Here is a 286,566-nt window from a genome sequence, read left to right as displayed (position 1 = left end):
GCTATGGCTATGATATGCACCGTCAGAGTTTTGTTAACAGCTACAAGGATAACAGAGCCATTCTTAATTCCACTGACTATTTTATTTACTGCAGGATCATTTGGAATGGATGTTAAAGGATTTGGCTAGCAATTTTCTCAATTGTACTCATTGTCTTCAAATGTCAACATGTTTTTAATAGTTTTTGGACAACAGCATAGTTATATTGCGGGAATAGGATATATCAGACTTTGGATACACACAATACTTGGTGGGCGATCTGGGGCCTGTTGCACAAAGCAGGTTTAACAAACTCTGAACCTATAGCCCTGAACTCTAAATTGACTAATTCTGAGATGGGAAATGCTGGGAAGTGCTGATCAGAGTCAGTTCAATCAACTCTGACTATGTTCCCTCTGAGGTCAGCTTGTGCATCCTGAATAAAACCATGATTTACCATGGCAACAGGTTAATAAAGCCAGTGGTGATAGAGGTATTAATGCATGTATATTCTGACAGTTTTATTAAGTGTTGTGAATTAATTCATAATTTACATGACATAGATTTCCTTAATGGATGATAAAGTGGTGGCTACGCTAGGATAAGTTAACAGGGCAGCAACAGGCTAAGTTAAGTCAAGAAAGTACATTGCATAGCAACCGCCAGTCAGGAGGGCCTATTTCTTTGTAAGAACAATGCTTTATGAATGATTTGTGTTAATAGAACTGGTTTAAATTGGACTTACCATACTTGGTAAGCTTTGTTTGAAACCAATAGCTCACTTCAGGCCGTGGTATGTTGATTATATTATGTATGTATTATTATGTATGATTATATCTCAGGTAAGGGGCGTTGTTGAGACTGACGCAAAGCCATGGAATATTGCTTAGAGCTTTTCTTAATCGCTTTGGCACAATCGACATGACTATTTACATGAACATTAGGTCAGTTGTTCACATGACTATAGTCATTTATAATTCATTTGGCACAAAATGAACTGAGTAAGCCTTGCAGATCAAAATAGTTTGCTTTCATTTGCTATTGATACATATTACTCTCAAATGCAATTATTCACATGTTCATTGTGTAAATCCCTACATGCTAAATAGAGCAACCAACAATAACAATAACCTGTCACACATATATTAGATACATAATGGTTGTGGTATTGTTGAAAAAGTTTAGCTGACAGGTAAAACTCATCACCAATCAGTTCTCAAACAGATTTATACTGCAAGGGTAAAACTGAATTTTACAGCTATGGAATATGGAGCATGCAGGAGACAGACAGGGGCAAGAGTCTGCCCATGCAAGAGGAAGGGGCAATTGGAGCGCGGGATGGTATGGTGAGGGGGAGAGGAAGAGGGAGAGGGGGGCACAGAGGAAAAAGAAGAGCCAGAGAAAGGCAAAGGCACAGAGAAATATCAAATGAGATATGGGCAACAATTATAGACCATGTAATCAACCGTGACCTAAGTATGACAGAGGCTGGTCGGTGAGTGCAGCCTAATCTGGGCCGGTCCACGGTGTCGTCAATAGTCCAGACATTCAGGAGAGAAAACAGGTACTGTATGTAACCAAATATTGTACTGCAATAGTCCTTCACACTGGTATTCCAGTAAACTTAACCAATGCAGTTTCAGAATGTATGTAGAATACATTGACTTTATTGTGCTCTATTTTCTGTCTATGATTGAGCGTCTGCCCCATGGTGGTGGCAGGAGATCAGTTTTCACTGCTCAACAAGAGGTTGAAATTTGTAATATGGTCTAAGCAAACAATGCCATTAGACTAAAAGATATCCAAAGTGCAGTCATACAAGGTGACAGCATTTTTCAAAATGCCTCTCCACAATTGATAGAGTGCTGAAGAGAAATCACATTGCAATGAAGCAACTCCACAAGGTACCTTTTTAAAGGAATGGTGAGAGTGAATGAGCTGAGGTACCAGTATGTACAGGTAAGAATGCATCATGGTACACTACACAGTGCTGTAATCTCTGCTGTATATGCAGAATATGTTACAGAATGTGGGATGTGTGTAACTGTATGACTGTACAGTATTTTCTAACTTTCTAAATAGCTTTTTCTATCGTTTATACAGAGTGATGGAGCTGAAGACTGCTGAATCCCCACACATTTTTGCATATGTTGATGAGACAGGATTCAACTTGACCAAAGTCAGGAGACGTGGCCGTAATAATATTGGTCACCGAGCCACTGTTGATATGCCAGGCCAACGGTGGAGTGAACATTACAATGTGTGCTGCCATATGTGAGAATGGTGTACTCAGCCACATTCCCATCATTGGGCCTTACAACACACAACGTCTCCTCGATTTCCTGGAAAATCTTTCCAAGGATTTTATTTCTGAGAATGAGATGGGGTGGGCAAGAAATTACTTCCCAACATATATTATAGTTTTGGACAACGCAAGTTCCCATCATTCAAATGCAGTAATAGAATGTTTTGTTGCCAAACTACATTGTTTTGATGGAGTTTCTCCCACCATACCCATTCCTAAATCCCATTGAGGAGTTCTTTTTTGCTTGGAGATGGAAGGTATACGATCTCCGTCCTGGATCAATGGATGCTGGTTGTGAGTATATCACAACAGATTGTTGTAGGGGGTGGCTGCGTCATGCCAAAAGATTTTTCCCTTGTTGCATTGCAAGGGAGGGTATCAGGTGTGATGTGAATGAAAATGTTGTGGCCAGACAGAGAGGAGAAAGTGGATGACCCATGAGATGGATACATTTGCAGCATATTTTCCTTTTTCTTGCACATATTGTACAGTAGTTTGTAAGTATTTGCAGTTGGCTGGTGTGTACATACAAGGAGAAATAAATGTTTTGTTGAAAGTATATTGTGCGCCATGGCTGACATCAACACTATTCACCTGCCTAAATATACAATGTTAGAAATTGGACATTATTACATAGTGGGTAACTATCACACTTTCAGAGTAAACTGTCATTTGACAAGAGATTATTGCATTTTGACTGTCTTGGTCTCAGCAATGATAAAGGAACCTTTTGTTTTGATAATGATTTATTCATTGATGGATTTATTCACATTTGAAACATGAGTTAATTCTTTTGATTGAGTAATCACCTTTTGCAGGTCACATTGAGTGGTGTGCTGAATGTAACTCGTGGTGTGAGGATTGTACTTAGAGTTTTGATGATTCTAAGTTTGTTTCAGTAAATGTGCCAAATGGATTGAGAAAACCTGTAATATATCGATCAAAGACATGGAAACATGACATGTTTGGTGATTTGCAATCGAAAAGGAGGTAACGTTAAAATACAGTCGATTTTAATTGTTATACATCTATTCGGTTCAGTCATGATTTCTCACAAACAAAAGCTTGGACCAAAACGCAGAGCGCTCATGCACAGAAGAAGGATCGATTGAGGTTAGTAAAGGAATTTATTTCACAGTCAGAAGGAGTTTGGAGCTCCAGGCTGTGTGGCGGTGATCGGGGACTGGTAGGCGAACTCAAGAGGTGAACCGAAGGAACGACTCGGGGGACCTGATCCAGATAGCTTGAATGGTAGAATGGAGGTGGTGAGCAGGACGAGGCAAGACAGCGTTGGACCTGGAGCACACAGCAATCAAGGTAAGTAATCAAGGTAAGCAATCAGAAACACTGAGACTTGATGAAAGCTCATGGCATAAGACCTGGTGCAGTACCACTGTTGACACTGTTGTACAATCTGGCGACGAGTGGGCGACTGAGCCGGTCTTAAATACTGCAGACTGGAGGCGAGACGATGGCAGGATTGATTGAATCCAGGAGTGTGTAGAGACCATGGCCACGCCTTACGCATATGCTGTCAGTTCTTGTCAGGGTTGGTAGATCTGGATCATCACCAACACCCGAGTGTGAACTTTCAGGGGTGCATATCTCTGTGTCGCTCTTAGAAACGAGGCTTGCTTCCTATGGGGGGAAAAATCAATAGAGACAGAAAAATCTCTCTCTCTCTGTCTCACACACACAAACTTCCCAGATGAATATATACTTTGAAGTACAACACGCTTCTCCCACTTGTTCATCTTTGCTTCTAAACAGATCTCTCTGCTGCTCCCCCAACAACTCTCAAGGTTTTTCTTCACGAATGCCTTTTCTCTGGCAACAGTCAGTCCATGTACGCATCTCTGCATCCCATTTCTCCGGGTCACCATTTTCCACAACATTTCTCCTTGCTCTGCTTCTCATTTTTAATCCCTTCAAATTTTGGCCTAATTTCCTCTCTTCCCCATGCTCTCCCTACATGTCTATTCCCACTTCTGTCTTTGTTCCTCTCTCTAGTCCACGCATTCACCATATCTAATCCTCATTTTCTTTTGAGGCATTCCTTTGTGGTTTCATCCCGTCTTTGCATAAATTGATCTGTCTTTTACAAGACTGATTTCCTCAAGCTTTGTCTTAACATGACAGCAGGTTGGCAACTTTAAGACATCTCGTTTGTTAGAGAGCTATCCAAAACTATCTATGCCAGTGTGACAAGTTTTTGACACATCAGAAGTGAAATCTCTTGTTACCATTCATTAGCAATGTTGGAACAAGTCAATGGGGGCCAAAACCAATTCTCATCAAAAAAACAAATTGGCTTGCCAGTAATTTCATCATGCGGTTTCCACTTTCAGACATCCAGGAGCAGGTTTAACCTTGCCACACCAAACACCACAATCTGGTTTGCATACAGATTGGATTGCCAGGGATTGCTGGGTTTCTTTGCAGCAAACCACTTGCATTTAAAGTGGTACTTCAATCACAATTAATGTATTGGTCACTGTCCTCCTGTAAAAGAAATCATCCCATTGGGATGGCAGCTACATGGGACATAGAGAATAGGAGACCAGGTGTAAAAGAGTAATATCTTTACTCACTGTCCAAAGGTTTATACCGAAAAGAATCAGTCCAGAGAAGGCAATCAAAAACAGGCAAGGAGCAGGCAAAAATCCCAAAACCAGGCAGTGAAGCAGAAATAGACTGAGCACATGAGGGTCTACTGATGTGAAACAAGGTCACAGGTATGTAGTCAAATGGGCATGATCCAGGAACTGTAGAAACAGGAAGTCTTGAAATGAAACAGGAAGTGAAACTCAACTGTGTGTTTGTTAACATAATTGTGTGCTATCATTATTATCATTATTATTATACAAACAACCTATATAGTCGTGTATGTTGGAGTTGAAGTTGTCTTTTTCACAAGAAGAAAGATGAAATAACACCATCTTCTTCCTAAAGTTAAATTTCTCAAGCAAAACCATGCTTGATGTAATACATTGAGAAGTTTATATTTGGATTTAGTGATTTTGTATGACGGGATCTTAGGAAACTTCAGTGGATGTTAATGAGGAGGCGTCACGTTGAACAGAAGCTTTACAGCCACCATTTAATAACTCTTGGTGGCAATTATTTGAAGAGTTATATACAGAGTGGTTGAAATAATTACTGTGAAAGAGAGAGACTTTATTGCAAGGCAAGAACATCATAGATGTGTAAAGGAAAAGTCAAGGTTTTAATCAGAATTTTTTAATGCTGATATTTTGTTCTGTGAAATGTCATTTTCTGTTTTATTCTTACCTGAATTCAATGTATTTCCTTCAAGAACACTGAAGTTTGTTTAAATGCCTCTTACTTAATGTTTTGAGAAAGTTTGTGAAAATGATTCCCACGTGATTGTGTAAATGTATTATGTAAACTGGTGTGTTTGTCTGAGTAGGAACCCAGGAACCAGGACTACACTCACTGCTGAAGAGTCCTCGAGAAAGACACTGAATCGTTATTAGCTCTAGGCTGTGGTTTAACACAGATCCTACTGTATTCCTCACCAAGATTTGCTACGTAATGTCTCCCTGGTGCAGCATATTGTTGGTGGCTGAGCAATGTAGCCGAGGCACAGACAGGTCAATAAAAACAAACAACACACACAAGGGAAGTGGGGAAGAAAGAACAGTTTAAGGAAAGTAAAATGGGAACAAAGTCCTGATCCTTACATGATCCTTTCAATGACTGGGAGTGAGCCATAACTCACCAGGAAATAAAAACTGCACGTATGGAATCCCAAGTCAAATCCGATTAAAAAACTGCTTCAAAAGTTTGGTTAACAAAACAAGGGGCAAAATATTTGTTCCTCGACAGGTAATGCACAAGCTTTCATGACAGTGACCCACTTTACACACTGTCAGTGAACATGTCACTGACAGTAAAAAAAGTCTTGCATTTACCTGCAAGTGATTTTACATCCACAGTAAACACTGAGTTTATATCTGCTGAAATAGTTGTAACTGTCTGTGTGGTTGGAGGTGGCACACCGGACTTCAATTGTCACTCCCCAGGTTAAAAAGCCTGTGTAGAAGCTTCCAATGGGAAGAGAGACACAGTATGTTCTATGTTTTGAGTTGTGTTCTTAAAGGTCCCATAATGTTAAAATTTAGATTTCCTGGCTTTTCCCATTATAAATAAGGTCTAGGGGCATTTTTATAGTGTCAAAATGGTCAATAAACAGACAAATACACACAGCCTGCATTCAGAAGCTGCTTTTTTTAACGAGGCATCAGGACCTCCATAGGAATGTAGCGTCTCAGCTACACAGTCACTGGCTTCAGCCGTTCCCCGCACGGCCCACCCGGTCATTCCGTTGCTGGGCTATCAACAAAATGTCGAGGATACGCTGGCTTCCTAAGGATATTAATACAAGAGACCAGAACTAACGCAGAATTATTTAACCTTTGCAAAATTCATCGGGAACCAGTGTGGGCCACGGCCTGGAGCTGCTGCTGGGGCAGAGACGCCGCCTGCACTGGACGGTGAGGGAGCGGACCGCTGCTGTGACAGCGGCTGCGTCTCTGCCCCAGCGGCAGCTCCACGTCACGTCAGCTTTGTCCAGCATCCAGTCCCTCAGCAGATCGCTCTGGCGACTTCCGTCTCGGCCTACCATCGGTTACCGATGAATTTTGCGTAGTCGGGGAAGCAGGGAGATAGTTTCTGCAGGGCGAAAGCTGCCTTGCTCCGGGACAAACCCCCTTACCGTTCCCCCAACAGCACGGTGAACAGACACACAGATACTTCTATTCAGTATTGGCTTCGCCCTCTAAGAGCTGTGGCTATTGGGTTTATCCCTTGGGCATGCCCAGTAGTAAAGACTGTCTTTTACGCCCCGTGCCGTGCATCGGGCCCTAATCAGGTCCACTCCCACATTATAAAACACCTGAATGACCTGAAATCTGCTCCCTCTTTTTCTTCAGCAAGCAAAGTGTGACGATACAAAAAAGTAGAAAAATGTCGAGCAAACACATGCAGGTGTGATTCTCACTCCTCGAGCCTCGTACCCGTACTGTGTGCCTGCCCTTGGCCGAGAATCCAGGGAGAATTAAAGCTCTGGTGGCACGTTGGTGGTTCGTTCCCCACACCCTGGTAGGAGAAGGGAGGGAGTGTGACTTTCCTGCCGTCCCCCCCACTGGACGGCCATTGTTCTGCCGAAGGTAGACGCCTGCCCACTACACCGTCGCCTTGTGAACAGGTCACCACTTCCCTCACTGACCGTGCCCACCATTGCGCCGCTCAGGCGGCAGCAGCGGTGAACACTGTCTCGTTGTTGGCTTCATCACTGTCGTCCATCGCAGTTCAGCCAGGGGATAAACCCAATAGCGACAGCTCTTAGAGGGCTACGCCTAAGAGTTACAATATGTAACCAACGTTCTAAGTGTTTGAGAAGGTGGTTGGCCTGGCCCTGCGCCCTCCCTCAGAAAACAATTGGCCAATCAGAAGAAAGGCTAATGTATATTAATTAGACAGGCCAAAATCTACCTGTATCTTTGCAGAGCTCCTGAGAAAAGAGCTATAAACCATATTGGGATGTTTTTTGGTACTTAAAACACAAATATATATTTTGTGTATATCAAAACTTCCAGTTAAGCACAGGAAAGGGTCATAATATGGGACCTTTAATAAAGAGTTACCGGTGAGTGGCTGTTGTTCTGATGTGTTTGGTGACCAGGGATGGCAAGGGTGTTTGCCACATCGGCGCCCAACGTGGGGCCGAACACCACCAGACATGGAAGGCAGCGGCAGCAGCTGTCCGTGACCATGTTGGCTCAATTGGCGAGGGGGTTCGCGGCGATGCAGCTGGAGCAGGCGAACATCCTCGCCACCCCGGGTCACCCAACACACACCGGGACAACAGCCGCTCACCGGTAACTTTTTGCTTAAAACACAACTCAAAACATACTTCAACTGAAATGCAGTGTGACACTGCATTTCAGTTTCTGTCTCACTGCTCGTCTTTGTCTCTTTGTCTCTCTTCCCCTTGGGGGCTTCTTCACCGGCTTTTTTAACCAGGGGAGCCACGTCCACCCTCACACTGTCATGAAGCTCAACTTTGCATGCAAAGTGACTGTGCTATTGACGATCAAAAACAAGTCAGTGGCGCGGTATGTCACTATTACTTTAAGGCTGTATTATGAAGATGATAAATGTGCACAGTGCTTGTGCACTAAGCTTGTTTCATCCTAAGATGGTCTGCTCCTGTTCAAGGTGAAACCTTTTCTCTCTTACTACCGGCCAGTAGGCACTAATAGCGACCCACCAAGGTGGGGAATGGGAAGTGGCCCAAAACACACTCATGATTAATTAAGAGACCCTAGTGAACCATGTGCTTAGCGCAGCAAACCTTTTCATCTGCTGTTAAATTAGCAGAAGTGGATTTGGAGATGCACCAAACACATCTGTGCCATGTACTTCAGACCATGTGCTTAGATCACTAACAAAGAGCCTCAGATCTGGTCCAGATAATGTTCACATGAACCTCTGCCACTCTACTACTGCATCTCCCTGTTGTCATTAATAAACCAGTTAGCTTAACACATATTTCCCTTCCCCTCTGTGACTCGGCAATAGTAGCTTATGTTTAATGCAGCGGAAAGAGATTAATAGGAACACAGCTTGGCACTATATAGAGCATTACACTGGCCTGTTTGATATGGAGGAAAGCTAGCCATTCTTAACAGGTTTCTCATAGTTTAAGCTAAATTGTTTTGACCGCGTAATTAGATGTATATATTTAACCTCAAACCGCATTAGTTGTGTAATAAGGCTGTGAACAGAAGTGTACGCAGCATAATCACAGATCCAGATGTACTAACAGAGAGGAAAGGAAATAGGATATAAAGAGAGAGAGAAAAGAATTTTTAAAATAACGTCAAGGAAATGCTGTATATTGGAGGAACTGGAGATCTTGTTCTGTGACTAATTCTCTCCTGATCTCTCATTCTCCCCCTCATTTAGAAAAGACCCGTTCGCTCCCCCACTCTCTGACACACACCCACACCACTACCACAGCTTACACTCTCTCTCAGACATGTACTGTATGGACACACACACACTGCATACACCCACTCTCACAATTCCTCTTTCTGTTTCGCACATGTACTCAGACACACACACACACACACACACACACACACACACACATGCATACACACAAGCAAAAAAGGCGGAATAGCCCGGAGTGTTTGCAGCCCACACTGTTTCCTATGTGAGGATAAACCTACACACACACACACCGTGATCTGAAACAGAGAAAAAATTATATTTTGTCTTTTGATCCAAAGCCGTTTGATTTTCTACGCCTCGCTCGCACAGCCACTTAGCAGCTGTGCGCTTGTGTAACCAGTCGGTGCCATTTTGTACCTACAGCTTTGGATTTCTTTTGCCTGCTTCATGTTCTCACAAGCTTTTTTACTGTTGCATACATATTTTTTATATTGTGGATCCCAGATACTTCCTACATAAGGCCACAGGCCCTTACATGGGGAGATTCTGTCCTGCTGATCCATTAAACAAAGGTTCCAGTAAAGGTATATTCAGCGATTGTAATCCAATACACTATTTTTTCAAATCTGCTCATATCTACTCCAGGTCAGGTCTGTTCAATGTGTGAGCTGAAAAAGAATCTGGCTTTCCAATACACAGCCCTGGCTCTGTAGATTAGAAACAAAGAGAGCCTCTCTGCCCAAAAGACAACACTATTCCTGGCAACAACCAACAGCAACAGGTGGCACAATGCTGGAGCATTGGAGTGGGGAAGGGAGAAAGGGGTTAGTGGGAGCGAGAGAACGTATATATATGGAAAATGCTATGTGCTTAAGCACCAGAGACTACAGCTAATTTTGATGCATTGTCAAGAAGGAGAGATGGCCAAACAGTCAAAGTGGAGAAGATCTGAAGAAATTAAGATGAGGATGACGTTCTTGCATAACTAAAGGGCGAAGCGCCGCATGAAAATTGGTGAGGCGTTTCACCAGGGGGTAGAAAAGGGATGAATAGGTTGCTCTGTTTCTGCTCAGAAACTCAACAAATATGACATCAGTGGTTCACCTCGGCAATGCAGGAATGTTTGGGGTGGAGCTTCTGAAAGAGCATTAAGGGAAATGGTACATTTGCTTAGCTCATGAGCTCAAACAGCGACAATCTTTCTCCAGCATCGCTGACCCTTCCATTAATTAACTGTTTACACTGTGCAGTACACAGAGTAATAACACTGGTGAGAGCGAAGTCTGTGATTACTTAAGTTGGCTCTGGGCCATGATCTGGTTGAGGTCTTATTTGTCTAATAAGCCCCTTTAAAGGAATATTTCCTCCATGAATATGTAATGCAGAAGGAGTATGTTGAGATTGATTTGTGCAGTTTTCTTACCACCTAGAAAAATGACTTGAGATTTAAATAAACAAATATGAAAAAAGTACAAAAATAACAGAGCCATTCTAATTTAAAGGTACAGTATGTATGATTTTCTTCCGCCACTTGGAGCAAGTGGTGGTCATGACTAAAAGTCAAAGGTAGTTTCTCTCATTTAAGTTGTTCTAATATTCTGATATTTTGACTTTGACTACAGTGGATCCATATATACAGTAATAAAGTTGTACATGCTTTCTTAACTTGCAGTGTATTGAAAATCGGCTGCAGCTTCCTGGCAACTTAAACAAGTCTTACAATTAACGTTAAAAAGGTGAAAAATGGTGAAATCACCTTTCTGTATTGATGCACAGAAAGGTGACATCAGCATTTTTCACTGAGGCCCAACCCACTTCAAAGTACGAAAAAGAGCACAGATGACAACACAATTGCAGAAATCATTTGGTAAGGTGTGTCCTGCCTCCCAGTTGTGAATAGCAATGAGTGAATCTTTTCTAGGAAGTTTGCCACCATGTAGAAAACCCAATGCTCCTCATAAGTCTGGTTTAGAAATCAGGTTTTCAGCATCATCACAATTTAAGAATTCTGATTAGATACAACATTTACCTTTATCAACACTAAATCTCTTGAATAATCTTTGGGGGATGATAGGTCCTAGGTCTTAAAAAACACTGCTCTTCACACTGAACACCAAAAATGGAAAGAGGCTTAGGGATATGCTTTGACAGTGAAAGTGTATGCAGTCTGAGTAGTACAGTCCATTCACAGTGAGACGGGTGCAGGGGTGAGAACATAGGTGTGGAGAGAAAACCCATATTCCTCTGACTGCTAATGTATAGGGCCCAGAATTTGGTGGCCATCAAGATGTTGCGGCTTCACTTTTGGGAGCCGTCATGTCATCGGCATTTCTACAGACGGCACACAGTACCGGCTACCACAACAAAAAACAGTGCAGCTGGGATCACAACACACTCAGAGGTATAACTCTGCTATATCTTTATAGAGAAAATAGTTGTTGATTGCTATATTAATGCTTCAAATCTTACAGTATAACATGTAATGCAAGTCATGACTGAGAACACTTTGGGCTGAACTGTATTTTAGAACCTAAAATTGTGTTGAGATTGAGACACTTGAATGAAATTTTAATTGAAACATCAGAAAGAGTTTGCAGTGATAAATTATGTTTTGACTCTCATTTTCACAGTTCAGTTTCATAGTTTCGGCCTTCAGACGACCACTGGTTTTTATAATGATCTCAATGTGATGACTCGGAGAAAAATGAACTGATAAAATGTTTAGCATTTGAAGAATACTTTTTAATAAAAAGAAAATGCAAGATCCAGTTCAGAATGTGCAAAGTCCTCTTCATCCGATGCTTTAAAAGCTACATTACAATCTCTATATGGGAAACAAAGAAAGCTGCAATGTTTTGCCATTTGTGCTTGTGCACAAGGAAAGGAGGAGGGGAAGGGGACGTGCATTTTCACAGATTGAACAAAGAATTGCTGTACAATTTGTATTTGTAATAAATAATCCAACAAATAATGCGTAAAGAAGGTTAGAGTTATTTTGACTGTGAGGTATGAACTGTGGGTTAACAGAGAATATTTGTGATACATTTCAAGAAATCAAACCATCTTTAAATTTTAAGGTTTTCATTGGCAATTTGATAATTTAATGTGCTTTCAGTGGTATTGTGGAGCATTAGCATGGTTTGAGGACTGGGCCGGTTTCAGATGCATTATCATAAAACACTCAAGACAAATAATTGGCGGAAACCAAAAGGCGTTCAAATTATACTCTGTTCCCAAATATTAATAAAAAATAAATGTTAGTGGATTACTGCAATAACTGCTCCTTTTCCTTTTTAACCCTCACCAAGAAGCTTATCAATCTCTCTTTTTTTCATTCTTTCTTAACCTTCTCTTCTAAATGAAGCCGTTCATGTTACCAATTTTGCATAACAAGATCAAACATGCTGTGTGTGTGTGTGTGTGTGTGTGTGTGTGTGTGTGTGTGTGTGTGTGTCTGTGTGTGTCTAAGAGAAGAAGTCAGGAGTGGTCAAGGCATCTTTCCCTGAACAAAAAGCAGGTTTCCAGTGATGGGAAACACAGCAGGTGGTCATCAGTAAACAACATTTGGACAGAGAGCACTGACAGCTGATCTGGTTATGAGGAGCAGTTGAATGGACGTGTGACTGGGTCAGGTGAGGAGCTGAGGCAGGAAACTCAATGGTGACAGCTGGCAGGCAGGTGCGGAATGGCAGGAGAGTTTAGTGTGAATGTCACAATTAGGTAAAATGAATGAAAGAATGAATGAGTTAGCGTTATGACAAGAAATGGAGGAGAGGGCACAGCACCTGCTGGCAAGGAAGACTGTGTGGGTAAGATTCATGTCTGAAAGCACTTTCCCTCCAGTATCCCTTCTCTATCCCGTGTTTCTGCACGGCACCAGCTGTCTAGGTTTGTGTGTGAATGCTTCGTTACATATTTATGTGCCGATCCTGAGGCATGATTTTACTCAGGAGTACTAATTGATAAATGGACTTTACTCAGTACAAACAGTGCTGCGAGCAACCGATTTCTACAACCTGAACGTTCAGCTGAAATATCTCAAAATGGAGGTAAGAAAAAGTAAGCGAAGGCCTCTGTGGCCCAATATTAACGCAAAGCTAATGGAATCCCTTGAATGTATTTCATTCCTTTTTTTCAGTGAATTTTTTTTTACTGCATATCACTTTCATTGATTTTTCAAATATGCACAAGGTCAGGAGTGTGTTGCACCTGCTGCTCATAAATCCAGGGGTACGGTCGAATTGTCAAATTGGCTTCAGAAGTTTCCTAACTCTTGAGATGACCCGGAGGTATTTGATCAGCAGCCAGGATTAGAGCTGTTCGGATTCTCTAAATGCATAGGAAAGGAGCTTCAATGCTTCCTTTCCTATCTACTTTAGCATAGAGTACACGGGATGTGAGAGTAAGGATATATAGACGCCCCACAATTCATTGCGGCAGCGATATTTGACGTGACGCGCCATGCACGAGCGTAAAAGATTCAATCCGAAGTAGAAGAAGAAGTAGAAGATTATGAATATGACCCAGAAGTGACGCATGTAAACATGTAAGTAAACGTAGTATGAATCACTTACATCGACATCACATGGTGGTAAAACACACTGAAACATTCTGATGGAGCCACTGCGTTCTTTGTAGTTCGTCGTCGGAAATTTGTAGTTTCACCACGGCAGACGCACGTGAACAACATCCGCCGTCGCCTGATGATGTAGTTTAGTGAAAGTCGAGTCGGATTCTCTGATCAGCGCTGTTGGCTTTTCCTTAGACCTATCAGTCCTCTTTTACTCCTTTCCTTGACCTCAGCACGTTTTCCACTGAGGTCAAGGAATAGTAGATAGGAAGGACATTTGGACCGCACCCCATCTCTGATACTTTGAGCCGTCACGGTTTTACGGAAGTAGGACCCAAATGCAGAGAGCAATGAAAACAAGGAGATTTAATGAGGGAAACAAAAGACAGTAACAGACGAACTGACAAAGACAAAGGCAGGCAGGGCTAATGAACACAGGGGAAACACACCAGCAACAGGTGCAGACAGTCCCAGGGGCAGGAGACCCCGGCAAAGTAAAGTGGACACAAACAAGACCTGGCAAAAGGAAGTGAAGCAACACAGGGGAAGGGACTCCTGAAAACAAGTAACTCAAAAACTCAAGGCGGAAACAAACACAGGGGGGATAACAAAAGGTAGCTTAACTAAGGCAGAGACCCACTAGGAAGGCAACAATGAACAATACAATCATGAATCCAAAGTAACAAAAGAGTCCACAACCAAAAGGCTTCAGAGTTCACAAGGACAAAAACTCTGCCTTAACCAGCTCAGGCTTTTTGTCAAACGTGAATCACTCTCTTGAACACATTTGTAGCGCGGCCCTTTGGAGAGCACCGGACAACAAACAGGAAGTCACCGGAGCATTCCATGCTTGCACGACCCTCCAAAAATGGCAGGTTTGGATGTGTAAATGTGGGTATGACTTTGTTTTACTTGCGTCTGCATACGCGGCGTCACTCTTAACAAATATCGACCCAGTGCTGATTCCCTGGCACCGAGTGAACAGAGATATTTCTGATCTGGGGTTTTTCTCTACAATCTCAAAACAACTGTTGGGGAGTGGGAAATCAGGAATAACACTGTGTTGTTTGACATTGGCATAGGTTAGTTATTTAGAAATATAAACCTATACGTTAGATATATTGCCTTAAATAGTATGGACGTTTTTTTCCAAACCTCTAACAAGGAGGTTATGTTTTCATTCCTGCCCGTCTGTTTTTTTTGTTTTTTGTCAGCTATATTACACAGAATCTACAGAACAGATTTCCACAAAACTTGGAATGATGGGAAATGGACCAAGAAGGAACCGGACAATACAGGAATTTCTTCTCACTTTCTTTAACGTTGCGAGACTTTTGTCATCTTTAACCAAATTACTTGGGAATGCATGGATCTTTATTAAACTGGCTAGTTTAGGGGACTGATATCTACGAGTGTGTGCAATTTGAAGTGGATCCAAATATAAATTATGGATCTAGCAAATGTCACTAATGGGCCACGGCAGGTACGGTATGTGCTCTACAGGGTGCCATTCTAGTTACCAAGAGTTTCTGTGTCTGAAAATGTCCGTCTAGCATAAATATATGAATAAAAAGTAATAATAAACAAAACTTAAAAATAGAAGTTGAACATAGAAAGGATACATGCATTTGTGTATTTCTTGCCAGCACAATTCTGAACCATTGGAAGGTGCAGGTGTGAAGTCAGTGCAGAACCGCTGCTGGAAAGGGAGATTACCTGGAGTTCACCGACATTCAGGTGCACGCGTCTGCAGCTTCCAGTCCCCGTTGCCCACATCCCTCCGCCCACCATCTCACTGAACTTTGGCATTTTTATGTTTCTCTCCTTTCATTTCCTTTGGAAATTACAGCATCAAGGAGAAAGGAAAATTAGATTCATTTTTTCTTTGGTTTCGTTTTGGTTTTTTTTTTTGTTTCCTGTTCTGGCAGCGTCACGTGTCAGAAATAATCTTTCAGGCACTCGTGTGTGAGAGTAAGCACATGCGTGTGGGTGTGAGAAAGAGACACTAGGCTTATATGAGAGACAGAGAGGGGGGGGGGAGGTAGAAATGTGTATGAACCTATTTGGTCCTCTGAAAAGGGATTCTTCCTCCCTCTACGTCCCCTCTAGGAAAGAAGGAGTAATGATCAATATGCTGCCTTAGCCTTCTCCTTCCATCTCTCCCTTTCTCTCGCCGTCTCTCACGTTATCCACTCCTTAGTTTATCATTTCTCCTGGTCGATCTCTCTCTCTCTTCTACCTGCCTCCGTCTTTCCTCTTCTCTCTATCCCCTCCATCACCCTCTCTTCCCAGAGTCCCTCTGCCAACTCCCTCTCTCCCCAAATCTCCATCCATCCATCCCTCCCTCCCTCCATCCCTCTCTCTTTATCCCTCTCAAAGGGAAATATCATAGAGAATTTGGCAGACACTCCAAAGATACAGTGTGGGCTGAGAGAGAGATAGAAAGAGAGAGAGAGAGGAAGAGAGGTAAAAAAAAAAAAAGGGGGAGGAACAAAAACACTTTCACGTCTAATTTTTCGGATAGCTGTTTGTGTTTGCTTGGAATAATTTATAGTTCCTTATCTCTTCGTCATGTTCAGTAGCTGATAGACATGTTTATGTAATGGTGGCGTCCATCAAATATGTAATAAAACAACACACTGGTTGCTTAAAAACGACCATGACACGATGTAGATGACAAAAATTAGCCTGAAGCTATATAGACTTTATGTTTGCTTATATAAAAGGGACAGGAACTTCCTGTAGTCCAGTGTTTGAACGACAATCAGTAATTGCTGTATGGTGCCATCTGCTGAAACTATACTGCTTTTTTTTTTGTTTTTTTACCAACAGTGGAGATCTGTTTTTCGCAGGGCTGCAGTGGCAAAATACAATGTGGGTAAATTCTCCCTTCGCCCATCTGCTCTATTGCAAGCACCTCAAGGGCTGTGATGGAAAGAAATATGGATCAGTCTTTGAATCAAAAGAACAATACCAATTTAAAAAGTCTGTATGGTTTTTGTATAAATGCACTTTTAAAACTTAGGAGATTAATTAATTGCTGTTTTTATTATGAAGTAGTACTGGTACTTAACATTTTGACCTGACGATGGCACTAAAGGGGACACATCAATGTGCGTACCAAATTCCATGGCAATTCATCCCGTAGCTGTTGAGATATTAATGCGTTCCATTATACCTCAGATGAACACTGACCCTGGCAGTTGGGGTGGGGATTTTTTCCCGACCTCACGAGTCGCAGTGGAACCGGAACGCAGCACAACACGCCTTAGCAAACATGGTGACTTACATGGAGGTCGGGTCGCCTGATGTTACTATATTTAACTCATTCAAAGTTGACGACAAAACATTGGTTCTTTGTTGCAGGTGATTATACATATGTGAACAATTATGGACAATATATAAAATTTCTGTGAATACATTCTCCAAAATATTAAACACTGTACCTTTAAGTTTATACCAAAGTGGTGATGGAGTGATTGACTGACGAGAGGTAATTTAACAACAAAACATGAATATGAGTCATTACGATCTTCTGGTAAAGACGGCCTGTGGGCTTGTTTTTTGGCAGGACAGTCTCAGTTGTTATGTTATGAATGTATTCACATCTCTCTGCTTCAGTGTCTGCCACCACTGCCTATTCATCTTTTCCTTTAATCTTGAAATCAGTCACACTTTCTTCACTTTGTTCATGTTTTTCTGTGCCCACTGTGGCACTGTGGTGAATGCACTGTAAGAGTTAAAAAACAAGGGGTGAGCTTTTTGGTCTTTTATGTAAAAAATATTTTTTAAGGCAGCACATTTTAAGATATTCTCACGTCCCCTCTGAAGTCCCTTCGTCGCCCTTCATGAAAGCTGCTCACACCTCCATGGTGGCAGTACAGAAGATGCTATTCCAGAGTTTTGCATGGTGCATGCATTTATCTTCCTGGTTATCATGAGACCAAAGTTCCAGTTAATGCCAATTGAATCAGCTCCTATGAGATGCAGCTGAAAGCTCCAAAGATCTGGCACAATGACCTTGAATGATTGTCACACAATATGGAAATGTTTGAAACTCTAACAATGCATTTTGAGCAGTAAATTTTAACATAGCTTCAAAAATCCTTTCCTCCTGTTTATCACTTCAAATGTTGGTTTCTTTGACACAACACACATATGGCATTCAGGAAAACTTACTGGTGTGTGCGTGTATGTGTAAATTAAGGTAAAGCATTGGCATTGTTTGGGATAAAATTGATCGCTTCATGCAGAAGCATTCCAATTGTTTAGAAGCTGTGATATGTTTAATGCATTTTTAATGTCCACCAAGGTGACAGATTCAAATGGTTTCCCAACATAAACATGTCAAAACCATAATGAAAATATATATTTATATGTATGTTAAAGGTGACATATTTTGCTCATGTTCAGGTTCATACTTTTGATTTGGGTTACGGCTAGAAAAAGTTGACATGCTCTAATGTTCAGAAAAGGCACCAGTATTCTCATACTGCCCGTTCCTGCAAATCCTCCTTTTCACCCATTGAAACGCCTGGATTTATTTTAGCCCCGCCTCCTGATTAACCCCAGTCTGTTCTGGTTGGCCAGCTGGCCCAGTCTGTTTTGATTGGTCAACCGATTTAAAAACGCGTAGGAAATGTCACACCCCTTCACCAGAAGAGTGGAGATTCTCAGATTGCAGGCGGGGTTACCTCAAAAGAGTCCAACTGTGACATCAGAGTGGGGGAGAAATCTGAACCAGTGGTTCAGAGGCAGGCTGTAGGGTTTAACCAGCTCAAAAATAAAACACAAGGTGATCCTTTTTCACAGTTTGTGGGCTGGCAGGCTCCAGAGAAACACACATTTATGTGAAGAATCCCTGAACAAGTGATTTTTTTGCATAATATGTCACCTTTAATGCTGATTAGTACTAAATCTTGAAAGCTGAACTCGCATTAAGGGTTAGTAGTTAAAAGAAGTAGTTTTCAGCCAATGTGATCGTAATATAAAATACAAATTGTTCTCCATACGAGTCAGCAAACTGTGCATTGCCTGCATTAGAATCACACATACTGTAAGTCATCACAAGCTGTTCTCAGATCAACACATCAGGATACTTGAGTGAAGAAATGTCTTCATTTCAGTGCACTGAACACATGAACTCACCGGTTAGCTTTGTCGCCGTGTTTTTGCTACGAAGTGGCCCTGCTGCAGTAACAGGATGGGACTGTGATATTGTATGCAGTGTGTCATTTCCCATTTACAGACATAACAGGATAAAGCCAACACATCAAACAGCGTGTCACTGGCTCCAGTCATATTCAGAATACTAATCAACATTCAGGGTCAACTCCCTCCGTGTGCGTCAGTGGATTTCCACCATGGTTTCGGGACCACAGCAGGGGGTCATACACTGAATCAAAGGCTAGATCCACACAATTATGTTTTCAGGCTTGGAGCCTAATTTTTTTTTTTGGGGGGGGGATAGCTGTTTTTAGTGTGCCATAAAAGATGGGCCTATTCTGCATTTTAAGGCTACAGAATAAAAATGGACATTATTACAGACTGTGGCTACTTTGAACTACATGACAAAGTATAGATATAAAGATAGTTCTACATACCTCAAACATCACAAAGACTTGTTATTTTGAAAAGCCCAATTGTTCCCCTCCTTCTTAAAGCCTATTACCATCCCTCACGTACCTGGAGGTTTCTCACTATCCCCTCCAATTTCTGTCTGTTTAACAATCTGTTATATCGTGGTCATAAATTCTAGTGGGGCAGACACTGGCTCCGGGCACTCAATCGCTAGCCACGCCCACTGTTCATATTGTTATTTTAATAATTAAGTATATTGCACATACTTATTAATAGACAGTTAACATACCAGCCAGCAGCAAACATAATGCAGCAGTAGTCAACACAATTTAAAGATTAAAGACCATAACCAGTGTTTGTGACAAAAAAAACACCAACTATAAACACGGCAGTCAGTGAATTTTTTTTTCTTTCTATATGCGTTGGACAATAAGTTTCTTTTAATTGAATTGAACAACAGAAAATAAAATAAATATGACATTTTTCGGGGGGCTGAAACATATCAAGTGTACAAGCATACACAGAAGTAAATAAAATAGGCCTTCTACTGCCGGTCATGTCACAGTCTCATCCTGTGACCTCACCTGGAACTTGGCACGCTGATCTTTCGGATGCGCAAATGTTTCTATCACAGCTTTATTGAAATCAGGAATGTCCTGTGTCAGTCGCTTTTTGCATTTAATCTGTCCTGTGACATGGTGTTTTCATTGTATTACTACAGTAGTAGACACAGCAGACGCTGTGCTGCTGCTGGTCGCTATTTCTGCAGGAAGTGCGCGCCGCGGACTAGACTGACTGCCGTTCCTATCTTTGAAAACTACGCCATATGATAAATCTGCGAGCGACAGCGGGGCAATGCGGTCTCCTGCACCAATATTGAGCCACACACTAAATTGAGACTGGGTCACTGAAATGACTATCTAAACTTTCAAAATTACAGTATACTTACAGTATAGTGATATATTCAATGTATTATGTATAAATGTGGGGAAAATAGTTCATAAGGAGGGATTATGTTTTGGGGTGGAGGATTCTTTTCTTTTTTACAGTATGTGTTGATCCAAGAAAACTCAGCCATGATCTGACCGAGTGTGAGGAACCGCTAGCAAACTGTGAAGTGGACACAAGGGGATACCAGATGACTCTGAGCGTGTGTCTCTACTCAGTGGGTGAAGAGGCAGTGAGCCGAGGTTAGACTCGTCACGGAGAGCACGGACAAAGATACCCTTCGGCACAAATTAGCAATGCTAATGTTAGCAGCCGTGGCAACTGCAGGAGTTTCGGGACCAGCTCTGAATGGACAAGTCAGGTTCGGGTCCCAGTTTAGCATTTCTTGGTTCTTCATGAGTCTACCTACCCTCGCATGAAAACATCACGGTCTATTAGTCCTTTTCATTGCTCAAGTCCAAGTCAGGAGTGTTCAATTCCAAGTTGAGGCTCGAGTGTTTTTGCTTTGTCATTGTGGGATATTGAGTGAATGGTTGAGGGGAAAAGGCAGCAATGTCAAAAAAAGGAGGAAAAAGTGATGCGTCTGAATTTTCTCTTTGACCTTGTCCGGCACCATCATGAAAGCTATCATGTCCATTGCTGCTGCGCCACAGGAAAGTGTAGCTCTTGGCTCTCACTTCGAAACAAGCTGAGCTAAGGTATCCTATTACCATTTACTGTAACCCATCGTGGTTGATAATGAAGTTGTCAGTATATAATGCCCGCAGAATCCTATTTCGAAAAACAATAATGTAGTATTTACCCAACTTCATGGCCATCCACCCAATAGTTTTTCCGAGGCATTTCAGTAAAAATCACAAATGTTAACCTGATGTTGGCACTTGAAAGGATGTCAGGCAAAAAACAAAATGGGATTCATGCTCCAGGGGACTATGAACTGTAATGACAAACCATCCAATAGTTGTAGAGATGCTAAATTCTGGGGACAAAGTGGTGGACCAACCGGCTGACTGTCAGAGTGACACTGTCCATGAGGTCATGCTGCGTGGCCCAAAACAAAGGGCAGTCAAAATTGGTGCAGGAAAGGTGGATCCTATCCTGACTTTTCGTCCCTCGAATGGGTCAAGTCATTGGCAAAGAGTTGATTTTCTGAGACTTGCCACCGAGGATATTATACAACTGTTTTCAGCGGTTGAGCATTAGTCTTCATGACGAATACACCAATATTGATGTGCAAAATCAGTGAACCCCATTTAAATCTGGTGTCCAATTACCAAAAACGAATCACCTGCATACCGGCTCTATTTCACAGCATTTATGACTCACGCATTGCTCTTGTCAAAATTATGCAAATGTATGCAAATACGATGCATAGCAATCACAGAAATATAAAGCGTTCACAATTTCTTCAATATGAAAATGTAATTACTGAGTAAAATTGCCTCTATGTAAATACATGCTGCAGCTATACGACTGGAGTTTCACGGAGCTCACTGTTCTGTATATCTTCATACGCGGCCATCGTTAATCATCATCAGTCGTGTAGTTCTATTGTTTTCTCTAATGCTTTGAGAAAGCACAAAGACTCTGCTTTTTTGTTACTGTCATTGTACTTGTTGATAATGTGATTGTGGTTGTTATTGTGTTGTTCTTTTTTATCCCTGGTCCTTGTTGTTTCATAGGCTGTTTGATCCCTGCACTGAAGGAGGCAGCTCACAGAGAAAATGAGACACATCCATCACGCACAAACACACACACACACACACACACACACACACACACACACAATGTGCACATTCCGCGCACATGAACCAGCACCACACGTCTCACAAGTATGCGGGCAACATAGATCAAAACACGATGAGGAAGTCTGTACATTCGGACAATGGAACTGTTGAACAATGTCATTAACAGCCCTTCGGTTTCTTCATATTGGCACTCGAGAGATTTCCTGCTGTGTTATATTGTACATGTCAATCAGCCGTTGTGTAGGTGTGTGAGTGAGTAAGCATGTGTCTGTGTTCTTGGCAGAAAGTACTGAGTGATGCAAACGCCTCTGTGCGTGTGTGTGTACAGTGCTTGGCGCGGCACGTTGAGCACCGTAAGCCCATTTCCCAGAGCCGGATTTGATACACAAGCGCTGTCCAAACACTTCCTGGAGCCCGTCCAATGAAATGGACCGGGAGCGGAGTGCAGTCCCCAATTGGCTGTAAAGCAGGAAGAGCTGGTTTATCGGGTGAGATTGACTCATGACAGCTTTATTGTCCAGAGCATCCCATGTTGGCTGGATTATAGGGAGCAGGAGAGGGGAGAAGAGAGAGAATCGGAGACAAACAGAGAAGGAAGACAGAGAGGATAAAGGAGATCGACAAAGGAAGAAAAAGAGGTGGGAGCAAGTTACATGCATGGAAGACATGAAGAAGAAAGCTTTCATTTGCAAATCTGGAGTTAAGTATTGTGGTTTTTTTTGTAAAGTCGTATTTCCGTAAAATGAGCAATTTACAAGTCCTCTTCTGGATTTAATGATCTTTGACCCACAGCTGTGAAACTGCCACATCTACTTGAAATCCTCAGTGTTGCAGCATCCAGTCAGTTATTTGTCCTTTGTCCATATATTAAGTAATCAATGTTCAGAATAATTTTTCTTCTCACATAATCCTGTTTGGCTGCTTTATTCCCTCCCTGTCCGTTTGTGTATCAGCAGGATTACGCAAAAAAACTTCTGAACAGATTTCCACAAAACTTGTTGGAAGGATGGGACAAATAGGATGAGAAAAAAACATAAAATGTTGGCGCACATCCGAACACCGCGGCGGAAACAGGATTTTATTTTATCATTTTTCTTTGTCATAGTGAGTTTTGGACATTTTCACCAATTTTACATGGAATATTGATGAAAATAATCTGGCATTTTCATTGGACTGATATCTATGTGTGTGTGTGCAGCTTGATTGAATTTAAGTGGACTGTTTAGCCTTGGCTGTCATTCTAGTTTACTTACTTGTTCAAAAACACTAAAAACATGTACTCGAGTACTCAGTACTCGAGAAAAGGCTTTTAGAAAGACAATTGGCAAGAGCGTAATATCGGTCAATGAACAATCGAATGCAGATTAAGAGTAGATTACTCCGCAGTAAACAAAAGCTTTAGAGAGATAGATGGAATTTCTGGACAGAAGCTGGTATTACTCACCAGTGTTGATATTGATGCATGTTGTAGAGCTGTGTGTGTGTGTGTGTGTGTGTGTGTGCGTGTGTGTGCGTGTGTATAAAACCAGGAGAGCAGTTTTATGGCAAACTTGTGGAGGTGAACAGGGGCAGGATTGTTGGAGGTGTGGGACAAGAGACTGCAGCTGGAATGGAAGAGCAGCAATGCAAACTGTCACAACAGATGAGCACAGTGCGGGACGAGGCAGATGACTGGAGATAGCAGAACGGTGAACCTGAGACATGAAGTAAAAGTGGAGCGCACACACAAAGAGTAGACATTTGGACATTCATTTTGAAACATGAGAGTAGACTGCAGAATCTTGCAAATAAGGTGGAGCTTGGGTTCATACACTGCAGCAGCTTGTTCAGGTGAGGTAAAGAGACGCAAGTGTGTTGGTGGGACCAGGAACCAGGGAGCAATGGCCAGCAGGGCACACACGCACACACTCACTCACTCACACACACACACAGAGAGAGAGACAGGGACAACTCATGAACTACGGACAATGTTCAATCCTCTGCATTGTTCTTTTCAGCTGTTGGGGGGCAAAGTTAGACATGATGTCAATTGTCTGTGACATAGCAGATGAAGCACATAGGGTCAACATTGCAATATCCTGAAATATGATTATCAAAAGTTAAAGCTCCAGTGAGTAATTATTGTACTTTTCTGGCGGCATCTGGTGGTAAAGTTGCAAACCGCAACCAATTGAGCACCCGACAGGGGACACTTTATGGTGGCGCACGGCTAATTCAACCTAATGCGACATAATTCTGCGTTCCATTATACCTCAGATTTCGGACCCCGGAAGTCGGGGTGGTTATTCTTTTCTGACCACCCAAGTCACAGAGGAACCGGAACGCAGCACAACACGAGCACCTCACGACGTAGCAAACATGCAGACTTACACAGAGGTTGGATCCCCCTAATGTTACTATATTTAACTCATTCAAAGTTGATGAAAAAACACTGGTTCTTTGTTGCGGGTGATTATACATATATGAACACACAATTATGGTCAATATATTCAATTTCTGTGAATAGGTTTTTCTTAATGTTACACACTAGCTTTAAACACATTTTCAGTGGGTATTAGAGTTCAACCAATATGCTGGATGGACAGCTAGTATTTGCTGATCTGCGCTTATTACAGATTATTTTTTTCAACATCTATGTCATATGTAGGTTTTTGACAACAACTGGAAATGTGTGACATGGATAGATGATTTAAATGGACTTAGAAATTAAGTTAAGTGATGGACTGAATTGTGTTTTGAAAGATACCTCAATTTGGATACTATTGCACACAGTAAATGTTGTTTTGTATTGTATCATGCTGTGAAGAGAATTGTATTTAACTGCAAACAGCCACAATATTTGAAACCGTTAAAATCAAGTACTGATCAATCTCTACAAGCTAATTTTAGTTTTTGAATACTTTATGTTGGTACAGCATTCTGATCTCTCACCTTATGACTTAATTAATTATACATGTACAGGCAGAGGTACAAGCTGCTGCTGCAAAGTACGTTTTTTACACAGTCTGTAAATTAGTAACGACCACTACTAAAGAGATGCATCCTCCTATAGAAATTAATGAATAATACGAATGAAATAACAAATTTTAGTGTGGAAATACAAAGGTAAGTAAAGAAACAGTAAGGAAACAAGGTGAGACGAGGGGGATGACCTGGAGAGGATCCTTGTGATGAGTTGTAAAATTATATGATTTGATAATGTGATTTTCTTCCACAAGATGCTTTGAAATACAAGTATGTAGTAGTCTAATGTAGTTGGTTCATTTTTAAAATTTAAACATTTGCATTAAGGCAGTGAAATTAGACCATTTTTACATTTGGGCAGAACTGGCACACTAATGTTCTTGATGTTGCCTAAGTTGCCACAAGCTGCCTTTTTAAATGATTTTTAAAACATTTAAATATCAATGTCGTCTGCTTCAAACATGAGGAATCTGGGAGATTGATTTGAAAAGAACACGCGTGCTGCCAATAAACAAGCTTAACTCAGCTGTAAGGATCTACTGTTTGGATGGTGTCTAACATTATCCCGGAGCTCTTCATAAAGTAATTGATCCGGCAGTGTGTTGCCTGCTGATGCTTGTTTGTCTGGAACTCAATCCAGGGGACAGCTGGGAGTTCAGCTAACCCTAACCCTAATGAAACTACTCCAATAAGGGCTGCAGTCCACTCATACATTTCGTATATCCATGTTGTTTTGATCCACACCGGACTAGTTTGCTCTACAAAATGTCATTTTCGTGCCACTGACATCCGTATGGTTATCACCTCCAAGTCTTTACACTGCTCAGTGTTGTTTGTGTCAATCATGACATAACAAAGAGATCCTATTGCAATATATACATCATCATGAGTGCGAACTTTTGGGGCCCAAAAGAAGAATGCCTGCACGTTCCTAAATCTGCTTTTTGGTGTAATCAAAATACAAGCTCTACTTGTGGTGACTTACATTATTCAAAACTTTTCATTCACTGAAAAACAACTTTGCTTCTGAACATAATGCAATCATTGATTAAATATGACAGTGTAAATAGGGACAGCTTAGAAAAATACGCTGCTCAAAATAAAGGGAACACTGAATCGTCACAGTATAACACAAAGTCAGTTCAACTTCAGGCGTATCAATCTAATCATTTAGGAAGCTGAGTTATTGTGATTCAATTTCAGCTGCTTTGGTGCAAAGGTGACACCAGGTGCAATGGAGAGGAAAAGCAGGACAACCCCCAAAAAGGGGATGGTTCTGTGAGTGGTGACCACAGACTAATGCTCTCTCCTTATCCGTCCTGACTGATTCTTTATCTAGCTTTGGTTTCTGCTCGTGACCTTGTCACAACTGATAGCATGAAGCGGTACCTGAACCTTGGTATTCGCAAGAGAACACCAGAATTGGCAGGTCGGCCATTGGCGCCCAGATCTCTTCTCAGATGAGGGCAGGTTCACACTGAGCACATGTGACAGGCGTGAAAGAGTCTGGAGATGGCGTTGTGAACGGAATGCTGCCTGTAACATCATCCAGCATTAGCGGTTTGGCGGTGGGTCAGTGATGGTCCGGGGAGGCATATCCTTGGAGGGTCGCACAGACATCCATGTCATAGCCAGCGGTACACTAAATGATGTCAGAGTGTGTAGGCAGTTCCTTGATAACAAAGGCATTGATGCCATTGAATGGCTCTCTCGTTCCCCTGACCTAAACAAATCGATGCATCCGAGGTCCCCCAAGTATGGCTCACTGATGCCCTGAACCTGGTCTGGGAGGAGATCGGCTGATCCAACTTGTGTGATTTTCGGTGTGATTTTGAATCCAGCCGTCAATGGGGTTGATGATTTTGGTTTCCATCGACCGTTGTCACGTCATTTTGTTCTCAACAAATCATACAGTGTACATCAGTAAAGATTTTCCACTTGAATCATTTGTTTATCAAGACGTGAATATTTTTGAGCAGTGTATGAATGTAATTTCTGTGAGACATGAAAGTCTTGGATATACTCTTCATCACCTCATTCAAACAGACAAACAGTGGATCACACTGAATGCAGCAGATATGCAACAGTTTAAGTTATGAGAGGACTCAAAACACGCAGATAATGTCGCAAGATGGAATTTTGGAGGAAACAAACTGCTGTGGTTACAGAAAATACAAAGAACATGCTGGCAGTGTGGGGCCGGGGCCCAGTCTGCCCCTGGATGTTTCAGTGCCCACACCTGGCCTGATCTGGCCACAAAGAAGGCCCTCCAGGTGAAAACTAAATAAACCTTTGACAAACCTTTGCTCCCATTTGCAATGCATGCTATCAGTAAGAAAAGAAAGAAAAAAAACTTGTTTGAAATGCTACATTTAAAAGCTGAATAGGCTGATTGACACATGGCTACTGAAAGGTTCTCAACAACACCCAAAGTAAGGATGCCAAGTCTGTATTTCTTTTCAAATTCTTTTCCCATTGGACAAAAGCAGACTACTACATATAGCGTAGACCTTTCCTCTATTGAGGAAAGGTCTACACTATATCAAGATGGAAGATGGAAGTAAATATTTCCATCTCTTATTTATATGTATGTTTTTTCTGTGTTGCCTTTATTCATCCAAGGACGGCCTTTTGACAGATCTGCGCAAGCTAGCATTTTAAAAGTGAAGTACCAGGCCCAAGGGCCCTTCAGAAGCGCTAGTCATGATAGGAAAATCCATTACCGTTCCCTCTCCCCTCCCACATTTTCCTGTCGGGTCCAACGTTTCAGTCTTTCAGGTCACGTGCCCACTTTCAAGCTGCTGCTCATGTATTTCAAAGCATCTGTCAGGAGATTATTTTATTTACAGATATATGTGATGTGCAAATGTATCGCTAACCTCCAAGGTAATCAATGGTTTCTGCTCGGGATCGCACCCACGCAAACTGTTGCATCATGCGCTATTATTATTAATTTGAGGAGTTTTGCATCTCGTGCGAGACAGAGACAGTGCACAGCAGGGGGAAAGCAGCGAATATCTCCCCGTAGAAGACCATGCACATGCAAAGGTTAAATTGCCGCAGCCTTTTTATTGACTTTGGAGCGATATTCTATCAGCCACTGTTGTGCAACAAGAGGAAAATGAAAAATATTACGAGTCCCATCCTGCTGTGAACTCTTAGCTCAGCTGTATTAGCCTCGGGCAGTTCTGTGTGTGTGTGTGTGTGTGTGTGTGTGTGTGTGTGTTTCTGTCACAGACTGACTTTTGGGGGGAAATTTTAGACTAAAATTAGACAATTAAGGGTTTGGGAATGTTGGGGAGGCAGTTAGTAGCTGCAGTAGTTAGGGGTAGGTCAAGGTCAGGCAGGTACTGGTTATGGTTAAGTTTCCAGCAAATGTATGCAATTTATGCAATGTCCCCAAATGTACTTTATCAGTACATAACATAAGCAACCATAATATTAATCCTTACATTTTAGGATCAGCACATATTTATTCAGGTAAGTTTAGGTTTGAGGTTAACGTTTGGCCAATAGTAGTTATGTTTGTGGTTATTGTAAGTCTCCAGGAAATTATGTCAAAGTAATGTCCTCTGAAGTCATGGAGACACAACTCTCTTTGTGTCTGTGTGTGTGTGTGTGTGTGTGTGTGTGTTTGACCCTTGCCAGAGATAGTCAGTGTGTGTACACTAATCCTATTCCCCTACAGTACAAGATAAGGATCCAATACACACATTCTCTCTCTCACACACACACTACTGTGCAAAACCACAGCCAAACTTACAACAAGCTTTACAAACTTACACACACACACACACGTACCTGTAGATCCATCATGGATATGATTTTCTATCTTTCTAATACATCAGCCTTCATGAGCACAGGTTTTGGTTTTTCTATTTGTCCCTGATTCAGCAACAGAATGATTTTTACGTCTCCCAGTGGGAAAATTACTTTTAAATGGATCTCAGTGTTGACTGTCTGTATACATTTCACTTTGTCAAACCCCTTATGAATTGATAGTTTGCCACATCTGGTTTTACGCATGCATGTACATCTTCCAGTCACAGGACAGTTGATAGCCAGCAAGGAGGAGAGGACTGCAGCTACAGGAAGCACGTGAGCACGTGGATGTGTTTAGCTCAAGCCTTTCCTGGTGTGTTGCTGTGTAATTATTTCTGTCATTGTAAATAGACTGTATTTATATTAGTGCTGTCCAGTCTTGTCGAACCACTCAAAGAGCTTTAATATACGAGTGAATAATCTCACCAATCATGGCCGCTTGTTAATTGGTGACTGCTCCCAGAGTTGATGTTCTCTCCCCATTTTGGTGTGTTGGGGTTGACCGAGTTCTATCCCTCCAGAACACTTCTTACTCTTCTGTGGGTCTTTTTCAGATTGGATTGTCTCCTGTAAGAAGTTTTTCCTTCAGATCACTTTTGAAATATTGGACGCATGAGGACATGTTGTCCCAAGGACATGTTGTCCCAAGGACATGCATATTTCTCGCCAGGTTCTTCAGACAATCCCAGTTGTCGAATGCTGTAATTTTCCTCTGGCGAGGCCACAAGTGTGTCGCACTTGAGGTTTTGAAAAAAATGTCAAAATGTTGAACTTTTAATTTGTATACCAGTTTGCGATCAAATAGATGCAAAACTAATGGCAATGCCATCTGCTGCATATTGTACATTCAGTGCTGATTACCTAATTTCATTGGTTATCACTTTACCTGCGAAGCGCTATTGTCAATGGCAACATCCTTCAAATTGACAGCTCTCTGACGCAGTTTAATTGTGATGCAAATATTTTTTGGGAAGCTGCACAATAAACCACAGCAATTTCACAACAATACCTCCCTCCTGTATCTACTTTAACATGTCCATTTGCCTCTTATACACTTTTGTTTTGCTCCATATACTGTATATTTTATATATATATATATATATATATATATATATATATATATATATATATATATATATATATATATATATTCAATATAATCTCACTTTCTGTCACATGTCTGTGTATGATGCATGTTGTCTAAAGCTTATACTTTGACAATATCCTCCAAAGCAATTTTTTTTTATACCCACAGTTCCTCTGTGTTCCCCTGACAAACTGACCTGTCCCTCGGGTCCTGTTCAAAGGAGTGTTCAACCGGCTGAATATCTAAGTAGACATGGAAGACGGAGTCAAATTTATGTTTTAATAATGGAACAAGACATTTGGTTTACTCATCGTGAAAAGAGTGATGAAGCCTTGAAGCCCCCCAAAGATTAAAACAAACAAACACTTTCATGTTTCCTTGTTGGTATCACAAAGCAGCAGTGGAAATCAGATATTTTCCGCGGAGCGATGGTTACGAATCCCTTAATAAAATGAACAAGATGAATCCTGCGGTGATGAGTGCCTCCAGCTCCCAGATGACAAACAAGGGATGTTTTACTATGTCAGTAACTCAATTTAGTACACATCATCACGGATACACACAAACTCCTGCAACACACACACACACACACACACACACACCAATCTCTCTCTTTCTCTCTCTCGCAGACACTTAAACATGAAAGCTCAAAGGACTATAGAGGTTCACAGATAGTGGAATCTTGTATTACCAGCTTTTAGTGGTTTTTGCATCTGTGTGTGTCTGCAGCATGCATGTGTGCAGTTGCAATGTGCTCAAGAATTTGTGAGCATTTGTGTGTGTGTGTGTGTGTGTGTGTGTGTGTATGTGTGTGTGTGTGTGTGTGATGCTGAGGCTTTGTTTAATGTCACTGTCTGTGCTGTAAACTCACAAACAATCCAGAGACCCTCGCTTCCACTCTGCGGCTCTCCCGACTAATTAAAAATACCATGCGCTGGAGAGAATGGATTACTGCAAAGGGCACACTGACTCGCACATTATGAGACGCTTTAGTCACTTGCCGCATGGATGTCCACCCGCACGCGCGTGCCTTTGCACCTGGCGAGGAAAAATGTTGCCGGTGACAATGTAAATGTAGATTTGAATGTAAGAGTGAGCTCCAGTCACTCGCTGAAATACAGAATCAGTCTGTGTGTGTGTGTGTGTGTGTGTGTGTGTGTGTACGTGTGTGAACATACTAGTGATAGGCATACAGTGGGGGAAGAGGGGAACAAGAGTATGATTGTGTTTGTGAGAGGAACAGCGAGAAGATTTTAAAGTGTGTGTGTGTGTGTGTGTGCGTGTGTGTTTGAGAGAGATAGATGGAACTATTCGTGTGTGTGTGTGTGTGTGTGTGCCTGACAATTGACATTCAGAGGTCTCCCTGTCTCTACCTCCCTCGATCAGTCGGCCATGAGGACCAATAAATCTCTACGTATCCTCAGAGAGGTGTGTGTTATTGGATGCCTGCAGAAGAAAAACATCAGGAGCGGATGAGGGACAGCCCAAAAGTAAGTTCAAATAAAGGCAATGGCTGACTGAAGGAGAGCGTATACTGCATATGTGCTTTTTTTTTCAAAACACATGGTCAATATCCGGCACAGTGTAAGGGGTTATTTGATGGCGGGGCTCAACATGATGAGAGCACCGCTGCTATGATTTAATGAGTCGGCTCCATGTAGTCATTTGCCTCTTCCGTTGGGCTATTGTGCTTCTGTCGAGCCTCTGCCAAGAACTTGCACGCTGCCGGCTGTAAATAGAGTTGAAGGTGCTTTGGGAAGCACTTTTAACACCAATGAATTACATTAATTTAGGGACGATAGAATAATTACTGTAAACAAGCAGCACCAATCATTGAGAGCGATGGCAGCTTCGACTGGCCCTCACTTCACTCTGTAAACATTTGTTGACAAACTGCAATGCTATCAGTGTATGTTAGCTATGTGGGATGTCCTGATTTGCTAAACGGTATAATGATAAAATAAATCATATTCCTCCACGCATACGGCTCCTGCCCGCCTGTTTTTTTGTTTTTTTTTTGTTCATAAATGCTCATATCTACCAGATATGAACATTTTGAGTGAACACCTTTAATTCTTGAGACTGAATTAACGATTTGGTTATTGGTCCTAGTTTCCGGGTGGTGCCCCGTTGCTATTAACATCGATTAATAAGCTCTATTGATTTTCATAATTCATAATTATCTTTTCTCTGTCGAGAATCATGGCGGAGACATGACAAGGGAAAATCCTAACGTCCGTATTGTACATATTGTCAATATTGTACACTTGTTTTTCATCTGAGTAGATCAAGTGAAATCTCCTTCTGTAGATGACAGTTCTACAGCAGAGATTTCACCAAATCTTTTAAGCCAATAAACGTCTTAGGGGGGAAATAATTGAGCAATTATTGATGTTTTATGAATTGAATTTCTTGCTCTTTCATTTCAGTTTCATTTTCTGCCTAGTATGACGCAACAAAACAAAAAAAAGGGTCGGGGCCCCACTGCCAATGTTATATAGCTACTGTAATTGTTAAGCATTGCCCTAGCTTGGAGCCTGTTTCTTTTTCACATTGCAAGGATTAAGCTCACAGATGGGCCTAGAGTTGACGGGCACCGCCGGGCTCTCTCGGCCCATCTCGGGGCTTTCCTGCTACTGTCGGATGCCCTGCAGTTGAGCCTGGAACTGCAAAGAGGGCCGGCTGTCATCTGCGACTGCGGGGATGCCCAGCGCAAGCTTTGGTGCTGAAGAGGCTTTTCACGAGCTGAAAGCGGCGCAAATAATTCCTCGTGTCTCCCGGAGGGGAGGAACCGGCGGCAGCAGTGCCGAGTGCGACAAATCAGCGGGCAGAGAGAAAGCTAAGACTAAGCTGCAGTCTAACCGCTGCGACTGCAGACTACACTTGACGCCCCAGGCCTGAGTGGGCTGTCTGCAAAAACTTGCCCCCGAGGGGAAGCGCGGGGTGACCAGTCAGTTGGAGGCATTTACAGAACTAAATAACTTCAAAAAACATTTTTTAAATCCTCTGTTATTAACAACCTCTGCCAAGTTTACCTGCTGGTAATCTTTTTCTTCTTCACTGCCTTTGTTGGCACATCAGTGCGTTTCTTGGAGCATTACTGCCACATGAAAGTCGGTGGGATAGTGTGCAGCCATCGGAGGGGCTGGGGGCCCCTGCGCACACGCATGAGACAAACAAAGCAGGGGCTGAGAAAAAAAAGAAGCTCCCCAATGCGAAAAAAAAACTTAAATGTTACCTTTCTGCATATGGAATATAACGGTATTTTTGACACCTGATATCAGTTTGTGACAGTTAAATTCTGCATTACAGTACTGTCCCTTAACTGTGTCCATGCAGTTTAGAAAAATCCATTAACACAGTATATTCTTTTGTTCACTCAGTTTTTCAATCAATTCCGTCATTGCAACGGTTGCGCTGTCTATTGCAGTAAGCAGAAGCAGTTGTGTAGTTAAAGATGGTGAAGTTGTAACACAATCCCTTTTTATTGTTAAATGCTTAGTGAAAACTCTACCCAAGGTAGTTGTTTTTTTTGTTGAGGTTGTTGCTTACTTACCACTTCTATGTTATAGAACAATAGCTTTCAGTCCAGTGAAGTTTAACATGGCCATCCTAATGCTAAAGTCGGGAAAGTTGTGGAAAAGGCTGGTTGAAATGAGTGCTACAAGTGTCTTTCACTGAGGTTTGCAAACGCAAAACTCAAAGTCCTCAAAATCTGTTTCTTTTTTCTTTTTCTTTTTTAAACACATAATCTGCGAGGTTTTGACTATAAAGTAAAGTCAGGACTCTCTCATGCAACATCTATGTAGGACATTACAAAATGTTGATCCTCTAATCTATAATCACAGCTTATTAAAATTCTAATCACCTGCAAGTATGGTTCTTTCAACCATGCCTTAAACCATATACAAAGATTTAGTTAATTGCATATGATTTATTTGTTCCTCCCAGCAAACCAAAAAGTCCTCCACCTCATACGACCGAGTACATAACTTGAGGTCTGCGGCCTTTAAAACGACCACATGCGACGTAATACACTGTTAAAAATTGACATATTTTGTTGTACGAGTTGGAGGACAGGCTCCATGGAATACAATCGGCCTACTGGCTAGTTTGACTCAAATCGGCAGAAGTGACGCCATTGTTGCTGTGACTACAGCGGCGTTTACAGCTGATCAGGAAGCCTCTGGGTAAGGGACGTTACTTTTCCAACACAAGCCTTTATCGACCGACCAATCACAAAATAGTGAGTCAGCTGACCAATTAGTCTAAACTCTTTGGGAGTTGGGGGAAAGCACTAAAATATAGACATTACAGCATGTTGACCTATTCTATAGGAGAATCCCAAATAAAAATGATGAACCTGTAAATTACCAAAACATAGACACTCTAATTCAATCAAGCACCCAATTTCTGAGAGGACACTGGGACTTGTATTGAGTCCACCCACACTAAAGAGGCAGGAAACTGATAGAATTTGAGAGAAAGGACAGAGATGACGACAAGGAGAAAGAAGATAATGGGATTTCACACGTTATATATTTATTTTCTTTCTCTTTTGGAGATTACAGAAAATCATTATGCCTTGTCTGACAATATGCCACTGGCTTTGGTAAATCTCTGTCATTAATGTTATCGCTGGAAGAAAAGCATATTGGTGCGGGGAGTGACTCATGGCAATCAGCCCCGTCGTGCTCCTTTAACAGTAGACCAAGTGGGGTTGAGTGTGAGTCACTCCGTAGGCCCCATGGTGCGGCCCCATCTTCGGGCCTATTGAGCCTTTGGGGTGACTCACTGGTGCATCATTGGAAATAGAAAGGCTTAGCAGGATGTTTGCAGTCGAGAGGAAGCTCTAATCTCTTGTTTTATTATTTAACTGCAAATGAGCGTTGAAAAACATTTATTCAGACGCTTCAGAAATTTAAAAAAAGAAAAAGTAAAAATGTTGGCAGCAGATATGCTGCCACTGCAGTGACAGCGGCTTTGATCAGAGAGCATGTGATGCTTTTCAAATCTTTAAATCTTCTAAAAAACGAAAACAAAAGGAGACAAGATGAAAATACTGCCTGCATCCAGCGAGAGGTTGGTAATATATGTAAAAGCTACATTGATAGGAAAGAGGGGAAAAGCTGCACTAGTCAATATTTTATACTGTGTGCATCAAAGGGTCCTCTCAGATTTATGCAGTGTTTTAGCCTCTTTGAGCTCATTGTTTTGGTTTGTAAAACCAAAACCTGCAAACCAAAACTTTTTTTTTTAATCTAATTCCACCCTTCCGTTGAGCTGTTTTCTGCAGACGAAACACAACTACAATCCCCTGCACAAAATGGCATAGCTTATTAGCATGTGGTAGCTAAAGAGACAGATCATTTCCTCAATTGGTGGAGCCGAGAGAAAGTGACTATTGACTACTACTTATCTACATCAGCTTCCCAGAAACAAGACTGTAAATCAATGATGTTGTGTCTGTGGGAGCAGTTAATGAACCAGAACAACTTCATAAAGCTCATCACACTTCCCCCGAGAGGTCAAAAAAATCTTTGAATGCAAGTTTTTTATGTAATCCTATATAAAAAAAACAGCATCAACATACTTTTGGGGCACGCCAACGCCAGATGTGGGCTGTGACCTTTTTGCTTGACAAGAGGTAGGGACATGAAATGCTGATCTGACGTCATTTACAATAAAGGATTGACCCAGAAAGATTGGTGTAGAAAGATTCAGAGGTAGCAAACTGAAGTGCGACTTCTAGGTATTTCCGGGGGCTGTAATGTTACATCGCCTGTTTAACGCAGCTTACAACTGCAACCTGCTGTTCCTGTTAGACTGATTATGTAACTGGGCTGTTATTAACAATTTATCATGTTACTGTAGGTACTGTAAGTGCCGTGGCTCAGGGTCTTTAAGTTGTCATGACAGGCTGTGTTATAGTTGCTTTTGACTTCACTCTTCAAATGTCACACATCGCACACTTGCTTTTTCACAATTCTGAATGAAAAATGCTCGGCGTCTATGGGTTGTTAATGTAACTGTTCATGCTGCAATACACTCAGCTCTTTTCCCTCTCTGTTGTGAAAACTGAAACAATGCAACGCCCCACAATGAGACAGTCTATCCCCCCGACAGCTCTGCACTTAATTGAGTTTAGACGAGCTTCTGCTCTGCCTCTGTGTTTGTGTTTTAATATGAGACGTGTAATCGGCAACCGACTTCGAAATTTGCAGCTACTAGCAGCGGCCAGTAAAGTCATTCCAGGCAAACGTTAGGGCAAATCATGGAAATGCATGTGCTGAGGTATTCGCACTGGTGGTAAACATGAGTACAGTGCGCTACCGCACGTGTCTCACATCCATGGTCATGTGCCGCTGGAGCCGCTGGGGCGCCAGTGATGTGATCCTGTATATGTGAAAAGAGAGGTCGAGTGCAAGTAGGATTTCTACTGTCTTCAGACAGAAAGCAAAGTCCATTTTCCCACGTAAGTGAGAGAGGATCCAAATCAGTCAGTGGAGGCACAATTCAGCAGAGCCACAGAAAACATCTCTGGCGGGGGGAGGCTTGTAGTCCTCAGCTCCAACCAACACTGACTTGTCACATCGGACTTCCTGCGGCTCCGTTTGGAGCCACTGAAAGGCCTCATATGATATTTTGGCTCGCTCGCCCATGAGTGAGTGAGAGCCTTCAGTTTGTGATCGTGTTAAAGGATAGGTCGGCGGAGTGCCGCATAACTTGCATCGGTGGTCAGCCGGCCAAGTTGTGGGAGATTCGCTGGCAATTGCTCTTTCAAAATGTTTTGGTGCTATCAGTTTCTATTATTGGACCCCTCTTAGTGACAAATCTAGCACTTTTTTTTTTTTAATTATTTTTTCCACAGAAGACGGTCACCGGACACCTCTCCCTAGCTCTATTGTGTTCACTGAGCGGCACGGAGGCGGAGCGGCAGGGTCCAAAATATAACTGCCAGCTGCCGTGTAAAGTCCATTTTAGCCGTTGTGCAAACAGAGAAGGAGATGAAAAGCAATGCAAATATGAGCCAGTGGCATGATTAATATATTCACTGGCTTATTGTGGTTCCACGACAGTTTTCAACTACATCCATAGCCATACACATGTCCACCTAGGTTTTGACCCCATCTTGTTTTCAGATATGCAAGTCGTGCTCGCAAGACCCGTCAACACAGTTAGTGGAAAACAAAAAATTGGAGAGATGAGAGCACACGAGAGACATATGGCAAAAGATCTAGGGTTCCTGAAAACTTCTGAGATGGATCAGTCGGAGACAAACTCACAGGCAGTCTCCCACACACGGTCAGTGCATGTGCTAACTTGCAAATATTACAGCAAATTGGCTTTGACAAACACACTGTACAATCACGCAGCCATAGAAGTTCAAAATGGCTTTGTTTTCCTTCTAAGCATAGGCGTGTCTAGCCCATCTTTAGGGTCGCAGCACCCCTAAAAATATTTATTCTGTATATAGTTTTTTGTTTCTTTTAAACAACAAGTCCATGTTCGACAAACTTAAAAATGGTCAAAACTATAGACAGTATATGGTTTAAACTTAATATGTTTACAACAAAAATACAACAGACCCCCCACAAAAACTGTTGCTCCTTACACATTGTCAGATGTGTGTGTAAGATTTGGCCTGAGACTGGTTCTGGATGACAGTGCATGTTGCTATCTAGATGACACAATTGAAATCCACCCAACAGATGTTTGAGATATTTACATATTGGACATATGTGTAAGACCAATGGACCAGTGATACAACACTGTCACCCTAAGACTTTCTTACCTTACACAATACACTGTATTACTATATACGACAGAAAAGACGCGTCGGGGACGCCAGGTGCTTTTTAAATATGCATCCACCACTACAGCTCTACAGTATGTAGCATATAGATCAGAACTATGATAACAGTGTCAGTGACTCTAAAACACCAAGGCCACCCCAGAACTACTAGACACTGAGTAATCGCTTGCTGCGATCCTTTCAGCCCCAGCCTTTACACGGAATTGATTTCCGTATCCACTCTGAGTGGATAAGGAGGGGGCAAATAATTTATTCATTCGATTCACCATGTACTATTAACACCACTAGAAGTGTGTGTGTGTGTGTGTGTGTGTGTCACCGAGAGCTGCGTGTGCAGCACCTGGAACTCTCCTCTCACCTCTGCTGTGCCGCGTAGTGTGAACTTGCACGTCCTAGCAGTGTGTTTCAGCCTCTTACAGATGAATGATTCAAGGGCTCTAAACTTCATTAATACTGAATGACAAAGCAGAGGCAAACACGCCAAGCTGAGCTCAGCGCGGCGACGCCGTACAGTACTACTGAGGCGCGTGAAAGCCAGCTTGAAACTTTAAAGGGACGTGTCGTCTTCAAAACCCCCCCGTGTTAACTTCTACAGCTGTCGAACAAAATCGAGGTACAAAGTGTATGAATTAAGAATGACACATCGGGCCTAAATATGCGGCACGCAGTGCAAGAGGAGCACTTGGTCGAATGATCTGAGGCTACTTGGGCAGGTGAAAGTCCCAGGGAGCTCGACAAAAAAACAAGGCTGTAAAAACAAACAGGAGTCATGGAGGCAAACGTGTTTTGTGATGTCACCGTGACATGGACCTTCACAAAACGCGAGCTCACTGTGACCTTGGCCGGTGACCTTTGACCACCAAAAATCTTACCGATTCCTCTTTTGAGTCCAAGTGAACGCTTGTGCCCGATTTGAAGAACTCGCCGTCAACAAAGCGATCTTGAGATGTTGTGTTCAAGAGGCCCAAAAAAAAAACGATCAACATGAGCAACGTTTACCCTGCGACCTATGGCCACCAAACTCGAATCAGCTCATCATTGATGTCAAGCGAACAGTTTCAGCCAAATTTGAAGGGGATTCCCTCAAAGCGTTTACTGAAATATGTGATTGTCGTGAATGGGACGGATGGACAAAATTAAAATATATAATGCCTTTGGCGACAATTGTTGCCGGTGCACAGGCAAGCAACTGCTTGCTGCCCGTCAGCAACACCGTGTCCGAAGCATGCTGCACATCGCTGCCTCTGAGAAGAGAAGCAACACTGAGCCCGTAGCGCAGCGCGTCGGCCCAGAGCTCCTCACCGCTGGGTCGCGGTAGTTGAAGCGGCGGTGTTGCGTTTTGTTCTTTTTCGCGTCTGGGCGTGTTTGTCTGTTGTCTCTCTTGTCAGAGGGGCTGTGGGCCATGCTGAGAGTTGAAAGACGGAACACACATCGTTCGCTTTCTCTCTCTCATCCGGTGTGTCTCTCTCACTCACACTCTCTGTCACACACACACACACACACACACACACACACACACACACACACACACACACACACACACACACACACACACACACACACACACACACACACACACACACACACACACACACACACACACACACACACACACACACACACACACACACACACACACCTCAGCATCTCAGGTGTGATTAATCATTCAGTGATGCTGCCGCAGTGGCACCACTGGGTAGATTAACACCAGTGTGTTTGTCCGCGTGTTTCTATGCAAGCGTGTGTTTTTTTGCGCGTCTCGTCTCTTATATTGATTCAGACTGCAGGCTGCAAACCAGTCCGCTAACATGCCTCTGAATAAAATAAATCTGACCTCAGAGGCAAAGGCTCCTGACACACAGCTGTCACATCCCCTTACTCGCTGTGTACCACACACACATACACACACACGGAAGAGCCCAATGTGTAATACTGATGACTCTCATTTTGTTAGATTCTCACAGTGAATGGATTGTACAATGCAGCTAACAGTGCGCTCAAGCGTGTAAACTAATCTATTTACATCAATGTACAGCATACGTGTACACGTGTCAGCCCCAACTCTATATGCTTGTGTGTGAGTGTGTCTTGTGTGTGTGTGTGTGTGTGCTTGGCATTGTACAACACATCTCTGGCAAAAGAGGTGTTTTTCTCTCTGTTTTTCTGTCTGTGCATCCACTTTGTGTTCTTCATATTATCAAGATTAATCATACTCCATGTGTCTTGAACTTTAACAAACCGGGGTTCCTTGCCTCAGCCAAACTCCTGCCGATAGGAGTCTTTGTCCGTCAAGCGTTGTTGCTGAGGTTTGAATCCTCCGGTGAACTACAGATCATTGCTTTTGAATGCAGTTTCCCCACGGGTATCGTTAAAGTTTCATCTCCCCTGACGTCACATGACGACAGTCAAATATAGTACGGGAAAATAAACTCCCCTCCAGCTCAGGCTCCCCTGCGGGCGCTCCTCGGCAGGAGGAGACGTCAAAGGGTGTACGCGTGGCTTGACAGCCAGCTGGTGAGGTTTGAGCTTGTCCTTCCATGTCTCCCAATCCTCTAAGAAAAGTGAAACACGTGGAGTAGTTACAGAGCATTTACCTTCGATGTCACAACAAGGACATTCGGGACTATTTTAATGCTCATGGCCCTACCAGCAGAAAGACGCGCACGTTCATTCTTGCTTCCCAATGACCACTTCAACTTTTTTAGCATTTGGCTATAGCCACAAACATTCAATGCAACTGGAAAAAAATCTGGATATAGATATGAACGAGCAAAAAACTAATTCAAGATACAGTTTCTGCACATAAACAAAAGGATATATATATATATATATATATATATGGAGAAAATCCCACAAACAATACCCAGCCAATCAAAACATTTTAATACATGAAGAAAAGAATCCAACAAATGCAATACATGGATATGGCTCTTATCTGCATTACAGACTTTCCTGAAGTTTGAAGAAAGCTGTATGTGCAAAGAGGACAATGGTGTTTGTTGCCGGAGAAAGACACAAGATTTAGGACGGAACAATGGGAGCTGCGAACTGAAGCCTTTCCTGTCTTGTAACTTGCACTGTGGTTATCATTTGTTTGGGCTGGAACTGACTGATGTATAATTTCAGCAGTTGCTTAGGCAAGACTTTTAATATTGACAAATGCTTGTTTGTTTTTTTTGAACAAGGATGCCATTAAGCGGTAAATCTTAATCCTTTCAGCTGATGTTGTCACTCGTCATAAATAGACAGAGTCGGTCAAGTGTCATAAAACAGACCATTTCCTTTCTTCCTGACTATAATGCCACCTACAGACGTGACCTCTGAGGGTGCTGATCTTTCAGGTTGCTTATTACTTTGTTTAACTAGTAGAGCAATGATACACATAGTTCTGTAGTTGCCTTTATAGAAATATAAAAGAAAGGAATCTGTCTGATGAATTATTTATTTGTCGTAAAACATAGTTAAAGAAAGTGGAAAAAAATATATGCTTGGATCCACCCCTTAATCTGCATGAAATTGTATGGGTTCTTCCCAGACCCAGGACCAGTCGCTCCACCAGGTTTGGTGGAAATCAGTTTATAGTTTTTGCGGAATCCTGCTAACAAATCAACCAACAAACCAAAAAAAACCAAACCACCTAGAGATCTCACAGAGCCCCGCCAAGGCTGAGCAATCCACCACCTACAGTAAAAAAATTAAATAGAATATTTCCTTCCAAAATGTAATCACCTGTAACCATGCCTGAGACCCTAATTTCGATACAAATCCATCCATAATTTATTAAGTAATCCTGCTAACAAACAAACCAAAGTAATCATGTCAAGGTGACTTGACTCTCGGTAGTCAGTGCATCTCTGCAGCCTACAATCATATCTTGATATTAAATCCATGAAATCAGCTATTTCTGAGAGCACAGAATATAGTGTATAGTACACCGAGTACTGTACCCTGATGACAATGTATATTTATACATATGGTACTTTTTGTAAATCCACGGTTACAGTCTAATTTGTTTGGTTAAAAAAGGGAGTCATGGGTTGTTGCTGTTATAAGCAAACAATTCCCTGTTTTTTGTTGCAATATCACATTTTGCCAATCTACATTTGAAAGAATATGTATCAAAAACCTTACAAGCTTCTAAAAAGCATCATATCAACAGTTTATCTAGATCATTTGTGAGTCTAATTCATACGAAACAATTGCAAACCCAAATGAAATGTCGTAGTAATTCTTCAGCTTCAAACTGATTCATGTGATCCTCTTGTCCGACATCATGTTTTCATGCCAAGACACAACCAGTAATACCCATTTGTAGCTATGCAGCACTAGTGGAGGGGGTCTAGGGGATTGGTTGTTGGGTCAGTCCACCACTTTGGTCCGTACTGAAATCTCCCAGCAACCTTTGTGATTGATTGCCATGGAACTTTGGACAAACATTCGTATGAGGAAATGCTGTCAATTAACGTATTTGGCAGTTCGCGACCACAGATGGGACTGTGGACATGAGGCCTGAGCCTCTGGTGCGACAGTCATGGGCTTTGTTAACCCGCCATCCACCCCAAGCTGCCTCGCAGCAAGTCCAGCGCAGTTCATGAAGATGATGCTTCCTTCATTCCCAACAACATTGTCGTCAGTTTACCACCGCAATGCAACTGGAAAGACTATTTAATGATTTATAAATACATACAATGTTTTAGGACAAGGTGCTGTACGTCCAGCAGTAAAAAATTGAGTAATGTTCCGAAACTGAAAATTGAATTTGTCTCTGCTGAACTGCCGCTGCACATGGAAATGTAGGGGGGTGAGTGAAACATTAGTGATGCACTGATGCCAAAAGAGTTTTTAAATAAAACAATGCAATGGAGCACAACGCTGTCGGGATATACCAAGGGCCACCCTTCAAGGAGTCCTTAATTTTGAAATATCATTCATTCTTTAATTATTACTATTTTTGCTCCTGTTCTTCGGTGACTGCTGAAGATTTTGTAGACTTTACCATTAGTCATTGGTATGTACATCTTCCTAAATAGCCCGTCTGCCACACTGATTTTCTCTGCCAGCAAGAAGCTTGCTCCTCTGGCCATTAGAAGGCTGACGCGCTGTGACTGTATGTTCGATGGCCTCGGACATTTCTGGGGGGGGGGGGGGGGGGGGGGGGGGGTTCATGGAAGGGCTGAACTTTTAACCTTCCAATAACATGGCTGACACTCTAATCACTGTCCAGGCCACTGTGCTGCCTCTGTGCTTCTCAGATGTACAGCGACAAGACCATCCACAACAGAGACCACAGAGTCTCTGTGTGTGTGTGTGTGTGTGTGTGTGTGTGTGTGTGTGTGTGTGTGTGTGTGTGCTTTTGTATAAATAACTGGTTGCTGCATAAAACCCAATTTTCCATCCGCTATTTGTTTAAAGATGTGGTGCTGTGAAGGGAAGCAGCAGGAGCAGTGCCATTTTTTGTTTCTGCCACAGTGGGACTCTGAATAGAAAGCAACATGCGTATTCATGCATATCACAAATGCATGAAGTCCCACGCTACGAGCAAACAAATAAACAAAATACTTTTATTGCGCTTTTATTCCATTTGGAGACACCGTTATGATCCGCGTGTGCATTCCTGTTGTAAACTGAATCGGCCTATTCTGCATGTAGCCCACATTTTGTCCTATGAATGCTCGGATTCTTTAAAGAGCAAAAGTTCTGTTACCTCCGAGTGCCCGTACCGAGCCTGCAGTGTATCCAAACTCCACGTCACATCTGCAGCCAAACTGCAGAACCATTAGACCAGTAATTCCCAAACCCAGAAAACTTCTGCAGTTGCCAGGACGCAAGGTGGAAAGTGTGGAGCTTGGCAGAGCGGGGTTAAATTAATAAATAAATGAATTAATAAATGGCGTTTGAATGAAAATACCAAGTAAGATTACAAGTGTCTGTTGGTATTTTTATTTTCACAATAAGGGTGTATTAAACATTCTAGGTTTAGGGCTTACTGCATAGTTATGAAGATGACATGCAGCCACTGTGGCGACACAACACGCTCTACAGTAGCTGACACACTGGACACGAGGCTCAGGAGAACACACGAGAAAGTACAATTACACACAGTAGAGCGCATACTGCACCTCCGCCAAGGCTTAACAATCTGACACGACAGTCTACCTCCTCTAGAAAAAACATAAAAGAAAGAAGGAAGTGGTCTGATAACCTTAATCATTTTAGTAAAAAAAAAAAAAAAAAAACAGTCACAGAAAGAGACAATGTAAATCCTGGATCCACTTCTCAATCCACACCTGCACCAATCTCCAATGGGTTCTGTCCAGGCCCGTGGCCCCATCCTCCCCCCAGGTTTGGTGGAAATCAGTTAAGCTATTTTTTTTTTTCTCCTAATCCTGCGATCAAACAAACCAACCAAAGACGCACGGCGGGTGAAAAGATAATCTCCTCTCACAGAGGTAAGAACCTGGAATAACGGGATAATAAACTGGAGGTTGGGTTTGGCCTGTTAGCGTTGGCGCCACATTGGCAAACTGAGCCGCCTGGCAAAGACTGCGAGTGCAGACCCGGGGGTTTACATGTACTGCAGGAGCCGATGAGTGGAGGGGTCACAGGTGAATCGAGGCCTGAATGCAGCCGACAGCGGCTCCACTCCTCTCCCTCAACTCTGCTGGAATGACATTTCCACTTGAGTCAGAACGACAGAGTCGACGCAACTTTCGTTTTTCTTAGATGTGTTCTTTCAACATAAAAGCGGCGCGCCCGCGTCACCTCCTCCCCCCTGAATCACCCCGCCTGCGCGGCTCTCGGTCTAATTACCAGGATGGAGTGGTGTCTGGTGGCCCTGTCCAGGGTGTACCTCGCCTCTCGCCCAATGTTAGCTGGGATTGGCTCCAGCGACCCCCCGCGACCCTTAAATGGATAAAGCGGTAGACGATGAATGAATGAATGAGTGGTGTCTGGGCACCGAGGTCCAGACCATTTCTCTCTTTATTTTTGGTTCCTTGTGATGTCGTTGCTGTTGAACTTTAAGCTCATATATACTCCAAATTACTTTTTTGACAAAAGTACTTTTTTTTCTTCTCATCTTTTACCTCTACTTTATTCCACCCTGTCTTTTTCCCCTTGTCCTCATCTTTCCGTCCTCTCTCAGTGATTAATTATTGCAGCTTGGTGTCCGTCTCTTTTTTTTTTATGATATTAGCATTATCCTCTCTCTCTAATAGGTATCTTCCTCTAACCTGCTGCCCTCCCTTCCTTCCTTTTCCTCCTCTTGTGTCCATTTCATCTTTTCCTCTCCTCTCATTTCCTCCCCTGTATCTCGGCCTCTCTCTGTATGCTGCATCTCTTCTTTTTCTCTCTCTCTCTCCCTTCATTCTTGGTGATTCATTATTTCTGCCCGATGTGCCGTCCCTTCTCCCTTCTTTAAAAATCATTATCCAATCTTTTATTAACGCCGTTTGGGCTTATCTGTGCTAAGCCATTAATAGCGCGGCTTTTTCTTCGCTGGAAAAATTAGGGCACCTGTTCTCTTAGCTGCGCTTGAGAATCACTTAACTTCAAATTAAAAGTTGGAGAGTTGAATTTGTATTTCCTATGACCATCTAATCCCCAATGTTCTGTGGGAGTTTAAGCTATAAATATACTTGGGTATATATTTAAGTACTTATTTAAGTACTTTTTAGTGGGAAATAACAGCAGGTGTTAACCACAGGGGCAACCACTTCCTTATTAGAGCAAATAAAATTCCTTATTAATTGGACGCTTGGAGTGCAACTACCCATCCTTACAACTCATTTGTCTCGTTTCTAAGTGAACAAATCGAACAAAAGGGGGGAAACCGTTTCTCATTTCCTTTGAAAGTCAGTCTGATTTTAAAGAAGCTTGATGCAGATGTCATGCATGAAGACACCACTGCAGACCTGACGCATTCACTACACTATATTTTCACTTTTACACTGTCATAACACTCTTAATACACTGGTTCAAGGTGCTCAGTTATATGATCCTGAGAAGAACAGCATCGAAGGGAACTATAGTAATATTTCTCAATTGTTTCAGTTAAGGGGGAACTCCAACATCCAAAGGCTCAGCCTGCTCCACACACCCCAGACTTCAAAGATGACTTACTCGTCCATTTATTTTTTTTATTGCACTGCTCATATTAGCACAGATTTCAGTTGACTCACTATTTCATGGGCATTTCCAACAGTACAGCAAAAATATAAAAAAAATGTATCTATTTCTTCTCAAAACTAGATTTGTCTACTTGAAACTGAAAGCCAAAATTTGTTGTCCCCCCTCTTACGTGCCATAAAAGCCAAGACAAACTGTTCTCATATGCCTGGAGGGAGGGTTCTAGCCAGTGGTCGAAGGCAACAAAGTACATTTACCATACTACATTTGACATGAAATGTGGAACACTGTTATATATAAGACCCACACTGTAAAGAAAATTGTTAAAATTAGCACCAACTCAACAGGCAGTTAAATGCTAATGCATAAGTAATAATTACACAGAATTCCAAATACATATAATATAAAACTTATGGAGGTGGCTTACACAGGTTTTCGTGTAATCAGTTACGTTACTTTTGATAGTTGTGGACATTTTGGTGATGTAATTTTAGATGAGCACATTTATGAATGCAGGACTTGAAGTTGCAAAGGTTTTCATAACGCTTCTTGCACCGCTGGGGTAAGTAGAATTTGATGGTGCTCTTAAATTTTTGTTTAACCATGTTGCTAAATCCTATTGTCCTGGTGAGACAGTGAGAAGCACAAAAGACAGCAGGGGTAGGAGCATGTGTCAGCCGCAGCTTTATCGGCTTGTCTCCTGAACCACATCACAATTAAACGCAAAAGGTTTTTAGGTCCTTTTTTTTTAAGGATTAAGAGTTAAGTTTAGTTGTTAAGATCCCAGTAGTCAAAGACAACAACTGAATGAGATGTCAGCATGTACCTGTTAAAAGAAAAAAAAACCAATAGGAGTCGGTGGCTTTGCAGGAGGAAGTCTGAAGCGATTACAGCGGCTCTGGAATGCAGGACTACGTTACAGCATGGGCATTGCCTCAGGTGAAATGCTGATGTTAGCGTCCTGATGTGCCAAATCAAGACGAGGTACAACTGAGAATGCTGAGATTGTCATTAAGTTCAAAAGAATCTCATGAAAATTTAGACCTGATGATGGTGCTAGCTAAAGAATGAGAAATCACCAAAGTGACTTCCTCCTGAAGGAATCAAACTTCATGACAATACATCCAACAAGTTGTGACACTCTGTCCATCTCATCATGGCACTAGAGGAAAAATAAATCACAACAGGCATTACACATTATTTCACCGTCAAGGAATCGTGGGTTTGTGCTGAGTAGAGAAGGTGTACATAAACTCTCATATTGCAGATTGCAGATGCATTCAGACTGTAATTTTCTGATGATAACTTATGAATTCTTGAAACACAGTTAGAGTGCAGACATACCTCATGACAACAATAAAACATTTGGACATTTTAAAAATGTTCATCGGGAATGGGAAAAAAAATTAGCCAATAGGAGATAAAGGACTCCAGTGTGTGTGTGTGTGTGTGTGTGTGTGTGTGAAGTAACCTTGCTACACTACATGTGTGTAGATCGTGCTGACATTTCAGACTGTTTAGGAAAAAGCAAATTTAACAGAAGCACCTCGAGCACATTCACTCACTGATCCTCTCTGTCTCTTTCTCTCTGTGTGTGTGTCCTAAGTGACCTCTGTGCAGGACTTCCTCCAGTGTCCACAGCATAATTAGATGGAGTTGAGACCATCTGCAATACATCCATCACTGACACACACACACACACACACACACACACACACACACACACACACACACACACACACACACACACACACACACACACACACACACACACACACACACACACACACACACACACACACACACACACACACACACACACACACACACACACACACACACACACACACACACACACACACACGTCTACGTCAATGAAGACAGAGCGAGAGAGAGGGGGGGGGCAAAGTCCACCTCTTATCACGTTAACTCAGACATATCCAGGTTAAAGGAAATTAATATTTGCTGCATGCTGCTCTTTCGGATTCTAACTCAGAAGCTTTCAGCTGCCTGGAGTGGCAGGCCCGCCGACTTTACTCAGATCTCATGACAATCAATCAATGTTTAACAAACACTTTGCATTACCATCATGGATGGTTTTTCAAATAGTTCAGAGAGTATAGGGGCCAGAAACCAACATTGCCAGGGTCGGGGCTTTATTTCCCTAAGGGGCCGGCGTGGAAAAATGTGTGCAGTCCTGGAGTGTGGTTAAACAGTCCAGTGAAAATACCAGATGCATCCTGAGGAGTGGACCGTTTACAACCAGCTGTGAGCAAGATGAACACACCACCAGTCCGGTGTCCTTTCATTCTACAGTGTTTTGTGCAGTGATTTTTTTTCTCAGATGCCCATGGAAAAGTTTTGATTGGTTTTTCATATTTGCAAGCTCACCTGCTAATCAAACTTTAACCCTTAAGAATAATTTAGCACGCACCTGAGCTTTTCAGACTGTGAGGCACGAGGAAGGCATTGGGCATGAACTGCAATTTGCATTCAAAACCCATACTCCTCCCAATCATAACTCAGTCAAATACATACATTTTTAGATCTGGCATGACTTCCATCACTTATCTATACCACTATAACAAACAACCATTCAATCTCACATTCACACCTACGGTCAATTAAGAGTCTCCAATTAACCTAACGCCTTTTAACTCCAGGACTTGCCTCATGGTGCCATCACATTTTTTAATTTTCGTCAGTATCAGAGTAATCCAGTGCGTACCCCCAGAGTCCCCAAATTAAAACCACTGTGGTTCCAAACCTCAGAGCCGGATTGCTCTGTCTTTTGTCTCGGGCATCACAGTGTCAAACTGGCACACGGCTCAGGAGCTTGGACATAAAAGTGATTAAGAGGGAAGCTCCAACACACAAGATCAGCATCGGCATGTCGGTATGTCAGATCAAAAGCCTTATTGTGAAGAGAGAAAATAATTGGGGGATCTGTCTTACCCCACTAAAAAAATATCTGTGCTTTTGCCACACTGGAAAATAAGACCATTGCTAAGCTTGAATTAGAAACACATACTACATGAACGAAACAGCTGGTTGTTGACCACGTGTGGGCCTATGTCAATTATATATCAAGTAATTCATCAAAGTAATGACGTCTCCAACATACCATGTTTTACTCTGCGGTCTTGAAAAACAGCCAGGGCACAGTCTCCTACTCATCTGAACGATCTGCCGACAAGATCAAAGATTTACAGGAGTCTGACATAAGCTCGACCTACAGTAGCATCATTCAGAATGCTGGTCACAGTGCTGTTTATGAAAGGTATAAGGCGGATAAAATAGATCATTAGAACTTAATGTCTTCCTTGCACAGTGACATCTGACAAAATGTGTTGTGCAGCATTTAACCCTCGAAAAACACACACACACACACACACACACACACACACACACACACACACACACACGGCAGACCTGTCTATACAGAGAGATAGTAATAATTATACCACAGACCATGTATAGGAATAAAAAAAATATGAGGAAATTGGAAAAGTGGGTTAAGCCAAATTATGTTGCACCTTTGGAAAAGATACTTAACATTTGTCCAATCCAGCCAAACCAGAGTGTCTGCTACTACAGAAGAAGAAACTGCCTGACAGCTTTAGCGTCTCTATACTGTGACTTTGATGAGAGAGGGTTTGAGACAGAGTCAGAGTAAGATGGGCAGGAAATGAACAGTAGCTGGTATGTTTGGCACGGGCACCGAACTTAACGTCAACCGCAAACCGGGACAGGCGGATGTGAGCGTGAGGCAGACAGGCTGGAAACTGGGTGGAAGTGACTGGATGACAGAGGCCGAGGAAGAGCACAAGAGCTGGATAGTTTGTGACATGAGTGGCTGGGCTGCAGTGAGACTGGCACAGAGATGGAGGCGGACAGAGGGTTTAGAACGAGCAATAATGACACAGAAAGATGGGCTGGTGAGCGCTGGGTAATAACTGAGTCGGCTCAAGTTTCAGCCAACATGTCAGCCAACGATCGCCATGCTGCTGCACACATCGGGGCACAAAGCAACGTAAGGGTTCATGGTGACCAGGCAATTATCCCAATAATAAAGTGGCAGTAAGTGATTCTAGAGCAATACATGTTTTGTGAAACACTGGAAATATTTGCTCACGCTGTAGGCTCCGTGTGTGTGCAGGTTTTTTTCGGCTCAGCAAGTGGAAAACCTAAGTCTGTAAACATCACTCCCCGAGACGTGATAGTGAATGAAGCGACGTCTCAGGGGTTCTGGCCTCGTGGTTAGCGCCTCGGTCTCCCATACCCGAGGCTGCCGAAAAATCCACAACAAAGAGAGAGAAAAGCTCTCTCCAAAATCGCTACTGGCCCTTTAAACTCTGATTTGGTCTCCACCAGACACATATTTGGCCTTGACCTGTTATTGTTATGTCATGTCTTCACTAAACTATTCTCTAAAAGCAGACGTCTGCCATGTGGTCACCTGTGCAGGGAGCACACAGAGCTTACAAGACGTGACAAGAGAGGTAGGAGTTCATTGGAAGACACACAGTGACAGGGTCAGTCAGAGACGGACGCGTCCACGACACGAGACAGTGAGAGACACTGCTGAACTGACTAGCCTCCAGAGCGAACGTGAGGAAGTTGCAATTCAGTCCAATTGATAGGATGTCTGACATGACCGGACGCGCGCGCGCACACACACACACACACACACACACACACACGCTCCGGTACAGCTGGACACACTCTGTAACAGTAAGGCGAGCAGACACGTTTTATAGGCTGACGGGACATTAAGGGTTGGATAGTGACAGGTGTTGAAAGAAAGAGGGAGAGCATAATACAGGGGACGTGTTAATAGGAATTAGAGAGAAGAAGATAACTATGGCAAAGAAAGAGAGAAAGAAAGATAGTGACAGGTGCCAAACTCGGAAGCACAGCTGTGCTACATGCCATGACACATTTCAATCGCAACATCTCTACATTCTTTGTGTGTGTTTGTGTGTGTGTGTGTGTGTGTGTGTGTGTGTGTGTGTGTGTGCGTCACCTCACATCTCTATCTCAGTGAATGACTGTGACAACACCAAGTAGACAGTTTGTTTTTCTTGACCTCGGACAGAGACGGCTCTCCTGAAACCGACTCTTCGCGTCTGCACACGTGCTGCTTTTCAGAAAATGAAACAGTTGAGCGCCACGTGGACTGGGCACTTCTGTCAGTTTACTATTGATTGTGAAACACGTCCATGTCACCGCTCATAGGAGAGTGTGTCTGGAGTCATTTCATTTGAAACAGGTCAACATGAGTACAGGTCAGAGTTTCCCAGATAAGAAAAAAATATGAAATTAAAGGTGACATATTATGCAAAAATCCCTTTTTACAGTGTTTGTGTACAAAAATGTCTGTATCTGTGGAGCTTGCCGGACCACAAACTGTGGAAAAAAGACCACCCTGTTGTTTTTTTGTGAGCTGGCTAATCCCTACAGCCCGGCTCTGAACGACTGGTTCAGATTTCTCTCCTATTGTGATGTCACAGTTGGACTCTTTGGGGGTAACCCCGCCTGCAATCTCAGAATCTTCTGGTGAAGGTGCGTGACATTTCCTACACATTTTCGGTTGACCAATCACAACAGACTGGGCCAGTTGGCCATTCGGAGCAGACTGGGGTTTATTGGGAGGTGGGGCTAAAATAAATCCAGGTGTTTTAGACAGAAGGTGAAAAGAGGAACAGCAGGAATGGGCAGTATGAGAACACTGATGCCTTTTTTCTCAACATTAGAGCACGTAAACCTTTCAAGTGGTAACCCAAATTAAAAGTATGAACCTGAATATGAACACAATGTCTCCTTTAAGTTACTTTAAAAAATCATTTTCAAATGAATTAGTTTAAAGCTCAGACAATCAATATTTTTCGACTACAAATGGATCAAATTAAAAAGTTTATAATAATTAACCAATAAATTCACTGCCACTTCACGTGAACAAGAGTAGTGGATGTGAACTCCAAATGAAAAGCATTGGAAGGACAATGCGAAACCTGCAAGTGTATTATATGTAGGCTACGATATATACAAAATATATACTACATTAGTTTCATAATGATGCTAAGAGGATTTTACGCAACAAGAGTTCTCTAAATTTGTTTAGTTTTGGCGTGGGCTGCGGCCCACAGTAGCCTGTGAACTGTTCCAACATGAATTGCCGACGGACCCAGCTATGTCTCATAGCCTTCTGAGAAACGCTACGGCGTGTTGCATAGCAACCGCCGTGCACTGTGCAGGCAGCCAGGAGGGGCTACTTTTCTGTATTCGCCGGGCCGAACAATGGCCGTTAACTGTGATATAATGAGCGTATACCATGGCCTGTCCTGTCGTGAGCTATTGCTTTAGTATGTGTAGTTGGTGCTTAGCTTCACTCCAAGCAAAAGGGATGTAAATGTATGATAGGGGCACCGCAATGTATTTTTTGTATTATTTTCTTTTTTCTATTACAATGTGTTACTCTGTTAAAGCCATTTATTCTAAGACAGACTTTTATTACGGTTGTTCCAAAAGATCTGCAGCTCTTTGCATTTCATAATGTGCCCCCAGTAGCCTACATTACAGTATTTTCCAGTATTTCATCCCCTGATCCCCCTGGGGGGGGTCATTCGAGCCTGATTCCATTGCGTCTCTCACAGCAACCAGAAACAGTGGGACAGAGGCAGGAAACGAGGAAGCATGACTGCTTTGATTAACGCCCCAAAGATGTGAATATGTTATGGCAGCATCTGGGAGGTATTGTCATGCTTTCTCCTATGCTTTACATGCGGGCAGTTCTATAACAGTCTCTGACATTTGACTTTATTAAAATAAGAAAGGAATAGATCCACGTTACACGTCAGTTCAGCTGAGACCAGCATTTCAGGACGTGCACTCAAGTTCTCTCACTTGTGCATGCACACAGTGCTATCTAGAAATCTGCGCCTCGAGTGAAAACTAAAACGGAGTGTGAAATCTGAAAATACATCGTGAAATCTTTGCTTTACATCACACAAAATATGATAAATATTTCACTCCCCAGGAGAAGTTTATGCTTTCAAATGAGAGAATCTTTTTTTGCAGTGATGAAGGGGCCTGTGTGTTGGATATGCTCAAGTTTTTTCCTCCGATAAGAGGAGCTGTGGAGATAGAGAATTGTGCATTAAAGCAGGATTTTGGTTTATAACAACTTGGCTCTGTTGTTTTGGTCACTATTCAAATCGGTTATGATAACGTACACAAATATAACCAAGATCTGGGGATATGGCAGCATTGCTACAACAAGGTCTGACGGGTCAAGAGTTCAGACAAGTTGGAAACAATCCGATAGTTTTGCCATATACCCAAGAATTTATTTGGGGGTAAGATTGAAAATGAACTCACCTGAAATGGAAGTTACCCCTCATGCCACAAGAAAACAGCTAAGTTGAGTACAGAAGGTCACAGTTGAACAAGGAAGTTTGTCTGTAAATGGATGTTTGCAATGAACACTTGATCAATGAAGCTTAGCTTAAAGCCCCAGTGTATAATTTTCTGGCGGCATCTGGCGGTAAAGTTGCAAACTGCAACACACAGAGACACTTTATGGTGGCGCAACGCTGATTCAAATTCCGGTTTCCAGCAGCGCTGAAAATTCAACGCGTAATGCAGCGTATTCTGGACCGTTTTGTGCAACCGTATTCATCACGACGTAGCAAACATTGCGACGTCCACGGAGGTCGGGTCCACCTCATGTAACTATATTTAACTCATTCAAAGTTGATGAAAAAAACACGGGTTCTTTGTTGCCTGTGATTATACATATATGAACACAAAGTTTTGGACAATATATAATAATTTCTGTGAATAAGTTCTTCCAAATATTACACACTGTAGCTTTAAGTTCAATCAGGAAGACTAATGACTCATTTATTCACAATGAATTCTCGCTCTCCCTACCCATCTTTTTTCTCATCATCTGACTGTGGGTGTTTTCAGTTATCCAATCACATTTTGCTTCGGTCTCAATCAGCCAATCATGCCGTTGCTGTCAAACTTCCAAAACCTGTGTCTCTTCTGTCTTGCTGTCAGCTGTCATTTCGGCAATTCGCTGTGACCCTCCTCCTCCCTGATCACCTCTAGTTTCAAGCTGAGTCCACTCGTCATCTCGTTCAGATCCTCACCATCCTCATCACAACCACCACCAGTGTCTAGACCTCAGGGTGGTTGTCTAGAACACACAGTCTCACTGTGCCAAAAAGACTATTTTTTTTTACGTTTTCTACTCTTGTACAGGAATACATTTTTTGGTTTATTTGCCAATTGTTGATTGAAGATTTTAGATATACATCATATGAATGTTTTTATTTAGATTTAACCTTTCAACAGTATGTACATTAGTTTAAGTAAGCAATACGTGCTAACACATGCAAGACTGTGCTACCAATAAAAATGACATCATTAGTCATTTCATCCGGCGTCCCACAACAACATATGTCACTTTTCAGTGATAGTGTTTTTTGGTTTTTTTTAAACTGGACAATGATCATACCCGAACTTTAACTAAGAAGTTAATATTATCTTTAATGAAGTTTACCACAATGGCTTCGCTATTCTTAGAAAATTATTTTAACCCAAATCATGCTATTCCCCTTAACCTGACCAAGTCGATTTTGTGCCTAAACCTAACCAAACTTTAGTCATGGCCTTGTCACATCGTAAGATGTATTGTTCATCTGCGAAATTTGATGCCTCTGAAAGACACAGACTCTGTCACCCTTTGCAGCACACAGTAGTAGCGAGGTAGAGAAGATTTAACCAGCTGCGGGACGGACGTGTCTCCAAAACGAGACAGGGAGAGACGCTGCTGAAGCGACTAGTCTGGAGCTCCTTTGAAGGCCTCATGTCTGTTCATTTCTTGAACTAGGGAGGAACGAGTGTCAATGTTGTTCCCTCCAAAAGCTTTTGGTTGAGAGACCTGTTCGGTTGCGAGGTATGACAATCCATTGAGGTGACTAAACTCCTTGAGTGTGACATTGAAGTCGCAGAAACTTTTCGTTACTTCAAAACCGCAACGAAAACCACATTCAGGTGTACTCCAACACGGTAGGAAACTTCTACACTTCTGTGCACCGACATCAATTAAGAACATAATGACTTTGCTAATGACTTGAGGCACACTTCATCGTGTTGCCCCGCATGCCCTCTGTGCTCCTGGTGTTATAAGTGCAATTTGTGTGATTTATTAAACTTAAACAACCCCTCGAGACACTTTTTTCTGCAGGCTTTATGTCCACATACCTGGGGTTAGATATATTCAAATGACTAAATATTACAACAATAAAATAAAAATGCTTTTTGTTTGTTATGCAAACATATCTAATGGATGTCTCTTTAACTGCAGGGAGGGGGGAAGTACAAACAGTTGATAAACAGGTAAAAGCTCAAAATGAGCTCTGCTGCACTTTTTGTTATCTAAAGAACTTGTTTAACTTATTTTGCCAATCACGTTTTCAAGGGGAGCATATGTAATTCCTGCCGAGATAGTACTCCCTGGCCATAATTTCTCCAAAGTACAAGGTACAAGTGCAGGACTCCAGAGAAGCATTCGCATCCTAGACCCACGTGCGGTCGTGGTTAGGTTTAGGATACAACAGTACCTCTGTTACGGTCAGTGACAGATTGTGGCTTTGGTCACATTATTATGTCTGCCTATCTGATCTGTTATGAAGATTAATCTTCTGAATGTACGAACACTGACCATGAATTTTGACACCTCCTTCCCCTCTTCCCCTTAAAGAAGGGTGGAGAAAAGCACATGTTGGTCCCTGAAAACTAATATGGCTATATGGAATTGGAATAGAGTAGAAGTTTTGGGGTTTTCCTGGGTCCTTCAAATCGGCCCCTGAACACAGAGTACATGAATCGTTTCTTATGGTGCTCATCTTCCCCTTCCCTCCAGCTGTGACCTTTGAACCCTTCACGTCTAATCTGTACCTGTCTGAAGAAAAAGCTCCAAAGGGGTCGACTGCTGAAAGAGCCATAAGAGTTCACATCATTGAGAGGCCCAAGGTAGCGTCAGCCATGATCACAATCGGACGTGATGTCCACCTGATGAACGTGCAACTTGAACCTGGTCACCTTTTGGACCAATTAGCGTCACATCACTTCTGAAAGTAAAGGTGTCCCTGTGCTTAGCTCACACACACACACACACACACACACACACACACACACACACACACACACACACACACACACACACACACACACACACACACACACACACACACACACACACACACACACACACACACACACACACACACACACACACACACACACACACACACACACACACACAGAGATGCAGATTGAGATGAACAAACGTAGGTAAAGACAAAGACACAAACTTCCACTCTAAACCCCCCACTCCATCTGTTGCGTGGCCCCTGTCAACTAAATGTCACCCGATGACATCATAAACTTGTCAACCTTTCCCCTCATCTCTCACACACACACGCACACACACTTGGCTTGTGACACCTCCTGCCTTGTCCTTTTCATTTGGTCTCCTCCACTCACCTTTCACTCACCTTCTTCCTGTCCTCATTTCCTCTTCTGTTGCCCCTCCGCCCCCTCCTCACCCCTCCTTATACACTCCTCCTTTCTGATTAACCCCGTTCCTCTTTGCTCCCCATTTTTTGTCTTTCAAACATCCACAATAGTTTGCAAATTGGATCTCTATTCCTTTTTCTCCTCAGTTCAACCCCCTCAATTTTTTCTCCTCCCTTTCACCTCAAATCTCCCCCACTGCCCGCTCTCTTTATCCCCATCCTCACCCCTCTTCTCTCCTGTCCAACATAACTCATGTTCGTCTGCACAGACTCTTTTGACTGTTTATTTGAAGTGACACAGCAGGCTTATTCACACCGCTGCCTGTCCTCTCCTTCCTCCATCAGCCTGTCCGCACACAGTTGTACACACACACAGGGATCACAAGTAATACACAAACAAGCGCGCGCACGTGCTGTCGTGCATCTCTTATTATCTGTAAATTGGCGCTCGCGGCGCGTCCGGCGCATTGGCGATATGAACGAGTTGGAGGCAAAACTCCGCTCCTACGATCTCTCAATGAGGCAGATATTCACAAATGGTAAAAAAAAACAACAGAATAACTCATGGCCCTGTTGAGATCCCTCCTACACCGCGAAGTTTAAAAGTGAAAGCGGGAGCCACTGCTGTGACGCCACAGCCACTGTGCACACGGACCGATGCGTCAAGCATAAGTCCAGCTTAAGGCCGAAGCAGGGTTAAGGGAACAGTGGGCGGGCACAAAAAGCACAATCCAACAAAGCATACAAGAGTCTGATCGAAGCAACGACAGTAAGGGCGACATTCTGGCGAGGAGGGGGCGATCGGACAGGTGCTTAAAGGGGCAGTAAGCGATTTGGGGAGAGCTTGCTTCAATCTTTGTTGTTGTTGTTGTTGTTGTTGTGATTTCACTGCTCTGGTCGGGCCGTGAACCTCCGATATGGGAGTCTGACGCACTAACCGCTGGGCCAAAACCACAGAGGTGCAACACCACCCGATGCAGGTCTCTTAAGGTGTCGACAAGTGATGTCTAGAAACTGCACTCGCATTGTTGTGTGGTGCAGTCCGCACCATTTTTTTTGGGGGGGGGGGGGTTTGATTTACAGAGCCTGGGCTGAGCCGAAAACTCGGTGAGGGAATATTTGCTTTTACAAAACGTGTATCGCTTTAGAATCGCTTACTGCCCTTTTAAGCACTGTAGATGAGTGGATGACCACTGGCAGGATGAGGAACGGGTGCGTGGACGACAAGGTGGGAGGAACTGGAACCGGAGGTCACGCCCGGCCAGCAGCTCACACATTCAGTGGGAGAAGCAGAGTGGGAACAGGAACACACCGACACAATCCAAAATATGACCAGGAAGTGAACCCAAAAATGACCAGATCTCTATAATTCTAAACAAATTCAGGTATCGTAATTGTTTTCACATTTTTAATGTATCCATCAATCTAATCATATTACAAATTAAGATTCTAGAGTTCCAAGACCTGGAACCACACAAGCTCACTGCAGTGTGCAGCCATTACAGATGTAAACGCCTTTGCTGAAAAAGTGTACTATACTTGATCTGTACAATTTAGGATACACAGAGCTGGTGAATGGCAACAAATCTGATCTGAAAAGAGACACAAGTTAGCTGTTGTGTATGATGGCGAGCCAGGGTACAGTGTGGTAGAATAAAGTGTTTTAAAGTTTGTTCCCAGCTTTTCCAAAGCTAAAAACCTGACAGCCATACTCCCGGGCGATTGTTAAAGAGACAAATCCTGGAGCTGGCTCATTAATATTGATTAGAGGTCTGATTTACAGACAGTCTGACAGCTCCCGGGAATATGAGCACATCTTTTTTGGACAGAGTTTAGAGGCTCTGTGAAAGCAATCTTCTTGGGGACGTAAAGAGAAGTGTCAGTAGTCTGCAGCAGAGACAGCTTCACTCATCACAAATTGTAGGAAATAATCATGTTCAGAGAATATGAATACAGCCAAGATAATAATGGTATGTTTTTGAATTGTATTGTGGCATCTTAAGACAAGTGGAAGTTAAAGATGCAATCGCTCATGTGGATGTGGCCACCGTGAGAGGGGACGCTTTGAATGATGGGCCCACAGAAGATGATTCCCCTGATTCTGCAGTCCTACAGAGCCTTTTAGCATCTTTCAGCTCACTACTGCTCTCACAACTTCACTCATCAGCGTCCACATACAGCTGGCAGCTGTTTCAAGTGAAACCCCACTGGAAAAATCATCTCCCTCATCTCCTCAAACCCATTTAACAAGTAGCTGGGGAACACACCAACGCATTTATCATCTAATGAGCCTGTTATTTTACCTTAGTGGTTGGTGGAGACCAAAACAGAGCAAACAACAGTGGGGTAATGCTTAGATTTTCCAGATGAAGAACAAAACAATGCAGCTTTAAAATCTCTATTAAAGAGAATGGGTGTGAGTATTTGTTTCTCATACCCTTTTCTTCTCAGAATGTAGAAATGGCAATTTGTTCTCTTTAATACATGTTGTGTTTACCACAATGAAGTAATCTATGAATTAATTTTGACTGCGATTTACAATTTACAACATCGCATTACAAATATGTTTGTTTTTTTTAAATATATATATTCTGCCATCAGTTAGTTTTACTGTTCAGTTGCATTTAACCCTGAAATTGCAATTTTTACTTTTACATAAATTCTACTTTAATATACTTTAAAAACCTTTTACATCATGCACCAAATGGAAACAAAACATGGATGCTAATATTGTGCTTCATCTGCGGGATGTTTGATAACACTTATAAGTTGATAATACAAAAAGACAAATTAAACAATGCCTGTTTGAAGTCTTCTCACTCTTTCAAATAAAGTATAGCAGAGCCCATTGTAAAGGGGGGGAGCACTCAGCTTAGCTTTTCCCTGTTATTCAGGCCCAAACAATTGTTATACATTAACCTCACAGTTCTTCCACAGCTTCAAACCCTAGTGGACACGTTGTCAAACTGTTGTATCAGCCTGGAGCTCAACCACGGTGACCTCATGCTTGAACTTCAAAATGAGTGTCACATTACGGCAGAATGCATGCTAAATAATACAATGCGCCCTGATGTCTGGAATAACATGCTGATTTGTAAAAATCAAAACGCTTGCCTTCTAACCATGCTCCCATAGTAATGACTTTCATCCCTCTAGTATTAGCATGCTCGGGGGAAAACAAAAATATTGATAAAAATGCAGATCCCAAATCAAAAACCAAATTCAACAAGTCCAGACAGGTGATTAAATCTCAAGGGAGGGCGGTAGTAGCACTCACACACGCACCAGCCTTTTGAGGGAAGATTTCAGACAAAATAAGATTGAGAGTTTGATTTAATAAGCCCCCTCCCTCCAGAGAAAGCTCACAGCTCCTCCTCATCACTGACGCTTTGCTTCACACTCATACGATTACACACATTCACAGCTGCGGCTGTCCGCTGAAATCTGCTAAAGTGGACCAAGAGAAGCTTTACACTCTCGTGGCCTTCAACATACACGTATGTTTCAAAAGATACTGGATTATTTTTACACACACTTGTGACATAAATACCTTCATCAGATTTCATAGATCAACTCATAATGATGATTTACAATTAAAACACTGCGTACGGAATAGATGGAAGGACAGACACATATTTTGTTAAAAAACATATTCTGTTAAAGGTGACATATTATGCAAAAATCACTTCCAGTGTTGGTGCACATCAATGTGTGTATATCTGGATCCCGTCACCCCACAAACTGTGAACAAAGACCACCATGTTGGTTTTTTTTTTTGTGAGCTGGCATAACCCTACAGCCATAACCCTACTCTGAACAACTGGTTCAGATTTCTCTCCCACTCTGATGGGTCACAGTCGGACTCTTTTGGGTTGGGTGAACCAGGCCCCAGGATTCCCGACTTCGCTGGACGAACCGGAAGCCGCCTTTTCTTTTCTTCCTCTGTGCGCGTATGGACACACACACACACACACACACACCACCGGTACCGAGACAAGAGCCCGAACCCGGAGGGCCGCGCACCGCCGGCAGTCGCCAGGAAGCGCCGCGGCTCGCGCATCGCCGCATCCGAGGACGGACCACACACGCTTGTTCCCCCGCAAAGGAGTACAGTAAGAGGCTTTCGCTCTGGGCAGAACGTAGATCACGTAGTGTGTTTCAGTAAGTTTAACTTACTGTGTATTGTTGTGAGGTTTGTACCGGACCGCCGTGTCCCGTTTATTGCTGCTATAATAACGCGTTATTATCAGTGTTGCTGGACTGTGATTTGTGTCCGACCACGTCGGACTATTGTGTGTTGCTCTGCCATCGTGTCTGAACTCAGCACCCTGTCGTCTGTTTAAAGACCAGAGACGCGCCGGCTCACCAGCTGAGCCGCTGCGCCCCTGCGTCACACAGACCAGGTGCTGGATCTCAGTCATCATCGCCTGTGCACACACACACACTTGCTTGTTGTTGTCTTTTCATATGATGATCATATGATATATGATTGGTAGCTTAGCTTATAATAGACATTTGTTGATAAAAGTAGTATTGATTGTAAATTGATATTGCTAAAGTTAATAAATGCTAAATAAATTGACGATTTGGTTATTGGTCCCGGTTTCCAGGTGGTGCTATTCACATTGATCAATAAGCTCTATTGATTTTCATAATTCATAATTATATTTGAAAACTGAACGCTCTCCGTCGACATGCGTTTGAGATCCGTATAAGTATTAATCCCACAGTCCATACTAACACACTTGAAAACGTATATCACATGACCATGCATGTACACTGAGCATGTGCATACTGGTGTAAACAGGAAGCAGATTGTATTCTCTGATAGTGGTTACTTAGTTAGAGAAAAAACTACAAAAGCGAAACAGCAGTGGTGAAAAGTAAGAGCAGAGATTTCTTCTATTAGTGTCAGAGACAGTTCCACTTCGTTGTCGGTCTAAGTGTCATTTTGCATTCACTGCTGATTGTAAATGCAAAATGCAGTCACCTCAGTTTTTCCAAACTTCTCTGTTTAAGGTTCTCAAAAACTCCCAAGTAATGTGAACGGCAGGTGTAAACGTAGCTGCAGTGATGTGTTTTGACAAGAAAATGTAGTAAAGTGGATGTAGCCTTAGAGGAGCGCATCGATACCACATGGAGCCACTGAAAATATCGGAAGCAGGGGGAAACGCCTAGCCTGTCCTACCGCAAAGTTCAAAGGGGGCCTGTTCCTACCAACCCTTCTAAAGCTGTTCCAGTACGAGTTGTAAAACCACAACCACGCTCTACCTGTACTGGAGGAAAACGGGCAAAAAGAGCATATTACAAACAAATTGTGTTGAGGCTTCAGTTGCCAGGGATATTGATCTCGTCTTATGAACATTCACTCAAGCAGCAGGAGATACCTCACACAACAGCATTACCTGTGAAAGCTACACACCAGTCATCACATGCTTGTGTGAACAATTTAGTTGTTTCCAGAGCCGCAGAAAACCAGACTGCAAATCATAGAGCCATTTGTTGGGGTGTCAGGGTGTGTCAGAGCACCTCAAAGACCACTAAGCATCTCTTTTCATGGTGTGTCGTCCCCCCCCCCCCACATACTGTACCCTGATGTGTAGTGTTGATGATTGAATAGGAGGTTAATGATGAGTATGATTAATGCATCAGGAGAATGAATTGGGGGATGCAAGTCCCACATATTCGGGTATATGCGCTACATCCTGGTTAGTGTTTTTCGGTGTCTAAATATATTTGGCATACGGTTGCTGTACAGCTTAGCATGTGGGTGTTTGTGCTGTGAAATGGTAAAAGTAAGAATAGCTAATGTAAAATAGTCCCATCATTGTTAGCAGTAGTCTACTTAGGTGATTATATTTTGCCCCCTCAGTTTTAGCTTCATAGAAAAATAGAATAAACTATCGGCTGAGATACTGAACGTTGGACTATTGCTTAGCTGTTGTCAGGACATGGCGGACAAGAACGGACAGTCCGTTCTGATGATTTAATTAAACTAAATAAGTCCTTGTTTGTGAGGACAGTTTTGTTTAGTAAAGCAGGTCGCACATTGGCGTTGTTCAATGTCCATAGAACGAGGAGCATAGATACTTTCCATTTCTAAAAGTCGCCTTTAACCCGATCTAGCAATTACTTTACCTAAATTCCACTCACTTACACACTGACGTTGGCAGAACTGATTTCAGATTCTATGCACCGTTGAACTGGAATGAACTACAATCTTCCCTCAAGCTAGTCTTCAATTCTCCTTGGAAATTTTAAAGCTTTATTATCAGGTGTTCTTTATGATTGATGCAACTGTTTGTAATTCCTTGTTGTATGATTGTGTTGTTTCATGAATGTTTCTTGTTCTCAGGTCTCTCGTGAAAAAGAGAACATAATCTCAATGAGACTGCCTGATTAGATAAAGATTAAATCCCCCCACAAAAAAAGGAGAAAAATAAAATCTGTGATGAATTCATAATGCACTTGGCTTCCCATGAGGGTTAAACACAGCAGACCTCTGTTTTTGGACTCCGGATGTAAATCCACAACACAAGAGGAACCTGACAAGAAGTAACAGCTTGTTATCGTTAAAGAAAACAGTGGCCAGAAGCCAGATTTGTGGAGACACACGAGCATTATGTATTGTGTGTCTGAAGATTATTTGTGCCATTATAATAATAATTGATTTCACCATGTCATGTGTGGGCTATTTACATGTACTTCCTAATTTTGTAAAACAGTGTGCACCCAGCCCTAGTTAGCCAAACCAAGGGACAGAGAATACATTTTGATGACATCTGCCTTACATCCGAGTACAGTATGTGCTATAAACAAACAGTGGATTCACATTTCATCAGGTGTGGAGAGAGTTCAGTGTCTTGTTCTCAAAGCGAAGAAAGAATGATGACGAATGTGGTGGACGAAGCAAATGCTTAAGAGAGATGAAACAGGATAGACAGGTTAGGAGACAGATAAACATAGTAAAGTAGATCGGTGAAAGAGCGGGCGTGTAGGAGAGAAAGAAAATCAGTGGATACTGTACAGAGGGACATGGAGAGACATAATTATCACATTGGAGACAGGCCGGAGGAGTTGGGATTTGCAGGGGCCAGCTTCATGCTGATTCCCAATCTGCCTCGTTTACTTTGAATGTCACTTTTCTGACTCCCCCACTTTACTTCACTCTATCCTCCTCCCTCTACTCGTACGCTGTTAGCTTGTGCTTTCTTTCTTTCTTTCATTTCACCCCGTGTCTCCCTGAGCATGGTGGACATCGACCTGTGAGCGTTCGACTATAGAGATAATTCATTCGGAGAGTGGGGGCGAGAGGTGGAAGTCGGTCGGAGGAAACTGATACCCCTTTCACACCAAAATTACCTCGTAGACCTGGCTTTTTTTTAGACGCGGTTCAACCGCTCAATCTCGGCAATTGGCCACTTTCACACTGCAAGCATACCAGGGTCTGATGATCCCCAGCAGACGCGGTGCGTCTTGTTTTGACGTCATGACGTTGGTGAACGCGCCGGAAAACAGTGTAGGTGGGGGTAAAGAGCAGTGGCGCCATAAAACAAAGAAGAAGAACAGTGTAGTAAACAACAGAAAGCAGCCAGCATGGAAACCAGTGAGACGGTGGTTATCGTTACCGTATATCTTGTATACAGACTAGGGCTGTACAATTAATCGCATTTGTGATAATATCGCGATATGATTAAACCCGTGTAAGGGACACGTGCTCCACTCGGTTCCAAGAACAAGAATCAGTCACGCTGCACTAACCTGCTGCGCAATGTCCTCATGCTCGATAGAACAGTAAGAAAATGATACAGCGGAGACTTTAGTCCCGAAGAGGAACAGCACGTTGGTTTTAAAAAGGACGATGCTGCGCAGCGTCAGGTGTTGTGCAGAACGTGCCGTGCAACCGTTGCTACTTCACGGGGCAACACCACCCACCTGTATCAGCGCTTGGCACAGCGCCACCGCGGCTACATGACGAGTGTACGGCCAACAAGTCAGTGACAGTAGTGACGAACACAGAACCACACGAGAGTTGTTTGAGACTGTTACTCCGTATGAAAATGTCTCAAGTGGCACCGTGGAGGTGACGAACACTACGACTGTTCCCTCGTTTAAGAGACAGGCTCCTCCAACACATCTCGCTCTCTGTCAGTGTGTGTGTGCGCATGCGCACGGGCTTATTATGATCGCAAATCAAACCGCAATCGCAATATCTGTTAAAGAAATTTTCCCCAAATCGTTCAGCCCTAATACAAACTCAGCGCAATTACCGGAGGAGACAAGCCTTCACTGCCTCCGTCATCGCGCAAAGAAGCGCATTCACCCGGTTGTGACATTCACACCAAAGCCGATTACTACCCGGGTCTATTGCAGTCATTTGACCTGGGGATGAATGACGATTAAACGTTTTCAAACTTCAGAAAACACGTAGTATTACAGTTTTTGCCCATTGCTTACACACTAAAAACAAATGCTTAAACCAAAGCCTCAATACCTAAACTTCTTGTAGCATACCTTAAACACAGTGTAACCATAGTTTAAACACATTGTCAACTTTGCACTTAGTTTGCAATTCTGTAACACACTTATGCAAAACACTACACGTTTTCTTACATTAGACACTTTGTTCAAAAATGAAATCTCCTGTTATCATTGGGAAAACACTGTTCAAAATGCAAAACTCATTTGGCAATTGTAGGCACCTGAAAACACCTGCTCAGAAAACAGAACACCAATCGGTCTGAGCCTCAGCACTACAAATAGGCCTCAGGTAAGCCATTTTGAGAACTTTGCAAGCATGGAGGCAATGAGAGTCAGAGTAAGAGGAGGACAAAGAGAGAGGAGTCGGACGTAGAAGACGATGAGGACGAGGACCAGTGCGGAGTCGTGTATCAGATGACATCAGGGCTACTCTGGTGGACCATGTGATAAATCATGGCCTGTCCATGAGGGAGGCTGGGCAAAGAGTCCCAGCCTGTAATCATATTACAGTATTACTGTACTAACTGTGCTATACAAAAAAAATGGGTAGTGCTGTGAAGTATATGTAAAGGAATATCATTGTGATGTTACAGTACTGTGTACAGTTTGAAAGTACAGTATGTGAAAAAGAACCTAACCAATGACATCTTGTGGTGGAATTTTCTACAGAATGGTGTGACGACCTCTTCAAGGTGGAAGGGAACGGCTCTTCACTCAACAAGAGCTTGCCATCATTGAAATGGTGCGAGAAAATAATGCAATCCGACTTCGTGAGTTGCAACAACGCATAATTGCAAATATAAATGTATTCAACAATATCAACAGGGTCAGCATTTCTACACGCATCCTACAGAAACCTAACTTCAGAAACGAGCAGCTGTAAAGGGTGCCATTTTAGAGGAACAGTGTCAGGGTCAAGGATCTGCGCCATGATTATGTGCAGGTATGTGTCACTCTACTTTACATACTATATATTGTGATGTGGGAATGAAGGTTTATGCTGAACCTGCCCTGCCTGTAGCTTGTAGTTTTTGTCTATACTGACCCAACCCAGCCCCTACTTGTGTGAAAATATAGACATTGTAGTTACTGTATGTGTTTTTAGCAACAATATTCAATATTTTCTGTTTCTATGCCGCCGAACTGCCACATGAGTTCATCTACGTGGATGAGGCAGGCTTCAATCTGGCCAAAACCAGGCGTCTGGGCCGTAACGTTTTGGACAAAGGGCCATTGTAATTGTACCTGGGCAGCGTGGGGGAAATATCACCTTGTGTGCTGCAATTAGTGTCCAAGGAGTCCCGCATCACCATGCCACTATAGGTCCTTACAATACAGGACAGATCATTGCATTTCTAGATGTACTACATGCAGTTGTGCAGGACAGACCAGAGCAGCGCAGGTTTGTTGTCAACTCTTGTTTGATTACTGCAGAAATTCTACTTTTGAGTTTTACAGAAGACTGAGTCTGAGAAAATGACAATAAAAATAGAAACACAGACTGCAGTGTTTTATATAAACCCCATCAGTGTGTTGCTGGTGATATGAAAGAGTAATTCAAATGGTGCTTGTGTGTATGGTTTTGTTGCAAGAATTTCATTTTTAAGAAAGGAGTGTTAAGTTTTGATTGCAGTGTTTCATTTTGGCATAGATGTCAGTTGTTAATCTCCAATACCTATGTCTGATTGGCTTGTGTGTAGAGTTTTGACATTAGCCAAATTCTACAAAAAGCATGTAAGCAATAGGCAAAAACTGTAAACAGCTTTTTTGGCCAGTGAGATGCAAGGTCAAAAAAAAAATCTTTAAAATGTTCAAGGCCTTTTCCTTATACTCACAGCATAAACAATCCAACCATTACATTTACCGCTTTACAAGCTGGACAAATAATGAACATCATACAATTTAACAAATATATAATATTAGCATAAACATCATATGTACAAAAAAGGAAGAAACTGTCGGCACAGGGTTTCCTAGCTCTTTAGTGTCAAAGCAGGTCTGTCGGCTGACGGGTCAGGCTGTGCTGTCGTTGACTCTTAGGCAGTGGTCCTGTAGAAAGAATATCACAAGAATAAATCAAAATTACTGTCATCGACTGACACCACTACAGCAGCATTACACAGTTTGAGTCACCTTTTGTGGGAGCCAAGTATAATTGTTTTAGTGATTTGTTGGTGGACCAGCCACTCTTTCATATATAATTGTGTTATGACTTTGTTTAGAAAAATTTAAGATCATAACAGGTAGTTCTGAGGTTCAGAATCTGTAAAAAAAAACAACCCACCTGGCATAAATTTATTACAGAAATTGTTATGAAAAACACACATTGACTTGTTCATGGAACTGGAGGCGTTGTGGCATTTATTGTTGCACACAGACTGCAACATGCACACCAACTGCTACTACAACCATGTAGCCAAGCACACCGGGCATTGTCACTACGGCCGCTCCACACATGTAACACTACGTCCCGTTCAAAGCTACAGTGAAGACACCTGGCGAACACACAGGCAGCTGCGATAGCTGTAGATACACACAAGCTAACGTAGCATTAGCTAACTTACCTAGTGTCCTCCAGTGAAACTAACTTGGCGCTGGCTGATACACACAAGCTATCTAACAGTTACATTGGTAACACTGTTACACAGTTCAAGAAAATGAACCACCTTCCCCCATACAAAGCAGATAATTACCTTTCACCCTCTTTTCCTCCCCGAGTTGACGCCAGCGTTTAAGAGCCACTTTCTCTGCCATTCTGCAACTCTTTTCTTCTTTAGTTCAGTGTAGCAACTCATCTGCTAGCTGTAGCTGTAGCTTTAACTATGTAGCTTTAGCTGTAGCCTCTGCTCCATTTGTTTGGCGTGTAGGAGACTGGTCACGCGCCCCACTGTGTGGTGAACAATTTCTTCGAACTTTTTGATAGGTCATGGTTTTTACAGTACTGCCTCGGCCACAGATGAGGGATTTTTTTTTCGTTTCAGTGTCAGATCCTTCAATGTATTCATCGCTATCGGGAGTTTCAAATAATATGACAGAAAGTGCTTCTCACAAAAATCGCCTACCTTACCTTTAATTGGAGGGCAAATCTGTCAGGTTGAAGGTAACAAAAACCCAAATGAAAAAAATCCACTCAAGGATAACCACAAGGAGAAAAACAGACGAACTGGACCAGAAGACTGGGAGCACAGAGACTAAATACACAAGGGAAGACTGAACTCAGGTGAGACACATTAGGAACAGGTGCAGTCAATCACAGGGAAACACAAGAAATGTTATGTGACAGACAAGAGACAGGGAAACAGGTAGTGCAGAGACACTAGTAAAGTGATTCCAAAATAAAACAGGAAAAAACAAATTCAGAATAAAACAAGCACAGCGGATAAAAATGGTAATGTAACTAAGGCAGAGACACAATAGGAAGGCAACCAGGAAAATGATACAGAATATAATCATGAATCCAAACACAAAGTATAAAAAAATAGTCCACAACCAAAAGTTCAGACTAAACTTTGTGTTCCAAGTTGAGAAAAACAATTATGAATCTGAACTCTTTTTACGGACTCTTACAGGTTTCAGGGAAATCCACGAGGGTTTCCGTTCATTCTCTCCGTCTCCATTTGCAGTGCTCATTGCTGTGCTTCTTCTGAGCAACATCCTCATCAATCAAACTTGTCTCACAGGTAGCGTGTTTGTCTCTGTTATTGGCTTCTCTGTTGACGTTTGTGTTTTTGATTCCAAACACACTGTTGTTAGAAACTTTAAAAATAAAAGACTGAATCGCTTGAATGTTATTATGTGAAAATGAATGACTGGCATTTGTTTGTATGAAAATGTGAGTTATTACTTCACATTCCTGCAAGGCCCAAAGCATTAGGAATTTGACAGTTGGAGTAACACCAAATATGCTTTCAGTGATAGAGATCCACTTCATGTTGGTCATTGGAAGTGTAGTTCTTTGCCTTTAAAAATAAAATCCAGTTATTATGTCCTGTAGACCTCTACAATTGTTTGAAAAAAGTATGTATAATTGTCTGGGTAATCCACTTCTTCATAGTTCAACCCCCAAAAAGAGAAAATTTAACACTTCTCTCTAGCCTGCATCTGGACAGCAACCCAAAAGAAGAGGAAGGCAAAGAACTGGACTGAGAAACTTCCAGTTGGCTCAATGTGTTTAAGATACATCTCTCTTTTGATTTTGATTAGTGTTAATGTTTTATGTGCACATTCAACATTGGAAAACAGCTGCTCTGCCACAAGTTTGCCTCTGAGGCGTCAGTGCATCTCTACGTCGTGCGTCACATGGTCCATGCCGTTCTAACCGTCTTCATCTTAAGATCTTAGTATTGACTAACTACATAGAGTAACTACATAGGCATGTCGGTCTGCTATATTGTAAATCGATACATTTATTGACTACTAATTACAAAAATCGCAGTTCTGTCGCTCTGAATAATGGATTCCAATTGCGCGCCAAGAACTTCCGGGAACTATCTGAAGTCTACATGAGTCACGTGACATGCAAACATTTTGGAGTTCCATTGTTGCGACTCTCATTAGACGGCACTGGTTGTGGGTAAGATATTGCAACGTGATTGGTTGTTTACTCTTCCTCATCGTTTTTGATGGCAGTTGGCAACCAGCGTAACAGGCACATTATTGGAACCTTCTGCTCCGGAGTTTTCCCTTTGTCCTCTGAAAGTGGCCGATATTAAAATGTGGGAAAAGAAAAGAAGAGCGGTAGATGTAGTGACTTGTCTTATTGTAGTGCTTACTTGTTTTTTAAAACCAATATATTGTTCATTTTGATAGGTTCTAAAGATGTTGTCGTTTGATATTAAATAGTAGTGTACGACGACCCCTTACCATAACCTCAACCCTAACCGTAATCAACGCAGCATTTAAATGCTTTAAAACTGTAAAATCAAAGAAAATATGTGAAAAACAGTGGTGTGAAAAAGTGTTTGCCCCCTTCCTGATTTCTTATTTTTTTGCATGTTTGTCACACCTAAATGTTTCAGATCATCAAACAAATTTAAATATAAGACAAAGATAACACAGGTAAACACAATATGCAGTTTTTAAATGAAGGTTTTTTTTATTAAGGGGGGAAAAAATCCAAACCTACATGGCCCTGTGTGAAAAAGTGATTGCCCCCTAAACCTAATAACTGGTTGGGCCACCCTTAGCAGCAACAACTGCAATCAAGCGTTTGCGATAACTTACTTAATGTAAGATAACTTAATCTTAGTCTTTTACAGCGCTGTGGAGGAATTTTGGCCCACTCATCTTTGCAGAATTGTGGTAATTCAGCCACATTGGAGGGTTTTCGAGCATGAACCACCTTTTTAAGGTCATGCCACAGCATCTCAATAGGATTCAGGTCAGGACTTTGACTAGGCCACTCTAAAGTCTTCATTTTGTTTTTCTTCAGCCATTCAGAGGGGGACTTGCTGGTGTGTTTTGGCATTGTCCTGCTGCAGAACCATAGTTCGCTTCAGCTCGAGGTCACGAACAGATGGCTGGACATTCTCCTTCAGGATCTTTTGGGAGACAGCAGAATTCATGGTTCCATTTATCACAGCAAGTCTTCCAGGTCCTGAAGCAGCAAAACAGCCCCAGACCATCACACTGCCACTACCATATTTTACTGTTGGTATGATGTTCTTTTTCTGAAATACGGTGTTACTTTTACGCCAGATGTAATGGGACACACACCTTCCAAAAAGTTCAACTTTTGTCAAAAAGTCTTAGTCTTATTTTCCCAAAAGTCTTGGGGATCATCAAGATGTTTTCTAGCAAAAATGAGAAGAGCCTTGATGTTCTTTTTGCTCAGCAGTGGTTTTCGTCTTGGAACCCTGCCATTATGGTGGAGTCATGAACTCTGACCTTAACTGAGGCAAGTGGGGCCTGCAGTTCTTTGGATGTTGTTGTGGGGTGTTTTGTGACCTCTTGGATGAGTCGTCGCTGAGCTCTTGGGGTAATTTTGGTCGGGCGGCCACTCCTGGGAATGTGTGGTTCGCTGGAGTCCCAAAGCTTTAGAAATGGCTTTATAACCTTTTCCCGACTGGGTTTGGCTAGAGAAATTGAACTCAGGTGTGATAAACCACAGTTAAGTTATGTTTTAACAGGGGGGGCAAACACTTTTTCACACAGGGCCATGTAGGTTTGGATTTTTTTCCCCCTTAATAATAAGAACCTTCATTTAAAAACTGCATTTTGGGTTTACCTTTGTTATCTTTGTCATTCATTCATTCATTCATCGTCTACCGCTTTATCCATTTAAGGGTCGCGGGGGGTCGCTGGAGCCAATCCCAGCTAACATTGGGCGAGAGGCGGACTGGACAGGTTGCCAGCCTATCGCAGGGCCACATACAGATACGGACAATCATTCACTCTCACATTCACACCTACGGTCAATTTAGAGTCTCCAATGAACCTAACCCCATTCTGCATGTCTTTGGAGTGTGGGAGGAAGCCGGAGAACCCGGAGAGAACCCACGCATACACGGGGAGAACATGCATGTTGAACCGGGATTCGAACCCAGAACCTTCTTGCTGTGAGGCGAAGGTGCTAACCACTACACCACCGTGCAGCCCTGTTATCTTTGTCTTATATTTAAATTTGTTTGATGATCTGAAACATTTAGGTGTGACAAACATGCAAAAAAATAAGAAATCAGGAAGGGGGCAAACACTTTTTCACACCACTGTATGTAACGTTGTTGCCCGCCATCTTTTGAATTCCAGGAGACGTGACAACGCGCATGCGCAAGCTATGAACAAATTAACGAGCTCATTCTTATTTAGTTCTTCGTACCGTGTTCTTGGTCGCAGACGTACCTCGACTCTTGTCGAGATACAAGAGTCGAGGTACAAGAGTCACAGTGACTCTTGTTATCACTGTGTGTCCACATCCTCTTCCTGATCTGAAAAGCTTGGCGAAGAAGCTGGCCAATCAAAAAGTGTGCAGACATGCTGAAAATGTGAACTATAAACAGTGCTTGTGTGTAAAGGTGCTGAGAGACCAAGGCGGAAATCGGCACAAACGTCCAATCTCCCAGTTTGAGATCAATAAATCCATCTATCCATCTAAACTTAACAATAACAAAAGCATTTTTGTTGCATAGGGTTGAGACGGATTACTTTACAAAACTGGCACTAACACAACTTCAGACAGACAGAGGTCAGCACACTTGGGAAATATGATTTGCACAAAATACAATAAGGAAGGGGAAAGGAAAATAAGCAAGGAACTCGCCTGTTAATGCTGCCACACTTTGAGGCAGATAAATGATGGATGGAAACGTGGGTTTTGACAGCTCAGTATCAAAACACAGTAGCTGGTCCTGAATTTGTTTGCCAATAGTTCAAGGTGTGAAATTTATTAAGAAAAACGCCCCAGTTCACTCAGAAATGTAATCAACCATTTTTTGTTGCAGCCAGATATGTCATTACTGTGACCAGGGGCAGTTTTGGGAACACAGCAAACTAATTATGTATCAATATCGATCTGTACTGTTATGTATTGAGCTAGTGGCAAACGACATTGGTAGTGTACACTATCTGGAGGCAGAAACTGTCATAACAAATATATATGACTTGCGACTGTATTAAGATAATATGACTTATTTCAATGGCAGTCATAATGGTCCCCAGTAAGTTATGATTAGGACCTTTGATAAAAAACTTTTTTACACCTTTCGTTGAGACCCCGTGCTGGTCTCTACGTGCTCAAACTCCAGTTGTCGTTTGGGTTTTCTAAATTCATAATTTGCAGCGAAAGACTGAAATCTATTAGCAACGTTGAACCACTTTAATGACTGTGGAAAGAAGAGGAGTAGAAAATGTATCAGAGAAACTGGGCGAAACGTCGAGAAGCCCAATTAATCTTGTTTACAAATTACAACCCTGAACCCTCGTCTCACACATCGTGACAATGATTCCATTAATTACCAGATGCTAATATTGCAGTTGGTGTCTTCAGTGTCAAGCAATGCGGTCAATTGTCCAGTGTTTAATCTTTGGGGTTGTGTAATACTCATAACAAAAAAGCATGTACTGGAAGGGCATGTCTCATTTTCCTTCCTCACATTGTGTGTGTGTGTGTGTGATGACCTGCTTTGTTCCTCGGGATTAGCTATGTTATGATCAGCTGACTTGCACCACAGCCTGACAAGTCGAGCTACATCTGTGGCCGAGTGTGTTTGTGTGTATGTGTGTCCTGACCTGTTTTATTCCTCTGAATTAAACGTGTGATGACCAGCAGGATGACAACTTCAGCTACAGATCTGTGTGTGTGTGTGTGTGTGTGTGTGTTTTGGGCATTGGGAGGTGTGTAAAGATGGGTAAGTGTCACATTATTTTTTCACTCTATCCTCTGCTCCCCCTTCACTCCCCACTCATCCTCCTCTTTCTCTCTCCCCACACCAGGTGGTGAAACATGATGGTATCACTGTGAAACGAGGCCCCCTTACCTCCTACCCTGCACACGCGGTTTCTCCCTTCTTTGCTTTCACGCCTGGCTGAGAATATCTTTGAACTCGTTGCGTCAGAGAGAACAGAGAGAAACTCAAGACGAGGCAGGACCCCCCCCCCCCCCCCCTCCCCTGCTCCTCATGTTGCCCTGTAGGTGTCAAGCACATTGTGAATCCACTGTTCTACTAATCGGGATGATTGCTGTCCTTGTTCTCCCTCCCATAGGGCCTGCGTGCTGTCACAAATGAAATACAGGGAGCACAGATGACTCAGGTTAGAATCAGTCTGGAGCCAAGAAGAATGTCTTTATGGAAACTGGAGTTGGCTTGTGTGTGTGTGTGTGTGTGTGTGTGTGTGTGCGCGCACGTGTTTCAACGTGGGCGTACGCATGTGTGCTTTAGTCCACACACCAGTTTAGAGTTCACAGAATCTGTCTCTGTGTCTGATTCCATGATTTTTGTGAACAAGTGAGACAAAAGAAGTGTGTTTCAGGCCCTGCTTGTGTGTGTTTGTGTGCGTGTGCGTGTATTTCATGCATGAGCTTGGGGCTGAACCCCGTGCACTTGTAGGTGTCAGTGCCTTCCATTGTGGGCTTGCGTGAGTGCTTGCGCACGCTATGGGTGATCACCCACATGCCCACGGGTGGGTGGATGACACCATCTATGTTTGTGTGTTCTTCTGATATTGCAATTGACATAACAATGCAAGATTTCCAGCCAGCCCACGTAATGGACACATGCGCCAGAAGCTGCAGGGGGAAAAACAAAAATCGGCCTGAATTCGGAATAACATCTGATTTTAGCTTTCGGCAAATTGGAGTTGAATCAGTTTGTCTGGGTGTTGAAATGTTTTGTGTACAAGTCAGTGAAAGTGTGTCATGATTTTTCAAGTTGATGAGGTGAGATACATTTAGCACAAAACCATGGTGGATGGATGTACAAACAAGGAGAACAGACCAATTATAAAGGGAAATATGTACTAAATTTGAATGGATTTTACCACAGACTGATGCAGTATAGCTTATCAATTTGTCGAGATTTTGGTGACACACACTTGTTTACCTAGTCTTAGACCAAGTTATCAAGTAATTCGGGGTCAATGCTTTAACAAGAGAGCCGCTGAAAAATGGTTGTTTCAGGTTGGCTAGGTGCCTGTAATCAACATCATAGTGATCACCATCATTTATTCAGAAACCGACAGGTATGCCAACACTACACAGTGTTTGCCTGGGTGCATGGAAGTGTAAGTTTAATATATATATTGACGTCATCAACTTCTCATTCAAACTTTCATCCCCTTCCATCACCTTACGTATGCACAAACAAGAGCAACGCATGAACGCTTGAATGAAGATTGCCAGCCTTGGTGCCTTTTGTTAGATTCATTGTGTCAAGACCGCAGATAATCGGGAGAATTCAAAGTGGGGAGAGGTGAAGCGATCGATCCCAGGTCAAGGAATGGGTGCAAAAGGGAACGAGTGGAGCAGCGAGTCGGGATATGGCGCGGCCCACTCTGCATACACATCTGGGCTGGCCCCTTAGTGAAATACTGTCAAGACGATAAACAAATCTGATCACAAAGTAAATATGTTTTGTCTTTCTCGTTTGAGTGTGTTTGCAAATCTCATCAGGGCTTTGTTATTTCTATCTGCAGAGATTTAAGACTGAGGGGCTCAGCATATTGCTGCACTCTTCTTCTCTATAGTATATTTAAATGTGTCTATGATGTATGGTGACTGCCCTTCTAGAAAAACCAGCATGGAAAGGATGCTGGTCCATGCTGTTTTTTCAGCAGGGTATAGCTAGCTAACTAACTCCAGTTGAAATACAAAAGCTGTCTTGTTGAATGGTCCATAGGTCAAGTTCTTCTTCACTCCCTTCATGGAGTCCCAGCTCCCCGGCCCCATGGGTAACCACTGAACTGCCGCAGTCCAGCCAACACAGAGTCGGTCGGGAACACCCATCGATGTTCCGCTTAAACTGCATGCTGTTGAATTAACTGGTGATTATCACGTGCAAACGGTTGTGGTCGTCATGGTAATGGTGATTGTAGGAGCCTGTGCTAATATCAGTTCAAAAGACTATGATGATGATGATAGTTAAATACAAAAACTTCTTGCTTTCAGTCACATTATTTGCATCTAACATTGTGTATCTGTTCAGCCTGTGTGTAAGCACAGTACTTAAGGCAAACTGTTGAAGGTGACACTCGGCTCGAACACACTGAAACGATAACAGCTATGACAGAGTGTGATTAAGAAAGACACATGGCAATGGAAACTTTTGCAGTTAAAGCACAAACTGTTTTATCTGACAGGCGAGTGTTCTGTCTGAAGGCCCCCAATCCGTTCATGACCACAAACACTGACACTGACCAACCATAATGTGTGTGACACATGTAAATCATTTTTTCCTTGTTCTGACATCTCTCATGAGCGAGCCAACTATTTGAGCTGACATGATCAGTTCAGTAGCCTAGAGGCTGTGGATCTAACATGGTTTGGTGTCAAAGTTGGCAAAGTAGATGTTTGTTCCTGCACTGGTCAACAAAAGGTTTCCATCAGGTGGGAAATGGACGTGCTTTTACAACAGCTAATCTACAACAGCAGAGCAACACATCCGTGTGTTTGTGTGTCTGGTAACTGTCTGATTCATCAATGTTAGAGCTGTGAAGCAGGTCTGAAGCAGTATCACAGGTACTCATCAGAAAAATCTGTCTGAGCTGTAAACCGACAGTTGTTAAAGGAGCGTAATCCGTCCCGAGTTTCACTTCCTGGGACCCAGAAGAATTCTGGGCGCTCATTGAAATTTGCTCTGCCAGAATACGGTCTGGATCCCCTCCATTGGGAAGTGATTTCCCTCCAGCAGAAAACTTCCCAGTCCAATCATTACGGCTTCTCTGATAATAGGCAGGGTTTATACCATGACACGGAGGGAAGCGACTTTTGTAAAGAGCATTTGACTTAAAGTAACCGAGCGTTCCGAGACTAATACGCATTTGAGTATTAGGGTGGCTACGCCCGGCTAGGACTTTCAGATCCACTGGTCGAAACTAACATACACTCATTTAATTGCTAAAATGAAATAGGAAAAGATAAAACCAGCTTGGTAGTGTTTTCACTCATGGTAGAACTAACACACAGAGGTCCTACGTGTGAGCACCCATCATCAGTTTAGCTCTCATATTCACAGCGTGTGTTTGAAACACTGCAACAAGTCCAGAGCAGACGAGTGGGAAATACAATGTGCCAAATCCTGATCTATTTTTGTTTTCATGTAATAAAACATTTAACATCCTGTCTGCGTTGTTGTTGCATGAAAACAATTACAAAAAATATCAAATTTCTATAATTATTTAAAGATTTACATTACATACTCATATGTCATGATATTTGCAGTGACATGTGGGTCTAATACGAGTTATAATACAGTCCATTGTATTGATATTCTCATATTAGCTGATCCATACAATACTTATTTTCTCGTCGTTTTCTTGCTGTGTAACTGTAATCTGTAACAAATGGCTGGCATGTTTCCTTGATGTAGCTCTACAGGCAAACAATTTTTGAGGTCTCGGTTAATTTCCAGTTCATCCTCACATAGTTTATAGGTATGAATCATTGTTCAAAGGTCATTAAAAGGTCAACACGGCAATGGTGTCAGTACTGTACACCACATCACCTTAGCAATAAGGGTACTTCTGCAAGGGGACATGGGCGCGGAGAGATTAGACACAAGAGAAAGACAGTTAATGACTAAGGTGAAACTAATCATTCTTGTGGGAAAACTGGGTCATTACAACAGCAGGGAACAGAGTGTAATTAAGTATATGAAAACACGGGAGATACTGATAATGCTATGATTAATGATTAAAACATACTTAAATTTTTTTTTTGAAATAGTGTGTCCTCACTGGCAGATAGCAGGTTGAAATTTTGTGCAAGACCATTAAAGCTTTGGTGGCTCTGAAAGGTAACAGCATCGTTTTTGACCTTTGGCCTGTAAAATGATACCATCGAAGCAGTGAGGTTAGGGGGTTTAACCATCAAAGGTTGAGCCCAGCTTTCCCAATAAAGACGGGGGACTTGGGGAACTTGATAAGAATTTCTGGTCATGTTTCTTGCTGCTCTTGATGCTGACCACTCCTGCTGAGCACTAGAGGTTACCACATCATAAAACAGGGCATCGTTGCTAGCTGTATTTTTGGGCACTTGAAGTTTATAGGCACATTTTGCATGGGTTACATGCTACAGCTCGGCTTGTAGGCTCAGTGTGGCGTGGAGGACAGCACAGGTGGAAGGTCAGCCGACAATCGCTGGCTTTGAAGGAGGAAGGATGCAGAGGGTGGCTGGATCATATCCAGCTGTCTGTGGGGGAGGAAAAAGATGTGGAGATAGTTTACAAGCACTAGGGTACGGTCGAATTGTCAAATTGGTATAGGAAGTTTCCTAAATCTTGAAGTGACCCAGAAGTATTTGATCAGCAGCCATGATTTGAGCTGTTTGGATTCTCTAAATGCATAGAAAAGGTGTTCCAATGCTTCCTTTCCCATCTCCTTTGGCATAGGGTACACTGGACCTTCCTATGCGAAAGGAAAGGAAAAATAGACGCCCCACAATTCATTGCGGCAGCGATATTTAACGTGGCGTGACAAGCACGAACGTAAACGATTCAATCCGAAGTAGAAGTAGAAGAAGAAGAAGATTATGAATATGACCCAGAAGAGACGCATGACATCATGTAAGTTACCGTTGCCTATGAACCCTTTACATCTGGTGTACATACCACACTGAAAAATGATGGATGGAGCCGCTGCGTTTTTTGTAGTCCATCTCGGGAAATTTGTAGTTTCACCACGGCAGATGCACGTCAATAACATCCACCGTCGCGTGATGACGTAGTATAGTGTAAGTCAAGTCAGATTTTCTTTGACCTTGTGACGTTTTCCACTGAGGTCAAGGAATAGTGGGTAGGAATAGTAGCTAGGAAGGACAATTCGACCTCACCCCTAGAGTCACAGAAAAGAATAAACATAAAGTTTAGGAGCCGACGATCTCACTACCGTGTTACGGGTTCAATAATCTGGTTCGTCTATATACGTCCAGGGGTAGATCACAATGAATGCCACCTGTGGTTGCCTCCACAGGTAACGGCAATGAGTAGCTTATCCGGGGGGGGGGGGGGGGGGGGGGCACACAAGACACACACCCATACATGACCACCGGACACACATACACAGGAGAAGAGGCAGGATAGCTGGAACCCATCAGCGCAACAGTCCAACCGTGACAGTACAGCTGCTATGGGCTACTTGCACAACCATTTGGGGTTATACTTAGTACTGATCGCCTGTTTCCGGTTCCGGTTCAACAATGGTGCTGTTTCGTTAGCTGATCGGTAACGAAGTGTCCGCTGACCGGAAAAAGACGAGCAGCATTATTTTGAAACAGAAGTACGTCACGAAGCCTAGTGCATGTAGCGTATTCAGTCTGCAGCGGCTAGTTGTACACAGTCATGTACAGTTATGATGTGAAGGAAGAGCGGGACACCTCAATGCAACAAAGCCAATGTAGCTGTGTTTGCTCACTACTTCATTCAGAGTTTTGTCACGAGTGTACACAGGAAAATGTCCAAAACGGGACATTCTCAAAACAGTCGATGAAGTACTCAGAGCACTGCTGTGTCCAACATTTTTTCTGCGTCATCCAATGTTAATGCCGTACTAAGTTTTCATGGGGTTTCCGACCCATCCCGACCTGAGAAGACGATGGCTGGTAAACATACGTCGGATCAGCTAACGAAACAGCGCCATTGTTGAACCGGACAAGAAACAGTTGAGCAATACTAAGTAGAACCCGGAAATGGTTGTGCAAGTAGCCAAATGCCAAATATAACCTATTGCAATTGAATGAAGTGGTCTTGACTGAAATATACATTTAATTATTATTCAGATTTACCCTAACCCTTATTTTCACCTTCAAAAAGCTATTTTGTCAAAAAATTTAAAATAATGAGTGGACTTTGAAAGATAAAGTTTTGTAGTTGTACGTAAGTGTGTTTCTCTACGGTGACTGCAAATTTTTCCTTTGCCTGCTCAATCAGTTTCCCAAAAATTTCAATTTCCTCAATTCCATTTTCACTCTAACTCAAAACAAGAGTGACATTTAGAGAACAAATTACAGGGTGAATACATAAGGACAGTTGTGATCACAGGATCTGAATGTGCCATAAAAGTCGCTCAGTGATTATTTTTAAACTCCTCCCAACGAATCTCTGTAGCGCTATCGTGATATTTAATTGGATCTCTGCGGTTAACACTGCACACCTGGTAGACGGCCTTTTTTTCTTCTTCTTTCTGATGTGTCATAACAGACCTTTCATTACAACCACAGAGGACAGATGATCCTCAGTTCATATCCTGAACAACAGGTGGTGAACAACCAGTGCAGCCGCAGGTCAATCAACACTAATCACGAGACCCGTCGCCAGGAGCCAGACTCACGCACAGTTCAACCTGAATCCACTTACATAAAATCTCTCACAGAATTCTAATCCAAGTAATGTGTGATAGAAATTAAAAATGTTCTTTCAGCTTTTTAAAGTTGAGATGATTGTCGCTGTGCCAAAGCTTCAACCGCATGATTTCACGTGTCTCTTCCCAATGCTTTTAATGTTTTATATGTAAAGCACTTAGAATTGCCTTGTTGAAATGTGCTGTACAAATAAACTTGCCTTGCCTTGGAAGTTTCGGTTTCCATAACAGATGAACAACAGGTAATGATAGGTCAGATTTTTCTTTTCTCATCAAAGTGATGGTTATCTCTTTCCACCACCCCACCACTGAGTCTAGCCAGGTTTGGCTATTTGTTCATCACTGGAATGCAAGCATTACTAATATTACTGTTTGACGAGTTAAAGGGATGTTTAAAAATGGAATTGAGGTTATTTCCAAAATCTGACAAAAAATGATATGGCTCTATGGACGGCACTGTCAGTCAGTCAGCCACTTTGGTCCAGACTGAAATGCCTCTACAACTATCCACAATGTGGATGGAATTTCAACATGAAATGTTGTACATGCATTTGTAGTCCACACAGAATGGATATTATATATATATATATATATATATGTTAGCATAGTCTGATTATGAAGTTAAGCGGTTGGCAATTGCCGTACATGTTTATGTAGAAATATGATCCACATTACATACTCCATACGTCTTAATTCAATTATTGCTTATTGAGAGTATGACCTTATTCAAGTGAGTTAAGATAATCAGAAAATGGTGGTTAGATGGCATTGTCTTACTAGGACTATTGTCTTAATCTGATTCATGTTGGAATATTGCAGTCCATGTAAATTTGCTCCGAAGACTACATGGGTGGTACTGGACAGTGAGTTGTTGCTTTGTCTTTGGTCCAAACATTGAAGTAACATCCATGCGACAACACCTCCTTACAGTCACACTGTAGTAATGGTCACAGAAGGTTGTGTAATACTGGCAGTGAGACTCTATCTCTTCAGTCCTGACAACTGGGCCATTAGAGGAATTGCCATGAAATAGAATGGGGGGGCTATTGATTTAGGTGACCCTAGGACAAACACCGAGAGGTTATTTTTTTCTTCTCATCAACTTTTTGATGGATTTGAAATCATTTATTTGTAATAGCTCCGGTGATCCAGACTTCACATCTGGTGCATCAGGTTACAAGTTAGACACCTCTGATAAAATAAATACATACATTTAACAATACTTTGGTTCATGACCAAATACTTCCCCACCAGCCTCAGCTATATGTTGTGTTTCAGGCTAATGAGCCAATTTCAGCATGACACTGTGCTAATATTAGAGTTTGAGCATGGTGCCTGTTTACTTAAACATCAGCATGCTAGAACTGAGAGTATGACCGTATTAGTAAGCAACTGCAACCGCTGTATCACACCAGAGGTGAAGGTCAAATGAAAACGAGCTGATATGAAAGGCCCGTCCATTCCTGCAGTGCAAAATCTGCTTTCCTCTCGTCTGCTCTTGGTGTCTTCATGTGACATTTTTTTTCTAATGTTCATTCTGTCTGTCTCGAACCAAATGAGAACCAGGGGCGACAACAAAAAAAAACCTCAACTATAATGAACATTCATGAAATTTGTTGGGGAAGTAAAGTGTGCCGCGTCATGACTGGCAGGGCCATAATGAAGTTAAAATGCCAAGCAAATGTCATAAAGCCGAACACTCACGCAGATGAATTGGAGTTAATTATGAAAACAAACATGTTTTGTTTTTTCACCATAATGATCAAAGATGGAGTTAGATCTAGCAGAGCGATGGAGGGTATTGATCTCAGGAGTGGGCTGTGATACCTGCAGTTTATTAATATCGGTGAGGATCGCTTCTCTCTCTCTCTTTGCAGATCTAATTCCTTCTCATTAAAGTGTTTAAACACACGAACACACACACATACACACAGCCTTTCAAAGAATACTTCCCTCTCTTCTTGTTTTCCCATGAGGAGCCTACAATCAGCTGTACAACCATATATTGTACATACGATGCCCATAGAGACAGAGAGAGAGGAGGAGGGTAAACAGATAGTGGGCTTTTGTTAATGATAAACCCAGTTATCATCTCGTCATCCCCCCATCCTCTGTCATTTCATTTCTTACCTCCCTTTAAAACTTCCTTTCTCCTCTTTATTTTTTAGTTTGTTGGCCCCTACTGTAAGACAACAAACACCTGTGTTTGTTTGAAATAAAATCAAAAAGCATGACTGACAACATTATTGATAAGTCATGACATCGTGAGGAACATCATTCATGCCTTTATTTACACGTTTATACAGTGCCAGCTCTGACCTCCCTGGGGGGGGCCCTCAGCAAAATTCTGCTATTGGGCCCTCCTACCGGACTCATGAGCCATGTAAAACATTTGCCATCGCCACACACAGTTACGCCTGACACCCCAGTGCTCCCACTACAATCAAGCATATCTCCTCTGACAAGTTATCTATTATAGTTAACAATATGTATCAATTGTAAATGTTATCAGCTCCATCAGACCCATTCAAGATGGCTACCACAGATTTCCTTAAATACATTTCAAATGTATGTAAATTTTCATACTATGGCTTGCCTGAATACTTGATGGTCATTATTTACTGAGAGATGTGCATCCATAACTTTTAACTAGAGTCTGGACCCCCAAACAGAGTACTGGCACAGGTATGAAAAATGTGTTTAATGGTGCAAAAAATGCACAAAAACAGGAGCAGGTTGTGGAGGCATGGGCGGATCTCGGCTGAGAGATGAGCACATGTTTAAAACTGAAGACGCAGCGAAGCACACCGGAGATGGTCTGGAATCACAGACGAGTACTCGCAGGAAAACTTCACTGGAAAAAAACTACAGCGAAAAACGGAACACACTGGTACATAGGTTCAGACCGGGTGAGACAGAATTATCTGGAGTAGTGAAGGGAAGACCAGGGGTGAGGTTGAATTGTCAAACTGATTAAATCTTGACGTGACCCGGAAGTATTTGATCAGCAGCAGTGCTTCCTTTCCTATCTCCTTTAGCATAGGGTACACTGGAGCTTCCTTTGTGAGAGTAAGTGGATATAGACGCCCCACAATTCATTGCGGCAGAGATATTTAACGTGACGCGTCTTGCACAAACGTAAGGATTCAATCCGAAGTAGAAGTAGTAGAAGAAGTTGAAGAGTATGAATATGACCTAGAGGAGACGCACGTCATCTTGTAAGTTACTGTCACATATGAATCATTAACATCTGATGTCACACGGTGGTAAAACACACTGAAACATGCTGATGGAGCCGCTGCATTTTTTGTAGTTCATCTGACGCACGTCAATAACATCCTCCGTCGCGTGATGACGTAGTACAGTGAAAGTCGAGTCGGATTCTCTGAGCAGCGCTGTCAGCGTTTCCTATGAGTCCTCCTTTACACCTTTCCTTGACCTCATGACGTTTTCCACTGAGGTCAAGGAACAGTAGAGAGGAATAGACAGACAGAGAGATGTCCCATCAACGTCACACTCTAGTTATCTGCTGACATCAGACTCGGGAGAGGAGAGAACACACGTTCACCTGACTGCTGGTCACGCAGTTCCCTCTCGTCCTCTTCTCATGAAGGACAGTTAGGATTCATCATCTCACAATGTTGACTAACTTGCTTTGACACGAGGGGGGAGGCCAGAGCCGGCCCTGGCAATGTTGGCGCCCTGGGCGAGATTTCAGATTTCTTTTTTGATGAACCGTTGTGCAGCCCAGCGAGGAACTCAGGAAGACCACGCCCACTTTATGTTTGCGGCGCCCCCCCATAGATGACGGCGCTCCTAGCGTTCGCCTACACAGTCCATGCCGAGGGCCGGCTCTGGGGGAGGCGGGGGCCTTGCTTAATTTGCGGGGGGCCCTACGCAACGTGCGTAGTGAGCGTATAGGGAGGTCAAGGCTCTGCGTTTATACATTTGCTTCATCTACTGTACCATGTCAAATGGCCACTTGGAGGCGGTGGCACAAGCACACGAAGCATATGAATATGGACGATGCGGGTCCACTTCCTCCCACCGAACAAAAATGAAGTCCGAATACCGTTGATGGCGATGCCGTTTGTAGTCTGCGATCAGAGTTTCACCTTATTTTCGTAGCCTCGACTAATTCAAACCAAACTTAATGGAAAAGATGAAGATGGACGACGCACCTCCACTTTTCCCTCCAGGCATCGTCAAAAAAACCAAGCCAAGCTGTCCCGGATACGGGCACCACCACCTTGACTCGGCAATCTGCACAGTAGCGATCGGGGAGTGTCCGGACCGACTCACAATTGGTCGAGAGTGTATCGGCGAGACATCGTCCCCTGACGCCCGCTCCGAATGACATCACCAGCGCAAAATGGCAGCTCCGGTATCCGAGGTGTTTTGGCCTCATTTTTTGCGCAGAGGGAGGAGGTGGAGACGCGATGCTTGTGAGTCATCTGATGGATTGTTTGCCAGTTGCCAGTTTCTGGTAGGCCCCCGCACTCAGATGAAAACTGATGCAGTCCCGCAATACACCGTCATGTTCAGTTCCTGTTGAAACAGTCGAAGATGGGAGACGATTCAGCTGTGCAAGCTACTGTTAATTTTGTATTATATTATACTGAGAGGAGTTTCACATATTTTGTCTCATCTGTCAGTGGGCAAAATACACCTCGGTACATCTTTAAATTACTTTTATTTTTTAGCATTTAATGATGAGGATTTTTTCGCTCTCTCACACGCGCACACACACACACACACACACACACACACACACGCAATGTCACACAGAGCACAGTTGAGGGAGACAAATCACCTCTCTGGCCCTTCGCAGCGGGAGACAGCTCTTTGACGGAAGAACAGAAATTGTCACACAAAAACTCCTCTGACATACACACACACACACACACGCAGGACCCTCACGAGACTGTGTGTGTGTGTGTTTGTCAGTGTAAGCGGAGCTGTTCTTAATTAGCGAGCTATCCTGATGACAACGGACTCGGGTCAAACTGTGCAGGGCGGCGCTGGGTGCGCGTGGGCGTTAAGGAGCATCGTTTGACTCCTCTCCTTCATGACACGTCTGAGAGCTGGAAACACACCCTAATCACTTCTGAGACGCACAGCCCCGCCACCGTCACCAGGAGGCACACACACACACACACGCACACACACACACACACACACACACACACAGAGTTCACAGTGCCTGCTGACAGACTGCACCCAGGCCAGGCCGAGTGCAGCCTCTATTGCCTTTGTTTCTTGTTTGTTGAACAGATGCCTCGTAATGACACGCACAGAATAGACGCGGAGCTGCCCCATTTACGATCAACAGGAAACAGACTTTCCTTGCGTGTGGCCTTCGCTGATGGCTTGTTTTTTAATTTGCACAAAAGTGGATTTTTATTTATTTTTATTTTTTATTTTTTTAAATCACCCGGATGAATGACGGACAAGTTTTTAACAACCTTGTTAACCTTGAGCACATTAGTTCTGTCCGGTCAGCCGTCTGGCTCGCGGCTCTCTGTCCGTCCCATCAGCTGCTACGTTTGGCCACAAATGGCCGGGGCCAGCCCCGACGTGGGTCTGTTAATTAATAACGACGAGTGTCGCCGGTTGTTCGGGAGGCCGTTTTCCAGCTGTGTATCCTGATTTAAGTGGTTTGAGTACACATGATTTGAAGATATAATTTTGGGGCTTCGGTGATGTGACTGTGGAACAGCTAGTTTCAGTGAGTGGTTCACCTTGATCAGAAACCACTGTAGTAGCTCTCTCTTCAATCCGAGATTTTTGGGATCAGATTGGCTCGATGCAGTGCACCAGGCAGAACAACTGGGTTATGCCGCCCTCTCTGGTTGAAGTCACAGATGTCTTTCATCTCTGGTAGTAAGCTCCAATTCCATTTCTCATTTTTACCCCTGAAAATCTACCCCTACCAGATGGGCCCCCCCCCCCCCCTCGAAAGTGATACGTCATCGGTAGTGGCCGATGGCTTTACGTAGGCAGACGCGACGATGTTTTTACCGGAGATTCAGCATGCCTGGAATGACGGCGATATTCATTGTAAAGATGCTGTTGCATTTACTGTGGCGACATACCCAGAATATTCAAATAACAAACATGCTAATTACAGTATGTTGGGCATGACAGGACAGGTGAATCCCACTGAAAATACCCCGTGGTCTTATGACGACGAAACAGCACATCACGCTAGTTGATAACGTTTCATATGTGGTACACATGTAACGCATAACGCTGCTTTGAGACCACCGATTTTTTCCCCCTGTTACTTTTAGGAAGAAAATCGCCATAATACATTGAAACGACGAACGAAGGCTGTCGTAAATTTTTAAATACAAATTTGTGAGTTTCTTTGTTTGCCTTGGACATTATTTCAGCCGACTTGCCGGTGATTTGCAAGGGATTAGGACGGCCATCCAGCCCTCCCCCTCGATAACAGAGGGCATTGAGACACCCCTACCCCTACACGTGAACGCGCAAAACCGAGGGGTTAGGGGTAGGCGCAAGGGGTGAGTTGGGATTGAGCCTAAGTGTGGTCAGAGGTGTACTTTGTTACACCTCTGACCACACCCACCAGTGATGTGATGTCACAGGGTCTTGTAGTACTCCTGTACATCACCACAGGGCAGAAGCTGAACCATTGTACATCAGGAATAGACTACTGCAAATATTTTGAGTATCAAATACCCACAGTAGTCGTAGAAGGGTTTGTAATCTGCTCCATTTCACAACACTGAATGTTTCAACATTTCAATAAGCAACTCTTCATCCTCTGTCGATGAACCGCACCGGCCGAATACATGCAGGTGTTCAGTCCTAGTAGGAATATGAATTCTGCCTCATACTATTATAAACTCCTGTGCTGCTGTTTTGGCATTTGATAAGCCCTCAGACTTCCTCGTACGGTGTTTCACTGTCTCACCAGTGCCTGAAACGTTTCTTCTCAAACTACTTGTGCCACAAAATCCTTGGTTATTAGGGTTATAAGTATCTTCACTGTAATCACACCTAAAAACGACATACTCTATTCCATGTGGCGCCATTGCCTCCACAAAATCCAGAAGTCAACTTGTCAGGAAGCAAGGCCAGGCTAAAGGGAGTGACTCTGGCTCCCATTCGAAAAAACAGGTTGAAAATTTGGTCATTCAAGTCAGACATCTAGTTCGCATTAAATGGAACGTACACAATGTTGACCTTAAAGGGGCAGTAAGCGATTTTGGACAAAGCTTGTCTTTCTCTTTGTTGTTGTTGTTGTTGCTCTGGCCGGGCACCCGGGTCCTCAGGTATGGGAGGCCGATGTGCAAACCACTAGGCATTGCAACGCCACCCGCTAGCACGTTTCTTAAGGCTTCGACGAGTGATGTTTACAAACTGCACCCGCAGTGTTGTTGGTGCAGCCTGCACCACTTGTTTTGTTTTCGATTTACAGAGCCTGGGCTGAGCCGAAACCCCGTATTTCTTTTCGGCACACACAAAGAACTGACAGCTAGCGGACCGTGAGGACGTTTTTGCAGATTTCTACAAAACGTGTTTAGCTCTAGAATTGCTTAGTGCCCCTTTAAGTCAACATTCACATCAATATGTCTTTCCCTTGTTTGGGAGAGTACAGAGCAGTTGTGGCCAAGTGCAGTGAGCCTTGAACATATGTTTGCTCGTTTGAATCTTGAGATACTCTAAGTATAGGTTATTAAGGGCCATAATAAATAAATAAAATAAATTTAACAATGACAACACTTTTGTTGTTGAATTTTAAATATAGTTAATTCATAGCAGAATTTATTTATCTAGTGTTTTCTTTTTGTTTCACAAAATCATATAAAAAAAAATAATTCAATAGTGTCAATTGAGTGGGTACACTCTTCATGTCAAGGTCTAACAAAGGGTAATTTTTCCATCTTTAGACAACCAGAAATGTGACTAATGCTAATTAATTCTCGAAAAAATATCTATTTTCTTTGACGTACCATAATCCAGTCCGTTTATTCATCAGCAAGTGAGTGGGAACAAGTCTGTTTGAGATAAGACATGTTGCCAGTTGCATGAAAGCTCAGCTAAAGTGTTGTTTGCTATCTTTCCTGCCAAAAAACAAATGGCTGTGTCTTTGAGTCTGTAGCGGGCGTGCTTGTGCTAATGCCCTTCATGTTATCATTATTTAGCTACTTAAGGCCATAAGAGATACAGAGTGAAAAAAATCAGAGTGTAACAATGAGGCTGCAGCAATGGGCTTGTAATGGACAATAAAACAGTAGTAAAATCCACACACTCACCCTCACAGGCCAAATGACACACACACACACACACATGGCACATATCTTATGGGCCACAAATCATCATTGATCAAATGATGATGATAAACTAACACTAGAATGCAGCTGGAAAATTGTGCTGCAAACTATTTCAGAGCCATTCATGAACTATCCATGTTTCTGTGATATAAACATAATGCAGGAATGCAGAATAGAAAAATTCACATGGGAATATCTATTCTGAAGGAGATAGGAATCTCACACACACACACACACAAACACACACACACACACACAAACACACACACACAGACACACACACACACACACACACACACACACACAAACACAGCTCTCCAGCTGATAAAAGAGTCTTTGAGGCTATTGCCCGGGGATTCGTTTTTGAGGATTTTCCCCGGGTCGTCTCTCCCTCTGTCCTCAACACTACCCCGAATCGCCCTCTCCATCACAATTCTGCAGAGAAGTTTCCTGCGACCACTGGCATTTCCCTCGTCCTTGGTAAATCCTGTGTTCAGTTTTCAACCTGAACTCAAAAACAAGTGCAGCAGAAGCGTCATCAGGTCAATTACCGCCTAACCCCGGTCCCTGTGGGTGTATTAAGCTCTCTCAGAGTAATGTCGTCATCTCACCGACAAACAAAATGTCCATAGTAACACTCGGTCTCTGTCTGAGTATGTTCTATATTTACTGCTATGTGTCTTGCAACATGTAGCCTAAATTTTGCGCCTATGACCCCCCCGAGACAGCCTTCAGCTGCCCCTCGACTGTATCGGCCTCCCGCAGAGAAGATGACCTCGCACGGCGCACGAGAACTCTCATCTCTGAGTGGTCTTTAAAAGGACCTCCCACGTCATAATACGCTGTCTCACAAATAACGTACAGTATTCAAGACTCCCCACTTTCTCAGTCGCCTATTTTTGAACAAGTAAGCGGCCATCAACCCAGAGGGTTTCGGGTACACGGGATCCGCACACTTAACTGCTACTGAAAAAATCGCTGCCGACTTGGAAATTGCACACGAACGCCCCCTTAAGTGTTCGAGTTTCGACGACTAGACCCTTTCAACATGGTGGAGAAGAGGAGCCGATTCAGTGATGGGTGGTACGTAATTGTTTACTTTCAACAGCGTGACAAGTATAAGCTGTTGCTTGTGTACATTTGCAGTCCTTTTATACAGGTAGAATATACACTACCGTTCAAAAGTTTGTCCTTATTTTTGAAAAAAAAGCACTGTTTTTTCAAGGGGATAACATTAAATTAATCAGAAATACAGTCTAGACGTTGTTAATGTGGTAAATGACTATTCTAGCTGGAAACGGATGATTTTTTTAATGGAATACCTACATAGGTGTATGGAGGCGCATTTCCAGCAACCATCACTCTGGGGTTCTAACGGTACATTGTGTCAGCCAATCGTGTTAAAAGGCTAATTGATGATTAGAAAACCCTCGCGCAATTATGTTAGAAAACTGTTGTGCTGATTAGAAAAGCTATAAAACTGGCCGGTGACCGCAAACTTTTGAACGGTAGTGTACACTTAACATAATAGACACAGTAAAACTTAGTTTATAAAATATAATAAACTTTATATCAGACTAGGGGCCTTTTGTACACTGATATCTCATTTTAAAGTTGATTCATTCTCCATCTAGAAATTCTGCCGATGGTTTAGATAGAGATAGATAGACAGATAGAAAAATACTTTATTCATCCCAAGCTGGGAAATTCTTAGATTATTCAGTTCAAGATATTTACATGTATTACTTAAATTTGTGTTTAGTTGCATCCATTTCCTCCTTTAGCATGTGCATAATGAAATCAAAAAAGGCATTTCCCGAAGCACTTGAACATGACATTCTCGTCATTCCGAGTGGGAAGTATAGGATCTTCCCACTAGCATGTAAAGCCAGTATAATGGTTTCACCTAAATGGTAATGTTAGCATGCAAACATGCTCACGGTTACAGCAAAATACCATATTCTGCACGTTAGCGCTTGGACATGTTTGGTCTCTCATTGAAGGAAAAGTAAAGGAAGCTTCCAGAAAGGATGTCATTTGGTTAAATCATCTGGAAACCATGAATGTCTGAACAACAATTAAAATATAGACATATTATAAAAAGAAAAAAAAGAAACAATTTATCCGGATTTAAAGTCACGGATCAACAAAAGTTGCCTTACATTAGCTGTTACAATATTTCACCTGCTGTGAACGGGCTGACCGGTTGACGGGCGACTCACAACGCTCGCATGTAACAATCAAACACAAAACTTCTGTTGCCTGAACAGCGTGTCGCATTGAACCTTAATTGATCCACTTTTTTTGTGGAAATCAATCATGTAATTCTGAGCTTGTTTAGATGGAAATGGCACAGTCGTGGACTTGGAGTAAAAAACAACAACATCATGGCTGACTGGTCTTCTCTTTACCCACAGGACAGAAAAACCAAATTATCCTGATAGTTGAACCAAAGAGAAGATGCGACCACCAATGGGGAAGATCATTTGGGCGAGATGTAACAAATAGCGGAATGGCTCCCAGCTCCCAGGAAACCCTTACTTCCAAATTCCTCCCACCTCGCCACCCGTCTACTGGTTCAGCCGACTAAAACGTGTCGCGTATCATCCTGCCTTGTAACTGTGCCATCGACACCCGTCCTAAACAATCTTAAAGCAACTGGAAGTGGAGCAGAGAGGGAAGCGATCCTCTTAGCTGATTCGTGCCGCAGGCGGGACATCAGAAACGGGACGCTCGAATTGAAGTTTAAAATTGAACCTGATACTCAAGTCTCCTAGTGATCTCTGGGCCTCTACCTGTAATCTGTACAGTGAGAGGGGCTGGGAACCACATCACTGCCGGGCAGAACTCGATGTGTGCACTCTAGAACAACAGAGCTGATAAAGCTGATGGCACTTGATTAACACAAGTCACTCCGTCTTCCCGCCTCATTCTCATTCTGGGTCCCGTTTTCATTTCCTCCGTCTCTCCGTCGCAAACACTCGGGAAGAAAGGATCAGAGAGGGGGGGGGGGGGAGGCGGAGAGAAGAAGGTGGCTGGTTATTAACCTTTATGGAGAAGCACTTTGTTGATTTTCCTCTACGTTTCCTCTAACACTTCAGCTAATTAAAGCCATCAAACAGTCACACATGCAAAACACACACACACACACACACACTCACACACACACACACACACTGAGCTACATTCTTCAGTCTGCTAATTAAAGCATCTGGTTTTACCTGATCTCTGTTGCCTCGGCCTCCCCTCTTTCACTCCCCGTCTCCATTACCAGAGCCTCCGTTAGCTGCCTCCTCGTTCTCTGCGAGGAGGCAGATTGGTTTCCCATCGGATTTTTCTCACTTCCATGGGACGAAGGATTTCACGTTCATGTTTGCAACGGAGCGACGGATCACAGAGCGGTGGAGCACAGGAAGCCCTGTGACGACAGAAGCCTTTAAATGGCCTCTCTTATCTTGCTGCAATTTTCATAACGAGACATTGACATGAGATAATTGACAGATGTATCAGGCAGAGCTGCTGAATACACGTACTGGTAAAAGAATATGAACAATAAAAAAGCTGGAGTTCCCTAGCATTCATCAAAGTGCCCCGGTGACTTGAAAGCCAGCTGCGAAGAAGCATTCGCCAGGCTTTAGGTTTTTATGTGTGCGTGTGTGTGTCATGGCTTATCAAAGGAGCATTATGATGAAAGAGGATGTCAAATTTTAATGCTGAGACATACATAAAAAACACTCTTTCTTCTTCCGAACTCAACATGGGGAAAACAAGTGTGATCCTCATGTAGCATTCAGCCTCATGAAAGGGATCCCATGCTCCTTTTCTACATATTTTTTTTGTCCTGTTAAAGTAGAAGCTGAGAATGTATAAAGTCAGCTGTTCATGCAGCGATACAGAGTTCAGGAGGCAGGTTGAAATTCCTGTAGTCTATAAACCGATGCTGGAACAAGGCTCCCGTGAAAATACACTGAAAAGGTCTCCAAGGACCTTGCAAGGAAGGGGTGTGATGAGATGTGGCAGGTTCCAGAGGCTTATGCCTCTGACGCACACACCTCCCACATCTCAACAACACGCTGTCTGGTCCTGAACATTAAAGCTGACATATTATACTCATATTCAGGTTCACTTTTAAAAATTGATGCTACCACTTGAGAAGGTTTACATGCTCCAATGTTCAGAAAAGGCATCGGTGTTCTCATACTGCTGCTCCTCTTTTCACCCTCTGTCTAACACACCTGGATTTATTTCAGCCCCGCCTCCTGATGAACCCGTCTACTCGGATTGGCCAGCTGGCCCAGTCTGTTGAGACTGGTCAACCAATTTCAAAACATGTGGGAAGTGTGACGCCCTCTTTACCAGGAAATTGAGATTCACAGATTGCAGGCGTGGTTACCCCTAAAGGGTCCAACTGTGACATCACAGTGGGAGAGAAATCTGAACCAGTTGGTCAGAGCCAGGCTGTAGGGTCAGAAAAAGCTCACCAGAAATACAATAGGGTGGTCTTATTTCCCAGTTTGAGGGCAAGCAGGCTCCTCAGATACACACATGTACTGTATGTGCACAAACACTGAAAAATTTATTTTTGGTATAATATGTCACCTTTAAAGAACTGATTGTAATCCTGGCAAGGAGGCAAGTTTGAAACAAAAAAGAAAATACCGCTATGAAAATACTAATATTTGTACAAGTGTAAGAGAATAAGAAGAGACAGGAGCGAACCATGTGCAACTTTCTAGGTCTCAGAGCCACACAATCTGCAGAAAGGATCTCAGTCGAGGTGACCTCATTACAAGAATATGGCAATTTGAGAGACCTGTGATGAGACAAAATGTCATATCATCTCCCTTTTGATAGTGCGTTTCGTTTTGGCTATGAAAATTGGACTTGAAATCTGGGGCCGACCGCATCAGTATCAACTATGTTGCCAATCAGATGTCAGGCGAAGGCAGAGGCACTGGCATGCCGACGCCAGGCAACATACAAATGGCTCCAGGGGAAGTGGAAAAGTCACCTCTCTCTGGGTCCTTTTTATCACAGGCGAGGGTGAGACGGAACACGAGGTCGACAGGCAGATTGGCGCCGCATCAGTAGTGAAGAAGTTGTGTCAGACCGTCAAGGTGAAGACAGAGACGAGCCTGAAGGCAAAGCTTGTTGGTTTTCTCGCACGTCTACATTCCAGCCCTCAGCCTGGACGGAATGAGTTTATTTCACAAGGTGGCCTGGCTTGACCTGAGCAAAGGGGCATGTAGGATTCAGCAACTGCCGCTCCGCCACGTCGAAGGGAGCCAGTTGATTAGGACGCTTCCTCGTGCAGGAATTTTAAGCGTCTGCAGAAGGAAGAAGAACCCGAGGGCAGATCAATAAAATAAAGAAGGAGTTCCTTCCCCATGTGGCCTGAAGGTTTTGATATTCCAGGAAGGACCAGAGGACGTGGCTACGGAGAAAGGGAAAAATAAGTGTGTAATATTTAGATGAACGTATTCACAGACATTGAATAAATTGTCCATAACTATGTGTTCATATATGTGTAATCACCTGCAACAAAGGACCGATGTTTTTTCGTCAACGTTGAATGAGTCAAATATAGTAACGTTAGGGGGACCTGACCTTCGTGTGAGTCGCCATGTTCGCTACGTCGTGTTGTGCTGCGTTCGGGTTCCCCTGCGACTCGGGAGGCCGGTAAAAGATCACCACCCCGACTTCCGGGGTCCGAGTACCGAGAGGTATAATGGAACGCAGCATTTAATAGCATCCGGAGATGGAATTAGCGGTGCGCCGCCATAAAGTGTCCCCGGTCGGGTGCTCAGTCGGTTGCGGTTTGCAACTTTACCACCAGATGCCGCCAGAAAAGGTACAAAAACTACACAGTGGGGCTTTAAAGAAACATAAATAGTATTCAAGGGGCTTGAAAGTGCTTGTATACGTTTGTATGTCTTGAGCCATTTAGTCTGAGTAGACCGATATTTTGAACATAATGGTGAAACCCTTGCGGCCGTAACCTCCCTTCTTGTCGGCTTCACTTCCTCCTTCCTCCTCTTTTCATGTGCTGTTGTTGTCACCTTTTCTTGTCCCCCGCCAGGAAAAGAAAAATCAATGAATGAACAAATAACAGATTTGAACCAAATATTTGGTTTGAACTCGGATGGTGAAGAAAAATAACCTGCTTTTCATAGTCGTGCTGAGCAACATGGTCGAAGCAAACTATCTTTTGCGTGAAAAATCCATAACTCTGCAGGATGCTCGCGTCAGCCAATCAGAAAGCATGAATCTTGCCACTGCGCCCTTCCATCTCCCTGTGTCCCTCAACGATTTTTTTTCCCCCCTCGCACGCACGCACGCACACACACACACACACACCACACACACACACTTGTGCGGCCTATCCCTTATCTTACCACTCTGCCACTCGTCTGCCAACCCTGTGTTTCTTGCTCGGCAGGGTGTGTGTGAGTGTGTGTGTGTGTGTGTGTGTGGTGTGTGTGTGTGTGTGTGTGTGTGTGTGTGTGTGTGTCTGCTAAATTAGGCATGGCACTGATGTTGTGAATGGGAATTATAAGGCAATTGATCCAAAATGTAGGTTGATGCTTCCTGGCTTGAATCTGACAAGGTTCGGACAGAGCAGAGGAGGAGAGCGCCGCGGACAAGAACACAAGCGAGGAATAGGGAGGAGACATGAAGGGGAAGAGGGAGTGACAAGAAAACCAAAGGAGATGTGAGTTTAGGACATTTTTGAAGGAGTGTGTGAGTCTCAGCCAGAGTACATTTGAATACATTCTTTCCACTCCTTTTTTTAATCAGACTCACTGTGGCTATTGAAACGAGTCCAGTCTGCCCGTGTGTTTGAATACGTTATCTCACAGTCTGGGGTGCGATTTTAACCGAGAGGCTTTTGGAAATGAGAAATGAGTCCCAAGCCATCCTCTGTAATACACTACTGCCATCCCGTGGTGAGCCGAGGGCACTGCTTTCCCACGGCCTCCTTCCACACAGCAACCTTAAAAATAAATAATATACAAATAAACAAATAATAATAAAAAAAACACTTCTCCATGATGAAGAGCATAATTAAAAGGATAGAACTTGGGCAGTTTCATTAAAATGGGGATCTTTCTTACGCTACACTTGGATTTCTATTTACTCAAATGCATACGACGACATTGAAGAAATACATACTCATTCATATATATATATATATATACACACACACACAAGTCATTGTGAATAGTCCTGCTATGATACCATCCATTACACTGATCTCCACTAATAGGCCACTCCAGCGGCAGGATAATTCAAGAGACAGATTAACATAAGTGAGCTATGACATTCATTAGTCCTGTGAGGGACTCATAAGGAAAGTGAATGGGACCATCGTGCTGTCCGAGACGAGCACCGGAGTCCTTTACACGGGCCGTGCGTTCTCTCCACTGATGCACGCACACACACACACACACACACACACACACACACACACACAAACACACTCCGATACAGCACTGTGGTTAGATGTACTCCGTGGTGATATGCGGCAATGGAGGGCAATATTGCCTTCCGTAGGTACATGGAGAGAAAATTTGAAGTGTGAATGAAATGTCTATATGTTTTTTGTTTTTTTTAAACACTCCTCTATTGACAGCTTGACGACACGGTGGGATGATGGTCTCCGCCTCTTTCTGCTCACCAAAAAACATACGTTAGGCCATAACAGGCTTAAAGAGAGCACATTGGAATTTTAAGGATACAGTGGTGGTATATTAAAAAGTGAGATGAACACTACCGGTTAACACCTCCCGAAGTTTTATTGACCTATGTCAACTCTGCACTATTTCCTGCTGTTGCATTAATAATGCATCAAATGACTACGTTAACATGAACGTGCATCATTTACAAAAGAGAAACCCCGAGATCAACCACTGCTCCTCTCCAGTTTTCCTTCCGCCCCACTGAGCATCGGAAGCGTCTTTACTTTCAACCCCTTTGGTTTTTACAGCCACGGCTGTATCTAGCAAACCGTCTCGTACCAACCCAGTGTTCACCAGCTGCCCGGCACCAAACGGCAGACAGACAAGAGTCGGCAGCGAGCCAGAGCACCTCCGCAGAGCACTTTATAGCTGCGGAAGAAACCGCTGCGTTCCTCGGACGTTGGTGGAAACCAAGACAAAGCTAAAAGGCGAGTGAATGTTGAACTTATCATTGAGTGGCCAAAACATGACTCCGAATGCACGCTGACGACATATGAGCCATAGCAAAAGTTAATAGTTATGTTTTCTACATGCTCGTCCAAATTGGCCCAAAAAAACCAAACAATGAATATGACTTCAGGTTAAACAGATCAAAACGTAAGACTTTGGTAAACATGTAAAATATGCTCTAATTAGGGCTGCAACTAACGATTATTTTCATAACCGATCAATCTGTCGATTGTTTTCTCGATTAATCGATCGGTTGTTTGGTCCATAAAATGTCGTAAAATGGTGATAGCGTTTCCCGGACCCCCAAGGTGTTTTTTTCCACACACCAAATATATTTTGTTTACCGTCATAGAGGAGCAAAGTGCCCCGAAAATATTCACATTTGAGAAGATGAAACCAGAGAAATTTTCCCCCATAAATGCCACTTGAACCGATTAATCAAAATTGTTGGCGATTCATTTAGTAATCGATTAACTGCTGCAGCTCTCGCTGTTATACGACGGGATTCGCTTTGCCTTGACACCGAGCGAAGCCAAGACATCCTGACTTCTCTTCTTCCTCCCGTCCCGAGCAACACAAGGCGTGATAAATCTGCTTTTGACAGGTAGTGTAGTGTATTGGTGTAAGTGGTGTCGGAGTAATTGTAAAAAAAAGAGTCGCCGAGCGGCAGACGTCATACACAGAAACATGGCGGGGAAAGAGAACGCGTCCGGTTGACGGTTAAAACGTTCGATCAACGGCGCACATTTACGTATTGCATATACATTTTTTTGGGAACACTCAATGTATAATATGGCATTAAGTTGTCATGGTGGGTTTAGCTGTCCGTTGCCATTTTTACACACCATTGGAAGCTACGAGCAGGAGGAGTTGTCACTGGAGGTGCGCTCCCGGCTGGACGGGAAGGTGCAGCCTGGCCTTCTCCTCTTGAGTTTCGTGTGCTGGGCTGCTGGGGAGTCAAAGACCATAAAATTAGTTTGGAGCAATAAATTGTTTCAACCAGCTGAGGAGTTTTTGCCTGGACCATCAATTTCTGGATGAAGTTGCGAGGCACGCTATGCTGCTGTGGCCTTCCTGAGTCAGTGTAATGCTGAGTGGGACGCGAAGTGCGTGCGTGTGCAAGTGTGTGTGTGTGAGTGTGTGTGTGTGGAGGTATATTGACACTGGGGTGTCTGGTTGAGTAATGGGGGCGTAACAGAGTTTAGATGGCTTCTATCCCCCTTCCTATCCAGTGCCGGAGAAGGTCATCACTCATAGAGACAGAGGGGGAGACGGAGGGAAGTTAGCGGGTGACGGTGCTCGACCGACCAGGGGAGAGAGTGAGAGCGTGCGTGTATGTATGTGTATGTGTGTGTGTGTGTGTGTGTGTGTGTGTGTGTGTGTGTGTGTGTGTGTGCGCGCGCGCAAGCAAGAGAGCATGAACGGGACAGAGAACAGAACGGCCGGTACTGAGAGGGACAGAGACTGATAATGGGAAACAAAGAGGTAGACAGAGAGAGGTGGAAAATGTGTGTGTGTGTGTGAGTGTGTGTACTCAAGCATAAAAGAAATCTCTCTTTTAGGCTACTACAAAGGCCTCCCAATATATATATATATATATATATATATATATAGGGTCGCGGTAATACTTCAAATCGATTGTTCTCCCTCTCACATCAGTCTTTACTCAACACCCCACAATGACAGAGTGAAAAAACAGGATTTTAGAAATGTTTGCAAATGTATCAACATGGGGAAAAGACCACAACAACTGCAAAAAAACAAAACTGCTGCATTGAAGGTTCCCAAGAGACATGGGACGGGGCCCAGCCAGAGCTCTGACCGAATCCCTATCAAACCTTTCTGGACCGGAGAGACCTGAAAATGGCAAACGACCGACTGTCTCCATCCGACCTGACGGAGCCGGAGAGGATCTGCGGAGAAGAGTGTCAAGGGCTGAGGGGCAGTGAAGGAGAGCATGTTGAACCGCTAATGAAACGCAGCCTCCGACACAGTATGTATATACATACAGCAGGTGCTGCTCCCAGATTGGAAGGTGGTGCTGGGTGCCGCTCCAATCACTGGGTGAGGTTGTATTGTCAAATTGTCGTAGGAAGTTTCCTGAATCTTGACGTGACCCAGAAGTATTTCCTCAGCAGCCATGATGAGAGCTGTTCGGATTCTCTAAATGCATGGGAAAGGAGCTTCAATGCGTCCTTTCCTATCTACTCTAGCATAAGGTACACTGGATCTTCCTATGTGAGAGTAAGGAGATATAGACGCCCCACAATTCATTAGGGCAGCGATATTTAACGTGACGCGCCATGCACGACTTTTCCTAAGTCCTATAAGTTCTCCTTTACAACTTTCCTTGACCTTGTGACATTTTCCACTGAGGTCAAGGAATAGTAGAGAGGAATAGATTGGAAGGACAATTCGATCTCAACCGGTGTCTTCTAAGCTCCAAGCACGAAGTGGGAGGACCTGGACCTGGCAGGCCAATCCCCGACTGGGAACCACACATCCTACTTAGCATATTCACACACAAACACAATGGTTAAACCCGAGGGAAGGAGCAGGCGACACCATAAAAATTCACTTTTAATGAGATTTTTCGAAAGCAATAAAAGCTGGTTTCCACAATACCTGGCAACACAAATCCAATGCAATGAATGGAGCATTTCCAGGTTATATACTGTACATCTCCCCGAATTTAAGGGCTCCAAGTTTTCCAGACGAAGGGAGAGCCCTGGTGATGTTCCGTCTTCAGTTTTTGTTAAATCTTCAGCATCAAAACCCGAGACACTCGAGATACCAGCACTCTTCTTCATCACCTGCTGAAAAGTACAGTAGATGGCAAATCAACTTCATTTTGTTCTGTCATGGGCCTGTGGTTGGCTTTAATGTGTCCTCTAGAAAAGTGACTTTCTGTGAACAGGATGGCACGGTGTCACCGCCGTGACAGATTGGCTGGTCCTGCCACATTCTCCGATGAGAAGATGAATCGACGATGGTGCAGAAGTCTGACCAGTGATGCCATTTTAACACGAGTGAATAAGGATCAAATATAGCTTTTTACTCCAGTATGTAAAACATATTTCATTTGAAACAATGTAGTATGTTGGTAATGAAAGTTCCTGTAAGCAAAATTAAATGGGAAATAATTAATGGTGCGATTCAAATAGAAACTGAAATTATTTTTCTTAATGTTGTGATATCCTGTTGTTGAATAATGGTTTCACTATCATGGACCTAAAGGTAACGCTTCAAAGAAATACTTCCAATTGTTGGCAATATATTGGCATCGAACTACGCAAGACTCAATATCATTAACATAATCGGGCTGGAAAACATGAATTAAGTGTAGAGGTGAGACTGGTGTCGTGTCAAACGATGCAAAGAATCAAAATACTTAAAATAATTTATTTAGGCAAGTAAATGCCCAGTTCCCACTGATGTAAACAATGATTTTTCTTTAAAATACATACAAATAGGTATCATTTTTCAGACATTCATACCGACACATCTTCATCTGCCACAAAATCCATGAGGTAAAACAGACCAAAATTAAAAAGTCTGTGAATGAACCCGACAGGCTCGAGGAACAGGATCCTATGTCACCAATCGCGCCTTCCTCGAAGGACGGCCCAAACATCTCAGGGTGTCCGATCTCCCCGGCCGAAGCCAGGGATCCGTTTCTACGAAGCTCTGGTGGTTCAAATTGTGAAGAGAAAACTGAGGAGGGGAGGAGTCATCGTCGTCATCAGACAGATCCACTGGTCCTGTAGAGCAGCAGCAGGGAGACACGCAGTCAAACACTGAAAGTATCACGTACTGTGGTAAAAAATATGTATTTATTACAGCAGGGTTGAGAATACGACCTGTGAGACCATTCTCAAAAACAAAAAAAGCAACACACAAAAAGAACAATTAATTTGTTCTGTGATAAAAGAAAATCAATACGATCAGCACCATCTGACATCAAGGTGCCTCACCAAGGAGGAGAGGTTCCAGCTTCACATTAGAGGTTAGTGGTCAATCATTTAGTAAACCACCTCGACGACGGAATAAAATTTGAAATGGCCCCTTGAGAAAAAGGTTCCTCACCCCAAGATACTCTGCTTTCTGGATATTTGCTTTTCTTTCGACAAAGCTGAAATTATAACACAAAAACAATGACTAGCAGAAAATAAAAATATTTCAAGTCGCACCGGCTGTGTTGCCACGACGACTGAGAGCCGTAAGGGGAGCCGTCCTGTTCGGGCTCCTGCGCTCCGCCTCCTGGTGCAGCCTGGTGCCTGTGTGAGTGGAGCAGTCGTAGTGCTGACCAAGGCACTGGCTGGATGCAGCTCGTTCCTGGACCAACCACAGGACACAGCAAAATAAGACTTAACAAGATTAAAAAAATAATAAGAATAATCACTTTTTAGTTTAGTTTATTGTAGCTTTTAAGCTCATAGGCTACACAACAACAATTTGTTGTGTACCTGAGCATGTTGCAACTGTTTGGCCAGCCTCCTCCTCTCCCTGGCCGACAGCAGGGGGGCCTTGTCAGGGTCTGGGGTGCGGGGGAGTGGAAAGGCATCGCCTAGGGGGTCTCAAAACACACACACACACACACACACACACACACACACACACACACACACACACACACACACACACACACACACACACACACACACACACACACACACACACACACACACACACACACACACACACACACACACACACACACACACACACACACACACACACAGAGAGAGAAAAATGATTCCCAGTCATCTGAACAAACAAACGTACACAATAAGCTACACTGTGGTTCCTTGTTCGCACATCAGTTCCTTTATATTTACATTTTCAGGTGACTTTATAAACTGAAAGAGTTGATAACAATCCCCCAGAATTCACTGTCAAACGTCTGTACAAGGGACAGATACTGGACATTGATGATATCTCCCAATTTGACCTAGTTTACACTTCGATTCTATATTATTGAGTTATATTAGATAAATATTAATATTGGAACCTATTACCGTACAGGTATGACAAGTCAGACACACAGGTCTATTGTTTTTTTTTTTAGGTCTTGTGCATAAAACTTGAGCAAGAATAATAAAAAAGAAAAACCTGTACCACTGGCATCATTAGGCATATTTAAAAATAGGGGGGGATTAAATTCTATCCCAGGGAGCAACGTATGGACTGTAGGTAGCAGACGCTTCATACACTCACTCTAATGATCAGTTTGAGCACATTAAAGGCAGAAACCCAAGGTCTGCTGACCCGTTGACATCAAACTGCCATCATCCAATCAGATTGAGGTGTTAAGATGGGGTCAACAATAGTTTTGGCAAATTCAGCGTCTTACAAAGTGTGTGAACTTGGAGAAGCCAGCTAACACACAACAGTCCTATAAACTGTGGGCAATCCAGATATACTGTAAGAATTCACATCCACAATTTACAACTGTTGTGACTTAAACCATCATCTACATTTGTCTTTGACTTAAAATAATTGTTTTCTGCGTGTTGTAGTGACTTAGTTTCCACAAAGTAGACATTTACACATTATGCAGCCCTCACTGAACCATTGACAAACACACCACTACATTCACAGACCAAATAGCACAGACGGAGAATTGATATTGGATCCTTTAAATGTTACTGTACATATGCTCATATTCAGGTTCATACTTTTAATTGGGGGTACCACTTGAAAAGGTTTACGTGCTGTTATGTTCAGAAAAGGCATCAGTGTTCTCATACTGCCCATTCCTGCAGCTCCACTTTTCGCCCTCTGTCTAAAACGCCTGAATTTCTTTTAGCCCTGCCTCCCGATAAACCCCAGTCTGCTCTGATTGGCCAGCTGGCCCAGTCTGTTGTGTCAACCGCTTTCACCAGAGAAGTGGAGATTCTCAGATTGCAGGCGGGGTTACCTCAAAAGAGTCCAACTGTGACATCAGAGTGGGAGAGAAATCTGAACCAGTTGTTCAGAGCCAGGCTGTAGGGATTAGCCAGCTCACAAAAGAAACACAGGGTGGTCTTTGTTCACAGTTTGTGGGCTGGCAGGATCCACAGATACAGACATTTATGTGCACAAAGACTGAAAAAGTAATTTGCATAGTGTCACCTTTAGAAAAAAAGAAGAGGCGACTAATCATTTTTTTCATCCTCTAAGATGCAAAAGAAAAGTGTTGCATGTCCATGTTGGTCTTACCAATAAATGCACTTTCTGACTCCAGCAGAGAACCTCTTCCAGATTGCCCTGACATACTCCTCTGCAACACACACACACACGACTTATTTTCACAATGTCATAAGCTGGTGCAAACAGTGGATATGAACCATACAGAGGATTAAGAATCAAACCAGCATTTCAATTCAACTTACCAGATACTCATTCTGATGTGGTGGGGACAGGTCAAAATAATCTGGAACACAACAAGGACATTGCTAACTTTCATGTCCTCACTTGACAAGGTTTCAATGTGAAGAGCTGTGGATGTTACTGTCCAAATAATGTGCCCAGGTACAGATCACCAAGTAGGAATGAGGTCATAGAGACAACATATTCATCCCTGACATTCATAAATAAGTAAGGAATTTATAAAAAATACAAGGAGCTCTAACCGTCCTGGGCCGTCGACCTCTGGCTGCTGAGCAGGTAATATGGATCCCTGTGGTCGTGCCTTCTCCTGCTGGTCACACCCATCTCCTCCAGCTTTGGAACCTCACTGAAGCCTAGCTTGGACTTCCCACCTGAATCACCAAAAAAATTCTGTAAAAAATAATGTTGGTTTGCAATTAATAGTCTGAAAAACCGGTGTACTACCAGTGCAATTGAGCTGAAGGGAGTCGTGGATTCGCAGCAGGTTTCTGGGCTCCGTGTTCCTGGAGTTGGGTCTTCGGACCGGAGCCTGGAGCCGCAGCCTGGCCATGTCAAACACATCCACCGGGGGGCGCTCCTGATGCCTGGACAATTAAAGACAGTCATTCCAATGGCACAGCAGAATCCTGAAGCTCAATATTAACCATAAAATCTGGGGGAAAAGCATATCACAGGGTTTATAACGGCCTTTGACCAAACACAGCTGAATAGGGCAGAAATGGTCAGTGCTTCCCAACCTGCTCACAACCCCATTCAATGACGTCACCATTCATTTCAACCATCTATCCATTACTTGTATCTATTTCACCAATCCCTTACATTAAACCATTGAAAATGTTTGCTCATTTACCAACATCCCCCACAGGTTCTAGCCAGGCTACACAGGTTCAGGTGTTTCAGCTGTCTCATGAGGATGAATTTCATTTTTCATTTATTCTGATTTCAGTGTCATGCTTACAGAGCGCACAACCCCTAATGGGTTTAAAAGACAGCAAAATGACAGTTGCAGTGTTACACTACAAAATAAAGTTTTGTTTCTCAACTCAGTTTACAACAAAATATTCTGGCTTGGCAAACAAAACAAAGCACAAAAAAGCACAACTCATGTTGTCCATGTCCCATGTACCATTCTATGTCTTTGATGCAAATTATAGCTGTGGCTCAGGAGGTAGAGACAGTCATCCACTAACTCAAAGGTTGGCGGTTTGATCCCCGCTGCGCCCAGTCCGCGCGTCGATGTGTCCTTGAGCAAGACACTTGACACTAAATTGTCTCAGACAGCAGTGTATGAATGTGTATTGTTGCATACTCCCTCTTTTACTTGTATAATAACTCATGATAAAAGGCCGTGAGACGGAGGAGTGTTTCTTGAGAGCACAACTATCATTCAAAACCGCGGAACTAGCATAACCATAACACACACGGTATACAAACTGAAAACGTGACGGCATCTTGAAAGGACAATACATAACATCCCCCCCTAAAAAAAGTAAAACTTGCTCTTTGTTTGCAATAAAAATCGATTACTGTGTCACAGTCTCTAATGATTGGTATTCTTCCCTCATATAATTACTTTTACAAAATGATCACGTGTTAATTACAAGAACATGTTTTGTCAAATCAGAACTTTTGCCTGAACTATAGAGAAAGAGGGTAGACTACATCATTTCCCAGACTGAACCTTGGGGATTACTATGCCCCGACGCTGTGGGTCAGTCTCTAGACTAAAGTGTCAGTTTATCTGGAGGTCGCCTGTATCCTCTGGGGTACAGTAGGTCAGACAGTGTTATTTTGGGTGGGGCCTGTATAGGACCTGGTCTGAGCGACCTCAGCAGGTGTAGGGGTGTCAGGCACTGTGTCCATTCTGGACGCTGCCGTCTGGGGACGAGGTGGTTTCCTTGTAGGCCTCCAGCTCTGGATCACAGGACAATGGCTGAGGTGAGTCGTTACGAGAACCAGTAGCGTGGAGTAGTGGATCAACGCGTCTTCTCCAGATTAGGCAACTACTGGTTTCCAGGGCTGGACTGGGACCAAAAAGCAGCCCATGGCATTTTTGACTGGAGCGGCCCACCACAACCGGTCGGACACCACCAACCAGTACACCGTCCTCATAGTCGCCTTAAATACTCGCACTGTACTATTCCCCCAAACCTCCACAAAGCTGAGTAGTCAGTGCTGTGGAGTAGTGTAGCACTGTACACTCTCACGCTTGACTGAGGTGGCTGTGGAAAACAAAATTAAAATCAAAGTCAAAGAAAAAGCTCTGCTAGAAGTCAAAGTATCATTTCAAATTATTTAAAAGAAAGTATCAGTATACAAGTGTGTTCATAATCTTGAAGAGTAAGACTTCTAGTTGGACAATGTGCTGTTTAAATTGTTCATTCAGATTTCAAATATAGCACAGATATATGCGTAAGGTTTACACAGTTGATCACGTTCCTATTTTATATTAATGTTCAGAGAGGAGTAAGAGATCTTCCCGTGTGATTGAGCAATTCAATCAATAGTGTGCTTGTTTGTTTGGGGAGTTTGACCCACACTTCATGTGTCTACCACAGGAAGGTGAAGAACAAAGGACGGCAGCACCAAACAATCTGAGTTTACTGTAAGTGGAGAACTAGTCACAAGATAGGAAGCACCATACCTGGCTGAAAATGAAAAGTTTTTTCCCCTGTCGGCTAATACATAAGCAGGCAGACATTTCAGCTCAGTGAAGATACAGGTGTATATCATACAACCTTCCAGCACATCTTTATCAAGGGAACCCTGATTTTTTTTAACGAGAAGCCTCTCCTGAAGGAAATACAGTGCTGTTTTAAGAAAGAAAGAAAGAAGAGAGACAGAATGAAAGACGCCAACAAATGCTTTGACACATGAGGCTGCTTTATGCTCACCGCCTCCACTACACTCTCCTGCGGATCCTGGTCACTCTGTCCCTCCCTGTCACACACCCGCTCTCCTCTGTCTGACAGTGGCCGTGACCAGCCACCTCTCCTCCATCAAAGCTCTGCCTGTTGCTGTGCACGTCAAGGTAGTGTAGAAAATGAAGCTGCTGCAATCCCTGCAGCAAACATGTCTGTTAATTTTGCACACTGTGTTTGCTAAGCACCAATGGTCGTCATGGTCTGTACGAATCTTTCAGCGAGTCCATCGGTGGCCCGGCGATACGGCGCAGACTTTGATGTGTTGACTTCCATGAACGTCTTCTCAGACATTGTGGGCCGTTATCACCAACAAGCTGCTGTGGTTAACCAAAACGGCTCGTTTGCTTGGAGCGTCGACCACCACCAAAAACATGTAATTCTCTAGTGATCCAGCAAATTCTATATGGACTATTTGCCACGGTTCCTCAGACCAGTCCCATGGGTGCAATGGAGCCAGCTGTGGGAGGTTTCTCAATTTCTGCCAGGCAGAACAAGACTTTGCTTTCTCCTCTATAGCTGCATCCAGCTCTGGCCACCAGAAATAGCTGCGTGCCATCCGTTTTAAAACTGTCTTCTCCTTGCACTGGCGATGATGTCCATAACCTCAGATAGGATAGGACTGGATCAGCATGTGTGTTTCTTCACATGAGTTGAGGTCACTGAAGCAGCAGGCACTTCCTTGAAGAACAAGATGTCGCCTTGTGTTGGCTCAGCATGTGTCAGGAACCTGGAGAGCCCAACTGCGTTCTAGTGCCAGCCTAGTTTCCTATATTTTATACTGATGGAATTTCTTTACTCCAGATATTATAGACACGGCTTCACGCTCCATCCGTGTGTTATTGCTTCCTGCCCAACTCAAGGTCCTCGATGCAAAAGCAATTGGTCTCTCTGAAGATGTGTGACACTGCGGCACACACACCATATGGCGAGGCGTCACATGCCAACTAAAGTGGTAGTTTGGGTCTCTGACTCAGAGAGGGCCAACTTGACTTCTTTGCACAAAATTTGCATAGTATGTCAGCAGGCCAATGGATGATCTCAGTTGACTCACATTCTTCAGGGACGGCGCTTCCACAATAGCCTCCACCTTTGATGGTGCCTTGTGGAGTCTGTTAATGTCTCATCTGAACCTGTGATGAGGAGGTCATCAACATAGCACTGGACCCCTGGAAGCCCACTCACAATGTGATAGCTAGCTTATAGCTAAGTTAGCCTTGAACTCACGCTGTAAATCCGTAAAAAAAAAATCTGACTTTGTACGGACAATAATAAACAACTTGGGAAAGTGTTACCTCATCGCTTTGTTGTATACTCCCACTTGAGTATAACTCATAATAAAAAGGTATGAGACGGAAGAGTGATTCTTGTGAGCACAAGTATTATTCAGAAACAGCTTAACCATAACACACACGGTATACAAAAAAGAAACGTGACGGTATCTTGAAAGGACAAACTAATACAACCAAAACTTAACATGTATGAATGTGACAGAAAAAGTGTGGCAAATAGCAGCACTGTATCAATGTGTCTGAATGGGTGAATGTGACTTGTGTTGTAAAGCTCATTAAGACTAGAAAAGTGCTATATAAATACAGTCCATTTACCATGTACATAAGGTTCTAAACTGTAGTTGTTCTTCAAATTGTGTTTTTTTTTTAAATAGTTTTGGGGTGCAAAACGTCTTGTTTGGGAATCACTGAAATAAAATAAGCATGTACAGGAGATGGATCCAATTTGTATTCTGATCCAATTGTGTTTAATAAAGGTTTGAGTCAGGTTGATGAATCAGCCAGCTCTGACCTGTCACTAAGAGTAGGGTCCAATTCTTCACAGTCACCCTGCTGCTGACGACCCTCCAACCGTTTACGTTCACTGCGAAGCTGCCGACGCATTGCTGACAGCTCAATGAACACGTCACGTTTGTCACCTGAAAACACACACACACACACACGCGCACAGATCTGAGAAAGTGCTTTCACTATAAATACCAGGTCTTAGCTGCAGATTTGGGTTGTTTGTTTAAATGACGTTTCAACTGGCTTTCTGACATATACTGATCCAAGTGTGTGAGTGTGAGTGTGTTTGTGCGTGTGTACACGCTAATATTGTACCTGCAGCTCGTATCTGGTTCCTACAAGCAGGGACAGGAGGGGACTGGAGACCAGACAACGAGCGCTCCTGAAACAAAAAGAGTGAATAATGTATGAGAGAAACCCAGAGGGGGCATCATATCCAATCCTTATCCAAGTTGGTGAGAAATCATCCTCTGTCATACAGAGACAAAGGTTTTATCATGTGTTATCTCATTGTGTGTGTGTGAGTGAGTGAGTGAGACTCACAGACAGGGGGGCAGTAGAATGCTGGCTGTCAGCAGTAGGGGGTCTCGGGGTGTACTGGCGTGGCCCCTGGGTTTTTTTTTGCAGGGTGGGGATTGGAGGCGAGCGCCTCCTGCAGACCTGAGGAAAACACTTGATTATTTGAGTGCTGTTGCCCCTCGGTCTGTGTTTTGGATCCAATATCAGACAAACCGTAAAAAAAAGGACAATCTACCGAAAAGTCTGAAGAGTTTACTTCAAACAAAACAATTACAAAGAGGCATTGCTTTTACAAAGTCCACCCCTGGTCTTTTGGTTGCTGAGGGGGCAGAAGGTCAGGGTGTGACAGAATACATCCGTCACATTATCTTTAAGAAAATCACCAGTCTTGGTTACTTTTTCCTTTTTGGTGATCCATAAAAAATATCAAAGCAGAAGAAATATTCTTCTTTCTTCATCTACAAATGTTCCTCCTAATCTCCCTAGTCTTTGTGTTGTTGAAACTTGACACAGAACCGTTATACCTAAGACCTAAGACCATCATCCATGCCGTTTTAGAAAATTTCTTGAAATGTCCTTGCTTAACAGGGAAGAGATGATAATCTCGCAATCTGATTTTATTAACCAGACAATTCCTAACAGGTACATACAAGGAAATGAACACTCATTGAAATTACGAGTCTATGGCATAAGAAATTAGGACTGGCGGGCCGCCACAGTCTAGTCAATGTATGGGAAACCCCTCCTGTCACCCTGCAGCTGAACTCCTGACTGTCTCAACCTGAAACAGCATGTCGACATCGCCACACACAACAGAGGGCACACGCTCGACCTGGTCAGTACTGACACTGCCCCCATCAAAAATCTGCTGGTGTACGATCTGGGAGTGTCGGATCACAAAGCCATTTCATTGGACTTGAACTTAGCTAACCACACCAAGCCAAAACGCCAAATTAATTTCAGAAACCTAAAAAACATCAACCTGGACAACATAACTTTGGACCTCCAGCAAACACCCTCCGCAAAATTCACATCAGCAAATGAATCAGTGGATTTTTACAACAACACCCTGAGCAGTATCCTGGACCTCCACGCCCCTGTGAAACACAAACAGTCACCTTCTCACACTCAGCCCCCTGGTTTACTTCAGATCTACGGAACAAGAAAGCAGCTTGGTCGTGTACTTGAGCGGCGTGTTGCAAAAACTGGACTCACTGTGCACAGATTGGTCTATCAAGAACACCAAAAGGCCTACTCAAAGTCACTTAGCGAAGCACGGTCACAGTTCTACTCCAACATCATCAATACAAGTCCTGGAAACCCCAAGCAGCTTTTTTGTATTATAAATCATCTCATCAAGCCTCAAACTCTCTCACACACCAATACCACAGAAAGAGCAGTGCAATAACTTCATCATCTTCTTCAGGAAAAAAGTCGACACCATCCGCTCTCTTCTCTTCAGCTCTCCTGCTCTGTCAGTCCCTACTGCCGACCCACTTCCTGAGATTGTCCAGCCTCTCTGCTGCTTCCCCAAGATCTCTCAGCAAGAGGTTGAGGACATCATCCGCAGGATGAAACCCTCCACCTGTACCCTGGACCTTTTTCCTACAGCCCTGGTAAAATCCAACGTCTGCGCTCAAAGTCCCCTAATCACCCAAGTCATCAACCACTCACTCCAGGCTCGATATGTTCCATCTGATCTCAAAACTGCTGTCATCAGACCCCTCCTCAAAAAACCCAGCTTAGACCCAGAAATCCTCGCCAACTACGGGCCAATTTCCAACCTCCCATTTCTGTCCAAAGTGCTGGAAAAAGTAGTCGCCAGACATCTTCAGGACCCCCTAAATTCTCACTCCCAATTTGAAAAGTTCCAGTCTGGCTTCCGTTCCGCCCACAGCGCCGAAACAGCCCTGGTCAGGGTCACAAACGACCTGCTGATGGCGGCTGACACTCGATCACCATCGCTCCTCATCCTTCTGGATCTGTCTGCAGCTTTTGACACGGTTGACCATAACATCCTCCTTCAGCGCATCCAACACACCATCGGACGCTCTGACTCCGCCCTGAGCTGGTTCCAGTCCTACCTGTCTGGAAGAACAGAATACGTCTCCTTGGGAGGAGCAAAATCGCAAACACTCACTGTCACTTCTGGAGTCCCTCAAGGGTCGGTTCACGGCCCCGCTCTGTTCACCCTCTACACTCTTCCCCTTGGCCGCATCATCAGCCAGCATGGAATATCATTCCATTGCTACACTGATGACACACAGCTCTACATAAAAACTGAACCTATCTCACCTGCAGCCTCACTGTCATGGTCATCATCATCACTGAGCTCCTGCATGGGGAGATAAAGGAGTGGATGACAGAAAACTTCCTACAGCTTAATAACCTTCAACCTTCACCCCTCCAGGACCAGGCTGCGCAACATGGGGGATCGAGCCTTCTGCTCAGCCGCTCCTCGCCTGTGGAATTCCCTTCCAGACCACCTGAGGGCTCCATAAAGCACTCTCTCTTTTAATAAGGGCCTGAAAACCTTTTTTAAACAAGCATTCCCCACCGATGTTTTTTCTATTTAAACCGTCTTTTATCTTGTTTATACTCTGTAGCACTTTGAGATTGCTTTTAGCAATGAAAAGTGCTCTATAAATGAAATGTATTATTATTATTATTATTGAAATGGTTGTCATTAAGATTTGCCAATAAATTGAAGCCTGGTGGAATAAATTCAGCGCTGTGATTGGTCAAACTCTTCTTTTCCTTTTGGTAGCGAAACACTGCAGCGTCTTGATGTTAGAATTTGAGTAATGCACGTGCACAATTTAACCGGAGACGTTATGATTAAATTCACAGGCGTCACCAGTGTTATTGCGTAATTTAGAAAATGACAAATCGTAACTGGCGTACTTTGATGTCAAAATGCGTAATTGGTACAAAAAACGCAGTCGTGTTACTGTCAGAAAACCAACCTCCTCCACCCGAGCCTGCCTCTCCAGCTCATACAGCCTCCTCAGTGCTGCATTCTCTTGCTCCTCCGCTTCCTTCTTCTGCCTCTCCACTTCCTTCTCCTCTGCTTCCTTCTCCTTCCTCTCCGCCTCCTTCTCCTTCCTCTCTGCTTCCTTCTTCCTCTGTTGAGCGAGGTGAATTAGCTCTTCATTCTTGGCCTTTTGCTGAGAGACAGAAAAGGAGACGGAGATAGATTTGGACTATTTTCCTGTATTTTAGTATTTTCAAACACAAATTTTCACCCCCCCCCCTTCATATCACTCTTCTTTAGCACTTTACCTCCATTTCCTTTCGTTTTTTCTTCTCTTGTTCTTCCTCGAACTCCCTCTGGATGCAAGCCCTTTGCTCGGCCAGCCTCTTCTCCTCCTTCTCCTCCTCCAGTCTAGTCTTCTCCATCTCCTCTGCCTTTTTATGCATTTTCTCTTCAATCTGTAAAAAAAAATACAGGTAACCAAGAAAACATGAAACTCATGGAAAAAAAACACAAACAACATTTATTTGCAGACTGGAGTCAATGTATCTGATGGCACTAGACTGCCTCTGTTCAAATAAACTCAAAATGTACTTCCACAAGCAGCTAGCTCAATTTGCTGAGAACAAAAACTCTACAGGGTGGGCAGCTGGCAGAAGTGACGGACACGGCAGCCTACCATAAAAGACACAAGCATCACCGGCTGTTAGTAGCAGTACCTGCTGTTTGAGGTAAGCTTTGTACTTGTCCTGCTCCTGGAGCTGGTGCTGGGTGGGCTGGTTGGCGAACACATTGCCTCTGGCAAACTGGGGGGTGTGGACATGTGTGAAACCTGCACAAAAAATAAAACATGAAGAAATTCAACTGCGATTTTACATTACATTAATTTAGCTGACGCTTTTGTCCAAAGCGACTTACAATTATCAAGGCAGGTAGCATGAAGGGCCTTGTCAAAGTGCACTCTGGGATGACTGGAAGTTAAACCCCCAACCTTCTGTGTCAAAGTCAGGGGTGTAACCCACTGAGCTATCCCAGCCAAATTAACTTAAACAATATTCTTTTCTGACCAATTCTCCATCAAGTCCAAAATAAAAACCACTGAGTAGAAGGCAAAGATGTAGCACAGATCTTGAGGGCTAATGCTCATTTCTCAGGTCAGGAATAAAAATGACATTTTCATATTTATTCCTAACCTAACTGAATGAGTGCTTAAGTTCAGTCTGTCTCTCTGTCCTTTACAGTGGATTGTAACTGCATAGAAAGAATGATTAACATATGTTGCTTTATTTTCACACCACATCGATGCCTTTATCAGAGCTCCATCATAAAACATTTTCCTCCCCGTTGCTGAATGCTAAAATGTGATGCTAAATATGCTCCAATTGCAAAACACTGCTAAATAAATGAAGAATAAATCTGGTTGTGGTACCAGAGATTTGGTCTCTGGAGTCATGGAGGCTGCTCTCTGCTTCACCAGAGATCCTCGCATTGGGGTCAGGGTACTCTGCCGGTCTTGCCGTCATGGCAACCGCGGCTCTCCTCTGCCACTGCTCCGGGTTGATGTAGACCTCCTCGTTCCGCTTGTGCATTTGGTTGAGGTCAGCTTGGCAACAGGATCAGTAGGTTAGAAACACAATACATTGTTATTTGTAGACACAGCAAATTGTGAAATAAAAAGACATGACACATTCGGACCTACCGATGAGATTTCCCTTGCCGTCTCTGAGAGGGGCTCCTCCTCCGCCCCGACCCCAGGGCTGGTGGTACTTTAAGTCGGCCTCCAGCTGAGCGTCATGACGCTCCCGCTCATCCCTCTCCAGACGCCTCCTTTCCTGCTGCTCCTGGATCTACATCACAGTATTTTCATAGTCACATCAAAATCCTCAAAGGACGAAAAGTTCTTGTCACACGAAACCTCTGTGGAACTTTATGTCAGCAGCCAATTCTCCTTGCAACCATGTGTGAATATTTCATCACTTTGTAAAAATCCAGTTAGTCAGTGATGCAGTAAGTAAGACTTGGTGATCAAAACTATTACATCACTTATTGCCAGATAAATTTATCAAGCTTATTGTGTAAAAAATATATTCACAACATTCTTAGCCTTTCGCATGCTGTATAATCACGAGATTCGACGTAGAATGTTCATTTCAATTTTTGGTTCAACTATGAACTGTCAAGCATCAATTCTAAAACATATCTACACTATGAAATTTCAAGCATGAAGCCTCGGTTCTAAAAAATAAGCAAAGTAAACGGCGTGCAGCTGGAAACAGTTTGTGGGTTTGCAGCGATCATGTGCACTGCAGAAATGCCTGGACAAAGCCAACAAGCTGAGGAGAAAGGTAGAGAACATTCTTGTTCCTTTATTAAGAGGGGAAACAGAACAGGGTTGGGGTGGGAACGAGGCAACACTGCGACATGAAGAACACTAATATCTGGGGAGAGCTCGCAAACACTTCTACTGCAACTTCTATCGACACATCGAGAAACTAATAGTGTAACTTAAAGGGGCAGTAAGCGATTTTAGAGAAAGGTTGTCCCTCCCTTTGTTGTTGTTGATGATTTTATGCTCTGGCAAACCCGCGGCCGCAGGTATGAGACCGAAGTGCTAACCACAAGGCCAAAACCCCTCAGTCTTAGCGTCATTCGCCAGTGTTGTGAGCCCATCTTTTGTTTTCAATTTACAGAGCCAGGGCTGCGCCTGGCTTGTGTATTGGTTTAAGATCGCTTACTGCCCCTTTAACTTATTTTTCTTCTTAACTATGTCCATTATACCTTGGTGTAAAGCTCACTGCTCCCTCTCCTGGACGCTTCCTGCCAAAATACCACACACTAGGATGTAGTTAATTCATTTCTGAGTCTACGTCGCCAAAATCTGCCACTACTTTGCTTTGTACACTCCCTGCTACTGCCGTTTCCAATCTAGGACCGGTGTCAAGATGATACTGGTCTTACACAACCTACTCCACAATAAACGCTCAAATGGTATGCGACAACCTAAATCACAAATCTGTTTCCATCAATAACAATTAAGTCATCTTGCGTATGTATTATCCACATTTTAAAATCAACTGGAAAAATGTATTGGTAATTTACTTGATTGAATACTACCAGGAAATAATTTTGAACTCTAATACTTTATTGCCCAGCCGCGGTCAAAAACTTAACAAGTAACGTCAGTAAGCTATAATCGATTATGGTCCATCACTGCATCGATGCAGCATCGTCCATGTCCGCTTTGCGATGCATCGTAGAAACAATTAGTTTTAACACCCCTAATATGCTACCATGATAAATTTTGTTCCTTCGTTGTATTTTAAAGAAATACTATTATTCTGATGGATGATGATGGTAGTAGAGTAGAGTTATTTTTCAAAGCAGATTCAAAATGAGTCAACCTACCTGTTCCTTGAGAGCGTCTCTGTAGATCACACCCCTTTCCCTGGACGACTTGGATCTCTCTGAAGGGAAAACGCTGATGTGCGAGTCCACAGGAGGAGCCTCACTGTAGGGCCTGCCAGGACAGTTGGAAAACCAAAGGGCTTACATCATTTACCGTTTTAACGAAAATGTGTCTTATTACATCAACAGCATGTAGCAGGTCCATTATAACCACTAGTCAATTCTCCAATTCATGGGGCACCTGGATGTTGGTTAATAATTTTCTGAGCTCTTTGCAAGTCAACACACTAAAGCTGGAGAGGATATTTACTGTATTGGAGGCTCGGGGAAGCTGCTTCCACTGTGCTGGCTGTGAGGGCTGTGGTTACCAAACTGGCTGGACACAGCACCCCCTGGTGGCAAGTTCCAGTGATACATGGGAAGGCCGGCGCCAGGAACAGACGAAGGGCCATCTGCACAGAAAGATGAAACATTGAAGTTATGATGCTACTTTCTTTAATAAAGCCTACTACAAATACATTCACTCAAAACAAATGGTTGTCATCCCATTTCACAGAGGAAAGCTGTACTCACAGTAGGCCATGTTTGGGTCGAGCAGGTTTCTGTTGCCATAGCAGTGATGGGGCGCTGCGTACAGGTTCCTGTAGGCGTCACTGAGCGTTGAGGGAGGATGTGGGGGGAACACAGGAATTCTGGAGAAACAAGGTAATGTTCAAATCCAGAACTTTCTGTACATGTTACTTTTCTGTTTTCTAGTTGAGAACATACCTGTGGGTGTCCACGGCTCTGGGGAATGAAGGGGCAGCGGGTTGACTGTTGGGAGACAGACCTCCGCCTCCCAGGCCCAGGGCCGAACTGTACTCCAGCAGGGGCGACTGGAAAGCCATGTGAGGCCGCTCAGGAGGAGGAGTTTCTCTTTCTCTACCACCAATCTTTACATTGCTGGGCAGACCTCTGGAAGATGAGTCGCTCTGTCGTGTTGCCGAAAGCTCTGAAACCTGAAGATCTTTCCTCCTGCTCAGTCCAAACTGCCTGATTCGGTCCGGCTGGTTTGTGGACCAGGATAGGTATTCAAGGATTGATTGAAGTGGCATTAGCAGCATAACTACAGTGTACACTACAACGTAACTCCAATTACATCATAATTGTATTTTCTGAGTAACCAGTAAATTAGTAATGACTCAATGACTCCCCTTGGACAAAGACACATCCATCATTGACTATTTTACCCTCCAGCCACATTTAAGAAACATCTGTTGAAGTGGTCGTGAATTTGGGCAGGTGTTTCCTCCCAGCGTGATCTTATAAAGGTGCGAAAAGCATATTTTCTCTGATGGTTGATTGCCAAGAACTTCAGCCATAGTTGTGTTTAACACAAGAGGTTTAAAACGCCCTCTGACCAGCGCTTCTGTCAGGGCGGCCTGGACGCTACAGTGAATCGCCTCTGGACAAGATTGGCCCCGCTGGACGACGGACAGCTGTTTCGCATGCTAACTATAGTCGGAGGAAAACAAGAGTTTACATTAGTGCTGCTTTCCATTGCAGGAGGTCCTGGTGAGTAAAGGAATGAAATTTGATGCTGAACTCGCAAATGTTTCTGCTCAATTAGTAAGTAAACAGCTGTTAATGCTAACGTTTATCCACGTGGCAATAGCACAAACTTACATAAAGCCAATTTGAAAGTAATCAAATCACTCAAACTAAATAATAAGGTGTCTTGCTGACCTGTTTCTCAGGATCATTCGCCCCAGTCGCAGCAACTTTCAGCTCCAAATCTCTCTCCCTGCAACAAGGACACACACACACACACTTCTTAGAGTTATAGTCATCGGGCATTTCATGACATCGACGGGCACGTTCGAGAGGAGTGCAGCGCGTTTCTCATAGAGGAGCCTTCAGGTCTTTCAGCAGCGTGTCTGCAACGCAATTACTCGGGTGTTACATTTCTAAGACCGTACCTCTTCTTGTTCCGGTGTTGATCGGCGATCTGCTCCAGCAGCTCCCGTCTGTAACGCTCCTTCCTCCTCCGCAGAGCCTCCTCCGTATCCGCTGCTCCTGAAAGGATGGGACAAAGAGGCCGTCACTTCTTTGAAAGGCTTGATAAAAGCTGCACAAGGCCATTGTTCAGTAAAGGAGGACGATCAATATCAATGACTGATCAGTAAGTTAATGGCCTATTTTGGAAATAATAAAAAAATGGTCATCAAATGGCAGACCTTTGACTTTCACAACAAAATATTGAGATGCAGAATACACAACATCATTTAACCTATTAAAAGGCCAGTGGCAAACTCAGGAGTCTCATTTTTGCTCGGCGCTCTCCATTGCCTGCCTTCTCTGCCAAAGCTCACTGGGTTCTCCCTCTTCTCCCTGGGAAAAGCAGAATAAAAGCAGACTGATGATGACATCAATGAAATTGATAAATACAGACAAACAAGGCGGTCATCTTTTTTATGACGCACACAAAGAAACAATGGTTCATTTCCCACAGGTACCTGCCATCGCTCTTATTGGTTCGTCTCCTCTCATATCCAGCCTCAGTCCCCGCAGGTCGGCACCTTCGGCCTTCCGTTAGCTCCAGCTCCTCCCGGAAGTTCTCATCGTCCTCTGACTCATGGTTCACCAGCCTCCCCAGCCTGTCGGGTTGCCTATGAGTCAGCGGTGACTGCTCCTCTACCTCCTCCTCCTCCTCCTCCTCGGGACTGAGGACCTTAATCTCAGCGAGACGCAGAGCTCTGTGCGGCCGCTTGTTGTCCTCTGTCAGAGCCGACACACTCCTCGATGAGGAGGCTCGCTGTTTGGAGAGAATACCCATCTTGTCTTCAAGCTGGAAACAATTTTAAAAAGCTATGTTTTTTAAGAGAAAAAAAAACATTTCCCATCTTAAGCATCAGCATCAAGCTGAGTGAAATCAAAACCATTGTTGGTTTTGTTTGATCTAAGTGTATCACTACTCGACAATCTTTCCATGTATCGCATGGCAACAGCAGAACCACTGTATCACATTGAATATTAGAACCCCGTCGGGAGTCACAGCTCTAAACAACACTTTACATATTAGTATACACTTTTGGGAGACAAAGAGAGGCCTTTTGGAAATTTCAATAAATTGTTGTCAGTAAAGAATAAATGACAAAGTAAGGACTAGGTTGGTATGACCGACCCCTTTTGATTTCAGTTTATTTTGGCAGCCATCCATTCCTAAACAGAAAGTTCCACCAGCTTATTTGTGAAACTAAAACTCTGACAATAACTGAATCAGGCCTTTAAGAAAACATAACTATATTGTCTGGCTGAGAACATCATTTTCAAATCGACAGAGCTGATCGTTCAGGTTACTTTATCTGTACCCGTAGGTGCAGGGCATCCATGACACACAGTTTCAGACACAACAGACAACATACAATGGGACGATAAATAAAACATTTAAAATGCTCCAGTACTAATCAAGGTGCTAACAACGTTGAATTCCAATGAAAACACTTAAAACTGACCACCATAACATACAGAAAAAAGTAAAAACAATATTCTAAACCCCCCTGAATGAATAAATAATAAATACAGAAATGAAAGCTCCAGAAAGATTTTGTGCAAATTGTGCAATTTTTCTTACAGCTTGTTCAGCAGTGTTATTGCAGCTGGAACAAAGCTGTTTTTATACCTTTTGGTTTTACACCTTGGAACTAAAAACCTCTTTCCAGAAGGGAGAAGCTGAAAGTCCTTGTGCAAAGGGTGCTGTCATTTAAAAATTAAAAATGGAGTCGGTTATCCTCTGTACCTGTCTAGTGTACAGGGACGCCGGGTTCAGCTGGGGTTCACCGATAAGCTTACTGGGCCATTTCACAATTTGATTAAGTGAGTTCCAATTCGATAAAAGCACAATAAAAAAAAGGGGATTATGGTTTTATCTACATGGAAGTAGAACAGTTTTCTCAGACAGTGAAGTCGCTGGTGCCCCTTTTTACACACATAGCTGCACAATTCTCTTCGAAGTTCAGCTTAGAATCAATTATTTGTACGAAAGCACACACTGCACTGATTGTCTTTTCATTGTGGTGACATTGTGAGTGTGAGCATATTTTCTAAAATCAATGAGCATCTCTTTTGTTTTAGATATGTTTTATTGAAGATGTGACTCCTAACACCACTTCACAAAATCTTCAATGATCGGGCCATGACTAGTTTAATTGTTTTGGAGCAGACTTACAATTAGAGTCATCTGCAAACTTTATAATGGTCCTGTTTTCATATCTGCTCTGACAAAAAATTGGTGTACAGGATGAATAGTAAGGTTGACAGCACACGTCCCTGTGGAGAACCAGTAGAGGAGCAGAGTTGGCTGGAGACGACTCCATAAACCCTTACTCTCCTTGTCCTTTTGGTTAAAAAATTCAGAATCCAACCCACAAGATTCAAATCAAGATCGAATTGTTCCAAAAGCTGGATGGCCAAGATGTGGGGTTGGATTCTATTAAACAAAAGGAGTCGGAGCGTGAGACCCACTTCCCTCCAAGTGTTTAAAAAGTGAGTGAAGCAAAGTAACAGTGGCGTCCTCCACCCCCTTATGTCGCCACATTGTGTCATTAAAGAGCGGTATTTACCTTGACAGACCTCGTGTTATTGAGGTGAATCAACGGGCCTGGATCTGCGCGGTAAAAGTGCTTAAAAGTGATTCCAGCATTTTGAGTTTTTACTCTTCCAGACTCTTGCAGAGCAAGTTGTGGTACTAAATTAGTACACATTCAGTATACAAAGTTAGTTAGATTCACTATATTTATAGTACTTATATATTCCTTTACTTAGTGTGATTAACTACATCTCCAGAATAGAGAGGGGTTTATGCTGAGTTTCTATATTAATGACATCCTGCTGTAGCTTTTTCCTCTTCCACTTGAATCCGTAAACACAACCTGGTGATGTGATACTTACACAAGACACCTCAACACTACGTGGATTATGGGATACTGAGAGCTGCAAAAGGATTTCTCCCACTGTGTCCCACAGTACTGACAAACAGAAGCTACATTTCATTACCTCATTTGGAGGAGTTTGTGAAATAATGAAAACCGCCGTAAAACATATTCCCGTGCTAGAAATACTGTTTTTTTGGATCCAGCTCTGGATCACGGCTTTTAATTTGTGTGTCAGTAATGGAGGTGCAAACAGAACACAACGCTCCCATTAGTGTTTTCAGTGGACCACTGTATAAGAGATAAGTTGCTTATAATACAATTTAGCCTAAAATAGGTGTGTAGAAGACTTTTCCCTTAATATCTGTCAAACTAATTAACTGACCTCCGTGCTCATGTGCTACACCCAAACACCTGAGTAAATAGGCAAGTGTGCGACACTCACCTGAGCCATGAAGTGCCTGAAGTCCATCCGGAGCTCATGCTGCAGCCTCTGTTTCTTCCTCTCGTACTCCACGCCGAGGGGGAGACCCACACTGCAGCTCTCCTCTGACAAAACACACCCATTGATATTTAACAGCGAGAGTGTGAAAAGTTTTGTGTCAAAACTAGACAGCTGCCACTGAAAGGAGGCATCTGCCATGGCGAACATTTGTTCACGGACGGCAAGACGCTTGCTTGTCTACTGTACCTTTGCCCTGTGCAACAGACTTGGGGGGGATGTTCTCCTTGACAGTGGACCCATAAGCTCTGTGGGGTTTTGCCTGTCAGTCCAAAATAGAGGAACATGATTTGTTAAAAGATATATACAGCTGCAAAATGGTCCCCTGAGTACTCCCTTTAAACCTTTACATTTCTTAACACATACAGAAAGGCACATATTTTGTTATGGTTGTTACAGTTAGTAATAGTGGCTGTAATACAACCATTGGAAGTAACGAAACTAATTAAACTAGTACCTCCTCTATCTCTAACCTCACTCCATTGCCCTGAAAGCATCTCCTGTGATCAGATCTCACCAACACTCACTATATAAGAATAAATACATACGTCATTTTCTGTTTGCGAATAAGAAATGATGTTGTTTAAAGTGTGTGTGTGTGTGTGTACAATGAAACAACATTTTACAGAATTTTTGTTTTAAAATTGTAATATTGTGGCAGTGGCCACAAATAAATCACTGGATGAGCATAGGGCACGGAGAAGTGTAAGAAAAATATTTTTTTGGTTCATTATGAAACTGGAGCAGGTCAGAGGTCGTCAGACTGTGAGCAGGCAGTCCTTCAATGTGGCCCAGGACACATTTGCGATCAAACACCTTAAAGAAGGTGGCCACATGCGTCCAGCACCACCTGCAAAAAGTGGTCTGAGTGATCAGATCTCAAATGTATCCCCAAAGTGTGTGTTGGCTGTTGTCACACGTGAACTTAAAACTGTACGCTAGATCACTAGTGGATCACTCAGGACTAAAGTTACGACCATGTGGGAATGGGGTCAGAGTCAACAACGGGTCGTATCCCCGGCTCCTCTTGCCATCATGCAATATAACCAGCATGTTTACCTCAAGTTAACCGTATTGTTTTAGCTATTCATTGCCATAATCCTTACTTTGTGTGAATGTGTTGAAGTTTTTTTCTTTACGCCTTACGTTTGGCATGAATATATATAAAATGCACGTTACTAGATGAAGCCAAAGGCTTAAGTATTCAAAATGATATGCAATTAAATATCTAAAATCAAAAGTCACACAGGAATTATTCACAACAAATGTCAGAGGAGGATCAGTCCATTCAAACGACTCTGCCACCGTCACTTCAACACACCTTTATTTCCATGTAAGGAGGGTCTTGCTGTAGACCGGCTTTATCCTCAGCCACTCTCGCCTTTCGCTCCCTGATGAAGTTCTCCAGCTCATCGTCCATCTTCATTTGACAAAGTCATACAACCCAGATGAGAACACAAAAAGGCAGTGCTTGCTTGCATCCATCCATCAAAGACAGTGTACATTAAGTGTAAATGTTAAGAGATTCCAGGCTTCTGATGCTTTTAACCAGAGGGGATCAGGATCAATATTTAATCAGCCTAATAAACGGGCTTTTTTATCACAACCATGGACTGCAGCAGCTGATCTCAATGACGACTTCCTGCTCTCTGATCTGGTGCGAGCTAATCAATACAATCACCCGCAGTTGGAATGATAACACAGTATTCATTTTGCACTGGTGCGCAAGACACTGAGCCTTTCAACGCGCCAATGTGAACCCCGCTCGGCGGACACCAGCGCAGGGTTCATCATCAAAACGACGTCTGTCAGCTCTACGTATGGCACTAACCATCAGACGTGGCCAACTTTCTCCGATTCACGGCCGGGTTGCATTACGACACTGTCGCTTTAATTGTCCGTTGTCAGGCAACCACGGAGAACACCGATAGCGTCACGATCCTCGCCGATTGCGCTAATCCGTTCTTTTAGCGGCTATCGTTGAACAAATGGTTATTCTTATTAGCACGACGACTGATGAAAAAATAAAACAAAAATAAAAGGTTTAACACGTGGCCTGGAAGGCGCCGCGTTGGTCACTCGCAGTGTACTGTTTATGTTAGCTAGCCTGTTAGCTTTCATAAAGGAAAGGAAACGCCAAAGCGCCGCGAAAGAGAACGGCACAGAAACGAGTGGAGCTAACCTCAGCTAGCGACGAGCCCCTCGCCCAAGTAGCGTTAGCGACTGCGGGTTCTACTGTGGTTGACATGGAATAAGACCTGCCGCTGAGCGGAGCGCGAGTCAGACGCGTTACCGGAGACGCCAATGTTTGCTAGCATGCAAAAAAAAAAAAAAAAATTGGCGGTGCCAATACCAGTGCCTGAGCCTTTTGATTATTAGCCATAGTGTCGTAACCACCCGAGGTAGACCTACCGCGAGCTACGAGGTCGTGAAACGATGCCACGTGCCCCCCCCGTGGAAGCCACAAGTCCGTGCGACATCAACCTTGTTTTAAGTAAAACATGTTTTATTCGCCTGGTCGTTAAGAAGTACTACACTACCCACAGGCCTTACGTGTAACGTCGAAGTCTCCGATTGGTGGAGCTCGCTGTTACCATGGAAATGTTTATACCACACCCGCGAACTCCGCTTGTGATGCTGCGTTCTATTGCACCTCGGAACTCGGAGCTCCGACCTCCCAAAATCGGAATTCCGACTCGCAGGTGCGTTCCAGTTGCAATTTCCGACCCGAGGATCGGTAATCCTAATTCCGAGATTATAATGCAACAATAAATTCGGCACACACATTATCTATGACAGCACTATTATCAGCAATATAAACACTATAACAATGATGATGAAGGGAAGCACGCTAAACTATCGGGTTGGAAATCAATATATTGTTCATTTTGATAGGTTAGAAAAAAAGTTGTTGTTTGATGCTAAAAGTTAGTGTACAACGACAACAGACTGTTGTCTTACTCTTACCGCAGCTCTAACCCAATTTAAATTAAACGCAGCACTTAAATGCTTTAAAAGAGTAAAATCAAAGAAATTACATGAGATGTTACGTTGTTGCCAAACATCTTTGGAATACCTGGAAATGTGACAACACCAACGACCGAGCTCATTCTTATGGTGTTGTCGGCACCACGTTGTCAGCCTCAGACATACCTCAGAAATTGTGGTCGTCTTTCTGGATGGCGGCCTCGGTCCGGTTTTTCTGTTTTCAAATATTGTGTCTGCTATAGTTCATATAGAATTCTGAGAGGATTCACTACCCGCTATATGCGATGAGATCACAGGAGTGTGTGCGCCTTTGATCCTTCGATCATTGGGATGACATCACATGTGCATCATAATGGAATGTTTAGATTAGATTTTTGTTTTTATTTTACAACTTCATTAAATTCTAGTCCAGTTCTTATTATACATCCATGCTTCCAAGGACACATTGGCCCACAACAGACAAACCAAACACTGGCTCTAGAGGGCCCTTACCCATTTTCTCACGTTCCCTGAAGGCCACCAAGGGTTTTTTCAGTTTGTTGCAATATGCAACTTCACCACTAGATGTTAATAAATCCTACACACTGAACCTATTATTATTGACTATTTCAATGTGAAGTAATTTATTTATTTTATGTGCTTTTTCATTTTGCTGAAAGGAAGGACCCCCCCCCCCCCCGCCCAATATTTTAAAGGAGGACATTGTGTTCTACTTTCTCTCATCCCAAATTTATAATTTATTGAATTTATTTTGTAAAAGTTTCCCAATAACGCTCATACAGTCCCTTACATGTGTATTCACACATAAAAATCAACTATATTGTCACTTTTTCAACACACTATCCTCAGATTACAGGAAAATATAATAACTGATTTTTAAATTGAAATACATCCTGATGAGATTTAATACTGTTAACTCTTTCCATTTTTGTGACATTGAATCAGTGGGAACGATCACCTTTATCATTAATATCATATTTATGATATGAATGGATAATATTTTAGCCTTTGACCATTAAAAAAAAATGCCACATCAACTTTTTGTTTGCAATTTATTGCTTATATAAATGCTCTCTAAACAATTTTTGGTAAAAATAAAATCTATCAATAATAATCATAAATAAAATCATCACAATTACTTTTACATGACATTATATTGCACAATTATAAGCCTTAACAAGAATCACAAAACACAATTGTTGTTGCTCAGGTTGTGTGTAGGAGGAATGTTCAGAGGTCCATCGGCCATGACACCGGTTGCCTTCAGAGGGCAACAGAAAAATCGGAACTTCAGCAGTCTTTGTCTGCTGCATTTAATAACGGTCTGTAGGTTATCAGCTCAGGAAACTGGTAATCAAAAAATCAAGTTGTTTTACTTTCACACATTGTTCTGCCTAGTCATTTTAGAACATCAAAATTGAAACAGGACCAAAAGATGTTATTTGTTGCAGTACAGATCTGTTTTTTCAGTGCTATTAAAATAAGATTGAAATCTGCAGATTAGACATGATGTCAAAAGACTTTTTGTTCTCGTGTAAATGTGGGATTTCTGGTGCAAATGTGACCTGTCACGTTAGACTGGTGTCTAAATAGGAGGAAGTCAGACTCCATGTGGTTATGTCCGTTTAGACGGACACATTTCGATCTGCACCACAACAAAGTCCAACATCAGCCCATTATCGTTCCTGCCGTCAGCCAAGCTTTTCATCGCTTCACAGCAAAGTTCTTCGGACAGGATCAGCATGTGTCTCGGCTCTCGGCTCTCGGCTCTGTCTAACACTGCTGCTTTCTGTCTGAGCTCTAACCGAAAGCCCGTCTGTGTCCCTGTATAGCGTGGCAGTTTGTGATTGGTCAGCTACAGAAAGGGCAAGATGAACCAGCTTCATCTTGCCTTAGCTTCAGATGTTGTCCACCTCTGCGCTGAGTTCAGGAGACAGTTCCTTGAGTAACATTTCCATCAAAACCTAACAGAGACAGGAGAAATATAATTTGTAATAATGCTGTGTGGTGAACTCTATGAAATATGTATTTATGAAAAGGACAATGTTTGAGATTGTAATTGTTCTTACATAGAGAAGATGTTTGTTGGCACTTCCCTCCTGCAGGGCGTTAAAGATCTTAATGATTCCATAGCGGGCGTTCTGCTGGCCAACTAAATTTGTAAGTGCCTCTGACAGAAAAGGTCAAATAAAGAAAAGAGGTCACAACACCTGCAGTTCACTGTTTTTAATTTTAAGTGGTAAATGGATTGCTCGTGTTTGTGATTTTTATACATGTTCATACCTGGGATATTGTCAAGTAGTTTCTGTTGAGCCCGTTCCTTAGTGTCACTGCGTTCAGAGTCAGTTCGGACCCTGACATGTGGCGCCAGCTTCCCGTTGGGCCAGAAGGTATCCCTGAACACACTGATGTAACACACCAACATCTGTTCACAGAAGATCCAGTTCACCGTGTCTCGAATCTGTCTGAAATAAAGCACAGGAAATATTAGTCCCATAACCGATCTCACAAAAATATATGGCGAATGTTTATATAGCTGCCTTATCTAGTGCAATAGAACAAGCCAGCTGGAGATCACTTCCACATTCATCACTGTAATAAGAACTAACTAGTTCGACAGAAACCAGCTTTTGTCAGCAGCAATACACAAAAACCACAGAGCAGGATTTCCGCGAAAAGTTGAAGGATGGGAAATAGGCCAAGAAAGAACCCATTCATCTGGACAAAGGGGCAGATCCAAGATTTAACAATTCATGGATCTTGATGAAACAGCAATATAACAGCAGGAAGATTCCTGGTCCGAATCCAGGGTCGAACAAAAACAAACCAGGGCCTTTCTGTGTGCAGTTTGCATGTTCTCCCCGTGTATATAAAGATGGATGGATGAATAAAACGTAACTTACTTGTTGATGGTTCGTCCAAATGTCACCTGGACTAGTGCAATTAGAGTCTTCCTCACCCACTTAAACACTGAGCACACAGACGAATCCGCTCAGTTAGATTTCATGACGTTGCTCCGAAAATTATATTAACAATATGTAAATTGCGTATGATTAAATGACAACAGCGCGCCACTCACTTCCTCTGAGTTCAAAGATCTCCCCGATGAGCATGAAGCAGGGTTCAGCCAACGCGTCTCTCCTCCCGTCGCCCTCGTCGCCATAGTCAGACAAATCACTGTCATCCTCGGCCTCCTCCTAACAATGACACACGGCACACAAATGAGGACACAAAAAGCGCCTTGGATGCCCAGACTGTCGACAGTGTGCTGTAGCTTCAGCAGTCACGCAGGAGGTTGTACCTCAGTATGGGAGAAGAAGTCTCCAGGCAGCTTCTCCAGGAAGGAGGCCAGAGAGAAAGACGATTTCTTCTGGATTGACATCACCTGTAATCAGTGAGCAAGATATTGTCACTGTACTATAAAAAATATCAAGTCATAGCAACACTCCTCTGACCTCCTCTGAACAAAAACAACCTGCAGGAAATATATTTGTGTATATTCACAATATGTACACGCAATAAAACATTATGAATGTTTAATATATGGTGTGAGCCTACTACTACCACTTACTTCTCAATCATTACGTTCATATGTTCATAATTTCATCTTTAAGTAACAATAAAACAGTTCAGAAAGGTGCATCTGCTGATCCAGTGCATTGGAAAAGAGTTTGCAAGGGAACACATATTTAAATCTGAATCTATTATCAGGTACTGACTTAAAGCAGCATAATAGATATGAAATATGAGACCACACATCATAATTTCCCTTAGCTGCTGCTTTATATGCAGCTATTTTTAATTATTTGTTCTACCTGAAGTTTTTTTTTTAAATTCTCACTGCTAAAACTGACCGGAAGCTTATTAATGCAGTCAGCACTATAATAAACATTTGGAAAAATCAAGTATAAAAAAAAGAAGTAGATATGAGAATATGACCACAAATCTCTTACAGGGGCTTTGAGGAGGAAGCAAAAAGTTTTATACATATTAGTTTTTCTGACATTATGACTATATTATTTTAGTTGCTGCCTTATGTGAAAGCATGTTTAACTGGTTACCTTGAGATACTCTGGAGACGGGCTAAGGAACGCATAGAGAGCCTCCGACTGGCACAATCGCTCATCGGTCAGCAGACGCTACAAAGACACAAACACACAAGCAGATGTGTAGCTGTAGTTACAAACCAGAAGGAGGCAGTGTGAGCTTTGAACTGGGTGGTGCTCTTCAAGGGGTATGTGGAAAGTTTGTGAAACAGTTCAACTTAACATAATTTTAAAATGAGGCAAACTGAGGCAGGTGTGACACCTGAACACTTTGAGTAATGTGCTGAGTTTGGCTCATAGCAACATATGGTTGACACAATAAATTCAAAACAAGTTAAAAAGATAGCTTAAAGTAATGAATAGATTGTGGAAGAAAGAAAACAGTCATGGATGAATGGTTGAAACATTCAGCTTCTGCTGCCACTCTAAGTGGTAGTATAGTAATTGTACAAACGTAGGCTTGGCAAAACCAAACTAAATATCAGCAGTTCCATTATATGAAGAAGAAGAAAAAGATCCTGGGACTTCCATTTCGTTAATAAAATGAAAGCAGTGTAAAGTAGAAAGTGTTCAAATAACATCCAGATTAAAATCTGAACACTCGAGGAATGTGATGTGGCGTGGATGAAGGGGTATTCAAGTTCATCTGATAGGACAGTGGCGGTTAATCAAACAATGGTTGTGGGTTTTGTGTGTGTAAAGAGAAGCACTTAAAATACTGATCTGGTGCGAGCTAAAATACAACGTAGAGTGAAAGAGGCACTAAAAAGCCAAGTAATCCTCTCGTCAGTTTGGCAGCACACGAGTTAACCATCACATCCTGTAGCTTCACAGTACATGCGATTCGTTAAGATGTTTACCTGGAGAAAGGCATTGAGCTGGGTTCTGCTCTTGTCTAGAAACTTCTGGTCAATGGATTTGAAGGGAAGTTTACTCAGGGAAGGTAACTGGAGTTTCTTCAATGATGGAAAACACTGAGGAACAGAGACAGATGGACAGTTCAAAATGTCACTTTACAATAGTGAGAGGCACACTACAACACTGCTTTAACACTACCTTCACTTTAGTTTTGTGCAGACAGACTATACAGTACATTTACTTACTCCAACACTGTTGTTGCAATCAGATTAATGTAAACAAGTTTGTGGCGATACAATGATTTCATCAAAGATAGGAACTAGAAATGCTTTAAATGAGCACCAAGGTCTGCTATCTGCAAAAAAATCCAATTTAAAATCCAAAGAGACTGTGAGCAGTGTTTCTGCAGCAATGCAACACTTTGTAATTTTGTCTACTTGTGGTAATGCAGAGTAAGCATAAAGTATAAGGCATAAAGTGTTGAGCGTCTGCAGATGTTTAGAAAGAAAACATTTCCATTACATGTGCAGGTTTTGGGTGTTGTGTGTACCTCAGTGAGTTTGCGGTGCAGCATCTGGAATTCAGTGAGTTTCCTCAGGACACTCCAGCGACTGTTGGCCGCCTCCTCTCCTTCTACCAGGCTAACACACACACTGTAACAGGCTACAGTCTCGCCACCTTCCTCTGTAGCCTGAAACACACACATGTCTGAGTGATCAGATCTACTGACAACAACCATAAATACATACCAATCCATTTCCTGCCACATCAAGTGTAACATCATTAAGGTACGGTGGAATTCAATTTACATGTATTTGTTTGTCCATTTCTTTTTCACAATACTGGCTGATGCAGTGTACTTAAACTGTGATTTTACATCATATGTTACTTTAATGTTTTAACCAACTTCTGATGTTCATTTTGCATGATCCATGTGAAGCACTCGATGCATGCAAATTCCACGTGTCTTCCTTTAGGGAAGTTGATTATTTGTTTCACAGTTGAGTATGAGGTTTTAGAGGGCTAGGTTAAGCAAAGTGCATCCTGGAAAATGCATCATTAATATTTTATTTTCCGAGTAAGGAAAAGATTGTATCAGATTACTATCGGATCGGTATCGGCAGATACAAAACGTTGGAGGATCGGTATTGGATCGGACACAAAAAAAGGGGTATCGTCCCATCCCTAATATATATGCACACATTGTGCAGTAGATTTTTTTCATGACAGTCACAAAATGGACACTATTGCTATTTTCAAATACCTCAGGATACCACCGTCCAGCCCTATTTCACTACACAATAATGTAGTGAGTCAGTTCAGTTGTGTGTCTGCACTTGTCAGTTTACTTAGCTCAGCACTAACACACTTATGCTGGGGCCGTGAAATCACGTTTAGTCAGCAAGTCACATGATGGTGGGAAAATGAACTACCTCAGCAGTGACCCACCAGTGGGCGTCACACTCATTTTACTATCTCAGATGCATGGCAGTCGATTTGCTTTCACATCCTGATATTATCCATAGACAAGACTGCAGTTTGTTTGTATCGTTGTGTGTGGACTGGAGCCACACAATGCTTTGCTGTAATTACGGTGTCAATAAATGCGTCACTCTACACTTCCACATCCTAAATTTTTGTATGTATTGTGAGCTCCGACTGATCCTCCTGAAAGCATTTTCATGCCAAGTGGAAAAGAAAGGTCATCCGAGTCCTAATCCGCCACTGGAAATGAGCTCAGTTTGTTACGGCAAGCAAATTACTTCAGCATTGGTATAATGAGTCATCTACTCTTTTCTTGTGATGAATAAAGTCAATTGTCACCTCAGCAGTAGTGATAGTAGCCCTCCAGTGCCCCAGATTTTCACACCACCAGTCTGTCCTGGTGATGTGTTGCTGAAGTTCACCGTGCTCTCTCTCCATGGCTCCGATCTCCTCCTTTAGTTTGCTCAATATCTGCAAACACACACAAGAGCAGCAGCAAATCATAGTTTAATGAAAAGATGGATATTAGGATGAGTGAAAATGATAAGTGGCTTTCAAATCCAATTATACTTTTAAACCTCTTTTTTGTGTTGATGATTCTTTCATGTTCATGATTCAAAAACACAGTCTACTACAGCAGGTTAAACGTTTTTTAAACAAATCAGAAGCTATAATAAAAAATGTAATACAAGGTTTTGTCACATTTTCCCTCAACAACTGAGGTAACATCTTGACACTGCAGACAAAATGAGGACATCGTGTAAGAAGGGTGTGGATGTGCAAATCCACCAATTTCGATATTGTGTTTGTGCGTTTGATGCCACAGACTGTGAACTTTTGGCGTGGATTCTACCTTTTTGTCTGGCTTTGGTGCATTCTGGATAGAGCCCAAGGCCTGGCGCTTGTACTCCAGTTTGTCGTACAGTTGACGGAGTTTAGTAGCAGCATAGCTGGCCTGCTCATTGATTGCTTTGCTGCCTTCATCACACACGTCCTCTCCCCCATCGAGACCCTGGCTCTACACACAGTGCAATACAGATAAACACTTAGAAAGACAATAAAGACGGCATTGTAAATATATTTCAACACAAATAAATGAAGACTGTTCACAAGTGGGTACATGCTGTGCAATGTGTCAGTGTTTCTGACCACTTCATCCTTTTCCTCTGTGCTACACTGCGATTGGGTGTGCTGCTCGTCTCGTCTGATCAGCCTATCGTAGAGGTCAGAAACCAGGAAGGATGGGTAATAGCGTTCTCTCATCGTCTCAGTGACCTAGAGGATGTACGAGAGAAACGGAACAGGAATGGTTTATCGCCAGTGTGGAGCATCTCGACTCTGTGAAACATATGTTAGTTGCAGCTGTGATAAGGAAAGCTCACTTTTCTTGTTGACATTTCTGTCATCCACAATAACTAGACATGGTTACAGTTACCTAGTATCAACGGCAGCCGTTACCTGTTCCTGTAGTCTGACAAAGACTTGTGTTCCTCTGTTCCCCACCAGACTCTGTTGGATCTCCTTGAGCAGAAACTTTTCCACTGGAATCTCTTTGCTCTCCACAAAGAACTTCTGATAGATCTCCCCAACGATTTGGGGAACCTCATTCTGTCAATCACATGAACAATTTACCATTTACTTATGGACATTTTCCACTGATGTCACAGTGGAGAAAAATCCACTTAACATTTCACTGGCAATACTGCGAATGCGAATGACAACTGCTGTCACAATGTGTGTTCAAAAAATTAACAACGCCAACATTTTACATTTTTGCGTGATAACAACAGCCAGGCCTAGCATAGGTACAGCACACTACCTCTGTAGTAGAAAAAAATATGTCTCTCCTTACTATATGACTTTCTTCTCATCATGTATAATAGTCAACAACTCTAGGATGTGTGTATGACTCACCTTGTTGGCAGTTTTCAAAGTTTCCACCAGTTCCCAGAAGCTAATCAGAGCTCTTTTATCAACACGCTCCATGTAAACTCTGAAATGCTCCCTGTAACCTGGATTACACAAGATGTCATCAAACTGGAGAATCTGAACGTGGGGGGAGAGAGAAAAAGACAAATCATAAACTAAGTGGCAAAACAACAAAAGTCATGTTACCATGACCACACCCATGCATCACAATCCACATTTCAAGAGTCTTACTTTCTGACTTTGAGGCTCGTCGTTGTCTTCAGTCCCTCCCTCCTCCGTATTTTCATAGTTTGGTCCGCCGAGGAGGCGGATCCGTTTCTCACATTGTTTCTTAGCAACAGTCAGCTGATTGATATAACGTTTCATATCTCTGGTCCTCAGCAGGTCGGCCTTCATGGCTGCAGACTCTTTACCTTTTCGCTCTAAGAGACAGGGAAGCGTCAGTAAACGCCAAGACAGTTTGAACCAGCTTCGGTCACACAGTAAGACGCAGTAACGCAATCACCTGGCGTGGAGCCACTGAACCACCAGGAGAAAGTTGTGAGACATTGCTAACCTTGTGTTGGACACAGGAACTTTCAGTCGAGCACACAAAGCGAAGTTCACTATGTGATGTTGATTTTTACATTTGGGAATATCCTTGTCATTCCAAAATAGACTTGGTTTCAATGTAAAAATGATTATACTTACTGGATATTACACATGGATTCTAATTCTTACCAGGATTAATAACATTTATATTTTGAGGACAAAAGTCATGCATTTTATTTTATTTTATTTCTCTGTAGCTGTCAGTCTACTGTCAGAATAAACCACAACAATACATTAACGCATAACTTGAAGTGAACAAAATAACTACAGAATTTTATAAAACTGATACGCAATACAGTGAGCAAAAAAATGGTGAAGCATAAATTAAATTATCTCAGGTCACTGTGTGTTTATAAGCAAGTTAGTGGCAAGGTCGTTCCTTTGGTTGGTCAAACACTTTCGTCCATACTAAATATCTCAACAATAACTAGATGGATTTCCACATAATTATCTTCAGCTCTTGGTCTTTAGGCTAATTTGACACCAGGGTAAAACTCGGTGCCTAAAGGCTGCATCGACAAAGCTCAAATGTCACATGAGCGCTGATCACCCAGCTCTCTACAAGAGCTGTTGCAGCAAACCAGAAAAAACTAGTCAAAGTTTTGATTCTTCCTTACAGGGTGAGTCAACAGCAGATCAGCTGGCTGTTTAGCTGCAGTGGATTTTATTATTTCAGAGTGAAATGTAGTGTTGCTGTACCTTTCTGCTTCTTGAGCTGAGGCAGGCTGCTGATGGTGGTGGCATGAATAATCTCTACCACTATCTGATACCTACAACGTGGACACAGGAGAGAAAAACACATAATTCATTGTGATCAATTCATAAAGTCAGACATGGGTCCTCTTGGATTAATAAAGTGAATACTATTGAAGTAAACAACATAAAAAACTGTGATAAATAATTAAGTATTTGCTCAAGAGTAGAAAATCTGAGCCTATGTTATCAGTCAAATACATCCGCAACTGAGCTGATAGTTCTCAAACTAACAAGATGATATAACACTATGATGTCTAGCTTGCATTTAGATTTACCGTCTGCTCCCATGGTAACCCTGCAGCAGCAGTAGCACTGTCTACTGTCTAACATGTTTGTCTATATATACACATAGTATGGTTCATTTGAGGTATGTCCATATGTAGAGGCTTAGTCTCAGTTGAATGGTGCAGTGCAGGTGTGTACATGTCTTGCCTGAGTTGTTTGAGGAAATTGACATCAGCAGAAGTTGATATCAGTTTGACGAAATCTTCGTAGGAGGCAGCGTAGGTGTAGGCTTTCTTCTGCTGCTCAGCCTGCTGCTCCCTCTGCTCCAGCTGAGACAGCAGCATCCGGTTGATGGAGTCTGGATCACTGAGGACTTCTACCAAAGGCTTCAACACTGGAGCACGCAGACACACGGCAGCGCACACACAGAGATAACAAAAGGTATTTTTGTAAATCGAGTCACTAAGCACTGGCATGTGATTAAGTTATGACATTAAAAAAACACCAATAGAAAAAGAGTAAACACACAAGGTAGCACCATGGAGTATGGGTTACACACAAACATCAGTATATCAGATGTGTAACACAATGTACAGACAGACAGTAATTCATTAAAAAGCATTTAATCATCTAATCTATGAATGTGAAAAGAAATTCTGCAGGCTACTGAAGGCATGCTGATGCAAACGGGGCAATATTTCTGATGCAGACAGTTGTGGAACCACAGACTCTGGTGTAGAGGATTGAAAGATGAAGGACTTATTGTAATAGTAATTCCCAGATAGTGGATCCATCTTTATAGTTAAGTAACTGGACAGTTAATCAAGAAAAAAAGAAAACAACACGTTTTCTCTTAACAACCAGATGATACACGATATTGGGTTCACGAGAAGGAGACGTTATTTTCACACTCTTTTTAAGAAAACTTCCATGACGAAATATATGACTGGAATAGCCACAAAATGCAAAACAATGCGGGTGCATTTTGAAATGTTTTAATAAATTAACTTGTAATGAATGTTATTGTCACTTCAGTTCTACTTTCTGAGTATAAATCATCAGATGCAGTAGAAGACAGAACAATATACAAGCACAGGAAAAGCTTTTGCCACAAACTCAGGTGACCTAATAACTGCATGAACTATGCGTGAGCTTATAACTTCTAATTGAAGTGAATCCCAGATTTTCCACTGCGGTGAATTGCCTCATATCAGCTGCAATGAAAATGCCAATGTCTCGTTATTGCCGTGGCTCTGGCGCTTGACTGTGGAAGTTGAGGTGTTGAGCATTGTCCGGCCTTTCAACGTTTTATTCACAGGCGCAGTTGATTTCAGTGGAGAGCTGTGGTTGTTCTGTAAGTGTCTTTGCATAGTGCTCTCGTCAGCTGCAGTGTGTGGCGACATTTTCTTTCAGTGGCTTACATGTTGTCTGCGTCTTGTCTGTCCCTCTGTTTTGACGTTTACCATTTCCACCGGGGGCCCAACATGCTGCCACACAAGCGATTTAAACTTGGCGGGGGCATCTTCTACGCTTTCAGAGACCAACATCATTCTGGCTGCAGCTGGATACTAGTCCATGAGATAGCTTTTCACCTCCACAAGAAATATCGTCACGCTTTAGTATCGCAAGATCTCGTGGCATGCCCCTGGAAAATGGCTCGGCATGGCGTAAACCGACAACGTGATCTTTGTTATTAGTTGCACCTCTGCTCCTACTGCTCACTTACTCTGTACTTATCTACAAAAAAAAGAGGTTTCTTTATGTGGCATATATCAATGCTGGCTATGAACTTTGTTGTTACAAACACCTGGAGACCGCAGGCCTTATGATGTTGTTGGCCATTACATCAGTCATTGTCGCCAATTAAATGGTAACAACAGGCGAAAGCAAACAAAAGCCTCGCCTGTGTGTAAGCAAACACTATATCCGGACCTTATACACACAGGGAATACAGCCATTTATTTACTACACCAGTGCTTTTCCTCTGCTCAAATGTCTGCCATGAAACTGTTCCACTAATATTCTCATAGATTTCAATCGAGTCCATCAGATCATTAATTTACCACTCATGCCAGTACGGCAGCAGCAAAACACTCTGTGTGGTGTAAAGCAGTTATCCACCATCACTTAGAGCAGCACGGGAGAGAAGGGCGTTAATGGCATCATCATGTCCTGCACTGTGGAACCGTTTTAAATGCTTAGCACACAATCTAAGTACCTTTAGTAGTGATGACTTCTGTGAGGCAGCAGCGTAGTGTGTGCGACTTGGCGTCCTTTTGTGGCAGCAGACACAGCAGCAGGATTCTGGCCACGCAGCGGAGGAAGGCCAACTCTGAGTCGGGACTGACCAAGCAGGGATGGAGAGGAAACGGCCGGGCACACTCCTCCGGTCTGAACGCACATGAGAATGACACAGATTCAAAAAACAAGACGGAAACAGACAAGAAAGCGAGTTTTAAAAAGTTATTCTGGCCGAGCCAGATGTCAGATCATATTATGAAATGGAACTATTGTTATTTCTACTTCAGCTGTGTTGCAGTTCACTGTCTTTGCTTCTTCAACCGAGTGACTGAGCAAGACGCGCTTCTGCTGCTGCTGCTGCTGCAGCATTGTTCCTAAACTATAGGAGGCGAGGGAGGCCAGACATCTCTGTAGTTTGATCAAATCATAAGTCTCGGTTGACTCGCCGAGGTAATGAAAGCAGATGATGTGTGAATCACCGCTGTGTCTGCCTGCTCTGGATCTGGCAGATGCTGCTGCCGGGAGACAAAGGAAGCGAATGTGGAGGATTCCGATTACACGCTGCACTGAACTGCTGTAGTTTCACCCCGGTCTGCAAACGTAAGATTAAGTTGCTGGTTATGGACACTGGTGGGAAGGGAAATCTTGTCAGTGGCAAATTAGAGCTGAAAAATCGTTTTCTGTAAAACACCTGTAAGTTACAAAAGTCCTCAAAGGTCATAGTCAAACCTTATGACACTAAGAAGACATTATTTTACTGTCTTTCTTTATCTAGGGGTGAAGAATACTTGGGAAAACAAAGGTGATGCAGCTTTAAAATATTTTCTTTTAACACCCATGTGTGTCTGTGTGTCTGTGTGTGTGTGTTTGTGTGTGCGCGTGCGTTTGTGTACCTTGCAGATGCAGCCTTGAGGTCAGTGAAGTGTGTATGTAGGATACGGATGCTGTCATAACACACCACATTGACAAGGTCTATGTCAGCAAGCCTTGATCGCAGCTGCCCGATCATCTGCCACCAGTCCTCCGACAGCATGGAGTACAATTGTCCCTCGTCGCGACTCAAAGGGATGTACCACGACAGGATGTAGTCTCTGTAGGTGTAGTCAAACACTGGAGAGAGAGAGACACATATAAATATATATAGTTGGTCAAAAGATGCACAGCAAATCTAAACAAAAAACCAAACCTTTTCCTGCATTTCACATTTGTAACTATAAGCCTGGCGTAGTCAGACCAATACTCAAATACGTTTTAGTCTGGGACCTCTCAGTTCACATTGAGCGATGCGAAAATGTCAACAGACTAGAGCAGAGCGGAGATGTCACATGAGGATGATTCCACAATGTCTGTGAACAAGTGTTGCCATTTTTGATGGGAGTAATTAAAAAATATCGGGTACTTTTTTGTCAAACGCTCGTTCGTTAGCGGCAGCTACGGTTGTTTACAAAAGTCGCACAAAACCCGGCCCATTATCAGATAATTGGTTGTGATTTGACTGGCAAGTTTTCTGCCAAAGGGAAATCACTTTCCAATGGAAGGGATCAAGATCGTATTCTGGCAGAGCAAATTTAAATGAGCTCCCAGAATTTGTCTGGGTACCAGTGCTATGTAACTGTAGTGATTGTGTTCTGGGCTCTGAGCACTTCCAAAGCGTGAGGGACCTGCGTGTGAACATCTCCTATGTAGATGCACACAGAACACTGCTGCTCTGCTAACATGCTGCTAAAACACTGAGCCCTGACAGCGTAGACATGGTGTTAACAGACAGCTGCAACAGAGACAGATTTTCAGAAAACCCAACACTCCTTTCCGTTATTTTCTGCGTCCTTTAAAGATGCAGAAAATATCAGCACTATTTTACAGAGGGTTTTCTTTTTGGTAAACTTTGTTTTTGTCCACCAACAAGGGGCTGCCGATCAATAACAGATTTAAAGCTTTCTTACAAGAGGAGCCGTCCCAGCTCTGTTTTATAGAGAATGTTTGAATCTCCAAGGCCCCCTTAACTACACAGTACACCCAGATTTCATTTCTCCAAAACCCATGTGAGCACTGGTGGCAACATTTGACAAAGGGAGGAAGTTTTATCCATCCATCCATTTTCTATTCTATCGATCTATAATCATGTATTCGTGTTTGAATTGAAGCCAAGATACACGACGTACAGGTCGTCAGCCATAAAGACAGACACCCGACAAACAGCCTCCCTCACATCCAGACCTAGAGCACAGGCAATTCAGAGTCATTAACTCAACTGATTTCATCGGAGTGTGGGAGGAAATGAGAGGCCCTGCACTAGGCCCACAGGAATACATGCACGTCTCATGCAGAACACACTCCACACAGAAAGGCCACAGATGGGTGGTGGATTCATACCTCAGACTATCTAGCTGTGAGTCAACACAGTGCTAAGTTTCTGATCGCACAGAAACACAATCTGAGGGTAGGGATCATTTCGAGAGCACAAGAGATGAGGACCGATTTGAGATATTTGAAAAACACAATTGTGCTACACAAAACTATCTGTTGAAATCATCTGTCTAATGTTTAGTCTTTTCTTGCAAAATATGGCAGCTGTATCTCTTTGAGTTACAAAAAAATGATGAATGCAACACTCTGGCACGTACTGCTCCAATACAATGTGTGGTCATTAGTGCACTACTTCATGTTAGAAAAGTTGCACGGATTAATCACACGCCGCGAACCCGGTTCTTCGGTGTGGGAGTCTGACGCACTAACCACTAGGCCAAAAGCACAGCGTTGCACCGCCACCCGCTAGCACGTCTCTTAAGGTGTCGACCAGTGATGTTTACAAACTGCGTTCACGGTGTTTTGTGGTGAGGTCCGCACCATTTTTAGTTATCGATTTGCAGCGCCTGGGCTGCGCAGAAAACCCAGTTTTTTTTCCCGCGCGCACAGAACTGACAGCTAACAGACGGTGAGGAAATATTCGTTGATTTTTACAAAAGGTGTATTGCTTTAGAATCGCTTACTGCCCCTTTAATGACAATAAGACTAAGATAACAATGATCGGACTAATGGGGAGCTTAGGTCCTACACTCGAAATCCTAGAAGTGAGCACCAACACAAAGCCGATACTGAAATCATCAAAATAATTGACGCAGCAGGGCTCGACTGTGAACCTGAAAATGTCACCATGAGCTCATGTCACACTACGACCAAAGGACCTTTTCTAAAAGACACACGGGAGCATGTGTGCAAAAACACACCCTGCGCGCAAATCTGCAGCCATCTGTTACTTGGCAGCCAGACGTGCCGTTCTACTGACGGTGTGTGTGTGTGTGAGAGAGAGAGAGAGAGAGAGAGAGAGAGACTGTTGTAATCCACTACGGGTGGAGAGGGATCAGTGGCAGGTCATGGTGAGGGCCAGAGTTAGATCTCCAGCAGAAAAATTGAAGTTGATCTTTTTTTTCATCAATGTCAGCGACATTTTACTCTCAGGTTTGAAAATTAAGGATCTAATAATGTTACAAACAAAACAGTTGAGAAACTCGCTGCCTAACAGCGAAATGGATGCTGATTTCTAAGGGATGTGACAACTTTATTTAACTTAATTCATTTTTAAAGTGGTGTAAACATTATTTTCCAAATTGTACACTGAGTTAACTGAGATTTTGCACACCTGTCACTTTGGCCTCACCACTGTCAAATATGTTATGCATAACTGTCATTTACACTTGTATTAACTCGACAAAGACAAGAATTGCAGTGTGGAATAAATGATTATAGTGGTAGTGAAAAATATGGTGATGTTAACGATATTCTGACCTGCTGATGAATCGTTGTGATTGCACACAACAAGCGCAACTGAAAGTACAAGTCATGCTGCCACCTGCATCATATTTGAAATGACAGTGCACCAAATTGCAACATTATGATATTTGAAAACAAAATTTTAAGCTCAACCCATAATATGTTTACATTTCAGACACTACATTAAATGGCAGCAAGGAACAACTGTGAACTAGACAGCTCTTGTATTGATACAGACATCGGGTGGTCATAAAACACTACGGTGATCCATTACCTTCCTTAAGAGCTTTGTCCACATTGTGGGACACCACCACCCGCCTGCTCTGGCTCAACTCGGGAATCGGAACCAAAAAACGACCCTGAAAAAAACCAAAACAATAGTTCATTTCAAACAGGAAACCAGGATATATTGGAGAACAACAGGGAGGGAAGGGAGGGAAGATCGAGAGCGGTGTAAAATACCGCCACACAAGGCTGTCCAAATCTCTCACAGCTCACACAACGCATCGACCAATGCAAGCGCACGGGACGACACCTCCTCCACCCCTCGACATCGATAAGTCGAGTGACTGATGGACTGGGTAAGACACAGTGGCTGATGTTTGGGTAAGACACCGGCCGCCAGTTGCAGGGACACAATCACTTTCCTTGCAGAATAAATCACCATAAGTGTGTGTATGCGCGTGTGTGTGTGTGTGTGTGTGTGTGTATACGCATCCATCAGATTGACCCTGCCTCGTTTATTATAGCACAACACAGTGAGGGTCTTGGGACGGGGGGGGGGGGGGGGGGGGGGGGGGGGGGGGGGGGGGGGGGGGGGGGGGGGACGGGGGGGGGGGGGGGGGGGGGGGGCAGGTAGAGCAGATGAGAGGGGGGAGGGGGAAAACTTTGACAGTGAAAAAGATGGGGATGAGTGAGAGAGAGAGAGAGAGAGAGAGAGAGAGAGAGAGAGAGAGAGAGAGAGAGAGAGGGAGAGATGAGAAAAATGAAAAACTATCAAACGTGAACTGTGCTCAACAGTGTCTGACATTAACCATGTGGCACCAGGGGCAGCGGGTGGAGAGGTGTGTGTGTGTGTGTGTGTGTGTGTGTGTGTGTGTGTGTGTTACCAGCTGTGTGAGTGACAGTGGGTTTGAACCGGGAGACGACCAGTGTCCTACCATGAGCCTGTCGAAGAACTCCAGCCATGCGGCCGACGGCCTCGCGCTTCTGTCGAAGCGGCTGACTTTGAGGGGGCTCTGGCGGACGAGCAGGACGAAGCCCCCCGCCAGGAAGCACAGCAGGGCGAAGGACACGTAGATGAAGAGCTTCAGGAAGAAGGAGGTGAGGGTCAGGCCCCCGCAGGCCAGCTGGAACACTACCGCCGCCACCACGCCCAGGCAGAACGCCGGGACGAACCGGAAAGAGGAGGCGCAGGCGGCAGACATGGGCCCCTCTTCTCCCGCGGCACCGCTACTCCCTGCAGCCTGCGGCGCAGTGGTGGTCGACGGGGTGGGCATGCTGCGACCCCACCATCCATATATGGGCCACTGCCGGTCGGGCTGGAAAGTCGCCGCGCTCGTGCGTGTGCCGAGTCGCGCGGACCGTGCGCGCTCGTGTGCGCCCCCGCGACCGCTACACGGTCTCCAAGGAGAGGCATGCCAGCGCCGACATCTCCTCGCCGACCCGCGCCGCTGTGTCCCCCCGCGCTCCTCCTAGCATCGGCCCGCCCGGCGGCCGCAGGCGCGCTGCGCCGACGGCTCGGTCATCCACACCACGGTGCTCCGCGGCAACAGAGCGCGGGGTTTGCGGGCTTGTCCTCGGAGTCGGCGACAGGACGCTGACGGAGAGGGAGAGAGAGAGAGAGAGAGAGAGAGAGAGAGAGAGAGAGAGAGAGACGGGGTGATGGGGTGAGCAACAGCCACCGTCACCTTGGAGACAAAAAGGTAGCTTAGTGACTGTTGCTAACCGACTGTGCTAGCAGGAGGCTAAACGAGGGAGACAAGTTACCGTTAAGCTAAAACAAAAACAAAAATTAAAAAACATAAAACACGATTAAAAGTCAGGAAACAATGTCGAACTGCTGCACGCGTTGACCAAGAGTTGAGCTAACGACAGCTAGCTTACTAGCTCCGCTTGCTCGCTATCGATATCAACACCAGCTAACGTTAGCTTACATACCTGTTGTTAAAAGAAAGGTGTGCGGAGGCAACACGGCATCGCCGCTCTCCCTCCGTGTAAAAGAATGTAGAGGAGGTTTAACACAGTGGCGATTTGAAAGACGAAAAAAAATGTGCCACAAATGCAGCGACAGAATATGTCCGCGACAAAAATCCCCGACAGATATAAACAAGCAACTGTTATTCTCCCCGAGCTCCAGCTGACTGCCAATCTGTCTGAACGTGAAGGGGCGTCCGCCAATCAGCGCCGGTGTTCCCCTGCGGACAGTGCGCCTGTTTTAACTACTGAGACGGTCCGAGTGAAGGATAGGGCGGGTGGGGTTGTTTGCTTTGAGCGTGTTTGTGAACGCAGTGGGGCGAAACGCCGCACGACGGGGCGGCTACAGTTAGTAATCGAGCACATGAGCAGACAAAGGCTCATGCCTCGATGTTCCCTACAGACAGTGGATTCAATTACTGCCTCTGACACAGAAATATTTGCCTTTTTTTGGAGATACAGAGTAGAAATATATGCTTATGTTTTAACAAATCAGACTGTCTGTGGAGATTCTCATTCATCCCCTTGTGGATACAAATCATATTTCAACCCTGCCCACCTCAGGTAATTTCACACAGATTACTCTGGACATCAACTGGATCATATTGAGTGTTATCCCGATGTCTTTTTTGTAGATAACTAAAGTAAAAAGACGTTGTTTCATAGGCTTATTGTTATGTTTGGAATAACTGACAAATAAATTAGATTCTACTCCCAATCCCAGTAGATCATGTCCAATAAAATGTATTATTATTATTATTATAAAGGTAACTAAAGTGCAAATTCAAGAGAATAATAAACCATTTTCAAAGCAAACGAATGGCAGCAGGCTGCTTTTCATCAATGGATGTGGCAGTTACAGTATACTGTCGATTTCTCATCTGTCATTTTGGGCCATGGACCTGCGTGGATTTGCCACAACATGCAAATATTTCCTTCCTACACAACTGGGAGATATATATATATATATAAATAGATAAAAATCCCCATATCCTTATTGTGACAACTGAGGACTTGTGTCATTATAGCCACTTGCCAAGTCTTATTTACATTAAAACCTGATTGGCCTGGATGTGGCAAGTAGAGCACATACTGTACCTCCGCCAAGTCGCACCAAATTACACACACACACTCTTAGATATCGTTCCCCTTGATCCATGGATTATTCCCAGGGAAATTGATCAAAATGTCCACACACAATAAGAATCTGGATGTGCCCTGTTGCCCAGATCTTTGACAAACTTTAGCGTGTTCTTTCTTCACCATTCCTTCCACCAAATTTCGTGAAAAAAATCTGTCTTGTGGTTTTCGCATAATCCAACTGAAAATCCAACATACAATCAAACAAACAGACAGGGGTGAAAATAAAACCTCCTTGGCGGAGGCAACAAACAAGATCAACAATTCAAAATATGTGGGAAATGAGACTCTCAGTTTTACACTCTATTGTTCTATGATAATTAAAACTGTGGATGGTATAGTGAGGTCTGTATCTAGCAGATGTATAACCCTTTTAAGTTATCAAAAATGATTTTACCATAATGATTTCAGAAGTAATAAATGAAGTGTGGTTGATCAATTCTCTGTCTCACGTTCTGACAGAGGTCTGATTTCAAATGTCCCCTGTCTGTGTTAGAACTTGAAATGAGTCGTTATAACAGATAGAAGGAGAGTTTTCTGCTATTAACCCTGACATTTAACGTTGTTATTGAAAGAGTGGACTTTACTGTCCACATTGCCATAACCAATACTGTGGTTATGGCATTGTAACCAATTAAGACATTAATGTTAATATAGTTTAGTGGTTAAAAGAAAGTGAATCATGTACATAATGCACTGAATGCAAGTTCACAAGATGAGAAGTTAATAGTAACCTGTAAGAGTCTGATGAAGTAGAGAGTATAATAAAGGAATATTTTATTTCCGTTGTTCATGATACATAGACAATTTAATGCATGTTCATCTTTTTAACATCTGGGCAAATGAGCAGTGCTGAGCTCAGCTCAGTCCATGCTATTGATAAAACGGTTGAAATGCTGCTTTTATTATATAGAACTTTTGTTTTTGTGTGACGTGATTATGACTGATTTCACCTTTTCAGTCTGATGGTTCTCTCTCTGTGTCTCTCTGACACATACACACAAACATAGGATTTCCCTTTTTGCTGCGTGTGCATGCGACTTCCCATTGCAACATTCTCGTCTCAAACAGTCAGACAGTTTCACAAGTCCTGATGACGCAAAGCAACCTATTACACATATATGTTGCTATGTAAGCTGCCTAAAGTTTCCACTATAATGTTAAAATACCTAGTTTCATTCACCACTTCAGACGTATATGGACGATTGAATCGTTGGTTCATCTTGGCTTCATTTACTGACTGTCTGACAACGGGTCAGTGTGGGATTGAGAGGATGATAAAAGTTATAGACTTGTATGTATATACAGATGGCCAAAACATCTTGATGGCCCCCTGGTGGCTGGCTGCAGTATAGGTCATAAACCCCGCCTCTACCGTGTTAGCAGATGGGACATGGATGGTTTCTGTCATTTTAGGAAGTTCTTATCAAGCTGTTTCTGATAAGTGTGGTTTTAAGTAGTTATTTGATGCTAAAGAAATGGGGTGAAGTGTCATGGTTGACTGCTGAGACTGACCCAGTAGGGATTGTGGAGGCTCCAGTTCAAGGATATTTTGGCTTCGTTTCTGTACAAAGGTAGGGAAGTGGAGACGCATCATCCATCTTTATTTACAGTCTATTGGTTTTAGTGTGTTTTTAAATGTAAATGTGACTGTAATCGGCTTGACAAATTGTTTGTGCCCCACAACAAAGATTTGATATCCGCTCGTGTCCGCTCTAGGACGGTGGACCGCGATTGACAGCGTTGGGGTCGTCGGCGGGGTCAATTTTGAAGTCGGTGGGTCGCAACTTCATGACGCTGGACTTCAGGGAATACCACCAGCCTCTCCAAGTGTACCACACCACACCGTTGTCCGTCACTGCGCTGTAGTGACCGCTGGGGTAGTATAGGCCATTCAGATTGGCTGAGTGACACCTTGACAGAGAAAAGAAGAGGAAATAAAGTTTTGTGATGAACGGCTGTGTGTCACTTGCGGTCCATGTTTGCATCTATGTGCACTCCGGTGGGAGGGCTACGCTGTCCAACCGTAAAAAAAACGTACTTGTTGAACCACCAGCCTCCCTCGTCTTCCTGGGCGCAGTTTCCCTTGTAGTTGTCATTGTCCCGGTCGTAGGTGCTGAACTTCATGCCCTGGTGACTGGCCCACTCTGACACACCGACCTGAAAACTTCCAGACAGAGCATCGCCGGCTGTCCCCGCGTAGGCTCCGAACGCGAGTCGGTAGTGATCCTGCAGAGAGAGACGTGTGAGAGGAGTCGGTCAACTTGCATGAGCTATATAGAATGAAAGGAAAAGTTCACCATTTGTGCAAGGTTCATCCTCTTGCACAATTTAAGATGAGAGTTCAATAGCCTTCTCATGAAATACATTTCAAGAAGTACTTTCAGTATAAAAATCTAGGACTTTTTATATATTTAAAAAATAAATAAGAACCTGTTCATTACTGATCTTTAGGCATAGCCAGTCGGGCTGTTTCTCCTTCTCTTCCTTTATGCTAAGCTAAGCCGGTTTTAGTTTCATATTTAGTGCAGAGACAGTAGTGAATGTAAACCTATGAAAATGATCATTAGGTCCATCAAGTTATTTACGATACATCAGTTACTTCACTCAGCGTGATCAAATATTTGTATTTTCACTCAAATAAATAAAACTATTCAGTCTAGTACGTCGGCACCTTTTCGTCGGCCACTCTGAAGTTCTTGTACTCGGCGTAGCGCTGGCCGCCCTCAAAGTCTTCCAGGTGAATCCTCAGAGAATAATTTCCTGAAACAGACAGATCAATAAAGGTTTTCTGAAATATCTGCCTCCAACGAGAAAGGATAAGTAACATTAGTTTCCTATGAAGCAGTTTTATATACAAATGTATCTCTATATATATATACATACATATATATATATATAGATATAGATATCTACTGTATATATATAGTGACTTGAAGAACTTAAGTCGAACATTGACTTGGCTTTACAGCTGCCAAATGCTCCACTATGTTTAACTTTGTCTGTTGTTGTTGTGTACTGAGCATGTGGTACACAGCAGGTTTATCAGAGGGTTTTTTTTTGTTTTTTTTTTACAAAAACAACCTCCTGCTGCAGATGAAAATCGAATCAGAGAGGGTGTCGCGGAAACCAAAACAACGCGCTCCAAGGTCACCGTGACCGATGTCTGCGAGCGCCACCCTTCGTATTACACAGAGTCATTTCATCCACTGTTAATGTCAGAGAACGCACTAATGTTTTTGACTAAGTGGTGTTGACCTTGTGCAGTGATGTGATGCAGGTTGTCATTTCCGAGCCAAAACTCTCCCGACTCTGCATTCATGTCTCCAAAACCATCTTTATACTCCACCCATGACCTGATAGACAGATAGATAGATAGATAGATAGATAGATGGATAGATAGATAGATAGATAGATAGATGGATGGATGGATGGATGGATGGATGATGGATGGATGGATGGATGGATGGATGGATGGATGGATAGATAGATAGATAGATAGATAGATAGATAGATGGATGGATGGATGGATGGATGGATGGATGGATGATAGATAGATAGATAGATAGATAGATAGATAGATAGATAGATAGATAGATAAATGGATGGATGGATGGATGGATGGATAGATAGATAGATAGATAGATAGATAGATAGATAGATAGATAGATGGATGGATGGATGGATGGATGGATAGATAGATAGATAGATAGTATTGCTTTTCACATGATTTCATCATTTTACACTAAAATTGGACTTAGTCTCACCTGTTAAATGTCTCTGTTCCATTGACCCGTCTCTGTATGACGGTCCAACCACCTCCTTCACTCATATCACAGTAGACTCTGCTGCTTTTGATTCTGTAGAAACCACTGGATTTGAAGCCAGACGTGAAGAGCTGGGAGCAGTCTGACACACACACACACACACACACACACACACACACAGACAGACACACACACGCTCTGTATTCGGCACATTTATCATAATTTTCAACCTAGTTCTCCAGTTTTCCCAGACCTGAGGCCGAGGCCCCGGCTGACCTGTGTACTCCCTGTCCTGGCTCTGGTTCACTCTTGCTTGGTTCGTGTCGGCCGGTTGGTCCCAATATTGTAATCTCTGTAGGAGCAGTTCTTGTCTCTGAAGCTGGCCCTTCAGAAGCCTCTCGTGTTCCCGCAGACCAGCCACCTCCACACTGCAAATGTCTGAAGCCTACACACACACACACACACACACACAAGCAATTTATACTGCTTCATTTGTGAGCATCTTCTGCACCTTATTCTGAAATAAATAATGCATACAATGAAACTCAATCATGTAGGGATAATTTTAAAAAAAACAAAGATGTCCGCGTGAAGACAGCAGTATTTGCTTTAAAGCCCCAGTGTGTCATTTTTTTACTTTTCTGGCGGCATCTGGTGGTAAAGTTGCAAACCACAACCAACTGAGCATCCGACAGGAGGGATCATCCTTATGGTTCCATTTCCGGTTTCCCACAGCGCTGGAAATTCAACAAGGAATGCGACGTATTCTGGACCGTTTTCTGCAACCGTATTTAATGCTGCGTTCCATTATACATCGTAACTCGGACCCCGGAAGTCGGGGTGGTGATTTTTTTCCAACCTCCTGAGTCACATTGGAACCGGAACGCAGCACAACACGACGCAGCAAACATGGAGACTTACACGGAGGTCGGGTCCCCCTAATGTTACTATATTTAACTCATTCAAAGTTGACAAAAAAACAGGTTGCAGGTGATTATACATATATGCAAACACAATTATGGACAATATGTTCAATTTCTGTGAAGACTTTCATCTAAATATTACACACTGTAGCTTTAATTTCTTACACTGTTATTAGGTCTTTAAAATATTGGCACTGGAAATGTGGAAAATTTGAATATACAGCCCGTTTCATCATTATATACTGTCAGTCAGCAAGACATTATCAAAATTGATACACTATTTCAAAGATTATTATTCTTACGCCTAAGCCACAGTTTCATGTTCGTGACATTAACTTGACAACTAGCAAACCTTGGCATTAATCTAACCTTAAACTCAACTTCTGACTTTAAAAGAATAGTTTGACATTTCTGGGAATACACGTTTCTGCTCTCTTGCAAATAGCTAGAAGAAAAGCTCGATAACGCTCACACGGGCCAAGAATCCGTTCCATTTTGGCACAGATCTGGACAAAAGGGTGGATCCACAAAATGTTTTTAGCACTTTCTCAATCAGCTACTTTAACATTGTAAGATAGGGCGGGGTTTTTTCCAACATTTTCACTATTTTCCCAGGGAATAATGGATGGATCTTGTTGGGCATATGCCCTTCTAGTTCCATATTTAACATACAGATATGAGAGTGGTAGTACAAGTCTTCATTTCGACCAATCTATGGTCAAACCAGGGGGATCAGGCTTCTTCAAAAGAAACTTAAACATGGACATTTAATGATGTAGACAGAAACAAATCGAGTCACTCTTGCTGGAATTAGTCCTGCAACTTCGGACAGATTTTAAAGTAAATTAATGGATTCCTTTACCTCCATCTCCCTGTACCTAAATATACTTATACATACATGAGACCTACTTAAATTCATCAAGTCGACACATGTGAATATGTTAAAACTAAGATTAAGGTAGACAATAAATTTGGATTCCAACATGTGAAGAGAAGTGAAGACATACACACAACAATATTGACCTGAGATAACGAAAAAAGTGAATTCTCAGATTCATGGATTAGAATTACAATATTTCAGACTTCAGTTCTTTGCACAGTACTTACGCAGAGCGACTGGGAGCAAGCCGTGATGACCATCAGTCCCGTGAGCAGCTGCAGTGGGCCTCTCATCCTCGCTTCTCTTGTGACAACCGCACAAAAAACCAAAAGGCCAGAAGTCAAGGAAAAAGACTTCTCGCTTTCACAGTTGCGCTTAATATGTTTGAATTTTTTTGCCCAGCAGCACGTTACATGTTTTTCCTCCCAACACCTGGAGCGAAGACGAAGCCGTGGCCAAGGAGAACCAGAAACGAATCAAAATACCTGATTCTCCACCGTCATAAAATATCTGAAATATGCAGGGAGGGCCTAGAACAGAGGCACACTCGCCAGGCACACTGGCTGCACTTGTGGTATTATGTACTTTTTCTGTCCTATATTTAATAGAACGCAATAGAAGATGCAAAGATACACAAAGAACCTCGAGTGAATAATGTGGCTGTTATTGATTATCCGAAATGGAGAGGGCACAAGTGTTGCGTCGAGGAAAGGAGGCCAGTTTTTTCAGTAGCAATGTGGAACGTGGTTTTTTCTTTCGATGGTGAAACTGCAGGTTTCGTATGATGAGCAGTGTTGGGCAAGTTACTCAGGAAGGGTAATACGTTACTTATTACTTATTACTCTTTCAAAAATAACCCAACTCATTACTTGGTTTTAAAAGTAATTAGTTACGTTACTCGTTATATTACTGTATTACTTTTGCGGGTTCTGCATATTCAGTCATAAGAGCAGCAAGGCGTATCTGATGGTTTTACAGATCATAAAACGTTGCATATCACCCGAGCTGATGTTGTGTCCGGCTTCTTGTTCTGTTATTTCTGCCCTGGCATGTGAAGCGAGGTCCTAATGCTCAGAAGTGAAACAGGGATCGCATGTCATTAGCGGAAGCTTCTCAAACCTCTCATCTACGATGTACCCAGTGACGAGCTTCCTCCAGATCTCTGTCATCCTCTACCCTTCGTTTAGTGTACGCGTCATCATATAGTAATGAGTAATGCAGCGTGACCTGGATCAGTAACTGTAATATAATTACTATTTCGGAAAATTGTAATCCCTTACAGTGCTAGTTACTGGGAAAAGTAATTATATTACAGTAATATATGACTTAGTGATTAGTTACTGCCCAACACTGGTGATGAGGAAGCAAAAATGCCAATTTATCAAAAAATTGAATTAACAAAATACGAAAATGTCTCTTGATGAATAAAAAACGTGTCAATTCAATGATGTCAGGAGAACATCATTGAATTGAACTACCCAAGAATCAAACAGCAAATCCTGCCAGGGTGTGGGTTGTATATTTAAAATCTACATGTGGATCAGATCTACATATATGATCCTCTGCCACACCCACAATAGAGAATCAGCTAGCTGCTGCATTACGACGAGGATGGGATTCGAACCCACGCGTGCAGAGCACAATGGATTAGCAGTCCATCGCCTTAACCACTCGGCCACCTCGTCCTGTGGAATATGCAAATTTTCACAAGTTTTCCATCGCATATATGTATGTACCCTGTCCCTGTCAATGAGAAACACATACACATTTGGTGTCAAAGTGAGTTGCAATGACGCAATATATTTAATATGTTTGTTGTATGATATCTTTATGGTAGTTTATCAAAATTTGGTTTGGTTGCATCCATCGTCATCACAGCATGATTGTGATTGGCCAGAGATAAGATTAGTCAGCATCCTTATGTGAGCTGGCGGGGCTTCTTCTCCTGCGATCATACACACACACACACACACACACACACACACACGCACAAACACACACACACACACAGGGTCAATTTTTATCACCCACATAATCGACAACACTGCAACAAGAGCTAAACCGGGAATTCAAGCATCAAATGTTCAATGACAATGGCGTATTTTATTTATATTTTAGTAAGAGCGTTGTGGCGACTAAATCAGCCCTGTCCCAAAAGGTCCTCACATTCCAATACAGAAAATTAAACATACACATTTGCCAAAGCAGCAACATCACAGTATCTGTAACATACTTATTTTTTACATAAGGGCAGATATTTGAAAGGACCGGAGTTGAAAATGCTGAACCACTCAACCGAAATAGAGCAAATGTTGAAATATTCAGGTATTTAGCAAAATGGTGTATCCTGCCTCTTTTCCAGCCATTTTTGCGTTTGACCAGCTCTGTAGCTGTGTCTGGATTTCCGTGTGCCATACTCGAGTGCCAGAACATTTCTCAGAACGTGGTCATGGGTTATTTATAAAAAAAAAATGGACTGCACCTCTGTAAACCTCTTGGCCTCCATCGCACCCACTGCGTACTGAGAAAATCAGATTGCATCAATATTTATATTGGATTTCACTACCCCTCACCTCGCTGTGACACATTTAATAAGTCCCGGTGAACTGTTGCACCTTCAGAATCAACATTATCATATTACCACCTCCATTATCTTGCGTCAGCTGAGAGTCACCTTCAGGAGACTGAGTCTGACGTCCTCTGGTTGCCCTGAGCGTCCCTCCTCCTGGCCACAGTTTCACCTGCCGTTCCTGAGAAGAGAAGAGAAACATGCCACGAGTGACATGCTGTAAAAAAAAAAATTGCATCTCTTTATACGGATTCTGGTAATGATCTAAAAAATAAAACATTTACCTTTGGTTTGTAATGGCTCCTTCCACTGTGACAGCTCTGGATCATCCGGTTGAGCATCATCAGACTTCTTGTAGTAATACTGTTGATCAGGAGGCCCGAACCGCTACACGCAGACACACAGTTAGTGCTTTGTTTAGCAGCAACACACACACACACACACACACGCGCACACACACGCGCACCTTGTCAGGCCACATGAAGCTGATGAAGAGAATCATGGGAAGTCCCACAGTGAACACGTAGATACCCCAGAGCCAGGGACGCTGGTGGGCGGCCAATAGCAGGCTTTCTATGATACCTGGCTAAAATAGACATAAACAAAAAGGTTATGAATACACACCTGTATATAGTATTTACTAACATGCTTTAACACACATGATAGACATAAAATGCACATAACATTGTTATATAAATCATATGACATCATGATTAATAATAGCATCATTACAAAATGATCACGTGAAAGAAAAAACGAGTATTGGACTTAAATGAGCGATATTGCACAACTGCGATTATGGGAATATTTAAAATGAGATATGAGGGGGGGGGGGGCATAAAGGCTACAGGGAGACAGTAGACAGCCATTTATAGATACAAACACTAGGTAGTGTTTGAGTACTGCTGCTGCAAGGAGAAACCACCAGGTGTTTGTTTGTTGCTAGGGGAAACACAGGTTTTCATATCATTATCACATTTGGAATGACTGTGTTGTATTATGGACCAGAGAGCAATATGTATCCATATTTGCTTGGACGTTCACTTTATTCTAATGACTGACTATTCATTAATTTTTTCAATCATATGCAAAAGAAATATGCTATTTCAGGATTTCATCCCATTACCTTTTGTTTTGTGAGCGTCCAGCGATGTCCTTGCACGATGTCTCTTTGTACTCCATTTTTTTTTTTTTTGTTCATGGCTAATGTTTATGTATATGCTCAATGTGTTTGGACATTGATAAAGATATTTAAAAAGTTAGGTCATGACAAAAGGACATTGCAATGAAAGCAGGTCTCACCTGCGCCGCGGCAGACACCGGTGTCACGCTGGCTGCCAGCGTCACACACAGCAACACACAGTGTGTGATCTCCATCTCTGAAACACACACACACATTCATACCACGTGCGCACGTTTACAGCCGTGCACAAAAAAACATCCACAGAGGAGGAATGTTTTTCTGTTGTAATCGGCGTGTCGCAAGAAAGATCAGGCCGAGAAAAAGAGATAAAAGACACAGAGAGAGAGGGAGAGGGAGAGAGGGAGGTGGATAAAGGCAGAAAGTCGTCCAGGGAGGGAAAGCAAACTTGGATGAGAGAAAAGACACAACAGAGGGAGAAGGAGGTAAAAATTATAGTAAGAGAAGAGAAGTGAGAGCAAAGGGAAAGGAATGGGTTTCTACCTTTTCATACAGGTGGCTTCTCACAGTCTCCAGGAGATCCTTTCAAAGTCACTTCCTGAAATCACAGGCTGCGCGATGTTGGACTTTGGCCCCGGGCCACTTGCTGACATGCCACATGTCTGACAAGGTTATTCACACAGAAACACAGGAGGAGTCTGCATTCATCAGGGCTTTCTGTCAGGAAGCCACTGCACATGGATCAGGCTCTATTGGAATCCACACCACGAACCTTTCATGAACATAACCAAGTAGTGTTGTTGCCTTAACTTTCTGCCTTTATGCCGGGAGGCCCTGAAGTCAGCGGCCTTGTGCAACGGATTGGCATCGCACAGTGGCATATGAATAACACGTACATTTCTTTATTAATTTTGCTATCAGAATGCTTTTGCCTTTATTTCACACCATTGAGTCTCTACCGACTGACATTGTGCAGAGACGTTTTGTCCCAACTCCGGTTATATGACACACGTAACGCTCAAAATGTGTAGACGTGATAAAATATGTCCCGATTGCAGTACAGCGTGATGTCGCATAGTTCACAGTGAGGGAGCAGTTGTGTTTGAAGCATTTATCATGCTCATGCAGTGGGCTTGACACAGTTTTGAATAGTGTTTCAATGATAGAGCTGTCCATATTTAATGAGGTCAAGAGATTTTGACACATTTTCAAAGCGATGAGAGTTCTTCAGAGACAAAAAACACATTTTTTAAAAATCATTACACCAACGCTTTCCCTTCAGAAGGTACAGTACAGGTTATCATCATCAGTAGTCAGTACGACAACCAAACGCGACGTAGCAAACATGGCGACTCAGACAGAAGTCGGGTCCACCTCATGTCACTATATTTAACTCATTCAAAGTTGACGAAAAAACATTGGTTCTTTGTTGCAGATGATTATACATATATGAACATATAGTTATGGACAATATATTCAATTTCTGTAAGAAAGTTCTTCTAAATATTACACACTGTAGCTTTAAGTCAATTCATTTTTTTAATCTATCAACGGAGGTATGTCTGAGGCGGAGAACACGGTGAGAGTGAGCTCGTTCATTGGTTCACCGCTTGCGCGTGCGTATTGTCACGTCTCCTGGAATTCCAAAGGTGGCGGGCAACGACATAACATAACATATTTTCTTTGATGTTTGCACTTTTAAAGCTTTTAAATGCCGCGTTTCATTTGGTTAGGGTCAGGGTTGTGGTTGTTAACATCAAATAACAACTTTTTTCGAACCTACCGAAACGAACAATATATTGTGATTACTACGATCAATCAAATAACCACTACATCCATCTCTCTTCTGTCGCTTTTCCACTACATTTTAATATCTGTGAGAGGAAAGGGAACGCACCGGGGCAAAAGGTGCAGATAATGCGCCTGTTTACGCTGGTTGACAACCCCCATTAAAAAAGACGAAGAAGAGCGTACAACCAGTCATGTTGCAATCTCTTATCTGGTTGTGGCCCAAGAACATGGCCTCAACCATATAGCTCTAATAAATAGTGCCAGAAGTTGAGTATTAGTCAATTTATATACAAGGAATTGGTGCATTTCCAGAGCCTTATTATTAGTAATCCTTTACTGTGTTACTGTACATTTCTTTTCTTTCAAATTGAAACAAACACTTGAATTTGTTTTTGATATCTGGATGGAATGATTTTTTTAAGTACTTTGACCTTCATCTTAGTCATGAAATATGCTATGAAAGGCCAAAAGTTTTTAAAACAGCTTCAAAAGAAAATACTGGTCACTGTCGGTCGACGACACACAAATTCGATCAAACTCATTCTATGGATGAGTGAAAAGTAAAACCACGTTTTGGTGTTTTGGCCGTGCGACATTTGCGCGTGTCCATCAGAGCCGGATGTTGATTTCACTGCGCACACCCTCGCCGCCAGAGGCGCTCTCGTCGCCGTCGGGGTCTGACAGGAAGCCGCTGCCTCGGGCGACTGTGGCCACGTTGTGTTCGACGGCTGTGATCCGCTGCTTCATGCGCAGCTGAGAGGAGTTGAACTCGCTCTGCAGGCGAGCCAGGCACGTCTGGAAGCAAGGTGATCGTCGCTTGTCATCATCAATGCAATGACGGTGATAGGTGCGACAGCAGTGTGGGAGTGGTGAACCGATGGTACTGACCTGCAGACGATCCACACTGGTCTCCAGCCGCTCCACTTTCTCCTCGAGCTCCTCCCCCTCGGACACGTTCACTTCCTCCAGAAGCCCCTCCTTCCGCAGGATGTCCCGCCCCCTCTGCTCCAGCTGGGCCCTGGCGTGGGGGAACTCTTGAAGTGCCTCCGTCAGGTCTTGTTTGGAAAGGCAGAACAAGTCCGAGTAACCCAGACTCTGAATGTTAGCTGTCCGTCTGTTCCCCATCTTGCTGCCGCTGATGTTCAGGATGCTGATTTCACCGAAGCTGCTCCCCGCAGTCAGAACAGCTAACTGGGTGACTCCATCCTCCCCCACCACTGCTAGGTGGCCATCTTTGATTATGTACATCTCCTTACCCACATCTCCCTTCGGGGGAAAAAAGAAAGACAGAATATATCGGCGAGGGAAGTTGGTTATATTGTAAATCGTGAATAATGTAACACATCAATATTGACATTATTGCTTTTAACTTTAACCTAACTTCACTAAACTTTCAATGAACTCAACCTTGGACACATTTGGCCTCTATGCGAACCATAGATATGAACTGATGGGAAAAAAGATATTGCCAAATATCCTAATGGTGTATTTGGCCTCAAAAGGATTTAAAGCACAAAACAGAACAATGTGCTGCCATCCCAGGAATTTTGTAGATTCTCACACTGATAATAATGGAACTTGTGATAGTCAGAGGAGAAAAAAATCTTTTTTAAATTTTTTTAATGTTTTTATCCAAAAGGAAAGGTCTTCATTCAAATTGTAAGGTTAAAGACCATGCACCAAATTGGATGCGATGCACAAGTCCCATCACAGACTTTTTACCATATGCAAAATTTGCATTGCAATTAATGTTATCTGACCTTTGAACATTATATCTAATATTCATGTAACCAAATTCCCACTGGAGCGTCTATGCCTGGGATGGGATGTTGGCCATGTAATTGCAACATTCCTGGCTCAAGTCGGGCTTGTCATTGTCAATCTTTTCCTGTCATTCCCCTCCTGACTGCTGTCTAAAAGTGAATAATAGATAGCAGACAATAATAACAAAACAATAAAAGAAACCCTTAGCCAAGATCCTACTGTTGTGCTATTAGTGAGGGCAGCTGGTCTGGTGAAGCCAGAGAGAACCAGGAATGTAATACATGTGACAATGGAACCCCGAGTGGGTCTGCATATTAAATTAAAGACTTCACACAGACATGGCAGGTGGAGTGTCCTGCAACAGTACTTATAGAAACATTAGAAGTACAACAACTGACCTTCCTACATATGAAGTCTCCAGGACTGAAAACCTGTGGTCGAAGTTTTAACACCAACTCCACCAGGAGGCTTGCCTCACAGTCCTGGAAAATACGCACCTACACAAACACACACACACACACACACACACACACACACACACACACATGCAAACAACAGTTTGATGCTTGATCGATTGTATTGGCTCCGTCCATTCATTCACTTCTACTGAAGTCGGAAAGACAAACTCAAGCATGTATTTCCTGTTCTGCTTCAATCTCCAGCGGTCAGAGTTCAAAGTTCAATGTTTAACTTTGAACAAAGTTTAACTTCATAGATGTGCTTGAGTTGATCGGCCAATAGGAACAATGGTGTTCTGGCCATCACCTTATTTAGCACATTTTCAAACCAACCTACAAACTAACACTGCTCGCATGGAAAAGTAATACGTCATTTCCTTTAAAATGATATCTCGAGTTACCGTTAGGTAACTAAAACATGTAACTTTTGATCATAATATCTACAAAAACGTACCCTGCCTTGAAAAGACAAGATGAGCATAGAAGGGATTTGAGTTTGGTCCCGCTGAATTAATATTCACGTCAATGATGTCATCGGACCTTGCAGGGGGAGTCCAACACTGCACTTAAAATTGTGTGTGGGTGGGGGTTAGTGTCCATACAACACAGGTTGTAGGATATTCATGGTGGTGATTATCATTCATATCCATACAACCTGTGTGTTTAGGATTACATTCTTTACCACAGCACACAATTGTTTAGGACAGTATAAAGTTTTTATAGATATAGCCTCAAAGTTCCTCAGATTGATAAATTTAACTTTGAAAAGTAAAATTTTTACTGCCGGGGGAGCATACCCCGAGACCCCCCTAATGAGTTTGTACGTTTGAAACATTTGTCAATAATCTAAATACAAAATTCAGTAAAATGTGTTAAAAAAGATACAGTCGTTTTTAGACAATCTAAAGGAGTAATATCTTTTTGGGGGTCTGTAGGCTGCAATGATTATTTTTTCCCTGATCACAAGGCCTAGAAAGACTAATTTCAAAAGTTCACTTATTTATTGGGAATATGTTTTTGCACTTTTATTTTTCAATTCTATTAATTTGTTAAATATTTAGTTTTTTATTTAATTATTTGGCTTTATTTATCGACCGTATTGTGTGCAAGTTTGCTGCTTTTATATGTTGACTTTATTATTTATTATTATTTTGAATACTTGCAAGTTTCTTGACTGCTTGAATTTAAGTATATTTTACTAACATTATTTTCAAATTAAGTAAGAGGTTTGTTGTTAATTCATTTGTCCATCTTTTTTATTTGTGCGTGTGTGTATGATCATTCAGTTACAAGTAGTGTGTGTGATTTTGGGGCCACAAACAAAATCTTGTTTGGGGCCACCAAAATCCTAGGGCCGGCCCTGGGTGTCATTACCTTCTTCAGTGTGTCCAGGTGAACATTGATAGCAATCTCTGCTCGCAGTTTATTGGGCAGGCTCCTCAGCACTTCCTGTTCATCTATTGTCTTCTGATTGGTCCAGAGGTAGTCGAACCAGTGAATGACGCGTTGCTCGAGCCCCTTGCTGACATGCCTGAAGTGCATGTAGTGCTTCAGTGAATCTACGCGGCCCTGAAAGGTTGCCCTCGTCGCGTTCATGTTGGAGATCATGGATCCAACATTTCCCACAATGGAGGCGAAAATCAGGACACCAATCTGTAACAGAAATAGTTTGGGACGTTATTAGCTGTATTAATACACTGAATGAGCAGAATCTGACTTCCTTGGACATTTGATGAAGGAGAATGTCAGCTAAGGTTGCACCAGTGCTAGAGACGTACCAGAAAGTCAAATATCAAGAACAGATATTCCTCATCTCTAACAGGAGGTGGTGTCTCTCCAATGGTGGTCAGTGTGAGGGTTGACCAGTACAGACAGTATATGTAACTCCTGCTCAGGGAGCCAAACTCTGGGTCTGAGCCATTGGGATAAACCCAAGAATCAGTGCCCAGGCCCAGGACCTTGGAGAAGCTGTAGTATCCACAGGCATTCCAGTGGATAATCACCAGGATGTACAGGACCAGTTTACAGATGCGGAAAGCGTTGGGGTAGCCCGTTCGGGTTTCTGTACGCTCAAACAACTCAAAGAGACGTGGCAGGCGCAGTAGGCGGTTGAATCGGAGGAGAGGAGTGTAGCCGATTCCAACCGTCAGATACAGGAGGTCAGTTGGAAGGATGGAGCAGATGTCAAGTTTACACTGCGAGGCGCGGACGTAGGCCTCCCTCAGGCGGCGCACGTCTTTCACCATCAAGCCTTGATCCAAGAAACCTTCGCATACAATATGAGAATAAAGAAATGGGAAATTGGTTTGAATTAAAACAAAAGTCCAGGTAAAGGTTTCTCATCAAGCATTTTTGTGTAGATGGTCCAATTTCGGGTTCTTTCAGTACCCGTATGGAGGCGAACAGCAATATCCAGGATGTAGACTCCATCACAGACGTAGTCCAGCACCAGCCACACTAACACGTTCCTCATCTGCAGCTCATCAAAACAGGCCCTACAGATAAAAATACAACATACAACACTCAACACTCGAGCAGGAAAACAGAGCAGCCCGTTGTACCGAAAAGCTGTGCCCCCTTTCGGACAGTGCACCTTACATTGTAATAGAGGGAGTGCTCCATGTCGTTGCAGTAACAGCAGTTGCTGTACCAAGATTAGCACGTTCGCTAAGAATGTACCACTACTGCTGAATGTTTTAGATAATGCCAAAGCTCTCGGAGTAACACGTGCAATGTCATTTCCATAAATCAAGTTCAACGTTATAATCCCAAAGAAGCTGATGAAGGACAAGCAGCCAGCGACGTGTTTCAGACGATTCAGATAGCTACATCCCAGTTCTATTCTCTCAATCCGACATGGGGTGAAGTGTGTACAATGTCCGGCTCAGCTGATTCGGACATTGGCGCTCACACATACAGCTCCTCCGTGATGGGGGCAGGATAAGTTCACGGCTGCAGTGCATGTGCGAAGGCAACTGATGAGAGCTGTGCCAGTGAAGGGCAGTACAACCAAAACACTGGGCTGAAAGACACTTAAAATGCTACAGAGAACTCGTTTTTTTTTGGCTACATGTCTACGTGACTGGCAGGTGACTCAGTCTGTCCATTTGCAGCGTCTCCCAGGCCCAGGGGTGAGGTCGAAATTCTCCTTCCTATCTGCTATTCCTTGTCCTCAGTGTAAAACGTCACGAGGTCAAGGAAAGGTATTAATGAGGACTGATCGGACTTAGGAAAAGGCCAACAGCGCTGCTCATAGAACTGACTCGACTTTCACTAAACTACGTCATCACACGACAGCGGATGTTGTTGACGTGCGTCTGTCGTGGTAAAACTACAAATTTCTGAAGATGGACTGCAAAAAACGCAGCGGCTCCATCAGCGTGTTTCAGTGTGTTTTACCACCGTTTGACATCAGATGTAAATGATTCATATGTGACAGTAACTTACATGATGACGTGCGTCCCTTCTGGGTCATATTCATACTCTTCTTCTACTTCTTCTTCGGATTAAATCGTTCACGTTCGTGCATGGTGCGTCACGTTAAATATCGCTGCCGCAATGAATTGTGGGGCGTCTATATCTCCTGTCCTTTCGCATAGGAAGGTCCAGTGTACCCTATGCTAAAGGAGATAGGAAAGGAAGCATTGAAGCTCCTTTCCTATGCATTTAGAGAATCTGAACAGCTCTTATCATGGCTGCTGATCAAATACTTTCGGGTCACTTCAAGATTTAGGAAACTTCCTAAGCGAATTTGACAATTCGACCTCACCCCAGATATTGGATTTTTGCCTCCAGAAATTGGCAAACATTGCAACTGGTAAATCTAATACCACATTTCTGAGCATTCATTCACTGAACAATACTGTACAGGTGATACAACAATCGCAGTGCCCATTTTTCTTTATACAGTGTTGGAGCTGACGCAGAGTGGTAGTAGGGGTCAGTGGTCGAAGTATAGGATCCGTACACAGTTCGTTACCAACCTGACAACTAACATGGTCCAGTTGTAAAAAACTGCAGCACCAATCACCATCAGCCAGTGGTAGTATGCATCGTCAGATGGGGATAAGACCAGGATATTACACTTCCTCCTCCTGACAGACAAAAGGCAGTTGTGTCAGGTGACATTTTTAAAGTGTACAGCATTTTGTCAGGGTTTTTTGGTTTGACCTCACCTGCGTCTGGTTCGTCTGTTCTCACCATCTGCATCAGAGCCAGCGTGACTGTGGCTGAATCTGCTGGGCGGGCCCTGCGTGTCCATGTGGGCGGGGCCTCTGAAGCGCTCCAGGAAGGAATCCGGTCGCTCTGTCTCGTCAGCCAAACTCTTCTGAGCCCATTCTCTCAGAGTCATCACCATACTAACTATCCTGAAGACGAGAAGACGGACAAAAAGCACATTTACATTCAAGCACAGTATAATCACACAAATCATAACAGGGGGCACCGTCATAATGATGGCCATATGATGTCATACCTGGAGAGAGCGCCTCGCCCGCGAACAGAATTCTGGGAGTTAACGTCTCTCCTGTCAATGGCCGCCATTCTCTGTAGCTCTGAAGAAGTGTCATCACACATCGACTGTCCTCTACACACCACAATTACATGAAAGGAAGAATTCAGGAAGCGTTATCTACAACAAAGCACTTGTGTATTATATGCTGAATCAAGTGGACTTGCAAAAGGGAGGACCAGCTTGGTGAACTAAGTGACTCTGGGAGGAGTAAGACAGTTTTATCTACATTGATGAGCTAATTTTTTTACAATCTTAAAAAGGTGAAACGTCGCCTTACCCACCAGTTATATGCAATATATGATGTGAAAATAACCTGTGATTCCATCATTCCAAGAGTCGGCAGCCTCCTATAATACATAGTGAAGCCCACGGTGGCACGGTGCATTGCGGCCCCGTTATGGAAAAGACTTGTGCCAGCAAACAGTCCCTTTGTTGACATTATGTTGAAATAGCAGAGGATGGTTTCGATCCATCGACCTCTGGGTTATGGGCCCAGCACGCTTCCGCTGCGCCACTCTGCTCTCACAGTATGTGCTCCGGGTGAGGCCCGTGATTTGTCTGACTTTAAATAGATATCTTATTTCTTACGACAGTATATGCAAAATCAAGTGGACATGCAAAAGCTAGCAAAATTACATTTTTCACACCGCAACTTTCGAGGTGTCAATTGCTGGAACCAGTGGTACGTGTCGACATCCATAGCGACATAAACAAGAAAGAGTATTGCCTCTGAGCGCAAAGTGACTCGAAGAGCTGGAAGATAAGATTTCTCTAAATCTTGCAGAGTCAAATAAAAAGAAAAAGATATCCAATACTTGATCTGACAAAATCCTGTCACTCCACTTTTGGTCAAAAAGCAAAGCGGTTTCCATTGGGAGCCGACTCTGACGCTCGCGAACGTCCATGGAGGCAAAGTGCCTCATCCGCCCGGTGATGGAAAAATCAGTCAAAGACAAATGTGTGATTTGTAGAGATGAGATACAAAATGCACATCCCGTGAGATGGTGGAGTCCAATCGCAAGCCTTGGAACACACTCTGGTGGTACAAGGAGGGCTTTGGCCTTCGACTACCGGTGACAAGGGTCTGTCAAAAAACACGTGGAACCCGAATTATCAGTTGTCAGATCTATACGGAAGACAGGGTATAAAAGCAGACCACAGTCTGTTCGTGGCAATGTAATTAGCAGAGGATGGTTTCGATCCATCGACCTCTGGGTTATGGGCCCAGCACGCTTCCGCTGTGCCACTCTGCTCTGCTGTAGCTGCAGAGGTGTGGAACTCATGTGTCTGATTTTAAACGGATGTCTGGGCTCCGACAAGCATGTGGACTACACAGTAAATCAAGAGGAGCTGCAAGAGGAGGGGCCAGGTTGGCAAACTGTACATTTTGGTAGATCTAAAGAGAAACAATGCATCTACATGAATATGTATGTCAACAAGACACTAATATTAACATTCAATTTACAATTAGTTTTCTGAGCCCCGAAGAAAAATATGACATTCAGGCTTATGCTTATCCTTTTGTTGTACTTCTGTATATCTGACTTTTCAGCTCTAATATAATTAAAATATAATTTAGTTTACCTGCTAGGCTGGTACTGGGTAGTAAGGTGTGTGGTGGGTTTGTCTTAGCTTTTTCAGTGAAAACAGTTGCTTAAGCCTGCTGAGAGTCATGTGACTGAACCAAGACAATACTACTAAAACGTCCCTTAGTACTGAATGATACTGCAAAGTCATTAAAAAGATTGACCTACTGCAGGTGACTCTTACAATATCAACCAAAGCCCTTTCTTTCTGTCCTTGATGATGATTGGTTGTTCAGGTCACAAAGCTTTTCAGGTAGGCCAGTGGGTTATGGATATTCTAGTGATTTATGATTCATTTAAGGCTCAAACTAATTTTTAGAGCTCGAGCGCCGACAAACAGGAGGCTGGAGAAGGCCCTCTTGTTTTGCAAAGGATTATTATTATGTGTTGTCACTATTTTTAAATGTATTCTCATAAGATGAAGTTATTTCATTTTACACTTCACATGTGATTTCCTATAGCTGCAATAAAGCAAAATCAAATAAACGTATTGTCTGTTCGCGCGCGTGTGTGTGTGTGTGTGTGTGTGTGCGTGCGTGTACCTGCTGAGTGTGCTGTCAGCTCGGTCACCACTCTCCTCCTCTGTCCATGTTTTCACAGACAGCCTGTGTGAATCCTGTACTGGACCGGTCATACTACACGCACACACACACACACACACACACACACACACGCAAACACACACACACACCGCAGGGAGATTCGAGTCATTGATGACAGAATGAACCAAGCACATTACAAACAGACAGAAACAAACACACACACCAACGTAGCCAATTCAAGAAACACACACACACACACACAGTCATAATACAAACTAGTGATGCCACACACGCACAATAAAAAGCATGATACCACGTACACTCATGTCAGAGAGCTGGAGAGCCTCATGCAGACTGAACCAAACATACACGACAAACAACTCAGGACTGGAACCACGGTCAGAAAAGGTGGGTCATCCGGCAGGAGGTCATCCTGTATCAAACATCGCCAAGGAAACCAGATGGCATAGCAACAGGCTGTATAATAGTATACGGCAACAGATCATACGAGATGTATACGAAAGATGGACGTGATATGTTCAAAGACAAACCTGATCAATTTCCCGAAGCCCCCACTTCAGGTCATCAATCCATCGGATCAGTTCACGTCTTTGGTTCAGTTGAATCCCGTCCGCTTGTCTGTGCATGTCCTATGTATCATCCTATTTATTCAAGTTCACAAGACACCGATCACAAACCACTGACAAGTAATCAAATGAAGGGAAGGGGTGGATGGACGGAGTGAACAAATGTGATGGATAAAAGGAATGATCACATGGTATGCGACAAAAGCTTAGTTTAAATTGCAAATTGCGTGTGTGTGTGTGTGTGTGTGTGTGTCCGTCCCCTTTCACCAGCAAGCTCATCTGAATTCAAGAGCTTTGTTTGAAGTGGGCTCTGAACTCCTCCGTGTGTGTGTGTGTGTGTGTGTGTGTATTCTCCTGATTACTGAGAGAGAAGTGTTTTCACGTACACACCTGCACATGTGAATTGGGGCGGAATTTCCTTTCAGCTTTGTTCCAGAGATGGATTTTATCCATCATATTTTAAATCATCGCGTTGAGCCAAGGGATAAACCAGGTTTAGATGGCATGCATTACACTGAGAGCTCCATATGTTTATTCCTAATTTACCATAATGTAAGTATTCCTTTGTGACTGAGTGTCACATGAGTGACAATGTGCACATCCAGCGAGCTCGACAGCTTCCTCTCAACACTGATTGCAGCGACACCAATATCATATCATGTCATACCAATATCATTTCATGTCGCTAATTTGGCATAGTGACGGCCTGACAATAGCACTGTTAAATGCAAATGAACATAAAGACACTCATACATAAGACTATATCTTTCTATTGACATGGGCAAAAGTGACTCTTTTTTATTTGAAATGTGTTGTTCGTAGACACAAACTCACAGAGCATTATCTCCCAGTTTTTTTTCCCCCTTTTAGACCTTCTGAGGATTTTAGCATCTTTCAGCTTGTTGTTCAAGCGGCAAACCGTCGTGACGTAATCCTTCGGTTTTGCACGCTGACGTTTTGAAGCCTCGTGTTTACCATCTTGGGTTTTTTTGCAACCAGAAGTAGGAGCGGGGGGTGGATTCTGACTGAGAGCTCATCCACTGCACGTCCAGCCCAATGTATAACGTGCTTTCCTCGTCTGTTTTACACAATTTTTTAAACTATGATACAATTTACAATACAGAATTTTCTTTACAATTTCCACCCCATTTACTGATAATAATGAAATATTTACATCATCCCAGTGGCACACTGGAGACTCCAAACAGGACAGACAAAGAACAAAAGGAAGCAGAAATCAGAAGGTGAACAATAGTTGGAAAAATGCTTTTATTAAACATAATTGATCTGATTGTACACACTGACTGTCCTAAGTATTGCTGGCATGTAAAGCAATGTGGGTTTTTTTGCATACAGTGGCAATCCAAATGACCCGTTAGTATAAACAGCTGATTGGACACTGCTTCACTGAGAAACATTTTGGATAATATATGATGACTGTGGTGTGTAATTGGCAGCAGCAAAAAAAACCCAGATAACTTATTAAACATATCAACATATACAGCCGCAGCATTAAAAACAAAATATAATATTTTATATTTAATCACAATGTGTCTTTGGATGTCTCTTTAGCAACTGAAATCATATTTCAATGATGGCTGTTAAATCAGCAACAGTAGAGTCACTAAATGTCTCTGTTCTGTCCCTGTGTGGATAGTCTACGTCTCCGATGATAGGAGAAGGGACTGCTCTGACTCGAGGTGACATCTTTTTTTCTTTTCACATTAAAGGTGTTGCAGAGACTATATTTCAGTAGCAGCAGCCTAAGACATGATACATTTCAACGTCAACAATTTAGAAGGTAAACTGCTGCATAGACAAACAGAATAAACTCTGTTTATATCGATATTTATTTATTTTATTTTTTTAAATAGGAGCACTATTTCTTTAGATTTTTTTAGATTTATTTAAAATTAATTAATTAATTTCTACATTTAAGGGACCTTTACTTTTCAATTGGGATGCAAAGTTTAGATATTCATTCCAATTAATGGAAACATTTATTGTATTTATACGTTTTAGTAGGACTATCTGCATAAGGGGTAAAAAGCAAACTTGGACCATTAACCATATAGCTTGAAATTAGGACCCTCGACGAAACTGAAATTTAGTGATGATTACAAGTATATAACATCCATTTATTGATCTAATCATTCCCTTAAAACCTCGATCGCAACAGCATTAATGAAAAAACGTTAATGAACACAGCTTTGGTCATATTTATTAAAAAAAAAAAGGCCAAACGGTATTCAGTAAAGAATATTATGGCTTAAGTTCAATGAATGCTCGTACTGTGAACTAGCCAGCACATTGGAAGATACAGCAGAGCCTGGAGGCAGTGACACGGGGGGGATTCTGAGGAAATGTTCCCCATGTATCATGGCTTTTTACTTTTGAAGAAGCAAAACATTTTTTTCCAGTTTATTAGGGCAGGATACGCCAGTCAACAGCCTAGATTAACACACTCATTCTTATTTTCATATCATAGCCCCACATTACTGAAAAACTGTCGGGAACATCCGAATTACCCTCAGAGGATCCCTGTTGTTTGTGTCATTGTGGCCAAATGTTAATTTCTGTGTGATGATAGTTTGACGCGGCATATATGAATAAAGTGGCACTTTTTTTTATTTTTGCTAATGCAGATTAATCACGTACAAAGAACAAGACAACATATCCACGTTCCCTCTCGCATCCATTCAAACGGGCACACGGTCAGTCAGTGTGTGTGTGTGCGCGCGCGTCTCCTCTAGGCCCTCTTCATTCCTCTTCCCATCAGACAGGCGAAGATGGTCATCACCATTTTGGGGTTGACCTCAACCAGGTCGTCCGGCAGGGCGTAGACTTTCGCCCCGATCTTCCTCGCCATGGAAACGGCGTACCTGGTTGCGGGGGAAAGGCACGGTTACGACGACGAAGGCAAAGCAGTGGATCTACGATATGTCACCTTCAAAGTTGCAACCGTGAATGATCACGTTTTGTTGAGAAATTGAAAAAAAAAAAAAAAAAAGTGGGGCAAATGAAATACGACACACACGATTGGCTGCCTGAAGCATATGCTTAAGCATGCTCAGGTTCCATACACTGATGTAAGGACACCCTGTAACAGAGCGACTCCAAAGACGGACACAGTCGGAGAGAGGCGGGTGGGGGATTACTTGGCATTGTCCAGTTTGTCCTCGTCTGACAGTGTTCCCGTTCGAACCAGCTCAAAGTTCACACTCTCCGGCTGGATCGAATCAATCAGGTCCAGAACTGGAATACTGGTTCCAATGGCTTTGTCCTAAACAGAGGGACACACACATTACACATGCATGTACATACGCCGCCGCATTACACAACTGGCATTCACCTACTAGTGATAATACAAAAATTGCATCTTTGGCAAAGATTACAAAGAATAAAAACAGGCCGAAGTGAAACTGACCTTAAAGCTTTTGATAGATGAACTCTTGCCGGCCTCCGCCAACGTCTTGTTGACCCATGAAACGATCAGATCATCTCCGGCAACCTCTCCGTGTCCAAGGTCTTCGAGAACATTTAAGGTGTACCTGCAGATGTTCAGACGCAATGTGGGAACATCAACGATTAAACCACATCAAATTGCGCACACACACCCTCCTGGTGGCAACGCCTCTCGGTGGTTTCTACTGTAAACAGGGGACGCTATGGTGAGATCCCCGGTTCGCTGTCGCCTCTCGCCCTGATTGTCACCGGGTTTGATTTTTCTCTGTGGCTTCTCTAAAAGGAATGAGCAAGTTGGAAAAGATGTGTGGTTGTCATGAATGGTCTGCTGAGGGAACACCATGGTCCGCCCGAGGACCTGCCAATATTGTGCGTAGTGAATTTATTCTGCAAAGCACAAACTGCGAAAACACGGGAGTCCGACGGGTTGACGGTGTCTCTGTTTGTTTAAGGTAATTCCCGATGTGATTAATTCAAGTTTGACTATTAGGAGTCAGTCACCTCCTCATCAGCTGCCACACCAGAGCCAGGGTGAGAGTCGCGTTTCCATCGTAGAGGTCCATTCCCCCGATTCCCACCAGAGAAAAACCGGCTTTCGCCTTACCCAGCTCCACAGCGTAGTTACAGTTCTCTATCTGTCGATGGAACGAACACACACACACACACACACACACACACACACACACACACACACACACACACACACACACACACACACACACACACACACACACACACACACACACACACACACACACACACACACACACACACACACACACACACACACACACATAAAGAGGTATATGTGTACTCACTTGTAAAAAGCTAGTGTTTAATGGTGTAGGTGTACTGTAACTATAGTAACTGTAGCCCCCATTGTTACAGGTATAAAACCTGTGAAGAGGCATATTGTATATGTTCACGAGGGATTTCATGAAAATTGAAGGTTTGTTGAATGAAGTTTCAGGTGGAAAAGACTTTTCTCTAACTTTTCTGGACAAACGCCAGAGGACTTGTGATAGTAGCGTGTGCGGTTTTACCTTTTTTAAATGCCCTCCTCCTACCGCTTTGAACGGAGGCATGTTGACTCTGTGGTCCCAGTCCACTGGCACCTTTATCCTCTCATAAAGCTGGAGGATCACCATGGCGTCCTGCAGGTCGCTGCGTTACCACAGGACACGTCGACGTATTGAGACATTGTGCATGACAACGACGTACAGCAGTGTGGCAATGAGCAGTTAAAAAATACCAGCCACAGCGGTTCACTTCAGACATAAACACACTGACCCATAGATATGGTGAACGTGGGGCTTGACTCCGAGAGAGTTCATCCAGTTCCTGAACGTTTTCTCCTCCCTGGTCTCACCTTGGGGGACAAAAAACGGTTTTTACTCTACTTCTGAACCTGCTCGTGCGAGGGTGAAGTGTGCGAGGTCTGTGCGACCAAAGGGGATGCTTCTTTCGCGCTCACCCTCCACAGTCCAGTCTTGGTTCTCTGGTTTGGTGAGTGCCGGGTGCTTGTTGAAGAGCGTGGCCACGAAGGCCATGTTGAGCTTGGCGTTACCGCACACGACATCGGTAGCCGTCACAAACTGCCGGCAGCCGAGGCGCTCGGCCTGTTGGAGCATGCACTCGGCTCTCTTCGTGAGATCCTTCTCCTGGTGACACACGCAGACAAACGCAGATTTTGTTGGGGGGGGAGGGGGCGACAACAGGCATTCGGGTCACAGAACCTCATTCTTGCGTGATGACTCCAAACGTTCCCTGTTCATGACTATGTACTTGTCAGTCCAGTCACTAATGGCTGGACTGACATATTACACTGGCTGAAAAAAACAGCACCAACAGGAAATCAAACTTTAAACCAAAAAATTCCAAATAAAATACTGTATGTGTACAATATATACTAGACAGTAAACAGTATATAGTAATCACTATGTGGCAAGTCATTGGCTGAGTTTCACAAGCGGGTTAGGGGTATTAAAGGGAGAACAAATCTTGAGGACAGCAGTGATATTTGGCAAGATTAAGCTGTCATACTGTAAAAGACAACTTTTGCCCGTCACATGAAAAATACTAGCTATGAAAAAGAGCAATGAGAAGGATTAAAAACCTTGCCTACACTCGGGATGACAACCGTGATTCTAATATAGTCCTGCAGGAAGCGGGAAGAAGGAGAAGAGGGAGCCAGCTTCCACTATCGGCCTCTGAGGCTGCAGCTAGATGAAAAGCATTCGCTAGGTTTGTCAGGCTCAGTTCCAGTGAACTGTATATTTGTGCGTATGTAAACGGTAAACATATAAGTCACATTCACACACATTGCTGATCGAGTGAGGCCCAAAAGTCAGTACTGATTCAGGACGTAACGCCTGACCAAAATAAATGAAACGTACGATGGAAAGCAAGTGCTTTAGACTTTGCTGCCTTATGATGAAACCTTGCGTATTCTTGCTGTTTTTGTTACTAATCTATTTATTGCGCCGTCAACTCACGTAAACGCCGGTCATGTCGACCTGGACCTGCGGCACGTCCTCTTTGCTGCCGTCCGGAGCGATCTGCTCAAGCAGGTGGAAGTAGGCCTTGGAGTCCTGCACAGAGACAAAGGGCACACACACACATGCTCACATGAGACCTGGTCAAACACAGCGAACCACGCCGATTATTACTCGCCACCACAAATGTCAAGTATTACGCAACATATCTTTTTACAAAAGCGGAATGTTTGACCAGTTTAACCAATCACAGGAACATTTCTTTATTACCTTGATGTCCCCAGAGAAGTTTGATATGGACATGCCCACTTTCTTCAAATGGAAATTGGCCCAGCGCAGCAGCAGCTCCTCAGGACTGAGCTTCATCAGATCTTCCAGACTCTCGCCCTCCTCCAACAACGCCGCAATGGCTGTGCACACAGAGCTAGTCATTATTCATTGTTAGTTTTGACCGTGAAGCAAACGTGGAGGTGGACAAGGAAAAACAGAGAACGAGAGAGAAGTGGGGAATGACATGCGGCAAATGGTTCGGGAGTCAAAGCAGGGATTTGCTGCACCCATCCCTTCTGCGACCTACCCATTTAACCCCTTCACGTCTTTATAATCTGACGTCGAGGTCATATTATCAGGAGAAGTTGGTCTGTGTCAGCGCAGGACTTTTACAACTAGCACTACTTTTAAAACATCCAACATGCACACGCCTGGATAAGTGTGTGTGTGTGTGTGTGTGTGTGTGTGTGTGTGTGTGTGTGTGTGTGTGTGTGTGTGTGTGTGTGTGTGTGTGTGTGTGTGTGTGTGCACTCACACGTACCTTCGTTGCGGCTCAGCTCGATATCAGCAAACAATCCGATCTTGATGATCTGCCAGAGGAGGCCGAGCACCAGGTGAGGTTTCCCCTCCTTGAGATCTTGAGCCCCGATGTTGACGACCTGGCAGCCGATGGCCGAGGCGGAGTTCAAAGCCAAGTTCAGATTCTCCTGTCGGGCGAAAAAAAGTACTTTCAGAATAGTAGAACAGCTGACGATAGAGGCAAAAGTTAAGGTCAGATTCTTACAATATAATGCATATTTTGAATTTCCACGATGCAATTTCAAATGTGAAGGTATGACTACATTTTTAAATGGACTTCATGATTGCTTTTTTTTTTTTTCGAAGTTCCTAGAATTAAAGTTATCGACTGTTTAACTGGCTTAACAGTGGACCGACCTGCGTGGTGAAAGGAGTGAGTTTCTTCTTATTGATGGTTCTCTCATCAATGGTGTCGGGGACAGAGAGGTTGATGAGTTTACTGCAAAAACAAAAAATGAGAAAATCATCGCACATAGCACACAGAGAAGAAAAAAAAAGAAGATTTAAGTTAATGGATGAACAAATCCAGAAAAGGTCAAAGTCAGTGGTGATAAGACTGACGAACAGATGAGCTGAGTGTTTGGAAGGGAAAGATTTTTGCCAGCTTGGCGTCACGTGGTTAATTGGATATGGTTATGGGTTTACCAGAGCAGGATGCCGTCTGCCACGGCTTCGAACAGGGCCGGCGTGTTGGGGTTGATGGGCAGCACGCGTGCGCAGTCGGGGTCGTCCTCCATGGAAGAGTTGATGTAGTTGGCGAAGGCGAAGCGCTCCTGCTCTGAAAAACAGTCAAAACCAGCGTCACTTCCCCTTTTTCGGGGCAAAATCTGTCACAGGTACATTCTGAGCTTGGCGGCGGTGAATACAGCGGGCGGGGGAACCCGTTCATAGCACTCTATTATATTATATATATTATATACTCGAAGATGAGACAAGTTCGTCAGCTTGACCAACCAGAGATCGAGTGTTGAGTTCCTTCACTGGAGATCTCGCTGGTGCCTCCGATGGCCACGATGCCTTCTTTCTTGTTGAGCGCTTTCCTGAAACCCTGGGCCATTTTGTCATCCTTCATCTCCTGGAAAATCTGAAGGCGCGCGCGCGCGCGCGCGCACACACACACACACACACACACACACACACACACACACACACACACACACACACACACACACACACACACACACACACACACACACACACACACACACACACACACACACACACACACACACACACACACACACACACACACACACACACACACACACACACACACACAGTATTAGTTTGTCCTTTTTGTCTTCCTTTCATTCAGTTCAGTATTGAAAGGTAATTCAGGCTTCAGATATTTACAGTTCAACTATAAATGTTACTGCAAAAATAATAATTTTTTTACATAAAATATAACCATAAATACACCTTTTCCTCGACATTGTTTATTCTGTAAAAATCTAAGTTTTCATGCACGTGGGCAAATGCTGATACTGATACGTCTGCGCAAGGCCCATAATGGCCGATATAATATCGACAATCAGGCGGTTATTGTATTGTAATCCTGTCTTTTCACAGGTACACGTGAGCGTGAACACATTTTCCCCCAGACCGCCCTCCCTTCACCGGCTGCCTGTAGGTTTTATGATTGATTTGAAGATTTTTTTTTATGTTTGCCTACAGGTCATTAACATGGGCTGGCTCCCACCCATCTGTCTGACCTCGTCACTCAGATCAGCTGACCAGTTGCTTCTGGTCGTCCCCAGGTCGAGGTTGCCTCTGCACGTCCGACTGGCCCCTACGCTTCCAGTTTTTTTTTTTTTAAATCCCGTCTTAAAAACACATTCTTGATTCCTTGGCTTTTAACTCGATGCAACGATTCTCCTTCCCTGTCTTTTGTCTGTGAAACTGGTCCGGGTGTTTAAGCGTGTAGAGCTTTGTGTTGTTTTGTTGTGTTTTTCCCTCCACTTAAATGTGCTCCATGAATACATTTGAGTCCATTCGATCGGTCGGGCTCTAATCAGTAGTCGAGTTATTTCATTTGTCAGTTGAATGTCAGTCAGACTTCAAGTTAGTCAACATTTGCATGATAGAAAGTCCATTTTAGTGAAGTTGTCGGTGAGTCAGTCAGTCAAGTCAGTCAGTTGGTTAGTGTTACCTACAGCCGAGAACTCTTCAAAACTGATGCGGCTGTCTTTGTCCCGGTCCAGCCTCTGCAGGAGCTCTCTGATCTGGTAGCCAGCCAGAGGACGGCCCACCTCGTGGAAGAGGCTCCCGAGCTCAGAGGCGCAGATGTACCCGTTGCCATCCACATCTAGAGAGGAGCGGTCGCAGACGCAGGAGAGACGGGGACAAGGAGGGAAAACAGTCGTTTGATTTAGAGCCCACGTATCTCCTCTTCATGTTCACACATGTTCATCATTGTCATCTGTGCATCTGGAGCAGCTTCCTAATGCTGCGTTCCAGTTTACTTAAGTCGTAAGTCGGGCTTATCGTTCCAGTAGGATCTCGGAACTCGGAATTACGACCTCCGCGTGGGGAATCGCAAATGGGACGCCCTTGAGAGTCGGAATGACGACTCGGGAGGTCGGGAAAAAAATCACCGCCCCAACTTCCGAGGAAAACTGGAACGCAGCATTGTAACCCTGGTGATGTCACCAGGATGGTCTGACTAATCAGCTGCATTGTGGGATGTGTAGGATCTGGCATTTTCCGGAGCTTAACCCATACTGGGGGACTAAAAGTCAGGACATTGCTGCCTCTGCCGCTTTCATTTGACTTCTTTTGTTTCCTCTTGTTTCTTGCAACTTCACAGAGGTGCAATACTGAAGTGGAGAAGCTCTCGGATTGATTAAGATGAAGCAAGTTAGGATCGACTGCTCTGCAGTACTTTCAAGCACAAGAGCCAAACCGCAGGATTATTTCTGTCCAAAGTTAACAAAATCCATCTGCCAGCGATGTTTTTTAAACTGTACAAAAATTGAAAGTCAATTTACAATTGTATCGGCATAAGATATTTATTTTTTTACTTTGTTTTTTTTGGACAGAAGTAGGCTATTTGTTTCCAACCTTTATGCTTAGCAAAGCAAACCGTCTGCAGGCTCCAGCTTCATATTTTAATACACAAATATTCAGATTTTAAAACACACACACTTTCTGATACTCCTTTAAGAGATAACTGAGGGGTGGGTGCATGAAAGGATTAATCTCTCTCCCAAAAATCTGTCAGTCAGGTGTCTCCACACACACACACACACACACACACACACACACACACACACACACACACACACACACACACACACACACACACACACACACACACACACACACACACACACACACACACACACACACACACACACACACACACACACACACACACACACACACACACACACACACACACACACACACACACACACACACAACATAAGGACATATGTCTGTCAGCTGACTTAGCCCCACTTCAAACGTGACTGACTATTTTTACTCACCCACTTTCTGGAAGCCTTCCCTGATCTCCTCGATCTCCTCAGCGCTGACGTTCTTCGACATACTGAAACCTATGAAGTGGTGCAGCAGAACAACGTTTTCACTTGCCAACACTGACACATAACGGTTGAGTTACCGTCGGGCTACCTGCAGTGCATTTATTGAACTGAGACGAACCGCGTCACTGTTACTCATGCACCGTTTGTCGGAGAAAAAGGATCTCTGGCAGTGTACGTCCATCGCAGTCGGCAGGATGAAGCGGTTTAAAGATGTTACATAGTCTCTCTCATGAATCGTTTTATATCACACGTCCTACAGGGGATTTTTTTGGGGGGGGGGGGGGGGTCTTTGAAGAATCGGCACCCAGCCAAACATATCTGAGCTGTGTCTACTGGTTGACAGTTATTCCTTTGAGGATCAAAACATCTGAGGCCTCGGGGCTCTGTTCGCCGGGTCTTTGAGTGACGACACGTTGGTTCCCCTCTCGGGCTCGCGTCGGCCTGGAGCCACGCTGCGGCTCTGCAAACAGCGCGGCTCTCTGTTAGGTCAGCGACAGCAGCTGGGTCTATTATACAAAAGAGCCACTTGGCATTACAGTTGCATGAGCCCAGAGACCCCTCGGACATCCAATAGACTCGTGTAGATTCCAGTTGCTGTAATATGATTCTATAATGGAGGGAGGCCATAGAAGATTTGTATTGTAGCTTGTGTAGACAGCTATTTATATTACAACTAATGCATGTAGACATTTTAATAGCCCTTGATAGAAAAAAACGGATATGATCCACATAAGCCTGCTCGCAGGTCTTTTCTCTCTGCAGCAGGAAGCTCTCGGTCTCTCTCTCTCTCTCCCTGTCAGGTTAAAATCTGAATATTTGTGTATTAAAATAGCTGAGAAATTGTTGCGTTTAAATCTACAGTAGCTGAAACGTTAAAGGGTCATTTCACCCAAATGGCATGAAGAAAAAAAAAAATCACACTTTCCCACTTCCAAATGGCAATCCCAATGCTTCTATTCATAATAAGGGTAGCAGCTGATGATTGTTTTCACTATCATAATCGATTAGTTTGTTTGGTCCATAAAAAGTCATAAAATGGTGAAAAATGTCGATCCTGTTTCCCAAAGCCGAACACGATGTTTTGTTTTGCCTGCACACAAAAGATATGAAGTTCACTGTAATAGAGGAACAGAGAAACTATTCACTATTCACATTTAGGAAGCTGAAATCAGAAAACTTTTGAACATTTTCCCCCCCATAAAAACTTGAACCGATTAAATCGATTATCAAAATAGTAGGCGATTAATTTAGTAGTCGATTAATCCTTGCAGCTCTTTTCATAATAACTAACTATGGACGCACGTAGCTATGGCGACAATATTGTTTTTTTTCTTTTACTCTTTTTTGCAGCTCTGTCAGCCAAATACAGTACTGGTGAACGATACACTGCCACTTAAACCGTCCACACACCTCTCTGTGGACATCTGAATATGTGGCCATCTAATTTCAAGCAAAGTCATGAACACCAGCGTTCTTTTTCTGTCCATACATCTTTTACATGGGGGTGGTGGAAGCAGCTCAAATCAAAAAAAACGTCCCAATAACGGATCCTTTGCCCCAAACCAAACGGGCCAGTGAAATGAGGAGGCCGAACGCCTTATGCTTTTGGCACGCCGAACCCTTCGGTGACAGTAAATCTGCTGAGCTCTCGAGCCGCACTTCCAGCAGCAAGACGGGGGCCACACTAGGTCAGACGACATTGTAGAAAAACATTAGCCAAGATATACAGGCACAGTAATGAGAGATAGGGAGATGAGCCTGTACTGGATGTGATTTAGCCTGAGAGGGAGAGAGAGAGAGAGAGAGAGAGACAGAGAGCTTCCTGCTGCAGAGAGAAAAGACCTGCGAGCTCAATGTGAGCCTTGAAAACATGTGTTGGGACTGAGAATATTTCGAATAGTTTTCCTATGCAGACATCCGTTATCGTACAGATATTGGATTTTACAAGAAGAAATCCAGATCTGATCTTTGCAAGCATCCGCTCGTGCCTTTGACGAGACAGATTTGTGGAAGAGTTGGGCCTGGGAAATCGCCCCAGGAAAAAAAAAAAATCAATCAAATATCCGCGCTTACAGAATTCACTCCCGATCTCTGTCCAATCTGCGACGTGTGCCGTGGCCGCGTTGCAGCGCTGGCCAATAAACAAATGGGCTTCACCTCAGCACGCACATGCAAAACACGGCGGTTGCCACGTCAGGCAGGACGGACGCACACAAACGCACACGGGTGTCGCCCATGCCTCCACAAACGCTTGAGGCAAACCGACTCCGAAATGCCGGCCAATCTATTTCCTGTGGTTGTTTGAATAATGAATGGGGATGCATTGTACTTCATTCAAAACGGGGTCGTATACACAGTCAGACAGTATCGTGCACCTTAACGTCAAGGATGGCTTGAATTTTGTTAAAATCTTATATTTAAGATCTCCGAAGACATGACTTTTGAGTGTTTTTACATGTCGTCGTTGCGACCTGGAGGTTTTTCAGCGTGGAAAGAGCTGTTGTGCAGACTTTTTGCATCAGGGAAGGGGATCAGAATTGTTTACGGCCACCAGATGTCTCTACTCCGGGGAGAGCGGCCCATCTTAAGGCATGTCCTCGCCAAGGTCTCTCATCAGAAGAGGAGGAGGAGGAGGAGGAGGAGGTTAGAAGTCTGTGTTCATATCAATCACGCCATCACAGTCTAGATTGCATTGCACAACATTAACAAGTTGAATGATGTTTGGTTCAAATTGACACGACGTGGAATCCGAATTGCACCGCACTTATTCGACTCTGAGATTCAATTTCCCAGTTTCACCATCAATCAAATATATGTAGTGCATCGGACAGTAACACTCGTATCATATCTAATAATTCCTTGTTGGTCTAACATTGATTCAATGAAACCGTGTTGACTGGATGGTGTGCGTGTGTGTGCGCGCGCGCGCGCCTGATGGACCCTCTCTCTCACGCGCACGCGCACAGACAACGCATTTCTCACCAGCACTCATCCTGACACATGGCTGCTGCTGCTGCTGCACTGTCAACCTCTCTCTAAAGTCTGTCATTCCCATTTGAAGAACAAAATATATATATATATTTCAAATAGTAAAATATCGTTATTCATAACATTTTCACAAAAACGAAAACAAAAAAAAGTTTTAAAATCGCCTCTGCACATTTGACTGACGTTTACAGGAAAGTTTGTGTCGGAAATATTACAACAACAACAAAAAAAACGAAACGTGTCTGCATGTCCAAAATACAGCAACACAACCAACAAATCACTGCGCATTTTGTTTTTTTTTGGCGAATGTTCTCATATTTATCTGAAAGCATCCTCGGATGATGGTTGACTGTGATATTCAATTATTCTCTGCTATTCTCTGCCCCTCGGTCACACGAGGCTTCCTCCCCCCCCCCCCCCCCCCCCCCTTCTCTTTCTGCGATGTGAACGCTCCTTCCTCTTACCTGAGGACCGCTGGTGCAGGTCAGTCGAGTCGGCCTCCCTGTGCTCCTCTGTCCCGTTTTCTACGGCTGCCACCGCCCGGCGGAAGAGAGAAGCGCCCCGCCCCTCCGCGCCACTCCTTCGCGAACCGAGCTTCCCCCGCCCCCCCGGCCGTCAGCAGTCAGGTCTGTCCACTGAGCACTGGGGGGGGGGATGAACTGCCTCAGGGGAAACTGGCATTTAATATTGTCTAGGCGTGTTTCATCAAAAATATCGAATGAAAATTAATATATATATATATATATATATATATATAATAGAAAATTGAAAGCTACAATTATTCTATTGATTCGTTCATTCTATGGTTTGTTATGTCTATGTCCCCTATGCCAATTTGAGCTTTTCACTGGTGAAAACACACGTTTGGAACATGGTTCTTTTACAGAAGGAGCTAATTGAACCAACAAATGTTTCTTTCAGTATTTTACTGATAAAATAATGGTCACTTGCAGGCATGGGGCGGGGGGGCTGGGGGGCTGGGGGGGGGGGGGTGATGAACTGTAGGTTCAGGGAACACTATCAGCTGGAACAAAGCAGGAAGTGTAGTGTTATCACTGGTCTTTCTTTTCCTTTTGTTGCCTTTTTTAAAAAAAATTGGGGTTTTGCGGTAAAGTGTATGACAGTTACACTAGATCACACCAATAAATACCACCTGGCTATGATAACTGCACATCTGCTCCTGCTGCTCTCTGCGTTCATATGAAAAATTGTACTGCATTACCTGGATAATATTTACATTATAATACACTGAACACAACCCAGGCAAAATGGATTGTGTCCAAACCGTAACCTGCAGACCTACCTCTGCAGATTACCGATTATTCATTCTGCAAACGCACTCTATCGGTGAGTGGAACTCGGCGTGTGAAGTGTAAGCGTTCCGCTGCTGCTACCAGTCGCTACATGCGGGAATTCCTCCTGTCTCCCTGCTCCTCCTCTCATTCCCACTCATCTCATACCTTTCCTTCCACCCGCCCTCCCCCTTTTCTCTCTCTTCCTTCTTTACTTGTATCTCTCTATCTCTCTCTCTCTTTGGAGTGATGTGCTGAATCTTGAGTGAATTCCTCCTCTGTGGCAGACACCCAGGAAGATCCTGCCAGAGGGCCTTGACTTTTTTTTTTTTTTTCCTGTTTGGGACCCTGGGAAACACAGTCGTGGGTTTTCGTATAGGGTTGCGCAAGTTCGTGTCCTCCCGCACGAACTTGATCACTGCCGCCTGTCCGTTTAATGTTTTTCCGCACCCCTTTCCTTTTTCGACATTGTAACATCAGATATATATTTAATGTGGCTGTAAATGCTGAGGGACATTATGTCAAACTTGAACAAACTTTCATGACCTTTCATGACCTTTCACGAAGGTTGAGTCAACTTGCTGTGATAAAGACACTCGGGGGGGGCGGGGGGGGGGGGGTCGGTTTCCTCGGTTTGATTGTTCACAGAAATGCATGGAGGTGCTTTTTTTATTTATTCACGCTCGTTTAACATGAAGTGCTCCTTCCCAAGCTCTGGTGGGATTTGGCTTTGCTCAGTTGGAAATGTGTGTGTGCTCTGTTACCCTGCCCTTGGTATATCAGGGAATTCCTCTCCAGCCAAGTTGGGAATTTATCTTTGACTGTTAAAAAGGGGACGAGACAATGATGTCATTGAACGGCAGAGGGTACGCGCTGAAAGACGAGCTAAATCTTTTCCCCACCTGTCGTTGGTCGAGCGGCAGAAATGAAACGGAAGAGACATTCTTATTAACATATTGATATCCCCCCGTTAAAGCCACATTGTTAATATTACAGAAGTTCTTACTAACATATTGATATCTCCCCGTTAAAGCCACATTGTTAATATTACAGAAGTTCTTATTAACATATTGATATCCCCCCGTTAAAGCCACATTGTTAATATTACAGAAGTTCTTACTAACATATTGATATCCCCCCGTTAAAGCCACATTGTTAATTTTACAGAGAACCCATTTTTTTGCAGTCAAAGATCGAGTGCTGACTCACTGCCATGCGGCAATTGCAACACGTGCTTTTCGTGCTAGGACAAGTCAAAATGTTCGCAATTCGAACAGGTTAAAGGGAGAAAAGAACATTGGGACAGTCAAGAGGAAAATGTGAGCAATGTCGCCCCATCCAGTTTGATGTGACCTCGCGTCATTTTAGAATACACACGGCTCGACAGCAAAGAAAAATCGAGGCCACAGTCAGTTGCGAGACGGCTAGCTAATTTTGACGCTAGCTAGCTAATTAACATCGACAGGCGTACTGGTCCGTTACGGCGCTTATCAGTTCAATTTCCAAATGAAAAAGGAAATTTTACTTTTTACATTGATCTGACAAAAAAAAATACAATTTGAGAAATTTTAGTTAAATTTTTTTTTTTTATTTATTTATTTTATATAGAAAATCAAACTGATAAGTATTACATGGACCCGCACTGTACCAATACTGTACTAGCTAGCTAGATAGCCAGCAAGCGAACCAGCTAGAATCATTTTCACGGTGTCACTTCCTGGTCTGACTTGGCACTAGAAGGCAGGTGTGTGTGTGTGTGTGTGTGTGTGTTTGTGGACCATTGTCTGCAGGTCAAGTCAAATTAGAACATGAGAAAAAAGGAAGTGGATACCAGGTGCTGCAACTGTTTCCATGTCCATTATGTCTGAGAACCCAATCTATAAGCTGATGTAGAAAATTGTAGATCTTGTTGAATCATTTCGTCATTTTTTGGTAATACACGCACACTTAATAGCTCTCGGATGTAATAATTTATATGAAATTACTTCAAATTTAAAAATTTACAATTTAAAATAGAACTACCTACACACGGAATGAAATGACTAACGGAATGTGAGCACGGGTTAAATTGAAACCCAGACCTTTCTCCTGGTTTAGTGTGTCCCTATGTGAATTAAGTGACCTTGGCATATGTCTGCTGTTTCCCAAAGGGAGCCTGTGTGACAACGCTGATAGGACGTCAACACGCCAAACAAATTTGAGTCGGTCAATTCTCTATTGTTGGTATTTTTTGGCTGCTCCTCTGCCTCTCGGTCATGTGTGTGAGGAAGAGGAAGACGTGGAGACTGAAGGTCCCACAGACAGGCTCATGTGAGGGAGCGAGACAGACGGACAGACTGAGCATTGTGCTGTTTTTCTTGCACATAAGCGGATGTTTAAAACACATGCTACTGTGACTCGAAAGCCAAACACACACACACACACACACACACACACACACACACACACACAGACAGACGCACACACACACACACACGCGCACACGCTCACAGAGAAACACAGAACAGCAGCGGATAGTGTTTGTGAATTTGAATATTTTATAGAACTGTATATGCGCGTTTGTATTTACCCAGGTAAACATTAGATAACCATTAAGCTCCATTACTCCGCCGTGAATCACCAAGCCTGCACAGTGACTTACTAAACTCTGCTGTTTGAACCGAGATAGCATGGTGACGTTAATTCAATGGGCTTCTGCTTCTGCTTATATGGCCTTTTTTAAAAAATAAAACAATGTGTGAAATATGAATCATCGAATACGCTAATCCACCGCCTAGTTCTCTTGCCTTATTAACTTGGAATACTATAAATCAATTCAAATTTGTGAATTATTCTATAAATTCATTCACTCTATTTTTTGTTATGGTAACCATGTTTAATGGGGAGTGTGTCTATGTCCCCTCAACCCTATGTTCCTTCACCCCTATGTTCCCTCAACCCTGCGTTCCCTCAACCCTATGTTCCCTCAACCCTGTTCCCTCAGCCCTATGTTCCCTCAACCCTGTGTTCCCTCAATCGTATGTTCCCTCAGCCCTATGTTCCCTCAACCCTATGTTCCTTCACCCCTATGTTCCCTCAACCCTGTGTTCCCTCAGCCCCCAAAATCTCCTGCTGAGTACATTTCTTTTTAATCACATTTTAGTACCTTCTTAAAAATGTTTTCATATTGGGTGGTGTTAAGAATAATGAACACGGCTCATATATTTCTCTATCCCTCTCAAATACAATTATTTGTCAGCCTCAAAAACCCTGTATCCGTGTCAACAAACCTCGGTTTCATTTCTACTTGACTTTCAGCTGAGTTATGTTCATGTGACCCTGCGATGCGTAGACCCCGGTGTGGCCGGCTAGTGGTTGGGTGGTTATGCTGATGCTGGCGACTCCAGCTTCATTTTAAGTTGAATGAGAATGTTTTACTGCCTCGTGTGGGTGTTCTGATTGTGAACTGCTTACATGGGTGGATTCAATCACCCCCGTGCTTGGCCGACTGAGCAGAAATGTGCAACTGTTTCTCGGCAGACTCGACCAGAGCCCAGAACGAGGCAGCATGGTGACCTAATGGTTCGTAATGTCATCTTAACAGCCTCATCAGAGAGCTGGGCTTCAGCACCCTGGGCATCTGCCAGGGCACATCCTACAGTCAGAAACCTGAAAACTTGAGTTTTACACAATCCAAAATAAATGGCTTCTGAGTGGATGTAAAACAACGTTGGTAGGTGTGAAAGGACTGTGTTAAGAAAAGGTCAATGACAGTGGCATTTAAGTGGGTAAGGATGAAACAATGTTGCCATTACGGCTGGAGGTCTGAGGACACATTTACAGGTTTGGTGGGAAACAATGACATTAGATAATGCATAAGATGCAAACAAACAAGCAGACGGACAAACAAGAGGAGAAAGACTAATGGTCCATAAAATTAGGATACAAAAACAAGATGAATATGATGGGCTATGTGTGACAATATTGAGTGCAGGGCAGACTATTGTGTAGAGTGTGGGGGGGGGGGGGGGGGGGGGGGTGAGATGAGGTAGCAAAGAGGGAATGAAGAGAGACAGAGGGATGAATACATGACTTGATTTGTTCATTGGTGACTATGAATATGAAGAGAGAAATTATTAAATTGAATTATAATACTATAAATTAAATAATAAGGGAGGGAAATTATACATGAGTGATTAAATTAGGTTTTTCCTGGTGCGGGTGTTAGTGCTGTCCCTGTCCTGTTCATTTTTATGAATGTTTGTGTCTGTGTTTGTGGTTTTAGTCCTTGCCAATCTCATTGTACCTTATTTCAAATGTGTGATTTGATGGGAGTGGTCCCATTTCCTCAGTGGCTATCGGACCCTGGGGAGGATCTTTGGCTCTTTTGCCACTGGATTCAGTTTCGTGTGAGTGGTCCCCTCTTGTTTTTCTCGGCGCGCTTTGTCCAAGCTTCATTAACGCTCCCTTCCTCTTCTTTCACTGCCATCTCTCTCTCTCTCTCCCTCCGCTCCTTCCTTCCACCACCGCACCACGACCCTCCCTCTCTGCCTCTCCTTTCAGGAAGCGACATCAAAGATGTTAATATTAAAAACCTAAAGTCCATGGAAATCCTTTATGTTTATTCAAACCCCAGCTGAAGGAAAGACAAGTTCAAAAGCATCAGGTGGACGTTCCATCACATCCTGTGTTTGTGAAGAGGCCTGATCTCCGACCTCCTGTGCTCCAGCACAGTGGACTCACGTTGCATAAAGGAGTGGGAGAAAGGAATGCCTGTGACCGGCGGCCACCGCGTCCAACGCTTGTTTTCTTTTCAATCTTGCTGAACACAAACTATTTTGTGATTTCTGCGCGTTCGCCTTTCGTGCGGGCAAAAGAAACTCCCCCATTGTTGACGGTAACATTACACTTCTGCCGTTTTCCCATGTCTTTCCATTCAGGGCATTTCCACTCCTTAACTACACCTACAGCACTTCTCATTAAGTTAAAACTGTGTGTGCGTGTGTGTGTGTGTGTGTGTGTGTGTGTGTGTGTGTGTCAGTAACTACCAAGTTTGTTCCAGAAAGAAAAAAATAATAATATTGAATAGTAAAAGAGATGTGGGCTACTGTAAGAGTTTACATGAAGGAAGGGGTGTGTGTGTGTGTGTGGTTTTTTTTGCCCCTCATACGGTCTTGTGTGCTGTTTGAAAGACGACACTGGGTGTATGTGTGTGTTAACCAGTGTGTATGTGCAGTTGTGTGTGAAAATGTGTGTGTGGCTTTAGGCAGGTTCTCTGGACAACAATACACTCAGACCACACCCATCTTCAAGTCCCCTCCCCCCCGCACCCACCCACTACACTGACTTTGGCACACTTGTCCTTATTTGGTTGTGCTGCTAACTCGGCTGATCATTGGTTAAGGGCAAGTAAAAAAAAAAATTCTGATGGAGACACACACCTGTGCAGGCTTGCGCACACACACACACCCACCCACCGACACTTTGCATCACCAATGTGCGCGCACACGCACACACACACACACACACACACGGTACACACGATACCTATATATTCATTGAGGATGATTACTGGCAAAATGAATTCAACTACTTAAACCATTAACTAATGTAATACATTCAATAACTTAACTAAATGATTTGTTCAGCTGAGGGAACAGACACAAGCCAACACCCCAGGCACCGTCTTGTCGAGGCATGTGGTCCATAAAACTGACGAGTCTGCCCAAAAACACACTCATTGCATACCTGCATCTGCCGACACACCATGATCTTCATGTCTATGTGTCTACGAAAAAAACCTGCCGAGGACAAACTTAGACAGTGACAAGTCCATGCCCCCCCACCACCACAAACGTGACAAACATGCAGCTTAGGGAGCAGCTTATCAGTGACTTCCGGAGGTTGGTCGGTTTTCACAGAGAGAACTTTCAGCATGTTTTTCCTCCAGGCCGCAAAGTTCACGGTCATGGATTTCTGCGGTCTGTGCCTCTGACAGCAAAGATCCCACTCTACTGACTTTCTTTGTTCTGCTTTACTATACTGCACTATATATTTGCATAGCTCTTAAAGGCATGTGCATATCAATATGTGGGGTGATTTTGTGGAGGAAGAAATCAAACAAAGTAAAAATATCATACAATGTTTTTTCGCAAGGTATTTAAAGGAGACAGGGGAATGCGAAGCAAACTGATGGTGTTGTTCCTTTTTCTTTTCTTTTTCTCTATTCACAATCTTGGGCTTAGTTTTAGGTTGGACACAGTGGTGGAAAGTTGATTTATGCAATTGATGTATTGAAGATTTGTATTAGTATGGAATAGGAGTAGGACTAGAAAAGCAAAATGCTTCTTCCTTCTCCTTTTCAAACATTTATTCATAGATTAATCTTGCTTATTTTGTTATCCAGTATTATTGGCCATCTTGTTTTTGTGGTAGTTGTTTTCTTTTAAAATAAATGTTATTGACTATTACTTTTTTTAAATGTTTGAAATAAAGTTTATTCTATTCTACTAATAAACAGTCTGGGTTCCACCAAAGCAGAGCCGGAAAAAAAAGAAGTTAAAATGCATAAAAAGTGGATAACAAACTGTAAAATATGAGACATCAAGATTAAATCCTGTAAAGTGAGCAGCCCTGAGGCAGAGGAGTGGCGGCCTCTTGCTCACACACAAAGGAAAACAGGAGAGGTTTGGATTTTATTAATGTCACACACATTTTATTACAGAGATACAGAAGTAAGGATAGTCTATGGATGCCACATTTTCCTGTTGATGAATATTGGATTTCGATCCAGCCAGTGTTGTCTCCTTCAGTCAGAGAACTCCGTCACAGAGACCAGGTCAGATAAAATGGCTCTGGACGGGACAGAGAAACAAGATACTGCGTGTGAAAAAAGGGGGAATGATACATCACTTCTCTTGGCATGTAGCAGCAACGTAACTAAACTAATTAACTGAACATCTAACTCGCATATCTAAGCTGATTCTGTGAGTCTAAACTGATCAGACGCTATTCAGAGCTACTGTGGAAAGAGATGCTCTTCTTCATTTTGGTCCATTTTCATTTGTCTTATTAATTTGATCATTCATCCAATGTTTCGTCTCATCCGTCACATCATCCACGTCGAGACGCTACAGGTACGCTACATGGTCACAATCTCTCATTGAGAAAGTCGACCTTTGACCTCGTCATCACATCTTCATCTTAACCTATTAGAAATGTGTCTGAATATTTGTCATAATAAGCGTTTAACTTCTTGAGATGTGGCCATTTTGTGAGGTCAGAGTGACCGTGTGATTAACGACCACAAAATTCAAATAGGTTCAAACCTCGAGTCCACAAGGACATTCGTAAGAAAATTCCACCAGGGCCCTTCCCGAGTATCATGACTACAGGAACAGGGATGTGAAGTCGAGATCACCTTGAACTTTAACCTCCGAATTCTGATCAAATCATCTTTGAGTCCAGGTGGAAGGGATTTTTGTCAAAACACACTTGAGGCCGTCCTGAGAAGAAGTCATGTTCTCGAGAATGGGACTGACGGACTAATCAATCCTTTTCTGACCAGTGGAACCAAATGACAATAAATAGATAAATAAAGACCTGCTGGAAATCTACAGCAGACATTGCCACTTGTATTAATCTGTCCTGTATGAATCTATCCAGAGTGAGTGATAAGTGAGTTGCCTGCACCATGGTGACGCTTTCATGCTAGTAAGTTTTGTACTTGATCATTGTAAGTTTTGTACTTGATCAGAGATTGATCATCAGCCTCAGTCTGTGGGGCAAAAATCACATTAACTGCCGCAAGGGTGCAACAGATGAAAATAAACATTTATACATGGACATTTCTCTGATGAAACCCGACGTGGATTAATGTAAAAAAAACAACAACACATCAACACCAACAAAAAAAACTTCTTGTCAAACATGGCATGTTTCTCAGTGATTGTTTCAGATATACGAGTTTCCTGTCATCCATCATCCTCCACCCCTCACCTTTGCTCTTCTGTCAGTTGAAACTCAGCCAGTGTTCGCTTGGCCAGCTCTGCTGTTGCCGGCAGATCGAAGGCGGCGGACAGCCGAACGAGGTCCAAGGCTCTCTCGGCAGAGCCGCTGCTGTGGCACGCAGACAGGAAGTCGTCCAACAGCTGGTTGCTGGAAAAAAACGACACGGCAGGAAACACGCAGTCACAAACATGCCGTGAATTTGTTTTGATGAAAACAAAAAACGAAGCTCCAAAATGGATTACACGCCATTTCTTCTAACCTGCTAGAACCGTTACATCCTGAAACCCGGGTTGAGTACTGTGTGTTGTTGCAACTTCATCACCTTGTAATACTGACTCGGAATGTCCCCATCATGTTTTTTGCCCCCCATTAGAATCAAATTCATTTAAGATTGAGTATCTGCCGATGGCGAGTCCTGATCCAATACTATTTATGTAGACAATACAGTTGCACAGTGCACACTTACGTTTTTAAAATCAATCCGATGTATATGCTTGACAATTATATAGCTCTGCAATGCATTTTTTACAAAAAAAAAAAGCTCAACTAAAAATATTTTTATGGCTCTCATAACAATTCAACTTAGTGCAGCATTGGTTTCTATTTGTTTAAAAATGACTAGCTCATGCATTCAGTCTTTATTTTCCTGTCAGCCCACGAATGTGTGTGTGTGTGTTTATGTGTGTGGTTTGTACGTGCGTGAATTTTGAATACGTGCGTGAATTTTGAAACTAAATATACATCAATGCCACTTTGCCAGATGGCTCACAGGTATTACTTCAGGTGTGCGACAGCAGAGCGTACGTCAGAGTCAGGAGACGTGGGGTGAGGTCGAGATGTCAAATTGGCTTAGGAAATTTCTCTAAATGCATAGGAAAGGAGCTTCAATGCTTCCTTTCCTATCTACTTAAGCATAGGGTACACTGGACCTTCCTATGCCAAAGGTAAGGATATATAGACGCCCCACAATTCATTGCGACAGCGATATTTAACGTGACGCTCCATGCACGAACGTAAACAATTCAATCCGAGTAGAAGAAGTAGAAGAGTATGACTATGACCCAGAAGAGACGCACGTCATCATGTAAGTTACTCTTACATATGAATCATTTACAGCTGATGTCACACGGTGGTAAAACATACTGAAACATGCTGATTTCATCTTCGTAAATTTTTAGTTTCACCACGGCAGACGCACGTCAATAACATCCGCTGTCGTGTGATGACGTAGTACAGTGAAAGTCGAGTCGGATTCTCTGAGCAATGTTGTCGGCTTTTCCTAAATCCTATCAGTCCTCTTTTACACCTTTCTTTGACCTCATGACATTTTCCACTGAGGTCAAGGAATAGTAGATAGGAGTAGTAGATAGAAAGGACAATTAGACTGCAACCCTGCTTCACCTAGTCTAATTACCAGCTGGATTATGTAATAAGTAGTATGTAATAAAAAAAATTCAGTAGTCGGGAAGTGAAAACCCCCCAAGCTTTGTTCTGTGGTTACATGTGAAATGATATAAATGTCTTTATGAAATGTTGGTCTAAATGTAGATACACTAAATGGATTTCTGTTTGCTTGCAGTTACGGTGGAGACTCACGGGGGAATTCTGTTCTTGGATTTGAAGAGCTGCAGCACCTCCCTGCGGAGAGGGCGATCGAGGGGGGAGAGGTTAAGACATTTTTTTTTCACCGCACCAACAAATTAACAGAGAACATTTGTAGAGTTGGTCGTTTTGAGTGCAAGCTCTTCTGTAAATGTACAGATGGACACGGGACAGTCTTTCTTACCAGGCCTGTTGGGTCTTGTTGGCTCGCAGCAGCAGGGAGGTGATGTTTTTGAGAGAGGAGGGGCTCCACTCCAGAGGTGGCCCATGTGCGACAATTTCAAACACACCCTTTACATCCAGAGCACATGCTGCAAAGGACTCTTGAACCTGAGAATGGAGAGAAGATTATATTTGAGCACAACAAGATGACACAACCGTCTTCACACTCACTGCTCCTCCTACTGACCTCGGGACTGTGCTTATCTCTGGTCATCAGAGAGAGCAGTTCCTCCACCAGATGTGACTTGTCTTCGTGATGCAGAGTCCGGATGTCTGCGAATAGAGATTTTGAAAATAAAGACAGAATCACACAAATTACGATCCCGTCACAGGTGGGCTGGCTTCTCTCACCGGCCATTAAACTGGACATCAGAGTCACAAGTCATTCATATTGTAAAATATGAACCTTTAATCATGACTTCAGATTAAACCTCACCTTGCCATATTTGGGGCAGCAAATCAAGGCGATTGCCTGCATCCAGAGCCTGAAGCAGTTTGCCGAGTCCCTGAGAGTTTGGGTAGAAATGCTAAAAAAAAAAAGAAAATAAGCAAAGGCACCGTTCATTTTCCAAAAATCATCGCTAAGTATGGCTTAATCATCAATTTGACTTTCTCCTGGGGGGATTCACAGTTAAAGTGTCTGTCCAAAAGATAATAAATCTACATCAAGCGTCTTCCATGTCGTGGTGAAGGTGTTTCCCTCGGCTCTACAGAGCTTCTCAGGCTCTTCCAGCTGACTACCTACAAGCTGGCCAACGCCATGACGCATTTAGCAGCGACTGAAGCTGGTACTTTTCTCCTTAGCTGGTGGAGACCAAAAATGGAGTTAAAATGGAGAATCTTGGACTTCAACTTAAAATGGTGTGAACTTCAATCGTAGACAGAAACTCCATCCGTCTCGCCAAAACACCCAAGAGTTACGCAATGTTTTCTTAACATGATTTGAGCAGGACTAAATCAAACATTAACCCCCTTGCGGTGACGATAGTGGGTTTGGTTAGAGCTCAGAGCTGCAACAGTTAATCGATTAATCCATTACTAAATTAATTGCCAACTATTTTGATAATCGATTAAAGGGGCAGTAAGCGATCCTGGAGAGACCTTGTTTCTCTCTTTGTTGTTGTTGTGATCTTTATTCGCTCTGACCGTGCTACGAACCCGCGACCTCGGGTATGGGACAGTTACGGAGTAACCAATCACGGCGCTGCAGCGCCACCCGCCAGCACATCTCTTAAGGTGTCGACGAGTGATGTTTACAAACTGCGCTCTCAGTATTATGCATTTTTTTGTTTTTCGATGTACGGAGTCAGCGCTGAGCCTAAAAAACACAAAAGGGACAAAAACAAGTGCTTTTCAACGGTTACGGTAGACTAAATGTCTTTTGTGTGCCGACATAACAAAACATCATCTTCGGGTTTGGGAAAAGGGATCCACATTTTTCACCATTTTATGGACCACACAACTAATCGATTAAATGGAGAAAATAATAGACACACTAATCGATAGTGAAAACAATCGTTGGTTTCAGCCCCACTGCAGCTTAAGACATATTATCTTTTAAAGGTATTATTGATTCATCATGTCAAATAAGAATATTTGGAGTTGTACGACTGAACGGGAGACGGAGAGACACTGATGCACTGACCGTGGGAATGAGCTTCTTGTACCACTTCAGCACCACATCGATGTGCTCCCTCTCGCACAGCAAGCGGAAGAAGGTCCCGCTGGAGAACAAAGAGGAGGAGAGGTCCAGTTACACAGGCGTGTTGTGTCTGTGTGTATTCATTCGTCTTGTATATTTGGAACTATGATAACCCCCCGGAGTTTCACAGTTATGTCGAGGTGACAATGATGATGTGCAACATTTATTAGTTACTGTACATCATCACTCAACATCCAGCTTCAGGTAAAGACAGGGTTCATAAATATACTAAATGCTCCATCACTCACATGAGATTCATAAATTGGCCAAATTCTCCGAAAACCCTCCTAGCTCTTTCCTGCCACCCTGAGGCCTGTATGTGGAGGTACAACTGTTTTTGTTTTTATGTTGGGTGGAAGTTTTTTTTACTTACTAGTAAATACCCTGATGGAAAGAAGCTCCCAGCAACCTCCAGTTCTCCCCGCACTCCAATAGACTTTGTATTTTGTAACCCTGCTCCAGATCAATACTTTCCAGACACTGTTATGATTAAAGATGGGCAGAGAGAGAAAGATGTCAGTGAATGAAGAGATGTGCGCCTTTATATACCACTTAAGTGCTGGTGAACATGGAATTTTCAGTCCAAGTAACAAGTCAAATAAACAAAGCCATTAAAATCCACTTTGATCCAATTTAATGTGGGTAAAGATAGTTGGGGGAAAAAAAACATGTTTTGACAGCAACCCCTATATAAATCTAAAAATAGGCAAAGAAATACAAGTGCTTGAATTATACGTCTACAAGTGAGGACTTGCACTCCGCGGAAACATGTTGGAGACAAACGTCTATACAAAACAGGTCATAATAAAACACTAAAATAAAAAAACTTACCATTTTCATCGTATTAATGAAGAATGCACCTGGAAGGAGGAAGACGAGAGGTAATAAGCCAGTATCGAAAGCCACGTACACAAATGGAAACATTTCTCTGCCGTCCATGTTCTTTTTAAAAATTTTCAAATCAATTTGAAACAACAGCTCCAAAAAAACCCAATAAATTTTCCCAGTTTTTATTGAAACGTCAGCTGTTCCAAGTCCAGTGAATGACCTTGAGGTGGACTGCAAGAGTTTACTTGCATTTTCTTGCCGCATTGACAGTAAAAATGAAGCTCTGGAAGTGGATGCAGTCAATTCCTACAGGCGACCAGGGGCGGACTGGCCATCTGGACCGTCCGCCCGGCTGGTATTTGGGAGGGCAGCTTAAATCTTTCATGTTTTTTTGGTGTTGTTGTGCTGTGGTCTGCCAGTCAAGTGCTCTGCTGCACTGTGTGTAATCCTCACTCATTGACACATTAGAAGCCATGGTTTCTGCGGCACACAGAGCCTTTGTGTTATGCGTCATTGTTAAAGTGTCCGTCTTGTGTAACAAAGATTGTGAGTTCAAATGATGGCTTGGCTTAAAAAAAAAGCAGCACATAGGCAAGGCCCTCAATGCTACCCGCCTTCCTTAAAAGGCATCAGCAAAATGGATGTAATGCGAAGTGCAAGTGTTGAGACAAACTTTCTGTGCAATATTTGATTTGTATTGTAAAAAAACAACAACAACAACTGAGTTGGATGAAGAGGAAAAAGAGAAAGATGCCATTACTTCCTTTTTCAATAATAGTTCACATGTTCTACGACGATTAACTGTGAAGATTTCAATAAAAATGGGGAAAAACTTGTTGATGTTGTAAAAGTTACAGCGGCAGTGCATGCACTCCAACATACCGTCATTGGGGCCCTGGCAGGTGAAGCTTTTTCCACTTAGCTCTGACATAATTTCCGGCAACATGTTACTAGTGGTCTGGACAACGCCGGCTGAAAAACAAACAGGCCCGGTGAGTAGAGAAGTCAACGAGCAGACGACAGCGTGTTTTTCAAGTGTAGTGTAACATCAAGCTCACCTGTTCTGGAAAAGATTTCCAGGATGTAGCTGTAGGTGGTGAGGCTGGGAGCTGGGGAGAAAAAAACAGACAAGCGTATATGTGTCAAGATCAACAGGAATACATGAAAAATGGTAACATGCAAGTTCCAGTAAAAACAACTTCCTACACAGGGCTCCAGACTGCGACCATCTTTTGAGACAGTGTGAGTACTTTTTACAACTACGTGTGCGACCTGCAAATGTGCAGACTTAAAAAAAAAATTTAAATTAAAAACATACAAAGGGGGTGAGTCCGCACTCTGCAGTGTAGGCCAATGTGTGTGAATGGGGGCAGAGTGATAAGTCAACTGTGGGGGCGTCGCTCGTCGGTGTGTCTTCACGTCTCCGCAGGAATTAAAGTTCTCAGTCCATATAATTTCCGTCATTTAGATTCCAGAGAGGCCACGCATGAGATCAGTGTAGATCCATATACGCTGCTCAGTGTTCTCTTGCACCCGTGTCGGCCTCCCGGCTGGCCCTGGTGCAGTTTAACCTGAACGCCGCGGCTCCGTCCGGACCGGACGTCTCGGTGTTGCCTCTCTCCTCACCTCACCTCCCCTCGCCTCCAAGCGTCGCACCTCACCGGCCTGTTCCGAGGGCTTGACAGACCTGATGTCGGTGGGCTGGTGGAGGCATTAAGGAACAGCAGCGATGTGTAGGGTGGAGCTTATATATCATAATTTCGCTTATTTAGAAGGCATTGAGGGTCAAATGTGTGTACACACTATCCACCTTTTTAATATGAAAACCTATGGGAAGCGACCGCATGGTGGAACAAAAGTGGCCTCTGAAAAAGGCAGATGGGGAAAATAGCTTGGGCAGAAAAACAAATAAAAAATCTGTCAGATTACATTTTTTTGGGCATTAATCCTTGCTAATGTCTCACTCAACAATGTCAAAATATAACATTTCAATAAAATTTTGACATTGAGAACTTTAAATAGAACAGCACATTGTAATTTCTGTAAGTTCTCTATTCATTACCAAAGCATTTATCAGTAATACAGTTAAAATGAGCGAAAATGTGGATGTATGAGTTGCAGGCCGATTTAAGGTGTGCCCCTAAATTTTCTGCTTGTGCCCCTTAGAATTTCCATTAAGGGGCTACAGCGATCCTAGTAGTCAAAGTTCGTCTGGAGCCCTTATACAGTAACACGATGTGTGTGTGTGTGTGTGTGTTCCAATAGTTACCTATTCCCAGAGCCTTCATCTCATACAGAGTCTGTAGAGATTTTGACTTGGCCACAGTGCCACAGCGTTTCAGAGCTTGGAGGACATTGTTGAACGTCAACAGGTTGGGCCGAACTTCCTGTTCCTTCATGTGGGTCAACAACTCCTGCAAGAGACACAACGACACACACAAACACTGCGTCTGAGTATCTGCACCTGCAAACACAACTGCGGGGATATGAAGTTCTGTCACAGCTCCTGAATTTGACAAGATACAGTAAATGGAGCCACAAGGTTAAATAAATGAGCTATTGTGAAATTAATATTTAAATAAAAAAGTGTGTGAAATAAACAAATTAAACAATTTGTGAAATAATTTAAGAAATTATTACAATTGTTTAAAATAATTATTTTTTGTTTTGATTTCACACTAAATTTATATATTTTACACAGTTTATCATTTTACCACCTTGGTTTTGGTGGTGGTCAAAGGTCAAGGTCACTGTGACCCCCCCAACACACATTTTTTGTGTTGTGAGGAATTCAATCCCCAATTATCATACATTTCTAACAGAAGTCTTGGATAAAATGATGGGGCGATGACATTTTATATCCAAAAGGTCAAAGGAGAGGCTGTAACTAGTATTGAACACAACTTATTGATCTGGAAAAAATGGAACCAACTGATACGAAAAATATTACCTGTAAAATGAACAGTGTAAAGCATATGCAGTGACATTATTAATGATTCGAGAAGGTCTATTCCCAGGTGCGTGTCCTCGACACGAGTACAGTAAAGCTCTGTAACATGGAGTACGTCACACAAACAGGACTTACATTGATCAGTTCCCATCGCTCTGTGTATTTTTCTCTGACATTCGGAGCTGATATGATCAGTGCGTTGAAGATGTGGATGTCAGCTGTAGACAGAGGAACAAAGTGAAGACACAGCGGAGGATACACACGATGAAACTTCTGCAGTTCTCACGATTGTCTTTTGGTGCAGCAACACTAAATGACAAATCATTTACAACATAGGATCGTCTGACGACACAATATGCACTAGAGCCCGACAGGTATATCGGTTGGCCGATACTATTGTCCGATATTAGCCTTTCACAGATAAGATAACAGGTAAGTGCTTATGTTTACCGAAAAAAATTGCGTTTATCTTTACATTTTACATGAAATGGATTCTGTTTATTTCCTTAATTTAAGGTCTTTATATATGGTTGCATTTGTGTTTTTTTTTTATTTATAGATAGTTAATGTTTAAACAAAAACATCAAGACTGAATTACATTTTTTTGTCATAACAGTTGGATAATGACATCTTAGGAATCATTGACAGCTTAAAAAAATGAATACACATCTTGTACTCCCTAATAACAATATCGTCATCGGCCCCCACAAATCCATATCGGTTGGGCTCTAATATGTACACCTTTGAAATTACACTAAAATGGCCTTAATTTAAAACAAATAAATCTAAATTTTTTGGTCACTGAAATTGAAATTTCAACCAATGCAGATTTTTAGATTAACTTTACCTGCTCACAGAGTTACTTAACCAGAGTTTTAAAATATTGTTTCGAAATTCACTATCCAAACTCTATGTGTCTAAGTCATTACTTCAAGCTACAACTTCTACTCCAAATGTTGCCTTTCAAATTGTGTTTGTATACGATTATTCTATTTTCTTTTTCGACTCACCTTTCAGTCTCTCATTGAGCAGGCCGGTGTACATGCTGAAGGCCTTTTCGTAGGCTCCGTGCTGGGGAGGGACAGACACACATAAGGAATCAAACGAGGATGTGCCAACACTTTCGCCACTTGTACCTGTAGTGGAATGATTCTAAGCAACTAACTGGAACTAACGAACACTGCCCCCTACCTTTGCCATGCCTCTGATCAGAGCAGAGTAACACCGCGTGTCTCTCTCTGGCAGCACGTTAAACAGTCTCTCTGCGTTGTTGTTTTCTTCCCAGGTGCACTTTGGGGAGACTAAAGACTGCTGGAACCTAATTTTCCTCTTCTTCACCCCCTCTCCTGGCTCCTGATGAACACACAAGTGCATAACATACATATTATACACCAATCAGCCACAACGTTAAAACCCTAACCCTAAAATGATGATGGGTGAGGGGATAATAGGGATGGACCCAAATGAAGATTGTTGGCCGAAACTGAAAATAATGAGACACTTGGCCAAATAATACCGAATACTTTTTTTTATTTTTGCATTTATTTTGCCAATTCTTTTCCATTGCATGAATTAAATAACCTAAAAGTGCTTTTAACATTTTGTCTTGAGTTTAAAAGGGAAAAAAAATCAATTACAAAAGTACAATTTATAGATATTGTATTTACCCCCCCCTTGTATCGTATATGGTGTTACACCTGTCAAAAGGTGAGATATATTGAGCAGCACTTGAAGCTGAAGTGTTGAAAACAGGTGAAAATGGGTGAAAATGGGAAAGTGTACAGATGTGAGCGATATTTAACAAAGGTCAAACTGAAGGCTATAGACGACTGGGTCAGAGCATCTCCGAAACGGCAGGTGTTCTTGTCGGCATTACCCAAGACGCACTGGTCAGCATCTACTGTGGAGCGATGGAGGAAGGTGGCCTGGTTCGATCAATTTCCTTTTTTCACATCACTTACGGCCGGGCAGCAGTAGAAGACGGCAAACTGGTGACGGGTAGTGTGATGCTCTGAGCTATATATATATACACACACACACACACACACACACACACACACACACACACACACACACACACACACACACACACACACACACACACACACACACACACACACACACACACACACACACACAATATATATCTATATATATATACACACACACACACAGTATATATGTGTGTGTGTGTGTGTGTGTGTGGATGTGACAGAAGCACCACCTAGGCTACCTGAATGGCAGGGGCCTCTTTCAGCAGGAGAATGTGTGTCACCACAGCATCCGTGGGACATGCTGGAAAAACAAGTGCATTCAAGTCCAAACTGAAAGGCTCTGATGCTTTCCGCCACAGGACCCCTTCTGATCAGGTTAATAATAATATCAATATGATATCTAAAGTCTGCAGTATGATGTGTCCAGTGTATTCTTTGACGCTGCAGATCATTATGCCACTCTTTTCTTGTCACCGAGCGTCAAGCTGTGGTTTTCGTTCAGAGATGACTCACCGTGTCCTCTGTCTGTGGCCCCCCTCCCTCGACAGGTTCTCTGTCACAGTAAAGACAGATTAGGTCTAATAGGTTGTGGGTTGTTTCAATGGAGACTGCTGTGCCTGCAAAAAAAATACATTCAAAGACAGAAGTTGATGTCATAGGTTTATCGTAACAAAACATACATTGCTTGTATATGTTTGTGTGCGTGTTCGTTCTCACCAGCTTGCAGTAGCTGGTCATACATGTCAACAGAAGCTTTAACTTTTCTCAGGGTGATTCGTTCCTTCAGTGCCTCCTCGCTCACCTCTTCAAGCACCAGTGACACCGTCTCTGGCATCAGACACTACACACACACACACACACACACACACACACACACACACACACACACACACACACACACACACACACACACACACACACACACACACACACACACACACACACACACACACACACACACACACACAATATTTACAACACTGGGACAATACTGTGAGTGCAGTTTGTAAACATCACTCGTCAACACTTTAAGAGGCGTGCTAGAGGGTGGCGCTGCAACTTCAGGCTTTTGGGCCTAGCGGTTAGTCGGTCTCCCATACCCAAGGTCGCGGGTTCGTGGCCTGGCCAGAGCAGTAATTGCCTACTGCCCCTATTAGTCCAATCATTACAAAGACATGTGCGTTCAGTAGTAGAACTGAATAAGGTTTCTTACTGGTATATGTGGTTCAGCAAAGTCTTTAGTGAAGAACTTGGGGTTGTTGTTGATAAAGTATTTGGCCGCAGACCTGCCGGACTCATGGGCAAATAAGAACAACGACTGCAGAGAGACGAGAGAAGGATTCATCAATATGAAGATAATAAATCCCATAGTGACAGATTGTAACTTAGTACAGCAGCTATACAAGAGAAAGGCTGATGAGATAAAGGCATAATGCTTATATTGATATGAAGGGTAGTATGTTCTGACTTACAAACTCGGTTGAGCTCCTGGGCGAGAGGTAAGGATCATCCTGGAACTGATACTTGTATGCTGTAGGATTCTGGTGATGAAAAGCAGCTATAGTAAACAAACAGATACATCAATATACAGCTTTACATCCACGTGGATCTGTAATGGGAGAGCTCTCACGCTGCTGACAGTCGAAGCCAGAGCCTCCAGCACAGCCTCTTTGCTCCTGTTTGATAAAAAAAAACCAACGTTATTTCAATGTCTTGATTCAAGGACACGTAATGTAAAAGCTTGCTAACTTGTCTTCTCTTTCAACAGACAGTGGACAGTGTATGACACCTAAAAACTTCTGCAATAGTGATATAGCACGTACCATGTTTTCTTCCTGGGGATAACGATGTTCTCTGTAGATTCTGCAGAGGAAGAGGTGTGACTTTATTATAGAATGGCATGATAATCATCAATAACACCCTACATTTAATGAAACGAATATCCTCTGTTGCCACAAGGTGATTGGTTCAAATCTGAAGAAAAGGGCAGATAATCTAGATTGTCTCCTGCTGTGATTAACTCAAACAGTGGAGCCGGGTTTTATTCTGTATTTAAAAAAAAAATAATAATCAACAAATATACCATAATTGACCAAAACCAACAAATATTTTTGAGTTTATCTCTCAACACTTTGCTCCTTCCCTACCCTGCCACTGGCTCTCAGTCCGAAGCCCATGATTCTTTAAAATACACAGTGCTTCATTTAACATTTATTACTCAAACAGGACTTAAAGGGGCAGTTGGCGATTCTGGAGAGAGCTTGTTTCTCTCTTAGTTGTTGTTGTGATTTTAATGCTCTGGTCTGGCCGCGAGCCCGGGTCCTCCATTAAGGGAGTCCGGTGCACTAACCACTACGCCAAAACTGCAGAGTTGTTGCGCAACCAGCGAGCAAATCTTCGCTGATTTTTACAAAACGTGCATTTCTTTAGAATCGCTTCCTGCCCCTTTAAGACTGCAGAACAGTCTAAGGAGGCTTAACGCAAAACCAAAGTACAGTGAGTGAACACAGTCGTGGTAATGACATAAACATGTCACCCATGACTGTTGGCTCACTAGTGTGTTGTTTTTCAGCAGTTAATGGACTAACAATGTGGCTCCAAATCTATAAAGGTTTTTTTGGTTATGCAGACAAAGGCTTGTTGTTGAATCCAGGCTTTAGTCTTTTCCTTTTCCGGCGACCAGGGAGAATGACTCGGCTTTGCGTACATCTTAACGCAGGTAAACATTTAGCCAGTGACGCTTTAATACGACCACCACCACAACCCCTCTTTCCAATTTACCTTTATTAGCCTCGGCAGCTTGTTGTCGCAGAGCTGGAGTCCAACCAAAATTCCTAGGGGGGGGGAGACAATGATGAGCCAAACTGAAGATGCTTAAAGTTGAATTAGAAAACTTCCTCTGATGGGCTATACTATCATGTCATAGATCAACTTGTTGCACCTATACAATATCCATTTTCTGGGTAGATTAACCTCTTTAAAAAAAATAAAAAAACAAAGGTTTGGTCCAAGTGTAGGAGGATTAAAAAAATACAATGGCAGACATCACAGCTGCAGATCTCCGGTGTGTAGGGGTCAACACAGTGGAAACGGGCACAATGCTGACACACAGCGTTTATAATAATAATAATAATAATAACCCCACTGATTAGGATAAACTGTGGGAACCATCTGATGTAAAGTAACGTTTACATGCCCGACACTGAATGCGGCACAGTGCTCACATCGAGCCGCCGTGGCAACTGTTCGCTGCGAGTTAGCATCACGGAAGACGTGACCTCCTGTCAGACGATGCTAGCCGCGGCTGGCCGCGCCGGCGCAGCCAACGACTTGAAACGCCATAGAGGCCGACTGGACCGACACTCGGCCGGAGGTTGGGTTCTCACCTGCGACCCCACAGCGGCTCGAGGTTACTTGTCAGAAACCGTCCGTTTCTGTGGAGGTGATGCCCTACGTGCCTCCCGGACGCCGCCATGTTGACACAAACTGAGGGCTTCTGGGAGAGACAAACCATTTGGGTCAACAAACAAAAAAAGGGGGGGGGGTAAGTTATAACAATTTGTCCTTTGAAGAAACTCCACGGTTTTCTCACAATTAATATTAAGTAGAAAAAAGTTGATTTTGATTAAAATATGATATTTGAACAGATGGATGTTCTTTAAGTATGGAGGGGCGGGGGGAAGACTAGTCGTCGGAATGCGTGTGCCCCCCCCTCCGAGCTTTGTGCTTGGTCCGACCCGCCGCTGCCCCACGTGCGCAGCCGGAGCCGCTCTCTCGCGTGGCACGGAGAGAACGCCATGGATTAATATCGGTGAACTAAAACAAGTCCGAATAGTTCTCCGCCATGCTGTTCGGGAAAGATGTGCCGTGGCGGCGTTTGGAGGGCATGTCGTTTGGCATGTACTCCGCCGAAGAGATACGGTGAGAGGGAACGCGTTAGCTTCTAGCCTCATGCTAAACACGCGTTCACAACAACCCGCCTGCGCGCGGTGGCGCGATGCAGCGTGCCGTGCCAACGTTCTCCTGGCGGTTTAGCTTTGAGTTGCTTAGTCAATATGTATTAGTATCTATTCATATGTGTCGCATTATGTTATCGTGCACTAAATCCGTTTACACACACACACACACACACACACACACACACACACGAAGCCCATTAAACCCGGGGTTCACGTTGACCATCACGATGACGCCCCTTCACTCACACCAAACCGTGAACCACGGTTCTGAAGAAGCTACCGCCACGTAAACGCAGCTGATATAACATTGGTTTCCCCCGTCCCATCCCCTGTCCAGGAAGCTGAGCGTGAAGACGATCACCAACTTCAGGTTCCTCGATGCAGTTGGGAACGTGGCCCCAAACAGCCTCTACGACCTGGCCCTGGGACCAGCAGACAGCAAAGAGGTCTCACCCTCTCTCTCTCTCTCTCTCTCTCTCCCTCTCTACATATACTGAAATCATATTATTTCATAGATAAGTGTTGCCAAAACCACGTGTAACATGCCATAGCTCAGCGTGTTCCTGACTTGTGGTTGTGCGGTAGTTCTTCGAGTGATGAGCTTCAGCAAATCACTTAAACCTATGGTTGTCTATTTTTCTTCGTGTCTGCTGTCTGTCATCTATTTTCTCCAGGTGTGTTCGACCTGCTGTCAGGACTTCAACGCGTGTCCGGGACACCTGGGACACGTGGAGCTGCCTCTGCCTGTGTACAACCCGCTGTTCTTTGATGTGAGCATGTCCACTATACACACACACACGCAGTACACACGCGTTGGCGGTCGTCTACCGTTCGACCAGCCTGTGGGGTTAAGGTCTGAGAACTTAAAATTGCTTTTAAAATCGTTTCCAAAGAAACTCTACCTGCTGATACGCGGTTCCTGTCTGGCGTGTCACATGCTGTCGTGTCCCCGAGCAGCCATCCACCTGCTGCTGAACCAGCTGAAGTTGGTGGACCATGGAGCCATGCAGGAGGTCTACCAGATCGAGAATGTTCTCAACCAGGTGCTTTTGCAATCCTAATCGTGGAAACTCTTTTTGGCAGCATCTTGCAGACTAAGGCTCAATCCCATTTCACCCATTGCCCCTAACCCTTAGCCGTACCCCTCGGCTTTGCGCATTCACGTGTAGGAGTAGGGGTGTCTCAATTCCCTCTGGCATCGAGGGGGAGATTTTCCAGTCCCACACTCCACACGGAGGGCTGTGAGATATGCACTGCGAATCACGGGCAAGTCGTCTGAAATAATGTCCTAGGCGAACAAAGAAACTCACAAAATTGCGTGACAACCTTTGTTTGTCCTTTCAATGTACTATGGCGCTTTTTCTTTGTATAAGCCACACACACAAAAAAGAAAAGAAATGAGATTGGGCCTAAAGCACAATTAATCAAAGCAACTGTTATTTACTATTACATGCAGAAGCGGGAGAGAATCTTGATGTTGTTATTGTGGGTGTGTTGGGGAATTTTTTTGAAGGGGTTTCATATTTATTACTAGTGAATGTATTTGTTTGCCTGATAGGTTGTGTAATGGTGTCGCGTAGATCATTTAGTTAGATTTATTTGTTTGTGTGCACCGTGTGTGTTTTAGTACCTGGAGGAGAATAACAAAGCCTCTGGAGATGAGATTGAGAAGGTGCTGTCGGAGTTTACAGACACAATACTTGGAGTGAACACGGAAGCCTCTGGGATCACCAAACCAGTGAGTACACACTTGCACACTTGTTGCCACAAGTGTAGCACATGTTTTGCAAGTAAAGGCGGTAACACGAGCGATCTGTGGAAAGTTTTAGTGAAAGTACACTCTACTTCTGCTGATCCAAGTCAAAGACCGGATCTGTTATTTTTTAAATACACTTTATTTTTATTTGTCTTTTTCTGACAAGACACTCACTTTTTTTTTTTTTGGGAGCCTAGTTTGTGCGAAAAATTGTGATTAAGATCGTTGATCATTATTCTATCCCAAAAGATCGTCATGTGATCTTTTGGCCAGATCGCCCACCCCTACACTCAAATACAATAACTAATACACACACACCTAAAAACACTCAAGGACTGTTTAATATGATTTCAAATATCCAAAACACCTTGTTCTATACATCAATTTCAGACCAACCATGCTTAAGTGTGTGCTTGTGTGTTTTTTCAGATTAAACACCTTGTTGAAAAGAAGAACAGTCTGATAAATGACTTCTGGACTATCCACATGAAAACAAGGAAATGTCCGCTGTGCAGGTAACTTCCTATTCATTTAGAAAAATTACAAAACAATAACATCATTCTCATAGTGTGAACAGTACTTACAGATTTTTCTACATTTATCAACTGAGCACACAGGAGAATATCTCAGCCCCTCTATTTGTGGTTGGTTAAGATCAGACCCATGGTCTAAACATGTTGGAGGAAACAGGGATGGTGGGCTCTGCTTAGATGTTGATAGGGAATGTCCTAATTATCAAGTCCCTGCTGAAATCAGTGTGCTTGTGTGTGTGTAGTAGTGGCAGGTCTTGCGTGCGTCGTGAGCACAACAGCAAGCTGATTGTCACAATGCCGACAGGAGTACAGAACAGCGACAAAACTGATGGTGAGTAATGTTTTGTATTTTTTTTTTTCTTGTACATATTCATTACATTACATACGGTTAACTTTGCTTTTGTTGAAGTGGTGTGTAAGCTGGAATCTACTTTAACTATACACCAACCTGGTGCCCATGTTCCATGCTGCCTTTACATGCAGTAGACAGATCTGACCTAGTTCTGCCTCATGTCTCCTTGCACCAGATCTGATAGCTGGTAAGAGAGTCTACATGACCGCCAGTACGGCCCGGGAACACATCACCCAGCTGTGGGAGAATGAAGGTAGGTCTCCGCCCTGTGTATATAAACCTGGTTGATTTTATAGGCAACTTTGTGAATGCCAATTACATCACCATTTAAAGAAAAACATTTGAATAAAGTATGGTCTCAATAGATGGTCCTCCTCATTTAATAAGAAGCATGTGAAGAAACTAACATTTAAAAAAGTCTGTTAAAGCTGAACTGAAGTTTATAAACGACTAAAGATGGAATGGTGACAATTTCTTTACTTAAACTATCGCTTTTTTTTCCTCTTGCATTTTTTGCCGTTGTACTTTCATGGTTTACTTTCAGTTTTAACCATTTTTTCACAAATACTTTGTCCCTTTTGCAGAGTAGCCAAAAAAAACTTCTCCACAAGGAGTGGTTTTCAAAATCTTTTCTTTTCCCTCTCTCCTCTTTTATTGCCAGGTTTCTTCCTGAAGTGTCTGTTCTCTGGGCTGGAGGAGTCCACGATGTCAAAGGAGAAATGTTCCTACCCTGACCTCTTCTTCCTGGAGCTGCTGGTGGTCCCACCTTGCAGGTATAGAATTTGATATGAAATTAACAATCCATACAAATAGTCACAGCTTAAGCTAGAACTTTTTTTGAAATCAGAAACAAAACATTTGAATGCTTAGAGGGATGCGTAGTAGAAATAGACAGTAATGGGATACAATTTACAAGTTACAAATGTATACTGATATTTTGTTGTTAAATGAGGTTGTCATTTTTTTTTGTGCCTGACCTTAACCTCACACCCCATCGTCTTACCTGTCAGGTATCGTCCAATCAATCGAATGGGTGACCAGATGTTTACTAACGGACAGACGGTCAACATGCAGGCTGTCATGAAGGACTCTGTAATCATAAGGAAACTTCTGGCTCTCATTGCCGGGGAGAAAATCATTCAGGAAGAAGAGGTAAGGTACCGTGTGCACGGATAACGTGTAATTCTTGTTGAGGTATAAAAAGGGTCTCGGCCGTACAAATCCAGTTAAAGCAGGTTGTTGCTGACCTGTCCTCTCATTGTTTTACAGGCTGTTGAACAGAGTGACCAGACGTTTCTGTCGGGGATCCCGGGGAAGACATTGACGGATAAGCTCTACAACATCTGGATCCGACTACAGGCCCATGTCAACATTGTCTTTGACAGTGACATGGACAAATTGATGACAGATAAATACCCTGGAATCAGACAGGTATCGCATCCCGCTCACAAACTGAGGGTTACACTTGCGTCGGGTGCCTTTCACCTTTGTACTAATATGGCGCAGTGACCATAAACCATTACACAACACTACCTTTTTTTCAAGTGTTACAGTCAGAGTTTCTATGTTGTTGTCGTTACTACACTAGTGCTAAAAAGTTCTGTACCCAGCCCACGGTAAACAAAACGGTTGGGTGGCTAATATTAGATTACAGATTAGTATGCTATTCTAGCTTCCTCGTATCCGTTGCTTCCACCAATCAACACAATGATCAGGAAAAGCTTAATTGAAATAACTCTAACGGGTCTACGACATGGGATAACAATCTGTTACGTGGCACAGTGTGGTTGATCAACATTTAACAGTGTAACAACTCCCTCCTTAAACTACCGTTTATCTGTTTGTTGACTGATTAAAGAAATTCCTTTCATCTCATTGATTCAGATCTTGGAGAAGAAGGATGGATTGTTCCGGAAACATATGATGGGCAAGCGAGTGGACTACGCTGCACGATCTGTCATCTGTCCAGACATGTACATAGGGACCAACGAGATAGGAATACCTATGGTACGTCTGACTTCCAATTAGCTCTTCGCCAAAGAAAGGGAAGCTCACTGTCTTGTGAAAGGAGGTGGGGTCAACAATGCAAACTCCCCTTCTCTTTTGTATTCCCCTGCAGGTGTTTGCCACCAAGCTGACCTACCCTCAGCCCGTCACTCCGTGGAACGTGAAGGAGCTTCGCCAGGCCGTCCTCAACGGGCCTAACATCCACCCCGGCGCTTCCATGGTGATAAACGAGGATGGCAGGAAAACCATCCTATCAGCCACCAGTCTTGCACAGAGAGAAGCGGTTGCCAAGCAGCTGCTGACACCCTGTCCTGGTCCACATAAGATACCAGTGAAGATAGTGAGTTGAATAATCTGGTTGTGCACCTGCGGACGTAAACCCTTGTGCAGCCCTGCAGTGTGAGTCGACCCTTTTAACTGTTGTCACTGTAACTCTCCACTCTCCTCTTGTTTCTGTGTGTTTCCAGGTGAGTCGCCATATAAAGAACGGCGACGTTTTGTTACTCAACAGACAACCAACTCTGCACAGACCCTCCATACAAGCCCACAATGCCCGCATCCTTCCAGGAGAGAAGGTAACATCTGATCAGTCCAGGCTAATTTGTTTCATTGTGATTAATCATAGAAGCCATGTGGAATTATGATGCTGTGTTTTGAAATACATCTGCTTGCTGGATGTTAAATATACAGATATATAATATCTTAACAAATTTAGCTTTATCTTAACTTGATGTTGCAGGTATTAAGGCTCCACTATGCCAACTGCAAGGCGTACAATGCTGACTTTGATGGAGACGAGATGAATGCCCACTTCCCTCAGAGTGAGCTGGGCAGAGCAGAGGCCTACACGCTGGTCAGCACTGACCAGCAGTACCTCGTCCCCAAGGTGAGTGCACCGTGTACATACTGCAGATGCCGGACTGTCACGGGTCACGGCGCTCAAACCAGCAACTGGAATCATTAAGTGACACGATCAAACAAACGAAGGTTTTTGCAGATAAGTAAAACAGTGTTAAAGGGGCAGTAAACGATTTAAAATGTTAAAAAGTATTTAAAAGATCGCAGCCTTGTCAAATTCAGTGCTTCCTCCTCCGTGGATGCCACTGGCCAAAATGGCTGCCACAGTGACTGTGTAGTTCATGGGCCCCACGGTGCTACAACATGGCTGCTGGGGATAAATATGTACTACACACAAACATTCACTGGCACATCTAAGAAGCACAGCTAGCAGACGGAAGTAACGCTGACTTTCACGTAACGTGTTATGCTTTAGAATCGCTTACTGCCCCTTTTATAAATATATGCAGTATATTTCACATGATGCTCAAACGTAGGAGGATTTGTGTTCAAGGACACAAAGAAGCAGAACACATTTAAACGTTTACGTTCTGGCACCATAAAAAAACAACAACACAGGATTAGGTATTTACACACATTAAGCCATAAAATAGGTTTAATTGTGTAATTGCACTTCTGTAACATTTAGACTGTTCATTTAAAAGCAGATATATATTCCAGTGGTCAGCTGTCGGCTCGTCTAAATACTGTGAGCTGACATTCACCAGTAAGTGAGGAACAGCACCAGTGTTTCCCCTACATGCACTCAGCAGTGGCAGTACGCTCTCCTCTTCTTTCACGAGAGGAGATTGGGCTGGGTCTTATCTATGGATGGGAGCAGAAACTGGTATTAAACTAAATTAAATAGACCATTGTATCAATAGACTCAGACGTTATCGGTGCTGCTATTGGTATTGAAGAAATTAATGTATTTGTCTAGGATAAATTTTCGCTATTCCAAATCCCGAAGAGAGATCCGTATGCTGTGTACCGACAGACAGGCACTGCTCCGTGTGACCATGGCAGAGTCAACCGTCAAAATTCTGGTTGTACTTCACCAATATCAATGAAGACAACGCTCGTTGTCACAAGTGTAACAAATGTTTTGTAAGTAAAGTCGGTAATACCAGCGATCTGTCGAAACATTTAGTAAATTTAACATCTAAGCGTGAAGCCCAAAGCTTCTTCACAGCTGCAGCTGGTGGGACGATGAAGGAGAGGACAAATGAGTGTCACCTCGCTGTGACCAGGTTCATAGTGAAAGACTTACAACACTTTCAGTCCAGGGGCTTTATGTAACCGTCTGTCTGTAAATATTGAGATGTTACTTTTTTTCTTTGACAGGCTTTATGTTCGTCCCATCACTCAACGCACAACATCATGTACTTTATATTAGTTATTTCTTCAAAATAGTGCTGTTCAGTGTTCAACATTTTACCGTGTACAGTACAAGAAACAAAACAAGAACCGATAAGAGTACCGGCTCACAATTAATTTATTTTTGCACACACATGCGCGCTTCACCTCCGCTGCTACAACTCCATCCTCGGGGAAACACTGAGCACACAGGTGATCAACATGTATGAGTACTGGTACTTTATGTTGTTTTACTGACCCAATTCACTTCTATTAGTTTTGTACCTCATATATTCCTCCAATCTCTCTCTCACTCTCTAGGATGGTAAACCTTTAGCAGGTCTGATCCAGGACCACATGGTGTCAGGAACGAGGATGACGATACGTGGCTGTTTCTTCAGCCGAGACCAGTACACCGAGTTGGTGTACAGAGGACTGACCGACAAGCCAGGCAGAGTGAAACTGCTGCCGCCGGCCATACTCCGACCTCAGCAACTGTGGACAGGAAAGCAGGTGAGTCTGTGCCCCAGTATACTCTCCGTTCTGGGTGTGTTATGACAATGAACGCACTTATTGAATTTATTTGTACTACAGTGTGATTGATTTTGTGTATCTTGTAGGTGGTGTCTACGCTGCTGCTGAATGTCATCCCAGAGAAAGCTGTGCCTCTCAACCTGGTTGGCAAATCCAAGATCCCCAGCAAGGCGTGGATCCAAGTCCCGCCACGTGCCGCTCCGGGATACAGACCCGACAGCATGTGTGACTCGCAGGTACACAACGAATTCAAAGCGGCAACAATGAAACGGCTTGAAACCAACTATTGTGTTATTAATGTTCTAATTTATCAAGCTTTCTTTCCTCCCCTTGTCTTGCCTCCCAGGTGTTGATTCGTCAGGGGGAACTGCTGGTGGGCGTTCTGGACAAAGCTCACTACGGCTCCTCAGCCTATGGTCTGGTCCACTGCTGCTATGAGCTGTACGGAGGGCAGACCAGTGGCAAACTGCTCAGCTGTCTGGCTCGCCTCTTCACTGCCTACCTGCAGCTGTACAGAGGCTTCACTCTGGGTAAGTTAAAGAACACACAAGGCAATAATTATCTATTTCAGACGCCACAGTCATATATTGGTCATCCCGTGTAATTTATTGGAAATAAAAGATGAGGATTATGCTAAAGTGTTTTTGCTCTTCGTGTCTAGGTGTGGAGGACATCCTGGTGAAACCAGGCGCCAACAAGCGAAGGAAAAAAATTATTCAAGAATCGCTACACATTGGCACCAAGGTGAATTTTAGCAGCAGCTTGTTCAGTCTGATGGTGGTTTCATTATTGATGTTAAATCTAATACATAGATCATCCATGCACAAGTCTTGTGTTGATCCAACAAGTACAGATGAGACATGAAGACCAGTCCACAGCAACTGAGTATTTAAAAGATCGCAGCCTTGTCAAATTCAGTGCTTCCTCCTCCATGGATGCCACTGGCCAAAATGGCTGCCACAGTGAAACTGTAGTTCATGGGCCCCACGCTGCTTCAACATGTCTGCTGGGGATAAATATGTACTACACACAAAACCAAGCAGCACTGTTATGCTGTCTGAACTTAATGAGCTTCAACTGAACTTTAATTGTTAAACTTTCTGCCTGGTGCAAATCCATTTCTGTGCTATTGTTGTAAACCTCTTATTTTCTTTGTGTTTGGTGATAAAAAGTTCCAAAACATTGAGAAAATATTAAATGATAGAGACGTGACGTTACACACTAGACCTTAGTTAATATGAGACATGACATAGTTTGTTACGGCCACAGAGATATTAGACAAGATAATATTATCACATTATATTACATTCATGTTTCTGAAGCGATATACAATCATTGAGTCCGGTAGCTAAAGGCCCACACTGGGATGACCTGGAAACGTGCCCCGACCTTTTGTACCAAAGTCAGTGGTGTGACCCACTAAGCTACACCAGCTCATAGCCCACAGAACACAATGTTACGCTGGTATGGCAATGAAAATCATGAAAGCTAAAAAGCTTTTCGATAATTTGGGAAGTCATGTAATATGTGTTTTGAATTAAAGTCCCAGTGTGTAATTTTGGTCCTTTTCTGGCAGCATCTGGTGGTAGAGTTGCAAACCGCAACTAACTGAGCACCCGATTGGGGACACTTTATGATGGCGCACCACTAATTCCATTTACGGTTCTATGTAAATGCGGCGTAATCTGGACTGTTTTCTGCAACCGTATTGAACACGACGTAGCAATCATGCCGACTTACACAGAAGTCGGGTCCACCTCATGTAACTACATTCCACTCATTCAAAGTTGATGAAAAAACATTGTTTTTTGTTGCAGGTGATTATGAATATATGAACACATAGTTATGGACAATATATTTAATTTCTGTGAATTAGTTTTTCTAAATATTACCCACTGTAGGTTTAAATATGTTTTATTTTAGTTGATTTACTGATCAAGGCATTATAATGTGCAAGTGTTTTTTGCAATAGGCTCCATGTCTTTATTGAGACTAGCAATTATTCTTTCACACATAGTTGCTTTTTATACAACATAAAATGGAAAAACCTGTTAACTAAAGGAAATGTAAGTGTTGTTTTTTTTCTAGTTTGACAAGGGGAATTGTCCTGTCCTTTTTGTTTTTCAGGCCCTCAAGGCAGCCTTCAACCTGCCCGCCAACATGGATCAAGCTGAGGCTCAGGGCCGCTGGCAGGACGCTCACCTCAACCCAGACCAGAGGGACTTCAGCATGGCCGACCACAAGTTCAAAGAAGTGGCCAGCCAAGTAAACAATGACATCAACAAGGTGCTGTCACTACCACTACTTGTACTGACGTGTTACTCCTGTTGGCACACACAATGCCAGCATGGTGAAATGGAATCCAAAAACAAACTGTCTCAATCACAGTAACTTTCAGAAGAAAGAAAGAACTCAAACAACTTTACCAATGTTTGATTTAAGCTCTGTTCTGACCAAAAGTATGTGAAACTTTTTTCAACGAACGAAAAGGTTCTTAAAGGATTGCAGCCTTGTCAAATTCAGTGCTTCCTCCTCCGTGGATGCCACTGGCCAAAATGGCTGCCACAGTGAAGGTGTAGTTCATGGGCCCCACGGTGCTTTAACATGGCTGCTGGGGATAAATATGTACTACACACAAATCTTATTGAGCTAGTGTTACACTGCAGTGTTTTAACTTTCATCAGCCCACTCATCATTCATCAATCTGAGGTTTCGGTCCAATGAAATGAAAGTTTGGTTTGTAACTGTGAAAATTAAGTTTTCCCTCAAATAAATGATCTTTAAATTGAAGACTCATGGAAAATATGCAAAGGATTCCTGTACTTTCGTAGAGTAAAACCCCCTGAGCAGGCACTTTGGGGTTAAAAAGATTTCCTCTGGACTTAAATTTGAAATGCACTGAATTCCTGCAAGGGTTCCTATTTCCTGTACGCAGCTTTAGTTCCTGTTTTTTGGTTCTAAGAATATTAATGTTCGCCCTCTGGAGGAAGTACGGTCCTTTCCCAAGGTTCAGCAATTAGCGCATCGTATGCCACTGAAGGTCGTAGTCCAGTAGCCTAGTGGTAATTGTCTGTTGACTCCACATACTTTAACTTCCTGTTGACTCCATTTGTGACATTTTCACAAGTCATAGTCGCTTACAGAACAGCAGGTCTGCAGCTGACAGCGGTTCATTGTCAAACACAGTAAACAGCAGGAAGCGGAACTGAGCTACCAAGTCTAGAGGCAAGTAAGCCGAAGCAACAAAAAAACACCAGAAGCAAGCAAAGTCTAAGTCACTGTTAAATTCTGATTACATCCTGAAGACGCTGACCACGTCTAGCAGGGGATTTTCCCCTCAGTCCCTGTCAGCTTTTCACTGTGCTCTGTCCACAAAAAAGAAAATCCTCCACAAATGCATATTTAAAAAAAGGAGTGCATGTGTTCAGACATATAATTAAATTCCTTCCTTCGGTGTGTTTGTAGGTGTGTATGCCTATCGGTCTCCACACCTCTTTCCCAGACAACAACCTTCAGCTGATGGTCCAGTCAGGAGCCAAAGGGTCTACTGTTAACACCATGCAGGTACCCCCCCCCAAACACGCACACAACATTCACCTTAACTTTTTATATTTTGTCACGTCACTCACGTTAGAATATTAATCCAACATCTGTATGTGTGTCTCAGATTTCCTGTCTACTAGGCCAGATCGAGTTGGAGGGCCGCAGGCCTCCACTGATGCCCTCTGGGAAATTCTTGCCATGTTTCCAACCATACGACCCCGCACCGGGTGCCGGGGGCTTCGTCTCTGGAAGATTCCTCACGGGCATCAAACCCCAGGTACACGCTGAGAGCTGCGAGTGTGATTGTTGTTTGTGTTGTGTAGAGGACTTGTTTCTTTTACACCCCATCTCTGTTGAAGACTGAGGGGCCAAATTGAATACAAGCTTTCCCTCTGCAGTTCTTGCTACACTAGTGTTTATGAAAAGTGCTTTTACTTCATGATGCATTTCCCTCCTTGTCTGCGTGTGACCTGGTTGTGTTCAGGAGTTTTTCTTCCACTGCATGGCTGGCCGAGAGGGACTGGTCGACACAGCCGTGAAAACCTCTCGATCAGGATACCTGCAGAGGTAATAAAAACATCTACACTTAACAGACAAGAACAGGCTTCAGTCATCTTCAAACAAATGGTCACATTACTGTTCATATAGCTCCTCATTAGTGTGATCTATTGTCTATATCTACTGCACATACAAATGTCTTGTTTAGACCCAGATCACAAGGATCCATTTTTTACACGTGAACCATTTTTTGTTTAACTAGTCACTATTGGGTCTGATGCATGACGATACTAAAATAAAGAGGGAAGTGGAAATGTGTGCTCAACTTCTTATTTGTTCATAAGGCTAAAGCTGGTATATTTAAGTCACAGTTAAAGCAAACAATATTAACGGTGGGACTAGGAATATATATTGTTTTAAATCTCAGACAATTAAGATAAGAAATTACTTTGTTCATCCCAACGGCTACCGCTCAGCTTTACTTTTGAACTGTTGCCTCGTTATGGGTCATTACACATTGACAGCCCCATGAGGACTCCTCCACAACTCTATTTAAAAGGTTGCAGCCTTGTCAAATTCAGTGCTTCCTCCTCCGTGGATGCCACTGGCCAAAATGACTGCCACACTGAAGGTGTAGTTCATGGGCCCCGCGGTGCTTCAACATGGCCGCTGGGGATAAATATGTACTACACACAAATCTTATTGAGCTAGTATTACACTGCAGATGCCCTGACAAATACTCTAACTGTTCAGTGTTTTAACTTTCATCAATTGTCCTGTGTGAATTATGTCCAAACCCGACGAGCAAAGTAACACGTCGTCCCTCACGTCCCCTCCTCTGCAGATGTGTCATAAAGCATCTGGAGGGCTTGGTAGTGCAGTACGATCTGACGGTGAGGGACAGCGATGGCTCCGTGGTCCAGTTCCTGTACGGCGAAGATGGGCTGGACATCCCCAAGACTCAGTTCCTGCAGCCCAGACAGTTCCACTTCATCGAGGACAACTATGAGGTAAATACAGAGTGAGCCATTAATCATTATGATGTACACGAATAATGCTGATGGACATTAGACACCAGAGCAGATAGGAAATCTTTTACATATGATTAAACGGCTGCATTGCTTTGACACGTGACAGATTTGATGTGAAAACTAGCTGTAGAAAGATGCCAAACAAACAAACGAACCAAGTGCTTCAAGAGACCACATGACTCGTGTTTCAGACAACACTGGACAAAATCCTGACTCACATTAACGGACACGAGGACGCGTCGGCAGCTGACAGTAAATCTGTTTTATTTAAAAGTTCGCAGCCTTGTCAAATTCAGTGCTTCCTCTTCCATGGATGCCACTGGCCAAAATGGCTGCCACAGTGAAGCTGTAGTTCATGGGCCCCACGGTGCTTCAACATGGCTGCTGGGGATAAATATGTACTACACACAAATCTTATTGAGCTAGTATTACACTGCAGATGACCCGACAAATACTCCCAACTGTTCAGTGTCTTAACTTTCATCAAAGTTTGGTTTGTAACTGTGAAAATGATCTCTTTTAAATGTTTAATTATTGACCCTTGGAAAACACTACCAGAACGTCTAAAGCTCACAACAACACATAAACTTGATGTATCTCCCTCTAAATATACTAATAGTGTCTTTCACATTGATGTCAAGCTTCCCCTTTAAAATGTATTTAACTAAATAAGTAACTAATACATGATAATTACTTTTTTAAATGTTGCTAAAACTTCCTCTCCTGTTAAAGCACATCTTACATTCCAAGCCCCTTAAATACTATCATTATTTGTATGTGGTAGCTCACAATCTTTTTTTATTTCCCAGTTTGAAGTTTATAGTCACTCAGAATTGAGTCTTTTCTATTAGCAAACAGCCAGGAAGCGCATTCTACAGTAAACTGACGCCAACATGGGGTTTCGACACAACTGGCGGATCATTTCTCTGAACAGCCGGAAAGAACCAAACATTTCTTCTTCCTTTTAGGTCATCCAGAGGTCCCAGGGCCTCGACAAGATCATGGCACGTTTGGACCCTCAGGCTGCCAGTCAACACTTTGCAGCAATCCAGCGCTGGAATGCAAAGCGAGAGGTGGCATGTCCACGGAGAGGTAAATTACCACACATGGGCAGAATAAAAGGATCTCACATCTTCAGCGCTCAAACCACCGACCTTTTTTCCTGATTAATTATCATTTCTTGACTGAAATCAAAATTTGCATTTATGTTTCTCTTAACTCTGCACCTTATTTTGCTGTTAAACTTTATTGTTACACCTCTTGTGTTATGCACCTGGCAGGAGTGATTGTGGTTTTCTCTGCCTTTCACGTGATGTAAGAAATAAGTAAATGAGGAACAAATAACCTAACAATTTATTCTGCTTCCTTAAATATTTGAAATCTAAGTAAAAAAGTTATTTGAATTTTAAAATGTTGAATTACGTTACGCATGTCTGAGGCTTTTATCACAGCTGAGGTAATGTAAATGAGCTTCTGAAAATGTTTCTAAACTCTGAGGCCTTCTGTGACCTTTTTTTATGGTGGACAGTATAGAGGACCCCTGAGATAAAATCTAATTTGGGGGCAACAGAGTTATGATCTTTAAAGTGAGGGAGGCTTTTGGTGGTCCTTACCAGAGGAAATCAGACGGGTAGGACATCACTGATGACTTTAGTAGTGGATCATTGGATCAGGAGAATTCAGCGAATGTGCTGTGAAATGTTCATGACGCGTATGAACGTTGCTTTTGTTAATATATGCCATGTAATGTTTGTGTAATTGTCTTTTCAATCTGTGTCAGGAGCGTTCCTGTTGTTTTCCCAAAAGAAGTTGGCCAAACTCAAACAGACTACACTTGAGGTATTTAAACACAGTGAAAATGCACCAGGGATCTGTCAGATTTGTTGAGGCAGTCTGTTCCGGCGTACAGGAAATCCTCCAACCTGGTATAACCAAACTGCAATTTGAACTCTGCTCCCTCCACAGCTTGCAAATCAGTGGTACTCCCTGGATGAAGCCAGCAGATCGAAATACAGCAGGAAGACCTCCCGCTGCCCCGAGCCCTCTCTGAGCTCGCTGAGGCCAGACGTCTGCTTCGGATCTGTGTCTGAAAACTTCCACGGCATCTCCGAGAAATATCTGCAGGACAGAGGCGCGACGGGTCAAGACCGAGTTGATACCCACAGGTACTGTGAGTTCAAATACAACAACGTGCCTATACCAGCAAAGTACCAAACTCCCTGTGCACAGACCGTATTAATGATCAGGTGCTGGTTTGATCGCAGGTACCATTTCGAGTGAAGATCAACGTTAACCTCTGCTCTCAATGAAGGTCGAAGAGGAATGATTTCTGTTTGCAAACAATGCCTCTGCCTGTAACGTCATGTTCACTCAGCAGAATTACATCAGCACTCAAAGGTGTGATAGAAGTGTGTTAACATTTTTTTAAAGGTAAATATAAAAAAAAGATAATATACAAAGTTACATACCAGAAAACAGAAACGTACGTTGTTAATGTTACAGAGCTCCATTTTACAGACTTACAACAACATAAGAATAAAACGAATGTGATATACAACAGACTGATTATAATTAATATAATTATTTAGTAAGATTGACCATTGCTCCATTAGTTTTCCCTCGATACCACTAAATGATGCACGTAAGTGTCAGTTGACCTAGAAGCTCATCTCGCCGTAACGGTCCAAATCACCAGCCGAGATAAATCTTAAGTTCATGTTTTCATGTCACATCAACTCCATGAGCTTCAATTCTGTTCAATTTCGAAATTCAAATGCCCTTCCTGCTTATGAGCTGGTTTATGAAATAACCCCGCTCCTTGATTGGTAGTTGACCCATGTTTTTTCTCTTTGTAATCCACCCCCCAAGTGCTATATCAATACACAACAGCCTCAGGACCTTCTGAAGTAATTATCATATACTGTACAAGACTTTAGCTAACCATTATTCTTTTATCGATTAATCCTTTGGTTAACTTACCAATAAATTATATATATATATATATATATGAATCAGATATATGGGTCAGAGTAAATTAAGATAGAATATTCTCTATGTAATAATGCAGATGAAGTAAAGAAAAAAACTTTGATACACAATCCAAAGCACAACGTCTGAGGATCATCTCATCATGGATGATCAATTCATGCTAATAAAGGGAAGCAGAGCAAAGTTACAGGCTTCATAGGGACAGCTGTTCCATTTGAGCCCCCCCCCCCCCCTTTAAAACTGATTTAATTCCACATATACGTCTCTTGAAGTATTTATTCCATCTAAATACAACTTTTTTAGCAAAGACGAGGGGTCATCTCTCTCTACAAACACTCTTTGTAGTACTGGGTAGTGATTTCAGAGCAGCCTGTGATGGTAGGGTATCATCTCTAGGTGAGTAGCCCTTTTGCTACTTCTAGTTCAGTTTTTGTTTAGACTGAGGTTCTCAGATGTGTCAATCTGACTTTGTGGCCGTGATGGACGCTGCGGTACATGATGACGTTCACTTGAATTGCTGAGAGGTGTTAGTTAATATTTTGGACACAATAGACAAGGTTTGCGTTCTCTTGTTTTTCTTGATACGTGACATGCTCTCATCCTTTTCGGCTAGTTGCGAGGTAAAGTTTGCCTCATCACTCTGTCTGTGTCTTCAGCCTTCGCCAGCTGCTGCTCTATAAATGGCAGCGTTCACTGTGTGACCCGGGTGAAGCGGTTGGCCTGCTGGCCGCTCAGTCCATAGGCGAGCCCTCCACCCAGATGACCCTCAACACCTTCCACTTTGCAGGCAGAGGAGAGATGAACGTCACACTGGGAATACCTCGGTAATGTCGCCTCCTCACTTCTCCATCTCATGTTGGACTTGAGATTGTATGTATATGTGAACACATTATCCAAGACGTACATGCAGCTTGTATTTTCGATGTTGCTTTAGATATTTGACGAGTCTAGAAAATATATGTCTGGCTGCTGCTTGAGAGGATTGACAACATGAATGAAAGGTCAAGTAAAGAAAGGACAGACTGCAGCAGGAAGCATTCTTATCTTCCCCAGCTGTGACTTTTCCCGAGCTACTGTTATACTCTGTGGCTTTAGGTTTGTCTTTGGGCCTAAACCTGCAGTTTCTATGTGACAGTCCAGTTTGCTGGCATCACATTTATGTCACATTAAACATCTGCAGTCATGTGACTGTCTCTGCTGGCAGAGGATAATAAACAAATATTTCATCAGCATTTTTTTTTTTTAAGTTTTAGAATTTTGAGAAATGGCCCGTGTGCGTGTGTTATTACCCCGTCCAGCGTTCACTTCTATCTGTCCGTCCCCTCAATGTATTTCCTCTTACCTCACCCTCCTCCTACTTTGGCCATCCAACCCCTGGGCCACACTTTCCTCACGCTTCCTTTATATGTGTTTGTGTGTGGCTCACAGACTAAGAGAGATCCTAATGGTGGCCAGCTCCAACATTAAAACTCCGATGATGAGCGTTCCAGTACTCAACAACAAGAAAGCCCTGAAGAGGGCCAAGACGCTGCGGAAGAAACTCACCAGGGTGTGTCTGGCTGAGGTGAGGACAATCTCCAAGTCACGGTTGACTTGTCTGTCATCTCATTGTGTCGTTTGGTGTCTCTTTATAGTTTTTTTTCTCCCAGTGTCGCCCCCTCCCTTTGTGTCATTTTCAATTTCTCCCTGTGTGTGAAGATGTCCTCACCTGTGTTGATGGAGCGGTGGGAGATAAAATCTATGACTCACCACGGTTCTGTGTGTGTGTAAGCAGGTCCTGCAGAAATTGGATGTGGTGGAGTCACTTCAGGTCGAAAACCACCAAAAGCAGCGGCGGTTCAAAGTGGCCTTCCACTTCCTGTCTCCTGACCGTTACTGTGAAGATAAGCTGCTAACGCCCCAACAGATCCTCTACTACATGGAAACAAGGTGTGTGTGTGTGTGTGTGTGTGTGTGTGTGTGTGTGTGTGTGTGTGTGTGTGTGTGTGTGTGTGTGTGTGTGTGTGTGTGTGTGTGTGTGTGTGTGTGTGTGTGTGTGTGTGTGTGTGTGTGTGTGTGTGTGTGTGTGTGTGTCCTATCAGAACCAGTAAGAAAAAAACTTAATGACTCATCTTCTCTCCTTCACTCTCTGTTCTGCCCAGGTTTTTCCGTCTTCTCCTCGAAGCCATTAAGAAGCGCAGTGCCAAGCTGGCCTCCATCGCCGTGGAGACGAGGAAGGCCACACCAAGAGACAAAGACAATGATGGCGATGGAGAGGCTGACACGGCAGGGGTCCGTTTCTAATTGGCTTAGTCTTCAATTCAGTACTCCCATGGGCATTTTTTAGTGTTGATATTGTCATGTTTTTCATCTGAGCTTTTCTTTTCTTCCTCGGCAAACAAACATCTCAATTATCTTTGTCCCGTTGACGTCCTTCAGTTAGACGATGGGGATGGGGAAGAGAGAGAGATCGTTGATGACCAGGGGAACGAAGGAGACGCCGATGCTTCAGACGCCAAGAGAAAAGGCAAACAGGAAGAGGAGGTATGCTGAGACATGAAATACTTCATATTGACTCATGTGGTCGCATCTCCTTAAAGCTTAATCCCTGGTTGTTCCTGGTTCCTTAGATTTACTGTCCCAAATCTAAAGTGGTAGTGTCTTCTCTGCTAGTCCTCACCCACCATTAGATAAATAAGAAAAGCTGTCTGGTCTATAAATTTTGCCATGGACTTTCTGTGGTGTGGACTGGTCATGAGGGAGAAGATACTTCCTGTCCAGCACCTATGCAGTTTCCACCATCGTATTACAATGAATGACCATCTTTGTTTCCCCTCTGCAGGTGGACTATGACAGCGAGGAGGAGGAGGGAGGCGACGACGACAGTGAAGATAAAGACGATGCAGCGCAGGAAGAGGTGGAGAAAAGGGAGGAGACGATTCAGGAAGACTCCCAGACAGAGTTTGCGGTAGTGAGACCGGAGAAGAAGAAAAGGAAACAAGCAAAAGGAGGAGCAGGAGAAGAAGAGACCATGAGTCAGATGAGAGTCAACGCTGTTCTGCAGTCCCACCCGGCGATAGAGAGATACTGCTATGATCATCAGCATGAACTCTGGTGTGAGGTATGTAAAAAAAATTTTAGATAGCATTTCTTTAATCAACAGCAAATTATCCTACTGACAAATATTGTCTGTACCTACAGCCTTATGTACCTCTGTGCTATATTGTCATCCAAAATTCCGTAAATTAAAAAAAAAATATATATATGCTACTTCGAATCATTGCAAACAGGAACTGCTAAATGCTAATTTAGAATACTTGACCAATGTCCATTTGCAGAAATGAAAACTAAAGACTCCGTGCCAACATCTTACCTTCATCCCCTAAAGCATTATGGGAACTGTGGTTCCAAAATAACATGTGCATGAAGATCCCCCAAATAGAAGAAAGACAAAGAGCAGCTCTTGCTGTCCTTGCTTAAGATAAGATAAGATATAACTTTATTCGTCCCACAATGGGGAAATTTGGTCGTTACAGCAGCACAGTGGACAGAATATACAAGAAATGGCAGAATAGAAAGAAATGTATGTACAAAATATAACAAAATATAAAAATATAAATAATATGTACAGAACAGTTGCAATAGTTGCACATGGAGAATAAATATAAATATTGCACAGCTGGTTATTGCACAGTTGGTAATTGCACAGTAGTTGAGTCCTGTGTGTGTGTGTGTGTGTGTGTGTGTGTGTGTGTGTGTGTGTGTGTGTGTGTGTGTGTGTGTGTGTGTGTGTGTGTGTGTGTGTGTGTGTGTGTGTGTGTGTGTGTGTGTGTGTGTGTGTGTGTGTGTGTGTGTGTGTGTTAGAGTTTAATACTGATCATTGATATTTAAGTGTTCAACACCTGTTTCAGGTTTCATACGTCATGGACATTCAGTAGCCATGGTATAAACATACGAGTGCACAATATACAATTTGTTACCACATATGCAGATCATCTCATACGACATACTTTATCAGAGGAGGACAGTGTATTTATATTGGAACCCTACAAACTGTAGACATCCTCTTGTATCAGTGGCTCGTAGCTGCCTGGTCCTCTGAAAGCACATTTAAAAGTTCCGCCTCTAATCACGTCCGTCAGTTCTCAGTCACTCACAGCACATTGGCTGTGAAAGCCCTGTATCATAGTATATGATGTACACAATGTTTGTCTTTCTGTTTCCAGGTGGACCTGCTTTTACCCGTCAGCAAAGTGCACTTCGACCTGACCTCGGTCCTGTCGACGCTGGCCCAGAACGCGGTAATCGTGGAAACCAAGGGCCTGACGCGCTGTCTGCTGAGCGAAGCCACAACAAAGGCTGGAGAAAAAGAGACGGTTCTCAACACAGAGGGCATCAACATGCACGAACTGTTCAAGCACAGTGACGTACGTAGGCAGCATCTCGCGGAGACCATGAGGATCTTTTGAATATTTATATAAAGAAATTCACCATGCTCACACCGGGCAACCTTTTATATTTCGATTGTGAGATCTAATTTATTCGTATACACAGTAATGTCAACTCCTCTGATTTCTAGGCCTTCACAGTTGTACATGCGGAATTCATTTGTGACGGTTTAAGATTTTATTAACAGATATCTGACTGGTGTCTATTAAGATTTGTGGATCGGTCTGACTCACGCTAATTGGTGGGGTGGATTTTAAGTGTTGCAAAGCAGAGATTACTGTACATTTGGACCACAGTTTCATTTAAATATATTTTTTTAAAGGCAGTGACTTCCTCATCAAGGAGTTTACGGTTTGGGTTAATTACTCAAGAAATGTTATCATATATTATAAGATTTCACTTTTTGGTCATAGTTTGGTGAAATCTCAACATTTAGACTATAATTTTATTTCATTAGATCTTGGACATCAACAGACTGTACTCCAACGAGGTCCACGCCATGGCTAATACCTACGGGATTGAAGTTGCTCTGAAGGTCATAGAGAAGGAGATCAAAGATGTCTTTGCTGTTTATGGTACACACACACACACACACACACACACACACACACAAATAAAATGAAAACACAACATGGCTTTCAGAGCCCCTCCTCATTTGGTCTTCACCTGCTGTTTCTCTGTCATTCTCCAGGTATCGAGGTCGACCCCAGACATCTGTCTCTGGTGGCGGACTACATGTGTTTTGAAGGCGTATATAAGCCCCTAAACCGGCACGCCATCCGATCCAACTCTTCCCCTCTACAGCAGATGACCTTCGAGACCAGTTATAAGTTCCTCAAACAGGCGACCATGCTGGGTGAGAAATGGGAGACGATAATCATACACGCTGACCCTACACAGCAGATGAGAAATCACAATGTAGACAGAATAGGGGTGATGACACTCCAATTCAATTTTTTTTTGTTTGTTGGCAGGCATATTGATAGTGAATGTAATTTGTGCAATGTACATATCAAATTTTTATAGTGGTGTATTCTTTTTGAAATCACACACCTAGGGCCATAGATAGCAGTTTATTCATTTTTACTATAATAAGCTCTACAATTATTCAACAGATTTGGAGGAGCAAAGTTTTTGCTTTAATAGTTTTTTTTTTGTTGCCATTTTCAAATATTTAGCATGCAGTTTATGGAGTGTATATTTCAATACAATGCAAAGTAGCGATCGACCGATACAGATTTTTTAGGGCCGATGCAGATTTTTTTTTCATCAGCCTTAGCCGATGACCGATACGGACTGCCGATTTTCTTGAGCCGATATTTGGAGCCGATACTACTTTTGCTCCCTCAATTTAATAATATAATATATTTAAATTCAGCGGGTTGTCTCGTGTGATCTGAGGTCTTAGTCAAAGTGGGGTTATGGCCAAGGCCGTGGCTCGCCTCCCTGGCTAGAGGGAGACGAGGCTCACGTCGCTCTGGAGCATCTCGGGAGTTCCCACTGCACCGGGACTCATCCGCCCGCGAATGGGATCCCCTGCGCAAAGCCTGCGGCGCGGTCAGCGCGGAGACTAAAAAAGTCCACCGGCAGCCGCGCCCGACTCTGTGCGGGGCCCGACGGGGGGCGCCGCCAGTCCCAGCCTGCCGAAGCAGAGAGGGGAAAGGCGGGGAAGAGAAGGAGGGTACGGGGGAGAAGAGTCAGCCGACGAGCAGAGAGAGCGCAAGGACGTGGAGGATGCATAAAACAGCCGATTAAGCCGGCCGGAGCCAGTGAGAAGGGAGAGTTGGGTACCCGGCGGGCGTGCAGCGCGGCAGCCTAGGGCAGAGGCACCGCGACGGCGCTCGGTAAATGGTTCCGGAGAGAGGGGGGCCGGGCCCGATAGGCGACCGGATCTGCCCTCCCAAAAAAACTATCAGCGAACGTAGCAGCCGTGCATCGGCCGATGCCGATACACGTAAAAAACGCAAACATCGGCCGATGTTATCGGCCGGCCGATATATCGGTCGTACACTTATGCAAAGACAAAACTATTCAACTCATTATCCCTTTAAAGGGGTTGTTCTGCAGTGTTCATGTATGAGGTAAACTTTTATCTACTGAGAAAAAAGGAGGCATAAGGAAATATGTTCAGTGCAAACAAAACCTAGTACATAATAAGAAGTTCTGTACAAGAGTTTAATTCAGGGCATTAATCAATACAGGTTTTTACTAAGTCAACCATTATGTATTCAGTAAAAAATTGATGACGGTGCTTCTGGGAGTTTTGGAGCCATTTTGGATTCGTACTCTGCCCCAGAGCCACTGCGGCCCTTCTCTTTACTGAGGCTGGTAAATAAATAAAAATGTGACACAAACATAATTATTATTCATACTAGGTTACCGCAGTCTGGGAATATGTTCAACCGAGTTCAGCCATTTATGCCAAGTAAAATGATCAAGCTATGCTTAAGCTGACAGAATGTACCACATAGTTGCTTGAACAATATTTTTAACTTCTTTATTTTGCTGATATGTCACCCAATACTGAAAATAGTATCCACATGAATATTTTTGATTGATTAAAAATATCTTGCACGGCCCTTAAAATGAACGAAAAAGCCTGCCACAGTGAGATTGTTTCCAGTTGTGCTATTGTTCATGGCTTTCCTTCCCTTTTCAGGGTCACACGATCAGCTGGTGTCGCCCTCAGCCTGCCTGGTGGTGGGGAAGGTAGTCAAAGGCGGAACAGGACTGTTTGAGCTGAAACAACCGCTGCAGTAGGAGACGACAGAAACCTCGTGGCCTGAGTGGAATGTGCTGCCTCAAACCCCTATAACACACTTCACTTCTATGAACAATAAACCTTTTTCTTTTTCAATCAAAGTTACTGGTTAAAGGTGACATATTATGAAAACTTCCCCTTTTCAGTGTTTGTGCACATACATGTGTGTATCTGAGGAGCCTGCCAGCCCACAAATTGTCAGATTTCTCTGCCACTGTAATGTCACAGTCGGACTCTTTTGGGGTAACCCCGCCTGCAATCCGAGAAGCTCCACCGTTCTGGTGAAAAATGACATTTCCTACACGGTTTGAAAGCGATTGACCAATCACAACAGACTGGGCCAGATGGCCAATCAGAGCAGACAGGGGATTATCGGGAGGCGGGGCTAGAAGAAATCCAGGTGTTTCAGACAGAGGGTGAAAAGAGGAGCTGCAGGAATGGGCAGTATGAGAACACTCATGCCTTTTCTGAACATTAGAGCATGTAAACCTTTTCAAGTGGTCACCCAAATTTAAAGTATGAATCTGAATATGAGCACAATATGTCACCTTTAATGTGATGACTGTGACATGTCTTCATCACATGCTAGTCATGTGACCTTGCATGTTTGTGAGGGGAAGATGATGTGTTGGATGAGTGTAACCCATCCATTGTCAAATGACTTGAGTTTTCTTTTGGAGGAAATCACTGTATCATACTGTACATTTGTGGGATTTTACAACACAAAAACACAATGGTGTCATTGCTAGATGCATACAATCTGGTAGATGGACAATAAAAAAAATGCTGTTTTTGCTCCTTGTATTTAATAATAAAATTTTTATTGTGTACAAAATTGCATCTTAGTCTTTTGCCCAGTGTTGAACGTGTTTCTTTAAGTCATATTTCTCTTCTAACATCCTGGAAATTGTCATTTGTTATTGATCTAACAAGTTATTTATTATAACTTAGTGTGTGTGTGTGTGCGCGCGCGCGCGTGGTTGAGGGTGGCGTCTCACCTAAGGCCGGAAATGATGTACCGGCTGCTGATTGGCTGTTCATCTGGGCTAGTGACACTGAGACGGGTTGACTCAGTACCGCCCGCAGATCTCCGCGATGGCGCGACACTTCGGTCCCTGGCAGGGTGAGTAAGCAGGTGAACAGAGGAGAAAGAAAAGGAGCGTCTCGTGGGACGAACGTGCGACGTCAACGGGCTCGTATCCGCGGGTGCGTTAAAGCAAACAAGCGGCTAACGGGTCACAGAGTAACGGTCTAACCACTTCCGGCCGCTTTTTAAGGTTTCACCGTCGAAGTTGCTACGTCGCCTCACACCGTTTGGCCGTTGTATTGTACTGTATGTATGTATGTTTGATGTATGTGGTTCCCCCTCGTTATTGTTAAATTCAACAGTCTTCCCCGGGTGCGTGACCTCTTTCCACATCCACAGGCCGTGGTAATAAACGTGTGGCAGCTGCGCGACGCTGCTAATCAACTCGAGTCGCGAGTGTCTTCCAGAAAAATGTCGACATTTAAAAAACAACAACAACAACAACAACAAACAAAAAAAACAAACAAACAACCAAACCAACCGACGACGTCTATTTCTTCTTCAGCTTCTGCTATTGATGCGTCGGTCGGAAGCTTCGCTTCACAGGGGCACTGTGCCGCGGCGGCCGTCGTGCTGCGGCTGCGGAGGAGGAGGAGGAGGAGGAGGAAACGCCTTCGACCGAAAAACCCAAGTCGAAAACGGTTTTGATGGCAGAGGTATCGCGTACCTCGGGAGACAACGACGCTAGCTCGGACGTGCTAACTGCGCGTCACCTGACCTGCGGAGCCAACTCTGTGTTTATGCTACTTGTTCTTGTTGTTGTGGTGGTTGTTGTTGTTGTTGTGGTTGTTGTTGTTGTTTAACGTCTACTAAAACGTGTGTTGGATATGCGACAGGCTGCAGTTCCAGTTCCAGTGGGTACTACAGTGTGAAGAGGTGCCACGACACGGTGCAGTGCACTTCACGTAGACAGGGAACCAGCGGGTCGCGTTGCGTGGAGGTCATCGATGAACACATTTGATGCCAATTGAACCTTTTGAATTCTGTTTTTTTTTAGGGGGGGTCATTTATTAGAAGCACGCAGTGGAATGCACGCAAACTTATGAGCTCAATTGTAAAACATGTGACCAGCAACTCTCTTGAGACTGTCAGAAAAAGGAGAAAAAAAACAACAACCCTCTGGACATTTAAGCATCAATAAGGAAACAAATATGGCTACACAGTCGTGTTAAATTGTGCGTATGCGTAACTATTTCAACATTGTTTGTCCAACATTAGTAGTGAGTGTGTTGAACACTTTGTCCTGAATAATTTGTTTAATCCACTTGTGTCCTTTTCACCGTTGCCCGAAGGTAGATCCTTATAATTACGTGTGAAAAGGGATAATTGATGGAGTGGATGCTGATTCAGGGAGGCGGAAACCGTGGACGAATTAAGCTGAAGTATTTATTATAAGAGCTCAATATATATCAAGGAGATTTCTGGTTTGTTTACACAGATCAACGAGGTGGTCAGTGTATGGCGCCCCAAGACAATCTGCCTGTTCCCGGTCTCTGTAGTGTATTTAGTTTAGAGTAATGTTGTCATCTCCCTGCGACTATGACACCTCGAGAGAGACTTCAGCTGCTCGATGATTGTTGTGGCTTGCCACAGACAGGTTGACCTTGCTTGGTGCCTGAGAAGACTCGTCTTAACAGTTTCTCAGGGAAGGATAGACAAAACTCCACGACAACGTGCAGCAGGTATTAGCTGCGGGTCATGTAACTGCTCATTAATGTGGCTAATGATCAGCTCACGTCAGCTGATACGTGTCCGTCTTTTCACCGTGTGTCCAGGACAAGACCCCTGAGACGTGGAGCGGAGCGTCTCAGGCTCCAGCAGAGAAACACGAAGACTTCCCAGAATCCAGTGTGAACGAGAGACGACATGAGGCTTTCTCTGCGCTGGGCCGCACACAGGTGGCGTTCACTCGACACAAACACTCCTTCTGTTCCCTGTGAACCGTCGCCCGTAGATATGCACACGAGCCATTGTCCTTAAGGTCTTATAAGGATGTCTAATTTGTTTTCAGTGCAGGTGTCTTTCAGTTACTATTTTAAAATTAATTTTAAGGCAAGGCAATGTAAGTTTATTTGTATAGCACATTTCAACAACAAGGTAATTCAAAGTGCTTTACATAAAACATTAAAAGCAATTGGGAAGAAACAGATAAAATCACATGAAAATAAAAACATGTTAAAGTAGAAAAAGACAGGTGATAAAAGTTACAGTGCAATTTTAACATTTATATAACACGTGGGGTGGACTCAGATGTGACATTAACTCTTTCTGTAGCCATTTAAGACGTAGCCATAGCCATAAGATGCAAATGCATGGGCCATGCCTGAGGTATTACCTCACTCCAGGTAACCTGTATGTCAAGAATAACAAGTTAGAGGCAATGACTTATTTGTTCAAAGCTAAAAGCTGATGGTTAAATGGATGCTCCTGATACGCCGGGGGTTCAGACACACCAGCTGGAAGAATGAGAACGGGTAGAACCTGTAGACCAGCAGCTAATCCAGCCTGACGAAAAGTTTTCTCCTATTGATCACACTCATGCAAATCGCAGTAAATATGGCCTTATAACATATATTAATAATAATAATAAGATGTAGTGCAGCACAAAGCATACATTTGCATATATTAGTCTGTTTTTGACAAATTGAGTTGCATAAACGTACTAGCTGGAAAAATCGGATACAAAGCAGGTTTTATGAATCTGTTTTATTCTGCAAAAATACCCATAAAACCAAAACGTTGGCATCATCGAGGCCAGTGTTTCTATCACACCTGTAAAACGATGGTAGCCTTCCATTGAACAAAGCTTAAAAAGCAACAGCCCACTGTTGAACCTAATTGGACACCCCCTGCTGTGGACCACTTAAAAAGCATAAACACGGCCTTTGTATCCATTGTCGCAGTTAATGCAGATACTATAATTTTTTTTCCTACTCTCTCATTGATTTATTAATAACGTATCCCTAAGTTATATTTAAAAATGCATCGCATCAGATTCCTAAACAGTTCACCGTTGTTCTTTCACCTTCTAAAACGTCTTTGTTCAGGGAGGACTGACTTCTCACAACACTGTCCACGTCGTCACAAAAGCTCTTACAGATTCCTTTTCCGTGTCACTTGTGATGTGAAAAGGAATCTGTAAGAGCTTGTGTGACAACGTAGACAGTGTCGTGAGAAGTCAGGCATCTCTCCTCGGGTTTTAAAACAGTACATTTGTTCGGGAAAAGGCAAAGCGAAGAAGCCATTAGAATGGATGACGTGTATGTAAATGTTGAAGGGTTGAATAAGCAATCTGATCACCGCAAGCGGTTTTCTGGCAGGTTGACTTTGGCCCTAATAACACCCTCATAAACTGAACAGACTGCTTTTCCCTCAAATGCTGGCCATTAGAATTCACACCATGGGAATATGGGCCTCGGTTTTACTAATGAAAGTGAGGTTGGGGAAGTCTTGCAGTTGCATTAACAACCAGCTGATTGTTCCACACACCAGTCACAAATCCTCTCAGATTTTCAGCTCGTCTTTTTAAAACGACTGCCTACCGCTTCACTTTGCATGCTGCTTGGTGAAGCAGGCAGGACCAAAGTTTTATATCAACCACACCTCAGATCCATTGTGCAGATACTGTAACCTCTGACAGTTGAAGCCTGATAAAGTAACCGGTTACTAGAGTCAACTCTTCTTCCATATGTTCCAGACATTCTTTAATACAGTTTAAAGTGTTACACAGTTTGCACTTCTCAAAAGCTAAATTAGCAAGAATATTTCCGACCGTAGCCCCATTATGCGCTAGATGTAAACAGACGCCAGCTACTTCCTATCATATGTTCTGGTCTTGTCCGAAACTTGTTCCCTTCTGGTCATCCTTTTTTGGACAATTACAAATAAAGTGTTTAAAGTAACTAGATTTCTGGGCAGTAGTCAGCTGTTTAGACAACAGCTGGTGCTTGTGAAAAGCACTTTGAATTTTCGGGAGGCATAGAATAGCTTTGATGAATATTTAGGTAACAAAAGAAACCCTTCCATGTAACTTTTAAACTAAAAAAGATGGTGTTTCTCTGAAGAAACCTGTTCCACTTAATTTTGCTTCAATTGTAGGCAACACTAAAAGTCACCTATTCTAGCATTTGTGAAATATTTGTGGGGTCAAATTAGGGTCACTAATTGGTCACAAAAAATTGGTCGGGACCACACAACACTGAGTTCATTTTTTAAACATCACTCATTGACACCTTAATGACAATGATTTACGTGTGGCTTTGTGAATCCTGGTGATAGCATGCAAAAGTGTGTCATAGTGGGTTTGTGTAAGGGAACTCCACAGCTGGTCTCCTCTGGTGCTGATGTTTTACGTTTGTAGCATCTAAGCACAATGGTTTAACTATATTGTTCCCCCTCTCTTTTTGTTGTGTGTGTGTGTGTCTTCAGGTATGTGTTTGTCGTGGGTGTGGTTTTAGGGTTGCTGGGCTTGGTGATGGTCTCCCTGCCACTAAATGGAACACGGACAACCAAACCACTGAACTGGCATGTCAGCCCTGCACACAAAAAGGTGAGAGTAAAGTAGAGCTTTTACCTGTTCTAAAATATCTATAGTAGAGTAAAACAATCAAAGTCTGTATGATGTACTTTTCCTCACATCAGGCTACGTCCACATTCATGTTTTAAACAGGAAGCAGATTGTCTATATGCATTTGGTTGCTAAGAAAATACTACGAACAAGAAACAACAATGGTGAAAATAAGAGGAGGGATTTCTTCTCTCTGACCCATGACAAGGTGGAACTGTTACAGTACCTGTCAAAAAATGTTTTGCATTCACCGCTGATAAGCGAAGCCCGATCAGAAAGATAAATCAGGTGACTGCGTCAATTTTTCTGGACTAAAATGCAGCTGCTGAGCAGCACACCAACAACAGTGTTACACTGTGTGATATATTGTAATGAATGGTATGAAGTGAGCAGGGTGTATATTCAGACAGACAGACATTCAACAGGCCTCCAAGCTTTAATGACTCCATAACATTAAATTACAGTACCCAGGTCATATTTGACCTTGATCCTTTGATCCACTTTGTCCAGAAATTTAGTCCTGACTGAAATATCTCAACAACGTTCAAACAGATTACCAAGGATTTTTGTGCAGACATGATTCATGATTCCCAGACAATGAATCCCGATGACTTCTTCTCTATTTTTTTTCAATGCTATTAGAAGAAAACTGGACTTGCCTGAGGTTGTTGAAGACGTTTCACTTCTCATCCGAAAGGTTTCTTAAATTCTGACTAGAATTATATGATCTTGAGCCTGAAGCGATGGCTCATGTCCTTTTCTGTCAATAGTTGTTGGTTTTGTTTCCTAACTTGGGTTTGGATAGCGACAGGAGAGGACTAGTGAACCAAAAGGACAAACTTGTATGTGTTTGAGTGGTTGAAAGAGAAACGGGAGTGTCAGCTCTTAGTTTTGCTTCTTTTTTTATAGTTTTCTGCAGGATTTTTGATGCTGTGCTTAGGGCTGTGCCATATGATGTCTACGATAATTCTATTATAATAATACATGTTTATGTGATCAAAAAAAAGTGATATCACAATATCAATAATATAGCGATGCGATGGCGCTTTGATGTTCCCTAGCGCGCATGCTCTTAACCACTACAAAAACATTTAAGGCAGCACAACACTGATTTTGAGCAGTGTACAGTGTTGATGTCTTGCGGTGTGTGTGTGTGTGTGTGTGTGTGTGTGTGTGTGTGTGTGTGTGTGTGTGTGTGTGTGTGTGTGTGTGTGTGTGTGTGTGTGTGTGTGTGTGTGTGTGTGTGTGTGTGTGTGTGTGTGTGTGTGTGTGTGTGTGTGTGTGTGTGTGTGTGTGTGTGCGCGCGCGCGAGCGAGCCTGCTGATCTGCCCCCACTGCTGTAAACAAATCCTAGACGAAACACTGGTAATCCCCAAAAAAGATGCAAGGCATTTGTTAAAGTTTTGAAAGCATTTGCATTTATATTTTCATAAGCAGTAAGTGTTTACATTTTGACTGAAGGTTTATTTGTTTGTTGTGAAGTGAATTTTATAAGTTGATAATATTGTGCAGTGACTATCTAGTTGGAAAAGTAGGATGGAAAATGCCCCTTCATTTTCTTTACACTTATAAATGCTGCTGCCTGCAACAAGCTGCATCAACAATATAATGTTTTTCAGACTTTTTTTTCTTCTATATTGTCATATATATAGCGCTTTCTCAAATCTTCTTGAAATATCGTGATATCATTTTGAGGTGATATCGCCCACGTCTAGCTGTGCACAAGTATTTCAGTGCTATTCCTTGGTGTCTGTCTTACAGTGAGGATGCCTCCTGTATGCTTGCTGATTTAGAACTGTTCTAAATCTGCTCGAAACTAGCCAACTGGCCAAAATGTTCTCATTGCTGTCTTCAGTGAAGTGTCCCCTGTCCTGTAGGCCCTGTTCAGACCTGGAATTTACATCCCTCCTGAAGTGGACAGTTTTAAGTTCGTCAGTTCACCCCCTGGCTTTAGAATGTGTCTCCACATGTGTCTCTTTTGACCGCTGGTGATCACAACAAGCACATCATTTCTGTTCGCAAAGACCAAATGATCATGTTTTTTTAATCCATTCCGAGCATACAGATGTGTCCATCGTTAATGTGTTTGTGACTGTGCGTGCGTGCGTATGTGTGAAAGAGAGTGCACCACTGCACCCAGGACGGGGCTGAGTTAGTCAATGCGTTACACGCATCTCTACTGTGGAACAAGATTTTACTCCTTTCAAAAAAAAATTATAATGATAATAATATGTGCCAGTCAATGTTAATATTGTGGCAGTGTCCACACAAACAAATCATTGTACAGTAAGGGAAACAGAGAAGTGTCATTATGAAACTGTAGCGAGTCTCACATCACACAGGAAGTGCTGTATCTCTAACATGGTTGAATAAAGCCAGCATCACATGTCTGTGAACTAAAATAAGCCTGAGGTTTTCTGAAGTAAATTATTCAGATGTTATAAAAGACCCGCTGAGTTGGTACCATTTCTGGAATTTGTCCCTGTTAGTCTCGTTGTTATTATTACATGTTGTCTACAAAACCTCTGTCCTTCTTGCAGTTGGTGCAGGAGCACGTGCTCAGAGTTCTGGAGGGCCGGTGTCGTCCCGGCAGCACGAGGCAGAGCCTGTTAGCTCGACTCCCTGCTTCCGGCTCCGTGGACCAGCCCTTCTTGTGGAAGGACGGGCCACTTCCTGATCACCTCTTCCGGGATCCACCACCGTTTGGATTCCGAGGTGTTCGGGCCAAAGTGGATGATCTTCTAAAGCTGGTGAATCCAACTTTTTCTGTCTGATCTAGTTGGTATTTGTGACGAAAAGAAAATCCTGAAAAAAATCTCTTTGATTATCGAAAGGATTATTGCTATGTGTTGAAATTGAAAAATAAATAAATAAAATATCAGTCAAGTTCACCTTGAACTTTGATTGTTGTGTGTTTTGAGATGAGTTTATGCCAAAATATTAAAAAAAAATTAACCTGTTATTTAAGTTAAAGTAAGAGTAGTTGAGGCTGATTTAGTTTAAGTATTTGAAAGGATTTAATAATCATACACTTTTTATCTGATTTCTACATTGTGCAGCCCACTAATAGTATTATATCATAAAAGTACTTGTAATCTACATGAGTTTCTTTTGGGGTAAAGATAAAAACAAAACAAAAAACAAGTGCAACTTTATGTTCCTCTCAGCAAAGCTCAAATTTAATTATCCGTGTTTTTTCCTGTGAAGCTGGAACACTCTGACGTCGCACATCAGCCGGGAAAGACATCCGCTAAATGTCAGCGCTGTGTGGTCGTGGGAAATGGAGGCATCCTCAGGGGCCTGGAGCTCGGCCCCCTGATAGACCGCTTCGACACCATTATCAGGTCAGAAACATAAAAACATCAATACAATGATATGACTATGTGTAATGGAAAAATGGAATTGTTGCTTTGTGGTTGTGACGAGTAACAAATGAGGACCAGAGCAGTGTACATACTGTAACATAATGAGTTTACTAAAACCTACTTGACTGAGAAGTGCATGTTCTGTTAATCATGATTTATCACTGACACTGTGTACGATCAATATGAGTTATTATATCACATAAGAAACCAGTCGATCGACCAGTCTGTGCCCCCTCCTCCCCCTGCAGGTTAAACAGTGGGCCTCTGGGAGCGTTCAGCGTCGACGTCGGAAATCGAACGAGCATCAGGATGAGTTACCCAGAAGGCACGCCGCTTCACTGGATTGACACTGACCCACACACTCTGTTTGTCGCCGTGGTGTACAAAAGTGTAGATATCAGCTGGATATCTGCTATGATCAACAAGCTTGCTGTGGTGAGTGGTGGTGTGTGTGCATTTGTGCACATGTCTTTCTATAATTGAGAGCACCAATTTTTGCTCTACACCATTGTTGTGAGGACATTTTGGCCTGTCCTCACAACTTCAAGGGGCTGTTTGAGGGTTAACACTTGGTTTTAGGGTTAGAATTGGTTTTAGGTAAGGGTGTGGGTTAGGGTTAGGCATTTAGTTGTGATGGTTAGGGTAAGGGGCTAGGGAATGCATAATGTCTATGGGGGTCCTCCCAGCTATAGAGACGTGTGTGTGTGTGTGTGTGTGTGTGTGTGTGTGTGTGTGTGTGTGTGTGTGTGTGTGTGTGTGTGTGTGTGTGTGTGTGTGTGTGTGTGTGTGTGTGTGTGTGTGTGTGTGTGTGTGTGTGTGTGTGTGTGTGTGTGTGTGTGTGTGTGTGCGTGCGTGCGTGCGTGCGTGCGTGCGTGCGTGCGTGCGTGCGTGCGTGCGTGCGTGCGTGCGTGCGTGCGTGCGTGCGTGCGTGCGTGCGTGCGTGCGTGCGTGGGACTGATTTGATCAAATGATGTCTTTGTTATGCAGCTTCAGTCTGGAAATATGAGCTGATTTTGAGCCTCAGAAACCTTCAGTAAATTGGTTGGACGCCTGCATGAAGAGGGATTCAGAGGCTGTTTTATAACAACAAACTTTTGACCTTGTAGATGAAAGATGGAGAAACAATCAGGGCAAAAAAAACAATAGTGAATTTGGGTGAATTTTCAGTTTTCTGCTTATACATTTGCAGTAGTAAACAGTCAAAACATCTCCAAAATTATTAAAATCATATGTTAGCTGAATTTTATTCTATTTTATGAATTCAAAATTCTTTTTTTTTATTCTAATGAAATAAAGATGTTCAACGTGTTAAGGACAAATGTAAAAAATGAAAGAAAGGAAAACGATTAAACACTAGATAGGAACTATTGAATCCAGTTAGGTATGAACTGGAATGACCAAATGTTCAAAATGTAAAACCTGAGCCAATAGTAAGAAAATAAATGACTTTAATCTTATAAATGTAGCATAAACTTGAAAAATTGTTTTCAAGCCTAATGAAAGTGTAGCTAAAAGGAAACTGCCAAATAAGGACAGAAGACTCACCGCCAATATTCAGAGCCCCCTCTGCGCCTATGCACAATTTAGGAATTGTTCAAACAGACAAAGGTTGCACTGAGTCAGAGACACGCCTGTGCCTTGTGTTGCAGTCTCTGTGGGACAGACTCTTCTTCTGGCAGAAGGTGCCGCAGCAAATTCCTCTTGAGCCCCGAAGGTTCAGACTCCTAAACCCACATGTCATCAGAGAGACCGCGTTAGACCTGCTGAGGTACCCTCCACCCAGACCACGGCTGTTTGGTTGGGACAAGGTAAGAGATATTTCACAAACCAGGGAGGACGTCTGTCCTCACAACATATATTTGGTAACCAGGAAATTAAGTCGCTACTGATAACTTACTGTGTGAAGCTGTTTATTTTGGATCAAAAATCAAATGTTGAAGTTTGAATTTACAAGATAGAGTTTGAAAATACAAGACTTTTTTTTTTATTGTTTTAGTAAGCAAAGGCTATCTGCAGTAGTTGTGCGTGTAATTGCTCAAATCATGATGCACAATCAGGGAAAAAGTCCATTAAATATTGGATTATTCAACATACATCATATTCACCTTTAATTAGGTTGTCTGCCTACTACTTTAATTTTTTTGAAAGAAGTACCAAATGAAAATGTTCAGAGTTTCCTACCACATGTACTGGAGCTGTGTGGAGATTCACACTTTCTTTGTTTTTGGACGTTGAAATACTGACATCAAACCAGTGTCACCATGATCAGTAATGGCCCCTTCCCTACTTCACGGTATCTGTATTCACATATTCACAGATTTAAAGGTACAGTTCAGGAGAAACTTCTAATAGATAGTCCCAGCCAGCATCCACGACACGTTGACAGTGGCTACAATATAATTAGGCAACTGTGACAGCCCACAAAAATCCTTCACCAAAAAAGGCTCAACAAACAAACAAACATGACATACAGCGTTTCAGGGGTGTATTCCAGGAAGCAGGTTTAACAAATTCTGAATCTAACCCTGAAGTCTGAGTTGGGAACAGCTGTTCTGAATTAGTTCAAGCAACTCCGAGTATGTTCACTCAGAGTTATGCGCAAGGCCGCCCACTATAGAAAGCCATCATCAATGGAGCTTAAAACAAGGTCGTCCTACGCCACGTCATTAGAGTTGGAGATACTACTTCGTGCTTATGGAGAAAATAAGCACATTCTGAGAAAGCGGAGCATCACAGCTGCAACTGAAGGGGAGACAGTTGGCGTGGGAGACAACTGTTGCCCCAGTCAATGCGTAAGACTGAATGAAACTGTCAATGATTTAAAACCTTTTGATATTTTCTCTATAAAACAGTTGTATAAGATGATGGTGCAATGGTTAGTGATGCTGTCTGCTGCGCTGCCGGCCACGGTTCCATTCTTGTTGCTCACGTCTGAAAAACGTGCAATGGTATATAATTTAAAAAAATTTAGATCTCAATCCCACATGCACGAAACTAACGTGGCTGCAGCTGAAAATGAATTATATGAATATAGTGCAGACAGGTAAAGCGTATGGTTTTAATCAGATTTCACATATTAAACAAGAAAAAATCAGTGGCTATTTCAACTTGTTGTACAGCAAACTCCCGCTCGCAAAAAAACTAAAAACCCTCAAGTTTTACTAAGTAGCCGTCGGGGAATAAAAGCACATCTATAAGGGGTCTAAATCCTCTCCCCACGTGAGGCTACTGAATTAATTGTGCTTCCATATCGATCGGGTTGACAAAGAAAGGACACCCCCATTTTTTGACAGCTAGTTCAGGTTCAGGAAAAGGGAGGGGATTGGGAGGAACTCAGGCCAGCGAACAGGTTAGGTTCACAGTCAGTTTCCATGGTAACTGGCTAAAAGTTAAATTTCACTCTCTTTCTGAACCCAGAGTCTCACTCTTCTCAGGGTTAACAAACTCAGAGTTCTTACAAAACCCAGTCGCAACCACACAGATGTAGAAGAACTAAAAAAAACTGACAATATTTTTTTTCTTTTCTATTTTGATAACAGTGTTGCGTGTTTGTGTTTGTCTGCAGAATGTGCCGACCCTGGGCGTCTCTGCACTGAATTTAGCCAGCCTGCTGTGTGACGAGGTCAGCCTGGCAGGCTTTGGCTACAACCTCTCCCAGCAGGGGGCGCTGTTGCACTACTACGACCACCTGCCCATGAGCGCCATGCTGCGCCAGAAGATGCACAATGTGGACAGGGAGACTGAACTCCTGCAAAACCTCGTGAGAGAGGGGAGCGTCACTGACCTTACGGGGGGGGTACACTGCTCCTTCTGCCCCAGCTGACCTCCTGACCTTTAAGAACAGAGTGCATCCAGTTTGGATGAACAGAAAAAGCAACGGCAAGAACAAAGGATTTAAAAAATGTGAAGAAAGACGGAGTAAATGGATAAGAGAAAAAAACTTAACAAGGAGATGGAAATCTAGTCCTAATATTTGTACTATTTGTTACAAAGTGTTTCTTGAAGAACAAAGTACAAACTTCAAATGTATTCCGGGTGATCCTAGAGACACCTACTGTAGCAGGAACTACCTATTGCTTTGTCTGTCTGTCTGTGGACAGATGTTGTCACTGCAACAACTGTACAAGATGCAGTCATTACAGTTTACAGTGTAGTAGGCTGAGGTCAAATATGGCCGTGTTGTGATTCATTGACACTGAGTACTGTCACTGTCGGATATGAAATGCGGGCTCAATACGTCTTGGGTGCGTTCACACCTGAACTTGGGACATGAACACCAGGTCTGAGCGGAGTCACAGACGGCTCACCCACCTCTGAATTTGGGACTGCATTAAGTAGCAATACATTGTCTTGTCTGTGTTATTTATTTTGCTTTCTTCTTATTTTTTTTTTCTGCAACTTTATTTGCAGTCTTCAAAAATAGCTGGTCTGTGAAAGAGGAAAAATGAAATTTGATATGAGTCAAACTTCATATAAAAGAAAAGAAGTTTTCTTCCTCAATTTTAAAACATTGAGGAATCATTTGTATTCTTTTCATTGTTTTGTAATCTAGTTGATGATATCCACACACGGCTTGTGGATTTTTTTTGATGTCACATTTCTTGAGATAAGTCGTCACAACACAACTCTTCCAGTGGCTCTTCATTTCCAGCGAGGTTGTCGGTTCTTGTGTTAAAAGTTAAAAGTGTTGGAAGAGCAAATACAACTGACATCAGTGCAGGTTAAGTGAAGAACAAATCAGATGTTACTCTGTTGTCTAAGGAGTGTAAAGAAACATGGTCTTAAATTAAATGGACCTGCGTTTGTCTGTGTGACCGGCAGAATGAGATGAAGCCGTCTACCTGCTTCATGATGCATTGTTCTTTTTCTCCTATGTTTTTAGAAGTGTTTCACTTCATTTGTTGTATTTTTGTTGGAGGTTGTTATTATAACCATGCACATACAAAGTGTGTTTTTTTTTATCACATCTAATACCTTCCGTCCGATATAAGTAAAATATAGGGATTTATTAGGGCTTGTGAGCAAAAAACGTCTGGATGTGAGTGACAGGGAACATTCAGTGACGCACTCTAACATTTGCTGAAATTAATGTATTTTTCTGAGTTGGAGCCAAAAATCAAGTTTAGTCCATAATTAATCCATCAATGTTTAAGCAATTGGAAGACATCCTCATACCCACTGTATTGTTACTCGGAACTTTAATATTATATGGATTCTGTGATGACCGGAAATCAGACAATTAGACTTCAAAATTGAGTGTAAAAAAAAAGGATCATAAAATCGTTACGCAATCAGAACACAATCTGGGATAGAATACGGTTATGTTTCACTTGACTTACGAATCACCCGAGATGCACTTTAATTACTAAGTAGCTCCAGCATGGTTTTATTCCAAAGAAAGTGTTGCTCCTGTCTATAACATGGGTTTTATTTTGGAAAACCGTTATCCGGAAGTCGTGGGGTTTTTCCCCCCAACACTACAATTGGCTGCGCGTGGCGGTCAGTAGTAACAAGAAACCGGGGAGAGAGAACCGCCGTGAACAGGTGGGGGAAGCTTACAACATACTTTTGTTTTTGGTTTATTAATATTGGACACAAAAGTAGTCGGTATACTGCGTGCTGAGCAAACGTGTGCAGGTATCGCGTGAACAAGTAATTGTGTCGACTTGAGTGGTGCTGAGAGCCGCGTGTGTTGGTTTGATGTCTTGTTAGCGCAAAAAACACGCTTTTCCTAATTGTGTTGTCCTACGCAACTTATAAGTTCACACATCAAGTGTCCTGTTCTCAAAAACTATACCATTGATATGGTTTCTAGTCTTTCATTCTCATTCATCCATTACACACTCCAGTCTCTAGGCTGCACGGTCGTTATAGTTGAGGGGTGAGTGGCTTTATTGAAAATGGCTCTTGGCAAGTTGTTGCAATTGTTTCCGTCGGAGGTTCATTGTCGTTTACGTGACGTTACTTTACGTTACTATAACGGTCGGTCAGAGTGGTTGTGCAGAGCAGCTGACAGGCAGGTGGATACATAGGTCTCCCGGGATGTAGTCATGGCTGTATGGAGCACACTTGCAGGTTTTGAGGTGAAAGGTGACTCGCCTCTGATTGGCTGACGTCCATGAACCCACCCTACTTTCATTGGGCGGACATCCCCTCGACTATAGCCCCACCCACCCCTCTCTCTGGGGGGCGCTTGTTAAACCACACCACGCCACTCCAGAGCCTCGGTAAGCCCAGGTTGAACATTTAATTGGATCACATGCTTGCAAAAAAAAAAGAAACCATGCACCCAATGGTGAAACATGCATGGGCAACATAGACGAAAGATAGATGGTTACAATACATTTTTGACTATAATCCTGATTAGGGTCGACCGATATGGCTTTTTCTGGGCCGATACCGATTATTACTCATCCAAGCGGTGACCGATATTTGAATGCAGAAAAAAAGAGATGTCAAAAGGCGTCAACATTTTGAATACTACAGACTCTTAACAGACGACTTTGCTGAAAAGGCCTTAAAGCATACGTTTAATTCACAGAACCTTTCAGCATGACCTTAACAAAGAGCGTGAAGGGAGCTATCCGCAGCTTTATTATGAAGTTGAACAACAAAGTTCAGAGAGAAGTGACTGCGGCTGCATCAGCGCCAAAGTACAACATTTTAAAATGAAATGATCTTATCGGCTTAGAAAATGGCCGATACCAATAATCATATAAACGGAATCGGTCGACCCCTAATCCTAATACATGTGTTCCTACAAAACGTTGATGTCCGATGCCATAGAAGCTCACTTGACTTGACTTCCTTCACTTTCAGTTTGGAGCAGGTCAAGCGGTGGGCTGCTTAGTCGGGCCACTTGGGTGATTCTTGACATATCCTACAGTACATGAGTTGGACCTGATTTGTTAATATCCAAAGTTCTGTACTGAATATGGTACTTGAATATGCGTATTCTCATGAAGTTTGACTGGTGTTAGAAGCCTTCTCTTAGTATTCAGTAATGTTAATAACATAAATTCGAAATGTACTTTTACAAGTATCAGTAACTGAGGGAGCACTTTATTAGGAAGTCGGAAGACCAGAATGATCCTGCCTAGTTCCTCCCTTTGCTGTTAGCGCAACTTCAGTTCTTTGTGGCATTGACTCCACTAGTTGTTAGAAGATTTCCTCAGAGAGTCTGCTCGACATGATCGGCTGCACATTCATGCTGTTCTATCGCACCCAAAAGGTTTGTCTATTGTATTCGCATCTGGTGACTGCGGACCACACTGAAGTTCACTGTCACTAAAGGAGACATGAGACTTATATTCAGGTTCATAATTTCTATTTGGGTTATGACTTGAAAAGGTTTACATGCTCTAATGTGCAGTAAACACATCCGTTTCCTCACACTGTCCATTCCTGCAGCGCCTCTTTCCAGCCTCATTCTGAAACACTGGGTTTTAGCTCCTTTTCTCTTTAAGGCCCCTCCGTCCCAATGAAGCCCAGCCTACTCTGATTGGCCAGTTGGCCCACCAAACAGTTCCAGCGCAAGGAAGGTGTCAGCCTCAGCTCTCGCTTTTGTGATACATACTTGAGTTAAAGTACTTGGTTTCTTTGCACCATTATGTAGTAGCCTCTTTTGTTTTTGGATGACAAAAAAGTTCAAACCCCTTCACTGGCATGATCATATTCAGATACAGTACAGCCATGCCAAATCCCTGAATGAATATTACCTTAGAAGAAACTTTACCTTGGTAACGTATTAACTGAAATAATAAAGGTATGAACACTTGATTTTTACAGAACACCTTTACAAAACTGGGCCTAAAATATTCAGTAATTTTATTATTTTTCGATTGTGCTTTAGTTGTGCATATTACCAAACAAATTGTCAATTGATTAAACTACAGCAACATTTTTGAGATACAGTCCCGGTACAGTCAACCGAGGCTCTAAAAGTTCCCTTGAGGCAGTTTTCACTGTTGCATAAGATAACAACAGAGAATTGAATCAAAATTGTTCCCTTTGTATCTCATTCACTCACTCACTGCTGATTGCGTTACGGTAATCTGTCAGTGACTGATTGAGCTGAGATATGAGTATGATTCTACATGGTACGTGTCATACATTTACATTCACAGCTGGTTCGACACACGTGCCGGGCAGCCTCTTCAGTAAGCCTCAACAAAATCTTGACACTGTTTTAGGGCTGCAACTTACGGTTATTTTCATTATCGATTAATCTGCCAATTATTTTCTTAGTTGTTTGGTTCATAAAATGACATAAACTGGGCGAAAATGTCAGTCGTCTTTCCCATGACCCCAAGATGATGTTTTGTTTTGTCCACACAAAACATATTCAGTTTACTGAGCAAAGAAACCAGAAAATATTCACATTTAAGAAGTTGAAATCAGAGAATTTAGCCTTTCTTTTCTCATAAAAACTACCTGAACCGATTAATCGAGTATCAAAATAGCAGATGACAAATTTAGCAGTTGATTTACCTATCGATTAACTGTTGCAGCTCTGCAGTGTTTGATTGTACACACCAATGTATTCAGAGCTGAAACAATTAGCTGAATCAAAGATTAGTCAATAGACAAAAAAAACAAACATTTTTGATTATTGGTTATTCAAACTATCTGTCAAACAGAACACCACACAACTAAACAGCGTCTTTTATTTAGTCTTATATGACAATAAACTGAATGTCTTAAGGTTCTGCACTGTCGGTCAGGCAAAGCAAGCAATGTGGAGCGCTACCGTACCATATATGCCATTTTAATGAGCTGTTGGGATGTTATTTTATTGTAAACACTTGCCCCAGCCTGAAAGATATTCTAGCATATGCCACATGTCAGTGAGTAAACAGCACAGCGGCTCTACTCTACACTTTTTCCCCCTGATCAGCTTTTATCTGACTCCATCTCATCATCTCAGCTGACCACACGCAGGGTCACGACTCACGGGTCACTGGGGGAAAGGTGAGCGGACTGAGCTGCTGCTGCTGCTGCTGTAACCCGTTTGCTTTTTCAAGGCGCTCGGTCAGGGAAGCTGTGTTTCTCATGGAGCCAACCACCAACCTCCACATTGATCTTGTCTATGGATAAGGCGATTGATTGTTTACATCAAGTCTTTGGGTCAGCCGGGCCGCCCCCGGAGCCGGTCCGACCTTAGATTGGTCGATTAGCAGAGGTTACTACATCACCTTGGAAGAGAATCAGTGGGAGTGTTTCGTGCCGGTCATATATCAGCGCATCATCCCGGTGTGTGGAGGTTTGCTGCAGCTGCAGTGAGCACAGCGCCACTCGCATTGGACGCTCAGCTGCGAGAGGAGCACCTTTCGTCTCACCTGGCTGCTGTCCGTTTCCCGGTGAGTGGTGGGGGAATTCACATGGCACATGGGTGGTGCTTAACAGGGAGTGGAGATTCTGTCATCCCTCCGTGTAGTGTGTTGAAAACTCTGGAAAGTCTTTGATATTGATAAATTGAAATTGATAAATTGTGCTTTTACACAGTGGACATGTTGTTACAGTGAAGGTGTCAATATCAGAATAAGGAGTCAAGTATAATCAGCCGGTGATTCTTAGATAGTGATTCTTAATTTAAAAAGGTCTGATCAGTGATTTTTAAGTTAGAAGTTATTCCCCCTCTTTAACTCACTACCAGTTAACAACATGTACCACCCAACAACCCCCCCCCACACAATATTATCTCTAACTTTGAATCTTGGCCTAAGGTCGTCGTCTCAGACTCTGTTTTTAATCTGTTTATTCTTAACCCCCCCTCTAATCAGTCACCGTGTGTGTGTGTGTGTGTGTGTGTGTGTGTGTGTGTGTGTGTGTGTGTGTGTGTGTGTGTGTGTGTGTGTGTGTGTGTGTGTGTGTGTGTGTGTGTGTGTGTGTGTGTGTGTGTGTGTGTGTGTGTGTGTGTGTTACAACCTTCGCCCCAGCTGTGAAAGGCGCACACGCCATGGGAACCTTACACTTTACACCTGCTAGAGTGTAAGGTCCACGCTCAGCCATCCACGCTCTCTAGATTTTTCATCTTGAGCCTTTTAATTTGCTTTTGCTTTGGTTTTACAACCAAATACTCGCCCGAAACTGATCAGCCTCATCTGTACGACGGGTTTAGTGATGATTTGCAGCTCGGCGAGCTGTAGGCTACATTAAACTCAATAAACTCTGGTGAATATTTCCCCGCTAAACAGAAGCATGTGTATAGATGCAGCTTTGCAGAGCCATTAGCATGTCTGGAGAGTCTTGGTGTTGTTGTGGAACCAATGTCTGCCCCGTCCCCTCTCCCCCTCTCTCTCTCTTTAGGCCCTCTGCTGGCTTGCATCCGTCCTCACACTCCTCCACCTCAGGGCAGTTATCTGTTGCTCCACCTCTCCTCAGGGGCTGGCAGAGAGTGCTCGCTGATATCAAAATCACCCTGCAACCACTGTTCCAGCCTGGAATTCCTCTGACAAAAACACACACAAACACACACACAAATCCTATACTCCACTCAACCACACAAACAGCCCCCCCCCCCTCCAGCAGCAGCAGCAGCAGCAGCATCATGCTGAGCCCGGACACCTTTCAGAGGCTGAGGTTGCCAGATATGGACGACGTTGGTCAGTACATCCGGAGTGTCCCCACCCCAGTGTTTGTTGGCGTGGGGGCTGTTGCCGCCGCGACGGCTTACTACCTGGCAACGCGACCCGCGACCCTCCCGTCAGTCTGCGACCTCCACATGCAGTCAGTTGAGGTTCCGGTGAGTGTTTTAAGTGCAGGTACCTGTCAGGGTCAGGTATCAGAGACTGACGCTGGTTTAGATGTGCTTAAGTTATAATATGTAGTTGGTCCATAAAATTGCATAAAAAAGTGGAAAATGTTGATCGTGTTTCCCAAAACTGCAAGATGAGATTTTGTTTTGTCCACACACCAAAGTTATTCAGTTTGCTGTCATAGAGGAGAAACCAGAACATATTCACATTTAAGAAGCGGAAAGCAGAGAATTTTGACTCTTTTCCAGTAAAACTACTTGAACCGATTAATCGATGATCAAAATAGTTGTTGATTAATTTAATAGTCGATTACTAATCAATTAACTGTTGCAGCTCTAATGCACCGATCTGTGCATGACTAATGATACATAACTGAGCTGTTGCTGATTAAATGCAATTGAATTTAGAGTTTATGAAGATTGATTGGGTTATAACCAGTATTTTCTGCAGGCTGGTTGATGATTATGCATTTTCTGCAGTAATTCATGATTCCAACATCACAATTTTTTTCATAGGACAGTAGCCTGCATTTTTTCTGTTACAGCAGGTTTTCAATTTGCTCTACATCTCACATAATTGCAATTTTTAAAAATATTTTTAAAGTCACGCGATAAGGTCAAAGCAATCGTCATACTGCAACTTCATTTAATTGTAGCACAGTCAAGAGACTCAATGTGACGTTTGCAATTGTTGCAGGATCAATAACATAATTTCACGCATGTTTCTCTTATCAGGGCAAAGACTTTGAGCGCAGATCAGTTCTTCAGAACGGAAACGGCCACTTGACGCACGTATACGACGACGGAAGGACGCTGTACGAGTTCTTCCTCAGAGGAGTCAGAATCTCCAGTAAGTCACAAATAGTCACTCCTCTGCCTGTCGGCTTTGCTGCTGATCAGAAACAAACCAAGGGGTTTAAACTGTATGTGCCTTTACGCTCAGCATGATATCCCTCTGCTTAGTTTGCTTGTTTGTTTACTTTATAGTTTATTTCTTAACTTTTAATTTCCTGGAGGCTGATTCTTTTTGCTGAAAGTAGTAGACAACACATCTGTTGCTCTGTCGCGTTAGCCTGGACACTAGACCTTTTGAGTAGGCAGCCGTCACTGGTCACATCACAGCATCGCACCTCTAACCATAAACATTGTAGTTTTACGGCTGCAGCCAACCATGTGTTTTTCCAAAATGCATGTGTTTTTTAAGCAGAATATACGCCATGGGACGGTGCAGTGTGTGGGTTACTACAGCACGTGTGATGTGTATTAAGATAAAAAAACAGTGCTGTTTACTTAGATTTCTCTCTCTGGTTTTTCTTTTTCTTCTTCTTCTCTTCTGCCTACTGCCATCTGTGTCTCTCCTTTTCCATTCTCCAGACAATGGTCCCTGTCTGGGCTCCAGGAAACCCAAACAGCCGTATGAATGGATGTCCTACAGAGAGGTAACCCTCGACAACAGCAGCTCACCTTGTAAAAAAAAAATACGGGCTCCAGCTGGACGGCAGTACGGTGGACAGGTGGAGGGAATACGACCTCTGTGGGCTGCATAAATATTTGATGAAGTGTGTTTCCTCTTGGGTGGAAATATTAATTAAAGGGGCGCTTCGGCCATTTTTACACATCAAGTGCAGTTATGTCGTCCGGGGGACTGCTCCTGGAGAATGTGCCAAGTTTTCAACTTATGCTTTTAACACAACAAATTCATACCATAAGGCCTGCGTCACAAACAAAGGGTCCGAGGTCTAGCAAAAAATGTAAGACCCCAACTTAATGTAAGAGCAATACTTACATATCGCGTGTTTACATTAAACAAATCCTGTTATCATGTATTGACCGGTAGCAAAATATTGATTCAGCTTGGTGAAATATTGTGCGCGCGTACGTGTTTTTGTGTGTGTTAGGTAATGGAGCGAACAGAGAATCTTGGTTCAGCATTTCTTCACAAAGGACACTCCAAGACCACCGACCCCCACATTGGCATCTTCTCTCAGAACAGACCTGAGGTGCGGACACAAATATCAGTGTTGATGGGGTTTTTTTTGGCTAAATTATTTAATTTATCTATTTATCATCATATCAATGTTACATCTGTTACTTTTAATGTTTTAATGTGTCATTGTGCGTGTGTGTTAGTGGACCATCTCTGAGCTGGCATGTTACACCTACTCTCTGGTGTCAGTCCCTCTGTATGACACACTGGGAACAGAAGCCATCTCCTACATCTTAGACAAAGGTAAAGCGCAGGAACATGAACACTTCAGTGTCCTTATATGTCCGTGTCTGTGTTAGTGAAGTCCTGCCCGTCACCCGATCGCTCGATATTGTTTTGGTTTTTTTCCGGCAGCTTGCATTTCCACAATAGTGTGCGACGTGGCAGATAAAGTCAACCTGGTCCTGGACTGTACCAAGGACAGGAAACACAACGTGAGAACCATCGTGCTCATGGAGACGCCGAGTGCCGAGCTGGTCACCAGGGGCCGGCAGGCTGGAATCCACATCCTCAGCCTGCAGGAGATGGAGGTCAGCAGGCAACTTTCGACACCACTCTTTCTTTAATTCCTCATTCACTTTTTCACCGTTTTCATATTCAGATTCATTGTTTCGTTCCTGTTTTTATTATGGAAATATCATGGTAATTTTATAAAAAAAAGAATTTGGATAAAAACACATTTGTTTTTCTGCTTTGTTGTCTTTTTTCTATTTTTTCGTTATTTAAAATCGTATGTTTTCTTGCTTGTTTTCTTGCCCTCATCTTCTTTGTCGTTTTATTCCATCCTTATTGACTGTAATAATGAGTACTTCTTGTTATGCAGGCTATTGGGAAGGCCAACCATCACCAACCAGTGGTAAGTACTGCACACAGTGACCTCTTTTTTTCTTTAAAACACTTTTTTTATTATTGAATTTTAGACAGCAAGAAGCATACAAAAACAGACGTAGTACGTAGACGTACGTTCACAATCTTATTTTGCAGAGGTTAGCATATTAGTTACAGTCGTTGATTGATCTCTTAGCTGTCAATGTTTAAAAGACGGTTAGGTCGTTTGTGTTATTTTTGGCACTGTTTGACCACTGACACCTCCTCATTCCTCCAGCCTCCACAGCCTGAGGACATGGCCGTCATCTGCTTCACCAGCGGAACAACAGGTGTGACACCACGTGGTGAATTGTTTCACCGTCGTTTTATTTACGCCAATATCCAAAATGTATCGTATGAATATGCTTTCCTTCTAAAGGTGTGTGTGTGTGTGTGTGTGTGTGTGTGTGTGTGTGTGTGTGTGTGTGTGTGTGTGTGTGTGTGTGTGTGTGTGTGTGTGTGTGTGTGTGTGTGTGTGTGTGTGTGTGTGTGTGTGTGTGTGTGTGTGTGTGTGTGTGTGTGTGTGTGTGTGTGTGTGTGTTTTTTCACTTCCAGGAGATCCAAAGGGAGCTATGTTGACACATGGGAATATTGTGTCCAACTGCTCAGCCTTCATCAAACTCACAGAGGTGAGGGGGGCCGACGTAAACTTGTGAAAACTGTGTTTGTACACAGTTAAAGTCACAGTGGGACAACAGTTAAGATCCTCTGCAACCTTTTTAGAACTATTGAATTCAGAAGATATCTTAATCATTAGTCTGACGCCTTGCATCGACACATCCAGAGGTACCACCGCCCTGTTTGAAGACAGGCGAGGGCCCTTGATGAACTCTATGCTCTTCTCTGCAGTCGTACAATCGGACCACCTCGGACGATGTCATGCTGTCTTTTCTGCCTCTGGCCCACATGTTTGAGAGAGTGGTGGAGGTACAAGCAGCGACACTGACTTTTTTCTCTCTCCGTCTGTCTGAATCGTGTGTGTCCCTGTCCACGTGTGTGTGTGTGTGTGTGAATGTGTTTTTAGCGTCACTGTTTGTTTAGCGACAGTGATGTCCATATATCCTTCCTGCCCTTGGCTCACATGTTTGAGAGAGTGACACAGGTATGTTTCTCCTAGTTCCATTTGTCGCCCCTTTGTTTGAGATAAGTCTGCATTGACACAACCTCTCTTTAATCACGCACTCTCAACTTTCCCCTGTGCCGCCAGGGAGTGATGATTGTACACGGAGCCAGCATTGGCTTTTTCCAGGGAGATATTCGTCGGCTGACGGATGACCTGAACACTCTGAGGCCAACGGTGTTTCCCGTGGTGCCCAGACTCCTAAACAGAATGTATGATAAGGTAGGTGGGCACAACCACGTCGTGAGCAGGAGTGTTGGGTCGGAATGAAGGCAGTGCACCTGCTGCTGAATCTCCGATGCTCCTCATATTGACATTTTAACCTAGGGATGCCTGATGATGGTGCTGATGCTGTTTCTTCTAACTAAGGTGTGTGTTCTCTGCATGTGTTTGTAGATCTTTGGGCAGGCCAACACCTCTCTGAAGCGCTGGCTGCTGGGGTTTGCCTACAGGAGGAAGGAGGCGGAGCTAATGAAAGGCATCGTGAGGAGAGACAGTATCTGGGATCGACTGATCTTTGGGAAGGTCCAGGTACAAAGAACCGGCTCAATAAAAGCTCCTGCTACAGCACTGGACATGTCCAGGATTGTTTTAGTTTTTTTTAACAAGGGGTGTTGGATACATTGAATTTATAAAGTGCACGTTCACATTTCTAGCTAACGGTAATTTTGTTCTGTCCTGAGAGTAACGTGGCAAGAAGTTTAGTTGTCAATCCAAATCCCTGGTGCGAGACTGTACTGTGAGTGTGATTTGCTGTTCATACCATATAGTTCAACAGTTGTAACAGTTGGCACAGATGACACGCCTCTGCTGGCATCTCTGCATCTGTTTTTTTCCCCTTTTGGAGTATTAATGAAGCGTGCTGCCCTCTGCAGGCCAGCCTCGGAGGGCGCGTCCGTCTCATGTTCACGGGAGCTGCTCCCATCTCCCCCACTGTCCTCACTTTCCTCAGAGCTGCAATAGGCTGTCAGGTAACATACACAAACTCTGTGTTTCACGTGTTGTCCTGTGTCACCTCTCTTGAATTATGTGACGTATCACAACAGGTAATATGTAGAAATTGTGCCATCGGATCTCATTCACCATCCCTCTAAGTTCGTAATAGGTTCTACATCGCATATTCTTCTGTTTGTACCAACAGAGATAATTATCTACGTTCCTTAGTTTTTTTTAAAAGTTTAGAAGTATATGTGTGAAACATCCCACAAGGTGCTCTTTGGCACAGAGGTCCTAATTTTGATGCAAAAAAAAGGAAATATATCACCTAAGCGTTGCGGCACTCTGACAGTCATCAGAATGAGTCACTGATGAAGGCAGCAACATGTAGGTGCTTTTTTAAAAAAGTTTTAATCTTTGCCATGCTTCAGCCACACTACTTAAGGCTTTTAAATTTTTCCACATCAAGAGTGCCTTGGTATATTTCTTTTTGCGGCATCAAAATAATCACAGTGTGTTCTTGTTCTCAGTTCTATGAAGGCTATGGACAAACCGAGTGTACCGCCGGCTGCACGATGAACCTCCCCGGGGACTGGAGTGCAGGTAAGTTTGTTGTTTGTTCTTTTCTTCGTAACCCACGAGACGTATAGCCTTGTCGAGGGGAGGACTTGACTGATGAGTCGGCAGAACGAGGACTAAACTTGACCTCATGTCGCCAGGTCACGTGGGAGCTCCTCTGCCCTGTAACTCAATCAAACTGGTGGACGTCCCTGAGATGAACTATCTGGCCGTAAACGGAGAGGGAGAGGTGAAAGACAAAGACAATGTTTTATTTATTATTCATTTTCATATATACACATATGAAATGTAATTCATAACTGTGTATCTTGTTGGTTTTTAGGTGTGTGTGAAGGGTGCCAACGTGTTCCAGGGCTATCTGAAGGACCCAGCGAAGACCGCCGAGACTATCGACGCAGAGGGCTGGGTTCACACTGGAGACATTGGAAAATGGCTTCCGGTGTGTGTGTGTGTGTTTGTTATGTCAACTTCACTTTGTTCAACTGAGCTCCACACATACACACATATCTACTTCAACCAAAGATCATCACATGTAGCTGTTGACTGCGACGGAGTTTAAGGGCCACATTGAGAAATGACTTTGAGAGACATTTATGAGAATAAAGTCGTAATTTTTAAGAGAATGAAGTAAAAATGTTATGGAATACCAGAGTAAAGTCAAAATATTTTGTGAATAATGTTGTAAATGTGGTCTCTGTTATTTGAGTGAAGAAATGTCAGAAGAGCTGTCCCATGTGTTAAAATGAGGTATGTGGAGAAACTTTGTGAAGCTGTACTTCAGTCTAGGTTTCTCAAATAAGGAGATACTTCATCTTTTGGCACGTCAGCACCACCTTATCATCAGTATCAGGACTTTGACAAGGCTCACGCCTGTGTCCTGGGTTGCTGACTTTATTCTCATAAATTTATGACTTTTTTCTTATGATATTACGACTTTATTCTCAAAGTCTCACTTTCATTTTTTCCCCTCAATGTGGACCAAATACTCCGTCATAGTCGACAGTCCTGTTGACATCTTTTCTTTTATTTTATGTGAGCAGACATTAATTCTGTGAATGTGTTTCCCAGAATGGCACGCTGAGGATTGTGGACAGGAAGAAGCACATCTTTAAGCTGGCACAGGGGGAGTACATCGCTCCTGAAAAGATCGAGACAATCTACCTGAGGAGTGATGCAGTGGCACAGGTCTTTGTGCATGGAGACAGCCTGCAGGTGGGCAGAGGAAATTCTCTCTCTCTCTCTCTCTCTCTCTCTCTCTCTCTCTCTCTCTCTCTCTCTCTCTCTCTCTCTCTCTTCTCTCTCTCTCTCCTCTCTCTCTCTCTCTCTCTCTCTCTCTCTCTCTCTCTCTCTCTCTCTCTCTCTCTCTCTCTCTCTCTCTCTCTCTCTGTGTGTGTGTGAGATTTAATCCCGGTTGAACTGTCACTGAGCAAAATGTTAGGCCCACAAAGTTTCTCCTTGTTCCTTCTGACCCCCGTTCCCTTTAGTGTAACTTCTGAAATCTCTCTGTGGGATAGAACAACCTTCAACCAACACTTTGTTATAAACAAGTTCAGTCATTCTAAAAATCCCCACTGTATGTAACTCGTATGTATTGTGTCTTTCTCCAGGCATGTCTGGTAGCAGTGGTGGTCCCTGACCATGACTTCCTGTCTGGCTGGACTAAGAAGACCCTCAGATTGGAGGGCAGCTACCAGGAGCTATGTGGCAGAGAGGTAATACTTTGCTGAGTTTAGTTCCAGTATTCAGACTGCGTACGTACAGTTTAAGTCTATTCACATACAGCAGTGATTCCTAAAAAGGTTTTTAAACAACACTCCGTCAAAAAAATGTGGCAAAAACAAAGTTTAACCTGGATAATTTTTGGGCTACAACATAATCCGCCGTCATCCAGTAAGAGGGGGCATCAGCCAGTCAAGCTAATGCCAGTGTGCATGCAAGGACCATTCCTTCAACTGAACTCCCAGGATCCTTTTTCACTGTCTTTGGCCCATGAAACAAAACACTTCCACCAGTTCAGCCCCTCGCCTTGTTTAAATGCAGGGAAAGTGCAGTGTATCACATGAATACCACAGGCGGTAACAAGCTGAGTTTTTAAATGTGTCGCAGAGCATGCAGAGATGTCAAAACTGCTTTTGCCAATTCAAGTGCGAACGGTAGTAATGCAAACGTAAACAAAACTACTTTGCTCAAACACTGTCGATTCCAGACTTACTATGTTGTTGTGTGTGAAATACATGATGGTAAAATTACCCACTTGTAAAAATGAATTTTAAATGGCCAAGCTGTGGGGAAACATCAGTCATAAAAGGTTGGGATCTACTGCTATAAAGCAGGGGATAATACATACACTTGTACAGTAAAATTAAATCTAATGTATAACAATTCTGCCACAAGTACTATTGTAGTATGTAGTTTTCAATCAGTTTGTGGTGTTGTATTGTAAAGTTTTTTAAATACATTTTTATTGAGATTTCACAGAGAATGCCACTAAAAAAGTACAGTAAAATAAAAAACCGAACATTACTCAGAAAATTGTCTAGTTCTTGGTGCATGGATTTAGCTCTCCAACCATCAGATCACAACTGTTGTCCATTCGAGGACGGTATAGGTCATATTTAATTGCCATGTCACTCCAGAAGTCTCTTCCATTTTTTTTATCGAACATCCCAATTTTTCGAACGTTACTACTCCAGAGTCCCGTGACTTCATTGTGGAGATAGAAGGGGGGGTCATCTCCAACTCACTTCACCATAATTGCTTTCCTTGCCACCATTAAAAGGGATCAAACCATGTCCTTGTATTGTTTGAGAGCATGAGGAATAACTCCAAGGAGACACACAAGCGGATTTGCTGACACCTGCTTACCTGATGCCGTACTGATGTTCGCGCAAAATTGACTTTCCAAAATATGTGGATCTTATTGCATTTCCCAAAGGCAATGTGGCCCGGTACCGAAATGAGTTTTACATCTGAGACAGTTCGGTGAAATTCCAGGTTTTATACTTACTACAAATAGTGGTATATAAATAAATATAGATTGCCCTTTTCAATTATCGCCCACGTGGTGCGTGTCGAGCGAAACAACTTGTTATATCATTCTCTCGTATCTCTTTTTCACCCCGTCTGCACAGGAAGTCAAAGCAGCCATCTTGGAGGACATGCTGCGGCTGGGGAAGGAAGGAGGCCTCAAGTCTTTTGAGCAGGTACATCATGAATTGGCTAAGATTGGAAATATCTGTATCAGTCTAGCATCCTGACAAACTCTTGGAGGTGAAACCTTAATATTCTCTAACACAACATGGCATCTTGTGTTTTGTCCTCTAGGCGAGGGCCATCCACATCCACTCCGAGCTGTTCTCGATCGAGAACGGCCTGCTCACCCCAACGTTGAAGGCCAAGAGGAACTGTTTGCGGCAGCACTTCAGATCCCAGATAGAGGAGCTGTACGCTGGGATCACGATGTAGGAGGGGAGGGCCGGAGAGCGAGGTGCAAGAGCAGATACAAGAGCTCTAAAAGAGGTTGTTTTAGATGAAGAGAAAAGAAAAGAGAGGAGTATAAGCCACAGCACACAGGGAAGTAAACAAAGAGGTTTTCTCAGGCCAAACGACTCATCGACCTGCTGAGTCCTCAGGGCCAGGAACACTAGAAACGGCAGGAAAAGGATGTTATGTATCTTTTAATGAAACTTGAATCAGAGCATTTTGAACAAAATAAAATAACTTGTAGGACCCATGGCACAGAGCAGAAAACCTCTGAGGGCCAGGGTAGATTTTATATTTAAAAATTAATAAGCTATGCCGAAGCTCTGTGAAGTACACATTTTGTGATAATGCATTGATTATAATCGAATATAATTATTGATTATGATCATTTATGTAATCGTCTCCAATGAGGCATTTTAAAGGGAAACACTTCTGCTCTGTAGCGTCAGATATCTCAGGAATTTTGCCTCATGAACCATGTATCGTACCACACACACACACACACTTGTCTCTCTATAGTTGTGAGGGCACTCATTGACATAACGCAAATGTCCTCACGACGATGGTTTTGAAAGAAAAAAAAAAAAGACAAGTACACACACACACACACACACACACTTTAACTTAAAGGATGAAGAGGGAAGACAGTCCACTGAAATTGGTTCACTGAGGGTCGTAGTGATGACTTCACCCTCTTTAACTTTAACATTTCAGTGATGTAATGTTAAAGTTGTCAGATTTCGTGATTTTGTTATACTATGCTTGTTCAGTTGTAAAAGTTGAAATCCATAATGGATAACAAGATTGTTTCTGTTGGATCCTTAAATCTTTTCATGAATAAGCTCGGGTACTTTTCAGACCCTGGGAGTGAGCCATATTCAAAACACGGGGAAGTCAGGTACAAAAGCAACTCAGGACAAGAAAAATGTATTTATTTATGTTGGCAACTGGAACAGAGGAGATTCATGGAGACATAGGAGTGCCGTAAACAAGAAGTATTGTGTAAAAGAATAGGAAAATAAATGTGGAAATATGAGGTATATCGGGAAAAAAAGATTAAATAAATATGTGGAACATTTTAAGAGAAATAAAAGAATAAATACATTTTTAAAATATATGACAAATAATAAAAGAAATTAATAATTTCACACTTATTTCTGCATATATTTTGACGAATAGAGTTTTTCAATGCAGTTTTTATTTATTTTTATACCTGTGTCTTTGTTATATGGAGTATAAGAAAAACACAAATATTTTGTTATATTTCATATTTCCACACTTACTTTTAATTTATTCCCCTTTATATTTCCAAATGTAATTTAATATTCCTTTACATAATTTTTTTCTTTGAATGGCTCTCCTCTGACTCATCGAGGCATTAGGAATCTGCTGTCTTGAATTATTCCATGTATTTTGTGTTACGGTGAAAAGATAAATTTCTTAATATGCTTCGCAACCTCCGTGAAATAGTCTTGAATGTTCCTGTTCTTTTTTTCATGGAAGTACTTTTAACTGTGGTCTCGCTATTTCATCTTGAAATCATCCTTAAAATAAAACTTTATCGTTAATTAATAGTGATGCAAAGAGCTGTGTGGTCTCATGTCATTTGCTTCATGGTGGCTGTGGAAAACAGTTATCCTGTTATATTTCCACTCCAGGGGATTTGTACGTTTTAATGTATTAAGTTCACTGCAAATTATTATCAGAACTACTTTGTTCCCATTATTTTTTTCTTTTACGATCACAAGGTATTATGAGCCCGAGCTCTTTCCGTAGGACCGAAATGTACGCGACCCTGCTCAGGGTGTTTGCTTTTTTAATATATTTACAAATCTTCCGTATAAATATCCATTGAGTATCTAGCTGTGCGCATGCCATATCGGTTTCCATTTTAATACAGGTTTCCCCCGTAAATACGTATTTTGAGCTGCAGGTTTTCCGTTTGTTTGTTCAAGTTGTACCCCTCCCCAACCCCGTTTACCGGAAATGGTACAGTCCGGCTCCCTTGAACATTTTGGCGGGAAGTTGTAAAAGTACGAGCACCGGATGTTTACGCAGAAAGCCTGTTGGCAAAGCCGCTGCTGTTCAACATGAGGTGAGAACTACACCGATGATTTACGAGTTACACTCCTGCCAACGGCCGAACAGACGCGTGTCATGCACGCCGCTCTCTCGTTTGTTCAAAGAGTGAAACAAACGTGATTCAACGACGCTCTGCTAGTCTGTTGTTCAATGTAATAACGCGAGACAAAGCTGGTCGAGTGCGCTGTGTTTGGCGACGTTGGCACAAGAATTGGTAGTGAAGCTATTATATATATATGTATATAAATCTTTTTTTGCTTGACCAGTTTGTGTTGAAGTTAGCCACATAACGGCTAAACAGAAGCCCAGTTCGGAGAGATGCTCAACGACTCGGGACCCAGAGTTGTGTGGTTGGAGGTGGTGGCACAAACATTGAAAGTGAGGATGATGATGATGAAGATCATGAAGGTCCCCAATCGTCCTTTTTCTTCCACAGTGCCAAAAAAGGCAGGGGAGCCAAGGTGCCGGCAGGGCCACCAGATCAGAGGCAGGTGAGTTGTGCAGTGGCCACCGTAGCATGATTTGATCATGTGCAACATTACCTTTTTTTTTGTTTCTTTTCTAAATGTAATTGGCATTTTATTTGTGCGCGTGTGCAAATCCGGAAGGCGTCGTCTCGTGATGTGGCCGAGGCTCCCAACGTGTCCGCCATAGACAAAACCAGCTTCCTGGAGGCGCTGCAGCTGAATGATGGTGATTCTTTACAGTCCTAATCCATACATCAGTGTCTTCACTGTATGTGCTTCTATCACACCAATAGTTGTGTCATATCTTCTACTCCTAATCTGCTGGTACAGTTTTGAGAAACTGCAGATCTGATTCAAACTGATTTGTATGTGAAGTCCAGCAGACAGTTTTCTTGGACATCGACATGTTTTCCTGTCCAACCTCCCTTATTTTTCCTCTATTCGTGTATGTGTTTTGCTGACCTTGTCAAACCTTGTGCTGACCAGACGATTGCCGTGTTGCCTAGGTAACCCTCTGCACAGTACCGCCATGGAGGAAGAGTTAAATGTCTTGGAGGAGGGACGGGTGGACAGAGGGAAAGCGGGAAGACCGAACGATCCTCGGACGTTGAAGGCGAAACAGCGTGGAGCTGCAGCAAAGAGGAAGGCCACCGAGACGGATGAAGAGAATGGAGAGGAAGAGGAGAAGAAGAGGACTAGGAGAAGTACCGGAGAGAAGGTCAAAGCCAGGTAACGCCAAATGTTTTCTTCTTTTCTTTCCAGTGATGTTTACTGTATTATGACGTGAATGCAGCATTTCTGTCTCGGCTCTCTGCACTGAAAAGGCCTGACAAGGGAGGAGAAAGGAAGAAGAAAAAAGCAGAACCTGAAGTCCCAGTCGGTGCAGTGTCGAGCAGTGACGCTGACTCCACCCCCCACACCAGCAGCCAACCGGCCTCAAGAGCCAACAGACATTTAGTCGGGAAGAAGCCTGCGAAGAGGAGAAGCGCTGGGAAGACGACTGCAGTGAGGTGAGGTCACGTAGAGAGACGATAGACTACTAAGGTCATAGTTTATCAATAATAGTTTATCATTGAGAAGAAAGAAAAACTAAACTACATAAGGAAAATCTACTCGTCTGTCCTGTATAATGATGTGTTGATCCACCTGTCCTTATGTCGATTTGTCACAACAAGGCCACTGAAGAGGCAGCAGACGACGAAGGACACAAAGCGAAGGAGCGAATCAGATATTGAAAAGTCCAATGACCCCGAGTCACAGGCAAGTCCACACAGGGATCCTATGCAGTGTGGGAAAGTGTGGAATTTCATTTCAGTAATTTCCAGATCTGGATTAGTATGGAAAAAGATTTGTCACTCCAGGCTGAAGTCTTAACAGATGTGAACTCAAAGATTTTAGAATATTAACGATCCATCTCAATTATTTTCCTACGGTCAGTGATAAACGTCGCCATAGCAACACACTCTCTCTACCTGCCACTACTGTATGACTGTGACCGGCAGAAGGATAAGTAGTTCCTATCAACCAGGCATTATTGAAATGATCCTGGTGACAGCTAGGTACTTTCTACTGTTGTTTCCCCTGTTGATTGTAAACTACGCATTTACCCCAAATTACTTAGGTCAAATATCAATATTTTATTATGAGAATCAGTCAGGTAACGTCAGAATTGGAAGTATCAATATTTCGATCTCAATCCGCACGTGCATATCACAATCAACATTCTGGAGAAACCGTGACTTACACAGTCAGAATGTTATATGCTAACAGTTGGATTTTTTAAAATAATAATAATATTATATAAGATAACTTATAATGTTCATTTATATCATAATATTTACTTAATAAACATCTAGCTATTTGAACTCGGATGTCAAATATGGTCTGAAAAACTTCAGAGAAGACGGAAATTTGAGTCTGGAAAAAGTCTGGAATTTTGAAATGGAAAATATGTAGGAAACCTGTCCACAGTATATCTCATATGTAGTAATATTGTCATGATGAAAGCAACATTAAAACGAAAATAAGCAAGGAACTTTTTCGATGAATTTTGATTGTTGATAGTTTTTCGTTGTTGTTTCTTACATCTAGGAGGAATCTGACACTGGCGCCGACCAGCAGAGCCGCAAGAGAGTCCTGTCCTCTGATGAGGAGGTGGAAGAAGAGAAGAGTTGGGTATGGGCCGACTTCAAGCAAACGGGCAGCGACCAGGAATCAAGCAGTTTGTAGTATGTTCTCATCCTTGTCTTTTTCCCCGCTCATTCAGAAACCAAGTCCAAAGGAGGCCAGAGTGTATCGTTTTGTCAGTAGCAGAAAGTCGTCATCAGGTAAGAAGGGAAAAGAGAACCAAAGGTCAGCATCAGTTATGACTATACTTCAAAATCTAGGTTCAGATTTCATGTTTCATTTCTTTTGAAAAGGAACAGTTTGAAATTTGTTAGATGAGAAGTTTGATACAAGGGGACAATTAGCACCAAGACTGGAGTAAACTAGTAGTTTAGCATCTGTACAGAATCTGTCTACCAGCACCTCTAAAGCTCAGTAATTAACACGTTTATATTAATTGGGATTTTTTCTTTCTGTTCTTTTTTTCCCCTTTACCATTTTTCCTTAAACTTGAACCACAAAACATCATCCTCCCCCTGCAGGCAGCGCATCAGCAGGGGCAGGGAGGAGCGACACCGACAAACAGAGGAGCAAGAGACCTGCTCGTCAGGCAGGGACAAATTTAGAGGTGGTGCTGGATGCCTTCCTGGATTTCTGTGACCAGTACAGGTAAATTGCCACATCGAAGCGATTACTGTTCACAAATATCTCAAAGGTTTTTCTTTTTTGCATGTTGCAATTTGAGGGTGGTTACATTCTTTGTGTGTGTATGTTGTCAGGGAATCTGTGGAGTCTAAAGCTGTCAAACAGTCCATTGATTCTTTCTCCTCCCATGTGAAAGAGCAACTCTTGGAAAAGGTCAGACTTTCTAGAATTTCTGTTAAATTTTTACCAGTCGATTGAAGAGCAACCTTGACCAGAAAACACGTTTTATATTATTTGCCACATACTCAAAAAGTATGTACGAGAATTTGATTATTAAACTACAGAATCTATTGCAGAATTAAAACCTACGTTTCTTAAGTATTTAAGGATTTTGTTGTTCATGTGTTTTCGATCTGACGTGACAATTTTGGAATTTGTTCATAATGGATTTTGCCCCAAAATTAAGGACTTATCAAGTATAAAAATATATGTAAACCTACAGTATATATATATACATTGTGTCATATTAAACAAAACTGGAAATGAATGATTCCGATTAATGGCATCATTTTAATCAAATACATGTATATTCTCTGGTGCCTCTGCTTTTCCAGATCTCGTCAGACAAGGAGCTCAGGGTTCTAAAAAGAGAAAATGCAAAGGTAACTATGGAAAGAGACACTCCAGGTTTCCAGACAGTGAATCCTAAAAAGACTCTGGTGCTACCATAACTTTTCTTTCAGTGCCATTGGGAAGCTGACATTTGTGCTTTTTAGAGTTTTACAATAAAAGAATAAACTGAGTTCTTCCTCTGGATGAGTGGTCTTCATCAGAGGCATAACCACCTGTCTTGGATGTACTTATGTGTCTGGTACTAAGAAAATCTTAGCATGTTAACATGCTAAACCATGATGGTGAACACTGTAGACATTATACCGAGCTATAGGTGGGGTCGTGTTGTAGGACCACAACACGCTGAGAGATCGTGACGTGATTGGTTGTACAATCTCCTCTGTTGTTTTTGATGGTGGTTTTGTGTGCGTGCGCGTGTGTTTTGTGTTTTGCAGGTGGGTTCTTTGATTCGCACAAAGACACAGAGAATGTTGGATGCCAAGCATGAACTGATGAGGTGAGAGGCAGCTCAGACACAGAGTATCGAAAGGTTTTTATGTCTGTAGGCTAAAATATAATCATTAACGTACTTTCCCCAAAAAATAAAAGTAAAACTTATCCATGAAGGTTATTCACATACAGGTGCTCACACTGACTTTTTTATACTGTGTGATTGGTCCAACAGAGCGGAGAGACAGGTGTGGCAGCTACAAAAGGAGAGCGCTGAACTGAAACTGCGCTTGGCTGACCTGAAAAAAAGCCGTGTCTTCCTCCATGACATCAGAGAGCTCAACCAGCAGTACCTAGACCACCGACACAAACGCCCCAAAGAGCGGGAGACGGTACAAAACACACAACACCCATGTGAATGTTGAATGTAGAAATAATCGTCTCAATACATGCTCAAGTATTTGTCTTTTTTTCACAGGTACAGCCTCAGAAATACAAAAACCTTTATCTTCATGGTGTTTCAATAAGCAGCTGAATCTCCTCAAGATTTCCAATAAAACTCTCATGATGACATACTCTGTCCTCTCCTCTTCCTCTTCTTCCTCATTCTGTGCAGTACGGGGCGTCCAGCTTAGCGGCTCTGATGTTGGAGACGAAGCATATTCAGGCGGCAGAGCAGCATCTGAAAGGAATCAATGACCGAATGGAAAAAAGACAGAAAGAGAGTGGTATTTGTAAATAATCTGCTATAGAATAATGTCATACACACACACACTCTTTCAAAGCATATAACATATATATAATGTAATGTAATAAGAAACCTAAAGCTGCTAAAATGTATTTAAGTCCCAGATGTACGTTGACATTTTTGGATTGGACTCGTTGTGGTTCGGATATCTTCAACCTCCGTCGTTTTGCTTACTCAGACCATGTGTGGAATCTTGGCGCACTGCTTACTTCTCCAAATCTCTTAAGTTTAATAAATACAATAATATAACAATGTTTTTTATTTGTGTGTCATTTGACCTCTACAAGCAGGATGCATACAAATGTGTCTTTTCTTGACAAAACATTAAAGTTCTGCTTTGAAGCGATGAAGAATGCTTGTAGACAGAAGTTAAAGAACTTAGACTCACAGATGAATAACAGTAGTTCTCTGTGTATATATCAGTGACATGTAAAGCTTACATATATATGTGTGTGTGTGTGTGTGTGTATATATGCGCCTATTTTCTTTGACAGCTTGTGCTTTACATACTGTATCATCCAGCAACTTGTGCGACCTGTACTTGACGCGCCAAAGGGATTGGTCGCGGCGGTAGCGAGACAGTTTTTCTAAGCCAATCAGCTGTTGTCCTTGGGTCAAGGTGCTCTTGACACTTTTGCGGTTTCTCCCGCCCACGCCGGGAGCGGCTCTCCCGATTGGCGGAAAGTTTCATCCTTGCGCTTTGAGACCACTTGACGTCTCCTCGTTGTGTTACCAAGGGAAGGGGACCGACCTGCCCAGACGCACCTCCACGGCCCTGTCGCGAAAGAAAGGTACGCTCCACTGTGTAGTTCGTACATTATTACTATTATTATTGTTGTTGTAACAACTCCTGACATAAGTTAGTTAGTTCTGTGATAGAAGTGAAGATAAAGGAGCTGGTCGTTTGAAAGTGCGCACACGGTGTTTAAAAAAAGTCGTTGCTGGTATTATTTTTTTAAAAAGTCATATCCGCAGTGTCGAAACCGGTTGTTGTGGACGTTGTCCGACCTATCGCTTCCCAGGAGTGACGTCATCAAAGATTGCAGCAGTGACCGGTTCAAGTTGATGCCGCTTTGCTAACACGTCAGCATTTTCAAAAGGCGTAACTGCCTCCTCGACTCGACTCTCTACTGTTAACATTTTAACAGTAACCATTAAAAAACGCGTGTCGACATCACCCCCCCGTGGGTGACAGGTGACTCACCTTTCGCCTTTGCTCATTAGAAGGGGCTGCGGACAACTTCCTGTTGTGTGACTGCAGTTGAGTTGTGAGTTCGCAGTAGTGACACCCAAAATGTGTTCAATGAAGTGTTTTATGATGGGACAGTGAATCCGATTTATTTTGTGATACATGTACATTATGTTCGCGCACAAATATCAACCGCACTAAACACAACCAAAGACCATTTGATCCTATTTTGTTTCAAAAACAACAAATCCAAAAGATCTGTATTGACATTGTGGCTTCATGCACTGTATTTATGGCTGACACAGCTTCATGAGATTTCTCTTTTTGCCTCAAAAATTCTATATGAGTCAGGCGACAGTTGTAGAGTTGCCTTTCCAGACCACGCGACAGACTGTTGGACTATTACCTGCCCCCAAAAACAAGCCATTATTGAACAACGCAAACGAAAGATTGTATGAACGCGAAGTTAGCAAAGCGAGCTGCGATAAATCTTTTTCTAAATAGTTCCCGTACTGACAGTGGCAGCTTGGATTTTTCTGGGGTTCAGTGCCGGTTTTCACCCCCTCTTTTCTCCTTTTTCCATGCACCTTCAGGTGTTGCAGACTTCATCTTGTTTCTAAAACACAGTCTCTTCTCTATTTGTGTGTGTAGGAACATGGCTGAGGTTCACGATGATGGTGACAAGCCGATCGCTGGCGACACTGTGGACGCCCTGAAACAGTTTACAAAGAGGTAATTACTGTTCACCAGTACTGACGTTATGTACCTAAACCTGTACGCTCTGTCCATTGAAGAGACATGGATCATCTATTACCAGTGTTTCCCGTAAGGGGGAAAGGCTATTTTCTCTATCCACAATTTCTGGATGTCCCTTTAAGTCCTCACATGCAAACTAGTCGTAGACGCTTCAATCCACGGATGTTCCCCACACGTCTCCTAGCCTGATGACTTCAAGTACACAGAGAGGCCTATATTTCCCATCAGATACTGAAGGGGATGCAAGACAGGCGTGTGGCCAAAAATGGTTAAAAAAAGAGTGAAATAAGATATTCAAATGTAAGATTTACCTTAGTGATTTCTTCTACCTGTGTGGGTCTTTGTCTACCTGGGCAGGCCACGCAAATAGAGCTTATATATGGGAAACACTGCTCACACCCTGCTCGCTTGTAAGTCCTGGAGATCACACTGGAGAGTTACGAAGATGTGAAATCAGTTGTGTGTGCGGAAGTCAACATGATTGTGCAACATTTAGATTTAATCTGTCAAAAATCTGTCACTTTTATAGATAAACACCTAGAAGGACATATCTGCTCCTCTCCGTATTTTGTAGCATGGATCAGTGTTCACAGTATTTTTGTATTGAATGGCCAAGTCAATAAAGATTAATTTAATTAATGTAATTCATTTATGGCCACCATGACGTTTGTGTCTATTTCATGGTGCCTTTTTAAGCTCAATTAGCAAAAAATATGTTTATCTCATGTATTACTATAGTTGTCCTCAAAAGAAATCTGCTAACCATTAAATTCTATCCCTGTCTGTCAGTTTGTCATGGCGTAGAGACTATAAACCATTTCCTCTTACCATTTTATGTTTAGTCACCACTGACTTGTCGAAACAAGTTTCTCAGGTTTCAAACGATTTGTGTGTTTCTGTCTTAGACTCCTAGGGTGAGGTTAAGGGGTAAGGGAATGCATCGATAGCAAAACAAAACGTTTGTTCGTGTGTAAACTCTCAGGTCGAAAGCAGAGACTACAGGCAGCAGTGGGTCAACTGAGGAAGTGGACTCCACCCCCAGCAGCAGAGACAGCAGTGCAGCAGGCTCGGACCCCCACCGCTACAGGATGGACTATCCCAGCATGGGAACCTGTGTGATTATCAACAACAAGAACTTCCACAGTAGCACAAGTAAACACTCATTCAAAAATTAATTTCATTCAGTTTCATTTCATCCATCCACCAACAGATGTTCTGTTTAGTAACTTTATAAAAACTACGAGTCATGCATGATTTCTACAAGCACATCCTGCTCGACAGATTTCTTTTGTCCCTGCTTCCTCCACTCTGTGTGCTGATTCCTTCCCTGCACTGATGGGGAGGTGGTCTATTTACAGAGAGGAGGTGGGAGCAGTGTGACTGACGGCAGGTTTGGGGTGAACCTGGCAACCAGATTAATTCTGGGAGCTAATTTAAATTTTGCTCTGCCAGAATATGTTCTGGATCCCCTCCATTGGGCAGTAAACTTACCCCGATTATCTGATAACAGGCGGGGTTTATACCACAACGCGGAGGGAAGCTACTGTTGTAAACAATGGAGGCTAAAACTACCCGATTTCTTAAAATTTCTCCCACAAAAACGTTAACACTGGTTCACAGACATTGTGGAATCATCATCACAGACATCTTCCTCTCTGCTCTAGTCTGTTGCACAGATGCACATCAGATGTCACATGATTCGTCTGCGTCACTTGGTAACGCCTCTTGGAAATCGAAAATGAACCGAGATTTCCCAGACTAATAACGTATTTGAGTATCAGCCTGGCTACACAAGGCTAAGTCTGGGGTAAAAGGCAGTGATAAAGTTTGACTTTTTCACAGCAGACATTTTAAAATGTCCCAGTAGGAATGGGGAAGGTGTAAATTAAACAATAGCTCACGAGAGGCCGTGATATTTCCTCATTATAATAATAATAATAATAATAATTTAAGGGGTATTATAAGCATATATCACGGTCTGAAGTGAGCTATTGTTTTTTCTAAGACGGTTACAAGTATGGTGAAATGAAAGTAAAAGACAAACTACAGTTATAGTTGATTTTTTTTAACAAAAGTAGTCCCTCCTGGCTGCCTGCATAGTGCACGCAGTTGCTATGCAACACACTGTAGCGTTCCTCAGAAAGAAGGCTACCGGACGGTAGCTGGGTCCGCCGGCAATTTCAGTTGGCAGGCGTTGGCCCACGCCAAAGCACCATTCAACCTCACCGTGTGCTTTGAGCTTTCGTAAGTTTCCTCAACTTCACTCTGTCGCTACTCACGTCTACTTACGTCGTAACTTCCTCAGTCGCGGAGGGATACGGACCTGTGCGAACTGATACCACGGCTATGAACCAATCAGATTGCTTGATTTGAGCTACCCGTTTTATAATTGATAGTGTCAATGATCATTTAATTCCATTCAGCTGCTTCAGTTTCACAGTTCCCAGCTGAACAGAACCGAGCCCTATCAGGGTCAGTTGTTAACGATTTTCCCCTTTAGTGGCATGGCGAGTCAAAATGTCAGCTGTGGAAACGGCCAGTCTGATAGATGGACTTTTTTCTCCACATTTTTCAGTAACACTTATATAAATGGAAGCTCTGGAAATTGTTCGCTGCTGCATTCTGTCTCAAAAAGATCACATCATAATCACCAATCCCCATTTACTGCATGTGCACACGCATGGGCATATGATCGTAGTAGGAGTCCTCCCTGAAACGATACTGTTAGAGATCAAGTTCTACAGGCTCATGAATGATCATTAAAGCTTCAGCAGAGCAAACACCGGATCCTCCTCCCCTCGTGTTTTCACTTTGACTTTCAAGTTTATCAAAAAGCTCCAAGTCCAGGTGTGAACACATTGAGGACGCATTTGAGGTGTGATTACTGAGACCACAGTGGGAAGTGGCCTGGGATGCATGTGGACAAGTGTCCTGGAGGATTTTTACACTCCTCATTGTTTCCCATACATTCATTTTTGTGTGGCCATCACCACAAAATCATCTTTGACCACCACATATTGATGTCCTTTTGTTTCTTTTTCTTTATTTAACCATCTCAGATCAGTACAATCTCTCACTGTAGAGCTGCGTGCAGTGCATTATTGGTCCAGCCTTTGGCGTTTGAACGTCGACTGAATTCTCACGCGTGTGTTTGTGTGAGTCTGTAGATATGAGCGCTCGTAATGGGACGGATGTTGATGCTGCCATCGCTATGAAGACCTTCTCTGATCTGGGTTATAAGCTCAAAGTGGCCAATGACCAGACCGTGAAGAAGATGAAACAACTGCTGTCAAATGGTAACTGACACACTGCAAACTTCATGTAGAATCATTGTTGTATTTGGAATTGCTCATTTTCCAGACTCAATATCGGGTGTAAGAAAACCACACTGTAAACCGGTGAATAGTTTGTCCGTTGTTACTCTTTGATTTCCAAACACTGCCATTAAAAGGGCAGTAAGTAATTCTAAAGCAAAACACGTTTTGTAAAAATCAGCGAATATTTCCTGACGGCCCGTTAGCTGTTGGTTCTGTGTGTGGGCCGGGAAAAAAATCTGGGTTTTCAGCTCAGCCCAGACTCTGTAAATCTAATTTGCAAAAAATGGTGCAGGCTGCACCAACAGCACTGTAAGTGCAGTTTGTAACATCACTTGTCGACACCTTAAAGGGATAATTCAGTGATTTTGAAGTGGGGTTGTATGAGTTACTTATAAATAGTTAATATGTTACCTTATGGAGATTTCATTTAACAGAGTTTGGAATACATGGCCGAAGTTAGTTTGACACACTGACATGGTTGTCTGGCGGCAAACTATAGCAGTGAAAAAAATACATTCTTTAGTGTACAATTGAACAGATTCTTTTTTTTTTACGTAACGTTTTAAAATGTGGAGAAAAATACATTTTTTGATGTAACAGTGGGACTCAGAAAAAAACTCTTCGTCCACTTCTCCTACAAACTCCGTTAAATGACATCGCTGATCACCAAGTCCATAAGGTAACATGCATGCATAAGTGACTCATACAACCCCACTTCAAAATCACTGAACTATCCCTTTAAGAGACCCGTTGGCAGATGATGCTGCAACTCCAAGGTTATGGCCTAGTGGTTTGCGCGTCGGTCTGTCATACCCGAGGACCCGGGTTCCCAGCCCGGCCGGAGCAGGAAGATCACAATAACAACAACAAATAGAGAAACAAGTTCTTTCCGAAATTGTTTACTGCCCCATTAAAGTTTCTGGGAACTGTTAAGTGTTCATGCATCAATTCAGACTTCCATTCTTGTCCTATGAGTGCGACGTCTTCATCTGAAAGTATCAGCACTATCCTCAAGAATACGACGTTTGAAACGAGAAAGGAAATAGTGTCCATTTTCGTGTCCGCCCCCAGTGTCGGAGGAGGACCACAGCGGTAGCGCGTCGTTTGCGTGTGTCTTGCTGAGTCACGGAGACAACGGGGTGATTTATGGCACGGACGGCTGTGAGATGATTGAAAACCTGACGAAATACTTCAAAGGAGACCGGTGCAAAAGTCTGGTGGGGAAACCGAAGCTCTTCTTCATACAGGTGAGTGAGATATAAACCCACCCGAGCACACAAATGCACTTTGTCTCCATCCATTGTCTCGGAATGTTTTTTCTGTAGTGGGTGTAAACACTTTGACAGTTAATGACATGTACCTGTATTCCCGTGGCCGTGTTAGGCGTGCCGTGGTACAGCCCTGGACGACGGAGCTATATACGAGACAGACAGCGTGGACGAGCAGACGTCAGAGAGGATTCCTGTGGAGGCTGATTTCCTGTATGCTTACTCGACTGCTCCAGGTAAATGGCCACAGTTTTCAAAAACATCTGCTTTGAGGTCTTTACAGTTTTTATACACTGGGGTGGGGAGTTTTTTTGCATGCATGTTTTTTATTTATTTTTTGTTTCTTTTGAGCTTTCGCACTGCGAATAAGTTATCAACCAATCACTGCACACTAAAGCAGTTCAGACTACACAACAGACAGATGCCAGACACTGCTCTGGGTCAATAGGATACAGGGATGGTCCTCTAGCGAAGGACAGGATCTTCATCACTGGATACAGAAGTCCTCATGTATTCTGTAGAGCTAGCAATAAACTTTTTATAGAAGAATTAAGTTTTGTCATTGTTCCTGGTATGAATATTTCCAAGTTTTCCGAGTATTTCAATGTTGGTGCTCTTCTTCACACCCTCGGTGTGGAAAAAATTTTTTATTAGAGCCAGACTGATGGGATTTTGGAGGCCGATATTGATATTGGGGAGAACAAGATTTCCGATACCGATTCATCTGGCGATTTTTTTTTTTTTTTCTATTTTTTTATCTGTCAATGATTCCTCAGATGACGTTATCAAACCATAATGTAATTGAGGTTCGATATTTTAATTTAACCATAAACTTTCTCATAAAGATCTATAAATAAAAATAATAAACAAATACAACCAAATATATAGAACTTTTACATAAATGCAAATGTTTTTCTTCATTGTTTATTCTGTACAATAAAAGATTTTATATCGGTAAACATAAGTGCTGATACCGATATGTCTTTGAAAAGCTCATATCAACCAGGCTGCATCTGTATGCAGTGAATGAAATAGAAGACTGGCTGAAATCTGTATGAACGTCATACTCACTTTGTGTGATCGTCGTATTAAAAGAAAGAAATACACGCCGTCGCCGTGTGCACCCTTTTGTCAGAACGCTCACACTGTCGATTGTCCTGCAGGATACTACTCGTGGAGAAACACGGGCAACGGCTCCTGGTTCATGCAGGCCATGTGTGAAATGTTGCAGCAATACAGGGGGGAGCTGGAGTTGATGCAGATCATGACCCGGGTCAACCGCAAGGTGGCGCTACACTTTGAGTCTGCCTCCAACCTACCTGGATACAGCGGCAAGAAGCAGATACCCTGCATTGTCTCAATGTTGACCAAAGACTTCTACTTTCCCTAGAAATGGAAAAGACTTTTACTCTTTTCACGGCGTTGGAAACGGAGTCAAAAGTGACACATTTCAACGATCATTAATTTGACTTTCAAAGATATTTGCACAAAGTTCTGTGGTGCACTGTGTTGGCTGTGCAAACAAGACAGCATCCGTTTTAGATAGTTTTTTAATGTCACTACAAGCAGAATCCAAGGATAAAATGGAACACACTATCAGTTTTTTTTAACGTTGGCTTACGTTTTAACTTTTTTTTCTACTTTGATCATCGTGTTTGACAGAAAAAGATACTGCATTTTAAATGCAGTATTTTTAATTGGTAAAAAATTTCGTTGACCACATACAACTTAACTTGACAGCTCTTGACCAATCTTTTAATGCAGCAAATACATAATGTAAACCAGTGTGACGGTATGACAATTAATCTTTTATTTTCTTTTACCTTTTGAGGGGGATTTGATCCATGTCCCATTAAAATCTAGTAAATGTTAAAGTAGGGGAGTGAACCAGGGATAGTGAATATAACTTCTGCCATTGTCTCTGTGCTGTGCTAACAAATAATCACTATTTTTTTTAGAATTATTGTGAACTGCGATCCCGGTGGGCTGCAGCATTATCAAAGTGAATTTTTTTATTGTTGCTTTATGTTGCAGGGCTACTGACAAATCAGAGGCCTGGAATTCAAACAGTGTTTTACATTTCCTGTAATTGATACATCTCATCTGTCTAATTAGTTACTTTGGGTTTTTTTGTTTTTTAAGAAATAGCAATTAAAATTTGGTAAAACTCAGAGATCAGTGCCCGACAATCTGCATCTACTGTTTTTGTTTTTTGTCTCGTGTTTTCCCCTAAACTGTCCACACACACCAATAAAGACACAAAACGCTAATGGGTTGAGGATTAGAAGATTTTATATTGTTTACAACATAGGAGACAGTAAAGAAAATAAAACTCGACTCAAATACCTTTTCCAAAGCTACAAAGCATGAGAACATGCTCCTGTCAGGATCGAGAGTTCTACATCACTATCAATCAGCCCTCGTGGTAAACACCGGAGCCCCGTCCCAGGGATATACTGCCCATCCAAACACACACGCGTTATCATAATCTAGTGTTTAGCTCGATACTTTGCCGACCTGCAGAGTAACAGAAACGAGCACAAGGTGGACAAACCTCAACGCTTGGTGTATCTGGTTCTTATATACAAACACACAGAGAGAGAGTTTCTGTTTGAACATTAAGATTGATAAAGGGTAATGAGCCTGTTTTGTACTTTGGTTTGCGATATATTTATTTGCACTTCATGGGGATGGTTTTGGAACGTCTGCGGCTGCATGTGAATATAATACAACCACCTGATGGAGCCAGAGAAACACTGTGACATGAATCAGCAGTCCTCCATTGGTTCACTGTTCCAGGAACTGGAACTGGACAGAGTGCCACAGACCAGAGCAGCACACTGATACTGTTCACCGTGACCTGTTCCTGTTGAGACAGTCGGGTTCTGTTTTCAGCTGTCACTGTTGTTTTGTTTTGTGTGTGTGTGAGAGTGCCCACACATATTTTCTTATGTATCTATATTTCTTCTCATCCACATCGCTGCTTTTTGTTGTTGGCCCATCCTCAGTCCTGCTGTTGAACTATTAACTTTCCCTGTTAGTTTATCAGACCCCTCCCCGGTCTCAGCTGCAGTGTGTGTGCGTGTGCGTGTGAGTGTGTGAGATAAAAAGGGATAGCTCTGACTTTACGCAGATCTCTGCTGGTCCATGGGGCTGGGACCTGACCCAGTATGACACGGTTAGCAACTAACAGCCCTTTTTTTTTCTTTTAACATCACACTTTCTGTTCTTATTTTTCAAAAACTCTTTTCTCCTTAGGTGTAAACAGAAAGGATTGTACAGGCGAGAAATGACACGAATTTCATAATCATAACATCATCAGCAAATGCAGTCGGGCTGCATCGTGAAGCTTCGGCAGCTGCTATTCACGCATTAATGTGTATTCATTTTAAAGTGCATTTAATCAAGTTATTCAAATTAGTCCAGATACAAATTCACCTTCTTTAGTCAAAACCTTTATGTTTTTTTTTCTTTTAAATACACCAATATACTGAATGATAGATGAATGCATTTGAACCAAATTGAATTGTATGTCACTTGACAGAGACAATGCAGTTTAACATAGTTTGAATAATGCAGAGCATTTTCAATTCCGGTCCCTAGTTTGGCTTTTACTGTACAAACACAATTTGCATTACCTTTTACAACTGCAATACACTATAAATATAGAAAACATCATTGTATAATGGGTTATATATGATCAAAATTGTTTTTTTTACTATTAAAATACTTTTTAAATTATGTTCACATTTTCATAAGAAAATGTAACAGTGCAGGGGGGAGGGGGGCTTGTTTCCAATGTTTGTGTCAGCGTTGGAGGAAGATTAAATGAAAATCTGCAGGTGCTGGCGCCTCATCACACGCACGCACACGCGCTTAAGTTTCTGGTTTCGTTTCCAGGATCAGCTGCGCAGAAAGGGAGGGCGGGGGCGGGGGAGCTGGGAGGGAGGGAGGGAGGGAGGGGGGAGGCGACAGAGGAAGTGAAAATGAAATCCGGCTCAAAGATCTTCTATGTTTTTCTGCAGAACAAGATTTCAAACTTCTTCTTGTTGTCCGTGGTTATCCCACCCATGGTAGGTCACGTTTTTGACTCATTTTCTGAAAGCTCCCCTGTTCACACTGAACCTTTATATATATATATATATATATATATATATATATATATATATATCTTTTTTTACTATATATATAAATCACTTGAAGCTGGTTTTGCCAGTTTGATAAATCGTAATGTACTAATATTACTTTTGGGGTAATATCTTCATGGTTGAATGCACTTATGGTAAGGTGCTTTGGACAAAAGCGTCCAAACTGTTAATCACAAAACTTATTGACCTTTTTTTTTTCTTTCAAAAAGAATGAACACAAAATGTGTACAGCGCTACAGCCTGGTAGTGCAGGACAGGTAAATACAATTTTATTTATATAGCACCTTTTAGAAGTAGTTCACAAATGCTTTCACAAGAACGTACAAATCACAGACAATTCAAATCAGCATTCCAACACCAATATGGTTTTCAGGTCACATATCTGTATGAAAAAAAGATATAAAAAGACGACATCACATAAAAGCAAGTCTATAGAAATGCCATGTTTGCTAAAATCACCAACTGAAGTAAAACAGCATGGGATGACGAGCTGTGTTTACTCCGTGGCAAATGGGGGAGGGTGGGGGGAAAAAAGAGCGGAGTGAGTCCTCTTCGCGTTCGCCTTTCTCTGGAGAGCGCGCACGCGGCCGGGAGACTTCCGCGACGGCGCCCGAGAGCGACGCGGCGAGCGCGAGAGCGAGCGCGAGAGCCAGGAGGGGGATTTCCAGCGCGAGCCCCCACTTCCCCAAAAGAGGCAGCCGTTGTTTTGCTTTCGGTCTCGACACAGAAACAGAAAAAAAAAAGAAGAAAAAAAAAAAAAAAAAAAGAAAAGCGGAGGAAAAGAAAGAACACGCGACTTTTTGTTTTTCTCACTTTGGAAAGGAAGCGACTTGTCCCGACCCGCGCCGCGCTCGTCATTCCTCCAGCGGGACCGCGGAGCTGCGGGCCGTGCACAGCGAACAGGTAGGGACGACTCGTTTCCGCATCTCGCCGCCCGCTCGCTCGCTCGCTCGCCCGCTGCGTCGCACTGGCAGCGCGCAGACCTCCCACGGGGGCGACATGACGGCGGCCTCGCTCGCGGTGCAAGTGAAAGTGGGACTGTCGTTCTTGTTGACTCGGTACGTCGTTTATTTTCACTTTTTGTCTCGGTTGTTGTTGTGGACCAGCAGCACGCTGGCAGGAAGCGACGTCGCGCTCTCTCTCTCTCTCTCTCTCTCGACCCTTCGCTGCTAAATCAAACTTTAGTCCAACATTTAAAATAAAAAAACAAACTGTTAGTAACATCTGCCGAGCGGGGGGGGGGGGGGGGGGGGGGGGGGGGGGCGTTACTCGGCCACAAGCTGGCTTTTACTGATATTAATATATGTATTATTCTGACAGTACAAAATCGAATACATTCCAGCTTTATGTCTTTCAAATGAGGTTGAAAATGAAACTCCTGTAGTGTTTTTGGTTGACCTTCCCTTTAAGGGCTCTTGAGTTCTGTTATGAAGACATTGAGGAAATAGAATGTATAAATCTGAGTGGTTTATATGAACTGACATCAAAAGTATACCCGGTGGTTGCAACTATAATGGAAATATTGTAATTATTTGTTCAAGATTTCAGCCCTATCAGGGTTTTGTATGTGTGTGTGTGTGTGTGTGTGTGTGTGTGTGTGTGTGTGGCTGTAAGTGCATTTGCCTACTTTTTTTTTTTTTTCAAATCCAAGGGTAGTACATGATCCAAGTTAATGGCACGTTTCCTTATTAGTTTAGTTAGTGATTGGCCTAATTTACACGATTGGCTGACCTTTGTTTATTTTCAACCTTGACATTTTATAACATGTTCCCTAATCAATCATAGAAACGTACAAACATTAAAGTGCTTTTAAACGTATGTTGGCAATAGTAATATAGACAGGGTTTTGTGTGTGTGTGTGTGTGTGTGTGTGTGTGTGTGTGTGTGTGTCTGTGTGTGTGTGTGTCTGTGTGTCTGTCTGTCTGTCTGTCTGTCTGTCTGTCTGTCTGTCTTGGATTCAGCTGAAGTGTCAACCCTGTAGTTTGGGAAAATACTTAACATTTGACGCGGTGCCATGTCACCCTGTTTGACCTGTTGTGGAGCTCGGTGCCCTGTGAACTTTCTCCTCCCCGGCGTGGGTGGACGGGTGGGTGGGGTCAGTAACGGGTTTTTTTGTTTGTTTTTTGGTGTTGAACAAGCATGCTGTATTCATTCCCTTCATTTGACCCGCTCTGTCGTCCTCCCTCTTGTCTTTATTCCATCCAGAATTTGAAGATTTGAAGGAGGGCCTCAGTTACAAGTTCAGTTTTTCATGACTCATTCCAGAAATGGAGGCACATTTCAGGCTTCCATCATTTAAAAAAAAATGTACCCTTTATTTTACTATTTTCTTTTGTATATTTAAAAACAACAGGTAATATACCATTAAAATAATTTGATTTGTCCAGCTCAGGTATCAAAAGCAATCTTTTTATAATACGTTTTATTTGCTGCGTCTGCTATGCTTGGCGCAACCCTGTCAGCAATACTCGGGAACCTAAAAAAAGTATATTTATTGATTTTTAAAAAAATTATAATTCCTTTTTTAAAACATGGAGTCTATGCTAAATTTAATTCATTATTTAATTGTTTAACTGAACTTAAGATGATAGATTGACCCTTCTAAGTGGATTGAAGGAGATGCAACCCTGTTTCTCTAATTACGGTAACAGGGTTGCAAATCCATGCTATTGTTAGCTTTTTCTCATGAATAGAAGCTAGCTGCTTAGCTAGCCATCACTGTCATCTTCAGGACAAACTTACATTTTACATGAATTTGTCTTAGTCTGATAATATGTGTAACAGTGTTGCATTGGTTAGAGTGACACATTAAATCAAGGCTGAAAATATTATTATTATATAATATGAAAAATAGAGGAGAGAATATCCCTTTGGTCTGTCCATTCATGCGGCAAACACGAATGGGTAGACCATTCATTTCCTGTGAATCATGTCACTCACTGTTTTCTTCTTCTTCTGCCAGGCTAAATAGGTTTCGGTAACAGGGTTGCACGTATGTTGTGGGACAGAACTTTATTGCAAAAGTGCTATTATTTGATATATTTCAATGATTTAAAAAAAATGTAACAATTACAAGAGACATATATAAACAAAATCATACAAAAAAGGATATTTGAAATGTATTTGAACCGTTGTAATTGACATTCCATTTGGTCATCTAGAAGGTGGGACAAGAGAAAAATGGCACTTTAGTATTTTCAATAATATTTTGGAGAAAAAATGTCTCTAAGTATATTTATATTTAGCATCATTATTATTTGTTATTCACACACAAACTGCATTTTTTTGTATATTGTAAATAGATTATTTGAAATTTCATGGGTGGGACATAAAATGTCCTCCAATTCTGGAATGACATGACAGATGGTAACGTCATGTGGCTGCTTCCACCCACAGTGGACGGCAGAGCAGAACACGTCCCTTCCAATTTTGCTATTTGTATTTGATACCCCTACAAAATACCAACCCGTTTTTTTTATTGTAAAAAAAACACTGTGGAACCCTCTGAAGAAAAAGAAAAATCCAATTTAATTGTTTACCGCAGTCATCATTCATGCGCATGCTGCTGTCTATTATAGTTATACATTAATTATAAGAATATGTAATCATAATCATCATGTTTGTGTGTTGACAGGCCACAATGCCAGTGGAGAGAATGAGGATGCGACCGTGGCTGGAGGAACAAATAAACTCGTGTCAGATACCAGGACTCAAATGGGTTAATGAGGTAAGTGTACACTGTGTGTGTGCACACACACACACACACACACACACACACACACACAAACACACACACCAGTGTTTCCCCTACCCTTGTTTTGGTGGGGCGCCCCAATTTATTTAATTGTATTTTACACATAATGCCAAACAGAGGTCATTTAAGCTTTCCCTAAACACCTTATGCAGAGTTCACACTACACCATTTTAAGCTCGCCAACAAATCCTGGAGTTGCAGCAAATCTGAGGAAAATCCGTGTGAAATCGGCTCACGCAAATGGGCACCCAATCGCTATGTGTGAACTACCAACGACGTGATCAACGTTTTTCAGGTATCTAGCATGTTAAATATCTGGAAAAGTCTGGTACCTGAAAAACGTTGACTCATTTGTAAATGAATGATGCAATGGTCGGATTGGCTGCAGAAGGGAAGAGAAATTAATGAATATCATCTCAAACCCTTTGCCTAATTCTAATGATACTGTATTTTCTTTTGAGGAACATCTATTAACAGTGAGTGCATTAACCTGGAAAGACGGGGGAGGAACTGTAGCACAACAACACTTCAACACTCTTCACCCATATTCTCTGCCTTTTCTGTGTTTCTGAAAACAATCATCGCGCAGACTATATGCGGAGCTTGTTTCTGTCAAGTTGTGCGTTTTCACTTGGAACAGATGATGAGCGTAACCTCGAGCTGCTTTAATGCGGAACCACATATTAACCCGCCATGTTATTTCTCTCTGCACACAGAGCGTCCGCTCAAACTACTTCCTGTTTCTGACCTTTGAACATAAGAGTATCCTATTATTTATTGAACACAGCTTCTTTTTAACATCCATCGGGAAAGTGACAAACATTCCCGTTTCACGCGTGTATCGCATATTTTACCGTGTCACTTCTTGTGTGTTTTCATGAAAAAAACGTGATGGTGAAGGATCGTGTAGTGTGTGAACCCCCCCTTCGCCGATGAGTCACGTAGTGTGAACAGACTGAAAGCCTGCGATTAAAATCATGTAGTGTGTCCCAGCCTTTATTCTTCATTCCTGCTGCGCTCCTGTGTAAAAGTTTGTGGAGGAAACTTAACGTGACCATTTGGAATGCATAATTTGCGTTTGAAGTCTGTGAAACCGAAAGTAAAACGAGGCGTTCTAAGCTTGCCGTGGTCTCCCCCCGCTGAAGACTCTGAAAGTGTGAATGTCATTAGGGGTTTCGATGCTCTAACTGGCTGCTATACATGATATATGATATATGATGCGGCGACAGATATGTACGAAATATAAATATAAAAATTATAAATAGTAAAAAATATATACAGAGCAGCCTTAATGTAGATAAGCTCGTGTCCCACCTTCTTTAAGAAAATGTTGCTTTGCATTTACAATTTCCTGTTTTGTGCAGGGCAATGCTCGACCCCCAGCCTGCTCACCCACACAAACACGTGCGCATTCACCCACAACCACAGAGAGAGAGAGAGAGAGAGAGAGAGAGAGAGAGAGAGAGGGGAGAGAGAGAGAGGGGAGAGAGAGAGAGAGAGAGAGAGAGAGAGAGAAAGAGGAAAATATGGCAAGTCATCCCAACAAACACAGGGGACAAAATATGTTTCCTGTTGCTCTGTAATAGAACCCCCAAACCAGTAACCCAAGGGGAAACACTGCGCACGCACGCTTAATCCTATTATTCAAGAGCTGAGAAAAATGAAAATGTTTTCCAGGAAAAGAGAATCTTCCAGATTCCATGGATGCATGCTGCGCGCCACGGCTGGGACCTGGAGAAAGACGCTCCGCTCTTCATGCGATGGGCCATACACACAGGTAACACATATCTTTAACTGTGCAATCACTGCTTCTCCTTTTTTCCCTGGCTTTAATCATCACTCCCGCCGCACCACTCCTGTTTTCAATTCAAAGAAACTCTCGTTTGGCGTCATGTCTTTCAGGTAAGAAATCACGTGGTAGAGGGTTGTCCCGTTCACTTTACTTTGAGGTGTCTTTGTAAGGAAGCACACAGCGGATCTGTAAGAACCGTAATTCACACACCTCCTTATACCACATCAGAATAAAATGAAAATGCATAAAAGAATAAACAAAGGAATTATAACATAATATGATTAAGTTTTCAGGTCTCGTCTCACATTGTCTGAAATCAGCACGCAATTAGTCTGATGGCCAGTAAATGAACAGATTTTGCATTTAAGACATGAAAGTGTTTATTTTTCATGAATACGTCTTTTTTTAAGGTGTGAAACATAATAAATGCACAGAACAGAAAAACATAGATTTATCATTTAGTTTAAACTTTAGTTGTAACGGTTAAAGTGACACTTAATGTACTATTCATGCTGGTAAAATGGCATCACAAATCACTACCTGCAAAGTGACAATGTCCCTTCTTCCTGATAAGCGCCATGTGTATCAATAACTAATCTCCTTGTCAATCTTCCTCCGCATGTTTCTGTTTTTTTGTGTCTGTGCAGGTAAATACCAGCACGGCGTCGACCGTCCGGACCCAAAGACATGGAAGGCGAATTTCCGCTGTGCCATGAACAGTCTGCCAGACATCGAGGAAGTGAAGGATAAGAGCATCAAAAAGGGAACCAATGCCTTCAGAGTTTATAAGATGCTCTCCTCCACTGAGAGAAGCTTGAAGAAAGGTGAGTGCTGCTCTTCCTCAGCTCGGTTTGGTCATTTACAAGTAATTCCATTTTGCTAAATTAGGACACTTCCCATATATACACATATATATATACACATATATATATAGATATATATATATCTATATATATATAGTGTTTTTGTAAATCGATTTTTAAAACATGTTTCCATCTGTGTGTATGCCCATTTAGGAAAGAAGAAGACCGATAAAGAGGGGATTCCCAAGGAAAATAAAGAGGTAGATAAAACCAGCTGCACTGGTAGAATAGAGAAACACAACCCTTTGACAAACATTAGATATTGTAATTGTGCTCATGATAAGCAGCAGCACTGCAGAGCAACGAGCAGCGCGACGGCGGAATACTGACACCACAGAGGAAGAGGGGAGTTTCTGATTTCACCTCCAGGCCCGCGGAGTTTAACTTAAACTCACAGCCGAGCAATCACTCTGCCTCCCGGCCGATCTGGTGACGTTCGGCGTCGCAGGATCACAAGAATGTTTACTGAACCGAGAAATGTCACCCTTTGTGCAAAAAGCAGAGCACGCAGTGTCTGTATGGTAGCCGAGGAGTATCCAACGTGAACGATCGGCTCCTGTCGCCACGCGGCAGAGACGTATTGGCAGAGAACAGGAGCTGTAAACCAAGTGCTCCTCCTCCGTTTGGTTCCGTCTCTTAAGTAAATGCACAAGCTTAGGCAGTTGCAGAGTAAAACCCGATAGCTGCTAGTTCCATTTGTAAATGAATGATGAAATGATCGGATCGGCTGCAGAAAGAAAGGAAAAATCCTGAATATCAAACCCTTTGCCTTAGTCTACTGATACTGTATTTTCTTTTGAGGAACATCCAATTTTGACATAACTTTTTCCAAAATCACTTGATTTAAATGATTGTCAGCAGCACCCTCTCAAACTGCTCCGGAATTCTGTATCTAAATAAACAAAAAGACATGGACCGTTTTTTATGAGTTGCTGAGGAATGACCACGAGTTCTTGCTTGATGTTAGGCTGGTTGGTGTCGTGTAGTCTGCTCAGCTGATTGAATGTATTTACATATCAGTTTGTATCAAGGTCCTAGTTGGAATTAACTGCTCACGAGTACATATTTAAAATAATTAATAAAAACTGGGTCACTGCAGCCCAGCTTTCTTACTGTAGGTTCTCACTGACAGTAATGAATTTACTGTACTACATAGAGGACGCCATGTTTAAATGGGCACGTGAGCGTTGCCGTGCCTATGACCAGTTAAACTAAACTCCTGTGTTTGTGTAGATGTTTGAATGAAATGTTTTGTGCCGCTGTGATAAACGCTAAAGTTCCCTCGTCTGTCTCTCTCTCTGGCCTCCTCACCACTAGGGAGCTTCTCCGTTCCCAGACGGGATCCTTCTCCAAGCGCACACCGCACCCATCGAATATTTCAAACAGGAAGGAGGAATCAAGCAGGAAATCCTAGAGGTCAGGGTGACGGACAGTGCCTCAGGTACGACAGCGATGTTTTGGTTGTTTTTCTACTATTTGAATCACAACTGTTTTTGTCATTTTTATCAGTAAATCCTTTCAGAGTTTGATCAGAGTGTACACGTGTGTTCAGCTTGTTAAAACATGCAGCGTCTGTCCAATCCGCAGCCGTCCACAGTTCAGCCGAGGACCAGCTGATCACGAGCGAGCAGCTGCCGTACGTCTGTCAGACCGTTGAAGTGACCACTGAGAATGAAGAGCAGACAGTCAGCTCCTCCCACACGTACCCGCTCCAAATCTCTCCTGTGTCGTCATGCGGTGAGACATCTCTGACACACACACACACACACACACACACACACACATACACACATACACATTTTGCATGTGCATGAAGAGCGCATGTTTAGAATGTAGTGGTCAACATCTACAAAGGAACGGCCTTTTTTCAGCGTGTGTAGTGGTGTTTTTGTGTCGCCGGGCTGTCGAGCTCAAACCAGTTGATGTTGGGATATAACTTCAAAATGATATCGCGATATTTCAAGGAAATTTGCGATAGCGATATTTCTGGCGATATAGGAAAAAGAATTCCATTAGTGATTGCAGCTTGTTGCAGGCAGCAGCATTTATTAGTACAAATAAAATGAAGGACACTTTCCATCCTTCTTATCCCAACTTGCTAGCTACTGCACAATATTATCATCTAATAATATTGACCTCAAATTTTAAGTTTCAAAACAAAGGCGCCGGTATGTTGATGTGTGAGGCGGACAGACAGGTCCTGGCAGATGAATAAAAACCTCCTGGGCCTGGCGAGTAGTCACTTCCTTGCAGACATGTGGCTTAATTTGCCGTCGCTGCCCGGCCCGACGCGCTGCTCTCGCTCTCAGACATCTTTGGACTGATTTTGTGATATCACACTTTTTTTAATCACGTAAACAAAAATGGTACCAGTATTATTGCGGCCGGTATGATATGGCACAGCCCTAGTTGATGTACGCTATCGTTGTTCGTTTTGAATTATCAGCCAAAGAAAAAAAAAAGGTCTTGTTCTGATGGTGACTTGATGAGTTGATGCAATCGGTCATTATATCACCTGTTATTACACAATACAACTAAGGTGAAGTGAAACGTCTCATCAGATGTTTCACAATGGGGGGAAATTAATTTGGAGAAAAAAATGTAACCACTGTTCACCAGCGATTATTGTGGCAGCTGCCAATGACTAAACAGTGACTCCCTGAAGCAGTTTTTGAACGGTTACATTTTTTTTTAATGTACCTTGGAAACAAAAACATTTTTTGTTGTTAAAGTACTGTCGTTTGCAAAATCAAATATTTGTTCTCCTGTATCAACAACCACAAAGACTCATCTGAAAGCAGACACGGCGATGTCAAAAGATATATAGTTTATTTGGAGTGTTTGTCTTTGTCACCACGTTGGCATCTGTTCATCTCACCCTTCTGTGCTAACCAGTCATTCAGGCAGAGCAGGCTCTTTTTATTTTCCATCTGTGGCTCCTCTGTCTTTACGTGACCTTCTCTGATCTCGCTCTCAATCGGTCCCATTGCTCCAACAGTCGAGATTCAAATCATAATCAGCCCCCCCCTTCTTTTTTTGTGGTCTTACTTTTCTTCACTGATTCTAACATTTGCTGTTCAAAGTTGTGCTACAGCATTTGCAATGTTTACACGGTAGGAAAGTGCACTGCTGCGTGTGTGCTCTCTCTTACCCTCTGATATATGGCCTGAATACTGTTTTATTACTCCAACTCTTTGTGTCTTTATTGCTACAGGCAGCGACACAGACAGTGACACAGAAGACACTAAAGAGGTGAGTCTCTCACAACACACACTCAAAAGAGGCAGAGGAGAGAGTGATGAAAAAATGATATTAACCGCTCTGATCTGTAGATAAACAGGTTTTCACCTGCCTCAACTTCACTGACAAAACAGGGTGTGTGTGTGTGTGTGTGTGTGTGTGTGTGTGTGTGTGTGTGTGTGTGTGTGTGTGTGTGTGTGTGTGTGTGTGTGTGTGTGTGTGTGTGTGTGTGTGTGTGTGTGTGTGTGTGTGTGTGTGTGTGTGTGTGTGTGTGTGTGCGTGTGTGTGCGCTCATGGGTGTGTTCGTGTGTGTGTTTTTTCCTGTAATGTTGTGAGACAGAAAAGGGAGGGCCTTGTCAGGAACTGTGGTTGTCAAACATTAACAGTTTGATTTGAGGTTGGCCTTGGTAGTACATTGTACGCTCAGTGAACACACACAGAGACACACACAGCCGCTTCTTATCACTGGTTGTAATAATATAATATAGTAGACATTGTGTTTGATCTTTTATAATGCAGAAACTCTATTTATAACCGGACATTTTAACCGTGATTAATAATCCATGTCATGTCAGATTAGATATTCTGCCTGAGCCTTTCAACTCCTGCACTGCTGTTTTTTTTTGTTTTTTTATGATATTTACAGTGCAAAACCACTAACATTTCACCACATCGTTCACTTGCCACAGCAGATGTTTGCTCGTTCCCACCTCTTGATCTCTCCTTTCTAACCGTTCTGCCCGACAGGGTATCAGTGCGGTCTGGAGGCGGGACTACAGCACGTCAGTCCTCAGGGTCCCCTCGTGCTCGCTCCCCGGCATGGCCACGTTTGTCAGTGCCAACAGGCCCAACTTCAGGATCACCAGCACGCGGGACCCCGCCCCGCTCATCAGCTACCACAGCGACTGCTGGACGCAGGACTACGCCCAGGACTCTCTCGCGTCCACGGCCGCCAGCCACGTCCATGAGATGCGCGCGAGCGTCATACGGAAAACCTCGGACGTTACCTCCTCCTGACCCCATACGACCCCAGGGGGGGAGTGTCCTCGCTGCCCCTCGGGGCGTAGGAATGAAAGAGAATGTTGTTGTTTTTTCTCCACCAGGGCCACATGGTGCCTAAAAGGCCAAACTTCCAAATCTGTGATTATTTTTGATTGCAGGGACTTAACCCCCCCCCCCCCCCCGTTTTTCTTTTAATTGGAAAAATGGCATACATGGAATTCTCTCTACGACTCGACTTGCCCGCTTACACTGAAGCCATTTCTACTTTCTGCATCTGTGTGGCTTTCAGGGTGTGCTTGATGTAAATGTCACCGTCTTACCATGTCTGTGAGGGTTTTTGCGGACCGTACGTGGAGTGTACACACCAAAAAAAACATGAATGCACCCGTATACGTGGTGTCGTCCACGTTCACGTCTGCTTCGGACGATAACTTAACCGTTTAGACACCTTAGTCATCCATGTGTCTCTGGTAGATCATTTCCCCTGCTGTTTTTTGACGACACGTTAGACTGGACCGTGTTCAAATGACAAAGAGATTCTGCACTTTAATGTTAATTTTTTAAAGACGGATTTTACAAGGGAAAAGTTCTTAGTATTTTTTTAATCGCACGATATGTAGGTGCACAGCCTCCCCAGGTTTGAACATACATCTTCATATTGATCAATCTTTTTTTGATATTTAAGATGTATACAGTCAATCAATCTTCTGAAATATGGATATCCTACCTGAAATAATCCCCCGTAGTTCATCACAGGAAGATGATATTGTACTAATTTTTGAATCTGCTTCGTAAAAACAGGTCTCGTTTCATTTAAAATTACTTACCAGTAAGTATTACAACCGATTACAAAACAACACAGTTTGTTGCCGAACACTGTGTCTCTGTACACTGACCCATCCATCAGCATCCATGTCTGAAGTTATTGACATGGCATAAATAATGAGGAGACTAGATTTTAGAGCTAAAATGAGTCACAATCTCAGAACAGTGTCAGCTCAGCCGTTAGCATGAAACATCGGCTACGATGCTTTCCAGGGACACATGGCTGGAGCAAAGATGCCATATAATTCAAGAATCAATGCGTGTTCATAACCAAAGGTTTTGCACCAAAAGCAAAAAAATGTGACGCAGATGTAATCGTCTCCGTCGTGACAAAAACCAGCTCAACCAGCAGCGAGTTATCTAGATGTAGAATAACTCCTGCCTGAATTATGCCCCATGCAAGTTTATGTATATATATATATGTGTGTGTGTGAGTGTGTGTGTGTGTGTGTGTGTGTGTGTGTGTGTGTGTGTGTGTGTGTGAGAGTGTGAGTGTGTGTATATGTGTGTGTGTGTGTGTGTGTGCGCGCACGCACGCGCGTGCGCGTGCGAACGCGAACCTGTCAGTCTGGAAACCTCAGGTAAAGGAACCCGCCAACACACATGAACGAACTGACAGAGTGAACGACAGACAGACAGACTGTGAACAACGGATTCATTTCTTCTCCTTTCTCCTTCTCCTGGTGTGAATCATGTACATATCTCATACGTGTGTATGCCTGCGAGCCGCTTCTGCACCTTATGGATAGCACTTGTGTGTGTATTGGGGGGGGGGGGGGGGGTGTTATTGAAGGTTTGTGCCTCTTTGTTAGTGTGTGTGTGTGTGTGTGTCTGGATACGACCTATGCTTTTGTCTGCTAGCTGTCGGAGGTTTCACTCGTGTGTGGACTGACACTGTGATCACAGAGGAATGAAAAAGTGGTTTTAATATTCACTATATTTACTTGCACACAGATCGTTGAACATTTTCTAAAGAATGTAAGAAAAGATTACTCCCTTTTGTTAGGCTTCATTTCAATTGAAACTCAGTGTGCGAGAGGAAGGAGCAGAGTGCAAATTGGACGTTAATTCTGCACATTTATACCATGATATGAAAGTGAATATTTTGCTATGACGATGCTATTGCTATCGGGGTTTTTTTCAGTTGTCCGGTCTCCTCAGCAGACTGTAGTGCACCCGTTGTTTCTGCTCAGCACTGTATCCTCCTCTTCATTCCTCCTGGGAAAACCCCCCAGCGGCCACAGTGTCGTCTGTAAATCCCAGAAAAGTCATTCTTTTCATCTCATAAAATGCAAATGTATTTAACTGCATAATGCACAGAATGAGCAGCGAATTTCTGCTTTGTTATTTGTCTTTGTTATTCGTTTCACATGCCCGTGTAGGAGCACGCCCAGTGGCCTCAGTATAATTCAGCAAAATTGAATTAACTACATTATGAAATTTTCATATTCGGCCTCCTGAGCCGTGGTGAGTGAATCAGAAGGCTGCTGGTGTGTCAGCAGGTTAAAGCGCAGACTTTGATTCTCCAGCGGGAACCGCTCCAGACCCCCTGTGGAGTTTTGACACTGGACGCACATCACTGTCACGGCAAAAAAAAAGAGCTATTTAAGGTTCTCATCCAATCAAAAAGGGGGCTTGGGGCTCCCAGCAAATGTTTTCTTCTAATGTGTCTCTATGTTGTTTGCAACTCGCGTCTTCCCCCTTCTCTGTGGTCACACTTCGTAATGCTCGGGAGCGCCCGTCAATCGCCGTCGGAGATCTTGCGTTGAGACTTTTCACAATCATGTAGTTATGACCAAATCAGAAGCTTTTCATTGTCCCAGACCCTTGAAAGGTGTCAGTGTCTTGCCGAGTTTCCATTATAGGCCTTTACACGAGTGCGAATGTGTTTAATTTATGGTGTTGTTGTTTTGGGGTTTTTTTTTTTTCAACATTGAAGCACGAATTGACTTGAAAATCTGCACGTTTGTCATTGGTTGAGATCCTATTGTGGTTGTCGGATGCTCGCGGCGTCCTGCCTCGACAGGCCTGACCATGGAATTCTGAAGAGGTTGTCACGGAACAACTCAAGTGCACTTAACGCCTGGAGCCTGTTCCTGTTGTGTCTGTAAATGGGACGTCACTGCAGCAGGGAAAGTGGCCAGCGATACTGGTGTGTGTCATGCGGCCGGCTGACCCGTCTTACCTGCTCTTGTGAGCCACAGCCACTGGATTTGCTGTTGTGTCAAAAACTGGGGTGTGTCTCGCTCTCGGCGCTTCGCACATACCACAAAGAACAATATCACCATACAAGTCCTATGGGGGGGGGAGATGGAAAAAAGATTGCTCGGCTAATTTCAGCGGAGCTTAACCACATTGTGTCGCCACTGTTTATCCTGCGTACATTACGAAAAGCCACATGTGAATCGACACGTAAGTCCGAATAAAGACGTGTTTTTGTATTTATTCAGAAGTGTGTGTGTGTGTGTGTGTGTGTTTGTTGTGTTTTATGACTCGTCGTGGAGAGAACGGCCAGGGCTGAGTGGCTTTATCTCGTTAAGTTCAGAGTTCACTTTTATGGGTCGGGAGAGACTTGGAGAGCTTGTGTATCTGTTAAGTGTTGAGATAAAAATGTCCCATAAAAGACAAAGTCCTCCATGTTCAGGACATGTTGTCCGTTCTGAAGCGGGGGGGGGGGGGGGGGGGGGGGGGGGGGGGGGGGGGGGGCACACCACAGGTCTGAGGTAGTACTCAAGTAACCACATGTAACTGCGGCAAATTGATATCAAGTGGTTAATGTGTGCCGTGTGGAAAATACTTTGTCAGTGTGTGTGTGTTTGTGTTCTGTTCCGTCAGAGCAGCAGATGCACCCCCCCCCCCCCCCCCCCCCCCCCCCCCCCGGCAACGTGTACACACACACGTACCAGTCATCCAGCTCGACCTGAGCACCAACGGCTCTTTCAGTTTCAGTTGCTGTTCTCACTTCTCAGTTCCCACTCTACTTCCTGTTTGTCTCCGAGGCCTCTGTGTGGATGGCTGGCCGGTTTCCCTGACGACCACTAACCGCATGCCATTAGTCACCGTGAACAGTCATGTCCTCAGTGTGGGTTATCTTCCATTTTGTTCCCCTTATCTAAAAAAGACCTCCTGTTCCCTCCAACAGCTTTTCAGATACTGCAAGACAAAAGAAATCATTCTTTCTGTTATTCAAGTCAGAATATCGAAGTCAATCCTCCCTTGTTGTTCATTCTACATGAAAATACTCATCAGAGGTCAAATGAAAAGAAAGAGGTCAAAGGCATTTTTGATTTCATAAAGTATCTAGTCACAGGATTTTCAGATTATTTATGAGCCCCAAAAAAAGGGGCAAACTGTTCAAAACCGTTTGGAATAAACTGAGCTCCTCCTGCCAGTTCTACAGTGCTCGCTCCCTTACACCACCTAGTGTTCAAAAGTGGAACTCCAGCTCCATTTCTATGTCAAACGCAGGACAGAGAGGTTTCAGTGCACTTAACATCAATGTTATGCTTCTTTTCACGTTGAAATATAGAAAGAAAAAGAAAGTGCTCGTAGGAACCCTGTGAGAATAGTTTAGTCATGCCAAAACCTCTCTTATTGTCAGGAAAAAAATTAGAAATCTTGACCACAGTCACTAACCAATAAATAGATCGATAGATACTTTATTGATCCTAAGCTCGAGTCCTCCGGAGAGCTGCGTTCTCTTTTTCAAGAGAAGCTGTCCTTGACTTCTCCTCGGCCAGAGTTTTTGTGGAGAATTTGTGGACCATTGTTCATTATTCAAAGCTCTGTCAAGAGCCATTCCATTTTGTTTTTCTATTTCCAAGGTTACTTCTAAACCTCTCACTCTCTCGTGTGTGCTGGAAGAAGAGCCGTTTCCGTTCTTTCTGTTCGCAAATGCAGGGTTGTTGTCGTATGGTATAATGCCGTCAAAACACACCCCGGTCTCAGAGGGCCGTGGGCCGCAGAGAATTATGATTCAACAGGTCTTTCGCGGCAAGGTCTTTTGAAATGTTTTCAAAGATCTCTCCATCGGCGTTTTTGAAAGTCCACGTTGTTGAGAGGGCTGCAGGGGTAAAGGTGCATGACTGAGTCCTCATCGGTGACCTCGCTCACAGGCGATGGAGAGAGGTCAGACAGAGGCACATACTACTAATACTTTCTTTTTGCTCAAAAGCTAAAATCAAAGGGAGAACGTAGAATTCAATTGGAAATTCAAAATAGAGGAGAAAATACATCTGCGCAATGTGTGAAATACTGTATGAGTAAAGTATGAGTGTAATTTTTTGGAAAACCATTTTTGTCGCTTCACCATTTAGTAGGGGCGTGCCGATTCTTAAAACTAAGAACGAAAAACAAACGGCCATAATCTCATATCACAGTGCAGGATGGCAGGTTAGTCCAAACCCCAGTTTCAAAAGTAAGACTTTTAGAAAAGACCTCTTCGAAAAAATCATACCCGCCCCACTTGAGATAAACGGTGGGGATTGGCCCGTCCCGTCTGGATGGGAGGGGGCGAGGGGGGGGGCCTGGACCCCGTCTGTGAGATCGTATGAACATGAGCCCGCTGATGGGTCTGGTTTCCGGGCTCAGGAGCCCCCGATGATTCGTTCATGCGAAGCTCGAGTGGTGCACATTCACAAACAACAATTTTAAATGAATTATCTTGAAGCCATTCGGCACAAAGTAACACTGGAGCTTCCCGGGGCCTCTGGGTAAATGCCTTGGCCTAATTTGTGCCCGCCTCCCTTTTCCCTTGCCTCTACATCCTCTCTCATCCATCCTCAGGAATAATAATAAATTATCATAATAATAATACAAATACATTTTATTTATAGAGCATTTTTCATTGGTAAAAGCAATCTCAAAGAAAAAGGTTTGGGCAACATTGCACACGGCGAAGATTATATGTGCACACACTGTAAAGTGTAGTAGTACATATTAGGGATGTCCCGATCCGATATTCCATATCGGTATTGCGTCAATATTGGCCAAAAAGATTGGATCGGATATCGGAAGAAATAAGACGTAAAATCTGATCAGATACACGACAGTAAACATATCAAGTAAATGCCTATTCACATATCTACAAAGCCTTGAATGACATTCCGGCATCACATTTTGATGTTCATTTATTATTATTTAATTATGAGTATACAGTTCATCTAGTCTTTTGCTTGTTTGAACGGTGCTGACCATAAAACATTGTGCGAAAACATTCTGAAAAAATAAAGCAGCAGTATTCCATAACTCAGTCATGTTGCTGGCTATGTGTGTCTTCCTTTAGGGGAGGTGATTATTTGTCTCACGGTTGAGTATCAGGTTTTATATGGCTAGGTTAAGCAAAGTGCACCATGAACCAATTATTAATATTTTATTTTACGAGTGGGGAAAAAATTGTATCAGATTAGTATCGGATCGGTATTGGCCGATACTCAAGGCTGAAGGATCGGTATCAGATCTGACACGAAATAAGTGGTATTGTCCCCGTAAGATACTAATACTAGTAACTATTTATCGTAACCTTGGTGTAACAGTCATAATGCTATTAAATCTATAATATATTTTTAAAAAACAGCAGTGTGGCTGATATAACCCCCCTGGATGTTGAACATTTGCCGACCACGCAGAAATGTGGTCACTTACAAGTAGTGCATCAGGAACACAACAGAATATACACAAAAAAAAAGGAAGGTGCTAAAGAATGTAAACAATTAACATGATTGATATATCAATATGTACACGCGTATGTCGAGGTGCTGTTGTAGCATATCAAACCTGTTTCAGACGGTTGGCACGATGGCCACATTTTCCCACAGTAGTGATGTAAATGAGGAGCATAATAAGAATAGCAGTCCCACTTCCCGTTTGACAATGTGGCAAACGGCCGGATATGAGGAGGTGATATTATGAATCCATGTGTCTTTCATCCCTTTCTTTTTTGTCCCTCACATTTGTATCTTTGTGACGACTCTCATGGACATTACGCTGTACTCTTTTATTTTGTTCCTCCCTGAACAACAGATACAATGTGTCCAGAGCTGCTCTGGCACAGTATGATGCTCTGTAATGGGGGAAAAGAAATCACCCCGTTACATTGGTTTTGGAGCTCTAGCAGAAAAAAAAAAGGGGTTTTGTAGAGCTTTTAGAAAACAGAGCGGTGCCCAATGCTTCTGTTCCAAGTCCAGCCCAGCGGGGACCAGGCCGGCTTCATAGCACTGTGGGAACACGGGGGACATTCATCATGCCGGCTGCTGGAGGTTAGAATTCATTTCAAAGTGCTGAGCTCTTTCTTTTTTTTTTATTCTCATGGCAGCATTTTCGCGTGTGTTTTCCAATAGTACGTGAACGGCGCAGGTCACAGTTGTCTGCGTGTTGTTTGACGTTGTGCTCGTTGCCATGTCCGTTAGACGAATCGTGCTTCACATTCTCCATATGTACACCCTTTACTTATTTACGAATGGATTTTTTTCGGAGCGATTGCGGGCTACAAAAAAAAAAAGCCAAATGCAAGTTGGCGACCTGGCACATTCCCCTGTCAGCGGTCTTTTGGCAAAATGGAGGAATATGAGTGATTGAGAAAGTCGAGATAGTGTGCAACAGCAAGGCAGCCAGAGACAAAGATGAGCCCCACGGCTTCAGGGCCCGCAGATGATCTACTTGTAAGACTGATTAAACCATTGGATTAAAAGCAGTTTGGGACCTCACCTGGTATCTAGCTCGCTGGGTGAAAATGTCGTACGGCGGGGAAACACTTTCACATGAGGTCCACTTGTTTGGCTGCCCCGCCTCCACGACAATGCACCACCTCACAACCGAAAAAGGGATTCTCTGCCGAACAACTGCTGTTCCGCTCGTGAGCAGCAGATGGCAGTGTCACTCCGTTTTCCAATTCCTCTATGGACCACCCATCTTCTTCTTTTTCGTCTCCTCTGTCTCTCTCGTCGGGGAAACTCTCGCAGTCTTCCACAGACACGTGAATCGACCGGAGGTATTGCAGTTGACAAGGGCTCAAAGTGCAAAAAGAGAATACGCTCACTACGTCGATTGCTGGTGTAAGAAAATGGTGTGTTTTCCTACTTTGCCGCAGACCTTCAACCCACAAGTTGACAAATTCAGGTACAGGCCTTTAGTGCTCTTTTACTGCCTGGATCGCACGTTCGTACTTTGCATCGGTGTGTTTCTCTCCGTATGTCCTGTCTCAGCGTCGGTGCGATGGTCTCAACACAGAGCTGAATGTTTGGAGGAGGGAAATATATATTCTGTCGGCGACGTGTAGAGGCCCTGCAGGAATGCGGCCGAATGCATTAAACATGCGAGTGTGAGATTCCCACGGACTGTTGCCGAATGGACGCGCGTTCATTTCTAATGAGTGGATCCTTTTTCCACTGCATATTTTATAATGCT

General features: G+C 43.0%; 12 protein-coding genes, 3 long non-coding RNA genes and 7 other non-coding genes across 45 annotated transcripts; 11 read left to right on the top strand and 11 right to left on the bottom strand.

The window, feature by feature from the left end:
• Positions 1–3,049: 3,049 nt before the first annotated feature.
• Positions 3,050–5,013, bottom strand: LOC118319580. Its single transcript, XR_004796041.1, has 3 exons — positions 4,876–5,013; positions 3,664–3,922; positions 3,050–3,580 (listed from the first exon to the last, which is right to left on the bottom strand). It is a non-coding gene; the product is annotated as an uncharacterized LOC118319580 (long non-coding RNA).
• A 70,474-nt stretch (positions 5,014–75,487) lies between these two features.
• Positions 75,488–91,935, bottom strand: LOC118319981. The gene is made up of 3 exons (XR_004796186.2): positions 91,531–91,935; positions 91,105–91,289; positions 75,488–77,841 (listed from the first exon to the last, which is right to left on the bottom strand). It is a non-coding gene; the product is annotated as an uncharacterized LOC118319981 (long non-coding RNA).
• Positions 91,936–99,886: 7,951 nt separating this feature from the next.
• Positions 99,887–123,196, bottom strand: LOC118319276 (centrosome and spindle pole associated protein 1-like). 13 transcript variants are annotated; one of them, XM_047334273.1, is made up of 28 exons: positions 123,054–123,196; positions 121,222–121,320; positions 120,090–120,162; positions 119,844–119,947; positions 116,984–117,315; positions 116,758–116,858; positions 116,447–116,543; positions 116,214–116,271; positions 115,257–115,534; positions 115,062–115,180; positions 114,799–114,940; positions 114,489–114,609; positions 113,862–113,900; positions 112,783–112,930; positions 112,513–112,686; positions 111,803–111,915; positions 111,392–111,541; positions 111,076–111,312; positions 108,134–108,250; positions 107,906–107,972; positions 107,595–107,721; positions 103,315–103,454; positions 103,113–103,241; positions 102,873–102,913; positions 102,700–102,760; positions 100,965–101,074; positions 100,689–100,833; positions 99,887–100,259 (listed from the first exon to the last, which is right to left on the bottom strand). In XM_047334273.1, the coding sequence occupies exons 2-28, from the start codon at positions 121,318–121,320 to the stop codon at positions 100,090–100,092; spliced, it is 3,492 nt and encodes a 1,163-aa protein (XP_047190229.1). In that variant the 5' UTR covers positions 123,054–123,196; the 3' UTR covers positions 99,887–100,089. The 13 variants fall into 13 exon arrangements, with proteins under 13 accessions (XP_047190229.1, XP_047190230.1, XP_047190231.1 ...); XM_047334274.1 differs by having other exon boundaries at positions 122,977–123,113; XM_047334275.1 differs by lacking the exon at positions 123,054–123,196 and adding an exon at positions 122,313–122,447.
• A 727-nt stretch (positions 123,197–123,923) lies between these two features.
• On the bottom strand, positions 123,924–141,171 carry snx25 (sorting nexin 25). Of its 2 annotated transcripts, none has more exons than XM_035649548.2 (22): positions 140,951–141,171; positions 139,951–140,700; positions 139,065–139,149; positions 135,913–136,129; positions 134,997–135,169; positions 132,986–133,172; positions 132,497–132,567; positions 131,438–131,628; positions 131,192–131,323; positions 130,736–130,885; positions 130,427–130,552; positions 130,131–130,295; positions 129,617–129,748; positions 128,343–128,483; positions 127,795–127,908; positions 126,950–127,027; positions 126,190–126,273; positions 125,968–126,085; positions 125,792–125,858; positions 125,172–125,353; positions 124,958–125,058; positions 123,924–124,852 (listed from the first exon to the last, which is right to left on the bottom strand). In XM_035649548.2, exons 2-22 carry the CDS (start codon positions 140,287–140,289, stop codon positions 124,787–124,789), a joined length of 2,919 nt encoding a protein of 972 aa, XP_035505441.1. In that variant the 5' UTR covers positions 140,290–140,700; positions 140,951–141,171; the 3' UTR covers positions 123,924–124,786. The 2 variants fall into 2 exon arrangements, with proteins under 2 accessions (XP_035505441.1, XP_035505442.1); XM_035649549.2 differs by having other exon boundaries at positions 139,951–140,609.
• Positions 141,172–142,886: 1,715 nt separating this feature from the next.
• Positions 142,887–148,305, bottom strand: fgl1 (fibrinogen-like 1). Its single transcript, XM_035650829.2, has 7 exons — positions 147,924–148,305; positions 146,170–146,338; positions 145,894–146,035; positions 145,385–145,482; positions 144,801–144,889; positions 144,168–144,355; positions 142,887–144,040 (listed from the first exon to the last, which is right to left on the bottom strand). Exons 1-7 carry the CDS (start codon positions 147,987–147,989, stop codon positions 143,842–143,844), a joined length of 951 nt encoding a protein of 316 aa, XP_035506722.2. The 5' UTR covers positions 147,990–148,305; the 3' UTR covers positions 142,887–143,841.
• Positions 148,306–149,299: 994 nt separating this feature from the next.
• On the bottom strand, positions 149,300–149,381 carry trnas-gcu. Its single transcript has one exon. It is a non-coding gene; the product is annotated as a tRNA-Ser (tRNA).
• An 82-nt stretch (positions 149,382–149,463) lies between these two features.
• cnga2a (cyclic nucleotide gated channel subunit alpha 2a) lies at positions 149,464–162,762 on the bottom strand. Its single transcript, XM_035650815.2, has 16 exons — positions 162,612–162,762; positions 162,061–162,153; positions 159,894–160,004; positions 159,595–159,786; positions 159,403–159,513; positions 157,808–157,914; positions 157,198–157,685; positions 156,794–157,072; positions 155,360–155,458; positions 154,086–154,463; positions 151,950–153,992; positions 151,568–151,644; positions 150,732–150,851; positions 150,550–150,652; positions 150,371–150,446; positions 149,464–149,641 (listed from the first exon to the last, which is right to left on the bottom strand). The coding sequence occupies exons 2-11, from the start codon at positions 162,150–162,152 to the stop codon at positions 153,807–153,809; spliced, it is 2,043 nt and encodes a 680-aa protein (XP_035506708.2). The 5' UTR covers position 162,153; positions 162,612–162,762; the 3' UTR covers positions 149,464–149,641; positions 150,371–150,446; positions 150,550–150,652; positions 150,732–150,851; positions 151,568–151,644; positions 151,950–153,806.
• Positions 160,382–160,453, bottom strand: trnam-cau. The gene has a single exon. It is a non-coding gene; the product is annotated as a tRNA-Met (tRNA).
• A 1,140-nt stretch (positions 162,763–163,902) lies between the features above and the next one.
• On the bottom strand, positions 163,903–176,541 carry LOC118319644 (plastin-3). The gene is made up of 16 exons (XM_035650179.2): positions 176,454–176,541; positions 172,945–173,013; positions 171,610–171,761; positions 170,411–170,540; positions 170,102–170,234; positions 169,814–169,895; positions 169,419–169,584; positions 168,878–169,017; positions 168,608–168,703; positions 167,587–167,773; positions 167,403–167,481; positions 167,156–167,276; positions 166,614–166,747; positions 166,075–166,198; positions 165,806–165,930; positions 163,903–165,529 (listed from the first exon to the last, which is right to left on the bottom strand). Exons 2-16 carry the CDS (start codon positions 173,003–173,005, stop codon positions 165,397–165,399), a joined length of 1,863 nt encoding a protein of 620 aa, XP_035506072.1. The 5' UTR covers positions 173,006–173,013; positions 176,454–176,541; the 3' UTR covers positions 163,903–165,396.
• A 7,415-nt stretch (positions 176,542–183,956) lies between these two features.
• On the bottom strand, positions 183,957–198,078 carry ptcd3 (pentatricopeptide repeat domain 3). The gene is made up of 23 exons (XM_035649412.2): positions 197,955–198,078; positions 197,350–197,402; positions 196,392–196,431; positions 196,199–196,244; positions 196,041–196,109; positions 195,782–195,886; positions 195,286–195,409; positions 195,082–195,185; positions 193,766–193,927; positions 193,585–193,645; positions 192,710–192,792; positions 191,894–192,038; positions 190,683–190,733; positions 190,507–190,596; positions 189,628–189,656; positions 189,170–189,276; positions 188,740–188,818; positions 187,531–187,621; positions 187,282–187,367; positions 187,057–187,202; positions 186,867–186,908; positions 185,259–185,417; positions 183,957–184,114 (listed from the first exon to the last, which is right to left on the bottom strand). Exons 1-23 carry the CDS (start codon positions 198,041–198,043, stop codon positions 184,069–184,071), a joined length of 2,007 nt encoding a protein of 668 aa, XP_035505305.1. The 5' UTR covers positions 198,044–198,078; the 3' UTR covers positions 183,957–184,068.
• A 208-nt stretch (positions 198,079–198,286) lies between these two features.
• Positions 198,287–221,560, top strand: polr1a (RNA polymerase I subunit A). The gene is made up of 37 exons (XM_035649411.2): positions 198,287–198,489; positions 198,865–198,973; positions 199,202–199,297; positions 199,421–199,570; positions 200,155–200,265; positions 200,713–200,798; positions 201,059–201,147; positions 201,344–201,421; positions 201,830–201,941; positions 202,179–202,320; positions 202,438–202,599; positions 203,053–203,175; positions 203,288–203,515; positions 203,643–203,750; positions 203,915–204,061; positions 205,690–205,881; positions 205,989–206,138; positions 206,249–206,432; positions 206,564–206,646; positions 208,030–208,188; positions 209,368–209,466; positions 209,570–209,722; positions 209,930–210,012; positions 210,788–210,953; positions 211,943–212,066; positions 212,755–212,813; positions 212,940–213,139; positions 214,619–214,786; positions 215,391–215,526; positions 215,737–215,891; positions 216,104–216,233; positions 216,381–216,485; positions 216,784–217,062; positions 218,168–218,368; positions 218,848–218,965; positions 219,082–219,246; positions 221,050–221,560. Exons 1-37 carry the CDS (start codon positions 198,413–198,415, stop codon positions 221,148–221,150), a joined length of 5,028 nt encoding a protein of 1,675 aa, XP_035505304.2. The 5' UTR covers positions 198,287–198,412; the 3' UTR covers positions 221,151–221,560.
• LOC118320103 lies at positions 204,236–204,372 on the top strand. Its single transcript, XR_004796240.1, has one exon. It is a non-coding gene; the product is annotated as a small nucleolar RNA SNORA5 (small nucleolar RNA).
• On the top strand, positions 206,801–206,937 carry LOC118320100. Its single transcript, XR_004796237.1, has one exon. It is a non-coding gene; the product is annotated as a small nucleolar RNA SNORA5 (small nucleolar RNA).
• LOC118320102 lies at positions 208,406–208,542 on the top strand. The gene has a single exon (XR_004796239.1). It is a non-coding gene; the product is annotated as a small nucleolar RNA SNORA5 (small nucleolar RNA).
• On the top strand, positions 210,505–210,641 carry LOC118320104. The gene has a single exon (XR_004796241.2). It is a non-coding gene; the product is annotated as a small nucleolar RNA SNORA5 (small nucleolar RNA).
• On the top strand, positions 211,251–211,387 carry LOC118320101. Its single transcript, XR_004796238.1, has one exon. It is a non-coding gene; the product is annotated as a small nucleolar RNA SNORA5 (small nucleolar RNA).
• Positions 221,561–222,138: 578 nt separating the features above from the next.
• st3gal5 (ST3 beta-galactoside alpha-2,3-sialyltransferase 5) lies at positions 222,139–235,002 on the top strand. 3 transcript variants are annotated; one of them, XM_035649419.2, is made up of 8 exons: positions 222,139–222,274; positions 224,014–224,136; positions 226,667–226,787; positions 229,346–229,555; positions 230,013–230,149; positions 230,419–230,605; positions 231,820–231,978; positions 233,736–235,002. In XM_035649419.2, the coding sequence occupies exons 2-8, from the start codon at positions 224,105–224,107 to the stop codon at positions 233,991–233,993; spliced, it is 1,104 nt and encodes a 367-aa protein (XP_035505312.1). In that variant the 5' UTR covers positions 222,139–222,274; positions 224,014–224,104; the 3' UTR covers positions 233,994–235,002. The 3 variants fall into 3 exon arrangements, with proteins under 3 accessions (XP_035505312.1, XP_035505314.1, XP_035505313.1); XM_035649421.2 differs by lacking the exon at positions 222,139–222,274 and adding an exon at positions 222,336–222,357; XM_035649420.2 differs by lacking the exon at positions 222,139–222,274 and adding an exon at positions 223,762–223,920.
• Positions 235,003–235,254: 252 nt separating this feature from the next.
• Positions 235,255–250,516, top strand: LOC118319213 (long-chain-fatty-acid--CoA ligase 1-like). 5 transcript variants are annotated; one of them, XM_035649415.2, is made up of 22 exons: positions 235,632–235,714; positions 239,194–239,529; positions 240,479–240,914; positions 241,662–241,776; positions 242,301–242,365; positions 242,825–242,926; positions 243,057–243,156; positions 243,268–243,443; positions 243,737–243,769; positions 244,019–244,070; positions 244,336–244,409; positions 244,805–244,882; positions 244,988–245,122; positions 245,297–245,431; positions 245,776–245,871; positions 246,367–246,439; positions 246,556–246,644; positions 246,738–246,854; positions 247,484–247,627; positions 248,023–248,127; positions 249,547–249,618; positions 249,740–250,516. In XM_035649415.2, the coding sequence occupies exons 3-22, from the start codon at positions 240,720–240,722 to the stop codon at positions 249,878–249,880; spliced, it is 2,097 nt and encodes a 698-aa protein (XP_035505308.1). In that variant the 5' UTR covers positions 235,632–235,714; positions 239,194–239,529; positions 240,479–240,719; the 3' UTR covers positions 249,881–250,516. The 5 variants fall into 5 exon arrangements, with proteins under 5 accessions (XP_035505309.1, XP_035505308.1, XP_047190203.1 ...); XM_035649416.2 differs by lacking the exon at positions 239,194–239,529 and having other exon boundaries at positions 235,255–235,714; XM_047334247.1 differs by lacking the exon at positions 235,632–235,714 and having other exon boundaries at positions 235,723–239,529.
• A 1,340-nt stretch (positions 250,517–251,856) lies between these two features.
• cenpu (centromere protein U) lies at positions 251,857–257,262 on the top strand. The gene is made up of 14 exons (XM_035649417.2): positions 251,857–251,993; positions 252,417–252,471; positions 252,589–252,673; positions 252,954–253,176; positions 253,272–253,457; positions 253,623–253,707; positions 254,539–254,622; positions 254,714–254,774; positions 255,096–255,222; positions 255,333–255,411; positions 255,813–255,860; positions 256,266–256,327; positions 256,496–256,652; positions 256,877–257,262. The coding sequence occupies exons 1-14, from the start codon at positions 251,989–251,991 to the stop codon at positions 257,000–257,002; spliced, it is 1,383 nt and encodes a 460-aa protein (XP_035505310.1). The 5' UTR covers positions 251,857–251,988; the 3' UTR covers positions 257,003–257,262.
• On the bottom strand, positions 255,749–259,484 carry LOC118319218. Its single transcript, XR_007031420.1, has 2 exons — positions 259,265–259,484; positions 255,749–256,942 (listed from the first exon to the last, which is right to left on the bottom strand). It is a non-coding gene; the product is annotated as an uncharacterized LOC118319218 (long non-coding RNA).
• LOC118319217 (caspase-3) lies at positions 257,645–265,709 on the top strand. Of its 2 annotated transcripts, none has more exons than XM_035649426.2 (7): positions 257,645–257,799; positions 258,849–258,929; positions 259,936–260,105; positions 262,121–262,249; positions 263,342–263,517; positions 263,654–263,774; positions 264,702–265,709. In XM_035649426.2, the coding sequence occupies exons 2-7, from the start codon at positions 258,853–258,855 to the stop codon at positions 264,926–264,928; spliced, it is 900 nt and encodes a 299-aa protein (XP_035505319.1). In that variant the 5' UTR covers positions 257,645–257,799; positions 258,849–258,852; the 3' UTR covers positions 264,929–265,709. The 2 variants fall into 2 exon arrangements, with proteins under 2 accessions (XP_035505319.1, XP_035505320.1); XM_035649427.2 differs by lacking the exon at positions 257,645–257,799 and adding an exon at positions 258,247–258,276.
• Positions 265,710–267,576: 1,867 nt separating this feature from the next.
• irf2 (interferon regulatory factor 2) lies at positions 267,577–281,607 on the top strand. Of its 4 annotated transcripts, none has more exons than XM_035649423.2 (9): positions 267,577–267,611; positions 271,321–271,413; positions 273,118–273,217; positions 273,880–274,056; positions 274,249–274,295; positions 275,413–275,536; positions 275,683–275,832; positions 277,310–277,347; positions 278,083–281,607. In XM_035649423.2, the coding sequence occupies exons 1-9, from the start codon at positions 267,609–267,611 to the stop codon at positions 278,350–278,352; spliced, it is 1,002 nt and encodes a 333-aa protein (XP_035505316.1). In that variant the 5' UTR covers positions 267,577–267,608; the 3' UTR covers positions 278,353–281,607. The 4 variants fall into 4 exon arrangements, with proteins under 4 accessions (XP_035505316.1, XP_035505315.1, XP_035505317.2 ...); XM_035649422.2 differs by lacking the exon at positions 267,577–267,611 and adding an exon at positions 267,923–267,943; XM_035649424.2 differs by lacking the exon at positions 267,577–267,611 and adding an exon at positions 268,190–268,589.
• The last annotated feature ends 4,959 nt before the right edge of the window (positions 281,608–286,566 follow it).

The sequence above is a fragment of the Scophthalmus maximus genome, chromosome 9 (genome assembly GCF_022379125.1).
Source record: "Scophthalmus maximus strain ysfricsl-2021 chromosome 9, ASM2237912v1, whole genome shotgun sequence".
In the NCBI taxonomy this organism is placed as follows: domain Eukaryota; kingdom Metazoa; phylum Chordata; class Actinopteri; order Pleuronectiformes; family Scophthalmidae; genus Scophthalmus; species Scophthalmus maximus.
The sequence above is the reverse complement of the archived record's forward strand: the minus strand, read 5'-3'. Positions and strand labels throughout refer to the sequence as shown.

Bases quoted from the DNA above. Each gene is read 5' to 3' on its own strand.
- LOC118319217 (XM_035649426.2), top strand. From the start codon at position 258,853: ATGGCTGAGGTTCACGATGATGGTGACAAGCCGATCGCTGGCGACACT. The intron at 258,930-259,935 runs GTAATTACTGTT...GTAAACTCTCAG, and splicing joins CTGAAACAGTTTACAAAGAG to GTCGAAAGCAGAGACTACAG. The intron at 263,518-263,653 runs GTGAGTGAGATA...TGGCCGTGTTAG, and splicing joins CGAAGCTCTTCTTCATACAG to GCGTGCCGTGGTACAGCCCT.
- st3gal5 (XM_035649419.2), top strand. From the start codon at position 224,105: ATGAGGCTTTCTCTGCGCTGGGCCGCACACAG. The intron at 230,150-230,418 runs GTCAGAAACATA...CTCCCCCTGCAG, and splicing joins CGCTTCGACACCATTATCAG to GTTAAACAGTGGGCCTCTGG. The intron at 231,979-233,735 runs GTAAGAGATATT...GTTTGTCTGCAG, and splicing joins GGCTGTTTGGTTGGGACAAG to AATGTGCCGACCCTGGGCGT.
- cenpu (XM_035649417.2), top strand. The intron at 255,861-256,265 runs GTAACTATGGAA...TGTGTTTTGCAG, and splicing joins TAAAAAGAGAAAATGCAAAG to GTGGGTTCTTTGATTCGCAC. The intron at 256,328-256,495 runs GTGAGAGGCAGC...TTGGTCCAACAG, and splicing joins GCCAAGCATGAACTGATGAG to AGCGGAGAGACAGGTGTGGC.
- LOC118319213 (XM_035649414.2), top strand. From the start codon at position 240,381: ATGCAGCTTTGCAGAGCCATTAGCATGTCTGGAGAGTCTTGGTGTTGT. The intron at 243,770-244,018 runs GTAAGTACTGCA...TCATTCCTCCAG, and splicing joins CCAACCATCACCAACCAGTG to CCTCCACAGCCTGAGGACAT. The intron at 246,855-247,483 runs GTGTGTGTGTGT...TGTGTTTCCCAG, and splicing joins ACATTGGAAAATGGCTTCCG to AATGGCACGCTGAGGATTGT.
- polr1a (XM_035649411.2), top strand. From the start codon at position 198,413: ATGCTGTTCGGGAAAGATGTGCCGTGGCGGCGTTTGGAGGGCATGTCG. The intron at 199,571-200,154 runs GTGCTTTTGCAA...TGTGTGTTTTAG, and splicing joins TCGAGAATGTTCTCAACCAG to TACCTGGAGGAGAATAACAA. The intron at 219,247-221,049 runs GTGAGAAATGGG...TTCCCTTTTCAG, and splicing joins CAAACAGGCGACCATGCTGG to GGTCACACGATCAGCTGGTG.
- ptcd3 (XM_035649412.2), bottom strand. From the start codon at position 198,043: ATGGCGGCGTCCGGGAGGCACGTAGGGCATCACCTCCACAGAAACGGA. The intron at 187,622-188,739 runs GTCAGTGCATCA...TTTTTTTTTTAG, and splicing joins ACAAGAAGCTCATTCCCACG to CATTTCTACCCAAACTCTCA. The intron at 186,909-187,056 runs GTAAGAAAGACT...CCCTCTCCGCAG, and splicing joins AACAAGACCCAACAGGCCTG to GGAGGTGCTGCAGCTCTTCA.
- irf2 (XM_035649424.2), top strand. From the start codon at position 268,197: ATGGGGGAGGGTGGGGGGAAAAAAGAGCGGAGTGAGTCCTCTTCGCGT. The intron at 274,057-274,248 runs GTGAGTGCTGCT...ATGCCCATTTAG, and splicing joins TGAGAGAAGCTTGAAGAAAG to GAAAGAAGAAGACCGATAAA. The intron at 275,833-277,309 runs GTGAGACATCTC...TTATTGCTACAG, and splicing joins CTCTCCTGTGTCGTCATGCG to GCAGCGACACAGACAGTGAC.
- snx25 (XM_035649548.2), bottom strand. From the start codon at position 140,289: ATGCCCACCCCGTCGACCACCACTGCGCCGCAGGCTGCAGGGAGTAGC. The intron at 125,354-125,791 runs GTAAGTTACGTT...GCTTTATTTCAG, and splicing joins TTTGGACGAACCATCAACAA to ACAGATTCGAGACACGGTGA. The intron at 124,853-124,957 runs GTAAGAACAATT...TGTCTCTGTTAG, and splicing joins CCAACAAACATCTTCTCTAT to GTTTTGATGGAAATGTTACT.
- fgl1 (XM_035650829.2), bottom strand. From the start codon at position 147,989: ATGAGAGGCCCACTGCAGCTGCTCACGGGACTGATGGTCATCACGGCT. The intron at 144,890-145,384 runs GTCAACACCACT...TGTCTGTTTCAG, and splicing joins GCATCACATCACTGCACAAG to GAAATTATTCTCTGAGGATT. The intron at 144,356-144,800 runs GTGCCGACGTAC...CTCTCTCTGCAG, and splicing joins TCAGAGTGGCCGACGAAAAG to GATCACTACCGACTCGCGTT.
- LOC118319644 (XM_035650179.2), bottom strand. From the start codon at position 173,005: ATGTCGAAGAACGTCAGCGCTGAGGAGATCGAGGAGATCAGGGAAGGC. The intron at 169,896-170,101 runs GTAAACCCATAA...TTGTTTTTGCAG, and splicing joins GCAGACGGCATCCTGCTCTG to TAAACTCATCAACCTCTCTG. The intron at 167,277-167,402 runs GTCAGTGTGTTT...GTGGTAACGCAG, and splicing joins CACGTTCACCATATCTATGG to CGACCTGCAGGACGCCATGG.
- cnga2a (XM_035650815.2), bottom strand. From the start codon at position 162,152: ATGACCGGTCCAGTACAGGATTCACACAGGCTGTCTGTGAAAACATGG. The intron at 157,915-159,402 runs GTTGGTAACGAA...TTTTATCTGTAG, and splicing joins TGGACCATGTTAGTTGTCAG to GGCCTGTTTTGATGAGCTGC. The intron at 155,459-156,793 runs GTAATGACACCC...GTGTTTGTGTAG, and splicing joins ACCTGGACACACTGAAGAAG to GTGCGTATTTTCCAGGACTG.
- LOC118319276 (XM_047334272.1), bottom strand. From the start codon at position 122,148: ATGTCAACCACAGTAGAACCCGCAGTCGCTAACGCTACTTGGGCGAGG. The intron at 103,242-103,314 runs GTAGTACACCGG...TTGGTGATTCAG, and splicing joins CCTTCAGCTCAATTGCACTG to GTGGGAAGTCCAAGCTAGGC. The intron at 102,761-102,872 runs GTAAGTTGAATT...TGTGTGTTGCAG, and splicing joins CACATCAGAATGAGTATCTG to AGGAGTATGTCAGGGCAATC.